Source organism: Strigops habroptila, chromosome 14 (assembly GCF_004027225.2).
Source record: "Strigops habroptila isolate Jane chromosome 14, bStrHab1.2.pri, whole genome shotgun sequence".
In the NCBI taxonomy this organism is placed as follows: Eukaryota; Metazoa; Chordata; class Aves; order Psittaciformes; family Psittacidae; genus Strigops; species Strigops habroptila.
In genome coordinates, this window is record NC_044290.2 from 874,222 (window position 1) to 1,158,824 (window position 284,603).

Sequence of the window (284,603 nt, forward strand, 5' to 3'; positions counted from 1 at the left end):
GGGTGCGGAGATGAGCGGAGATGAGCAGAGATGACCCAAGGGTTTCCAGCTCCGTGTCAGGAGCCTGGTTCCCCACCTCATCGCCTCCCTTTTTGAACCAAGCAAAGTGGTATTGGAATGGCAGGCGCTGCTTGGAAGCACTTCCATTTGTGTAGGTAGTCCATAAACCGTCCCGCTTCCTAAGCAGAGGGGAAATGGGAGGCATCCTTACTGCTGTCCCCAGCCCTTCCTGGGATCCCCCACCACAGCAGTGCCCATGCCATGCTTGATGCTCCTTCCTGCCACTTCGCCCTGCTCCTCCCCCTGCTCTCAGTCTTGTTCAGAAGGATCTGTCACAAATTCCTTCCACTGAAATGACTCTCCTGAGCCACTTGCATTTGGTCTGGTGGAGAAATGAAACCCACAGTGATGGGAACCCTTGATGCTCTCAGCTACCTGCTCACGTGCGGGACTGGAGCAAGCAGGTTGTGCCCATTCCCCGGAGGCTGGATGCACCATTGCATCTTGTCCTGTTGCTGGGCACCACTGAAGAGTCTGGCACCATCCTCCTGGCACCCATCTTTGAGATACTGATCTGCATTGATGGGATCCCCTCTCAGTCTGCTCTTCCCCTGACTACCAGGCCCAGCTCCCGCAACCTCTGCTCATGAGAGAGATACTCCAGACCCCTGAGCATCCCTGTGGCCTCTGCTGGACCCTCTCCAGCAGCTCCTTGTGTGTTTGTACCGAGGAGCCCAGAGCTGGACACAGTGCTCCAGATGTGGCCTCACCAAGGTCAGTAGAGGGGGAGAATCACCTCCTTCGACTGCTGCCTCACTCCTCCCGGCGCACCCCAGGATACCTCCTGGCCACACGGGCACACTGCCGGCTCGTAGGCAACTTCTTATCCACCACCACCCCGTTAAATAGGCAGTAAATGGACTCTTAGGCCATGGGATCACTGTAGGTCTGATCCGGAACGCCAGGCGGTGGCAGCGATGGAGGGCGCAGGCCAGCACCCCCGAGGGTTACACTGCAACCCCAGCACCGACCACAAAGTCCAGTGCGAGCCCCTCAGGGATGCTGGGAAGGGCTGTTCCTGCCTGCCCACCTCATCCAGCAACCCTGCTGCACACGGGCGAGGGCTCCCGAACCTGGGGATAGGGTGTAAGGAAGGGGAACGTGCAGTGGGTGCTGCGGGAGCTGTGGGTGCAGTGGGAGCTGTGGGTGCAGTGGAAGCTGGGGGAGCTGTGGGTGCTGTGGAAGCTGTGGGTGCAGTGGGAGCTGGAGGAGCTGTGGGTGCAGTGGGAGCTGTGGGTGCTGTGGCACCTGTGGGTGCAGTGGGAGCTGTGGGTGCAGTGGGAGCTGTGGGTGCTGTGGCAGCTGTGGGTGCAGTGGGAGCTGTGGGTGCTGGGGGAGCTGTGGAAGCTGGGGGTGCTGTAGGAGCTGTGGGTGCAGTGGGAGCTGTGGGAGCTGTGGGTGCTGTGGGAGCTGGGGGTGCAGTGGGAGCTGTGGGTGCAGTGGGAGCTGTGGAAGCTGGGGGTGCTGTGGGAGCTGGGGGTGCAGTGGGAGCTGGGGGAGCTGGGGGTGCTGTGGGAGCTGTGGGTGCAGTGGGTGCTGTGGGAGCTGTGGGTGCAGTGGGAGCTGTGGGAGCTGGGAGTGCTGTGGGAGTTGTGGGAGCTGTGGGTGCAGTGGGAGCTGTGGAAGCTGGGGGTGCTGTGGGAGCTGGGGGAGCAGTGGGAGCAGTGGGTGCTGTGGGAGCTGTGGGTGCTGCGGGCGGCTCCGGCAGGAGCAGGCGGTGCTGGGGCGCGGGGTCCCGCTGAGGCTGGCCTTGCGGGCTGGCCGTTACTGACCAGCCGAGCAGTGGCCGCCGGGAGCAGCTCCCGCGGCGGAGCTCCGCGGGGTGCGGAGCCGGGTCCCCGCGCTCCGCCGTCACCCGCCCGGCACCGCCTCCTCAGCCGAGCGTGAGCGACCCGCGCTGCGGCCCGGCAGCGGGGCCCGGGGCCGCGCAGTGCCCGCCTCCCACGGCCGCGTTTCCCCGTTACCGCTCTCGCTGGTGGAGACCCGAAATCCCCCTTTATTGCCCCAAAACACCCGGGGGGGGGGGGGGCTGGGGTGGGGTGGGTGAGGGTACGCGCGCGCCCGCCGCCCGCTGCACCACCGCGCGCGCCGCCCGCTGCAGAGCCGGGGCCGCGCCGCGCCCCCCGCCAGGCGTGCTGCAGCGCGGGGCGGGGCCCGCCGTGACCGGCGTGGCGGCCTGCCAATGAGAAGAGCGCGCTGGGCCGCCGGGAGGGCGGATCCCACCAATGAGCGCCGAGGGGGCGGGGCGAGGTGGGGGGGCGGGGTTTGGAGGTAGCGTGTGCAGGTTGCTATGGCCGTGGCTGGAGAGCGGCCGCGCCTCGGGCCAATGGGCGCGCGCTCGGCGCTGGACGGACGTGGCTGCCGTCCAATGGGAGCGCGGCGGGGGGGGGGGGCGGGGGCGGTGCCGGCGGCGGCGGCGCGCGGGGGGCGGAGGGCTCGGTGTGGCGCTAAAGGCGCGCGGCGGGCGGGCGGCGGGAGCTCGGGGCACGGCGGCGGCGGCCGGGCGCGACCCAGGTGAGGCGGCGGGAGCCGGGCCCGGGCTGCCCGCGGCGGGCGGAGCGGAGCGGGGGGAGCCGCGGGAGGGGGGCGCTCACCAGGGGCGCGCGGCCGGGCCCGCCCGCGGTGGGGGTGGGGCGGGGGCGGTGGGCCCGGCACACAAAGACTCCCTTGTGCGGGCCGCGCCGCCCGCCCGCGCCGCCGCATCCTCCCGCCGCTCGCGGCCGCCGCGGGGCGGTGCGGGGCGGTGCGGGGCGCTGCGGTGGCCATTTTCTGCCTTTCCCGCAGCCTCCCGCGCGGGCGGGGCGGGGCCGGGCGGGGGGCGCGCGCGGCTGGGGGATGGGGCCGGGGGGCGGGGGGGGGGTCGGACACGCCGCTCCCGGTGCCCCCCTCCGGGGGCCGAGCCGCTCCGGTCGCCTCCTTTGTCCTGCGGGGGCAGCGCGGAGGCGGCCCCGGCTCCTGCGGCTCCCGGCGCTGCCCCGTCCTTGCGAGCGGCCCGCGGGGATCCGCTCCCATCCCCGCCCCGCGCCCCTTTGTGTGCAGGAGCCGAACATCCGTAGGTTTCCCCCCTGCTCCCGCCGTGTCCCGGGAGCGCAGGATTCCTGCATGAGAAATGTGCTCGTTTGGGTGTCTGATTTGAATGCCATTGTTGGCAGCGCAGCCCTGCGTTGGGGTGAGCTGCAGCTCGCGTCCCCGGTGCAGAGAGTCTTTTGTCATGGGCTCCGTGCGGTTAAAAGCCGAAGTGGAGGAATGACCCTGGAGCTGTGTGTGACCCCCCGGTGCCCGGTGTGTGCCCGGGAGCGGCCTGGAGCCGGTCCGTGCGTTCATGCCGGTCCTCGCCTCTGGTTCTGCTGGGGCGCAAGAATGATTAATTTGGTCGTGTGAGCCGTATTTGACCTCCAGGTCTCGCTGCATCTCGCTGTGCAAGGCTGGGGCCGAGCTCTATGATAACCGTGTGCCTAGGCAGGGAGCTTCCCGAGGCTTGGCAGCAATGGTGTGTCAGGTCTTTGTTGGAATTTCGGCTGTGGTGTAGCACAGCGGAGGCAAACAGCTCTCTGAACTGGGGTGGGAGGCTCGGCTGTTCGCTTTGGGGGCTTCTCAAGCCAAATGTTCCAGTGTTCCTTGACTAATATGTTCATTTTCCTGGCTGAGGAGCCCAGCTATCACCTCAGGTGTCCCCTCAGCGATTCCCTCTTTGCTCAGTGAATTGTTCTCTCCGGGGCTCCTCTAAAATACTTTAACTGTTGAGTCATCACCTCTTGGTTTGAATGAAGGAAACGGTCTGGTGCTCCTCCAGCTTCCGAAGGCCTCAGTGACTTCATGCTTACCTTACATTAAAGTTGGTCACTGTATCCAGTGTCCCCGCGCAGATGGAGACACAACTATTGTGTGTAATTACACATTCTCCTGAGCATGGGTGTGTTGTGGAGCTGCCATCAGGGCACATACCATACCGTGAAAGGTGACGAGCCTGGTTTGCGAAACCCTCCTCGCTTTTGAAGCTCACCTGCAGGAGGAGGCTGCCATTAGCCAGTGTAACGTGCTTCAGAAGAAAATATCTAGTGTGTAAAACCCAAGATATTTAATAACCTGAGTACTGGGTGTCAGGCTTGACCTTGCTGCTCCTCAGGCGGTTACGGATGAAACTGCTCGCTCCAGGAATCCTGGATGTGACAGGAGCACTAACTAAAGGTGCAGTGGTGTGTCTTAGATAGAGGCGAGTAGGTACAATGGGTGTGCAGGAGCAATTGTCAGCAGATTTTCTTTCTCCTTCAAATTGCCTGTGAAGCTGTTAGATAAAATCTAACATCTGTCCTTGCCGTGTCTTGAGCCTCATGGTACACTGGAGATCGGGAGACGTTCTTTGGGAATGTGGTGATGTTGGTGCTCATGACCGAGAACAGGAGCAGGCTGTAGGAATGCAAAGTGAAGTTTTTCAGGAAGACTATGAGCAAGGCTTTGCTACCTTGGTGGCTTGTGGGAAACCCCAAGTGGCTCACGTTTGTGTCTGTAGTTGAAAATCCACATTTTGAAACATGTTCTTGCTGCCTTCTGGTTCCTGTAGCTATCCACTCAACACCTTTAATGTTTTTATATGTATATTTGGTTTTTTAAGTGTTCAGTTGAAGTTGAGCTTATGAGCAAGCTTTTGTTAGATTTGCTCTTCTTCCTTTAGCACAGAAGACAGATGTGTGTTTTTCCTGCTTGTAGCTCTCACATTCGTTGCAGTGTCTCTCCCTGGTTGGTGCACGATTAGAACCAGTTTATACTGAGTTTACTGTACTGGGTCTGGGGTTATCCTTGGCAGGTCATTTTATCTTTTGTGTGGCAGTTGTTTTATTCGGAGGGCTGCTCTGTGAACAGGGGTTCTCAGTTGTGTAGCAACTTCTTCTGACTATGGGAGAAATAAATGATGCTTGGTGATAGACCATTTAATTGGTATGCCATAGCTTCAATCATGTCCTTGATAACAATATGGTATGTAACAGACCCTTTGCTTTTTCCCTCTCCAATTTACAGGGTAACTGGCAGTGTACACCTTCCCTTCCGACCATGGCACAGAGGTCTGGACAGGAAGATCCGGAGAGATACCTCTTTGTGGACAGGGCTGTAATCTACAACCCTGCCACCCAGGCTGACTGGACTGCTAAAAAGTTGGTGTGGATCCCTTCCGAGCGCCATGGGTTTGAGGCAGCCAGCATCAAGGAGGAGAAAGGGGATGAAGTCTTGGTTGAACTGGCAGAGAATGGCAAGAAAGCACTAGTCAATAAAGATGATATTCAGAAGATGAATCCTCCCAAGTTCTCTAAAGTGGAAGACATGGCAGAATTAACCTGTCTAAATGAAGCCTCTGTATTGCATAATTTAAAGGATCGGTATTACTCTGGGCTCATCTATGTAAGTACTAATTATTAGATTCATTACGGGTGTTAATTCAGCTGAACTGGAATGATTCCCATTCCTTTACCTACTTGGACTAGAGGAAGTGGGTCTTGTCTCTCCTTTTGGTAGCCTAAACACTCATGTCCCTGGTGTCTAGATCAGTCCAGGGTCTTTTTCCGTGCTGTGTACAGGTCAAGAACTCTGTTGTCATAAAACAAATAATAAAAAAATTCCTCTGTGGAAATAATTCTGCAAGCATCTTTCAAAAATAGAATGTGAAATGGCAACTCTGGGTGCTGAGCTCATGGCGCTTGTTAGAGCGCTTGCCTCAGACATGTTCAACTGATACAGTGAATAGTATCAAATGGCTTGTTCGAGCTGAGGAGAGATTACAAAACCCGACTTTGCTGAATGACTGTTGTTTAATTGCTTGTATGAATAAGCATATGTCTTGTTTTAACTTGCTGCGTATTAAAAATGATAATAAGAGGCTCTGCTGTTATTTAACAGCTGAAGTTGGAGAGTGCTAGGAATGCAAAATGTCTTTTTGGAATCTAATATCAACCTAGCGGGCCAGGAAAGAATGTGTTCAAGCGCTTAAAATAAACCAATAAGATAAAGCTTGCTTTTTTTCCTGTGGTTTTGAAGTACTAATTGTAACATCTGCTTTATCACCATCTTTCTATAGAGTCAGGGATGGCAACACCGTTGATGCTGCCTTTGACTCTGTCCCTTCCTTGGACAGTGTTAAATGAGTGTCTGTGCTGAATAGTCCAGAGCTGCTCCTTGGCTCTTGGCAAAGCAGTTGCATAGTGACTCGTTGAGTCAGAGCATCAGTGAGAGCTACAAGCAGCCTTTCTATCTTAAAAGAAACTGCAACATCTGCTTAAATGCTTGGCTCATTTTAATAAACGCTTGTTCCAAAGCTTAAACTCATTTGATTTAGTCCCGCTAGTTAGTTGGCTCTTTTCCCCTCTGTCTGTTCCTCGGGTACCGTCTTTGCTTGGCTCTTGGTAGTATTTGGACTTCTTAACAATTATGTGCAGCTTCAAAATATTCTTGGTATTTGTGACTTTTTTGGTCAGTTTGCTTTGTGGGTTTGGGGTTTTTGCCCTTCCAAGGCCTTATCCCAAGACCCTTAAAGCAGAGCTCAGTGAAGAAACACTTCTGGAACGCTTCCTGCCAGCTTATAAGTAAACTAATGGGGTTATTAGTAAGGACTGGATTGAAAACTAAAAGTAAACAAGTTGATAGGTCAAAAGTGTTGAGTATATGTATCAATCATAATGCTAGTTGTTATGAAATTCATTACAACTATGATAACTGTATTTCATGATGAAGGTTAAAAGCTGAAGGCTGTAAATGTCAAAGCAAGCTCGAGTCTAAGGACTCTGTGCAGTAAATATTGCCACAAGTGCTTCTGGAGGAGGGTGCTGAGAACTGTCCCCCTTCTACATACCCAGGGTTTGCAGCACTGTGTCACTCTGGGTGACTGAGAAATGAAACCCCATGTGCAAGCATGGGTTATCCTATACGTGGTGTTCAGGTGACACCTTATTTCTTCCTGCTCTCACTTCCCAAAAGGCACTTTCTGCTTTTGTTCTATAACTGTTGAGGCAGACTCTAGAACTTGGTGCCTTGGTGTCACCATACAGCTGTCACAGAGGAGGATACTGCCCCAGTGTATTACTGGTGACCTCCCCTGCCCCTGGGCTGGGAAAAGTTGGTTGGGATCAAGAAGCTAATGGATTTGTTGGCCTTAACTGGGGGTCTGAGTTACAGGAACATTGCTGGAGGATGCTGCTGTTGCCAAGAATAATGTTTCTGTGCAGCTGTAATAATGGCTTCTTGTTTGCAATTAAAAGCTGATTTTTTGAAGAAGGGGCAGGAAGCAGTTACAAGTGCTGTTAGGTTAGAGGCGGATGCTGGCAAAGATCAAGAGGCCACAGGGAGAAGCTTCATCAAGAGCTTGAGCTGGTGGGGTTTTAGTGCAGCTCTGGTCGGGATCTTTGGGGGTCCCTGAACTTGAATGTGGCACAGCCTGCACATCCCAAAGCAGTGCTGCTGCCTGTGCATCCTGCTGATGTTCACTTGGCTAAGGAAAAGACCCAGAGTTCACTGAGCTGGTGAAGTGAACAAGAGTTGGTTTAAAGGTATTATCAGAGAAGGGCACCGGAGCTGGTGCAGGGCCTGGAGCACAAGTGTGATGAGGAACGGCTGAGGGACCTGGGGGGGTTTAGTCTGGAGAAGAGAAGGCTCAGGGGGGACCTTCTCGCTCTCTGCAACTGCCTGACAGGAGGATGGAGCCAGGAGGGGGCTGGTCTCTGCTGCCAAGGAACAAGGGATGGGACAAGAGGAAACGGCCTCAAGCTGCGCCAGGCGAGGTTTAGATGGAGCTGAGGATCAATTCCTTCCCCAAAGGGTGCTCAGGCATTGGAACAGGCTGCCCAGGGCAGGGCTGGAGTCACCGTCCCTGCAAGTGTTCACACCCCGTGTAGCCGAGGCCTCAGTGCCATGGGTTAGTGGTGGGCTTGGCAGTGCTGGGGAACAGTTGGACTTGATGATCTTAAAGGTCTTTTCCAACCCAGTTGATTCTATGATTCTATGGCTGGGTTTCCAGATAGTACTCCCAAAATAACCCATCTGGAATCTTGTAGTTTGATGTTGGTCTCAAGTAGTTAAGATGGAGATGGCGAATCTGACTGGTTTCCTTTAATTCACAGTAGGCAGCACACAGCACTGCCTTTCTAGGAAGTAAAGAGGAAAGGCTGGTAACTGAAGTAGATACATGTTTCCTTTCAATTCCTAGAAAGGAAACAAGTTGAGGGATTTGGCCAGTGGGTCTTGTCATCTGTCTATAATCTACCTCTCCAAGATGACACTGCTGGGGGAACAGGGAGGGCTGACTAAAGCTGGCCAGTGCCATTGGCATGACCTGGGCAATGATGCTCATTTCATCCAGAGTTTCGTGTAACATCTAAGTAGGGATGGCGGGGAGTTTCTGGAACTTCCAGCATTTCCAGTGTCTGCCAAGTGGCATGATCCTGGCCTCTGAGTTGCGTTGTTGCTGTGCTGTGGTGATGAATGCAAATGGAGAATGGGGAAGAGCAGTGGCTTGTCCATGCTGGGACCTGTCTTTATTTCTGGTCTCTTCATGACAGCACAGGAGGTCAGGACTTGGGCAAGAACTGCTGGGAGGAATGGCTGGAGTGTAAACTATAGTGATCCTGGTTTTGCTTTGGAGATGAAATAACTTCCTTTCTTGTTCCACTTTAACCTATTTCATCTCTTGCCACAAGCTTTATTTTGAAGGTAACTGAAGAATGTGTTAAAAAGGAATTCTTTCTTAGAGAAGCTGTGATATCATTGCAAGTTCTTTTGAAGTATAGGTACGTGTATAGATATTGATCCCTGAGAATGGGAAATCTGTCACAGATCATAGGCTAGTTAGGGTTGGAAAGGACCTTAAGATCATCTTGCACTCACGCTTTTCTCCTTAACCTGTCGATTACTAAACATGATACTGCAGAACGTGAGTTCCTGAGATGGTCTCTGCTCATGTTTGTGGCTTGGTTTTTGTGAGAGCAAGTGTTGGTTCTGTGAAGGTGCAGCCGTCTACAGCAGGTTTTTCTCATTGCTTTTCTCATCACTTCTACCTTTGGTAGGAGTTTTCACTCTTTCCTGTGTTTCATGCCTGAAGTTTTCCAAATGCTTTTATAGGGATACCAGCATTTCTCATGGCAGGGATGTATCATTTGAGTCACTAATACTCTAAATTGATGTCTCACATCTTGCTTTAGTGGCAGCTCCTCATGGATTTGTTACTTTAAATGCTTGTGAACTGTCAATTCTTCAGCTTCATCTAGAACTTCATTCTTCTGCCTGCTCTGCTTTGGAGTGGTTAACATTAATACAGCATGAACAGTACTTCAGTATATTTAGTAATATCCTTTGTAGCTGTAGATCAGAAACTGGAGGTACCCAGTTTCTGGGTACCCATTGCAAACTCCTGGGTACCCATTGCAAGCGTACCCAGGAGTAATGCCCAAAGGCTCAGGAGGTCCTTTGAAGATATGGAATAAACATGAGTTTGCTCAGACTGGTTTTGTGGTGGTTCTGTTATATCCTTCTGCTATGGTGAACTGGGTTCCAGCTCTCTCTCTGGGGTCATTGCTTTAAGAAAGGAGCGTGGTTGTTAGAGGTTTTGGGTCACCACCAAGGTCTGCAGCCGGAGTGAGGAAACAGCTTGATTGTTAAAAGCCCTGCATATAAAATGCCATTGTGAAAGCTTCTGGCTATCAGCCCTAGATGTTGGTTTCTGCTTAAATCATGTCAGCAAGATATGATTTCATGGGGAGGAAGTAAGTAATCTTTGAGTCAGAAAATGAATGGGGGACATCCACTGGAAAGAGTGGATGTTAAGGGTCCATCAGCCTTGAATGCCACAGAGTTCTCAAAACCACTGTTGCCTTAATGCTTTGTGACAAGCCGTGATAGGCAAGGTTACTGCTCCAGTAATTCTCCCTCTCGCCACTTCATGAGGTTTGGGGTTTCTCATCTACCAGCTTTCAAATCTTTCATGGGCCAATATAGCATTTGAATGTAGGAGAGCCCTGACTGATTTTTAAGCCACTGTGCTGCGAGCTGTAGAGGTTTTGTTCACGGTGTAGAGGTTTGGGGGCTCAGTTTGCTGTTGGGGAGTGCGAAGGCCAGCTGAAGGGGTGCCTTTGGCTGGCTGAGCTCTAGCTGTCTCCTGCAGTTGGAGCCCTGGGAAAAGGAAGCCACTTGAAGTGGGCCTGCGGTGTTGGTGGGCAGGGGTGGGAGTGAGAGGAGGTGATAAACGAGGAGGAGGATTTAGTCTGAAAATAAAGTGCTAGGAGGGCAGATGCTGCTCTTGACAATCTGGAGGGGAGAAGTACTGAAGTGCTGTGATGGAGAGCTGCAAAAAGGTCTGGAAGCTGCAAAGGAGTTTCTGGTGTAGGAAGAAGCATTTTCTCCATCTTGATCTCTCTGCGCTTCAATATCAACCATGTATTAGTGTCTGTTCAGAAAGCTTATATGTAGGCACGTCAGTTATGTTCAAAATCAGGCTTCTACTCCAAGTTTACTGCCCAATTTGACTCCTATAGCTGATGGGAAGGAAAGAACTGTCAGTATTTTGAAGTATTTAAGTTGGGTTTTACCATTTAGTTTTCTCTGCACTTGGAAGAGAGCATGGCCAGTTAGAATGTGGTTTGAGCCCTCTTCTTCCACCTCAGAGCAAGGTGATTCTTGCTTTTTGAGATCTTCTTGTAAATGTTGACATGTGCTGTACCACTGCAGAGCAAAAAGCCAAGTGGTCAGGAGGGTTCCTGAGCACTCCAAATAGCGTTTCAGTGCTTTGTGAGGCAGCATCTGGATAGAAATTTCTTGGTATTTTCAATTTTGAAGTCTAGTAAAAGCATTTCAGTTAATCAAAATGCAACTAGTTGCATAGATCAGGAATGTAAATGTCTCATTTCTACTTAAATGGAAAGCAACTTGCTATCGCAGACACTGGCTGGAATTGTGTGAATAAGCTAATGACTGTTAATACTTTGAAGTCAGGGTTAGGTGACAATTTTCCCAGCAATTTAAAGCTCTGCTTTTGTGTCAGTAATTCTTTTGATGGCAAGAAAGACCCTCCCTTTTCCCTTGGAAAGCATGTTTTAAATGTTGATATGTTCCTATATACTCTCTACAAACATGGCCTTATGCTCACCTTGTTAACAGCAGTATTTTGTTAATCCGAGCTGGGTTTCTGTCTCGGGGCACTAGTGAACACTAACAGTGTGGGTCCTGCAGAGCTTTGACTCACCTGAGTGCTCTCCCAGAGAAGTGGAACACCTGAGTTACAGATGGCTGTGCTTGAGTGGTCTGACTGGTGAGTGCAGAGTAGAATCTGAAAACCTCCTGGGTAAATGGCATGTTCCTGCTCGATGGATCTATAAACGTTTGAGTCGTCTTTCAGCTTGCACAGGTAATCAGGTATCGTGGGCCCAAAGTCTGTCTTGTGCAGTCAGCAGTTCCCGTTGCTGTGCTCAGTGCAGTAGGATGGGATGGAGGAATTGCTCCCTCAGACATTGGGTGTAATTAAGCCACAGTAAAACCAAAGGTATTAAAAATCCAATGGGCTTTATAAAAATCCATGGAAAAAATGTTGCTGTTGCCACATCTGTTCTCATCCCAGCTCTCCTGGAGGAAGTCCATTGCCCACAGTTGATTGCATGTCACTTACTGATACCTCCATAAATCACTGCAGTTATACTTAACTGCTTCCTGACCTCATTCAGTCAAAAGGATTAAAATTAATAGAATTTCTCACCCACTTGGCTTCTATTAACCCCTGTCAGGATCCAGATGGCCTCTTGCCTTGGTGTGGCTGTACACGGGATGATCCCGGGTGCTCTGTGGCTACTGAGCTAGAAGGTGTCAGGTGGGGACGTGTGCTGTAAGAGGGGTGTGTGTAGGTGAAGTCAAGCTGGAGATGACCAGTTCTGCTCTTCCTTGAGGAAGGACAAAAAGGTGGTGAAACTCTTGAGGAAAGGGTTAGATTTAACTTCCAAGTCCTCCAAACCCCAGTGGGCTCTGCAGTATCTTCTCTCCCCGCTCCTCTGCTTGCTTTTTAGCACAGACCTTTTCAGAGTAAGGCTGAGCTCTCCTGGAGCCTTGCTGCTCATGGTTTCACTCCACATATCTGCCTACTGGGTTTTCTTTCTACCAGTCAGGTACAAAACATATTTACTATTGTGCAATTAAAAATCTTTCAGCAGGTATCTGTTGATAATTACAAGTATTACTCCTGTAATTCATCTGCAGCACTGTGCCACTTGCATTTTTTGGTGTACTTTCCCTTTTATTGGGGCAGAAGGGGGAAAGAATGAGAGAGATGCTGTAGCTCCCAGTTCCAGAGCCTGCTGTGGGTGGAAGCTCTTACAAAACTGTGCTTGAGGAGCTGTCGAGGAGCTGTTTCTTCTGTTAAGCTGCTGCCTCCTGTGAGGCCAGAGCATAACCTGGAACAATCTGTGTTATTATCTAAGCTCCTGTAGTCTAATTGCTTTAATTTTCGCTCTGGTCCTGTTGGGAATGTTTCCCATTACTGAGTATCAAAGACTGGCATTGAAAGAACATGTAAGAATCAGAGTTTGTTACTTAATTTTATCTTTTCCTTAATACAAACCAGTCTCTGGATCTGGTACTTGCTATGGCAGAAGAGCTGGGTTTCACGTTGTAAGGGCTGCTTTGACACAAGTGTTTTTAAATGAGCTCTCATTTTTGGAAGGCTCATAAATGTGAGCAGTCCAGAGACTTGTGTGGGGTTTTACTTTGTCAGAAATGTCCAAGGGCTTTCAGGGAAGTGAATCGATGCCCTCCTTGCCCTCAGGTAGGGTATAAAAAAGTGCATGTTCTTGTCAAATACTCTGTTTCTATAAAATATGGTCACTTGGCAGCCCCAAAAGGTGCAATAATTGGGGTTATGGGCCCCCGCTTGAGTGCCCAGCGGCGTGCCCTGTGCTGCAGACACCCCGACACTGCCTGTGTCCCAGGCCGGGGTGGCCGCTGTAAGACGCGTGGAGCAGGCGAGCGCTGACGTGCAGCTATACAGGAGCCTTGTGGAAGGATATTAATACTCTTCTGGCTCTGGTGCAGCCTCAGATCATGTTTTACCTCTCAGCATTGGCTGCAGCAGTGCTGCTGTCTGGGGCTGTGACGCTGAGCCTGGCTGTCAGGGTTGGAGCAGCCCGAGCAGGAGGTTATAAATGTGAAAATACATCACTGGTGAACCTTGCTCAGTGCTAGCTGCAGAGAACATCCACAGGCAAGTGTTCTAACGTTTGGGCTGTGCTGTTTGTTTAATAGCATGGGTATGAGTTTTGCTCCTTCCCTTTCTCATTCTCCTCATGCACAGATTTTACTCCTCAGTGGCCCTGAGCAATGGTCAGCGGCTCTTGATCCCGGGCTCTGGCAGAGCTGAGGTTCCCAGTACGCTGCAGGGGGTTCCTTGCCCTTGTTGGCAGGGTGGGTCATAGCTGGTGTGGGGTACAGCTGCCCTGCAGAGCAGAGAATATGTCCTATCACAGCCACAGCATCACTGTCCTCTCCTCAGACTGAAGAGCTGCCTGCCCTTCGTTAAGGCTTGAGTTTATGATTGGATAACTGCCTCCTTTAGGGGGAAAAGGTACATGAGAAAACCAGGTCAAGCTGGTCTTGGAGTGTGAAAGATGGGTCCATAAGCTCAGGAAGTGACACCAGACAGGGAAAGGCTGTGATGGTGCAAGTTACCCGTCTGGAGAATGTGCTTTACCCCAGTAGTATATGGGATACTGCTTAAAACACACATTGCTTTCTAGGCTAGGAACTGCTGGGTTGTGTTTCAGGTGATAATAGGAGATGTCTTGATGCTTACTTCAGCTTAATTGTTGATGTGGTAATAGAGGAAATCTGTCACTTTGTATTTCAAGGACTGGAGAGGACTGTTGAGCCTGAGTGCTACAGATACCCCAAATTTACCTGCATCTTGCTCATGTGCTCTGAAGTGATGATTTAAAGAGGCCTTTTGATGCTGCAGTGGGAGGAACCGACCCAACAGTCACAACAGCATGTTCCTTGATGCAAGAACTGTGAAGTTGAGCTGTTAATCTAAGGAATCATTACAAGGCATTTGATACTACCACCATAGGTGTACGTACAGTGGAGGGTTTAAGGGAAGACAGGCCATGAATGCCTTTCTTGCTCTAGAGCCCATGGCCCGAATTTAGAACCTAAATTCCTATGTGCTTCCACCTGGAAGTAATGCACTCCCCATGTGCCAATAGCTCACTTAGATGTATCTCTATCGCTTACATGTATCTCAAGTTGCTTATAGCTGGGAATATAATGTTTTCGAACGCCAGCCTGAACTCTGCAGTCTGGTATAGCTTACCAAAATCCAAATTACTAAATGATGTATTACTGGATAAAGGCTTGTAAGCATCTGGAAACATTAAAACTCCACAATTAGTGTCCTGAAGGAGAGTTTGTATAACAAATCTCTGCCAGTGCACTCTCTGGAGCTTTGCCTAGCTAGTGTGCGTTCCAACGTGCCTTGGTGCTGGTTGAGGTTGTCTGTGTCCTGTTCCACAGTATAGCAGACATGGGTGTTCCAAGCAACTGGCTTGTTTGCAGCTGAAGGTGAATAAGCATCTTGACTTGCCTTTAAGTTCTTAATATAAGTATCTACCTCTGTCAGCTGAAAGATTAATGAAGTCTGGTTCTTCATGCAGACTGGCTGGTTACTGTGGCTCTTCAGGGCTTGATCCTTCAGCAGAGTCCAGGTACTGCAGAATCAGAGGCATGGGGCGTCGCTGGCAGTGTTCAAGGCCAGGCTGGACATAGGGGCTTGGAGCAACCTGCTCTAGTGGAAGGTGTCCCTGCCCGTGGCAGGGGTTGGAGCTGGATGAGCTTTAAGGGAGGAGGGAAGGATGCTCTTCAAGGAGCTGGTTTTATCCTAGCACTTACACTTTATTTTATTAGTGGGTTTTTTTTACTTACCAGATCAGTTTATTCATGTCTGGGGAAGGACAGGGATTCTGAGGACAAACCCAACAACCTCCTTTTGTGACCATAAAAAGACCAAAGCAACTGATAAAAGCTTTAGATGAGTTTGCAGAGAACCAGAGGTGTTGCCCTTCGAGAGAGGGTGGCTGTCCTGCAGCCGGTACATGCGCGGTACCGCGCGGCTCGGCCGTCAGTCACTGCCACGGTAAGATGTGGACCAGCACCCACGGAGGTGACTGGCAAGTCTCTAAAGCTGGTGGCTGAACTCGGAAGTGCTGCTGGGTGGGAGTGCAGAGCCATCCTGGAGGTGTCTGCAGAACCAAATGGTTGTGCCGTTACTGTGCGCTGGGACCGATCTCTGTGAACCCTTTTGCTCGTGACCAGGTCTCGGCTGCAGGCAGCAATACACAAGCCCTTTCATTTATCTGGGGGGGATGGTTCATTAGATGGGGCTGGTCTGGAGAAACACAGCAGAGGGGCTGGTCAGTGATTTCTGAGCTGGGATCACACAGTAGGCTTAGTGAACGTGTGCCTTCTGGTTATCCTTAATTTGCAGACTAGAATGGAAATCAGGCTTGTGGTAATTCTCGATGCCTTCATGTCACGGGCAGTAATTATAGATGAGTGTGGGTGACCTCGACGAGCACAGTGGGAAGATGCTGGCTGGGAATGGGGATCCAGTATTTAGCAGTTAATAGGCTCCCTGGTCGGTTGTACCACACCACTAAAGTAACTGTCCTGCCTTCCCTCCCCCTTACGGTATCACTGGAGACCATGGGTGAGTGTGGTTGGTAAGAGCTTCAATTCCCTGACCAATTCTTCCTGAAGTTCATAATCAGTGCTATCGGTGAGTTACTCTGAGGGTGCTGAGGTGGGCAAGAGGACAGTGGTATGGACGTGGCTGGAGGAGAGGCAGAGGAGGAAGTGCCACTGCCAGCAGAGCCCTGCTTACCTTGAGTTAATGACTGAGTTGTTCTTTGTGCTTGGGTCAGTTGCCCTGATAACATCAGCTTCCTTTCTCTTGAGAAATAAATACCTTATTGCCGGGGCTGCTTGGCTGGGTGAGGCACTGCAGCTCTTATCACCCAGCAGATCGGACCAAAGCAGAGTGATTATTTTCCTGTAAGGATGTAAGATGTCCTCATGTCAGGAGATCTGGCATAAACCCAAGTTCCTTTTATTTACTGATGGTGCTTCTGGCTCAGTTTGGGTACGTCCTTCTATCTGTCCTTCCAAAACCCCTTGTAGGTGTGGAAACAACAGGGCACCTTTTCATAGAATGGTTTGGGTTGGAAGGGACCTTAAAGCTCCTCCAGCTCCAACCCCCTGCCATGGACAGGGACACCTTCCACTAGAGCAGGTTGCTCCAAGCCCCTGTGTCCAACCTGGCCTTGAACACTGCCAGGGATGGGGCAGCCACAGCTTCTCTGGGCACCCTGTGCCAGCGCCTCAGCACCCTCACAGGGAAGAGCTTCTGCCTCAGAGCTCATCTCACTCTCCCCTCTGGCAGGTTAAAGCCATTCCCCTTGGCCTGTCCCTCCAGGCCCTTGTCCAAAGCCCCTCTCCAGGTTTCTTGTGGCCCCTTTAGGTATTGGAAGATAATTTAATAAGAGTCAATAGGATGAGGAATGTAAAATGTGTTCTTGAGTTTCTAGATGTTAGGGTATTCCTGGGCCCTTCAGTTGAGGATCAGCTCTAGAAGCAGACCATGGAACATGTGCAGTGGGGAATGACCTCTCCATGAAATGACTGCTTTGGGGTTAAGAGGCTGATGAGCCTAAGAGTCACACAGATAGGAGAAAATAGTAGGATAGCAGAAACAGTGGTGGTTGGAAATAGGCTTTTTCCTTGTCTAGATTATTTACTGGAGTAATGGAGGTTGTTGGTTCCTTCAAAAATGAAAAAATAACTTTGCACGCTTTACTGGAGGAGTTGAGCATCAAAAGATGTCCCTAAATCCTGTAAGTTGGCAAACAAGGGAGATTTAAATGCCTGTGGGAAAGAGATCAGATGCTTCACTTTGTATTTACTCGCATTTATTGTCTTTAAATGACTTTTTATGTAGGTAATTAAAGTGTTTTAAGAGAACTAGAAAGCAGTAATTTGAATGTAGCCTGTACTTTGAGTCACTCCACAACAAGGGCTCAATTTCATGTTAGGAGAAATGTTATAGAACCTGGGAAAAAGTTTTCTGCTCTTTCTGGCTTTATTTCAGGACTGTTTTCTGAGAGATCTCTTTGTGTGTGTTTTATTTCAGACCTATTCCGGGCTGTTCTGTGTAGTGATAAATCCTTACAAGAACCTCCCGATCTATTCAGAGAACATCATCGAGATGTACAGAGGGAAGAAGCGCCATGAAATGCCACCCCACATTTATGCAATATCGGAGTCTGCGTATAGATGCATGCTGCAAGGTAAGAGCTGCTTAAATGGTACTGGATAGTTAGATGCCAACTGTCTGGGATGTATCTAAAACTCAGGAGCTTCATTATCCAGCTACAGAGAGATCTTGAACACAACCAGAATCTTTCCTAGTTCTTAAAGGATGGGGAAGCTCCCTGATCTAGAACCTGGAACTGTCGGAATAGAAATAACTTGGAGATTGACCCCTGTTGGCATGTTTGTGTGACTTACTGAGGCACAGAAGCAAAGTAACACTGGTAGGAAATGCACTGTGCCAGGGGGTGGCACGTAAAGGTGCAGTGAAAATACTTCCTCCTTAAGAAAAGGAAATAAAATCCATGTCAAAAGATGTTAGTGCACTGGCTGTGAATGGTGTTAAGAATGAAAACGTGTGGTTGGAAAGGGAAAGCTAAAGTATGTGCATGACTTGTCTCTCTAATTCGATCAAAATGTTGGTGTTTTGGCAGCTGACAAATAATCTGAAGTGACGATGACACAATTGGGGGTTTGGGTTCAAGAGGAGGTCAGGGAAATGCTGAACCTCAGAGGTTTGTTTGTTTAGCTTTTTCCTCCACGCTGGCATAGGTCATGTCTGTGGTGGAACACAGGGTGAGCTTATGGTGGGCACGTGCTTCGAGTTTTGGCTTCAAGGCTGTGCTGGCAAATCTGCAAACTCTGAGTCTGGCATCACATAAATGTGGTGACATAAACCACATGCTGCTGAGTTTGTACAACAGCTCTTCTGGCACGGTGGGTTGGGAACCCTGTTCCTGCTGTCCCGTGTTGGTTCCTATCTCAGTGCCTCTTGGACTTAAGGGGGACCTCCAGCATGTTCTATCCGGAAAAGCATGGGTAGGGAAGTGTTTTCTGCCATAGACTTGGTGCAGATGTTCTGGAAGTAAGTTAAAAGCTGTTTGACCTCCTTCGCTAAGCAAACTCCTTCTGCTACCAGGTTAACCAACCATTTAAATGTAAATCTCTTTAAAAAGACATTTCCTGGCTTTAAATAAATTGCTGCAAGCCCTTGTTTCTCCAGTTGTGCCTTTGTCTTTAGGGCTGCTTAATTATAAACTCGAGGTTGCTGAGTGCTCTTTCACCCCAGAAAAACCCATCACCATCACCTCTGAGCAGGGTGAGGCAGGGGCAAGCAATGGAAGGGCAGCAAATCTGGCCCACCAAGAGTCAGGCTTCTCAGTGGGTATTTAGGGCTCTGTTTTTATGTGATTTTAGGAAACTAAAACTAGGTCCTCCTGGCCAGAACAGCAGCTTCTAACAGCTGGGATGAGAGGATCCCTAATAACAAGTGTACATGGAAAAATGGAGCAAACCTTAAGATTATTTCAAGGAGTCTATTCTTGGCAGTCTCAAGTGGTTTGTGGATAAGGGCTTCCCACTCCAAAGGCACAATAGCTTTGGAAGTTGTGACCAGTGTCCTCTGATGCAGTCAGTCAATGTCAGGAGCTCTCGTGCTGCAGGTGCTCGGTGTGTGTTCACACACCAGCCTGGTGCTGAGTTCCATTTCTGGAGATCCCGCTCCATGTACAAATGTTGCTATTTTAGGAAGATGAAACGAAGAACATTTTCACATGATGGTGTATGTTTGGTTACAGTTGTTTTCTTGTCACACTCCTATATGGAGGTTTGTATTTTGTATCAGATCTCTGTGTCTTTTTGTGCTGAGTTCTTCTAATTTGGAAGAGTGAAGCCATCGATTGGAATAGGAATAGATGATAGCAATGCAACAGGATCCATTCATTGGGGAGTAACTTCTTCAAGGTTAACTAAACCTGTGTTTCTGGTGCCCTTCACCTGTACAGAGCTACTCTCTCTCTATTGTAGCAAGCAACTGCAGTCAGCCAGTGCCCTTTCCCCTGATGTTCTGCCTTCAACCGCAACTGGTGAGGAGGAGTAAAAACTCTAGAAGAGGCATTATCAGCTCTGTGCTTGGCAACTGCTTTACTAAGCAAACTTCTTGCCTCATTGGGCTGGAGCAGAGGAAGAGACCTCTAGAGGAAGGGGAAAACAGTGCTGCTTCTGAACTTGTAATGGACTAGTGATATTCTTCGCAGACATTGCTTCCTTTAGGAGGAAGGTGGTGTGCAGACGTCTTCTGGAGATACACTTGCATGAAGTGTAAGACTCCCTGCTATTTGTATTGGTGATTTTATACAGTCATCCAGGCTTTACAGAGTCCTGTGAAACAGCGATGGGTGGTGATGGGGATGACTGAGTGTTTGTCTGAGGCGGGTGAGTGGAGAGCTCTGGCACTGGCTGCTCAGTGCTGGTCCCTCTGCTTACAGAGCCTCTAGATGGGGCCTGCTGTAGGGACAGGGACACTTTAGGGAGCAGAAATGAAGTCTTTGTATAAATAAAACCTGCAATTACAATTGGGTTTTGTAGTCATTTAAGCAACAAATAATACTTGTCTTAACAGTAGGAGATTATTAGAGTATTCAGCTTATTTTCTGGTTATCAGTAGTAATACAAGGTCAACTGAGTGTGCCTAGAATTTGGTACAGAGAGTTAGGATCTCCCTGCCTGCTGAGGATTTAATATAATGCAGAAAATGTCCTTAATCTTACAACTGTGCCCTGTGCTTTGCTGGACTCAATCTTTGACTAATGAAACAGAAAATGTTTACCGGAAACTTTTGGCTAGTAGGTCTCTAATCAAGAACCAGCTGGATGAGGATCATAGATTGGCTGGAAGGGACCTGAAAGCTCATCCAGCTCCAACCCCTGCCACGGGCAGGGACACCTTCCACTAGAGCAGGTTGCTCCAAGCCCCTGTGTCCAACCTGGCCTTGAACACTGCCAGGGATGGGGCAGCCACAGCTTCTCTGGGCACCCTGTGCCAGCGCCTCAGCACCCTCACAGGGAAGAGCTTCTGCCTCAGAGCTCATCTCAATCTCCCCTCTGGCAGGTTAAAGCCATTCCCCTTGGCCTGTCCCTCCAGGCCCTTGTCCAAAGCCCCTCTCCAGGTTTCCTGGAGCCCCTTTAGGCACTGGAGCTGCTCTAAGGTGTCCCCTTCAGGAGCCTTCTCTTCTCCAGGCTGCCCCAGCCCAGCTCTCCCAGCCTGGCTCCAGAGCAGAGCTGCTCCAGCCCTCGCAGCAGCTCCGGGGCCTCCTCTGGCCTCGCTCCAACAGCTCCACGTCCCTCTTGTGTTGAGGGCTCCAGAGATTAATCACAGTGTTTCAGATTAAGGCGTCAGAGGTCTCTGCTGACATTTATTTGCAGCATAATCCTTGACCGAGATGGTTTTGCTGGTGAGTTGCTAACACAATGTTATAAAACTGTTCTTCTCCAGTTCATGTCCATCTTTGCTCATGTAGTTGCTTTGGGAGCTGAGCCGGTAGGGAGAGTGGGGTAGGGAAGGAGAGGTTTTCCAGTATTATTGCAAGTCATGCTATTGCTATTACAGCGTGTTCATAGGTTTCTTTTGATAGGAATGACTCTGTATTCCCAGTATTTGACATCTAACGTTTAATTATTAGGATTCATACTTGAAATTGAAACCATAGGAATGCAATTCCTTTGGATAACGTGACTGTACCCTTATAGAAATATCTTGGCCACTAATTCAGGTCAGTGAAGTGGCTGTTTCCTGGGCCTGTGCAGTGGCACCTTGTTCAGTGTGAATGCATATACTTGCCTTGTAGCTAATCACAAACTAGTGATTTTCTAGGTGCTTGCTAGGCATGTTCACAGGATTTAACAGGACCTGAGCTGTGACTGAGCACCCTGATGTCTTAAAACACAGATTTCCTGTGCTGGTAATGGGGCACAGTGAGTAAATTTACGCAGTATATTAATGTTTTCACACCTTTACTTCAGAGCATGGATGGTCAGAGTCAAGCTTCTGCTAATCTGAAGTTTTGTGTGTTTAGTATTTGTGCTTACGCAACAAAATACAGATAGCTGTTTTAGGTTGAAAGCTAAAGGTGTTCTGGTCTACAACTACTAGTTGTTTTTGCTGTTTAAAACAGGAATAACTACATGGAAGCAGTTATTCCTTGTCTTAGATGTTGCAGGAAATGTTCCATGCTGCAGTGGCGATACAAGCAGAGCACCACACTTCACAGCGCACTGCTGGGGAAAGGTTGGGGGGAAGCAGTGCTGACTGCAGGCATCCAACTGCTGCTTTATTCCCGGCCCCTTGAGGAATTTCCTGCTTAGGAGCATGTCTGTCTTCACCAGCCAGCTCTGGTCCTGCTTCAGTGGGGAGGGGAATGGGCTGGAAATCTGTTTCGGTGCTTGTTAAACGTGGAGGGCAAAGGGGTGACGGGGAAGAGCTGTAGCACAGACTGTGTTCAAGAACCCCACTTGTCATTTTGGGGAGGGGATGGTGTCCCCCGGGAGCTGTGCTGGGTGCTGTGAGCAGGGGAGGTGCAGAGCTGCTGGGGAGGGCTGGGTGCCGCCTCCAGGAGCGGTTTGTGGAGGTTTGGCTGTGGCGCAGCAGGGATCGGAGGCAAGCTTTGTGAGGAAAAGCAAACCTGGGTTGCTTGAAAGGTGTTGCCTTTCCTGCAGGACTTGTTGTAAAGCTCGAGTGTGAACCCAGCCGGAGCGAACAGCAGCAAGGCTCTGGGTATGCTCTGGCTGTGGCAGTTGGGATTTCTTGTCAGGAAGAGACTCATTACCCGGTGCCTTGACCTCAGCAGATGATAAGGTGCAGTTCAGCTCCCCACACTGCATTTCCCCTGCTCGCCCTCAAAGCAGTGTGGTAGCAGGGGGACTCTTACCGCAGGTGGGTTAGTGGATTTCTCCTGTGCTTTCTCTTCGTTATCTCCTCACGGTGAAGCAGGGCGTACACGTAACCCAGGGGCTTTTAGGCGTAGTGGAGTTGTTCAGCCTTAGACAGAAGCCACATGCAGAGCTGGGGAGGGTTGGAGCTGCACAGAGGAGCCCTAGGCTGAGCTTTCCACTGCTGCTGGGCACTTGACATGGCCGTAACGAACTGGTCTCCTAATCCCTGTGACAACGGTGACCTTAATTCTGTTTGGTAATACAATTTGCAAGACTTGCTGGTGTTCTTCTGTGCTGCTAAAAGTTAGAGGCAGTAGGAAGAAAACAGTATGACATGGGCTAGGATTTTCTGTAAGGAAACAGATCCTGCAGGTCTGATGGCTCACCCAGCACTGCTTTACCAGCAATGGGAGAGGTGATTTGAACGCAGCACTGACGTGAATTTTTCCTTAGTGCATTTCCCATAGTTGGCTTTCTCTTCTCCCTCCTCTTCCCTATTCTGCCACTGCACTCCTAGAGGAAGCATGGTATTGTTTTATTACACCTCTTTATTCATTGCCTCTTAAAAGTGCTTTGGAAGAAATATTAAGGAAAACTTGTTGGCTTTTTGTTGCCTAAGACCAGCTTGTAGTAATATTCCTCTTGTATAATTATGCTGAGTCTCTCCTTTTTATCCTGTTTCCCTGAAGACACCTTGATGAGCACTGAATTAGCACTGGTATTTTAAGGACTGCCTTTAATCCTGTTGCAGAGGAGGTTTATCGGAAACAGCGTAATAGGTGAAGTGAACACTTGGTGTTGGAGGAGCCAGTATTTCCTGCAGATGGAATCCTTCTCTCTTAAAAACATTGCATTGATCGATATTTTTAGTTCATCTTGGCTTAAGCCCTCCCTTTGGGGATGTGGTGTCCTCCTGAAGATATGGAAGAAAAGCATCGAAACTAAAATGTGACAACTCCTTTCTTTAAAAGTCTATTAAAGCTTCAAATGGAAGAGGAAAAAATTGCTCTGAGACTTGAAAAGCCTGGGAGTGATGAGCAGTGTCCTCTGTTAGGTGCGGAGTACATGGAGCCTCTTGAATGTGCAATTCACAGTCTTGATATTTTCATTACATCTTGACTTACCAGAAGATTCCACAGAGCTTTTTAACCAGTTGCAAAGGGCAGGGTGGCAATCTGAGCAGAACCAGCTGCTTGGTACACCTGATGGGAAGGATTTATAGACGTTTTTATTGTCACACTGCGATGTCTCTGCGTCCACTTTGTCCACTCAGACTGGTGCGGAATGTAAATCCTTGGGCGACAGTAACATTAACATCAGGATGGTTTGTATACCAATAGGAATGGGATATACAGTGGTCTTATTGGCTGAGTGAAGGGAAAGAGATTCTTGAAGCAAGAAATGAAGTAGAAAAGCCCTGAAATCCATCCTACTGAAGCAGTTTTCTGCCTCATTATTTTTGAATTTGAAGTACAGTAAGTGCTTCTGTCAGCTGAACCTTCCATGCAGTACTTCAGCTCCTTCCCCTTGCTCTTCTGTTCTGTCTCTTGGTATCAAGTCTGTGCTTCAGTGACTGTGAAGGTATTCTCATGATTTCAATCATCATCCCTTACTAGCCCATCTCTGACTGACATTGGGGCGATTACTTATTGGACATGCCTGAACTTGGTTTCTAGAACTCAAGTGGACTCTATCATGTCTTTTTCTTAACTCTTTTGTTACTGTTGGGGGAGTTCTGGTACTTCATGGTGCTTGCGACAACAGTTCCTCACCCTCGTCTTTCTCTGTGTCAGAATGTGTTTGGAACACTGCTCCTCATTGGTGTCCAACCTCAAGGTTACAGCTGAATTAGGCATGATGATATTTACAGTGAAAACTTTTCCTAAGGCTCAGTTTCTTTGAAGTGTCACTTGAAGTGGTTGACTTCAACATTTTTGCCTAACTTTAAGAAGTAACTTTCTTGTATTTAAAAATGAGGCAGTAGTGACAGTTACATCAACAGTTCTTGGTTTCTTTGGTACCTTTCCTCCCCACTTCTGAAGGGCTGTAGCAGATCAGCCAGTTTCATGGGATTTTCTGTTGATATTCTGACCAACCGATGATGATTTTCATTTTAAAAGGTGCTCTGCTGGCCTCGGAGTTGAGCTGGGGCTGTGCTAGCCTACAGCCAGGAATTCAAGACTAAGTGTATCCAACTTCTGAAATCATTCATGAGATGAATCACTTTGTGCTTGTTGCTCAGCCAGCACTTGCTTCTACTCTGAAGCTTCAGTTTAATTTAAAGTCCATTTATTTCGGGGTAGTTGTGAAATGGATAATTCCCTTCTGTTTGGCTTTAGCCTTCAGATGACATACATCAAGACATTATTGCTTGTGCAACACAAACTGGAACATGTTCTGGTCTTGCCAGCACCTTGCCCTGCACCAGCCCTGCCAGGGGCTGCGGGGTTTGCACAGTGCCTGGTTTCTGTCATCGTGTCTGTGAATGAGTTCAGTTACGCTATGGCTGCTCCTGCAATTGCAGTACCTCCTTTTTCCTCCCCCTTCCTCTTTACTACTTTGTTATACTCTCGCACGGAAGCAACATGGAGCAATTTCTATCACTTAGCAAGTGGAGCAGAAGCGATGAGGGGCTGGTGGTGTTCTGCTCTTTGTCTTCAATAATCCAAGGCTCACACAGAATCATAGAATAGTTTGTGTTCAAAGCTCATCAAGTCCAACACCCCTGCAATGAGCAGGGACATCTTCAACTAGATCAGGTTGCCCAGAACCACATCCGGCCTGGCCTGGAATGTCTTCGGGGATGATGCATCCACCACCTGGTTGCCAGTTTATGTCTCAGTGTATTTCTAGCTTCCTGTCACTTGTCCATACTTAATTCTTTCAGGTGTTTGGCTGCTTACGTCCTCCTGACAGACTTGGTGCACCTTCCTCAGTGGTTCAGAGTGGTGAGGTGTGAGAATCATAGATTGGTTGGAAAGGACCTTAAAGCTCATCCAGCCCCAACCCCCTGCCCCGGGCAGGGACACCTTCCACTAGAGCAGGTTGCTCCAAGCCCCTGTGTCCAACCTGGCCTGGAACACTGCCAGGGATGCGGCAGCCACAGCTTCTCTGGGCACCCTGTGCCAGTATTTCTCTTTAAGAACTATTCAGAATCAAACCAAAAGGAAATCTGTTTAAAATATAAGGAGGAAGCATTAACTTGGGGCCTTTGAAAAAAGTATTTCAATGTTTGACCTACCTCAGTTCACTGGAGATACCCATTCTCCCCAAATCTGAATTGTAGACAAATGTTTATCCTGATCATTGCCAGTGCATGGACTTGGCTGTGCTCTACCTGTCCATGCTCACCAGGTAGCCCCAACACTTGGGCATGTAAAGTGGTGGAAACTCATGAACTTTTCTCTCCTGAAAGGTCTCATGAGACTAACAGCAGCTGTTATGTGTTCTTGGGCATGTGTTTTAGAACTTCCAGTGGTGTTCAGTGATTGGAAGAAGTAATAAAGTCCACTGCCGAAGAGCAGAGGTGTGAGAAGTCAATACAGCAAATCTGGGACTTGAAATCTTTTCAGATAAACATATCATCAAAGGGCTTTTATGGGTCTTAGAAAATAGCCATCAGGAAATTGCTTACTTGAACAACCTCTTGCTGGGTGCTGGGTTAATGTCACTGCTCTGGCTGACCCAGCTCGGGTAAGGGGTTGTGCTGGATAGTCCGTGTGCTGTCCTGTGTGTGGAACAAGCCAAACCACTGCCCAGGATGTGTTGAACTCAGAGCCTGTCTACATACCGTTAGGATCTTTGCTGTTCTTCCAAACTTGAGGAGTTTGGGGATAATGAAACAGCTTAGGAAGGAAGAGCCCACTAGAGCACAGTTTGCAGCTGGTTTTGTTCAGTGGTTTGTGCTTGGTTGTTTGGCAAGAAAAGCGCAGGTTAAATGAGTGAGCTTACATGGCACATCTTCCAGTTAAAGGACCTCCTGGAGTTGTGGTTTCAGTTGACAATATGATCTTTGTTGAGGCAAAGCTGTCCTCATGGCAAACAGAACAACTTGCGTGGGGTTGGAGAATTGAAACTGCCCCTATGGCAGTGTAAATAAACCTGTTCCAGGCTGTGCTTTGCCAGCTGCTGCTAATCCGAGGTTCCTTCCAAGCAGCATTCAAATAGAAACTGAAAAGTAAGTGTAGGGACAGCCTGTGTAAGGGTTTGTTTTCCTCATTTCTACTAGGAAAACTCTTTGGGAACCATGAATTGAGAAGGCTGAGAATCACAGAATCAACCAGGTTGGAAAAGACCTTTAAGCTCACCCGGTCCAACCATTCCCAGCAGTGCCAAGGCCACCACTAACCCATGGCACTGAGGCCTCAGCTACACGGTGTGTGAACACTTGCAGGGACGGTGACTCCAGCCCTGCTCTGGGCAGCCTGTTCCAATGCCTGGCTGCTGAGGAACAAGAAGCGTAAGGAAGTCCCTGCAGCTCTGGCTGGAGCAGGTTCAGAAGTTGCTGCCTAATGGCTTGTCCCCCCCCCTTCAGCAAAGCTGCACTGAGCCTGTGTGTGAGACCCAGGCACATCAGTTGTAGCTGCCCCATGGGCTGGAGGGGCAGGAGCGCTCCTGGCCAGAGGGCTTTCCACAGCACGGTGCTCTCTGGGCTCTCTCCAAGCTGAAGGCTGACTTGTGTCCTCTGCTTATCTCCTCAACCACGGCACTCGCTAAATAAATTTGTGTTACACAATAGATGAGGGGTGTTTGCAAGTCCTGTTAGAAATCCATACCTGTTTGAATGGGTTTGCTGGGGAAGGAATGCATTACCTGTTAACTTCTGCTCCCAACTGTAGCAACTCTGGGTTAATTCTGAAGTTGGACTTTCTAAAGCTTCTCTGAATGACAGCTAATAAAGGTGGTGGAAGGCAGCCAGTGAAAACATAAACCATGTTTGAGCTTCTGCAAACCTCATGAGGACTTTTGACGAGGGCAGGTAGTGACAGGGGGAATGGAACCTGCCAGAGGGGAGATTGAGATGAGCTCTGAGGCAGAAGCTCTTCCCTGTGAGGGTGCTGAGGCGCTGGCACAGACTTTTCCCAGAGAAGCTGTGGCTGCCCCATCCCTGGCAGTGTTCAAGGCCAGGTTGGACACAGGGGCTTGGAGCAACCTGCTCTAGTGGAAGGTGTCCCTGCCCATGGCAGGGGGTTGGAGCTGGATGAGCTTTAAGGTCCTTCCAGCATGAACCAGGCTGGGATTCTATGACTGAAAAAAATCAAATTCCAGCTCTGTGGAGTGCAGTGAGAGGCTGCCCCCCGTTCCAGCCAGTGGGCAGGACGCAGTCCTGTTTGTTTCTCGTTCATGCTGGCTCAGCCTGGCTTGCACCTCTAGAACAAATGTCGCAATGGGTTTCTGTAGGAATGTGGGTGATTTCAAGCCAGCGTTGCTCATGCCCCACTTGTGGCTGTGCAGCACCCGCAGGTCAGGGCCTGCCGGGCCTGGCGGGGGTGCTGTGCAGGGCATGGAGCTGCTGCAGCCCCGCAGGGAATACCTGCACTGGGCAAAGCATGGCTGGGGCTTGCCTGACCCCTGCTATGCTTCCCCTGGTAATCATTAATGTCCTTCAGAGCCGGTCAGCAAGTACAGCTGAACTCTGGCTCTTGTCACTTATGTGCCATCTGTCAGAGTGAGGGGTAGAACTGCTTTTCAAAAAAACCAACCAAACCACTCACAGCTTTGGTTATTTTAACTTCACAAGTAGCAGGAACACCTATAGAGTGTCTGCATCGATGCCTCTCCCTCACACACGTGCTTTCTCAGCCGTTCATTAAAGGGCTGTGATAGGATGAGGGGTGATGGGTTTAAACTAAAAGAGGGAGATTCAGGCTGGATGTGAAGAAGAAATTCTTTCCAATGAGGGTGGTAAAACCCTGGCACAGGTTGCCCAGAGAGGTGGTGGATGCCTCATCCCTGGAAACATGCCAGGCCAGGCTGGATGTGGCAACCTGATCTGAAAATGTCCCTGCTCATTGCAGGGGGTTGGACTAAATGAGCTTTGAAGGTCCCTTCCACCTAAACCATTCTATGAGTTTAAAAAGACCTGGAGGTGTCTTGGAGTAATGAGACAAAGTAGATAAGAGAGGCAGGAGGGAAATCCTGCCCTGTCCGCAGTGGTCTGTGGCAGTTCAACCTGACAGGCTTTCTCAGGCTGGTTTCAAGGTAGAGGAAATGGAGCAGACGCCGTCTGTGTCTTGTATCATGCTTTATGGGGAATTCCAGATAAAGAGAGAGCTGGGAATTGGTAGTTGATTTAGACCAGCACTGCTGTGGGTGCCATTGGGCTGGAGGGAGAGTCCTGATGTAATTCTTCCTGGCCTGTTGTCTGAGTAGCACTGGGGATTGCACTGTGTTGTGGGAACAGTGTCTGAGCCCTGATGCAGCAAAACTGATAGATAGATGATGTTGTTCTAAATCTGGAAACCACTGGATCCCCCTGAGTGCAGCTCAACTTGATCTCGCTTCGAGTCTGAATTAGTGTTACACATGGTAGGACAAACAGTGAGATTTTCTGCAAGGTTATTGCTTGGCAGTTTCAAGGCAAGAAGGCTTGGCTGTAAGAACTGGCCAAAGATGAATAAGCTGATGATAAAGCATGAAGAAAAAGATAAATGCAGCATCAAGGTACATTGAGAGATGGTTTTCCCCTAAAGTGTCCTTGAGCATTTCTGACCTCCTGAGGCTCATTCCTGCATTTAAAAACATAGTGCAATGATCCTTCTCATCTTTCTTGAAGATACCTGTGATGTCTCCATCCTTCTAGTCACCTGAAACCTCCCAAACAGATGAACCTGACAATGATATTGTGCAGCTCCTTTAGCACTGGTGAATGTAGTGCATAGAATCCCAGCCTAGTTTGGGTTGGAAAGGACCTTAAGATCATCCAGCTCCAACCCTCTGCCACAGGCAGGGACACCTTCCACTAGAGCAGGTTGCTCCAAGCCCCTGTGTCCAACCTGGCCTTGAACACTGCCAGGGATGGGGCAGCCACAGCTTCTCTGGGCACCCTGTGCCAGCGCCTCAGCACCCTCACAGGGTGAGCTCTTCTGCCTCAGAGCTCATCTCAATCTCCCCTCTGGCAGGTTAAAGCCATTCCCCTTGGCCTGTCCCTACAGGCCCTTGTCCAAAGCCCCTCTCCAGGTTTCCTGGAGCCCCTTTAGGCACTGGAGCTGCTCTAAGGTCTCCCCTTCAGGAGCCTTCTCTTCTCCAGGCTGCCCCAGCCCAGCTCTCTCAGCCTGGCTCCAGAGCAGGTGAAGCATCAGATTCTTTGGGCATGTGCAGGTTCAGCTTCCTTAAACAGTCAGTCCTGGTTTGATTAACTGCGGGTATTGTAACTTGTAATGTCAATTTGCAGTGTTAGCAAGTGACATGCTTTCTGAAAGTTCACTGGAATGTTTAGTGGGTTCCTGTTGGCAAAATACTGGCTGTGCTTCTTTCAGCTGCCCTTGTCTGTTGGTGAAGTTGCAGAATGTGCATTGAGGAGGGAATGACTAAGCTGTACACAGCAGAGATTGTTGCACAACTGAAGGTAGAGGTGAAGTGTAGGATAAACAGTGCTATTGCAGCAATCCCCTGGTTTGTGTGTGTCAGGGTACGCTTGTTCTTCAGTGAGGTGGGCGCTCAGCAAACAAACTTGTGCCTGTCACTCTTGCCCTTACGCTGGTTAGAGGTGTTTGTTGCACGTCACTTCATAGTGTTAAGTGTTTGGTGATAGTTTATGGGGTAACTAGGCAACATTTTAAAGACAAACACAAAATCTAAAGGCATGCTTCATCTCTGTAACCAGATCTCTTCCCATGCTTATCAGTCCAGTAGGATTGAGCTTGGGGTTGAGGAATGGCAGATTGTCAGACAACCTGCGAGCTCTGTAATGCCGTGTAGCGTTCATGACCCAGCGCTGTGAGTGCTCTCACAGCAGCAGAACCTGTGCTGATGGGCAGGTCTCTTTGCTCCAGGCAGTGACCTGTTTTCACTAAACTTGTCAGGAATTCAGTTTTCAATGTCCTTGGGTAGATGGATATTTGAGCTTGTTCAGCTGCAGCAGAGGGCAAATCCACAACAGATCTTCCAAGCCTGGCATCCACAACAAACAAGGCTGTTGAGCAGGGAACCAAACTGTTCTTGGTTTATGCTCCATGGCACCTGGGTGTTTAATACTGTCTAAAAATACACAAGAACCCTCCAATCCCACTGCACCGCTGCCTCTTTTTAGAAAGACAGTTCCTCCCATTTGAGAAATAACAAGGAAGTTGCTTCTTCCACCCCAACAAAAGCAGCAACTTTGGCTCTGCTGCAGAATGGGGATGGTGTTTTACTGCTGCTGAATAGGTGCTTCATGCTCTGGAGAGAGAACAGAAAAGCTGTGTCAAATACAATGATCCACAAGAGCCTTGTGCTTGGCTTTCGGACAGGACAGCCCTTGATGTACCTGCAAACAAGAACCATTTTCCTCTCCATCACTACATGAGGCTGGATGTGCCGCAGCCCATGCCTTGCTCTTCAGCTGGAGTTAGGGAAGCAGGGCCAGACTTGCACACACCCATTTTCACTGCTTTTCCAGAATGAACCTTTTTATCTCAGCACACTTACTTCATGTTCATACCTAAATAAAGGCTGGGTGCAAAAGGGAAGATGCTTAAGGGGTGGTGGGGTTGTGGGAGAGGCAGGGGTTGTGGGAGAGGCAGTGTTTGTGCAGTGGTTACTACGTTTGACTAGAATTGTAGGTGCTGTTGAGGCAATGGGAGATGGATTAAACCTGACAGCAGGTAACCCAGCTGTGGTGTTGTTTTCATAGATTTGTGTGTTTGTGTCAAGCTCAAAAAATGGCTTTCCAGTTGGGATAGCTCCAGCTGGCTTCTTCCATTCATTCCGAGTCAAACTGTGAGGGAGAAAGGCAGATCTGGGCATTTGCTGTGCTTAAAATACCAGTGTAGTAAAAGGGCAAGTGGAGCAGAGTAGTTGCGGAGGGTGGGCATCCCTTTACTCGTAAGCTCTGTTCTGTGCTTGCAGTGCCACTGCCTTTGAGTTTCGGTCGGAAACTTGAAGACAGATTCTTCCTCTTCTGTTTGATTATCCTGTATCAATCCGTGAATGACTCCAGTGTGACCGCAGCAGAACTAAGTCAGGCTTTGGAGAAGTGCTGCCTTGTTACATACAGTAACCCTTTTGTAGGCAGACTCTATAGCTTTGAGCTAGGACTTTACAGAACATCCTGCCTGAACCAATTACCCAACAGTGTAGTGAATGTACATCTGGAACCTGCCCTGGAGTTAACAAGGGGTTTGTTAGGTCTAGTCTGTTAGGAGGGGAAAGAGGCTTCTGTAGTTTGGGAAGGGAAGGGATGTGGGGTAGTGTTTTGTATTCTGACAGTCAAAACTTCATGCATTTTTTTATATATACATAGGAAGGGAAACATCAGGGTCTGTTGGTCCTGGATTTTCAAAGCAGAAGCCATGGCAGCTCTCCTGCAGCCAGGCATCAGGGTGGTTTGAGGAGCTGCCTGTGGCTGTCCCCAGAGCACATCCCTCAGAGCAGAGCAGGTTTAAAAGAGCGTAGAGAAAACCGGCTCTCAAAGCTGCCATCTTTCTTGTCCTTCTTTCATTCCGGTCACTCTCCTTGGCCTCTCTTCAAAGCCTTTGGCCTGTTCAGTGCTGTACATGGGAGTTTCCCTGATGTGGCTGCTGCTGCTGCGTTAGCGAGATGTCTTTGGCTCTGCAGCAGGAGGTGTTCAGCACTGCAGCGGGTATGGCCTTGGGCTGCAAGACTCTGCTGTTGGGTGGAAGCAGGAGGAGGAGAGCAGGAGTGAAAGAAATGCTTCGATGTTTGATACCTGACCATAACCAGGGGAGATTTAGGTTAGGTATAAGGAAAGAAATCTTCCCTGTGAGGGTGCTGAGGCGCTGGCACAGGGTGCCCAGAGAAGCTGTGGCTGCCCCATCCCAGGCTTGGAGCAACCTGCTCTAGTGGAAGGTGTCCCTGCCCATGGCAGGGGTTGAAACTGGATGAGCTTTAAGGTCCTTTCCAACCCAACTATGATTCTATGATATGGGCACAGGTTTGTTTCACAGGTATGAATCAGGTGGGGAAGCTGTCTGTTAATCCTGCTTGGGCTGAACTCTCTATCCTAGAAGGGATACTGATCCTCACATCACCCATTGCTCCCTTTCCATGGTCAGTCAGAGTGTTGTGATCAAGCAGAAGGGTGGCAGAGTCCAACATGTAGTCCTGAGCTTCACACCTGAGCAACATAAAGCTTGGTTTTATTTATTATAACATAATCCCTTACAAATTACCAATTGGAATGGAAAACCTGTTTGAAGTTCTGAGCTTCAGGAGGTGGTTGTGTGTGTTTGGAGCCAGCGGCCAACAGCTGAAGTGTGAAAGCAAGATCTGCCTGATGCACACTTCTGAACAAGGAGTTGACCTCATTGAAAGCCCTGGCTGAAACAGGGAGTGGAGATCGCCTTTGCCTGCGCCCTTTGACTTTCTGCAGGTGTCTTTGAATGTTTTATTACAGAGATTTTAATACAGAGTGGATGATGTTGAAATACTCTGTAAGACCCTGTCATTACGGAGCACCTCCGGCAGGGTACAGCTGACCTTCAGGCATTCCTTGCAAAGGTCACGAGCGTGGCAGTGGGTGGCACAGAAGTGCTGAGCCTGCCTCTGCGCAGTGTTTCCCTGGGTGTCCTTTGGCAAGTCTTTAATGACTAAGCTGAGTTGTGGAAGCACTTCAGGCTTGCAGCTTCATTTAAAACAGAAAATAGAAACCTGTAAAGCCCTTGTTTGGGGATGTCAGTGCTGCTGCCAAGTGTCTGCTCACTGCTGTTGTGTACTCGAAACTCTGTTCTTACTTAATGCTTAAAGATTTTAAATGCTTTGGTTAATCTGGGAAAGGGTTCATACAGGATAGAAAACGTTGGGGCAGCTTTATCTGGAAATCCCAGACTAGTTTGTGTTGGAAGGGACCTTAAAGCTCATCCAGTTCCAGCCCCCTGTCACGGGCAGGGACACCTTCCACTAGAGCAGGTTGCTCCAAGCCCCTGTGTCCAACCTGGCCTTGAACACTGCCAGGGATGGGGCAGCCACAGCTTCTCTGGGCACCCTGTGCCAGCGCCTCAGCACCCTCACAGGGAATAGTATAAAAAAGTTTATTGTGGATGATTATTAAATTCAACCCAAATTTTGGCTTTATCATATGAAATGGTGGAACTTTTAGGAATGTCTCAGCTGTTGTTTGGAGGGGGTGTGTGTGTATGTGTGAACTGGGACTTCTAGGGGATATTATTAATATTGTTTGAGAGAATCCTTACAATTGTTAAGCTAAATTTTAAGGAAAGCATTTTGCAAATTCCAGGAGGGTGCAAACATCACTTATAACCATGTTTGTTCTTGTTTTTCAGACCGTGAGGACCAATCCATTCTCTGCACGTAAGTGAACTCTTTTCCTTTGGGCATTTCTGGAAATCCGAGTTGTGGAAGGGGTCTTGGATACAGCTCTGGGAGTCCACCCTTGGTCTTTAACCTTGACTGGCAGTGCCTGTCAAAGATGTGGCATGAAGTGATATTTAATGTGGGGATATGTTATTTTAATGCAGGCATTCACCTTATTGAAAGTTTTATAGGCATGTTCCTTAAGAAACGTAGTTGAAAAATGTCAGATCCGAATCGGAAACAAAAAGATCTAAGAAGGGAACATCTGTCTGAAATGCTGGTCTGTAGCTACTCATTGTGTAGCACCCTGGGGGGGCGTGAGTCAGAGGGTGGTCTGGAAACCCCACTGAGCAGCAGCTTAGCGTTGGATCTGCTTCACATGGAGAGCTCTGAAGCAGCTGACGCCAAGGTTTTGCTGTGAGCACCTCCATTTGTCCCACCCAGGACCAAACTTCTGGCTTCAGCTTAACTTCCCTGGGATCTGGATGTGCAGTGGTGGGTACTCGGAGCAGGAATGTGCTTCCAGCTGTATGACACTGCTGAGCTGATCTATCTTTGGGCTGCTGTTAAAAGGGGGTCCAGTTTCCTCTCCTGCCCAGGCTGTGTCTCTGCAGCCTCTCGTGCTGCACTGGGGGTTGGCAGCCAACATAAGCTCGTTCAGGGCATGAAGCTGGCAGAGACCCGACCCTGGCACAGAATGATGCTCTGCAGCAGTTCCGCTCTCTGGGTCTGCCCGCTGTGGCTCAGAGGGGTAAGCACTCGCCTGGAGCAGGAGGTATGGCCACGCAGGAGGGCAGCTGCCCCTGTTGGCAGAAGTCTGGGATGGTTCATCTGTGCTGTGAAACCACACTTGGGTCTGTTCTGAAGCTGCTTGGTGCAGTGATGGGTACAACTTGACATCTAACAGGGAGAGAAGGAAGGTTGGCACCTCCCTGCCTCCGCCTGGGTTGTGTGGCTGAGGAGCACGCTGTGTGCCAGGCAGTGCGTGCTGGCTGCACTAGGGACATCGCTGGTGAGGATGCCTGCTTCCCAAAATAGCTCCATGGGCAGGTTCGCTGCTGAAAGAGACCCGGGGTCAGTTTCCTTCTTGACTTGAAGGGATTCAAATCTTCATCTCCTGCTTCCTACAAAATTGCCTTAACTCCCAGACCCTACCCAAGGCTGAAGGTGGATCCTTTCAAGCCATGCATTTTGAACTATGGATACTGTGAATGCAAGATTCATGGGGCCTGAGGACACAGAAGCAAATACAGTTCTGCAGCCAAGATAAAAGTTAATCCAGTTAACACAGGCTTGTCTCCGTCTGTGGTTCCTGCTCTTGGTAGGACTGCTGTTTTCATGTGATGACTACTTCATGTGCAATGTACAAAACAGCCCTCAAAGCAGGGATGGGATCCCAGGGTGAAAAGAAATGCTTTGTTCTTGTGTGGTTGTGGATATTCTGACAGTGTGTGCTTGCCCCGGGGGAATTTTTCTGAAGTAGCTTCATGTTTGTTGCCTATGCATGAACCTTGCCCTCCTTTACATGGTCAGCAGAGACCACAGAGGTTGGAATGGCAGCGCTGCAGGATTTAGGGAACGTCTGATCTGTTCATTTGCAAATGGGAAAGCCTTTAAGTTCTTCTGCCTTCAGTTTTATTGCTACCTCACCTGTCAGGTCACCGGCAGCTTTTGATCCTTCTGTACTGAATAGACAACTGAACCCTATTTTATATCTGGTACCACACTCTTCAGCACAAAGTATCTGCACGTGGGCATAGGTTCCACACCTCGGCTGGGCAGCTGAGAAGCTGCTCGCTGGGCAGCCATTTGCAGAGAGAAGCCTGCTTCCACACAGCAAGGGGTGGGGAATGGACATGTGTCCTTAGAGCCAGGCCTCAGAACGGGGCCACATCCAGTACTGAGGTCTGGAGCTCCCAGAGGTGGCCCTGAGGACATCTCTTCTGCTGGACATGTGAAATGTCTGGTGGCAAATCTCCGCTCCCTGTAAGATTTCAGCAGCAGTGGATGATACAGCTCTGAAGGGTTTCAACACTGTCCTGGAATCATGAAACTGAGTATTGAAACTATTAGTACCGTGACCCTGGGCAAGTTTTGTTACCTTGGAATTCAGTGTCTTTGTTGTACCAGTGGTAAAAGCTACACGTAACAGAAGAGTGGCAGAACCTTTATAAAGCCGAGTGTAAGCAGCAGATTCCTGGCTCTGTTGGCTGCCTTGCTGCTTTGGCTGGAGTTTCCTACTGAAGTACTTACACAGAGGCAGGAATTAAAGCAAGGTTAAAAGGCTCAATGTCACTGGACACTGTTTGCAAGGAAATACAAGTTTCCTCAGTAATGTGGACATATCCGTGGCCTCAGAATTATCAAGGGTGAGACATCGGATCTCCAGCCTGGATGTACAGGACCAAAGAAGATCCAGCCTTAGCTTTTGAGAATATGAAGACACACGATGTGAAGGATGCTGGCATCCCTGGTGTTTCTGTCATCATGAAGCTGAACACTGAAGATCCACCATAGCCCAGGAGACCTTGCTAATGCTGCCTAATGATCAGCACCATTTACATCCTGACTATAAAAAGGATAATAAAAAGGGCTTAACCAGACTGCTGCTCAGGTTAATAAACACTTTCCTCTTAAAAGAGGTTTGTCTTAAGCTGTGTTACAGCTGAGTCCAGTTCAGAGAGAAGAGCCATCAAACCCGCTTGTATTCCCCTGCGTGTATCTTGTGAGCAAGCAGACTCTGAAGGTGGCTGTGGGGCTGCCCCTGACGTGGCTTCCTCCAGGGAAGAGCTGTATCCTTGTGTCAGGTTTGTGTTACACACTCAGTACTTGACACCTGGGTGGGATGTTAAATCCTCTTCATGAATGGGACAAGGCTGTGGCAAACTCCCTTGTGTAGCAGACTAAAGGGAGGACTCATGTTTTGATCAGGAGCGGGCTGGTGTCCAGGACTTCTCTTGCATTGCTGATTCTGTGGTGAGGAGGTAAACTCTGTGTGTGTCCCTTCCTCGCCACTGGAATTACAGGTCTTAGACTAAGAAGGTGGAAGGAGTGTGTTTTAACCACACCAGAGGTGGTTTCAGAACCTCCTTTGGCAGTTCATAAAAGGCTTGAGACATCTCACCCCAAACTTCTCTCGCGACCTGGATCACCTGATTGATCCTCATCTTCAGTAGAGCTAAAAGTCCTCAGAGTACTTCTTCTGTTCTCCATAGGGTGGCTCAAGCTAGCTAGTGAGAAAGCAAACATCCCCTGACGTGTGCACTTTGGGGGGGCTGTTGTGGGGTGCCTGGCATTCTATCTCTGACTGCCTTGACCGTAGTTGTCTCCAGGATGTCCATAGAGACAAGTCTCTCTCACTGCTTGATGAAGGCCCATCTGGGTAGCATCTTCACCTATCTCCCTACCTCTGGTTGATAAAGTTTCCTGGATTTTTGCCTCCCATGGCCTTTAGAGTGGGGGGGCCAGCTCAGCTCTCAAGTAATAGTATGTGAACAACACCTTACCAGGTCTGTGGACTCATCCCCTAGTTCCTCTTGACAGCCAGGAGTGCTGCTCTCAAGGGCATTCTTGGATTGGTGCTGGGTCATGCCTTCGGGTTTGGTTTTGGCTCTTCCTCTTCAGGGTCCATCTCTTCACTGTTTCCAGGTGCCTTCCTTTGGTTCTACCTTAGTGAATGTCTGATCCATTCATACTTACCTTGGGAAACCTTTAAACACTCTTGGTTTTACCTCATTTGCAAGATGAACTGAAGCTTTTGGTCCTTCTGGACTCAAGAGTCAACTGAATCCTGATTTTTATCTGGTACACATGGTGGTTTTGTACCCTAGGCATGAAAGTGTGTGACTTAGATCTAGGGTTGAGGCTGTTTCATTGTCTTCCCCTGTCCAGATCTTTAGGGAATACCACCCTTTCCCTGACAGTTCCCTTCCTGCAGCCACTATTCTAGGAAACAGGGAGCTGTGTTGAGGCACAGCATGAAGCTTCAGGGTGGTTCATGTATTCTCTACCAGCACACCCTGCGTGCAGCGGGCTAGCCCTGACACATGGCTCTCCAAGCATGCCTCTTGTCAGATGTCAGTTCTGAGGGTAGTGGGATTACTTGGAGGTTTCCTGTGTCAGCTTCATCAGCTGCTGATGTTCCATAAGGAGTTCTGCATAAACTGGTGATCTGAAAGTTCGGAATATGTTCTCAAAGTCAAATTTAACAGCAGGAGAGGAAAAATCCCCTCGCTGCTGCGTTCCCTGGGTGCTTGTCTCAGCAGAACATCTTGTCCTTCACTGAACATGGAAGCTGGTCCTTCAGGAGGGTATTACTCACATTGCCAGCTGATGGGGCTGTCATTCAGTTCTCCAATCCAGACCTGGTGACTGACACAGATGAATTCCTGCTCTTGCTATAGAAATAAGAGTTGTCTCTGAACACAAAATGCTGTGCTGCCGCCTTCTTCTTTTGCCACCTTCTGTTCTCTTCCCCTTCCACCCTCGATCCTTTAGGGAACCAAATATAGACAACTGCATTGCCACGGAGACTGCTGACAGGGCTTTATTCTGAGCTAGTGGCAGATAATATGCACTGACTTCCTTCCTTCTGCTCTTCTTTGTTTCACTGTGCCCCCCACCTTTCACCCAACCCCACCCGGGCTTGTAAATGGTTAGTACCTGAGCCCCAGGGACAGGGTTTGATGAAATTCCTTATGGACAGGCTGCTCTTGGAGTGAACCAGGAGTCATTTTTCCATGCTCATTCTGCTCTGCTGAGCCCCCACCTGGAGCACTGCATCCGGATCTGGAGTCCTCAGTACAGGAAAGACACGGACCTGTTGGAGAGGGTCCAGAGAAGGGCCACAAGAATGGTCAAAGGGATGGAGCACCTCTCCTGTGAGGAAGGGCTGAGGGAGCTGGGCTTGTTCAGCCTGGGGAAGGCTCCGGGGAGACCTTATTGTGGCTTTTCAGTTCTTAAAAGGGACGTATAAGAAAGATGGGGAGAGACTTTTTAGCAGGGCCTCTGCAATAGGATACGGGGTGATGGGTTTAAACTAAAAAGAGGGAGATTCAGGCTGGACATGAGGAAGAAATTTTGTACGAGGAGGGTGGTAAAACCCTGGCACAGGTTGCCCAGAGAGGTAGTGGATGTGCCATCCCTGGAGACATTCCGGGCCAGGCTGGATGTGGTTCTGGGCAACCTGCTCTAGTGGAAGGTGTCCCTGCTCATTGCAGGGGGTTGGACTAGATGAGCTTTGAAGGTCCCTTCCAACCCAAACCGTTCTATGATTCTATGTCCAGAAGGACTCGTATCTGCTCCATGGATCAATCCTGCTTTGCTCAGGCAGTAGTGATGCAGTTTCTTACGTGCCCTTGGCCTTCCAGCTGAGGAACCCTCAGTTGCAGGCACAAACAGCTGCAGTTCCAAACGCATGGGGCAGTTGATCAGACAGGGGTTATTGCTGGTTAACAGTGAGATGGGGGGAGCTGAGCACACTGATGCTGGTAATTTCTGTTTCTCTTGGCATTTGGCTGGTTGGCTCTTGGGCTGCCAACCACTGACAGAGTGTCAGTCAGGCTGCTGGAGCTCCCATGGCTTTGTGGGTTAGTTCATCAAGCTTCCCAATAAAAAGCAAGCCCCAAACCCAGCACCCCTCTGGGAAGCTGGGCTTAAACCTCATCACCCCCCTTGCCTGGAGTGCAAGTGAGAACTTATTTAGGATCTTTCCTCTGTAAATTATTAGTTTGCTGAAAAGAAAGGCAAATATGTCATTCCAGCAGCTTCCTGTTTCTGCTAGGCTGGGATCAGCCTCTATTAACGCAGGATCCAGAGAACTCAGTCCCAAAAGAGTGGTGCTGGCTTTGCCACGTGCACCCACCTCATGGGACACTTGACTCCTTTAAGATAAGGAGTTGCAATGGATGGGTTTGCAGGCTTTTTCCTTGGGGAAGATGCCGCTGCTGAGCATTTCCTATGGTTTGTTGCTTCTCTTTGATTACTGCTGTTTGTCAGCATCAGCCTGGGCTGTTCTCCAGTAGGATGGTTCCTACTGTTGAGGGCTGTTGACCAAGAGTGAGACATTTCTGTTGTGGAATCTGAGAAACATTCTGAGAACATTGGGGCTGTTCAGCCTGGAGCAGAGAAGCTGCGTGGAGACCTCAGAGCAGCTTCCAGTGTCTGAAGGGGGCTACAAGGATGCTGGAGAGGCACCTTCATCAGGGACTGGAGTGATAGGACAAGGGGCGATGGGTTCAAGCTGAAACAGGGGAAGTTCAGGCTAGATCTAAGTCAGAAGCTCTTCCCTGTGAGGGTGCTGAGGCGCTGGCACAGGGTGCCCAGAGAAGCTGTGGCTGCCCCATCCCTGGCAGTGTTCAAGGCCAGGTTGGACACAGGGGCTTGGAGCAACCTGCTCTAGTGGAAGGTGTCCCTGCCCGTGGCAGGGGGTTGGAGCTGGATGAGCTTTAAGCTCCCTTCAACCCAAACCATTTCCATGATTCAAATGCTCCCTGGCTTTGTTGTTTAGCTGCAAGGCAGCTGCTGGGAAGTCAAATATGAAAATGTGCTGCCTGGCACTTTTTTTAGCTGTTACATTCTAGATTGGAGAATCTTACCACAAGCTTCTGGTATTCTCAAAACTGAGACTGGGTTTGATAAACAGTCATTTGGCAGCCGCTTGCAGCCCCACATGGATATCTAATCTGGACTGGCTGCAGTAGGAGTGGTGGGGTGTGGAGGGAATAGAGGCTGCTTAGTAAAGGACAACAGCAGCAAATACCAAGCATTTTTGTATACAACCTCTGGCTGGAGTCCAGCTTGTAACATTCCCTGGACAACTGGTGCTGAGACGATGGGAAGCATCCAGAGAGAAATGAAGGAGCTATAAAGCAGCCGTGTGAATAGTAAAGCCAATTAGTGACTCTCTAGTTCAGACTCTGTTACACATCTTTGTTTCAGCACATTAGGCAGGTGATTAAGGCAGCCTGTAATGACAGGTCTTGACTGTAAATATCTGTTAACTTGTAACTGGAAGATCTGCTCAGTTGTGTCTGAGAATAAGTGTCTCTTCTGTTTTTTGCAACTGCTGTTGTGAGAAGAACAAAAGACCCTTGTTGGGGCTCTTACTTCCACGGTTACGTGCTCAGTTGGTGCTGAGGAGGACTCACCCGGGCACTGAGGTGATGACACCACTTCGCTTCTCTGCAAAACAGCCTTCTGCTTCCGGATGAACTTCTCATCCCAGAGCTTGTTGCTGAGCAGGAATGATAGAAACAGGCTGAAACTCTAGATATTAGGAAAGATACCTTCCCTGTGAGGGTGCTGAGGCGCTGGCACAGGGTGCCCAGAGAAGCTGTGGCTGCCCCATCCCTGGCAGTGTTCAAGGCCAGGTTGGACACAGGGGCTTGGAGCAACCTGCTCTAGTGGAAGGTGTCCCTGCCCATGGCAGGGGGTTGGAACTGGAGGAGCTTTAAGGTCCTTTCCAACACAAACCAGCCTGGGATTCTGTGAAACTCCTGGAGCAGAGGACAGGTTCAAGTGGTCCAGGCACCCACCAGATTTTCCACCCATCCAGCATGGAAAATCCTGGCTTGTTTGGTTAGCTTTCCAGTAATTGAAATCACAGAGATGGTCCGCAGTGGGCTAGATGGCACTAACAGCACCTGACCATCCTAAATACCGCTTCTCTTCACAAATGTTGTTAGTTTACAGTAGACTTTGTGCGCAGGTAGCAAGATGAAGAGAAGTCTTTGAATTTCAAAGCTTCCTTTGTACGTGTGGGTTTGTGTCCGTCTGTCCTGTGTGACTCTTGACTCTAAGCATTGTCCGTCCTGCATAACCCCAATCTGCTGGTGGGATTAATGGCCAGCTGGGTGGTGGTAGAAGGGTGCCAGTCCTTGCAGTGGCACTTCAGGAAGTGCCTTTAAACTAGTCTGACTTCCCTCAAATCCTTGCCAGTTCAGGAAGAGGTTGTGGTGTTGCCTTGTCCTGCCATGCTGTGTGCTCTACCTGTCACAAGATGTGTAGATGCTTCAAACCTGCCTGACAATCAGGAAAGCAACTGTTTCACCACTGTTTTCCTGTAGAACAGCATCTTTTCTTAGAATAGGTCTTTCCCAGGCAGCATTTGACCTGTTCCTGGAATAACAGCTATCACTGTGAGTGGGCTGAATGGGACAAGAGTGCTGCTCTCCTGGCAGTCGGTGGACCGGCTTCAATTCCTGCCCGTTGCACGTTTGCTTCCTGACCCATGAGTCCTCTCCTGCTGTGTTTGCTGTGCCTGTTCTCTAGAAGGCAATCTCTTCAGAGAGGGAATACCTTTTACTTCTGTGCAAGAGCTGGGCAAGTTGCTCAGGAAAAAACTTGCAGCTGATTGAGAAGATGGTCACTGATTTTTGTGAACCAAATCACAGCCGAGATGTTTCCCCCAAGCAAACTCCTGTATCAGAGGTGATGCTGCAGCTTCACAGGCAACAGATTGAAACCCTTGGCAAAACTCAAAAGTGCTCATGCTAGCTAAGCTTTTCCAGTCTTAAATGTGCCTGAAGGTTCAGAGCAGAAGCTTTGCTCCAGGGAAAAGCACTTCAACTCTGGATGCTGGGTAAATTTTGTCCTTTGTCTCTGTAACACAGTTTGGAAGGGAGAAATCCTTCAGTTAATTGATGGAATAACCTCATGCCTCCAACTTGAGACTGTTGCAGAAGGTGGTTTGCTTACGTGGATGTGCTCTTTGGCATAGCCCAGGTCTGCAGTTGATGGAGCCTTTCACTTCAGTCTCATGAAGTTTTATCTCTGCTCGTAGTGGAACTGAGGCTGAGGCAGAGGAGGTGAAATGATGACCCTGCTGAAGCCATTAGCCAAGCTGCTGTTGACTGAAGTTGGGCAAGGATCTCAGCCAAGGGGTTTAGTTGTTTAATTCATGGTAACATACTGAGCTGTATTAAAACAAGGTTTTGAAAAAGTTACTCTTTACCTTCGCGATGCCGTCTCACTCCATCAATCCTGCACGGGTGTTACTCGGAGTTTACCTTTTTTGGGCAGGTTGGTGAAGGTAGAAGGTTTTAATTTATTTTTCTAATCTGTGTGTTTGCACTCCTGGGAAAGAGCTGAAGTCCACAGATACCGTTATTCTTATAAACGAAAAGGACTTTATCCTAAATCTTCTTAATTCTTTCGCAGTCTATGGCAGCCGAGCTATCTACCACCGCATCCTGCAGGAAATACTTGGCATACTTGTAAGCTCCAGGGAGAGGAGAACTAGGATGATAACATCCATTAGTGCTGCTTTCGAATGAGGACTTGCATAAAGGCTCTATCTAAAAAAAGCCCCAACCCACTATTATATTTAAAGGCTTTTTAGCAAGAGGAATGTGTTGGGAGCTTTCGACCTTCCTGTCTGTGTGGAGCTTTACTGGGGCGTCCGCCAGAAGAGCTGTGGTTCAGAGACTGCTAAAACTGGGTGTGCTGCCCTGTTAGAAAGCCAACATCTGGACTGTGTTTGTTGTGTACTTTCTCTTCACTGCATGTGTCCGAGCAGATTTTCCTTCCTTAAAATTTAATCAACTTCCTGTAATTTGACAGAGATCATGTCTCTAGTTTGAAGGGCACGGCTAACGTGTTCCCCAGCGCTGCTGACAATAAGAACAAATTGTGGTGTTTTAAAATGTAAATCTATATTCTGCTGTACTCCTTTTCTTACTTCTCATACCTGCTGGAATAGTTTTAGCATTAAACATATTTTAATACACATCTAGAAACAGGCAAGACTGCTTTTGCTGTTGCTTGTAGTCATGAGTTATGTTAATATAAACACTGTAGTAAAAGGGAGACTAGAAATAAAGGCTTGAGAAGCAGGAATTGGCATCAGGTCTTGTTTTCTGCTGATCAATCTTCACATTTGTCTGGTATGTGGTGACTGGGCTGGGGAGAGATGGGATTTTTCATTGAGGGTTGTAGCGGTCCCAAAGTACACCCAGTTTCGGTGTTGCATATTGATGGTATCTTGGCAGAAGCATCCCCAGGTACCCATTAGCTACTTCTCCCGGTAATCTTCTCTGGAACCAGCTCTTCAGGTAATACCCTCCAAGTTCCTCCGTGCAATGAGCGGAGCTGGTGTAATGAACGTGTTTCAAGGGAAGGGCTCACTCCATCTCCAGAAAGTCCTGAGTAACTGAGTGCAGCAATTTCTGCTCTGTCGTATTCTCTGTCATTTTCCCCTTGATGTTTGGCTCGTGAGGAAAAATGGAACAAAAACGGTTTTATACAGGTTGATGCAGCTGCTTCTGAGAGGCAGATGCCATCGGTACAGCTGGGTGGCTTGGTTAACCCTCTGAGCTGTGATAAATACCCCAGAGCCTCTCTGCAGAATCACCTTGTCCAGTGTTCTCCGTTCAGAGTTTTCTCGTGCAGAACCTTGGGGCTGATCAGCTCCATCAGTCAAACAGACAAGCTGCTGCACCCTGAGCTTGTGCCCAGCTCTTGTGGGCTGCTCTTCATGATGGGATGGTGAAGCTGCTGTGAGCGAGCATCTGTCCCTCCTTGCTTATGGCTGGGGAAGGGCACACAGTGCTGTCTCTTAGCAAGAGGTCACCTCTGCTAGTGCTGTTATCCTGTGGGGTTCTTATGATTTAAAAGGATTGGAAGGTGAAAAGAAATAAGATTGGTTTAGAGTCCAGTCTGGGGTGATATCCTTTCTGTATAGGTAAAGGTGAAAATTTAAGTGCTGTATTGTCTCATTTTTCATTGCCACGGAGCTGCTGCGAGGGCTGATGCAGCTCTGCACTGGAGCCAGGCTGAGAGAGCTGGGCCGGGTCAGCCTGGAGAAGAGAAGGCTCCTGAAGGGGAGACCTTAGAGCAGCTCCAGTGCCTAAAGGGGCTCCAGGAAACCTGGAGAGGGGCTTTGGACAAGGGCCTGTAGGGACAGGCCAAGGGGAATGGCTTTAACCTGCCAGAGGGGAGATTGAGATGAGCTCTGAGGCAGAAGCTCTTCCCTGTGAGGGTGCTGAGGTGCTGCCACAGACTTTTCCCAGAGAAGCTGTGGCTGCCCCATCCCTGGCAGTGTTCAAGGCCAGGTTGGACACAGGGGCTTGGAGCAACCTGCTCTAGTGGAAGGTGTCCCTGCCCGTGGCAGGGGGTTGGGACTGGATGAGCTTTAAGGTCCCTTCAACCCAAACCGCTCTGGGATTCTGTGATTTTTGCGGACAGTAAGTGTAAGGTGAGGATAGGGATGCTTCTGAGCTGCCTTTCTGATCGAGAAGCACAGGTCTGAAGGCAGTAAATATAGAGGTATATGCAGACTGGCTGAACACACGGGTGTGCAGCATGGTGGAGGAAGGTATTAATGAAAACTACAGAAGAATGTGCTCAGATCCCTGCTGGGCAATGGACATTTCTATTGTAAGCATCTTAGCTGAGAAATACACAAGTGCACAAAATGTGCACTTGTTATTCTTATGAAGTAGTTGGCTCCCAAACTGCTGTTTGTGCGCAGCTCTTGAGGGACAGAAGCACTGTCTCTCTTCCCATGCAAATCCCCATGGTCAAATCCTTCGTAGTGTTGCCAGTGGCAGTCGCTGTCTCACCGGAGATGGGATCTTCCTCCAGTAGTTTGCTGTCATTGATCATGGCAAAGCCAGACCTGGTAATCCCTTTGGTGTGTGGAGTTGTTGAAAGATCAGACCCAGGTTTAAAAGCTGTAGTAACCTTCTTTGTGGCTGCAGCAATGTGAACTTCCTCATGTTTCCTGCCTGGACTCCCCCATATGTAAAGCTCACAATAAATTCTGTCTAAACATGCTCTGTCTCTGTGTTACAAATGCAGTGCGTGTTTGCTGTCTCTATTGATCGGTGTGCTGTACCGCTCTGCACTAATACGTTCAGTTCTTAATGAATTCATGTAGCCCTGTGGCTGTAAATCTCTTTGTAAAGTACGTAAGAGCCTGCAATGAGCAGCAGAAAGAACCTGTTGAAAATGTGTTTTCCTGGGCTTTGGAACTGGCTGCTACAGGCTCTGGGTGTCCCCATCCCCTTGGTAATTCTCATAACCAGCTCCTGGTATGTGAAATGTATTAAAACGATCATATATATCAAAATGTGTCTGTATAGATGTCATGAATTAAAAATCAATATATGTATGTTCACTCTGAAAAGTTCAGTCTCTGGCAGGGGCTGAGCCTGTTTCTTGTTCCTTAAGGTAACAAAGGAATTCAAGGATATAATCCAAAGCTTTTAGTCAAGTTAATGTTACATATTGGATCAACATCTCAATGCTAAGGAGATCGTTAGGGTGAAGGAAGTCATTTAAACGAATACCTTGTAGTCCATGCCGCATGGGTGCTTTTGGGTTCAGGTGGGTAGCAAAGGTCTGTTGCGTGGTGAAAGCCATAAGTGGAATGAAATGAGGTTGCTGCAAACAAAGGATTGATCCATTGTTGGAAATGAATGTTGAGGAAACTGTCTGACATGTTTTGCAGAGGTGAATCTGGTGCCGGGAAGACTGAAAACACTAAGAAGGTTATTCAGTACCTTGCTCATGTTGCTTCCTCCCATAAAGGAAGAAAGGACCATAATATTCCTGTAAGTTGGGATATTTTCTCACTTGTTTATCACTCTTTTTAAAGCTCTCATCTTTACATTAAACCCACAACTCTTTGTTAAAAATAAGCTGTAATATAATCCACGTACCTTTGTCTCAACCATTATTTTCTCTTTAGTAGTAGCTAAAACGAGCAGTTACATTCAAGCTTCCAGTCAATGCTGGCTGTTTAACTTCTGTTGGGGAATGAAAGGCTTTATGCAAGCATTACACCTCGGAGCAGGATCAAAGCTTTCTGCTGCAGTAACCCCAGCTCTCAAAACATAGAATCACCTTGGGTAACTGTTAGTAGCTTTAGTTCCCACTAGATGCACTTTTCAGCGCTATGTTTGTGAACAAGCTTTCTGTTCTTCCACAGATCAACCTGTGGATGGAAAAATCCTCAAGCTCAAAAGCTGCTCTAGACTTGCTATGTCTAGAGGTCAGCAGCTAATATGGAGCTCAGATTTTGTAACATTAAACCCAAGAGTGTACACTTGTATGTCAGAGAATCTTGGGGGTTTTGGTAATGGGTCACTCTGATTTATCTAAACCTTCCTTCACATTTCCAGCCAGATTTCAACATTTGCACTGAATTTTTAGCAATTCTTTGCTTTAAAAGATATGGCTGGCTTTGAATATCTGTTGCTATGAGCACTTGGGTCTCTTTGTGGCGAAGTATTAATTCAACCTCAATTACACCGTCCCTGGAAGTGTTCACAAACCATATAGATGAGGCCCTTAATGACATAGTTTAGTGGTGGCCTTGGTAGTGCTGGGGAACGGTTGGACTGGGTGATCTTAAAGGTCTTTTCCAACCCAGCTGATTCAAGGCCAGGTTGGACACAGGGGCTTGAAGCAACCTGCTCTAGTGGAAAGTGTCCCTGCCCGTGGCAGGGGGTTGGAACTGGATGAGCTTTAAGGTCCCTTCAACCCCAAACCACTCTGGGATTCGATGATTCTGAGTTTTCTCTGTTGTTTATTGTGTGGCTGCATCACTGGTATGAAGTGAAGGCACAGGCAAGAAAGGGAAAAGCTGGGCTGGAAAATGTCAGTGAAGGGAAGGATGAGTTGCCCTTTTTAATGCAGTGTTGGCTAATTCCATTTAAATCCCTGGTTGAACTGCGGCTGCATTCCCTACCCACCGGTGTGGTTGAATGGGATGGGGGTGTTCATCTCAAAAGAGTTTTGAAGATGTTTGTTGTAATCAGCTGCTTTATGAACTGTCGATGACTGTTGTGATAAGGACTGGAAAAGGTTTTATTCATTGTAAAACATAGTTTGGGCACAGTAAAGAGAGCAGGGTCCTATCCCGAATAAAGGTCCAGTACTTTGATCCTGCACTTCATCCCATGCAGTACCTTAGTGAGCCCTGGATTAAACATATGTTTACCAAAAATGCAGAAGGTTTGTGTAACCAGAACAGTTTTGAAAGCACAAATGACCCTCCCTTGTTCTGTAACAATCCTTTTTTACTCATGTATTGCAAACAAAGCATGTCTGACCCACACATCTCCCGCTCAGGAGTCAGGAAGTGTCAGAACTGGGGCTGTAGGCCCAGTCAGGTTTGTCCCTATTGGCATATTCAACAGAAGACAGCAGAGGGCTGGTGGGATCCACAGGGCCCATCTGTGTGAGCTTTGTGAACAGAGAAGATGCTAAATAGGCTTCTTTAATCGACTGCTAGTGATGGATTTACCTTCATCCATCCTGTTACAACAACCAGCCACGTGTCTTGCTGAGGCTGTTCTGAACGCTGCATGGAGTGTTTTTAGGAAGCAGTTTGTACACTGATGGATGAATACTCATCTCCCCAAGACTGTTCTGAAGTCTGGGGTTACCTTTGCTTTAGCCTGCCAGAGTGCTGTAAAAACAGAGTGCTGTAAAAGCATTACAAGCAAATGTGACCCCTCCAACCCTGTTGGCACCTCAGGCTGTGGGCAGTGTGGCGCTGATGTTCTGCCCTGCCGTGGGTGCTCACCCAGCGTGTTCTCCAGCAGTGCTGGTGGTGAAACATTCAGCTTATGTGAGGAGCATCACATAGGAGCTCTGGCCATCCCTTGGACAGCCCCATCACGTTTGGCATTCAGCTGCTTGTCCATGAGACTTTTCTTTCGCAACGGCCTCTTTCCTAATAGTCCTTTTCCTCAGAGCAGCTTCCAGGATCTGAAGAGGGCTACAAGGATGCCAGAGAGGGAACTTCTTCAGGGCCAGTAGTGATAAGACCAAGGGGTGATGGGTTCAAACTGAAACAGGGGAAGTTCAGGTTAGATCTAAGGCAGAAGCTCTTCCCTGTGAGGGTGCTGAGGCGCTGTCACAGGGTGCCCAGAGAAGCTGTGGCTGCCCCATCCCTGGCAGTGTTCAAGGCCAGGTTGGACACAGGGGCTTGGAGCAACCTGCTCTAGTGGAAGGTGTCCCTGCCCGTGGCAGGGGGTTGGAACTGGATGAGCTTTAAGGTCCCTTCCAACCCAAACCATTCTATAGTTCTATGACACTTCACCTGCAGAGGAGCCCTGCATGTCATCTGCAGTTGGAGTCCTGTGGGGAACAGAGCCAGTAACACGTGGTAAGCACAGAGGGTAGAATCACAGCACTGAGCAACCTTAAACACCAGCATTTCCTAGTTTTGGAGTGTTTGAATCTGCAGCCTCACAGCCTCATTTCCTGTTTAATCCCAAGGAATGTTAAAGGTGGTGTAACGGGCACTGTGCTAGGAGGTGTGGGCAGGTGGTGGTGGTGAACATGTAGAAGAGAAGCTTCAGTAGTTGTGGGACTTGGCAGAGCTGGGTGAGACTGGGGTAATTCCTGAAAGCGGGAGTAGAGGCTTTCCAGGCTGAGTCAGGGGGAAGGGAGAAGGCCTTGGTGCTGAGTTATAAACACACGCTCTTCTGAAGATGGGAGGTGGGTGACCGTGAGCCTGAGCTCTTGCCTGCATCGTGCTTGGTTGAGAGTCAGAACTGGCACAGGTACAATCCCAGCAGGCAGGTAGCAAGGGTGAGAAGACAGAAGATACCTGTTGTAACTGAAAGCTTTAGCTTCACATCCAGCAAACTGAGCTCTAAGGAATGTGGGGGATCGGGTGGTAGTGCTAAGGACTTTCCCAGTAAATCTGTGTGTTTTGCCTGCACCAAACATACTGTGTCTTACTCAGTTGTTAACTATGCCACGTGTGACACGGGCAGCAATGGGGCTTGAGCTTGGGCACCTTGGACTAAAGCTGACCCACGCTGGTATCTGCTGCTCTGGGCAGGTATCCCCCGTCCCAGGGCCACAGAGGAGCTTCTCACCTCTACTCTCAATGATTCTTCTGTAGGCTCAGGAGGTGAGGAGAAAAGGGTATTTAGAATAAAATGAGAGGAGGAGAACAAGGACAGGTAATTGGTGAGGCTGATGTGTCTAGAGAGGGTTTTGGGCAGGTTGGACAAGGAGAGTAGGGAGGACAAGGAGACTTGTCAGCTGCTTCCCTTTGGCTTGTCACTCCCTTACGTGCTGAGTGAGATAGGAATGAGGGAAAAGAATGAGGTGGTGTTGTTAATGCATGTGTTAGAGTTGCTTTAATATGGTTAAGGAGTGAGCCTTAATTCTGATTCTTGGGTTCTGCTTTATTTTCCACACTTGTGGTTTTGGGTGGGAGGGAAGTCAGTGCAACATGCAAAAATAGTTAAAAAGTCACAACAGCATCCCTGGCTTTCCAGAAGGGGAAGTGCTGGTTGTCACTCACTGCCTGGGCACTGCCAGGGACTCACATGTCCTACAGGCTGTGTGAGGCTGGGGATGCTCTTGGCCATGCCTGGACCCTGTTCATGGTCAAATACATGACATCAGCAGATGGTTTCAATCATGGCAGTATAGAAATAGGTGAGTTTTATACACAACTGCATCCACCCACCACTGCTGCCTGTACATCCAGTCATCCTGGTACAGTGCATCTCTGGTTCAGATGAATGGAATTGGATTTCTGTTCCTTTCCCCTCTACCCAAAGCCTTCCTGCCCAAACCCTCTTATTGTCACTCCATAGTGACTGGTACTTTCAGGTTAGTGGTTGCCTTCAGTGACTGCATTAGCTTTTGTACCTGAAATGCTGAATTGTTTCATTTGTTTGAGTCATTTCAAAAGAAACAACTGGTTTTGAAGTAGGATCTGGGGTAGGTTCGCGCAGGCTGAAGCTCCCCTTAGTGAGGATTTCCCAGGTGGGCTTTAGCTGCCCTCATTTAGCCACAGGGAAGGGAAATGGGTCTGACTGTGCTCAGTTCTGTTTCTAGCAAGGACAGAAAGGGACGCCCCAAGGGAGCAGTCCTTGTGCCCGTCCTGCTCCAGTGGTGGCTCTGTACTGAAACATCTCATCTGTGTTTAGAGGCCTGAGTTGGTTTCTGACCAGGTATGATGCAGCTCTGCAAACTTCACATCCATCAGCTGAATGAGCCAAGCCTTTGCCAGCTGCTGCACAGGCAAAATCTGTTGTTCTGCACTAAACCAGTGCTGGTTCTTTAAAACAAGGCATGGCTGGAGGAAGCGTGCATCTGGCTGGGTATGGCAGCTGCACAGGCTGTGTGGTTCAGCACAGGGTTTTCTGCCAGGCTCTCTGGTGGGAAGCTCAGGATCATTCAACTTGCAGAGTGAGCCAAGGAAATAATAATGGAATCAAATATTCCTGCAGAAACTGTGTAGACCTGAATTTGGAGGGGGTTTGTTTTCCTTTAGTACATTCACGTTCCCATTTCCCTTCTGCCTGGCAGAATTTGAAGCTTTTCTTAAGATTACACTGCTTCTCCTGTGGACAGTCATTGCCGAAAGCTTTGGTCTCACTTGTAGGTTTGCATCCTAAAACACCTGAAGTGCAGTGCACAATCCAACCCCACACTCCTCAGGAATTGCTTTCCCCTGGTCCTTTCCCAACCTTTTTGATCATTGAGGAATAATGGTCATCTCGTCCATACGAAACTGCCTTGTAGGGACTGAGGGTGTAGAGGAGGTTACTTGGGAGGGGGGGTTAATTTGCTGTTGTGGTTTGGCAGACCTGTAGAAAGCCATGCACAACGAATGGAGCTGCTGCCCTTTTCCTGCTGCTCCAGGTCCTCTGGACTCTTGTGTTGTGTCTGGAATTGCTCCTTTGCACAAACACAGGTTTTAGCATTTTGTGCGTGTGAAAGATTTCATTTTCTAAAATGAATGTGAAGTGAGTCTCTAGTTAAAGACTGCCATTGCTAATTCAGGATGTAACCTGCAGCTGGAATGCTTCCTTGCTAACATGTGCGTTTGTTTGTTTGCAACGAACAGCCCGAATCACCCAAACCCGTGAAACACCAGGCAAGTGGCTTTCTTTCTGCTTTTACAGTTATGGAGGTGAACAGAGATCTGTGCTTCTATTTCCTGTCAATCTGTACTTGTAACACGTGGAGGGGCACAGCCAGGAGAGAGCTTTGCAGATCCTCAAGTGGCTTCCAGAGAGTCGGCAGGCCCCAGGTCCCTCAGCACAGCAAAGCTCGTCTCAATGCTTCCAAGTGGTGTCACTGTCCTGAAGCAAGGGCTTGACCCCCCGTCCCTGATAAACCATGTGTGTGCCTGGTTAATGTGCTCCTGAGGGGATGCAGCACACTTTGATGTCAAACAAAGCACTAAATAAGAGAAGGGTTAATAGAAGCTACAAAATTCTTTTGATTAACATGCTGTTTTGTCTGAATATTTTGATAGCTTCTCAGATAAAATGATAAAGACTTTGACATCAAGGCTGAGAGAGCTGGGCTGGGTCAGCCTGGAGAAGAGAAGGCTCCTGAAGGGGACACCTTAGAGCAGCTCCAGTGCCTAAAGGGGCTCCAGGAAACCTGGAGAGGGGCTTTGGACAAGGGCCTGTAGGGACAGGACAAGGGGAATGGCTTTAACCTGCCAGAGGGGAGATCGAGATGAGCTCTGAGGCAGAAGCTCTTCCCTGTGAGGGTGCTGAGGCGCTGGCACAGACTTTTCCCAGAGAAGCTGTGGCTGCCCCATCCCTGGCAGTGTTCAAGGCCAGGTTGGACACAGGGACTTGGAGCAACCTGCTCTAGTGGAAGGTGTCCCTGCCCATGGCAGAGGGTTGGAACTGGATGAGCCTTAAGGTCCCTTCCAACCCAAACCATTCCATGATGATGAAGTATAAAATGCTTGGCGTAACCAATCATCTGAAATGAAACATTTCCCTCACTCTCTAGGGTAAGTTATGTGAGCAATGTGGTATCTGTTCAGTGCTGCCACCTGAATTAACGTTTCCTCAGTCGAGCTTCAGCTGCTCTTACTGCTCAGGTCGGATGGAGCTGCCCTGCAGATCACGCTGCCCGTTTCCTCCTCCCCGTGTCCCTGTCTCCTGTGGGCAGGAGCAGTTGGTCTGTCCTGGACCATCCCGTCGTGCAGGGCAGGAGCTGCAGAGGGGCATGGGGAGGAGGTTGAGTGGAAGTTGAGGGTAAAGCTTTGAAAGAAACAATTGCTGCCACATGTTCTGCAGGCTAAATGCTCCGCTCCCTGTCCTGAGATGGTAAGTGATGCCTTTGTCATGGGCATGAGCTGGTAAATAAAGAAGCAGCTGTGCAGCAGCTCCATATGGTACAAAGCAAGGCTTGCTAACTCAAGAAGCCACCATGGGTTAGTTCAGGTGGTTGTATTCTTTCCCTTCCATTTCTCTGGAAGCTGACTGTAGAGCAACCTAAGCTGTAGCAGAAAGGAAAATAATAAAGGAAACTTCAAATTGGGTCTCGGATGTTGGAAGGAAAAGCCATCACATGGACAGCTGTGGTGCCTCTGCTGGTGTGTGGTAACTTGCTGGACCTCTGTAACCCAGCCCTGCGTCTCACTTTCAGAAGCTACAGACAATTCAACCTCCTTCCTTGCAAACCTCAGTCAATTCTAAGGGTTTTTTACTACATTATTTCTCTGTTCCAAAAGCAGAGGGAGCAGGGTTTAGTTGAAGCCTCCTGCTCAGAGTTCCCATGTCCGGGTAGAAGCAAGCTGTTTGTTGGCACTTTCAGTGTATCAGTGGAAATGTGCTAATCCAGAAGTGTCGATACTGCATAAACCATGACCATTAACATTTCTGTTTCAATGTCATTTTGGACTACAGCGTGGATCCCTGTTGTATGTGAGTAGCATGTGGCTTTCCTGGCCCCACGACAGCTCCAGCCATAGGATGCTGGTTGTTCTGAAACTGAGACAAGAGCCTGTCGTTACCTTAATGTTGCCCTGCATGAAATGTTGCATGACTTGACTTTATCCACATTACTGTGACACTGCTTTTTCCAAGTTCTGGTTAGCTGCCTGTGCAGGAGATACACCTACAGGCAAACCACCCTCTTCCCAAGCGCTGAACGCTTCTAAAAACCAGGGTTGGTTTTGGGCTGTGAAGCAGTGCATCTAACAATGAAAACTACTCAATCAGAAGCTGTTGAACATGGGGGGAGAGGTTTGGTGTTTCTTAGTGATGGCTGTGACAAGCCTAGTTGTGAGCGCAGGCCACAGCGGGTGGCTGGGCTGTGAGTGCTTGGGTTGTTCTCATGGTTTTCACCCACATCTGAGGACACACAAGAGGGACGTGGAGCTGTTGGAGCAAGTCCAGAGGAGGCCCCGGAGCTGCTGCGAGGGCTGGAGCAGCTCTGCTCTGGAGCCAGGCTGAGAGAGCTGGGCCGGGTCAGCCTGGAGAAGAGAAGGCTCCTGAAGGGGAGGCCTTAGAGCAGCTCCAGTGCCTAAAGGGGCTCCAGGAAACCTGGAGAGGGGCTTTGGACAAGGGCCTGGAGGGACAGGCCAAGGGGAATGGCTTTAACCTGCCAAAGGGGAGATTGAGATGAGCTCTGAGGCAGCAGCTCTTCCCTGTGAGGGTGCTGAGGCGCTGGCACAGACTTTTCCCAGAGAAGCTGTGGCTGCCCCATCCCTGGCAGTGTTCAAGGCCAGGTTGGACACAGGGGCTTGGAGCAACCTGCTCTAGTGGAAGGTGTCCCTGCCCATGGCAGGGGTTGGGTGTAGATGATCTCTAAGGTCCCTTCCAACCCAAACCATTCAGTGATGACCCAACTGAATGTTTTCATCAGATCCTCAGAGATGATCATAAAAATGACCTGTAAGAACTTTTTGTATTCAGCTGGAGGATTTGAGTGAAATCATTTCACACGACCTTGCCCACGTTCCTCTGCACAAATCCCAGGGGAGGCTGGGGCACATGGAAGCACATTCAAGCCCAGGTACAGCCTGTGGTGCCATGATTCCCATTGGCACAGCGACGGTCCATGGAGGGGAGCCTAGTTTGAAGGCAGGGTGCTTGCTTTTCCAGGATAGCCAGGACCTGACATGTAAGCTGTGGTGAATACAGGCCATGGGGTTGATTTTGAGCTGTGCACTGTGCCATGAGCAGCTTCTTGGCTTTACACTTGGTGTCCTTGCAGGAGCCGACTGCATGGCTGGGAGAGGAGAATGATGGAATGGTGCAAGTGAATGTTTCCCTGATCTGATGCCTTTACATGGGAAACTTTTAGACTATAAGTATTGTGCATATAGTGCTTTGAACAGAGCTATTTTTTCTCCAATTGGGGTTTTTTTTTTGTCAATTTAAAAGCACTCCTGAGAACTGTATTGTTGGCAAACCCAATGTACAGTGTGTAGGCTCTGGGGCCCGAGTGGTGGTTGCTGTGCTCTGGGCTAAGGTTCACACGTTTGCTTCTTCTTCAGTTACTTTAGAATCCAGAGAATATGTAGTTCCAAAGGGAATATATTTGGAAGTCAACAAGTTTTGAGCCAGTAACTTGAGGTCACATTAAAGAAGAAGCAGCCAGGAGTTTCCAAGGGGACTTGAAATATATTTCAATGTCTAAATAAAATCCTCTCTTAGGTGTTAAGCAGTGAAGTTTAAAAGTTCCTGTTAGAATTGTCCTTGTGGAATCCTTAAGAGACTTCAGTTTCCTGTGCTCTGATGCTCAGCCTGGGACCTCTATTCATCTATGCTATAAATAATTGGAAAAAGCAGGTTTATGCACAGAATCACCAGTTTTTGAGACGACATTCCAGACAGCTTCGCTTTCTTTTTAGTTGTTTTAAACCCGTCCTTCAGAGCAGGAAGACAATATTGTGTTTTCCTATGTTCATCCATGCCTCCCGGGCTCATGGAAGCAGCACAGACTTTTTGTGTTACTAGATCTCCTCATGCACAGCAATCCTAAAAGCCGCTGGGCAATTTCCGTAGGAGAAGTGCTGCGATTCCTACATCCAGTGGCTTGAATGTCAAAACACATTTAAAGAACTGCATTAAACCCCTTGAATGGAGCAATCTGAATGTGATCTTTGTACCTGGTGTTGCTCAATCCCCATTCTGGCATGTTCTGGGGTGCATTTGAGGTGTTGCAATGATCCCATGTGTGGCTGACTGGAAGTGAGGATATCACTGATTTGAAAGTAGGTTTGAAACTGGGTATTCCAAAGTAGCCATGCTGTAAAAATCTCTCAATGGGAAGTTTAGGAATAACCTTACACTTAAACCAGTTAAATTAGTTTTTCCCCTAAAGCACTCAAAGTCTGTGCCTAATTTCATTAGCCCTAAATGTGAGTTTTCTTTTCCATGTTCAATGATTTCCAACATCCATCAAGTCCTGTTCAGTCACTGCTCTGTGTGTGCGTGTGTGATTTAAAACCAAAACCCCCACCAAACCCCCACAAAACAACAAAAAATACCCCCAAACCCACGTTCTTTACTGGATGAAGGAGACTAGCAGCAGATTTAGAAGTGAGGGGAGAAATGAAAGGCCCTTGTGAAGGCGGTGTCCCTGGGTCATGGCTCTCAGGAGGAAGAGGACATGGGAATGTCATGCGTGCGCTGTGCTGATGTCTCTCTGTTTTCTCTTTCTGTGGCTTTCAGGGGGAGCTGGAGCGTCAGCTTCTTCAGGCGAATCCCATTCTGGAATCCTTCGGGAATGCCAAGACAGTGAAAAATGACAACTCCTCCCGCTTTGTGAGTTACTCGTTCTCTCTTTAGAGTCTGGAAATCTGGGTTACTGTTTTTGGAGAAAATCTTTGCTCAGGATTCATCCAATATCAGAAGCTGTCTTTGTTCTCTCATCATGAGATGAATCCAGGTTCTCTCACATCCCTCTCAGCATTGTGCAGGGGCCACAGAAGGCTCACCCTCACCGGCTCTTGGCAAAACTTGCTTTAATTTTATGCAGTTTCTAATTTTAACCATCCTTGAGCTGACAGTGGTGTTCATGCTACAACAAATACACTGTGCCACAGAGCTGACCTGTGGCTTGCATGCACAAACTGCTGCTCAACTGTCAAGAATGAATAAGGAATATGGCACTGATGTGGAGTTTAGCTAAATATGGAGCCTTCTTGTCAATAGCTGCCACTTCATCAATCGATTGGCTTAGAGAGAACATCCTCCACTTTTGGAAAAGCACAGAAGTTGACTGTAAAACCCTCTCTCAAGTCCCATGTCCTTCTGTCCAGCTGATTTACTGGAGCGAAGTCTAAAAGGCAGCATGGCCTTTTCTCCATCCAGAGTGTTGGGCACCTGTAGCTGGGTGATGTCTTTGCTGGGTCAATGCCTTCTCCTCACGTACTGTTCTGGTGGCCGATAACCACTTCTGATGGGTTCCATTGTTTTAAAGGCAGTGATGGAACTGGGGTGATGATATTTACCCCTTCTGAAAACTTCCTTCCCTTTGAAGGGGGGCAGAAAGCCACACCGCCTTTTCAACTTCCCTCCAGTACATCCCGGTTCAGGGGAAAGCTGGGTTTAGCACAACTTTGTAACTGTAGAGGAGGTAGGAAATAGTTTTTCTTGTGAGAACAAAAGTGAAATGTACAGAACAAATGAAACATTTCTCGGCTGCCTGGATGTTTCAGCAGTTGCTGGGATTTGTAATGTATGAACTCAGCTCCGGTGATAAGGACTCTGGAAAACTGTATGACTAAATCCCTCCGCCTTTCCAGTCGAGAAGGGAGAGCAGAGCACTGAAGAAATTCAACGTTAATCATTTTACGGCCACATTATTTACAATATTGCTCGATGTTTATATGTGTTGGATGTAGGATTTGTAATAACAACAGGTTTCACTGCACAATGATTCTTCTTTGTTACACGGCTTGAATCCACCAAAGGCTGTGCTAATTTAATGAGGATACTTTATTCCTAAGAGATGGTAGCATCTGGTTTGTGTTACCCTGGCGTCCACATCGCCATCGTGAACACAATCATTTGATGTTCCAGCTCCGGCTTTCTAAAGGAGCAGGTTTAATGCACTCCAGATGGTGGCATCTCTGCAGGAAAAATAATCTTTAGTAACAACCGCTTTAAAACCTGACTTAAAAAGTAGATCTGTCCTCCCCCCAGGGGAGAAAGTCTGTTGCGCGCAGCCCGTACAGGCCTGACAGCTTCACCGTGCCTGCGGAGGAGGCCGGGCTGTGCCCCGTGCGCTGATAGCACCAGACGGGGCTGAAATATGGCCAGCGTCAAAGCAGGGTTTGTTCCTTTTTCCCTCTACCAAAAGCAGTGTTCTCATGGTTCAGGAAAGAAACTCTCTTAGTGAATAGGAGGCAGGGCCTTGCTGGGTTCATAGTGCAGAACTAACTGCTTCCTTCTGATGTGGTTTTTCCAAAGCCATGTACTTAGTGCTGCAGTGATAATCTAAATCGAATTCAGTTGTTAAATGACCACCACTACAGTCTCTAACTGATAAATTAAAGATTTCAGAGCCAGAATTGCTTGTGGAGCTAGAAGGGTGTATTAGTATTCTTCTTTTAAGAAGATGAAGTAGATAAGTGTCTTCTCCAGTACAGACTTTAGTGCTGATGAACCTCTGAATCAGGGAGCATGTGGGTTCCCCCTTCTGGTGCATCAGCTCATCCAAGGACTGCATTTCCTCTCTGTTATTTCTGTCCAAGGAACTGGTAACTTGCCAGCAGACATCAGATAACTTGTGAGGGTGAAACAGAGTGAAGTGACTCTGAGTTACATCAGAAAAAGCCCCTGACTAGACCTTACATAGTGCTTCATGTCTGTTCCTCCATGTAATGTGGCAAATGGAAGCCATGTCGCTCTGAGAAGGCTGTGTGGTACCTGGTGGGGGAGGAAGCTGTCAGCCACCATGCTTGACGTGCTGGTGCTGACACACGCGTTGCATGTCAAGTCTGTTGGCTGAATTTCAGTAAAGTGTCACTTCACTCTTTGCAGCAGTTAAAAATAGAGTTTTCTGGAACTTTTACTGAGCAAAAAGTATAAATGCTTCAGTGTCAGGCTGAGCTTGGAGCGTTCTGTTTCTGCATACTCAGAAACTCAAGTTCAAGCGCTGGTCCCTGACAGGGTGTGCTTGAAAACAAGCCTTATTCCTCAGCATTCTCACTTCAGTGCCCTGACTTTCCACCCGAGCTGCAGGTTAAGCAGTAGGGAGGAACCAATGAAGGTAATGTAAAGTATTCCACCACATTTCTTGAATCTCGTAGAAGTCACTTTGAGTTGAAGATGCACAGCCACAGTCACAGAGCAGCTGCTTCAAACTCAACAGGGGTTGGAACTTTCTCTGGGTTCAGTGGTGTGGTTGGGGAGAAACTTGGTCACTGGTACACGCAAATCTTTCAGATGTGAATGGGCTTTACCAGGGCAGCCGGAAGGTTCTGGTGTTCTGGAGGCAAGATGAACTAGTTCAAATGATCACAGCAACTTGCTCAAGTGTCAGTCTGTAGCACGGCAGCACACAGAACCACAGACTGGTTTGGGTTGGAAGGGTCCTGCACGGGCAGGGACACCTTCCACTGGACCAGGTTGCTCCAAGCCCCTGTGTCCAACCGGGCCTTGAACACTGCCAGGGACGGGGCAGCCACAGCTTCTCTGGGCACCCTGTGCCAGCGCCTCAGCACCCTCACAGGGAACAACTTCTGCCTTAGATCCAGCCAGGTTGGACACAGGGGCTTGGAGCAACCTGGTCCAGTGGAAGGTGTCTCTGCCCGTGGCAGGGGGTTGGAGCTGGATGAGCTTAAAGGTCCCTTCCAACCCAAACCGGTCTGGGATTCTATGAATATATCTACTTGCAACCAGTTTCTTTCCAAGAGCTCTATGTGTGGGCAGTGTGCTCTGTGCTTGGTCCTCTATGTAGCAGAGGAGGTGTATGTGGAAGGAACAAGTATGCTGCCTCATAGCCTGTTCTTTACCAACTGCTAGAGCAGAGATGCCATGCAGGTGGGGCCATCCTGGTTGTGGAAAAGGAAGTGGAAGGGTGATGGGCTGGGCTGGGCAGCACATGTGATTTGGGATTGCTGCAGATAAAATGCCTTTAGCCACCAGTGAGTTTGCTATAGAAATATGTGCACTGAAACATCTCAGCCTTGCTTCCAACCTCAGAGAGCTTCACTCTGAGAACAGCTTTTTCCAAGTCTGATAACAGACACCTCTGGAACACTAGTTCCTTAATCTTTAGGAAGTGTTTGTGTGCAGCGTAACATATTCCATTGAAATGATGGCTGAGCACATTGAAGGGAAGAGATCGATTTGAAGTTGTGTGAAACGCTGGTTGTACGGGTGCCGCAGGGGGATGTTTGTGTGGAGGCAGTGATGGTGTCTTGAAACATCAGTCATCACAAAAAAATCTCTTTTCTTTCCAGGGCAAGTTCATTAGGATTAACTTCGATGTTACTGGTTATATCGTTGGGGCCAACATTGAGACGTGTATCCTGCTTCATGCCACACCACTGGGCAGTGCAAGTTTCCCCATTGTTTTGCTTTAACCCTGGAAGCTGTTGGAATGCAGTGAAGGGTGACCACATTCCTACATTCCTTTGTCTCTTCCTTTATTTCAAAATAGCTGATCAAATATCCCAAAGTCAGCGTGCTTCCTCATGCGTGGACATTGGATACTCCAAAATGTAGCGCTCTGAGACCTGCTGGGTTTTCAGACCAGCCTTAAACCTAGGGAATGTTAAATAGGGAAACCATTCCAATTGTGCTTGCTCTACCAACAGTTCTAGAAGAGAAGCTCCTTCCTAAAGCTGCTGAGCCACTGCCTTGTGCCAGGAGCTGGGGTTTGCTCCTGTCAGTGCTGCAGGAGCAGCTCTGCATTTGGAAGGAACTGATGCTTCTTATAAAGTGAGAGAGCTGGAAGTGCTGGGATGCTTTCTGGTTTCTTAGGTCTTCTAGAGATCAGCGTAGGCTCAATGACACAAGACCTACCAACAATTAATACTGAAGCCTAATTCAGTTTTAGCTTTAAGGTTCGATTTTATTTATTATGGAATGGTTTGTGTTGGAAGGGACCTTAAAGCTCCTCCAGCTCCAACCCCCTGCCACGGGCAGGGACACCTTCCACTAGAGCAGGTTGCTCCAAGCCCCTGTGTCCAACCTGGCCTTGAACACTGCCAGGGATGGGGCAGCCACAGCTTCTCTGGGCACCCTGTGCCAGTGTCCCACCACCCTCACAGTGATTGAAAAGCTCCCCCCTCACTTAACCTTCAGCTGATCCGTACAGACACTTGTCTCTGGGTGTAGCAGGGAAATGTAGTCACCATCCAAGCAATGAGTCTGCTGAAATGAAAAGTGAGCTTCTACCAGTCTGAATTAGAAACCTCTTATTTAAGTTATTTAAAGTTCATATTGGACATGGTCCTGTCATTGCTATTAAAGTTCTACTTGGCCTTAAAGTAATTTTATAGCCTGCTTTGAACTTTTGTTTTGCATTGGCTGTTTTTACCCCAAAACTGTAGAAGATCCTTGACTAGTTATAATCAGACTTGTTGGAAAAGTCTCGCGCTGTTCGTCAGGCTAAGGATGAGCGGACGTTTCATATCTTCTATCAACTACTCGCTGGAGCAGGAGAACACTTGAAGTGTAAGTTGAGGATCTCGTTTTGTAAACCTGTTGCTTCTGTGTTCCGGGCTTGTCTGCTCAGTGGTACACAGTGGTGTTGGAGCTCCTCTTTGGTCTTCAAACGGAGTGTTAACTGAAGGCTGCGGAGCCGGGTGGCTCTGGTTTGGGATGGCTGCTGGGCTTTATCCAGTTTGCTGTCAAGCAACGGCTGCCTTGAGAGCAAACAGCTCCTGCCTGACCCCATCCAGATCAGGGCGTCCCTGCCCCGGAGTCACTGGATTGAAACCTTTTTGTCCCTCCTTCGTAACTGGGAGTTCCTGTTAGCTTGTGATATAGCAGTGCAGGCTTAGAGAATTGATTCACTCTTTCTCACCTGTATTAGACAAATGGGTGTTTACACCTTTGTTGTGGTAACCATTGATACCCAGCACCATGTCGATACCTTCCAGTAGAGACACTTGGTTTAGGGTATTCCAAATAGGGGTTTGAGATGACGCTAGATCTGAGTCAGGTAAGGTTCTGTTTACAGGCTTAATGCATTAAAGAGCTGATATAAGTTGCTACAGATAGAGATTCTGGAAGCTGGCTTCAGCTTCTCTGGTGCACTCGTATTGTAGAGTTTCCAAAGCTGGTGTAACACCTTGTAGCCTTATTTGAGGAACTGGTTTTGTAAAGCATTGTTCCTGCATTTAGTGACACCCCAGTCCGGGTGGCTGTGAAGAGCTTCACTGTCTTCAGCTTATTTTCCCATCTCCTCCCCTTCCCTACACAGCTGACCTGCTGCTTGAAGGATTCAACAACTACAGATTTTTATCTAACGGCTACATCCCCATTCCTGGGCAGCAAGACAAAGATAACTTTCAGGAGACTATGGAAGCGATGCATATCATGGGATTCTCGCACGATGAGATCTTGTGTAAGTTACTGAGGCGTTTGGGTGTTCAGAGCTGCTTTTCTCTCGCGCACACCCCCACACTTGCTAATTTCACATTGTTTTAGTGTCCTGACAGCCTGCAGCAAAAGGTTGCTTAACGTGAGTAGAATTGAATTAAAGCTCTTTGCCCCAAAAGTACAGTCCAAACTTTATTTCCTTTCTGAACTCATGAAATTAATTTGGAAGAATTAATTTGAATTTGGAAGGAAAGCGATGCAAGTAATGGAAGGAAAGTGTAAGCTGAGCCCTCTCCAGTTAACTATTGCACGTGTCCTTCGTTAACACAGCAATGCTGAAAGTGGTGTCTTCGGTGCTGCAATTTGGAAACATTTCCTTTAAGAAGGAGAGGAATACGGATCAAGCTTCTATGCCAGAGAACACGGGTAAGTTGATCACGTTTGTGTGGCTTCACGCGCTGTGGTTTCCTTCCCACCGCTCTGGTGCATGTCCTCAACAAGTACAGAGCAATCTTGTGAGCTCCTGTGGGAGCATCCTGTGCCAAAGAGGCAGAAGCCAACAGGCAGGTGGTAAAACTCTCCTCTTCCATCCTCGTCACTCAGACAAATTTAAGTATCCATCAACAGAATTGATGCTGTTTGCATTGCTTCTCCACTTGGAACAGTATTCCAGTTGGAGTCTTGTTTATTGCTGTCTACAAAGACAAGCACTAGGAAAAAGTGCACGCTTAAATCCCTCTGTTTTCTTTGGTTCTTGACAGCAGTTTTCTTGCCAATGGTAAGAGCCCTGGAGCCAAACACAACTTCATAGTGAAATGGCTGAACATAGGAATGCTGTGTTTAGAAAGCTCTTATTTCTGAAGTGGCATGTGGCAGGGGTGGGCAGTGGGACTAGGCTGGAATTTATCAGTTGGTACCTGCCATGCGATCAGGATTTCTTCTCACAAAAAGATTGCTGCTGGAGCAAATCTCAGGTTTTTAATGTAGCGCTTCAGTGCCAGCCTTATGAATGCTCTCATGGGCGTTAGCTTTGAGAATTGACCTCAGTGGAGAGAGCAGTAAGAACCATCACCCACAGGACCTGCTGCACATGCCCAGCTCCAGTTCATGCCTGTCTCTCATTTTGGGATTATCCCAAATGGCTGTGCCATGCAGGGTGCTTACAGTGGCCAAAATCTTGGGGGGTGGTTTGCTGCCCAAGGTGCTCCAGCAAGCAGGAATGGACTCAAGGCCGATAGCCATTGACTCGGTATTTGGCAGAGGGTTGGCACTTCGAGTTTTGCAGTGAGGAAAAAAGGTTGGGTGAGAGATCAGGTTTTTTGGCTTTTAGCACCAGCTTAGACAGCTCAACTGTCTAAGTCCTTGTAGTTTGGTGGTTTGTTTTTCTTTTGGTTGGTTGGTTGTTTTAAGATCCTGACAGCATTTGCTACCTGCCACCGAAGGTTGTAAGTTGTGTCTGATGTGCTGGTGCGGACTGTCATACTCAAAGCACAGAAATGCTCCTGCATGTAGCTAAAGGGAAATGAGTGCTCAGTTTGTGTCGCTACCCTCATTTCCCTTGATTCAGTTGTGCGTTGATTCATGAACCCTCCCAATGAATAGATAGCCTTAGAATCTCAACGTCAACAGCAAGTAGTAGTGTTGTTATACGAGGAAAACAAAGCAAAGGCAACTGAGGAAGCTGTTACATATTGGCATTAAAATCTCTTTTCCAATGCTGATTTGTAAAAGTAGCTTTTTTCACTTTGACAGTAAACTCAGGAGCTGTCAGATGACAGAGATCAGGGTTTAAGTTCCTGCAGGATAGTGTGGAGGGCTTCTAGGAGTTTGGAATCCTGAACACCTCACCTGCTGGGAAGTGGATGAAGGGAAAGGGATTGATGCAGCAAGAATGTGTACTGCTGGGGTGGGCAGCACATCATTTCAGATAAGGAATGTGACACCAGGATTGCTCACGCTGTGTAAGTGGTGTGCTGCCAGGGAAGGCCATGGGGTGCTCCAGCCTCAGGGCAACAAGCATTGCCCCGGCCCTACTGCCAACAGCAAGTCAGGTTTCAAGCTGACACTTGCCAGTAGCTGTTTTTATGGCTGTTGCTCGCTGCTGTGGAGGATTTTAAGTGTTTCCATTGATTCTTTGCTCTCCAGTCGCACAGAAGCTCTGCCATCTGCTGGGAATGAATGTCATGGAGTTCACCCGGGCCATCCTGACCCCGCGCATCAAAGTGGGCAGAGACTACGTCCAGAAAGCCCAGACCAAAGAACAAGTAAGTTTGGGTGCCTTAAAGGTGAAGTGAAACTGCACCTCATCCTGATTAGCTCTTAATAGTAATCATAGGATACTGGTTTGGGTTGGGAGTGACCTTAAAGCTCATCCAGTTCCAACCCCTCCCATGGGCACGGACACTTTCCACTAGACCATGTTGCTCCAAGCCCCTTCCCAGCCCCCAGTTTGGATTAAGTGTGTACTGCCACTGACCTTGTTTAAGCTTTACTGCCTTTATTAAATGTTCTTATATGGTAAAAATTGGTAGTAGAATAGAAGGAACCTTTCCCTTTCCTTGACCTTCTGCTGGTTTCATCCTTTACTGTCAGCATTGTCTGTATCAAACATACAGAGAGCTTTTGGGTTTGTATGGAACAATTTAAAAACAAATTTTTCGTAACATTAATCGAACTCCCTTCGGTTTTACTCCTTGTTTTCATTTCTCAGTGGTATTAACTCCATTAAACTTCTTGTGTTCCTTTGTTTTTTGGGATAACATCCGTGTTCGAGTTCTTTTGATCATTTCTCCAGGGTAAATAATGTTCCTGTTTGGATTTCCAGGCAGACTTTGCAGTGGAAGCTTTGGCAAAGGCCACCTACGAGCGCCTCTTCCGCTGGCTTGTTCACCGCATTAACAAAGCTTTGGACAGGACCAAACGACAGGGAGCGTCTTTTATTGGAATTCTGGATATTGCTGGATTTGAAATCTTCGAGGTACTTCAGCGCTGCTGATCAGACCTCTTTCTTTGCCCTGTTAATGTGCATTCAGGACTAACTGCAGAGCCCCCGAATGCATCGTGTGCCAAGGCTGCAGCAGGGTTTGGTGTTGTAGCATCCAAATGCTTTGACAACTCTAAATCAGGGTGCTGAAAAGTCGTACTTGAGTCTAAATTGTTCTTTTATATGTATGTTCTTTCCTACTGTTAGTTTAATTATATGTAACGGGACATAAGATTTGCATCATGCCTTTCCCAATTTTCTTTACGTTACATTTGAATGTTGCAGAGTTTGGGGGTATTTCCTTGTAAGGCCAAGTTTTTGACTTCCAGCTACGTGATAAATCCTGGCACTGCATTATTCTTGCTCACTAATGTTATTCTTGCAGCTGAACTCCTTTGAGCAACTCTGCATTAACTACACCAATGAGAAGCTTCAGCAGTTATTTAACCACACGATGTTTATCCTGGAGCAAGAGGAATACCAACGAGAGGGTATAGAGTGGAATTTCATTGACTTTGGACTGGATCTGCAGCCTTGCATTGACTTAATCGAAAGACCTGTAAGTTTGTGCATTAAGAATGCTCTGAGGAGAAGGGGTAGATTTCAGAGTTTGTCTTTTACTGCCTGCAAAGTGTAGGGCTGTGCAGGCATTTCTTGTGGAGCTGTCACAAAAAGGGAATGAACCTGAATGCCAAGTCTAGAAATCTGTGTGTTAGTGGAAGGATTTATCCTCATGGGGTTTTGCCCTGATGTTGCGGTAGAACATGGAGCTAAAGACACTATTTATATACTTTTTTGCCATGGTACTAATGAAGTCTCTAATCCATTGGGCTATAGGAGCTTTAGATGGGGGCCGAGTTAGAAGCTTTTCAAGGCTTACAGGAAACTTTTTCAATTGAGAGCAATAGGAACATTCCTGAAGCTTCCCTTAGGGTAGAGTTTTCCCCATAAATCTACCTTGCGAATAGGAAACCAGTATCATAAAGGTGGTTTTAATCACTGTGCTTTTTAACATATTCTGTTTGCTCAAAATGTGGAAGCTGAAGAGGACTTCAAAGAGCAGGAGGACTGGTTGGGGGAGAACAAAAATCATCACTGCCAAAAGTTATCATTCCTCACACCTTGAAACTGCGCTTAGAATTATTTGATGCCCTTTGAAATTAAACTTAGGGCATTGCAGTTCCTGCTCTCTGCGTTCCTGTGTGTGTATTCTCAAGTACACGTAAGCTGCCAGTGACGCTGTGCAGTGATGCTGTGCATCCTGAGGAGCAGCAAAGCCCACAGAATACGTCCTTGTTTCTCTCTAGAGTAGGAAAAGGGAAATGTTGTTTCAGTTACCAAAGGTTTGCATGTTGTGTGTGGAACTTCAGAAGATTCTGCCTCTTTAGAAGGTAAAAGCTCTGCCAGAAAGCCTTAGGGGTAGGTGTAGATGCTTTCAGTAAGCATCAGGTGTTCAGGAGAACATCTGAAAATGCACCAAGTTAATAGATTTTTGTTCTATTTTTTTTAAAGGCAAATGTCAACACTTCAGAACTGTTCTGTACATGTGAAGCCGTGTAGTAGCACATAGAAACATCCCTTTAAATGTGTAAACTTTACATTCACTAAGAGCTTTTAAAGCATAAACCACTTTATAAACCCTTTATTTATCTTTACTTTCCTGTGTACATCTGTCTGCCTTCTGAGGAAAGCGATCCTGTCAAACAGCTCTAAAACAGACATTGCTTGTTCCCTGCTGCATTTTAAGAGCAAACAAAGCTTCAAATGGAGAGCTTACATCATGTGGAAAGGGAGGGAGTATATGAAAGGCAAGGCCCTGGGCAGCTCTATATTGGGTCTCCATATCCATTGGAATGAGTTTGTTTGAAGCAGTCACAATGTCCTGCACTGAGCTGGGGTCCCGCAAAGCTTGTTTTAATTTAAATCAAATTTGAATCAGTTCAGGCAACTTCTTGTTGTGGTATTCAATGGTGTGTTCTAAATACTGACATATGAAAGTATGTATAGAGGTGATATTAACAGAGAGAAAATCCAACTGAATTTCAGGCCAATCCTCCTGGTGTGTTAGCGTTACTGGATGAGGAATGCTGGTTCCCTAAAGCTACTGACAAGACATTTGTGGAAAAACTGGTCCAAGAGCAAGGAACCCACTCCAAGTTCCAAAAGCCAAGACAGCTGAAGGACAAAGCAGACTTCTGCATTATTCACTATGCAGGGAAGGTAAGGACTAAAAGTGAAATACTTGGTTTGGAGAAAGCACTAAGCACTAGAGCTACCTGGTGTAGGAATACGTGCAGGAGGGTGGCCTTGTTTGATTTTCTTGAACATATTCAGAAGAGCTCTGATGGAACTTTTGTTACCAAATAAAACTGAAAACTCAAATTTCATATTAAATTAAGCAAATATTTCAGTTTCCTTTAATTTTGTCCTTGGGTCATTGAGGTGAGGAGTTTTTTCAGGACTTTACAGAAATTAATCACTTCTGACTATCTTTGCGCCCAAGTTGATGGCATTGCTTGATGCAGGGCTGTGTCAGTACCATCTGCACTCTATATCCTCAATTCCCGTAAGACTTCCTGTAAATCCCCTCTCATAGGTAAGCTGATGCCTTTTCATTTTTACTGTTACTTCAATCTCTAGTTTCCTGCTGAGGGGGACAGAGCTCAGATGCATTGTGAACAGGCCTATGAAATAACAGCAGTTCTTGTGTTCAGTGGATCTTTCATGATCGCCAGGTCTGTTCTGTAGGGCTGTGCTGTGTAATTCTTTTCCTAAAGAGTTAAACCTTAACCGTAGCACCAGTTTTCGCCCTGATCTGTAGGAGAAACAGGTTGTGTGAATGAGTAAGAGCTATCCTTTAATTTTCACTCAAAGACTAATGGCTTCTTGTTACCTATTGGATGGTTTCAGTGGTGCCGACTAGAAACCTATGCAAAAGTTGAAATAAAGAAATGATCCAGCTCTGGAGCCCCCAACACAAGAGGGGCATGGAGCTGTTGGGGCCAGGCCGGAGGAGGCCCCGGAGCTGCTGCGAGGGCTGGAGCAGCTCTGCTCTGGAGCCAGGCTGAGAGAGCTGGGCTGGGGCAGCCTGGAGAAGAGAAGGCTCCTGAAGGGGAGACCTTAGAGCAGCTCCAGTGCCTAAAGGGGCTCCAGGAAATCTGGAGAGGGGCTTTGGACAAGGGCCTGTAGGGACAGGCCAAGGCGAATGGCTTTAACCTGCCAGAGGGGAGCTTGAGATGAGCTCTGAGGCAGAAGCTCTTCCCTGTGAGGGTGCTGAGGCGCTGGCACAGACTTTTCCCGGAGAAGCTGTGGCTGCCCCATCCCTGGCAGTGTTCAAGGCCAGGTTGGACACAGGGGCTTGGAGCAACCTGCTCTAGTGGAAGGTGTCCCTGCCCGTGGCAGGGGTTGGAACTGGATGAGCTTTGAGGTCCCTTCCAACACAAACCAGTCTGTGGATTCTATGATGCATTTTGTTGTATCAATATTTAAAACAGGCACTTAGCAATAATGAAATCATCCCTGTTACTGCAGTTAGTACTCAGTTACCTGTAGGTAATCAAAATGAAGTAAAGCAGCTTGGTGCCTGGCTGCTAGGAGTGACTGTTCTGAGGAAGGGTTGACTCCTGCCACCCGAGTGTGGGTGTTTCTGGAATACCAGCACCCCGTGTCTTCCTCTGACAGAGGCATTGATCATTTCTGAAGGAATGTGTATTCCTTCAAAACTGGAATCGTTTGTAAAACAGCTTTTCCTGCAAGAAGAACTAAGATAATGATCTGATTTGGTTTTGGATGTTGGAAGCGTTTAAATGTGGCTTTCCTTGCAAAGCCCTTATTAAAAACCAGAAAACTCTGGGTTTAGTTGAAGCAAAACCATGCTTGTCTATACAGAGGTTTTGTTGGACTTGGGGATTTTAGGACTCTCTTTTGGGTGGGGATGAAACCCACGTTGATATCATTGAGTTCTCAACTGCTGAGCTATGGTTTAATTGCAAACCACAGAATTGGTTCTTTCAAGATAAGAGCTTTGTTTTCTTTATAGAACAAAGTGTTGAAGTACAACTGCTACAGTGAAATTAAACAGATTCGTGCTGTAGCACATCCTTCATTTACTCTCTAGTCACTTAAAGTAATTAGGCTCTATACTAGAGTTCTTTTTACATCTTCACACTGAGCAGGGAAGCCTTGTTTTGGCAATGGCACTAGAATGTAACCAGCTCCTGGTAAGCAAGAAGCCAGATTGCTGAAATTTTAAGAAACCACAAGGATGATCAGGGGCTGGAGCACCTCCTGTATGAAGACAGGCTGAGAACATTGGGGCTGTTCAGCCTGGAGAAGAGAAGCTGCGTGGAGACCTCAGAGCAGCTTCCAGTGTCTGAAGGGGGCTACAAGGATGTTGGAGAGGGACCTTCATCAGGGACTGTAGTGATAGGACAAGGGGTGATGGGTTCAAACTGAAACAGGTGAGATTTAGCATTCACATAAGGAATAAATTCTTCCCTGTGAGGGCGCTGAGGCGCTGGCACAGGGTGCCCAGAGAAGCTGTGGCTGCCCCATCCCTGGCAGTGTTCAAGGCCAGGTTGGACACAGGGGCTTGGAGCAACCTGCTCTAGTGGAAGGTGTCCCTGCCCGTGGCAGGGGATTGGGACTGGATGATATTAAGGTCCCTTCCAACCCAAACTGGTCTGGGATTCTATGATTCTAAAATGCTCATTTGCTCTTTGAAAAGAATAATAACTTTACATGGTTCTTTGAACTGTTCTAAGGAGGCACAACTAACTTAGAGGAAGTGAGCATCAAGAAGAGACTAAGAGGAAATCATCAGCATAGTATTCTGAAAGCTTTCTTTTTGATGCTGTTGAATTGGAGCCTGTAGCTGGTGTGGTGCCCCTGCTCACCTGCCTCTTGGTTGCTCCACAGGTAGACTACAAGGCAGATGAGTGGCTGATGAAGAACATGGACCCCCTGAATGACAACGTGGCTACACTTTTGCACCAGTCTTCTGACAAGTTTGTTGCAGAGCTTTGGAAGGATGGTAAGAGATCATGCTCTGAGCACGCACATTATCAGCAACTTTTACCTTGCTGGATGAGTTTGTTGTGTTGGGGTTTTTTTGCCTTCTCACCCTCCACCTCTACACTGTAAATACCTACAGCATTTTCTCTATTGTCCAGCTCCAAAAGTACAACAAGGAAGCTGGATTGCACCTACAGTCCCTTGCACATGTACCATTTCTGAGTAGCTGCTTTTCATGGTCATTATTTGAACTGATATTCACTTATTACTTGTTACCCTGTGTCAAGAATGCAGAATCTTGTCCACAACTCATAGCTGGACTTGCTGCAATGGTGTCCTGAGTGTAGGCAGCTGTAGTGCTTCTTGCTGCTACTCAAATGTTGCCTTCTGTCAGCAGTTGTTTCATGTGCAGTGGTGGGTGATATCCTGGGAATCTGCATCTCCTACATTAAAACTCATTAAAAGCTATACTAGTGCTTAGGTATTGTGCAGTAAAACCCAATGCCATGTGTTTCTATCTAAACTGGGCGCTGATGGTTAGCCGGTTTTCCTGCACATCAGCTTAAAAGTACCAAAATACTCCAAGAAGGAGAAATAGCCAAATATTTAGCAGGGACTTTTCTAGTTTTAACATCACAGGTTATTAAGTAGAGTATATTTCCTTGTCACAGCATATAAATCCTGGAGTTTCTTATCTGAGGAGGGAAATGAAGGTTGTGATATAGATGATGCTGTGGGTTAATACTGAGTTTCCCTCTTACTTGGTTCAGCTATAGAGAGCAGCTTTAAGGAATATATAAAGAACTTTCTGGTTGTGGATCTGCTCCATTCCTTTTGAGTACACACACAGAAGCAAAAGTGTTTTGGTCCAAATATTCAAAACCTGCTTCCACAGACAATTGTAATGTGCATGGGATATGTTGTGGCTTTTGTAGCACAGTTAAGTCTGTTTGCAATTGATAAACCTGTTGTGTATACTAACTGAAGTGTCTTGTGTATCTGCTCTTCTGTCTTTCTGTTTTTGCTGTTTCTCTGCCTTAGAGATTCAGAATATTCAGAGAGCCTGTTTCTATGACAGTATTACTGGTCTTCATGAGCCACCAGGTGAATGGATATAAAAACAGTAGGCCGACCAAAGGCAGGGCTGTCGTACCTACAGGAAACCCATTTTTGCTCGTAGGCTTGCATGAACTTCTCATTTCATGCTGAACTTAGGTATACCTCCACCAGGCAGGTGGTCTTCAAGTGCATACCTATTGCTGCTGCATACATATAGCATCTGTATTTTATGCATTGCATTGAAGCATTGCAGATAAAAAGGTTTGTTGCTTCCAAGTTCCATGTTGAGATGTAGAATTGCATCTTAAGTGACAATTCTGGTAGCTCCAAGCATTTGAGAGAATGTGTAAGCTTTGTGACACTATCAAGCTTCTTTCTGCAGTCCAACATTGACAAAACGCTGGAACATTGTAGAATGTGGATGGATTTTGGGGGGAGGAGAGCTGAAGGATGTATTGAAGTATCAGAATGAGTGCTGCAGTTGTAGTGGGAGTAGTAAGTGAAATAAGCTTCTTCCAGACTTGTTGGAATTGTTATTTTATTGAAGAAAAAATTCCTGATTTGAATATTTCCCTTTGTAGAAGCTGCACATGTTTTCTGAGGCATCAAGGAATCAACAAATCCAACCTCTTCCTCATCCTTCTTGTATTCCTCTCCCCAGGTTTAGAGATGTGTGTATGTGAAGGTTGTGCCTTCAGACTTTCCATCTTTACTTGCGTTTATCTTGACTACTCAGCTTACATCACATACTTGAGGAAGCTAGTGGGGTTTCCTGAAGGAAGCAGTAGAGGCTTTGGCCAACGGAGGGTTGTCCAGTCACGCTGTTTGATGACTACTGTGCTTCACTTATGGGGAAAACTTGCATTGAACTTTAATAATCCTCTTTGAAATATAAGTAACCATCTTAGAGTTGGAGGCCAGAGGGGAGCAAAACTGAGTATGTGCAATTATCAAATACATTTGCAAACTCTTAAAAAGCAGGTGCCCAAACACAAGCTGGGTGGTGTCCAGGCACTGGTGGTGTTCTGTTATTCTCTGTAAGACTGATGCCCAGGAATCTCTGTCCCATTTCTGGTTTAGAATGGAGTCTGCTTCAAAGGAAATAGTTGGGATATGATCTTATGAGCAACTTAGCACTTACTTATTCTCCTAACTTCAATAAGATGCTCAGATTCTTGTGTTCAAAACCGTGTGGAGGATCTGGGCTTTGCTCTATGCTACCTGCAAGACTTACAAGTGATGATTCAAACTCAGTGCCCTCTATTTTTCTGCTTTTGACTATTCTCTTTTTTAATTGACCTTTGAAAACCAGTGGAGCACAAGTATGAAATAAAATATTGTCACTTCTTTGTCATATACAAAACTAATTCTGGTAGCAAAGCATTATTCCCTCGGCTTTGGTTTGAATGAATGTGAAGATCACAGAGATGGAGTTGTAGCATACATACAGCTGCTGGTTTCTGGCTGGCCAGCTTGGATTTCCTGCAGAACCAATACATGTTGTATATTTGCTCAATACTAAGAAGTACCAACTATAACTATTAAGATGTCCAAACACCTGTGAGTTTTCTTTCTTATTGAGCTGTTTAAGTAATGGTTGACATGCACGTGGAATCACGTTCATGGGTTTGGCCTGTAGGAGTTAGCGAAGGCAGTCAGATTTCTTTGGGCTTCTGAAGAAGAAACCAGAGAGATCCTTACCCAAAATGTTCCAAAAAGAATCAAAAGAAAAACCTTTCTTCAGCAGCTTTCAAGTGCTTTGCTGTGCAGTTCTCCTGGTTTGAATCTTGTCTTCTGGCTAGAGAGGTCTTTGCAGTTGTATATGAAACTTGGAGGAATTGTTCAACAGAGCAGATTAGCAGAAGTCTGGCAGATGTTTTTTTCCCCTCTTGTCACTGGAATAACACTATTTCCAACTCTTCCTTATAGTTTTATGCTTTCAAACCAATTTTGAATATTCATTGAAACTCAGATTTAATCTAATTCCTGTGAGTGACTCTTCATTTTAATGTGCACAGATGTCTAATTCCAAATGTCCCACCCAGAAATACTTTGCATTGTAAGAATGCAAAGAATCGCCAGTTTCCAGGCAGCTTACAATCCCTTCAAAGCTCCCTTAAGATAAAGAATTTGAATAGTTTAGGCTTTACTGGTCATGTAGAACTGCAAGTAAAGAGCTGGATATTTTACTCTGTACCTACTAAAGCTACACTACTCTGCTGTGTAAGTTTGTGGCTTTGGTTCCCCTGCTTCCGCGCAGCGTTCCCGGTGCGTGCTGACTGCTTTGCCTTCTGACGGCACCTTCCACCGTGTGTTCTGCAAAGCTTCTGCTGCTGCACTATTGCTCCTCTTTCGGCCCCTCTTTATACCTGACAAATACTAAAGTCCACTTAATTCTCTTCTCCTTCCCAGTGGATCGTATTGTGGGTCTGGATCAGGTCACTGGGATCACAGAGACCGCTTTTGGCTCTGCGTACAAGACCAAGAAGGGCATGTTCCGTACTGTTGGGCAACTGTACAAAGAATCTCTCACCAAGCTGATGGCAACGCTCCGAAACACTAATCCCAATTTTGTTCGCTGCATCATTCCAAATCATGAGAAGAGGGTATGTACTACAGACCCCTCCTCTAATTCTTTATTCCAGGCTTTACATCCAGTTTAAGTTATGCATGCTGTCCGTGTCATCCCTTGCAATCAGAAGCCAGGCTTCATAAGGTTTTCACACTGATCAGATATCGGCTCAGTATTCCCTGCATATCCCTGAATTTAAACAACCGACATGTAGAGGGAAGCCTGAAGAACTTCAGCTGCAGGTTTTCATTTGTACAAATTAAAAGACTAAAAGTCATGGTTGTTTTGTTGCTTCAGGCTGGAAAATTGGATCCACATCTGGTTCTAGATCAGCTTCGTTGCAACGGTGTTTTGGAAGGAATAAGGATTTGCCGACAAGGATTTCCAAACAGGATAGTGTTCCAGGAATTCAGACAGAGGTAACAGCAGGAACAGTCTGTTGATTTTTTATGAGATAAAGTTCCTTGTTAAATAATTGAAGACAACCCCTGCCCCCTTCCCCAATCCAACTGGAATAAAATCCTGGTACAGATTGCCCAGAGTGGTGGGTGCTCCATCCCTGGGGATATTTGAGGCCAGGCTGGATGTGGTTCTGGGCAACCTGATCTAGTTGAAGATGTCCCTGCTCATTGCAGGGGGATTGGACTGAGTGAGCTTTGAAGGTCCCTTCCAACCCAAACCATTCTCTGATTCTATGACCATGTGTGTCTTGAGGCAGTTAAATACTACAAGTTTATTCTAAAGACAGTAGGGAAAGGAGACAATCTCACATGGATTGCTGGAAAAACTGGAGAAATTCCTCAGCTGTGGCTGTGGTGACTGTAGCTTTATGGGTTTATAATCATGTAGCTTATTGTTGAATGTAAAGGTGTTTTTTTCATTTGACTTAAAGGTATGAGATCCTTACTCCCAATGCAATTCCGAAGGGGTTTATGGATGGTAAACAGGCCTGTGAGCGTATGGTAAGTGTTTATACCTAAATAGTTAAAATGTTGAAAGCCTGAAAGAAAAATGGTCCTTTTCTTGATGTAAAATCACTGTGCTTGCCTCTCCTTTTAGATCAGAGCCTTAGAGCTGGACCCCAACTTATACAGAATTGGACAGAGCAAGATTTTTTTCCGAGCTGGTGTCTTGGCACACTTAGAAGAAGAACGAGATCTGAAGATCACAGACATTATCATCTTCTTCCAGGCAGTCTGTAGAGGATACCTGGCTAGGAAGTACGTGTGCTTTTACAATCTGATCTTCTTGTGGTCTTCTGAAGTCTCTCTTGATAGGGAGCTATGCATTAAAGCTTTCATTTCAGGAGAGATTTTTCCCCCCAGTGCGTTGCCTGTCGTTGTATCCAGGGTGTTAGATGAATTTTTCCCCAGTAAGAATTTGCACCTTCCTTCCTTAATAGTATCTTCTCCTTTCCTTAATCCTGCCTTTGACACGTGCAGCTGTTTACAGTATAGCTTCTCATTGTAGAAAAGTCTCTCCCCCTGCTCCACTGGAGATTCTTAGAGGCACTCTGGAAAGCTGCTGCTTTGAAATTAAAGGACAGTTCAGTGTCTCATCCAGCCTGATTTTACCTTTTTAAGAAAAAAGTCTCTGAAGAGTTAAGAACAAATAGCATTGGTACTCATTGCTTTGAACTAGTGAATCCAGCTCTTGCCCTACCTCTTCATATAAGGAATGAGTACTCATAAATCAGTGTAGTCACTGAGACTTAAAAATACGCCTATTTATGGTCTGCAAGTGTTCTAGGGTTGGGTAACCTGAAAATTAATACCACAGGCAGATGATAAGCTGTATTTAACACAAAATGTTTTGCTCTTTCTGTCCGCAGGGCCTTTGCAAAGAAACAGCAGCAACTGAGTGCACTGAAAATCCTGCAGAGGAATTGCGCTGCGTACTTAAAGCTCAGGCACTGGCAGTGGTGGAGAGTCTTCACGAAGGTTTGTTACGTTCTAGGTCTTTCTTGGACTCTTGTAAATAGGTGAATGCAGGTTCTCACTTGTTCTTTCCAAATCTTTACAGGTGAAGCCTCTTCTTCAAGTCACTCGTCAAGAAGAAGAACTTCAAGCCAAGGACGAGGAGCTAATGAAGGTGAAAGAGAAACAGACAAAAGTGGAGGCAGAACTTGAGGAGATGGAAAGGAAACACCAACAGGTTTGTGTCCAAGATCAGCTTTTGATGTCTAGGATGTGAATTGCACTATATCCCATGTGAGGGAGGCATGTTGGGGAGACACTTGTGAGCACAACCACTGAGAATCAGGCAAGCTAGCTCCTTTGACACTCAGCTAAAATCTGGAAAAGGAAGATACAGCAGGAGCCATTCCTCCAGGAATGCAGAAACATCATGTTAGCAGAACTAGATCTAGATGGCATATCAGGGAGAAGTTGTTCCCTGTGAGGGTGCTGAGGTGCTGGCACAGGGTGCCCAGAGAAGCTGTGGCTGCCCCATCCCTGGCAGTGTTCAAGGCCAGGTTGGACACAGGGGCTTGGAGCAACCTGCTCTAGTGGAAGGTGTCCCTGCCCATGGCAAGGGTTGGAACTGGATGAGCTTTAAGGTCCTTTCCAACCCAAACCAGATTATTGGAGAAAACTGAAAATGGATTTATGGTGATAAGTAACATTGATATCAATATAAAGAAGAGATAAATGTCACAGATATAGACATGTGTTTGTCACTATGGTAAGTTTGAGACCTGATAGAACTGGAATGGATATCTAAAGGGAGAGCATCAGTTCCTGTTGATCTGGCTGGAAGGCATGGCCTGTCAGGAGTGTCTGGGGACACTGGGTTTGTCTTAGTTTGGAGAAGAGGAGGCTGAGGGGCAACCTCATTGTTCTCTACAGCTTCCTGAGGAGGGCAAGAGGAGAGGGAAGTGTTTATCTCTTCTCCTTGGGATGCCAAGACAGAACATGTAGGAATGGTTCAAAGATGCACTGGGGAAAGTTCACACCATTAGGAAACATTTCTTTATCCAAGAGGTCAGGCAAACACTGGTACAGGCTTCCTAGAGAGGTGGTCGATGCCCTGAGCCTGTGTTGGAGGCATGTGAGCAATGACTTTAATAACATGCTTTAACTTTTGGTCAGCCTCAAAGTGGTTATGCAGTTGGACTAGATGATTGTTGCAGGTTCCTTCCAACTGGAACTATTGTGTTCTGCTGTCAAGTTTACACAGCAATTAGGAATATGGTCTAGTTCTGTTCCAATGACTCCAAGTGCCAGTGCCAGCCCAGCTTCCCGTGGCACTGCTCTGCCACCATGGAGGCATGAGTGTGAGGAACAGGCCAGGAAACAGGCACTTCCCTCATCTTTTTGTTGCTGGCAGAACACGGCAGGTGGAGTTGGAGCAGTGAGATTTGTTCCTTACGTGGGGGACAAGTGAGTGAATGCTGCTATAGCGCTACTGCGAAAGCTGGTGTCTTCTAAAGCCCTCTGCTAGAAGCCTTTCAGTTTGGATGTTGACCAGGGAGTCAAGAATTGCAGCAGAACTTGGCCTTTAAGTAACTTCATAGTTGTCATGTATTTTACGAGAGACTTTGAAATGTTGTTTTTTAATGCTTTACTACCTTTTGTGTCTATTTGCAGCTTCTAGAAGAGAAGAACATTCTTGCAGAGCAGCTACAGGCTGAGACCGAGCTCTTTGCAGAAGCTGAGGAGATGAGGGCTCGCCTGGCTGCCAAAAAACAAGAGCTGGAAGAAATTCTCCATGATTTGGAGTCCAGGGTTGAGGAGGAAGAGGAAAGAAACCAAATATTGCAGAATGAGAAAAAGAAAATGCAGGGCCATATCCAGGTATGTGGCTCGGTGGTGTGTGCAGATAGAGCACTAAAGGTAGCAAGCACTTAGAGTGGGGAGGAACTGGGAATGACTCCCTGGGGCTTCCCTGTAGAAACAAGGACTGATGGGATGATGTCACTTATGAGACAAATGTTCCTTTTTGACTGAAATCCAGTGAATATCCTGAAGAATATTCCTTCTTTGACTTTTACGAAACTAAGACAGTTTCGTCTCCGCCGAGTTACTTGGTTTTGAGTTGAGATTTTGGAGTTTTTTTGAGTGAAAATCAGTTGATTTAGGTGCTTCCTTTTGAATTACGGGGACCTTGGCAAGGAATATCGGAACTTCTCTGTCTTTCAAAATATTCAAGGTACTTGAAGGGGAAATAAACCTCACATCACAGCTCTTGATCCCTTTTAATAAGTGTCCATTAATCTGTGGCTGAGAATCTTACTTAAAACCACAAATGAATAGAAGCACAATACTTATTGCCTTTCTAGTCATATCTAGGTACCTGTGCCAATATCTGAGCCATTTCAGCTGTAACATTGAGATCTAGTTTCATACTGAAATCATGAGATCTGTTTCTTGTGGTGTCTCTTTGTAGACAGTTGCACTTTTACACCAGATGCCCTATTCAGACGCAGGATGCTATACGAAGTCTGTGACATAAAACCTGAACTGATTTGGTTGTCATTAAGTGGAATGTTCAGAACTAGGAAGGTGAAAGACTGGTGAAGTGACTGTATGTTTCCTAGACAGCATATTTCAACTTTGGCTGGAATACAGAGCATAAGAAATTCCATGTGTATCACATGGCCCTTAATTTCATTACCATTTCAATGCTACCATAAAGGAATCTAACAAAGCAATTGCGTTTTCAGTGCTGGTTTGGGCAGGTGGCTTTTGAAAATAATACATCTTTGCACCAAGTTGGAAACAAAAATTAATACAAGTGAAAAACTAACCCAGATGCAATTTCCTTCCTTCCCAGGACCTGGAGGAGCAGCTCGATGAGGAGGAGGGAGCTCGGCAGAAGTTGCAGCTTGAGAAAGTAACAGCTGAAGCGAAGATCAAGAAGATGGAGGAAGAGATCCTGCTGCTGGAGGACCAAAATTCCAAGTTTGTGAAGGTGAGAGCAGTCTGCACGCTGGGGATCCTGCACATAAGGGATAGGAGTGCCAAGTGACAGCTCTCAAAACATTGGAGGCTGCTGTTCCACTATCTATCAAGTTTGCGGGGTTTGAAGAGGTTGAAGCTGAGACACTGAAGAGATTCCTTTGAACTGACCTTCAAAAGGGAGGTGTTTGTCCTCCATTCTTTCCAGTTTCATGAGTCTTAAAATATAAGAGCTGGAAACAATGTGTGTCATAGCTACACTTGTTCTCTGCAGAGGATTTCCAAAGCTGTAGAGGAGATGCTGTCCTAACCCAGGCCCCTGTGTGTTGAATTCCGAGTCTCCCTTTCTGGGAAAACAAATGTTCATGTTTCTGTGCTATTCCAGTTGATCCTTAATATTGACAGGCCAGTCATTTGAAATAAAACCTGTACTGTATGTGCTGTGTGGGACCTCTGTGTGGATTTTTGTATATTAAGGTATTTGTGCTGCTTTTAGAGACTCTGCAAACTGTTTCAGAGTTACCATTCTCCCCTTTCTCCTAACTAGGAAAAGAAGCTGATGGAGGATCGCATTGCTGAATGTACTTCTCAGCTGGCTGAAGAAGAAGAAAAGGCCAAAAACTTGGCCAAACTCAAGAACAAACAGGAAATGATGATCACTGATTTGGAAGGTTTGTTCTTATATTTGCCTATTAACAGCTTGGACACCATGCTAGAGAGGAGTGGAGCACTTAGTACAATGTATGCAGCATCTGATCCAGTCTGCTCGGTGTAACTTTATACGTAGATATCTTAATAGCTGTTATTTTTATCTAAAGCTTGAAAGAAATTTGTGTCACTTGCAAGCCTTGTTGTGTCTGGCTGCTCAGTCTTTCCCATGTTTAACTTGTTAGGTTTTTATTTCTGAGCATCCATTTCATTTATAGAGGCACTCAGAAGTTCATGTAGGTGCAGGCATCCCTTGTACCATGGTAAAACATCTCTCTCTTGGGAGGGATACCCACTTGGTGTCCCCAACATAAGAACATGGAACTGTTGGAGCAAGTCCAGAGGAGGCCATGAGGATGATCAGGTGCTGGAGCACCTCCTGTATGAAGGCAGGCTGAGAAAATAGCCTGGAACAGAGAAGCTGTGGCTGCCCCATCCCTGGCAGTGTTCAAGGCCAGGTTGGACACAGGGGCTTGGAGCAACCTGCTCTAGTGGAAGGTGTCCCTGCCCGTGGCAGGGGGTTGGAACTGGATGAGCTTTAAGGTCCTTTCCAACCCAAACCATTCCATGATCCCAAGTTGCTACATTTTCCTATGATAACACATGAGAACAACATATTTCTGGAAGAATGTTCCTAGGCCCTCATTAGGCTTCCAAGATTCTTTGAAAAATCAAATCTGAATTGATTTGCTTTTTGTTTAAATGCTTTGTTTATCTAAAATGACTTCGTTTCTCTGGCAGTTATTTCCAGCCCTATATGTAACCTTTCTTGATTTGATGCTTTCTTCAATTACTTATGGCTGTAAATAGCTATTGTGCAACATTAAACTGCCAAGTCAGAGTTGCAAAATATAAGGCAAAGTTGCTCTCTGTGCCCTAATTTGGAAATGGTGTTTTCTTTACTCTATTATGGCCTGTCCTGCTACATACTTTAAAACTGATGTGCTTATGGAAGAATACCAAACTTTAATCTTATCTGTGTAGGAAGGTATCGAACTAACAGGGGGAAAGTAGGTGATTGATGTACCTTTTCTTTATAAATCGTATTCAGAGACCTTAAAATGGGCATAAGTAAGCTTTACTCACTGGAAAATAATGCTTGAGTAGGTGGATGCTTAAAGCAGGGCTAGTGTTTCTCTGAAGATACTTGACAGATGTGTTTGGTTATGGTACCATTCCAAGCCTGATGACCTTAGAAATGGAAATTAAAGCTTAAATATAAAGCATGCAATTTCTTGGCTAGTAAAGCACAGTAAAATGATATTTACTCTTGGGCATGATTCAAAGAAGCCATTAAGGTCTCTCTGCAAGGGTCTTGGCACTGCTAGGCACTGACACTTGAAGAAAAGAATCTAATTCAATTTATTGCGAACTTTCTCAATTACAAAATTAGGTCTTACGACAGTGGCCTGTCACTCCCCAGGGATGTAATGGAAAAACAGAGGGAAAGTGCTGGGTTTTCTTTCTGAATGAGGAACTGTTCAGAGAAAACCAGTGTTACTTTAGATTGTCTGGAAAATCCCAAATAGTCCTGGGCGGCTCGAAGAGACAGTTCTTGAACATGGCTCCCTTTCCTTGTTGAAGATGATGTCCTGATCCAGTAGCAGGCTCAAGAAGGGTAAATCTCTGCACTGAGGACCCACAAAGTATTGAACAAGTCTAATAATGTAGCTTTATGCTAATGCACATAGAATTGTGCTAATGCTATGCTAAGCAAAACCTCCCTGTGCCTTAACTACGTTCCATACCTGGTCATTAGCTGACTGTAAACTCTGCAGCCAGGAACTGTCTCAAATCAACAACAGGCAGAGCAACCAGATGTGTCTTCTTGCTGTGGCCCTGATAACAGGATGGTTTTCACAAAGAAGTACCTAAGGGCAGGAGTATCTCAGCTACACAAGTACATCACTGCAGGCTGTCAGGGTTGTAAAGTCTTGCTTAAGTGTTGATGGGATGTGAGTTAGTGACACAGATACTTGCAAAAAGGGTTTATCCAAGTTTTCTTTCAGCTGCACTGTTTTCAAATAGACCTGTTGGAGTCCAGCCTTGCCCTTCCAGAACTGTGCAAGCCATCACTTTTTCCAGTCTGTAGCTGATCTTCATTTTTGAATAATGGTGTCTGTGATTCTCTGGCCTAACAGCTCAAATTGTCTGTTAGATCCCGCTCCTTAATTTCTATCAGGGTGAGATTATGTTTTATTCCCTTATTTCAAGCTTTTTTCTCCAGTCACTGACTTTCTATCTAAACCATACAGTTCTACTTTCCTATTTCATGTTTCCCAGCCAGCCTTCCAGCTGCAGCCTGCAGAAGGAATTGCCACAGTAGAAATTAAACCTCCCACCCTTCCTGCCAGCCCATGGCCATGCCCCCCAAACCTTCCGAGGATGGCAAGATTAAAAATGACATCTAACCATCATTCTTTGTTTCCTTAGAGCGCTTAAAAAAGGAGGAGAAGACCCGTCAGGAGTTAGAAAAAGCTAAAAGAAAACTTGATGGTGAAACAACAGACCTACAGGACCAAATAGCTGAGCTGCAAGCCCAGATTGAAGAGCTGAAGATTCAGCTGGCCAAGAAGGAGGAAGAGCTGCAGGCTGCTCTTGCTAGGTCAGAGTGCGACGGTGCTTAGGACTGCAGAAGTGTGGTAGAAACCTGCCTTCCCAGGCAGAGTTCCAGTTAATACATCCAGAACTGGGGGTATTAAAGCAGAAGCCAGTTCATGTTTGTACTAGAGCATTTCTAGACACCTGTGCTGTGTGTAGACATCGCAGAAAAACCCTAACTCAGTGTTTTATTGCATCCTTGGGCTGCAAAGCTGCCAAAAAGAGAAGTTTCACCAGGGTATGGTAGTGTTTGGGTTCTGGAAGCTGGTCTTGGTCTCCCAGAGTTCAGCTTTAGGAGGGAAAAACATGGAATTCTCAGTGAGCCTTCTTAATCGAGTGTGTTCAGTGACTGGGTGGGACAGACACTATCAAGATAATGCCTGCCAAGTCTGTCAGCATCAAGATGATCAAGGTTAGATGAGGCTTTGAGCAACCTGTCCTACCAGAAGGTGTCCTTGCTTGTGACAGGGGGTTGGAACTGGATGAGCTTTAAGGTCCCTTCCAACCCTGACCCCTCTGTGATGCTCTGGAGATCGGTGTGGTAGTCTTGTGGTCCTATGTTGGGATACAAGCTGAACACCTTTTGTATTTTTTGTGTAATGATCTCTAATTTTGTGGGAAGAGAAACTTTCACAGAAGGTGCCTTTTTGGGACGGTGTGTCGAGATCTGTAAAATTGGAATGTGTGTCTGGAAACTGGAAAGCTTGATTGTTCTGATAGTGCATCTGTATTACCTGGAGCACTGTGCTTGTTGGGATCTTGGCAATAACAGAAGTGGTTCTCTACTTAGGAAGTTTTAGAAGGTCTGTTTTATTCTAATGGAAAAGTTGAGGTATCATTTATGCACATAATTTACATAACGCCAGACTGTTGTGAGAATAGATTTGAAGCTCTCAGATACTGACTGTTGTGCCTCTGTTTAACAGAGGTGATGAAGAAGCAGTTCAGAAAAACAATGCACTGAAGGTGATAAGAGAGCTGCAGGCGCAGATCGCAGAGCTGCAGGAGGATCTGGAGTCGGAGAAGGCGTCACGCAACAAGGCAGAAAAGCAGAAAAGAGATTTAAGTGAAGAGCTGGAGGCTTTAAAAACTGAACTGGAAGATACGTTGGATACCACTGCAGCCCAGCAGGAGCTGAGGTAGGATCGTGTCTGTGTAAAAAGGCACCATTAACATTCACCTTTCATTCACAAAACACTAAAATGCTGATTTTGATAACCTGTGATGCTTCCTCTAGGACAAAGCGTGAGCAGGAGGTGGCTGAACTCAAGAAAGCAATTGAAGAGGAAACCAAAAACCATGAAGCACAGATCCAGGAAATCAGGCAGAGGCATGCTACTGCCCTGGAAGAGCTCTCTGAGCAACTTGAGCAGGCCAAAAGGGTGAGAAGAAAATGAAGTGTAGAAATACGCTTTTCTGCCTCGGGACTTCTTAGAAATACCATAAGTGTTGTGGTCCCTTCTGCTGAGATCTGCAGAGCTACGTTGTCCTCTCTACATGCATAACAATTGCAACTGAATCAAATACATCACACTGGTTTGAATGTATTGCAGCTATTTGGTAGACTTGGCATCTGTCTGAAGTGTTCATTAGAGTTGGAAATGGCACATGAGGAGATAAATCATGTAGCTCTTGTCTGGGAATTATCCAGCAGTCCACGTGCTTATTTGGTGAAAAGCAGTTCTCTGCACAGTTCATATGCTGTAGTAATGGTTTTATATAGGGGATACCTCACAAGCTTCCTTAGTATTTTAAACTAAGGGAGAAACAGTAATTAAAGCTGGTGGAAATCATAGTTTATTCACTTGAAGATCTGCATGTCTTCTGCTCCTTATTCATTAAGTATTTTCAGTAAGAGCATAAAAAGCTGGAAGGATAGCCTGCAATCTGAAGCATCAGTTCTGGTGATGTGGTAAGAGTGGTGCTTAATCATCCCTTGTGCCATTTATTACTTCTTTTCAAAAAAGGGTTTTGACAAATGTCAGTGCAATGGGGAAAAGTGCTTTGTTTGCACTTCCAGGCTGCCCTGCCTGCTAAAATCAGGGCAGCTGGAGTTGATATCTTGCCTTTTATTTGTGTGAGATGAGCCATGCTGATCTGTTAATGGGCACATTCCTTCCTACTTACAGCACTACTCAAACCAGTCATTTTACAGCACTGACATCCCAGTTCTTGTGGAATTCATAGAAGTGTCTTTTGCTCCTCACCATTACCTGTGATATCAGAGTGGAATAACTTGCATTAACTTAGTCTTTGGCTAACACACAGTGTTCCATGGCAGCATTTTAACACTCCCTGCTTACAACTTGCTGAGCACTTGTTTTAGCTTTAAACTTGACCTGGTTTGTTAGACTGAATAGTTTTTAGCAGAAAACTATTGATACATAACAGAGTTGAATTTCTTTTCTTTTGCTTTTCCCAGTTCAAAGCAAATCTTGAAAAAAACAAGCAAGGCCTAGAGTCTGACAACAAGGAGCTGGCCTGTGAAGTGAAGGTGCTGCAGCAGGTCAAGGCAGAGTCTGAGCACAAGAGGAAGAAGCTTGATGCTCAGGTCCAAGAGCTGACTGCTAAGGTCACCGAAGGCGAAAGATTGAGGGTGGAGCTGGCGGAGAAGGCTAACAAGCTGCAGGTAAGATGGGATGGAATCAGAGAATCCCAGCCTGGTTTGGGTTGGAAAGGACCTTAAAACTCCTCCAGTTCCAACACCCTGCCAGGGCCGGGACACCTTCCACTAGAGCAGGTTGCTCCAAGCCCCTGTGTCCAACCTGGCCTTGAACACTGCCAGGGATGGGGCAGCCACAGCTTCTCTGGGCACCCTGTGCCAGCGCCTCAGCACCCTCACAGGGAAGAGCTTCTTCCTTGTATGTAACCTGAATGTCCCGTTTCCCTTTGAACCCATTTTAAACTGCAGCAGTGCGTGCTTTAGGTAAATCAAGCTGAAGTACTTCAAAAAGGGAATGGCCCAGTTCTCTTTGGAGGAAGGTTTTGGGTAGTCTCACTGTATGTAAAAGTAGCATAGCCTAAAACAGTAGGAGTTGCCTCCTGGCTGTAACGTTTTCTCTTGCTTTGATGCTTTAAACCCAGCTGCTACCCTGATAATCCCTGAATCAATGCTCCCATAAAATATATGGTCTTATAATTAAAGATAGCATTTAGGTATGAGTGCAGATATTGGAATGATGTGCTCTGCCACACAGCATGCTTGACTGTTGTTATGTTATACCACTGGGGTTCAAGACTGACATCCAGCCTGAAGTTTCCAGCCCAACTAAAGTATTTTTAGCTTGTTGTGCCTCTCTGTTGGGATCTGTTGTTGTTTTCCCATACCTGGAATTCGCTGAGGTTTTGTGTTCTGCAGTTCCAGCTCCCAGTGGGACTGGGCTGTGTCCTGAGTCAGCTGCATGCTGCTAACGTTCAGGCTGCTTGCTTTGCAGAATGAGTTGGATAATGTCTCAAGCCTCCTGGAGGAAGCCGAGAAGAAAGGCATTAAGTTTGCCAAGGATGCGGCTAGTCTGGAATCTCAGCTTCAGGATACGCAGGTGCGTGTGCAGTGAAGCTTCAACTTTGCACTGAAGCTTTGTTCCTCTTTGAAATGTGAACTGCACAACAGAAAACATGTATTTTCATTCATGGTTTGGAAAGTCCCTTGGGTAGAAGCTGTATTTCCTATTGAAGTCTAGTGAAATGTGATGTATGATGATTGCTCAGCTACCTGTGGAGCCCATTTTTCATTATCTAAGATCCGCTATTTGATAGACTGTAGCCTTTCAGTTTCACTTTTATATCCTAGTTTCTGTGGGACAGAAGAATTAAGTCAAAAACCCCTTTCCAGTTGGAATATTAATGTAAATAAGATCCTTGGGGTATATGAATGGCATAAGGGACAATACCCTGTCTTTTACTGACAGCTGAAGTTCTTACAGCTTAAGTTCAGACTGCCAGGTTTTGGGTTTGAGTTAAATAATGCAGCTTTATGCATGTGTTCATCACTTAAATATACTGGGTTTTTTCCCTGTATAAAAATGCTAATGGTGACTACCTGAGTAATGTTAATAACAGTTGGAGAGGTCTGTGAGGAACAGGATGGAGGAGAGGCGGTGGTGGTTACACCTTTCATGAGTTTCCCTTATGACGGAAGTTTCCACTGTCAGATTACAGCTATCTTTAAACTGACCTTTAGATTTAAGCAATGCAACAACAGTTGGAAGCAGGCTGTCGCTGTAGGATTTGCTGCTATATGTTCATAGATTCACAGACTGGTTTGTGTTGGAAGGGAACTTAAAGTTCATCGAGTCCCATCCCCCTGCCACGGGCAGGGACACCTTCCACTAGAGCAGGTTGCTCCAAGCCCCTGTGTCCAACCTGGCCTTGAACACTGCCAGGGATGGGGCAGCCACAGCTTCTCTGGGAAAAGTCTGTGCCAGCACCTCAGCACCCTCACAGGGAAGAGCTTCTGCCTCAGAGCTCATCTCAATCTCCCCTCTGGCAGGTTAAAGCCATTCCCCTTGGCCTGTCCCTACAGGCCCTTGTCCAAAGCCCCTCTCCCAGGACATCCCAGTTCTTCCTAGGTGGTTTCAAATTCTTTCTCTTGTCTGAAAGAAGAGAAAGAAATTTTGAAGGTGACTTCTGTGCTTGTTGCTTTAAAGATAGAAAAGTATCATCCACTGACAGTGGTGTGGATTCCCTGATCAGAAATATGCTTTGTAAAGGCTTAAGTGTGCCCAAATCAAATGATCAGTGCGAACCCAAATTCCAGATGTCTTTCTAAGCATGTCCTTGTACAAAAATGCTGTGAGAGCAAGAATCACACCTGAAGCTCCATGGAGAGTTATGGGGGGTGGTCGCCCAAGGCTGCAGTTCACACGCTGTGAACCAGACTGACCTGGGAACGTGCATCTTTGTGTAACAGGAGCTGCTTCAGGAAGAAACCCGCCAGAAACTCAACCTGAGCAGTAGGATTAGGCAGCTAGAAGAGGAGAAGAACAACCTGCAGGAGCAGCAGGAAGAGGAGGAGGAAGCCAGAAAGAACTTGGAGAAGCAGATGCTCGCCTTGCAGTCACAGGTAAGCTGTTGTAAAAGGCAGGACTTCCCTAAGGCCCACACGTTTCTGGTGAGATGAATCAGGTCCCAAACCGCATGGAAAAATGTCATGTCATTTGCACACGTGTTAGACCAGATTTCAGACTAAAATGTCCTGTGGTCTTTCTCCATTGCACTAATGACCACTGCAGCTGAGTGCAGTGGGCAGGACTGTCCCCTGCTTAGCATCCTGCTTGCTCACAGGTTTTGTGTTACTGTAGCAGTAACATCTGCTTCTGGTTTTGCATTTTGGGCTTGATGCTTTTCTTCCCTTCTCATTATGCACTAAAGAACTTTATTTTCCTTTATTAAATTTCAGTTGGCTGATGCTAAGAAAAAGGTAGATGATGATTTGGGAACCATTGAAGGCTTGGAGGAAAATAAGAAGAAACTATTGAAGGACATGGAGTCCTTGAGCCAGCGCCTAGAGGAGAAGGCAATGGCTTATGACAAACTGGAAAAGACAAAGAATCGCCTGCAGCAGGAGCTGGATGACTTGATGGTGGATCTGGATCATCAGCGCCAGATTGTTTCTAACTTGGAGAAAAAGCAGAAGAAGTTTGATCAGGTAGTTGAGTTTCCTCATCTTGCTGCTTTCTGGGATTTTTAAATGGCATCTTCTTTACACTGTTACTGCATAAATGAGCCTTGTGTAAAGAAAGGTCTGGTGGTGTGGTCAGTGATAGAACTTCTTCGAGCAGCTTGGCTTTCTGAAGAGTCACTTGTCACAACTTCAGTGAGCTAAATGCCAGCTTTGAGTCTTGTTAGAGCAAGTAATTGATATGCTAAAAGAAAATTATATTGGAACAAAAACGTAGAGTATAAATAGACTATGAAAGGATGTGAAGACATGAAGATCAAAATGGTTTAGTCTTGATTAGTAGCTTGTTTTCCTCATCTCATCCCAGAGTAGCCGTGGCTGTTTTCTTACTAGCACTTTGATGAGAGACAGCTTCTGAAGGCCAGTTAAACTTAAAGCATTAACCACTTCATTGGCTGAAACACCTCAGGCAGGAAGTACCTGATTATACAATGTATGAGATGGATTTATTGTTTCTTATGTTCAGATGCTGGCAGAAGAAAAGAACATTTCTGCCAGATATGCAGAGGAAAGAGATCGTGCTGAAGCAGAAGCAAGGGAGAAGGAAACCAAAGCACTGTCTCTGGCTCGGGCTTTGGAAGAAGCCCTGGAAGCTAAGGAAGAATTTGAAAGACAGAACAAACAGTTGCGCACAGATATGGAAGATTTAATGAGCTCTAAAGATGATGTGGGCAAAAATGTAAGTGCGTTTCCTCACCCAGTTTTGTTATATACTACATAGGGAGTAACACAGGAAACCTCCCTGCCTGGAGGAGCAAACGTGACACTCAAATTGAACTTGTTGAAGCTGATTTATAACCCCAAATTCTGGAGGCATTAATGGGCAGAGTGAGGGGCTGGTCTTCATTAACATCAGGCCTCTTCAAAAGATGTAGAGAGGCGGTGAGCCCACGGGGCTCAGAATGGCTGGTGGCACCTGTGCTTGAGAGCTTGGCTCACTGCTGCTTTCTCTGTGTGACGCTGCACAGCTCAGCACTCCAGCCACAGACTGGTTTGGGTTGAAGGGACCTTAAAGCTCACCCAGTTCCAACCCCCTGCCACGGGCAGGGACACCTTCCACTAGAGCAGGTTGCTCCAAGCCCCTGTGCCCAACCTGGCCTTGAACACTGCCAGGGATGGGGCAGCCACAGCTTCTCTGGGCACCCTGTGCCAGCGCCTCAGCACCCTCACAGGGAAGAGCTTCTGCCTAAGAGCTCATCTCAATCTCCCCTCTGGCAGGTTAAAGCCATTTCCCTTGGCCTGTCCCTACAGGCCCTTTCTTGTTGCCCCTTTCAGGTATTGGAAGTTGCTCTAAGGTCTCCCCTTAAGGAGCCTTCTCTTCTCCATGCTGAACAAGAAATCTGCACAGTCATGTGCACAGATGTTTAGGTTCTCTGATAGAGACTTAGAGATGCTGCTCTGCCTGTTCTGATTCATTGCCCAATTCAGAGCATCACAAAAATGTAGTGTACTAAGGTCCTACGATGTCTTATTTTGCTGTTAATAATTGCTGATGTTGAGAGACCTGAAGGAGAGGGTCTGATTCATGCTTGTGGCTTAGGTCCATGAACTGGAGAAGTCAAAAAGAACTTTAGAGCAACAGGTTGAAGAGATGAGGACTCAACTTGAGGAACTGGAAGATGAACTGCAGGCCACAGAAGATGCTAAGCTTCGTTTGGAGGTGAACATGCAAGCTATGAAAGCCCAGTTTGAGAGAGATCTGCAAGCCAGAGATGAACAGAATGAAGAGAAAAAGAGGATGCTGGTCAAACAGGTATGACTGTTTTACTGTCCTTCACATTGGGAAGGGTGTGAGGATCTTTTGTCGAAGCTCTGTGGCTTCAGTGATAACTTGCTACCAGAAAAATAAGCCTTAAAGATCCTGATCTATAGAAATCCCAATTCTTCACAAACCCCAGAACAGGTCTTGTTGAGGAGGGGCCACTATCAGTGTTGGTGTTTGACACTGATGAGCCTCCAAAAGCACTCAGCATGCAAGCAGGGGTGTGGTTACTGCTGTGTGGCTGTATTTGAAGGACAGGGGTGGGTTACGTGGGCTTTCAAGCTCATCCTATTTGATCTGCAGGAACAAATCCACGGATGCCAGGATGGGCTGAAAGGCTGTAATAAAGTGAACAGTTTCCTAAATGCAAATTGTGGCAATGATTCCAGATTTGCCAGACTTGAGAATTCCAGTAACGCAAAGCAGATGAGGAGAGACTCAAGAAATATTAAAGTATTTCATGCTTGTAAGAGAAGCTGGTGCTAAATTAACATTAAGCTTTGAGGAGAAAACACCCAATATCTCTCTAAGGGAATGACTTCTTTTTTCTCTTGAGAAAATGAGGTGATTCTACTTCTTCTGTTCTCTTGGTGGTTCAGTCAGAATTAGCCCTCGAGTGATACCTGAATATGGATAGATGTGCTGGGCAAGATGCTGACCACTATGGAGCTGAACAGCTGAAATGGAAATGCTTCAGATGATGAGTTACTGCCTTTGGTTTCTTTTTTGTCAGTCCAGAGATCTCTGCTTCCAATTTATGGTTTCATTTTTGCCGTCTGCAGTGTCCTACCATGCAGCTTGCATTCTGCTGGCCTTTCCAATGGAGTAATGTCAGTTCTGCTCTGCCAGGGCCCTTTGGAGTCACCAGCCACTTTGTTAGGGGTCTGTGTTTGCTCCATTGAGCCTGTTCCATGCCTCTGTGTCGCAGGTACGAGAGCTGGAGGCCGAGCTGGAAGATGAGCGCAAGCAGAGGGCTCTGGCTGTGGCAGCCAAGAAGAAGATGGAGATGGATCTGAAAGACCTGGAAGGGCAGATAGAGGCTGCAAACAAGGCTCGGGATGAGGCAATCAAACAGCTACGTAAGCTCCAGGTAGGCACAGCTGATCCACAGAGCTGCTTTCTCTCCTGGTGGCTGGCTGTCAGGGCTGTTGCTTTTCATCACATACATTTTGTAGCTTGAAGGCAAAAGGGGTCTCAGACTCGACTGTGCTGACGTATGTCAGCCTGAACTTAGCACCTGCTCAAAACTCCTCTCATCCTACTCGTGGTAAGGGGTTAGGGTTGTCCCCAGCAGTCACCTTCATTTCAACACTTTGCCCAAGGTCCTGCTGAGTGCTGCTCTCTAGGCTGCATTGTTTAAATTGAAATTGCCTTTCTGCCCTGTCCTTGAGTCTTTGGCAATCCTGCTTCAAAGCCTCCCTCAGCCTGGGGCAGGGCTGGAGCTGAGCCCTCGCTGCAGAGGGAGCCTAGGTTAAAGCCAGACCTGCTGGTACCCAGAGGGGAAGTGTGAGTGTGTGCTTCAGGGGGTGCACAGTGACTGCCACAGGTGGGTGGCTGCTGCACTGAGAACACTTGTAATAAGTTTGGGTGGTTTTAGCTCATTTAAGTGATTTTTTTTATGTCAATCCAACAGCTTTACCTCGCCATCGGTTTCATGACAAATGTAGTTGAGCAGCTCTGTATTAGAGTTCTTTTCCTACAAGAAATACACCAGATAAATGAGGCGAAGTCTTATAATGTGATATCTCTGACAAGGAATTGGGTGATGGGAAGATGAGAAAATGAAGCTTTACTATTAAATAATAACTGAAAACGCATTGAAATGGAATGAAGCCACTTTGGGAGGACGGTCTTACCTCTTAATCGTACATTCACAGATGGTTTGGGTTGGAAGGGACCTTAAAGCTCATCCAGCTCCAATCCCTGCCACGGGCAGGGACACCTTCCACTAGAGCAGGTTGCTCCAAGCCCCTGTGTCCAACCTGGCCTTGAACACTGCCAGGGATGGGGCAGCCACAGCTTCTCTGGGCGCCCTCACAGGGGAGAAACCAAAAGGCCAAAACACTTCAGAGCTGCCAACAGATCTTGTGCTTGTCCTAATGCAATGTGGCTTTTTCCTTCCTGCCTTCCCAACTGCAGGCTCAAATGAAAGACTATCAGCGGGAGCTGGAAGAAGCCCGTGCATCCAGGGATGAGATCTTTGCACAATCCAAAGAGAGTGAAAAGAAGCTCAAAGGTCTTGAAGCAGAAATACTTCAGCTCCAAGAGGTGAGATTGAAATCCAAGAAATAGGTTTTTCTTGCTCGAGTGAGGTGAAGATCAGAGTAAAACCGGTAAAAAGCTGTCTGGTGAGTTGAACAGGGGAAGAGGAGCAGAACTGGGTGACCCCCTGCCCCAGGTCATTAGTGAACTTCTTACAGCTTTGTAGGCATCATTCTGGTAGTCTGGGCCCCATTCCTCTGCCTGGGGAGCTGGAAAGCTTGACCAGTGCTTGAGAGGTTTGAGACCTCACTAAAACTTGCAAGGTGTTCAGGAGTGTCTGCAGGGAGCACAGCACTGTGCCAGCACCAAACCTGAGTCGTGGAGATGTGAAAGCACTGAACGGCATCTCCAGTACCTCAGTGGAACACTTCAGTCTGTGGAGGTTTGTCACTGCCCTCTGGCATCTTCACCCCTTTCTCTTAGGGGCAGGGCTGCCTTAAATGTGCTCCATTGTTGGCAATTCATGTACGAGCTGTACATCTTGGCACATACCACCCATCTCCTGTCACCTCCTTGGCCTGCCACAGGGTCAAACATCAGCAGAATTGCCTGCTGTGAGAGCCAGCCTCTCTTGTCCTGGGGTAGCTGCAGCCCAAAGCTGGAAGCAGACACTCAGGTTTCACCACACTGACTGTTGGAGGCTTTATGGATAACCTGGACCCTGGAGCTTCTCCACCTCATTCTTTTGTGGACTTCAACCTTGCACTTGCAGTGCATTTAACTGTCCTCCTTAGCAAACACTTGGCTGTTTCTGCTATTTGATATGGTTTATAGTGTGAGATTCAGTGCTATTGATTCTATGGTGCTAAAGCTTTGATTTTCTACCCTCTGCTTTCATTCATGCCACGTGCTCTGTGATGAAGAACCTAAACAGTTTATTTCAGTTAGTGCCCACTTTACACTGAAAGTGTCTGTTCACATGTGACAGTGGTTTTCTCCTGCAGGTTAGGGCTTGAACGTTACTGATCTTCACAGATACTCGTCCTTAACTTTGTGCAAGGAACACTTCAGAGAGCAGAAGTAAACCCAATGTAGTCGTGGCAGTTACAGGGGGAAACATCAAAATGATGTGTCCTGCTTCTACAGCTGCTGCTTCTGCTTATCCATTAAAGGACCCCAGGGATATTACACTTCACAGCATCTCCCGGAAGCTAAATTGAGAAGTTTTGAGATTCCTAATGCTGTAATGAATCTTTTCCTGATCCTCCACAGGAATTTGCTGCCTCTGAAAGGGCCCGTCGCCATGCTGAGCAAGAAAGGGACGAGCTGGCTGATGAGATTGCAAACAGTGCTTCAGGAAAGTGAGTCAGCAAATGTATTAACCGTGCCTCCGAGGAACTTGGTGCACTCGAGGCACCAGCAGGTGCTTGCAGGTTCTGCATTGACCTGTCTTCATCATAACAATCCCTTGTTATGAAGAGCGTTGCTGACACAGGAGCTGCTCATGGCAGTTTGCAGTGCCTAAAGCAGCAGAAGCAAACTGGCCGGTGGCTTTGTATCAGATCCGAACATGTCTTGACCCAGATACTTCCTTTCTAGGTCAGTGCTGCTGGACGAGAAGCGCCGGCTGGAGGCTCGTATTGCCCAGTTGGAGGAAGAGCTCGAGGAAGAGCAGAGCAACATGGAGCTCCTCAACGAGCGCTTCCGAAAGACCACGCTGCAGGTGAAGCCCTCGGTGGCGGAGCTGTGGGAGCCGGGGGTGTCTGTGAACAGCACCGGCTGATGTTGTGTTGTTCTCCTGTGCAAGGTGGACACGCTCAATTCGGAGCTGGCCGGGGAGCGGAGCGCGGCCCAGAAGAGCGAGAACGCGCGGCAGCAGCTGGAGAGGCAGAACAAGGAGCTGAAAGCCAAGCTGCAGGAGCTGGAGGGCTCCGTCAAGTCCAAGTTCAAGGCAACAATTTCTACCCTAGAAGCCAAGATTGTGCAGCTCGAGGAGCAGCTCGAGCAGGAAGCCAAGTAAGGGGAAAATCTGTTTGCCTGAGTTCTGACAGTCGAGTGTCTGAAACCTCCGTGGCTGGATTCGTGTAGGGCTGAGGTGGGAGCCTGGAGCACAGGCACAGGGTTGGTTACCTGGAAACCTGCTGCTCAGGGCACACGCTGTAACAGGAGAGCTGGAAAGTGACTGGGGTTGCACAGGTCAGAATCAGTTTGCTCTGTAACTGGTACTGCTGGGTGACCCCCCTGAGCGGCCACTGGTGGTCGCAGGGGCCATGCGGTGCTGCAGAAGTTTCTCAAGACAAGATGAAACATCCTCTTGAGCCATCTGCTCTCTCTGGGTGAAGGAAGCCAGTGGGACAGCTCAGGGGTGACAGTTGAGATGAATCCTGTGCTCTGCAGTGAGCTCTTCCTCTCTGTCCTTGCCACCTTGAGCCTCCAAATACTGTTTTTCTTAGCTAGTTCCTCCCAGAATGTGAAGGGCTGTCACGTCATCTCCATGCTTTTTGTGCCTTTGGCTCTGTGGGAGCACCTTGTTGCTGTGAGCAGTAACTTTAAAGCTGCTCTGTTCAATCTCATTGTGAAGAAGCACTTTTGTATCCGTCTCTTCAGCCTGCAGACCACGCTCACACTGCTCCAGTGCTGAGTTCATGCTGCATCCCAGCTAAGTCAGTTCTGGTGGTGGTGGCAGGCGTGTTAAGGGGCCTCAAGCACCAGTTACATGAGGAGGCGAGAGCCCTGCAGGAAGGACAGTGCTGGTGCTCCTGGCTCTCAAGCACTGGGATGAATTCTGGCTTTTGACTATTGCAGGGAGAGAGCAGCTGCAAACAAACTGGTCCGTCGTACAGAGAAGAAACTGAAAGAAGTCTTCATGCAGGTGGAGGATGAGCGTCGACACGCAGACCAGTACAAGGAGCAGGTGGGTGGGAGGACTGGGCTTCTGAGGCCTGTTTCTCAGAAAAGGCAAATAAAAATAAACCCATCCTGGGAGCAGAAAGGGCTCAGTAAGAAGCGTTTTATGAAAGGTTCTAAGGAAACCTACTTTGATGATCACAGAATCCCAGACCGGTTTGGGTTGAAGGGACCCTAAAGCTCATCCAGCTCCAACCCCCTGCCACGGGCAGGGACACCTTCCACTAGAGCAGGTTGCTCCAAGCCCCTGTGTCCAACCTGGCCTTGAGCACTGCCAGGGATGGGGCAGCCACAGCTTCTCTGGGCACCCTGTGCCAGCGCCTCAGCACCCTCACAGGGAAGAACTTCTGCCTCAGAGCTCATCTCAATCTCCCCTCTGGCAGGTTAAAGCCATTCCCCTTGGCCTGTCCCTACTGGAGCAGTAGTTCCCAGCAGCCCAGACCTCCCCACGTGGGCCCTGTGTGACGGGCTGTTTGGCTCCTGTCTCCCAGATCCTGAAGCTCTGCAGTGTGCCCAGGAGCCTGTGGTAGGGCCCATTGCAGCCAGCGTGGCTGGGAGGGCACGTGCTGGTTCACTCCCAGTCATGGGCCGCAGATTCCGGTCTGATCCCGAGTCCGTGGGTTTGTGTTTCAGATGGAGAAGGCAAATGCCAGAATGAAGCAGCTCAAGCGCCAGCTGGAGGAGGCTGAGGAAGAGGCCACACGTGCAAACGCTTCCCGGCGTAAACTTCAGCGTGAGCTGGACGATGCCACAGAGGCCAACGAGGGCCTGAGCCGGGAGGTCAGCACCCTGAAGAACAGGCTACGGTAGGTGCTTTGTCCAGGCCCTCGGGTGCCCACAGACTCCGTGTCCTTGGGGAGCATCTGGTTGTTGAACAGCAACAGCAGAGCTCAGGATGGCAACAGGGAAACTGGAGCCTGCTGGGAGCTGCTGACCAAGCCCGGTGATGGGAACAAGGGAGCTGCCGGACCACAGGCATATTCCTGACGGCTCCTGTGCTGGAGCTCTTCAGGGCTCACAATGGCAGGTTCCCTGGGGTTGGCAGTTCAATCCAGCCCTAGATAAACACGACAGAGGAGATGGCTCAGCTGTGCTTTGCCAGAGGTTGGTTCCCATTCCTATTGTCCTGAGCCACACTGGTGGGAGCATTTCAGCATCTTTGGGATCGAGGTCTGTATCGGGTACAGATGGGAGGCGGCAGCGGGGAGGCTGCTGCTGAACAAAACCCACCTCCGGAGGCAGAGCACTGCACAACGAGCAGCTGGTGGTCACTGAGAGCACCTGCTCTGTGCCGTGCTTGGGCCGGGCTTGGTGCTCGCATGCAGAAAACACTTGAAGCTACTCAGTCCTTGCACAATTGAGGTGATGGTAGAACCAAAGCAGGAGGGTTGGGAGTGTGTTGGAGCACAGTGCGAGCCCTTGGGCAGAGGGAGGTTTCAGGGGCTGGCGCAGGGCCCGTCGGCGCTCACCGGGTGCTGCCTGTTTGCAGGAGGGGGGGGCCCATCACCTTCTCCTCGAGCCGATCCGGGCGGCGGCAGCTCCACATCGAAGGGGCCTCTCTGGAGCTCTCGGATGACGACGCGGAGAGCAAAGGCAGCGACGTGAACGAGGCGCAGGCGGCCCCGGCCGAGTAGAGCCCGTCCCTGGGCATGCAGAGACCTTCCCGCAGCGGGCACAGGAGCGCGAGGACTCTCCTGAGCACTAGGGCTGCCACACGGCCCTCAACCTGCCTTACGGAACGCCGGCATGCTACTACAAGGTTACGTATCGTAGGTCAACTATGTCTTAAGGCTCTCCAGCCTCACCATACTGTACCCTGCTTCAGATATAGGTACAACTGCTTTTTTATATATAGCAAACGAAACGGGATCGTCTCTGTTCAGTGCATCTATTTTCCGGATACTCATTGTAAAGCCATTTTATAAAGCATCATGTGAAGGATGAAACTCTTTTTTGTTTTTTAATCAACACAGAAACTTCATTCCCGGCGGGTGGGTGGTTGGGACAGACGCGGTGTCACGACGATGCATGCTTTGTACAGACAACATCCCTCCCCTCCTCCTGTGCTCGGGCAGCCCTTGGGCACGCTGAGCCTGTTGGATCGTTGAAGACCAAACCTCACCCGTATCTTTCTTTTTCTCCTAATTGTTGTGATCAGTCGCACACAATCAGCGTGAACTGTGAAAAGGCCTCGGGAAGCGTTAGGGGAAGCGTAGGGATGAACGAGTAGTGTCCAGTTGTACCCTGCAGTGTCATTGGGAAGTGTTCTCGGCACTCCCCCGTTCGCGCTCGCGCAGCACAGGCCGGGGGGGCAGCGCGCACAGCCCCGCGCTCGGCACGGCCCTGGCCGCGGGGCAGCTCACACAGTGCGAACACCAGGAACGCCCGGGGCCGGCGCGGGCACAGCTAATTTATTAACTTATGGCCCCGAGAGCGGGCCCGGGCCCGAGCGGCTGCTGCGGGGCCGCGGGTGCTGCCACCTGCAGGTAACATGCCAGTGGATGTGAATCCTCTTTTGTTGTTGTTGTTTTATTTCTTGTTTTGAGCAGTATTACAGCGGTAGTTTAGCGTTCTTTTGTTTAAATAGCTGGAAACTGACATTACAGAAAGTGCCTTAGACACTACAGTACTAAGACAATGTTACATATATAATTTGCCTCTATAACAATGATTTAATGTATTAATTTTGACTGTGCTTCATATCATGTACCTCTCTAGTCCAAGTGGTATTATGGATATTAGTGACAATGAATCAGTGTTAACTAGGAACCTTCCTCTGCCACATGCTCAAACGACGTGGATTTCCTTTTTGGTTAAAAGCTTTAACATCCGTCGCAAAGGTTTTGTTGTGTGTGTTTGGATATTTTTAATCAAACTGGCTGTTGACCACCAGGCATCTGACTGCAAATATCTTGTTTTCTTGTATACCCATATTTCTAGACAATGATTTTTGTAAGACAATAAATTTATTCATTATAGATGCGGCCGCCTGCTCTGTTTACTTACCGGAAGAGCTCTCTCCTGAGGCTGGCATAGACCTTAATAAATGAGAATATGACTGGAAGCTGCTTTTCCCTTCTTCCTCTTTTGTTTTCCTCTTGTTTTGACCTCCATACAGGATAGCGGAGCCGGGAGGGGGTGTGTGGCTGGGGCACACAAGCGCTGACCCCTGCTGCGGGCCCAGGGCACGGGCACAGCCCCGGCTCCTGCCTCGGGCAGGGTCGAGTCTCGTTCCCCAGCACTTGAAGGCCGCACTGGAGTCCCGGGGGGGGCAGGCTCGGGGCAGGAGGGAGCCGGGGGGGCTGAGGCTGCGGCCTGGCCCCCGGGGCTGCAGGAGGGGAGGGGGCAGAGGAGATGGGGATGGGGAGGGCAGGGCAGGGAAGGGGGCGGCCGCAGGGGCTGGGAGCTGCGGGCGGGGCGCTGCTCTCCAGGCCCGAGCAGCGGTTTGGCGCTGTTGGAGCTCGCTGGGCCCATCCCCGCAGCGGGCCCAGGCTCTGGGCAGGAATAGCTTAGTCCTGCCGGGAGGTTCCATAGGGCAGGAGGAGGGTGACTGCAGTGGGGGGGTCCCTGCTCCCCCCAAGTGCTGTTGCTGCACCCACCGGCGGGGACCAGGCCCAGGTCTGTGTGGGGCCACCCCCCGCTGCTGTTTGCTGCTCTGAGGGGGCAAAATCACCTCGGGGGGGGTGCAGCACTGCCCCAAATCAACCCCGATCTCCACCCCCCCCCCGGCTCAGCCGGGCCGGCGGGTGTCCGGAGCAGAGGCTGCACCCAGGGGAGCTGTGCTGAGCCCCGCTGCGCCCCAGGGGGACCCCAGCCCCACTGACCCTGCGGAGGGCTCTGCCCCCAGCACCAGCCCCGGGCGCTGGTTCTGCACAACCCACCGAGTCCACATTAAAAGAACTTTATTTCTGGAAGCTGACGCTCATTGGTTCGTGTGTTAAACCACATCATGATCCGTGTCACCCCGGTGGGCCGGTACATTGTCCTATGGAAACATGCCGTATAGATCTTGAATAAATAAAGCTACAAAGCCCAAGTTATGTACAAAGAAGACCTTAGGCAAAGGTATTATGTTTACAAACCTATGTACAATAAAACAAATGTAAACAGTCATTCGCAGCAGGGGACGCAGGAAGGAGCACACAAACCCTAACATGGGGTGGGGGGGTCCCCATCTCCCTCCGGGTTTCTCCATGCTCGTAACTAAACCAAATGATGGCTCTGATCGGGACTGCAGAGTTCTGCACCCCCTGCTCCAAGCCCGGCTGGGGTTGCTTGGTCATTTAAAATCCACCCCCTCTGAGGCACATCGACAGAAATCGCACAAACACATTGCTTGAAAGACCCACACGGAGCAGTTGCCCAACACTGGCACAGGAGCCCACGGGTGACGCTGTAACAATCCAGTCGCATGTTACACAGATGGGGCTGTGAGGGGCACAGGGCAGGGAAGGGGCGTGTGGCCATGGGGAGCAGTGGCTTCCTAAGGCTGTCCTGGGGTCCCTGTGGTGGAGGTGTGGGGAAGGCTGTGACCAGGGCAGGAGACAGTGGGGCGAGGACGATGTGCTGCAGGTCCATGGGCACCGTGCATGTACTGCAGCAGCTGAACGCGGCCCTGCACATGTCAGGGGCTGACAGAGCCAGCCCTGCTCACACTAAGGCATCTGCCGTTGGGAATGAGGGGCTGGGACACGGCCACCCACCAGCGCTGCCCCCTGCACCTCCATCCCTCCTGGCCCAGCAGGGCCCGGGGTGATGTGCACAGTGCCCCGCCAGGGCTGGGGGAACACGCTCGTCCTCCCCTGCCCCCCAGCACCCGGAGCTGTGCCTGCACGTGAGTGAGTGACCTGCAGCCACCAGCGCCTCCACCACGAGGGCTGCGCCTCAGTGGGGGGCAGCAGCCGCACGGCCCCAGCGGCAGGACGCTGGCGCGGGCAGGGAGCGGAGCAGCCAACACTTGTGTGGTGCCAAACCTACGGCAGAGAAGAGAGAACACGAGGGCCAAGGGCTGCCGGGCCGAGGGCTGGTGAGCAGAGTCCCGCATCCCCTGCAGCGGAGCACTGCAGGGCATGGGGCCGAGCCAGAGCACGTCTGCTACAGCAACAGGGGAACAGAAACTGTATTAACATGACATGGGCCGGGTCGTGTTCCAGCGGGGCGGCAGCGGGGAGCGAGCTGGAGCAGTTCTTCTCTTGGTGGGCTGAGAAAAGCATCCGCAAGTCCGAACACGACCTCCCGCGGGCTCATACGCTCAGGGGCAGCATTCCAGGCGCTGAGGAGGGGCGAGAGGCTCCCAGGCCAGGAGGACCTTGATCAAAGCCATTCACTGCCCTGAGAAACAAGAAGAGACAGGCCCTTGAGTGAGGAGCAGCCGCAGGAGGGGGCAGCACTTGCCTCTCCCCAGCACCAGCAGACAGACAGACAGACAGACAGACAGACCCTTCTGCCCCTCCTCACTGCACCTCTCCCCCTGCCTGTGCTGGGTGCAGGACGGTGACCTCTGGCTGTGAGGATGGGTGCTCACCCCACTGCCTGCAGCACTCACATACTGCCTGAGCAGACCAGTAGAACCCAGTAACGTGATGGGCACAACCCGGCCGTGGTGCCTCTGCACTACACTCTCCCTGCCTGGGTGCAGCGGGGGCTCGGGGTGCCTCCACACCCCCAGGATCCATGGGTCCCCTCAGCTCCAGGCTGCTGGGAGAGGTGAAGGTGTGAAGAACCCGGCTTCCTGGTGTGCTGGGGGGCAGCACGTGGCTCTGACAGCTTCTCCATCTCTCCTCTGTTACAGCTTTGACAGAGCTCCTGTAATAGGCTCAACACACGGTGCCTGTGGACTCACCCTCTGCTGACCACCACCACTGCAGCCCTCACAGCCAGCAGCAATTACATCCCTGTACCAGGACAGCACATTCACCCCCCACTGCTGACCCAGATGAGCACCTGCCCTCATGGGGGAGTTTGTAATACTAAAGGTGGGGGGAGAACCCCATCCCCTGCAAGGCAGGGCAGGTCTCCCCCTCGATATCTGCCTGCTCCCAGGCAGCACCTCTGCAGCACTGCACCAGCTCTGCCTGAACCACCAGCACCCCACAAGAAGCCGCTTGGATCCCTCCTGGCAGAGCTATGCTGGTGAGAACCCCAGCCTGGTTTGGGTTGTAGGGACCTTAAAGCTCATCCAGCTGCAACCCCCTGCCATGGACAGGGACACCTTCCACTAGAGCAGGTTGCTCCAAGCCCCTGTGTCCAACCTGGCCTTGAACACTGCCAGGGATGGGGCAGCCACAGCTTCTCTGGGCACCCTGTGCCAGCGCCTCAGCACCCTCACAGGGAAGAGTTTCTGCCTCAGAGCTCATCCCAATCTCCCCTCTGGCAGGTTAAAGCCATCCCCCTTGGCCTGTCCCTACAGGCCCTTGTCAAAAGCAAGCTTCAGGACATCTTTGCTGCTCAGAGCAGCTGCAGTGACTGAAAGCAAGAAGGAACAGAAGGGCGAGTGCTCCATGATGAGGAAAAAGGCAAATGGGAGCTGCTGACTCTGGGGTCCCAGTGCTCGAGGAGCACATCCTGCTCGCTGCCAGCGCTGCCGCAGGGACCGTGTGCCAGCAGCTCCTGTGCCAGCAGCTCTGGGCAGCATCCCCAGGACACAGCAGTGCTGTTCTAGACTCCCTTTCACATGCACACCATTGCCCTGCAGCTCACACCACTGCCCGCAGCTCACACCATTGCCCTGCACCTCCTGCATGTGGGGTGCAAAAACCCTGGCAGCAAACCCCGGAGGCTGCCGCCGCTGCACTGGGCAGTGACAGAATCCTTCGAGGTAACATCTCAACGCTTCTTAGCAAGGGCCATTCCCGTGGTAACACAGCTCAGGGGCTGCCCCCGCTCCCTCTCTGGCTCCTCTACATCCACACTAGCACAGCCTGAAGCACATCCCAGCACCAGCGGCAGAGCAGGGAGAAACCACCTTTCCTGCCTCCTCCTCGTTCAGCTGGAAGCTCCAACTCCCATCCGAGTGTTGCTTCAATACATTTCCAAGTGCTTCTTTGCTGCACACAGTAAAAAGCTGCTGGAAGAGGCTTATAGACAGATGTATTTTGCTATCTATCTGCAGTGGGATGAGGGGGCATGAAGCCAACCTGGTCACAAGGTGACTCTGCAAATTAGTTACCAGCTAGAAAGCACCTCTGCCAAGTCGGACAGGGAAGAGAAGAAACACCACCAAAAAACCCAGCACCAAACAGGATTAAAGCGTGGCAGCTGCTCCCTTTTGGAAGGGTTGGAGGGAAGGGACAGTCAACAGCAGCAGCCTGGAAGTGCTTGTGTTTGGTGAGTCCCATTCAAGCCCAACACATGGCTGGCTCCCAGCACATCTCTGCCCGTGTCTGCTTTCCCGTTAGGCACAACCAGGGCACCGAGCACTGGCAAGCCGACGGCCAACAGGACGCTGGAGGGAAAACAGGACCAAAGGGCAAACTAACTTTCAAAACTAAGGACATTAAGAGCAGTGATACTTCATCCTGTAGCTCTGCTGTGACCAGTTCAATCAGAAACATGCACGGACTTGAAGAAATAATTAGCTCAAGAAAGCAAACAGCACTCGATCTGACGGTTGCAACAGGTCACAGCACCAGAGCAGTTTATATGAATTAAGGAGAGAGATTATAGCCTCAGGCTTTGATCATGGACTATTAGTTTGTAATGCTCAGAGAGCTGCCTCATGCAGTTAGGGAACCACCGGCTCTGCCCCTCCAAGCCCCAGGTTAAAACACATGCAGCTTATCATTGCAAATGAATTCATTTACCCATGACCAAGGTGGGGAATGTGACCTTTTCACGCCTAGTGGAGAAAAATTGGAACAGTTTATGCACACCATAAAGACATTTGTGGGCATCCCTGGGTGCAAGAGCTGGAGCAAAGCAAAAGTGTTAAAGTAAACCTCACCAGACCTCTCCTCCTGCACCTCTGCATGGCCAGGCGAGGGGACAACCAGCACTCCCACCACATTCTGCCACTGCAAGCGCAGCCAGATGAAAGCTGGGAGTACTGCAGAGCACATTTCAGGACAGGGATTTACTCACCTGTATCCCAGTTACCCAGTTCCCTCTTTACCAGGGAAACTTTTTTATAAGGTGGAGCAAGGAACAGAAGGAAGACCCTGATGTCCCAGCCTGATGTGTGATGAGCAGGGTGGTGGGTAGCAGTGTTCACAGTGTAAATACACCTGCATGGCAGCACCGCTCACGTTCAAACTTGAGCTTGGCTCATTAAAACGAAGCCCAACAGATTCACAAAAATAACTTCAGAATAAACATCAGCTACAAGGACTTGGACATTCAGGAGTGCAGGAAGGGGAGCAGCGAACAAGGAGCTGATGCCCCAAGGAACAGGCACCACGTGGCTCACACGCTGCCTCAGCTCTGCTGGTTAAGTGCCTCTGCAGAGCCCAGCAAGGTCAGAGGCATTTTGTTCCCTGGCTGGCTCCAAGGTTATAAGCAATTAAGCATAATCACAACAGCAAAAATAAAGTATATCTGTCTGAGAACATGCTCAGGTGCTGCCCTGCCATGCCCTGGCATCTGCACAGAAACAGCATGTTCCTGACGGAACAAGTCTGCAGGAGACCTACACCAGACACTGGTGAGATTTTAGAAAGCAGCCAAGTCCTGACTCTTCCAATTCAACAGCCACGCTCCAGGGCAAGCCCGGAGCCCTCCAGGCCTCCCCTGCCCTCGGTGCCTGCTCAGCTCCACTGGGCAAGCTGATGGGAGATGGAGACTCAAACATTTTAACCAACCAAATGGCAGAGGAAGGAAAGGCCACAGGGATGCTCAGGGGTCCGGAGCATCTCTCTTATGAGGAAAGGTTGTGGGAGCTGGGCCTGGTTAGTCCAGAGAAGAGCAGACTGAGAGGGGATCCCATCAATGCAGATCGGTATTGCAAAGGAGGGTGCCAGGGGGATGGTGCCAGACTCTTCAGTGGTGCTCAATGACAGGACAAGGCGCAATGGCCATAAACTAAAACACAAGTTTCACCTCAACATGAGGAAGAACTTCTTTGCACTGAGGGTGGCAGAGCCCTGGCACAGGCTGCCCAGAGGGGTTGTGGAGTCTCCCTCTCTGCAGACATTCCAAACCCACCTGGACACGTTCCTGTGTGCCCTGCTCTGGGTGGCCCTGCCTTGGCAGGGGTTGGACTGGATGATCTCCAGAGGGCCCTTCCAACGCTAACTGGGATTCCGTAAATGGAACTGTAGCGATGTGGCTGTGTTACCACTGTCCCAGTACCACCTCCCAGCATCTGGCTGTTCTTTAGGCAGTCACTGCAGACCGCATTGGATCCATGATCACATGGGGCTGTTTCAGGCTCCAGCAACAATTGGGGCTGAGAAGAAGAGTACAGAGGCTGGAGAGAAAGGAGAGGGGAGCAGAAAGGGCATGGGCATGCCTTGACTCAGCCCCTTGTGCCCAGCCACCGCCAGGCACCCTGCATGTGATGGCTGCAGGGACACGTGCCAGCATGGCTGGGAGCTCGGCTGCTGCTGCAGCGTGCGGGCACGACGGGCTGACCTCCTCCAGGTAACAGCTCGCCTCAGCTTACACGTGCAGACAAAATCACACAGGTTTGACACAGCACAGCCTCTGCCACCCTCCCAGCACACAGACCTCAACAGGGGCAGCAAGGCAGAGAAGGAGCTGATGTCAGGGGAGCAGTGTGGGCCATGGACCCTGCTGTGAACAGCATGTGGGGGTGCAGAGGAGAAGGACAGGACAGCAGGGCCACGCAGGGATCTTTAACACCTTGCAGATAAGCACATCAGTCATTTCCACTCCCTTTTTTAGCCCACTAACATCCTCCAAGTCTGATGTAGAAGTTATCTTGCAAGAAGCTGGGTTTCTAAGACTTTTCCAGCTACAACCTGCTCCTAACTCCAGGCAGCCAGCCCAGACAACAAGTGTGATGACAATCTGGATAATTAAAAGTAACCCCCACCACACACAGCAATCAGCTTATTCGTCACACCACAACTCAATATAGCCATGCTGCCTCTTAAGAACAGCTATAATCTCTCCCTAGCAACTCCCCTGACAGCTTGCACCTGAAACACAGCCTGTGCACTGCAAGCGTGAGCACTGCTGTGGTGATGCACAGCCCCAGCCAGCCCTGCAGTACACAGACAACTTAAGGTCTGATTTGCACATGACACTGTTAAATCTCCAGACTCTTCCTTTACCAAAGCAACGGTGACTCTAAAAACTCTGAATGCCGGTTTCTTAGATGCAACTTGCCCTGCTACCCACGTAGCAACGCAATTCAGCTCAAACCAGGATGACTGTAGGAAGCTCAGCTTGTCTGCTCTGTATATGGCACTCCTCAGGTTGGTAACAGCTCATTTAATTCTCTAAAAGAAGTTCTCGATTGAGGATATGCTGAATATTAGCAGTAATTTGCGCTGGCCTGAGGTTTAGCGTGGAAGACGACTATGCAGGAAGCACAGAGGGTGTTTTGCTCAGTGACACCAGCACATCTCACAGTGTCACCGTGCTAACACCGGAGGAGTGCTGTGCCGTTGACCCTGCTCCTCAGGGCTCCTCACACAACCTCAGGGCCCTGCAGGAAAATCCTCCTGCTGAACCATCTCCCAATATCCCAGAGGAAGCTCTGACCACGAGCGAGCCACAGGAGACACATGGGGCAGTTCTTCCTGTGAAGGCAGTTTGTGGCTCCAAGGCTGCTGCACAGCACCGTCAGCACGGAGGCAGCTTCCCCCTCCATCAGCCAGAATTACGCCATTGATGACGTTTTCTTTTCCCCTAATAGAAGGGGAAGTAGAGCAAACAGGGCACCACCCTCCTGTGAGGATTTGCTGCCTGCACTTAGCTGTTCCCACTGAGGGAATCTCCGGCTCTGTGGTTAATGTGCTTCCCCATGCACCAGTAGCTATGGCAACCCCACCACTACTAACTTGAGAACCTGTCCAAGAGCACGTTTATTACCTGAGATGCAACCACCAAGAGACCAGGCAGCAGAGCGACAGAACAGGCCCTGACATCCCACCAGCTAAGAGACAGCCACGTGTGCTTTTCTTTTTGTTTCACAGAAATCTGTCATTGTCCCTGTCCCCTTGAGAATTTGGCTCCACAAATTATCTGTCCTATAGGATGAAAGCTGTGCTGGGCTAAAGACAAGCCAAGAAAAACTTCTGCTCCAAGTAGCATCCTGAAATGCACTCCCCTTTCAGATAAAAATAAATCCTTCCTTACCCTTTGTCAAAGAAGGAAGTGTGCCCGGGGTGAGGGTACTTTGTGCCGTTGCTGTTCATCACGCTGCTGTTAACGTTCCCCGACACGTAGGATTTCCGGGATGCCTGGTCCTTTGCAAAGTTCCTGCAAGCAGCTAATTTGGATTCTAAGGCCTGTGAAAGAGGAAAAACAAAACTATGTCAAAAAAGCAATACTAATTTAATAATAATTTGATAAGAGGAAGCATTTTGCTGCTCAAGTTCAGGCTTTGTCACGACCCCAAGGTCACCAGGAGCAGGACCCCAGTTTTCACCTTTGGCAAAAACTGAACTAAATGGGAACAAAGCTGTCATGTTCTCTGTCACCCAACCCCAGAGGAAACCTGCTGCAGATGCTGACTGCCAGGCATGACTCAGTTCCACCAGGGCTCAGACTTTAGAACTCTCAATTACCTAATTGAGAGTTCTCCCAGCAGAAGTTACCAACCCTCCTTGCCTCGGCAGCTGCAGCAAGGCTGACGCAAGCTAACCAGAACCCTGAAGTCTGGGGAAGGATTGTGTATTTGGAAGTTGAGTTTTCTCCCCAGGACAATGCCTTTTAGCATTTCTTTCTTAATCTCTACCCTACAAAACAAAGCCAGTTTCTTAAGCCCCACTGATATGCTTCAGAACAAGAGGTGCTACAGCAACAACATCAGAAAGAGCAATCAACTGCATTAGCTAAGCTCATCTCTGGGGTCTGTACCTCATCTCTACTACTTCCAGGCAAGCCTGCTGAGATCTTTTTCCCCTATACAAGGTGACAGTCTCTGCCTCACCCACTGACTCCTGGCAGGAGGGAGACCAAAACCCTGATTCTCTCCTTTACTTCAGAACATCACCTGCCCTTTCTGCCATCTATAACAGAGGCATAATGTGACTATCCTTCTGGCCTAGCAGAACGCCCTTCCAACTCTCTGCTACATCCACCCTGTGCATGGGTACATTCAGACACTTGCAAATGCACACGCTGGAGACAAAAACTCATCTCCCCAAACACAGGGTTTGGTCTGGCTCCATGTAGAAAACTGTTCCATCAATAAGGCACTGACATGCTGCCACAAGTAAGTGAACGCTATAGGGTCTTCTTCTAGAAACCCAGGTAAGCTCAGTGAGCACACAGGCAGATGTGTAGGTAACTACCTCATATAGGTACCTACCTCTTGGTTGCAAAGCACCTATCAGCTGGAAGGAGCCAGTGTGATCTGTGCCAAGTGACTCCCTGTCTCAACTGCAGGCAAGAAAGCCTAAGGGAAACTTCTGGCAGAGCAAGCGAGTCTAAGGTTTGGGATGAGGCATCCTATGAGTAGCCAAGCCCAAAGAAACCCTGAGCAGCCTGTAATTGTTGCTAAACACATGTGTGAGCTGGAATTCTGCACGGGTGTCTATGGGCAGGCTGGGGAAAGCAGGATGCTTATTTGGCATTTCCTGTCCTTGCAGAGTAATCACATGGGATTGTGATTAAAGCTCCCTAAATCCCCTGCAGACTCTTACTCACAATGATCCCATTTTAACCATGTCACTCTGTAACCCTGAGTGCCCTTTCAAACCAACCCCGAGCAAACTGGCTCCAAATGCGAGCAAAGAGGTCGCTTTTCATCTCAAACTTTGCTAAAACAACTGTCTCCACTGCAGCTACTGCCTCACCAGTGGTACCCACAGGAGAAGAGGACAGCCAGCACTGAGGCTACCCACGCTTCCACTCACAGCTGCCCACTGAGGCACATCAAGGAGCTTCTCCTAACTCCAAACTCAGCTGGAAACCTGGCATCCTAAACAACACACTGACAGAGTTTTAAACCACTTCTTCCCTGCTTACAGTGGTAATCCCTTTAAAGGCTCACACGTTTCACTGCCTCCTCCACTACAGATGGGAACATTTGGCTTTCTCCTAATTTCTTTTCTCACTTTCTTATCAAAGGTCTCTCTCTTTTCCCCACTTTCGGCACCTGCTGCAGATGCCCCGAGGCTCATGAGGGGACACTGGCAGCGTGATCTCAGCTCCTCACTCGTGTGCAGCATGCAGCCAGGCTCTGAGGCCCAGCTCCGCACCTTGGTCTCGCTACAGAGGAAGCTGCAGGCCCTGTTTAAAGGCAGAACAAGCAGCTGGTGGTGTCTAACCCCATATACCAAAGTGCTTGAGAAACTTCTTACTCCAAATATGAATTTCATCATCCAAAATCGGCATCAGAACCTTAGCCACATGCTTTACAAATCAAAATAATAATTAAAAAAATACATTATCACTTTCTAAACACTGCAGGTACTCAGCATGGGCACAGGCCTTGTTGTCACTGCACACCAGGAGGAAAGCTCAGTGCCAGCACTGCAGAGTGAGGAACACTTCAGGTCACAGCACTCACCCCCACTTTCCGTAGCAGATCCCCCACAATGTTGAGTGCAGATATTCGAGCTGAAGGAGTAAGGGGGCTGGTACCAAATCCATTTGGTATAGCTGCAAAAACAGACACACTTTATTACGTGCTCCACTCCTCCACAGTTCATTTATTGTTTTCAATTTAAATAAATCAACTTCTACATGAAAAGATGAATCTAAAATCCTACTGCAGAGTTTTCACACAGTCCCCCCACAATAACACACAGACTACATGATCACTGGCCAGGGAAAATGAAAAAGCCCAATTCCTGTCCACTGCCCTCTTTGCATAGACCTACATGTGGAGATCATGCACTGTCCATCTGCAAGGCTGTTGCCTGCAGTTCACCTAATCCAGCCAGAGCCTCCTCTGGAATCTACTCCTTCTAATTTGAAAAATATGTAATAATCCCTGTGATTTTCCAGAGCCTTCCAGATGGGAAAAGGGACTGCACTAACATCCTGCTGCCCCCCAGAGAAAACAGGACCCCTGAGAAGTATGTGTGATAACAGACTCTAGAGCATCAGAATTACTGACCATTGTTTATCCACCACTGCTACTCCACAGCTGAGCAGCAGTATCAGTTATTACACTTTCCTGCAATCCCGAATGTCTTCAGTGCTCCACTGCAGGTGTCTACTGCAGAGTGCAAACGCCTATCCCCGCCCCAAGCAGTAGCTAAGCTTCAGTGTCTTTCTTTTCCATGCTATTTACTCATTATACTCCTTAAACACACTTATGCTGCCCCAGGATTTAAACACACCTTATGCAACATGTGTGGGATCTACACACACCTACACTTACCTCAAGCCCACTGACAAGCACCTGGACTGAAACTGTTACCAACCGGAGCATGCTGCCAACCAACCAGACACAGTTTCTATGAGTGATACCTTTTGGGGAAGGAAAACTGTTTTCTGATCCTTTTCCAACAGGCGTGGCTGGCAGGGAGAGGGATGCCTGCACAGCCGAATCCATCTTCTCACAGTCCAGCGTCGGGGAACTGGGTGCTGACTTCCTGGTGACCTCTTGCTGCCTTTCCCGTACTGCCAGCTCCTGCCTCAGGTCTGAGGGTTGAGAGAAGAACACACACCCCAAACACCGATTAGCAACTGGTTTCTCTAACAGTCTGTTCAGGGAGGGAAGAGGAGGAGACGCTTTGCAACAACCCTCTATTAACTGCCTGGGGCTGGAGGACCCCACCTCAGAGCGATCACTGCCCATCACCATCACTTCCCGTATTAGCTGGGAGGAGAGGGGCAGCAAACAGAGCCCTCCCCAGGCCCAGCAGCCCACTTCCCCTCAGCATTCTTCCCCATCTGTAGTGTGAGTCCCATGGGAAGTGTGTCACAAGTATCTGCTGAACTATGCTCAGCTCCCGCTCAGACAGAGGTTGGAAAAAGGGAGGAATGACCTAATCTTGTGTGTCCAATTGCCCACATCCTTCCAGCCAATAATCCACAGGACTCCACACTAGCCAAAGACAGTCAAAGGTTGTATCCAGTTTCTTGATGACTCAAGAAGAAAAGAGCAGATGGGAAAAGCTGGGTATTCCAAATGACAGGGAAAGAGCCTGGAGATCAGGAAACCTGCGTTTCATTCTCACCTCCTCTCCAGCCTGCTGCTTACCCCTGCCTTGTCCCCTCCCGTTTCCACATGTATTTGCTACAAAGAGCATCCAGCACAGCTCAGCAAAAAATCCCTAAAATCCTTAGAAGGAACTAGATGCAAATAAACAATATATTACAAATGGGTTGATCCTTTTTGGACAGAGCAACTTAATCATTCATAGAATCATAGACTGGTTTGGGTTGGAAGGGAGCTTAAAGCTCTCCAGCTCCAACCCCCTGCCATGGGCAGGACACCTTCCACTAGAGCAGGTTGCTCCAAGCCCCTGTGTCCAACCTGGCCTTGAACACTGCCAGGGATGGGGCAGCCACAGCTTCTTCTGGGCACCCTGTGCCAGTGTCTCACCTTTCACAAACCTCTTGTTCCTTGCCCGGTCTGGTACAACAAGCAAGAGCAAAATCAGTTGTACATTACAGCTTTTAAGTTACGATAAATATTTAGAACTGATTTTAAGTAAAACAGCACAGCTGAAATGAAAATCAATCTGGGCTCCTCTAAGAGGTTTTGGGGCTGTTGAATCAGAAATGTTATGTTTGAGTCTGACACTGCAGCAGTTCTTTTAGTGGCTCCTGCTTGCTGCCAGGGGAACATGCAGCTTTGCTACCCTAACTAATGCTAAACATTTCCAGATGACTCATGCAAGAAACAACATGTCCTTTTTGTCTAATTATCCAGTGTTGTACAAAACAGTCCCCTAGGTTTTGCTGGGTTTTCCAGTATTATTGCCCTAACCCCAAATTACAACACATATATTTCCTCAGAAAATACTTAATCTCCCTTTTCATACTTATTACAAAACCCCTGTGCTTCTAGCAGAGGCTTTCCATTTGTGGGGCACAAACTTGGTTCAGAGAGCTTCACAAAGGAGAACAACCGGTGAAGTGTTTGTTGTTGTCTTACACTCAGGTCTAGGCCTTAACTGAGGAATTATCTTACAAAGTTTCCCTTGGGAAAGCAAGTTGGAAGCCACTGGTCTCTGCATGACAGTAACGGCAGGCACTGGCTGCTGAGCAGATCACCACCACTAGGAGAGAAATCAGTTTCCATCAACCATTACAAAACGCTTCCCCAGCATCCTCCATGTGAAATCCACTGGGGAATTCCCACCTCCTGATCGTATCCCTGAACACTATCTCAAACAGGTCTAACCACAGTCTTTACTGGAATCTCTTAAATAAACCAGGCAATTTCCAAGAGGATTAGAAGGAATACGGGAGACAGGATTAAAAACTTAATTTACTTAACCACTTATCACGTATTTCCCTGACATTTCTTGTGCTTTCCCTTCCTACACAAGCCATAAAACCACAGCAAGTGGGAACTTCTGAAGCACACTTCCTCAATTCTATTACATCTGTGGAATGAAGTATTTTTCTACTCACCTGTGCTAAAAATCCTGAATGAATGTGATATTAATTTTGCCCTATACGAGGAAATTTTTCCTCTTAGCTACACTGGACATACAAAGAATAGAGAACATACTGTTAGTAATACCTAACACCTTAAGTATCCAGTTCAAGCCTCATTACGTGAGGCTTTCTATAAAGATGAGCTTTGGTTGCTGCACGTCTCTTAGAAAGCCAACAACATACCAGGACACAGAACTCATCAAGCCATACCTCTCGCTTCATCCTTTAATCTCTGTACAGAAACCAGCAATGACTCCTTGTCATCCAGTTCACTTTCTAGAAAGGCATTTCTCTCAATAGCTTGGTTCAGCCTTTGTTCAAAGTCTTCCAATGAAACTATTGTTGCCCTAGAAACAAATCCAGAATATTGGGTTCTTCAGCTCAACCGGCATAAAAGCGTATTCAAAAACATAATAGAAGAAAAATGTTAGCAGGGCCTACATTCAAGTTAATCATTTCAAAGCGATGGAAATGCTTCTTGGAGAGGAGTCATAAACTCCAAAGAAGCAGGGGAATAAGATGAAAAGAACATGATAGCATCTGGCTCTCAGTGATGTACCAAAGAGCTGGGAAAGAGCCAGGCCAGCACGCCCATCTCCGTGCCTCCGAAGCCCCACATTTAATCAGTGCAGTGGCTCCGGTGGTGCCTGTGCCTCTCCAAGCTCCGGACAGTGAACGCAGAAGGCAGGCACTGAGGTATTGCCTATGACCCAATTTGTTCAAAAGTTAGTCAGGAGGTTAGGAGCCTTGTAGAAACATGGCCCCAGCTCTCAGATCTTTCTGCCAGATAGCCAGAGGCTCATTCCTGCTCCCACTGAATCAGTGGCAGAATTCCCATTCAGCAGAACGGAAGCATGACCTACTCCCAAACTGGGCGTTTCTAACAGCAGCCTCTTCATTTTATGCATTTATAAAGGACACATTTGTTCCCTACAGTCATTAACCTGTTGTGCAGGGAAGAGAAGACTCCTTTGGCCGCTTTATTTGAAAGGGACTATGTAAAGCATCAGCTTCTTATTTCAAAGGGGCTTTGAGCTACAAGGACCACAAAAACAAGAGTCACCTAGCTGGTACTATCAAAAGCAGTGCAGTGGCCTGGCTTGCTCTGAGCCTGCTTGTTTCTCCCAGGAAGACGAAGAGCTTTTGCGCCCCTGCCCTCCTTGCTGTAACAAAGCTACCAGCTGATGAGGTGATCCCAAGGGTAAACTGCACAGTTCAAAGAATCAAGTCTTGGGACTTGTTTGGGGTTTTTTGAATGTTTGTTCTTTTCCCTTTTGAGGAATAGTAAAATGATCAATCTGAGAAGCAAAGAGAAGACTAGTGAAAACTTTAAGGAAGGAAGAAAGAGGTTTGCAGCCTTCACCTCTTGGCACGTTCCAAGTCGTCGTTGGCCTGCTCCAGCTCCCTCACATACTTATGCAGCTGATCCTTAATGGCCCGTGTCTGGCTCAGGTCATGCTCTAAACACGACACTTGCTTGTAACTTTGTGTATACTGGTGCTCCAGTTTCTCCTGAAAGAAAGAAGTCGTGAGCTAAGCATTAGTCACATACACTCTCCAAGTCAGCAGCAGTGAAATGGGACAAAGAAAGGAATATCCTCCCTGCAGTGTCCTGATTTGGGATTGCTGGCAATGCGGAGCAGTAACTGGAGAGGCAGAGGGAACAGATTCTGAGCAGGCGAGCTGGACACAGTGCAAAGTGACAAACACTGCATTGTGCACAGGCATCTCACCACGACAGAGGTGCAGCCCTGCATCTGCTCCCAGCAGCCTGCACTGACAGCTGCTCTGAAGCCTTAAACATGTAGGAAGCCAGAGAGAAATCCAACTGCGCAGCCTCCCCTCCCTTGACAATAGCCACACTGTCACCAGAAACTGATTGACATCACCATTAGCAAAACTGAGAGCCACTGACATGTGTTACAAAACCTGCAGGTCCACAAGCTCATCTGTGAAAGGCTGCAAGAATTCACTCCCAAACACACGCTCACCAGCTCTGAGGGTACAGAGAGGGAAAAACTACTGACCTTATCAAACACATCCTGACCTTTGGCTATAGCTGGGACTGGATACCCGAACAAGTAATCCCGTCAACTTCACTTCCACTGGGTAAGTTGCCAAGCTTTGCCTTCACTAAAATAACCCAAGACTACAAAACATGATGCTTCTCCAGGATTCCAAAATAGGCAAGAGCTTGCTAACGAAGAGGCATCAATTACAAGTTACCTTCTGCACATGCAGATCCTTATGCAATTCCTGTCTCCACAGCTATGACTGTTCAGAATGAATGAGGAGATTCTCTCTGAAAGATGTGCACAAATCACTCATCTTCAGCTTTTCTTCAAGGTCTCATCAAAGCAAGGAGACCTTCTGGGTAAAAAAGCTAGTTTGCAAAGAATGACAATGCAGTGCTCTGCAAAACCTGCCTGTGTTGCCCCCCCCTGTTGCTGTGCTGATGCTGCTTGTGTAACTAATACAACTACTGCTTGGCAAAGCCTTGAGAATTCAAACAAACTCCATGACAAGAGTTTCATGATGTGAACAAGACAAAATCCACCAGATATTTCCCTGGGAAGCGGCTGGCCTTATTTGGAGCACCTGCCATACTGCGGAGTGGATCTTGAACAGACAACTCCTTTACTTCAGTTGCATATTCAGTGACCAAGAACAGACCAGACAATCTAAATAGAGATCCAAGATATATCTGTAAGAAGCAGCAATGCTATTACAGGAAAGACCTACCTTTAATGTTTCCACTTCATACTTCAGTCTTTGGTTATCTGCTTGCAAATCTCTGTTTCGCTGCTCAGCCTGCACTAGCTGCGCCTCCAACTCAGCTTCTAATTCCCTGCTTCCCTCCTGAAATTCAGCCAGCTCTTCACGAGCTTCCTGGAAGCTGTAAGAAGATTTCATCAGTTGAAAAGCATCTCGCAAGTTAAAAAAACATCCAAAGCTCTCCTAAAATAATAAACTGAAAGAAACAGGAGTTTTAAAGTAGTTAAGTGTCATCCATAGACCTCCAAGGGGAAAAAGAAAGATGGGGAAATGAAGAAATTACATCAAGCTTAGCAATAAAAGGAAATTAATTCTCTTACATCAAACCAAACAGCTATATTAAATGCATGTGTGAATATGAACTTGTCTCAAGGCTATTTACAGGATTCATGGGAGTCTGAAAACCACTTTGTACTCCATTAGCTTCCACTGCTAAAGCCTTGAGAGAGTCAATGAATTCAGCAAACATTTAACTTGATTTTGGTCAAGAACTGTAAGAGAGAACATCAGTTGCTGGTGCTCTGCACTACCTGGAAATTGAAGGTTCTTGCAAAGTGTGAAAGTTTGACTCTGGGGTTGCTGAGCCCGTCAGCAGGAAGCCAGCACCCACCTACCTTACACCACTGCAGTTATGAATGGCTAGAAGGAGCCACTCCACATACCTTGCTTATTAATTTCACATCTTTACCATACATAATAGCTCAGCTCTTAGCAAACAGCCGAGAAAATGAACAAGGCTTTAGGAATCAGCATTTCCACTGGTGTCTGAGGCAGAATGTTCTGACACCCAAGACCAGCTTGGGGTTCTCCACACAGACACATGCCCAACACCTTCCCCCCAAAACCAAGCAAAATAACAACTTACACCCTGGGCTTGAGAGAGGCCCAGCTGGCTTCACTTCCATCACACGAGTAACACTGAACGCAAGGCAAGCTTTCCAAAGAAAATGAACTGGGAGCCTCCAATGCCCCCCACTGCAAAATCAGTCCCCAAACAACCCCCACCACAGCAGCAGCACAGCATTACACAAGACAGAAACCTCCCTGGTTGTTTTCCATAGCCAAAAAGCCTTGTGCCCCCTAACAGATACAGAGCCCTGGTACAGGCGGGACTATGAGGTACAACACACTTCAATAAATTGCAGCAGACACCAAATCAGCCACTTCTCATACCAGTAATTCCACTACGAGAAGCTCGAGGGAACAGTAATCATACACAGTCAGCCCCAAGGCACCTTCCATGATAAAACATCAAGATACTATTTAAGGCAGCACTTTAATTATACAAAGATGCCCATGATGGCAAAAGAGTTCTGCTCTTGCTCAGACATGCTCAAAACATAGCCTGGAGTTCACGGGATGGAAACACTGTGCCAGAAACCCCTGGCTCCCACCAGGCTGGAAATGTAGATTCTTTCCAAAATATCTAATACCCATTTTGGTGCGGGCCTTGCAGAGAAACAGATTAAACAATGCTCTGGGCACTAAGAACCAAACCCAGCCTGTGAATATCCAACAGTACCTTTGTTTGTACTTCAAGGAAAGCTCTTTCCAATACGCAGTTTCCTCCTTTGGACTCGAGAAAGTTGGGATTTCTTCACTGTCCATGATCAATATGACCTGCAGGATACAAATGTATAATACACTCAGGATAAAGAGACAGGCTGATTGTCCCCCCCAACCTGCTCCTACACACTGGGCTTCACCACCACAGCCTTCCTGCCCATGGCACCCAGCCCTGGCAGTGCCAGTGGGGTGGCAGCCATCCCCCAGAGGCAGCACTCTGAACAGAGACCTGCCCCAACAGGCACTGTGATCCCAGCCAGCTCCGGGGACCGCGCCTGCAGCACCCTCCAACCAGAGCACAGGTCTGGCTGAAGCAGCAGTTCATGCCACAGGCCCACCCAGGACAACAGCAGGTAAGGATATTAAAGTGTACAGTTATCACAGCTTCCACTTTCATTCCTAAAAGGTTCTTAAAGGGATTTTGCCTCCTGGTGCCAGCCCAGCAATGCACACTACAGCTCCTGTCAGAGCTGCAGAGGCAGGTAAGGGAGGAGAACAAACACTCCGAGGTCACCCAATAACACACTGTGCTGCAGAGATTCAAATTCAATTTACTTGTCCCATGTACAGGCCCTGCTAATTCCTGCTGCTGTAGAAAACAGGCAGGTAACAGAAGTTATCCACATAATTTTGCTCCCTCTGTCCTCTCAGACACAACAAAGATCAGTCTCTCATAAAATTACATGGTCACGTCACAGAATCATAGAACCAATTGGGTTGGAAAAGACCTTCAAGATCATGAAGTCCAACCACTCCCCCAGCACTGCCAAGGCCACCACTAACCCATGGCACTGAGGCCTCGGCTACACGGTGTGTGAACACTTGCAGGGACGGTGACTCCAGCCCTGCCCTGGGCAGCCTGTTCCAATGCCTGAGCACCCTTTGGGGAAGGAATTGTTCCTCAGCTCCATCTAAACCTCGCCTGGGGCAGCTTGAGGCCGTTTCCTCTTGTCCCATCCCTTGTTCCTTGGGAGCAGAGACCAGCCCCCTCCTGGCTCCATCCTCCTGTCAGGCAGTTGCAGAGAGCGAGAAGGTCCCCCCTGAGCCTTCTCTTCTCCAGACTAAACCCCCCCAGGTCCCTCAGCCGTTCCTCATCACACTTGTGCTCCAGGCCCTGCACCAGCTCCGGTGCCCTTCTCTGGCCCCGCTCCAGCACCTCAATGTCTCTCTTGCAGTGAGGGGCCCATACAACAGTGCTTCCAGCCTGGAGGTGCCTGGAGGACCAGCCTCCCGCGCTGAGGCAGGGGGACCCCGCTCTCTGGATGAGCACCTCCTTTCTTCAGCTGCCTGAGCCACTGGATGCCACTGCAGCCCTGCCCGGCTGTGAGCCAGTGTGAGCAACACAACCCGTCACGTACCTTTATCCTGCTGCTCAGTAACAGAGCAAGACACAGTCCAGGGGCACACAAGACACCTGAGGCCCTGCCACACACCAGCTCTCAGAAGCTGATGAAGATGATGAAGTGAGGGTCACAGTCTGGGCATGAACAGCAGGACCAAGACAAGTGTTGAGATGGACACAGCTCCCAGCCAGAGCCAGGAGATGCACCACACTGTGTACCACTTCTGAGCTCTCCCCAGGCAATCCCACATCTCTTTTACAAGCAGCTGCTTCTTCTCTCCCCAAAGCCAAGGCTCAAATTCTCTTATTAACACCCAGAAAAGAATAAGCTGAAACCAACCATTTCTCTGTTTAAAGCAGAGGCTCTAAACAACACTTGCATCAAGCTCATCAATAACAGCTGACCTACAAGTCCTGACTTTCACACTCTGACAGGCATCAATAGCCAACGCTGTTCCTTCAGGCCTGAAATTGTCACACTAATATGTCCTGCATCTCACTGACCCACATTTAGCCACCTAAAAGTGGGACAAAACAATCCCATGCTTTCATCAGAGGGCACACACGCTCATTTCAGAGCCTGGCACTCAGCTCACCAATAAAGCAGAGCAGAAGTGGCACATTTGTTTTTCAGCCGAGCCTCCAGCTGCCATAGTCCAAGGACACCAGATCAAATTTGTCCAGAGGGTGCTGAGCACCTCAAAAGCACCCCTCCTCTTGCAGTGTGTTTATTTAACGCTACAGCTTTACTGTAGAATCACAGAATGGTTTGGGTGGAAGGGACCTTCAAAGCTCCTCTAGTCCAACCCCCTGCAATGAGCAAGGACATTTTCAGATCAGGTCGCCACATCCAGCCTGGCCTGGAATGTCTCCAGGGATGGGGCATCCACCACCTCTCTGGGCAACCTGTGCCAGTGTTCTACCACCACCTCACGTCCAGCCTGAATCTCCTTCTTTTGGTTTAAACCCATCACCCCTCGTCCTATTGCACCAGACCCTGCAAAAAGTCTCTCCCCATCTTTCTTACAGGCCCCTTTTAAGAACTGAAAGGCCACAATAAGGTCTCCCCGGAGCCAGGCTTTCCTCACAGGAGAAGTGCAGAAGCAAGTTTGTCATGAACGGGTCTCAGTGCTGCCCGAGAACACCAGTGGTGTTCCCTGCTCTGCACTGCCCTGTACGGAGAGAACAGCCCATAGCCACGGAGTCAGTCCTGCTGCACCTCCTTGGATAAACACATCTTTGGGTGCCCTTGCTTCAGGAGTCACACCTATCACCAAGGCAGCTGAATCCTAGCACAGGGCAGATCCCACGTCCTGCACCAAAGCCTTCTGCAGTGGAGGCAGAGCCCATGAATCACCTCCCAGACTATCCTGGGTTCTATCCTGGGTTCGCAGGCGGGTGCATTCAGGCGAGCAGAGACCTGCTGCAGCTCTGAACCACCATTCGGATGGCCAGGAAGAGGTGAAGAGCTCAGCTACTGCTGCATGCTGCCCACAGCATCACTCCTGCACTGACCTCTCTGAAAGCCCTGCACCAAACCCCTGCTGACCTTGCCCTCCAAGGCGTCCAGCTCTCACCCAGCACGTTCCAAGAGGCTTAGATCACCAAGAAGCACATTCTACCCACAATAAATGACACACACAAGGGAGTCAGCTCCCACCGCTTCAGAGGAGCTGATCTCAAAAGGTAAACAGCCAGGAAGCCACCCGTCAGCACAATTCAGGATGTGCTTAAAAAAACATCTGTACAAGGAAGCATCTTACATCATTTCCTAGAAGCAGCAGAGCTAAGGGACGGCTGGGGCCAGGGCTCCTTCCTGCCCGCTCACACCCTTGCCAATGCACCCCCGCGGCCTCCCTGCACCCAGGGCAGCGTGTGAGCCATGGGAAGGGCTGCCTGGCACTCACAGACTCACCAACTGCCCACACAGGACATTTATGTTTTGTTCCCCCCATGCCCTCGTCAAGGACCCTCTCCTTTTAGACAGTGAAGGGAGGAGATTCAGCCCTGGGGTACTTCAGGCCCCTCAGAGCAGCTCCTTTTCCCAATCCCTGCAGCGGGAGCAGGCTGGCCTTTCCCAAGCCTCCCATCCCCTGCCCACCTTGGTGAAGAAGGTGATGGTTCAGGACCACCCAGGCCCCGTGTCCACTATCATGCCCAACGCCAGCAGCACGGATGTTTGACCTGCTCACTGCCCTGCAGAAGCGCCGCCATCAGATGCTGACACCAGGGTGCAATGCTACCCTCCAACATCCATATCCCGCTCTGGTACATAGTCACATCACTTGTCTTCCCTCATACGTGTGAGAGACCAGAGAAAGAGTTAAGAGCACAAATACACTCTGCAAACAAGGTGGTTCATGGCCAGAACACTAGCCTGAGAGGTGGGAGATGCAGACAGCCCCCAAACGTGCCATGAGCACACACACGGCCCGAGGGGATCCCTTCCCCTTTGCCAACCTCTGCCCGTTCTCACTATTTAAGGCATAGAAACACAGGACCTAGTGCACATGCCTGGCAGAACATGACTCCTGGGCAGGATCAGAACATAACCAGGCAGTTTAAACCTCTCACGTGTGGGAGAGTGGATGCCCACAGAATACCAGAGCTCAACAAAAACTGCTTTGCTTCAGCCCATTGCCCCGGCTCTGGGCATTATGTGGGGAGCTGAGAACCAGCATGGCGAGCCCTTCCTATTCACGGGCTTCTTTGCATACGTGGCACTTGCAGAATCCAGCCTTTGACAAACAACACTGAGGCTTTCAGGATACAGACAAGACAATGCAGCAGCGTCTTCCAGGGAAAATGAGAGCAGGCTTATGCTGCTGCCCACTTGAATTCATTACAAGACAGCTCAGCATTCAAGCAGCGCCCTGGGAAAACTCAGCTACACGGGCACAACTCCAGGATCCAAAGCAGCTCTCAAACAAGAACTATGCTCAGAACACGGTGGCTCCTTTCAAGCCCCCCCCGTACCCAGTCAGTGGGACAGAGTAATTCTCCACTGTTAAAATGGAACAGCTTTGCCACACTGCCATCACTCTGAAAGAATGCAGCGAGTAGGCTAAGAACTTCTCTAAGTCCACTGGGGTTTTGCAGGACAAATGTGGTTTCCCACCTCCAAAAGCATCCTCACAAGTGAGATGCTCAGTATCCCCTGGGTATTACAAGAGCCAAAGGCTGAATCCAATATGTAGTAGAATTAACTACCAGGCAGACAGTAGCTTTCAAGTAGCTAAAGGCATCCTGCATTCAAGGCCAAACTGAAATCTTTATGGAACCACCTTTCAGCTAAGTCATGAAAACACAAACACAGGACCTCAAAAAAGCTTCCCAGGCTCTCCATGGGGCTGGAGGCGGCTGCTGCTGGATCAAGTGTCAGAGCAAAACACTAAGCTTGAAACGTAACACCATGTTTTGACTTCTGCCCACCCCTTCCCACAGTCAGGAATCCGCTCCTCCCCACTCACAGCCTTGCTGTAACTCACTGACGTAAGGGTGAGCTGCGGAAGCACGTCCCAAATGATTGTGGAGGCAGCTGCACTTCACCTAGGATGTACCTGCAGCATCTGAAGTGGCTGGACAAACCATTCTTCCCCAGCTTAGTCATCCCACAACCTCCCATTTAAATCTACCTTATAAATATTTGCTATATAAAATGAGTATTATTTAATGGTCACAAACGGGTCATTTTTCTCCACACAGGCCACCTCTTCCTCACAATCCTGCTCACCCGGCGTTTACAGACACCAAACAGGAAGAATTAAGCAGAGGCAAGGCAAGGCCATTCCAACACAACAAACTACCCTGCTAAGACTCCCCCATCTCTGCTTTGCTGTCCCACCACTGAGGGCAATGCAAATGTCCACTGACCTTTGGAATTAACCAAATAACAACCTAAAAGAGGAGTTGATAAAGAAATGCTGCCAAGCTCCCATCTGGCCTTCAGCTCTGGAGATAACCACCCGGTCTGGCTATCGGAGTCCCCCCAGCTGCCAAGTGCCATGTTTGCAGGGCATGACTCTCAGCACACACAGCGTGTAGGTTAAGAACTTCTCCAAGTCCAGGGAGTTTTGTACAGGAGAAGTGTGGTTTCCCACCTCCAAAAGCATCCTCCCAAGTGAGATGTGACTCTGCTGTTGAGGGCTGGCATTGTCCTGAGCTGCCATGCAGAGCAGGAAGGACTGTCAGCAAACAGGTCTTCTTCCTCTTCCCTTTATATGCTAATTCATAGATAGAAATGCAGAGGAAACCTTGTTTCCACCATTCTTCACCTTCTCAAGCTCTGAGAACCAACAGGTAACCCCCCAAGTCCCACAAGCTCTGTATTTTTTCCCCAAACCCCATCAGGATTCAGAGCAAAGGGACCTGAGCACTCCAGTCAAACATCAAATTTGCCTTGTCTTTCATTTCTAATAATATGGAAAACAAACAAACAAAAGCCATGGATTAGGTTTCACTGATCAATTTGTGCTTGTTTCTGTCATCCTGAAATAGAAGCTGGAAGCATTTTCCTCTGGCTTTGGAAGGCTGCCTGCATCCATCGCTGCTTCAGAAAGCGAACCTCTGTCTGTTCCTGCAGGATTGGTTTGGAACTGAATGTTCTCAGGAGAACCACAACAAATGCCTCCTCACCTCTTACAGCAGCAGCACAGGAGCTTTCAGGGGAAACAAGAAACTCGGAGCACAGCATCAGCACAACGCTCCTGCTCTGCTATAATAATACATCCTGCATTAGCAATCTGGACAGCACAGGAGGCAGAACATAGCCAAATCCTACCTGCAGGAACTTTGTCCAGGTGCAGGCTAACAGCCTTGAAGATAACCAAACACCACACAGCAAAGCCTTGTGACCTCCACAGCCTCTTGTGGAACTGGCTTTATTAATCGAATAAAGCAGGTATGGTTTACACACACAGCCAGTGCTCACGTGCCTGGTGAATATGTGATATCCAGTGGGGCAATAAACCCCTGGGAGATAGCCAGCACGGGGGTGCAAGCCTGGAAACCTGAAGAAAAGTACTGATGCAAGAAGTCCCTTTTCAGAAATCAAGCTACAGCCACCAAAGGCACTAGAATTTAGTATTAAAAGGAGTTATCCCTGTCACAAACATGGGAAGTTTAAAACATCCGACCTCTGTTTGTTCCCAAGTACCACCATTGAAGCGCCTTAAAAAGGAAAATCTGGAGAGGCTGGAGCTCCCAATGCAGGTTCAGCGTCTGCAGGGATGAAGGAAAAGCTGCTGGAGATGTCCATGTCCCAGAACAACCTGGGCCTGACCACGAGAACGATTTGCTCCCAGCCCCATAGCCAGGAAGCCCAGAGAGATGAATCCACGCGAGCAGAAGGGTGCGGAGCAAACTGAGAAGGAAATGAAGGCTCTGAGAAGGACACGCTTCTCCCTGCCTCAGCCTCTGCTCCCCAGAAACCATCTCTCAGGAAGGTCGTTGAGACCTGATGAGCACCAGCAGCACTGATCCTGACTCTGCACCAGAGGCTGACCACAGGCAGAAGCTGCCAGACCCTGCACCCCCACCTCCAGGGCTTTGCCACCCAACTGGCTGCTTCTCCAACTCACAGTTGCCTGGTTTCTCTTTAAGCCTTGAAAACTACACAGCATCCTGCCCAGAAGCAATGAATTCATCCAAGAGCTTATGACACACGCAGCAAAGAGCTTGTGACAAATGACAGCACACGGGTCCCTTGCACCTCCCTATTAGCTCAAGCAATTAACAGCAACCCGATGACGACATTCCCTAAGAAGGCGGTGGCCAGAGGGCTCAGATGCTTCTGGACACCGCAGAAGGACAAGTGACCAAGAAACTTAAAGGGAAAAGCACATAGCACAGGTTTCTTCCAAGAGGAGTGAATTCTGTTGCTTTTACATCTCTGAAGTTCTACCAGTGCCAGGGAGAAGAAAATGGTTTTGAAGAACCCTATCCCAAAGGCAGTCCCGGGCCAGGCAGTGGCAGCGAGGGCCTCGCCTGCTCCTGTAAGCACTTAACAAGATGAGAGCTAAAAATAACCCCCCCAACTCACCACTGATCAGGAGAGGGAAGCAGCACAGCCTGGTGCTAGCTGTGCTGACAGGAGAAGCCTCCAGGGGCACAATCCTGTCAAGACATACATGTCCTGATGGGTACATGTCACTTTGCTCCCAGACGAGTGCAGTACGGAGGTGAAAAGACAGTTTGCTTGAACACACCTCCTGATTTATCTTGGGTATGTTTGGAAGGTCACGAATGTCAAGAAAGACTGTAAAAAGGCCATTTCCTTTCTGTAGTTGATTTTCCCTGCTTCTCAAAACCAAATGTGATAGACTGAGGGAATAAATTATGCTTTAATACTGTACTTTTTGGTACTCCCAGACATGTCTCTAAAGACAAGACTCCTCATGGCACCAAGCTCACAAACATCATCAGCCTTATGTTTTCTCTGTTCTTTCTTTTTTCTCTTCTCCACCAAAGGAAGGATTATCTCACATGTCTGCAACCTCTAAAGAGTCAGGGAAAAGAAAATAAAACAAGGGGGCTTTACCCTGAAGAGGGGGGAAGGAAATCAAATCAAATCACTCTGCCTCTGAACACATCCCTTCACCTCTACCTCCCAATGACATGCAGGATCAAAACTCCGCATGTGTGAATGTGTGGGCTCTGCCTCCACACACACACCACAAATCCACAGCCCAGGTAGGTCTGGGTCTGCAGGCAAGACAGAGGATGTCTTCCAGAGCAGATCTAGCCCCAGTAATGAAACCCCACACTGCCACCTCACCTAACCGGCACCATCAGCCTGTGCAGTCACACTGCTGACACACCAGATTTCAATATAAATCAATAGAAAAGCCTTTCAGTCACTCTTCTGCCGTGGGACAGCTCCTTCCTCTTACAGTTCTAACAAATACTTCTAACAAAGCACTGACCTTGACAAGGCCCCCTGCCCTCGTCTGTGTCCAGGGACTGGTTTGGGGTGGGGAGAAAAGAAAAAGGCATTTCTTAAGCACCCAAGGAACTCTTCTACCATGGTTGCACAGATATAACCACCTCTCAGGGCAATAAATGCCATGGGCATCCAAAAGTGCCCTTCTCCTCTCCGCACTTGTCACCAGGTCAGGATGGTTTCAGAGGACACAGAAGCCCTGAGTCACCAAACAGTCCCAGCCCAATTTGGTGTCGAGCGATGAGGCTGCGTGCGGGTGAGGACAGCTCTCCTCTGCCCTTGGAAGGGGAGAGATGTGTTAACAGGAAGCTGCTTGACTGAAGTCTATCTCCAGTAACGCACCCCCTCCTGTGTCAGATGTGTTCATCCTCCTCGGCACATCTGCTGCGATTCAGGTCCGACTCACCAAGCAACTGTTCAAGTTTCGTCATGTTTATACCAAATACAAAAGGACTCTCTAAGCTGAGAGGGAGGTGATAACAACCTCAGAGAAACCCCCCCAGTTACTGGAAGACCTGATCTACCGCGTATTTTATGAGAACGGAGGCAAACCCTATGTCCAGCTTCCCATCAGCGACTTGGGATGGAAAAATAACCCCCTTCTGGGACAAAGCCACCTACGGAGGAGGCGCAGGGGCTGTGGAGGGAGCAGCGCGCTCCTGACCGCAGCCAGGCAAGTCACCGAACCTCCTCAGCCGCACACGGGCGAGCCCCTTTGCACCCGGGACTCGCTCCGAGGAAGGCGTGAAGCCACCAGCAGCTCGCCGCCCCCGCGGCCGCGCTGCCCGCCCTGCCCCTGAGCGCACGGCCACCGCAGCGGCGCGGAGGGCAAGGAACGCGAGCGTCCCCTCGGCGCAGGGCACCCGAGGTGGCACGGCCCGGGGCAGGGGGGCCGGCAGGGGCCACCTCACCCGCCTGCAGGCCGCAGCAGCTGCCCAGGCGCTTTCGGCTTGTGACAGCCCCGCTCTGCCCCGTCCCCAGCGCCGGGCTGCCGGAGCCGCCCTCGCCCGCCGCCCCGGGCCGGGCCCGCCGCAGCCCTGGGAACCCAGGAAAGAGAACGAGCTTTCCCTTCCCCCGCCGGCCGCAGCCGGGGCGGCCCGGGCCCCGAACCCGCGCCCCGCCGCAGGAAGGCAGCCCCACGCCGGGCTGGGCTCGCTCCCGCTCGGGTACCTTTGGAGGGTGTCCCCAGGCCGCTGCCGGCAGAACCGGCCCCGCGGAGCCGCCGCCGCTCGTAGCAGGGCGGTGGCCGGGCGGGCAGGACGGAGCCGCGCCGGCCACTGACAGACACTCGCTTCCGCCAATGGGAGGCGGCGGCGCTGCGCCGCCAGCCAATGAGGCGCGGGAAAGGGCGGGACCTGCCCCGTTGTCAGTTGGCAGCCAATCGGCGGAGGGGTGCGGGGCCCGCAGCCCCCGGCACGGCTACGAGCGCCTCGTCCCCGCCACACCGCGGCCCCCGACCCGGCCGCGGCCCCCACCCGGCCCCCGACCCGGACCCCGGACCCCGGACCCCGACCCCGCCGCTCCTCACCCGGGCGCATCCCCTGTCAGAGCCGCAGCATCGCCCGCCGGCCCTGGCTCTGCCTCATCCGGGTGCTCCGGGGGCGCGGCCGCGTCCGTGACGCACCGGCGGGGGGCGGGGACACCTCTGTCACGCGCAGGGCGGGGCGGGGGGCGGGGCCTGGTCCGTGACCCCCGGCCCGGGAGCGCCGGAGTGACCTCGGCGTGACCCCGGCCCGTTGCAGGCATGATCCCGGCATGATCCCGGCGTGATCCCGGCCCGTGCCCGGGCCCTGCTCCACGTGTCGGCCCGGAGGGCAGCTCCTGCGGGCCCTTTGACCGCTCCCAGGCGCCCTCCGGCCCCACAACAGGCCGAGGGCCGCCTCTGCCCCCGAGCCCCTCCCTGTCCATGGAACCATGGAATCACCTGGGTTGGGAAAGACCTTTAAGCTCATCAAGTCCAACTGTTCCTCAGCACTGCCAAGGCCACCACTAACCCATGGCACTGAGGCCTCGGCTTCACCGGGTGTGAACACTTGCAGGGCCGGTGACTCCAGCACTGCCGTGGGCAGCCTGTTCCAATGCCTGAGCACCCTCTGGGGAAGGAATTGTTCCTCAGCTCCATCTAAACCTGCCCTGGTGCAGCTTGAGGCCGTTTCCTCTTGTCCCATCCCTTGTTCCTTGGGAGCAGAGACCAGCCCCCTCCCGGCTCCATCCTCCTGTCAGGCAGTTCAGAGAGCGAGAAGGTCCCCCCTGAGCCTTCTCTTCTCCAGACTAAACCCCCCAGGTCCCTCAGCCGTTCCTCATCACACTTGTGCTCCAGGCCCTGCACCAGCTCTGGTGCCCTTCTCTGGCCCCGCTCCAGCACCTCAATGTCTCTCTTGCAGTGAGGGGCCCAGAACTGACACAGGATTCAAGGTGCAGCCTCACCAGTGCCCAGTGCAGGGGGACAGTCACTGGCCTGGCCCTGCTGCCACAATGGTGCTGAGCCAGGCCAGGATGCTGGGGGCTTCTTGGCTGCCTGGGCACAAGCAGCCCCTGTCCAGCAGCCATCAATCAGCACCCCCAGGTCCTTTCCCACCAGGCTCTTTCCAGCCACTCTTCCCTAAGTCCATCCCTTTGTGTTCCCTGTTGTCCCCACAGCCCCATGTCACTGCCCGCGTGCCCCCGCGGGCTGGGGACAGCAGGTTGCCTCCTCAGACAGGTCCTGCCAATGGCCAACCTCTGGCTTCCTCGCACTGACCTAATACTTGAGCTTCGTTTGCATGCTTAATTTCTGCCCTCTGTAATTAGCGGCCTGTCATTAGTGGCAGGCAGTGCCGTCGGGATGCCTCATGCTCCCCTCATGGTGGCCTGATGCTGCTGCCAGTGGTGGTGGTGGCTGGAACCACAGCCATGCCAGCTACCCTCGTCCCGACAGCCTGTGTCCTTCATGTGCATGGTGCCACCATAGCTGCTGCTGTCCCCACATCTGTCCCCTCCTCTGCCACATCCACCCGTATGTGGGGTTATCCAAGGCTGATGCTCCAGCGCTTTTCCACCTTTCCCTGCAGCGGATGCGATGGGTGGTTACTGACAGCCTGAGGATGCAGAGCAGGCCCCGCTCCCGCCCCAGCCGGCACCACTGGTGTCCCCCGCCGCCCGCGCAGGACTTTCCGGGTCACGCAGTGTGCCCTGGGGATTGCACAAGGCCACAGGAGCTGCCGGGCAGCGTCAGCGCCGAGCCCGGGACGTGCGGCAGAGCACAGCTCCCAGGCGCAGCATCGCCTCCATTACAGGCTGCGAGAGGCGGGGAAGCCACAGCGTCCTGTGAGAAGTCATCCCGGTGATGAGCTGCCCTCGGAGCTGTCCCGTCCCTCCTGGAAATGGAGCCTTGTTCCCAGGGTGCATCTGTGCACCCGCAGCTGTATCCCCTGTGCCCAGCCACATCTGGCTGATGCTGGTGATGCTCACACAGCCCTGGTCCATCCCATCCACCTCCCACCTTCCCACTTCAACTGACCCTCCGTTTGGCACTCCAAAACCCCATCTGGGGGTGGTCAGGGAGATGGAGGTGGCTGTGCAGAAGCAGGAGGCCTGGCTGGGAGAACATCTCCATTCCCAGTACCCAGCCCTGTGCTGCTCCGAGCCAGGAGCAGCCAGATTGGCAGTGCTGAGGCCTCTCTGCACGTGTGTCCTGTGGGATGCAGGGGTCAGGGCTGCTCCAAGCTGCGCATCAACCCCTGGGCTGCTCGGTGTACCTCACCATGGTGCATAACCACCCCTGCTGGATGTGTGTGGATCAATCTCACTGCACCCATCACACAGATCACGCCTTGTGAGGCCACTGGAAACATGTTGGGGGGTGTGTGGGGGGTTCTCCTTTATAAAAGTGCCAAGGGTGTATCTGTGCAACCCTGAAGGAATGTCTCAAGGGGCACCCATGCAGTGGCACACCCCTCTCCGGTGTGATCCTCTAAACCCCAACTCGAGCTCCTCAGTCCCTCTTTCCCACGCTGAGTGCTAAGGTTAATGAAATCCCCTTTGCTTCTCTGTGTGCCCAGTGGCACCACTGTCCAAGCCAGCTGCCAGCACAGCACCTCCAGGACCAGGGCTGGATGCCACCAGCTCCATCAAAGCTGCCTTTACCAGCCACCTGTGTCCCAGCCCAGCAGGACTCTCCCTCCGGTGACAAAGGTGCAGCACTGCCGGGGCTGGATTTCCCAAGGGCTCTGCCTGGTTAACACTGAGTTTTAAGTCAATGTTTGCTTTGAGGTCACTCCCAGCTGCAGCCCATTGTCAGCTGGAGCTGTTCCCATGCGTTCACCGGGCTCGGTGCTTCCAGCCGCACAAAGGAGCAGTCACTTAGCATTAGTGGTGGCACAATGCGGCCGTGTCTGCCACCAGCACACACAGGTCCGTGTTTCACCAGCAAAAGCCCCTCTGCTGAAAGGCCAGGAGAGACAAGGCAGCTGTGATGGTTGGGAGTGAAGGGAGGGCACTCACAGGGCAGCATGGGCAGGATCCGGGGCTGTCCCACACCTGGACCTTGGGGCTGCTGGAGGTGTGGTGAGCAGGGGACATAGGGGCAGGATGGGCTATAGATTTGCAAGGGCTGTGCCATGGCGCAGGGAGATCCGTGGAGCAGCCAGCCGCAAAGGGTGGGATATGGGGTGGGTGTGCATCCCGTGGTGATTGGTTATGGGATGGTAATTATTGGTCCAGACATGAGGCCCCGCAATGTGTACATACTCCTGAGCATCACCTCAGAGAGAGGCTGGTGAAGGTTCAAGGGGAAGAAATAGCTTCCAGGAGTCAGTTTTAGAGAAGAGCAGGAATGCCCCATCCCTGGAAGTGCTGAAAGCCAGGTTGGACGGGGCTTGGAGCAACCTGCTCTAGTGGAAGGTGTCCCTGCCTGTGGCAGGGGGTTGGAACTGGATGTGCTTCAGTGGTTTGGGTTGGAAGGGACCTTAAAGCTCATCCAGTTCCAACCCCTGCCACAGGCAGGGACACCTTCCACTAGAGCAGGTTGCTCCAAGCCCCTGTGTCCAACCTGGCCTTGAACACTGCCAGGGATGGGGCAGCCACAGCTTCTCCGGGCACCCTGTGCCAGCGCCTCAGCACCCTCACAGGGAAGAACTTCTGCCTCAGAGCTCATCTCAGTCTCCCCTCTGGCAGGTTAAAGCCATTCCCCTTGGCCTGTCCCTACAGGCCCTTGTCCAAAGCCCCTCTCCAGGTTTCCTGGAGCCCCTTTAGGCACTGGAGCTGCTCTAAGGTCTCCCCTTCAGGAGCCTTCTCTTCTCCAGTCTGCCCCAGCCCAGCTCTCTCAGCCTGGCTCCAGAGCAGAGCTGCTCCAGCCCTCGCAGCAGCTCCGTGGCCTCCTCTGGGCTCGCTCCAGCAGCTCCACGTCCCTCTTGTGCTGTTGCCCCAGAGCTGGATCAGGACTGCAGGGGGAGGTCTTCCCAGAGTGGAACTCGTGAACCTCAGAACTCCGTGCACCTCAGGAGCATGCCAGGGCTTGAACTGGCCAAGCCTGGCTGCCCCTGGGCTCAGGAAGGGTGACCTCAGGTCCAGCAGTTTTCAGGTCACATGAAAGCTTCAGAAGGAGCTTCATGAGGGCAGTGCCTGCCACATCCTACTGCCTGCTGGAGGACGAGGGGCTCCCATCCTCCATGTGTCAGCCCGGGGCGAGACCTCGATGTGGGGACCACACAGCCTGGCCAGAGGGACGGCTGGGTCCAGGGCCAGGGGAAGAGCTGACACTTAACAGGACATTTCTCCAAGCACGAAGGCAGCAAAGCATCTTGTACTTAACAACAGGGTCACTTCATTTCTCCTCCCTTCATCGTGCACCCACAGTCCCCGCTCTGAGCTGGCTGTATCCATCCATCCCCAGATGGGTTTTGGTAAATGTTGCTATTTTTATTGACTAATCTGAGTGCTGCCTTTGGTGTCTGGGCAATATCTGTCAAATCATTCCCTTCAGCAGACTTTGCCAGCGATTCCTAAAAATACTTGTTGCAGCTCTGTTTGCCTGTCAAAAGCAGAGCCCTGAAATGAGGATTTTCTTGATCATTACCTGGCTGCTCACAAGGTGCAGGGGTGACCCCTTGGGCACCTCAGTTCTGCTTGTGCCCGTTTTCTTGGGGATCCTTAATGATGGATGTGGAGGGCCCAGGACATGTGGGAAATGGCTGTGGCAGTGGCCACAGCCCCAGTGCTGGCTCTGGAGCGTGTCTCTGTGCTGGACCCATCATCTCCCCAGGTTGCAGAAGGGGACACTGAGGCACCACATGCCCCGTCCCCATGGTACACTCTGGCTTGTGGCACTGTCAGGACCCTTGTGTGTTTTCCAGCCGATCCTAGCTGGAAGGGAGGGCTGGGCTTGTCCTTCCCTTATTTTGACTACAGGGAGCACAGACCCCTCAGCATGGTGGGATGGGGAGCACAACCCTTGTCCCTCCTGCCATCGTGGCTGGGCAGATGCTCATCCTTCTCGCAATAACCCATCTGGGTTTCTGATTTGCGACCCACTGAGTGATCCCAGGTGGTGGAGCAGCTCTACCTGCAAATCCTCCACTCACACACCACACTGGCTGCGTAGTCATAAGGCCCTGGAAAAATCAGTCAATGAGCCCAATTTGGTTGTTTAGTGCTCCTTTTGTTGAGCCATTTCTTCCCACGCTGCCCCAGGACATGTGCTGTTGCAGGGCTAGAAGCTGACCTGCTCTTGTTCCTCTTAAAGACAGCAAACCCTCTGCAGTCTCAGCCCTCCAGGAGTCAGGCTTGGAGTTAAAACCCAAACCACAACACAACCTGGCAGCCAAAACCACAGGGGACATCCCATTTTGGTACAAGGCCCCAGACCCCCAACCCCAGCAGTCTTTTCTCCTGACATTGCAGGGTTTCTGTGCCATGACCCCCAGTATAAGGCTCAAGGAAGCTACCTGGTAAAAACGCAGCCAGAGGGGATGGTGTGGAAGAGTCCGGCCATATCCTCTGCTGCAGGGGACACTGGTGGTGAAACATTCCCAGGGTGGCATGGCTGTGGCATGGCTCGTGGCATGGCAGAGACAGGTCACAGGAACTGTGCTGGGTTTGCATAGAATCCCAGACTGGTTTGGGTTGGAAGAGACCTTAAAGCTCATCCAGCTCCAACCCCTGCCACGGGCAGGGACACCTTCCACTAGAGCAGGTTGCTCCAAGCCCCTGTGTCCAACCTGGCCTTGACCACTGCCAGGGATGGGGCAGCCACAGCTGCTGGTTTGTGTGCTTCCCAAAGCGGGTGGTGTGGGCACTGGGGCGGGGGGCCAAGCAAGGGGACAATCTGCCATTGTTTGGCCATGTTTGAAGGCAGGGTTTGGCAGTGGGTTCCTCCCGGGGTGCAATACGCTGCTCCCAGCCTGTTCGTGTCCCCAGGAGGGGGCTGCAGGACCCCAGAGCGAGCCCGGGTGAGCTCAGCCCCGGCAGTGCAGGGCTCAGGGCAGGGCAGCTGCCACCCCGGCTGCGCTGCTCAATAGGAGCCTTCTTCTCCCTTGAGCATCTGCCCACTCCCCTCAAAGCCGGATTGTTTCTCCATTACACACACAGTGCCATGGATTAGCGCTGCAGCAACTCCCTCCTGCAGCTAACAGCATCCTGGAGGGGCCAGGGTGGGATGGGAGGTGGGACCAGGGCCAGGGAGATGGGGAGGCACATGGGAGGCAACCCCAAGCCAGGGGACCAGAGGGTAGGTCCTTGCCACCACATCCAGGAGGGTTTGTGCGGTGCTGGCGTTGGTCATCGCCTGAGGTGATTGCTTTTGGGCTGCCCCCAGGTTCACTGGGTGAGCTGACCCCCTGCTTCATGAAGGGCATGTTTGGGGGGGAAATAAGTGTTGAAGGAGACCATGGACACTGCAGTTGCCCTCCCAGGCATGAGAAAACCCCATGCATCATGGGGCTGGGTGGCTCTGCACGGGCTGGGGGGGGACAAATCCCCCATAGCTGGTGTCAGAATAAAGCTCCAAGGGCTCACGCCAGGCTCAGGGTCACTCCTGGAGGGGTTTGTTGCCAGCAGCAGGGAGCCAGGGACAGGTCGGAGCCGTGATAACCAGGCACCGTGCAGGTCCCTTCACAAAGCCTGCACCATCTGGCAGGAAAAGAGAGCTTGCAGAAGGAGCTGGGGACACGGGGACATACCCAGCTGGTGTTTGAGCAGCATTCATCTCATCAAACTTCTGATCAGAAGGAGGACGAGCAGATCCCATCCATCCCAGCTGATGGGGACCACCAGCTCCAACCCTGGCACCCTGGAGAGGCAGGATCAGGGCTCTTTTTCGGTGCACCCTGGACTTTCTCCTTGAGGGTGGCCAAAGCGCATCCGAGAGCACCACCTCCTGGGCGCGGCAAAGAGCGCCGCGGAGGAAGCTGAAGGTTTGTTACGCGTTTTGGGGTGTCTTGGCTACACTGGCATCCGGATGGTGCGTCTGCATCCCGCCAGGCGCCTGACGGGCAGGACGGAGGCACCACGGAGCAAAAGACACTGATTTCCCCACCCTGAATTCAAGCAAAGCAAGTTTGGGAAAAGATGGATGAACTCAGGGGCACACAAGACCCTTTAGGAAGCACCAGTGTCCCTGAGCTCGTCCGTATTTTCCACCAGTGTGAGTTTACTTTGACAGCGCAGGACTGGGTGTAAGTCAGACACAACTTGGACCCTCCACCAGCACCATGCAGCACTGGGAAAGTCATTTTGCTTCACTAAGCTTCTTGCCCAGCTGGGAATACATCCCAGGCTGGGGTCAAATATGGATGTACTCTTTTTCTGCCTTCCCTTCACCTCATTCCCAGCAATGCCAACAACTCTGTGTCTGAGCTGGGGTTGGGAAGAGGTGGGAAAAGAATGGAAAAGAGCTGGAGGAGAGGCAGGAGGGGCAGTATCCCCACCAACAGGACCTGCCCTGCAGCGGCACCATGGACACACCACTGGGCAGGGAAAGCGACCATCGCAGCATCATCTCATGGACACGGCACTGAGGGAGAATACAGACATGGGCACAGGGAACCCTCCTGCAGTGTTTGGCCATCACTCCCTTACACACCTCCCAGGCCAGAGGCTTCCCCCTGCCCAGCCTTTCCAGCAGCCCCCAGCCACGCGGGTGGGTTGTGACACACAGCAAAGGTCCCTGTGTGCATCCTGGCACCAGGAATAAATCCGGGATTCTCTCACCAGGATCCCGGCCCCAGCTGAGCAAAGGGATGTGGGAGATGTCACTGAAAATGTCCCTGTTTCATTGGTTAAGATCTAGGGAAGTGCAGCATGGAGCCAGGCTGAGAGAGCTGGGCTGGGGCAGCCTGGAGAAGAGAAGGCTCCTGAAGGGGACACCTTAGAGCAGCTCCAGTGCCTAAAGGGGCTCCAGGAAACCTGGAGAGGGGCTTTGGGCAAGGGCCTGCAGGGACAGGCCAAGGGGAATGGCTTTAACCTGCCAGAGGGGAGATTGAGATGAGCTCTGAGGCAGAAGTTCTTCCCTGTGAGGGTGCTGAGGCGCTGGCACAGGGTGCCCAGAGAAGCTGTGGCTGCCCCATCCCTGGCAGTGTTCAAGGCCAGGTTGGACACAGGGGCTTGGAGCAACCTGCTCTAGTGGAAGGTGTCCCTGCCCGTGGCAGGGGGTTGGAACTGGATGAGCTTTAAAGTCCCTCCCAAACCATTCTGTGGTTCTATGATATTGAGACCTACAGTGCTTATTTGGCCGGCTCATGTATAGATCAATCTTCTGGCTTTAAATGTGCTTTGAAAGTAAGCACTTTGACAGAACTATATATAATATGATTTTCCCTCCTTCACAGCCAGTCGCTGAGAGTGGAGAGTTTGGGTGATGCCAAGACAAGGGCTGTCTCTGCAGCATCCTCTTGTCCTTGCAAAAGGCTGCAAAGCTCTGCCCAAATACCAACATGGTCACAGGGAAGGGACCCTGCAGCGAGGGCTGTGTCCTCTTCTGGGTCACAAATGTCCTTTGTCCACTGGAAGCCACTGACCCCAGAGCAGAAAAGGTCTCAGCTGTGGTCCTTGGGGAGAAGCTGAGCCTGGTGCCACCTTCTTGCTTGGATAAAAGGATCCTGGAGCCCTTGACTCTGCCTTGGGCTTGACTAGGCTGAAACAGTGGCTGTGAGCTGCACTTCTTAAAGACCAAGAAAAAGATACAGGCAGTATTAGGGCAAAGCAAGTCCTAAGTTTAGGGATTTGCTTTGCCCCTGAGCTTGATTTGTTGTCCTTCAGGCTCCTGCAGACTCAGTCCTGTCACTCAGGAAAGATGCTGCTGCATGTGAAAGTGGAGCAAAGGCCCCAAGAAAAGCAATGTCTGGGAAAGAGTGAAACTGCTGACAAAGCCAGGTCTGTGATGTGCCAAAATCCCTTTAATTTTGGCGTGGTCAAAGCAGCAAAGGGAGACAGACTCGTTTTTCCAGTGCCTATGTATAGACCCATGAGCTCACAGTTTCCTACAGTGGAGAGCATTCAAAGTATGGGAAACAGGAATTTCCACCCCGCCTCGGTGCCAGCAGGGACTGAACTGAAGCTGGGAGATCCTCGGCTGCCCCAGATCTGCTCTTGCTGGCCCAGATCCCTTGTTCAGCACTGGAGATCTCAGTGGGTGCAAACAGCCGTGGCACCTCCAGCAGGGGCCAAGGATGGGGATGCTGACCCCAGGGGTGACTGTGCAACCTCAGCCCTGGCACAAGCCATTTGGAGAGGTTTCAGCCTCCATTTCTGACCATCCCAAGAAAACTGGGATAACAAGTTGAGTGATTTAGTCCCTGATCCTCTGCAGAGGTGTGGAAGGTGCTGATGTGCTCCGGGGCTCCTTTCAGCAAGGGACAGGCTTGCTGGCTCCACAGATCCTCCCTGGGGCACAAGCCTCCCACCCCGGCTGCTCTCTGTGAGGGCAGATGCTGTCTGCAGCTGCCCCAGTGCATGGGGTGTCCCAGTGCATTGGGTGTCCCAGTGGCGCTGCACCCGCCTTGTTCTCCCAGAAACCAGCCCCGTGTTGTAACCAACCGCTGCACCCATGAGCGACTGATACTGCTGCCCACGCTGCAGCCCTGCGCCCTGGCCAGCACCCAGCCACGTGGAAACACCTCTCCTGCCCGTGTGGGGACCCAGGACCCACCTCAGGGGGTTAAGGATGCATCTCCTCTTCTGCCTGATACATAGACCCTGCAGAGACCTGGGTATCTTCTTGAAGCTGGAGGAGCTCAGGGCTGGGAATGGTTCTGCAGAGCACCTCTCTGCCCCAAGGCAAGACCTCCCTGAATGTCCAGGCTTTTCCTGAAGGCTTTCCATGATGGAGATGAGGCATTCAGGCCCCTTAATGGTGCAAACCCAGGTCCTGCGGGTGCACAGAGCCAGGAAAACCATGCAGGCAGGAGCCTTGGGGCCACCATGCTTGCCCCGGGGACCTCTGTATATGACAAAGCAGCACCGAGAACCCCATGGAGCCACTTGGCCAGACTAAGTGTGGGCTGCCAGCCCTGCGGCCACTGGCCAGGCTGAGGGGTGGCTGGAAAGAGTCGAAATTGAAGCAGGAGCGATCCACCCTGTAAGGCTCTACAGGGAAGGTGCTTCTCAGCTTCTTGCCTGGGGGTCGGGTGAGGGATGGGCAGCACCCTGGGGCATGGGTAAGGCCACAGGGAGCCTTCTCTGTGTGCATTTCCAGCCTGCACATGGCCAAACAGTGGCTCAGGAGCCAAGGAGCCACCCGTAGCAGCTGAGATGGCCAAGCATGGGGCTACTGCCTGCCCTGAGCCCTGAGCCCCGAGCCCCTGCTGCTGCCTGGACCACGGCTCCCATTGATGCCGGAACCCCCCAGGGTGGGCACAAGGCAGTGGCGGTCCCACCCCTGCCTGAGTGCACTCGTTGGGCCATGAACCCCCACACTGCGGCTCTGGTGAATGACAATGCAGGATGGGGAGTGCAGGGCTGGGGGATGAGCACTGGGGATGAGGAGGGGAGGGGGTGTGGGGATGTGGCCACGGTGCGGGATGGGGAGTCATGGTGAGTGGAGGCAAGAAGTGCTTGTCAGGAGCCCCTGTGCAGGGCGCTGCAGCTCACGTGCTTTGTGGTCCCGGCATCCCCTTTAGCGCCTGCTTCACTGGGGTTCGACCGAGGGATGAGCCCAGCTACAGCTTCCCATGAGGGAAAGCAGCCTCCTGTCCCTGCCCTCCGACGCCTGATGCTGGCTCCTCACCCACTCCCTGGCCAACCAGGCCAGCATCAGGCCTTTAAAACCCGAACAAGTTCCTCCGCATTCACTCCCCGGGAGCTGTCCCTGTCCCTGCTCCAGCCTTTGCGCAACGCGCCCGCATGGAACGTGCAGCCAACACCTCTGCGCTGTGAGTCCCTGTCCTCTGCCCAGCGGGTGCCCGGGGCTGGGCACGGCCAGCCCTGCTGCTGGGGACAGTGCATGGAGGAGCCCCTGCCCCGGTGCCCTGCAGCAGGTAAGGGGGCTTTGGGGCACAGAGGAGTAGGTGCCTGGGGTTAGGGTCTCCTTCTGCAGGGCTTTTGGGAGCATCAAGTCCCTGTTCCCTCCTAAACCAGAGCAGGAACCTGGATCTTCCTTCTCCTGCGTGGGGAGGGGGTGGCTCATTGTCTTTCCCGTGGCCATCCTGGTGCAAGGGGGTGGCTTCTGTGCAAGGAGAGGGCAGCCAAGGAAGGGATGGCAAACCCTCCAGAACTGGGTTTGAGGATGTCCATGGGCATGTGGAACAAAAGGGGTGCAGTTTTGGTTTGGGTTCGAAAATGCTACAAGGTCTGGAAAAACCTGCAGGTTTAATGAAGCTCCAGTGCCTGAACCGGCATAAGAGCAGGGAGCTGAGCTGAGAAACCCTCCTCCCCTCTCCCTTCTCCCTGTCCCTTTTCCCCTTGCTCCTCTCCCTTCTCCCCTCTGCTTCCCCTGGAGCCGCCGCGTGAACGCTCCTCTCCCTGGGGCGCGCCCGGGGCAGCCGCAGCGCAGGACGCAGAACCGGGGCTCGCAGCGTCCCCCCCGCGCCGCGGGGCAGGGCGGGGGCCGGGTGAGCTGCCGCGGCTCTGCCCCGCCCGCTCTGACTAACCGGGACGCGGGCCCGTGCCCCGGCAGGAGCCAGGGGACGGTGGTGGCCCGGCCACGAGCCTGCGACACCCTCCCGCAGCCCGGCGCGGTGCCTGCTGCCTGCCCCCCCATCCCCGGGGGGATGCTCCCTCCTGTCCCACTGACCTGGCCTCCCCCTGCTCCTTTCTGCATCCGCCGGGATGGGAGCATCTCCCTTTCCTTGGCAGGTTTCCCTGTGGGATGGGAGTTCCCACCCTCTGCACAGGGTCACTCGTGGCACAAGCTGACCCTGGTTTGTCTGTACCAGGCACAGGTAGACACAGCTCCTTCCAGGGGCTTATGCCTTTCTCCGTGTGATTTTGCAGCAAGGGATTATTGCCCCCAGTGGCTCCGGAGCTTCCCATCATCTCTCTCTTGCCCCAAGGGTCACACTGAGAGGCTTAATTGACCTGAGAATGCCCTGCCTTGCTGAGACCATGCCTGGTAGCCATCCACTGCAACTGTTAGGGGCCAGAGGGCAAAGGCAAGAGAACAAGGAGGAGAGATGAAGACATGGACCATAGAATCATAGAATAGTTTGGGTTGGAAAGGAACTTAAGCTCCTCCAGTTCCAACCCCCTGCCACGGGCAGGGACACCTTCCACTAGAGCAGGTTGCTCCAAGCCCCTGTGTCCAACCTGGCCTTGAACACTGCCAGGGATGGGGCAGCCACAGCTTCTCTGGGCACCCTGTGCCAGCGCCTCAGCACCCTCACAGGGAAGAGCTTCTTCCTTAGATCTAACCTGAACTTCCCCTGTTTCAGTTTGAACCCCTTGTCCTATTGCTACAGTCCCTGATGAAGAGTCCCTCCCTAGCATCCTTGTAGCCCCCTTCGGATACTGATCATGATGGTCATTGCAACACAGACCCTTATTAACCCATCGTGCCTCTTCCTCGCAGCCAGGGAGTGCCTCAGGCAGGCGCAGGGATGTCTGAGACCTCGTCCAGCAAGGAGGGTCCCCCGGCCGAGTGCCCCGTGTGCTACGAGAAGTTCCAGGCGCCGGAGGCCACGCACCGCAGGCTGAGCTGCGGGCACACCTTCTGCCACGACTGCCTGGTGAAGTGCCTGCTCTGCGCCAAGCTCGACGGCCAGCTACAGAGCAGCATCATCTGCCCCGTCTGCCGCTACGTCACCTTCCTCAGCAAGAAGAAGGCTCTGTGGCCACCCAAAGCAGGCACCAACGCCCGGACACTGGAGATGCCTCTGTCACCTTCCTCCTTGTCCCATCTGACCAAAACGGAGGCCAGCAACACCTTGGTGGTGCCCAGTCATTTTGTAATGCCAGTGCAGAGCTTTGACCAGTGCGGCAGCACAGGGAACAGCGCTGTGGGTGCGCAGGGGGTCCCGGGAGAGCTGGCGCGGGAAGCCCACATCTTTGTCATCAGCGACCATGGGATGCCGCTGGTGGACGCGGACTGCGGCTCCCTGGGGAGGAGAAGCAGGGTGGAAACACGGAGCTCGGTGTCATCCAGCTCGGCCCTGGGGGTGAAATGCTGCCAGTCACCCATCGCCCTCGCTGTCCTCCTCATCCTGACCGTGGCCATGCTGGCGGCTGTGCTCCCTTGGCTGCTGCTGGTCAAGAGGGACTCATAGCAGGGATGGGATCAAACTGTATACTAGAGGGGCGTCACTGATGCTGGGACAGAGCTGGGGCTGGAACCTGTCTCAAAAGATCCCTGGAGAAAGCCCAGAAGCAGCTTTAGGTGAAGCTCTCTCCTCTGGCCAGGGACTGAATGGACTTTCAGACCTTTCTGCAGATCTTTGGGCACTCACAGTGTCACTGCTGGTGTTTTATGCCTCTTCTAGTAAAAATATGGCAGGTCAAACCCTGCCAGTGGGTTCCTCCAGTGTCAGAGAGGGTGGTTGCTCCTCCCGCACCCTGAGACAGTGCGTGCAGGGAGCGAGGGGTCCGTGCTGGTCCCTCCCTCCATCCCAGCTGCCGGGGGGCTGTGACCCTGGCACCCAAGCACCCAGAGCCCAGGGACAGCCTCTGTGCAGCAGCAGAGCAGGGCTGCCACGCTGTGGGGCTTTTGGAGGTGCCCAGGCTCCCCAGGCTCTCGGGATCATCGGGGTACATGATGCAGCCACCCTGGAGCAGAAACTCATGGATGTGAAGCTCTATCAGAGCCTCTAGCTACCAGGCAACAAGGACTGTGAAACCAGAGGATGGAGAGAGTGATCCTGACCCCTGTGTGCTCACCATCCCCTCCGCCAGCCAGTGCTCACCTCCATGGTGATGGGAAAGGACACCAGCTCATCCCACAGGCAGTCCCAGCCTTGCCCTCCCTCACATCCCTCCCTGAGCTCCCTGGGATCCTGGCCACCCTCCCAGTGTCATGGGCATCCCTTCTGCCCTGGGGATCCAGGGACAGGCAGCAAGGTGTGGGGCAGGGAGCTAAACCAAAGGTCTGGACTCTATAAGGGGCAGATTTGGGATCCCATCCTGCTCTCCTCCCTGTGCCTTGGCAGAGGGATGTTTCCTTGTCTCCATATCCAGCTCCTGAGGATTAACATTGGGTTAACACCCCAACACAGTGTCTGCACCCTCATCTCCACCTTTGTCCTCCTGACCCAGTTGCTGGTCCTGTGGGTGCTGCTCTCGGTCCTGTCATTCAGGAATGTGCCTTGAGGGCCACGGTGCTCTCATGGGCACCCCAAACTGACCAGGAGCAGGAGCAGGATGTCCCTCACCATTGCCCATGGGTGGCACAGCGTTCCCATGCTCCCAAAGACAGGTTCCTGCTGCACGGCTGAGCATCAGGTAGGACATGCCCGGCCAGCAGTGCCACCGAGACAGCCTGGGGTCAGCCAGAACATTGCAGGGGGACAAATGAGAACCGCTTGGGGCTGGGAAGGGTGATCAGGCTGGTGCAGGGGGGCTGATGGAATCCCACCCCTTCCTCTGGGTCACAGCCAGGGCACGGTGCCTGGGCTGCCACTGCCTGCTGTCAGTGCACTCCCACCCCGTGCCTCAGTTTCCCCACTCACACCCGGGGTGCAATGACACTGACCCCTGCACTGGGAAAAGTGCTTGAGACACCGCCCTGGAATGGGAATCCTGTTTCTTGGGAAGTGGTTATCTGATAACGACACGTCCATGCCTTGAATTTAATAATAAACCTGATTATTAGGGTGTCTGGGGAATTAATGCGGGGTTCCAGGGAGCCAGAGGGCTGCTGGAGGTGGGAGTGGGGCTCCCGGCGGTAGGGCTGGAGGAACCCACTTTTGGCTGCTGTTGCTGGAGCCCTGGAGATACTTGGGCAAAGCACGGGTGATGGGGAAGAGCTCCAGCGGCAGCACTGGGCTGAGAGGGGATTTTGTGCTGTGCTGGGGGTCAAGCGCAGGACCAGGGCAGAGGGGACCGGGGCTGGGGGTGTTGTCAGGGCTGCCGGTGCCATGGACACGGAGGGCTGGGGTGGCGCCCGGGGGCATCACCCCCTCCGGAGGCGAGGAGGGCGCTTGCCACAGGGTGGCACTGCGCGGCCAGGGATGCTGGCAGGGCTGCGGTACCTGGCGAGCCCGGTGCTGAGCACCCACTGCCTCTGCTGGGGCTGACATGGTCCAGTGCCCGTTCACACCAGCACCCGCTGCATCAGCCCACGTCCGTCTGCTGCTCAGGGCCAGCTCGTCACCCACCATCCCCACGTCCTCAGCTCATTACCCACCATCCCCATGTCCTCTCCAAATCCTCCTCACCCCCAAGCAGCAGGACCCATGTTTGGTGTTCCCAGAATTGTGGGTGTCTGGCTTTTTAGGTCTGAGTCTGCCTGCATCTGGGAAAGACTCTCCCAGCCCCTTCCTGTGCAGATGGAAGAGCTGCCATCATCCTATTTCCTTGTTATTAGAACTGATGGCTGGAGCCAGACCTCTCTGAGCCCTTTTCTGCTGATGGTCCCTGGGGGATATGTTTGGATCTCCAGCTATCCAGAGCCCCTAGATGCTGTGCAGCTTATCCTCCCACAGGGCACGTGTCCATTAGAGGATATTGGGCTCATTTCCAGCTCAGTACTGAGTAACTCAGTGCTTTGGTTTATCGTGGTGACCTAATGTCCTAAGGGTAACTCATGCCTGCAGCTCTCTTGAGCTGCACATACACCAGGGTCATGCTTCCAGTTCTATCCAGTTGGTGTGGGACGTCCACATGGACAGGAGAGAATCCCAGGAAAACTGTCCCAGCGCTGCAAATGGACAGAGCTGAGAGGCTGGCAGGCATTCCTAATGCAGCATTTAGCAGGTTCTACCGCACCATATCCAGCCATTAACCCTGAGTTGTCACTGCTTCTACCCATCACTATGGCATCAGTTGACTGCAGGTGGAGATGTCCTGCAGGCAATCAGCACATCATGCTAACAGGTCTGCAGCCAGGGGACTCTCCATCAGGGACTGTAGCGATAGGACAAGGGGTGATGGGTTCAAACTGGAAGTATCTAACCCGGGGAAGTTCAGGTCAGATCTAAGGCAGAAGCTCTTCCCTGTGAGGGTGCTGAGGCGCTGGCACAGGGTGCCCAGAGAAGCTGTGGCTGCCCCATCCCTGGCAGTGTTCAAGGCCAGGTTGGACACAGGGGCTTGGAGCAACCTGCTCTAGTGGAAGGTGTCCCTGCCCATGGCGGGGAGTTGGAATTGGGTGAACTTTAATGTCCCTTCCTACTTAAACCACTTTGGGATTCTGTGATTCTCTTGCCTGTTGGTACCCCACCACTGCTGGTACCCCTTCTCCCTGTGCAAGCTGACCTCCGATGGCCTCTCACCCCTCCGTCAGCCTGCAGCATGGGCAGCACTCCCGGAAGATCCCAGCAGATTTCCTGGCTGGAGAGCACACGCTGCCCTTCCCACACTAACAGCTCAAGATCTTTGCATGATGGCATCAGGGCTGTGAACCCTGAGTAATGGCTTCATAATGCATCATTAGCAAGAGAGGGTGGCATTCTTATGGCATGGAGATGGGAGAAGTGGGAATTGCGCGGGGCCCAGGAGTGCTTACTGGCCAGACACGTCAGCGGGCTCCATTAGGAACCAGCCTCTGAAAGCCCCAGCTCCATCAGCTGAGATCTCACCATGAATAATTGAGAAGGAGGCTCCTCCAAGCTCCCTCCCCTGTGCCCAGCCAGGGCTCCTGGAGAGCCACGGTCCATCGGAGGCTGGCCCTGTTAGTCCAGTGTGGCCAGTGTGGGACATGGACAAGAGGCGACAGCGCCCTAGCTGGCTGTCCCTTAAGCCTGTGTCTCTCCAGCCAAGATCCTTTGAGCTCCATCTCCAGTGCATGGCAGCCACCTTTTTACACCGTCCACCCATGCCAGCATATGGGGCATGGACATGGGCTGGACTCTTCTTCTTGGGCTTTGCACAAGAGTGGGGTTTCCCGAGCCTACAATGGGAGGTGCAGCAGTGCACGAGGGGCTCAGCTGGTGTCCTGCTGTGAGATCAATGCCCATGGCAGGGGGACATCCCCGGGCAGGTCCTCAGCTGAGGGATCGTGGGGACAGGAGCCAGCCCCTTGGCGAGGGTCTGGTTTACAGCAGAGCTGTGCCATGGAGCAGCGTGTGCCTGGCGCTGTGCACTGCCTGGCAGCAGCACCCTGGGACACATCCTGCTCAGCTGGCTCGGGAGGTTTTACACTTCCCTGTGTCATTCTTACAGATCTTTTTGTCAAAACCTCATCAACTTACTGTGAAAACAGCCCAACCCTGGAACACCATCAAAAGTCTGCTCTTTCCCACCAACAACTGCTGGCACAGACACGGAGATGTGTGTTCTAAGAAGAGCTTCTTTTCAACAGGTTTTGTTTTAAATGATGTCCCATTTTGCAATAGCAAATTGAGCTGGGAAAAGCATTTTCCTTGTCTCAAGTGTGACTTCTCTGCTATTGATGGCCAGAGCTCCCATGGTCGCTTGCAGCAGACTTGTGGCTGGTGCTCCCAGCGCTGAGCGCAGGCAGGGCTCAGTGATGCTGAGGTGGGACGTGCCCAGGGGTGCTGCAGGGCCAGTACCAGGCATCCAACTCACTGTGCATGGACAGATCCTGGCACACATGTGCAGGAGCCATTGCATGTCCTTTCCACAGCAGAGCTGAAGACAAGCAGGGCTGCTTGGCTGATGGCCCCCACCATCAGGGCTGCCTGAGCGTGGGGAAGTCAGGGGTTTAGTAAGAAACTGTGTGCTGAGAACCATCTGTGCATGATAGGAAAGCCTAAGGTTACTTAACTGTAAAGCGTGGAACCTCCTAGAGAACCCATCCTGCCCCATCAGATGCCTCAGGGGTCGGAGCTGCCAGACACTGGTACAATAAAGATTGCAGGTGGCTGCTGTGGGATCAGGGATCTCCAGGGAGCCATGTGGGAGCACAACCCTGAGGGGGGCTCATGACTGCATCTGCTGGAGTGAGCTCAGCCCTGGCTCCTGTCCTCACGGAAGCATTTGGACCTGAGGTGTTCACTCGCTGGGAACCGGTACTGAGAGCAGCCACGGAGCACCGCTGAGCACCGGTAACCACTTGGCTCAGTGGCCGCCCAGGGGAAGCAGGCAGAGCCACCAGCCGCCCCTGCTGCTGGTTCCTTGAGGCCAGGCTCCGGAGCAGCACCCCAGGGATGCGGGTGCTGCGCAAGGTCCATGTGTCACCGGGAGCTGCTCTTCAGCATCACATCCAGCCGCTGCAGCAGAGCCCCTGGGCGAGTGCTTTCGGCTGCTGGTGACACCCGCACGTCCTCTCATCCCTCTTGCTGGTGGCTGCAGGGCTCACGGTTACCGTCAGACGAGCAGCAATCAGCCGCTGGCGTCCACTCCTGCCCTGGAGCGCAGCCAGGGCTGGGGCCGGCGTTAGCACAGCCCGGTGCGCTAGTGCAGGCTGGGCACGGCTTGGGGTGGAAGGGACCTGCCCATCCCGCCCCTTCCCCGGCTGCAGGGATGTGTGTCTGCCGCTGCGGGCAGGCTGGAGGCGGGTCCCTTCCCTTCCTCATGCTAAACAAGCAGAATCACGCTTTTCCTCCCACAGGTATCGCTGCAAACAGCTCCGTGGCATCAACAGAAGCTGCTGGGTGTGGTGTTGGGTGAGGCAGGGCAGGGACAAGGTTCAACCTCTGCCTGAGAGAGGAGGTTTGGGCTCAGCTTGAGCACGCACCATCTTTGGCTTCCAGTGAGGGCACGGAGGTAGGTGGAGATGAGGGGAAATGCACACACTTGTCTTCCCTCTGGCCCCACATCTGGGAGGTCCACGTGGTCCCAGCTGAAGCCATAAGCCTGATCTGGAAGCTCTTCAACAGATCAGTCTTTGTCAGAAACCCTGCATGGGGCATGGTGGGGTCTCTCCCACCCCAAGAGTCTTTGAGGTCTATGGAGTTCCAGTTGCTTGGAGGAAGGCTGTGAGATGATATGGATGAGGTCTCCATCCATGCTGTGGATAGGAGGGACAGCAGGCAGGTGAGTTGCTAGGAGTGAGGAGGAACAGGAGGTGCAACACCTCCTGGAACACCTTCCTGGTCTGATTACCGCTAGTCCAGGATGCTCTGCACCTTTCCCTGTGTCTGAGCCTCTTCCAAGCTGTTCTTTGTGCTGAGGACATCTTACACCAACAGGACATGGAATTGGGCCTGACATTCACGACACTGGAGGACTTGTGGGGTTGGGTGAGAGCTCTGCTGTGTCTGGTGTGCTGCAGACATTCCTGCATTTACATGGTTTTCAAAAGCATTACATCTAACATACAGCCTAACTGATTTCTCTCAGTGCAGCTCATACCCATCGTGTCATGTCTTAGCTGGACATCTCCAGAGTTTGTCTCCATCTTTTCTCTACCCTATTAGTAAGTCCTGCTGCATCCCTGAGGCTGGGGGAGTTTCAGTTCCCCCAGAGCACCAGGGAATTGAGGAGAGGCACAAAAGGTCTGAACTGCTCTTAGGGGCTGTTTGTTGTTCCCAGGGCTCTGCAGCTCTCACCCAGCAGTGGCTCTGTTTCCGCCCAGCCAAAATATGCCCATGACCAAGCTCCCCAGCAAAGCCAGACCTTGGTTTGTCTCAGCACAGGCAGAAGACACACAGGGAGACGCTGGTGCCACTGCCTCTGACCGCAGCAGTGGCGCTCAGGGTGCCTATGGAAACACCCGTCACATTGCAGAGCAGTGACATGGTCCTTCGCCCTGGGACCTGTCAAACAGGCCCCTCCTGACACCCAGTGACCACGGGAACAAGTAGTTTCCTGGAAGTGTTCACGCTCCGTGTAGCCGAGGCCCTCAGTGCCATGGGTTAGTGGTGGCCTTGGCAGTGCTGGCAGTGGTTGGACTGAATGAGCTTAAAGGTCTTTTCCAACCTAGATGATTCTATGAAGTAAGAGAGCTCCTGCTGCAGCAGACCCCAGATCTGTCTCTCCAGGTTCCCTACATGGGATTGCATTCCACTCCGGGCTGATTCCTCTGGCTGGTGCAGGCTTGGTCTTGTCCCCACTGCTCCATTGGGCATTGCTTTGCTGGAAGAGCAGGAAGATGAGGCAGGCAACAGGATCCTCTGACCGTGCCGGGTCTGAAGGCGCCGCATGCCCCGAGTGTGACTGATCCCAGCGGTAGCACTGGGTGGAGGCAGAACAAACAAGTAGCAAAGCAGTGCCCGGCTCTGAGCAAGGGAATGGTCCGAGGGTGCAGTCAGCACTGGCCCAGTGTGCAGCGCCGGGGGGAGCTGCTCATCCTGCTGCATCCCACCGCATTGACCAGCTCTGGGCACCTCCGTGTCTGAGCAGCTGCAGTGGTGAGGGCTGGGGAGAGCTAAATCCCAGCTGTGGGAGTGCAGCTCACCGGTGGTGCTGGAACCAGCTGGGAACGGGGCTACGTGGCCATGGCAGCACTGCAGGACCGGGCATCTCGCTCCCTCTGCACCAGGGAGGGTGGATGCAGATGTGCAGGAAGAGACAAGGGTTGCTGCAGAAGGGTTGTGCAGAATGTACAACCCCTGCTTGTTATCCCCCAAGAACCAGGGTACAAGGTGCTGTGCAGGGCCAAACGTGCAGGAGGAGTTTGTGCTCTTTGGCCTGAGTCCCCTGTCATGTCAAGGAGTGCTGGTCCCTTTTCAAATGCTGCCTCTTGCCTCTGAGCAAGGCTGGCTCTGCCCATGGCTCTGTGGGCAGTGGGGGCAGCTCAGAATTCCCCCAGGCTCTTTATGTGATAAAATTCCTGGCTGCAGGCTGTCTCCTTCCTTGGTCAGCCATGGATGGATACCTGGCTTTGTGCTGGCAGGATGCCCTGGAGACGGTTGGGCACAGTTCCCATCCCTACCACATTTCCCAGCTCTCACTCTCCCTTGTGTAAGAGCTGCACTTCCACAGAGGTGCTGCAACCAGGGGTTCCCACCACCTACTATCAGTAGACAAACAGCTTTGAAAAGGAACATGGCAACTTTAATAAAGGTGACACTGAAATGGTTGAACAGAACATAATGCTGCAAAATACCCTCGCACGGGCTCTGCTCTGCTCCGCATCCCCAGGAGACAGCCTCCTACTCTGAGCGATGTGCTTGATGGCATCCCTTAGTGTTATGGCTCTCTGACTGATATTCTGGGAAACTAGGAGGTGGTCCCTGTTCTACCCGGGGTAGGATTAGGGCCCAAATGTGCTGGGGTTTCAAATGTAAGACACTTCAGTACTTGGAGGCTCTGGGTCCTGCACAGCACATCTGTGGAGTTGAGCCTCCCTCCTGGGAAGACAGGATGGTTAGGCGGCTACAGGGGACACCAGTTGCTTCCTCATGGCAGGGGCTGAGATGCCACCAGTCTCATGCCCTAGGAACTAGGGGCAGAGAAGAGCTGCTACTTTTCCCCCGAAGCAGGAGTTCCCACACTGAACAACTTGCCCACAAACCCCACTGCCATGGGTGCAAGGTGCTAAAATCAAGGACAGCAAAAGACACCAAAGTCCTGATATCACCCATAAAGTGTACATGGTCTGTGCTGTTGTGTAGGCAGCAGTGAAGGTGGACTGAGCCCTCCCTCTGGATACTCTGCATGTTCTCTCTGGGATCTCTTTACATTGTCATGAAATGGCTGGTGGAGCTGGACTGAACAGAAGCATTGTGCACATGTTGGGCCCAAAACACACCTCCATCACTGCAGGGAAGTTTGTGGAGGTCTTTCTGATACGGTGGCGAGATGTCTCCTACATCAGGTCACTGCATCTCCATATTGAGCCCATTTAGCAGAGTGTGTCTTGTCTAACAAAGAGAGGAGTCCCTGAGTGCCAGCAGTGTCCTGTCATCCCATCTGCAGAGGGAAGGACCGAGGGAAGCACCAAACTTTGTCTCAGAGGCAGATTCTTTAGGATGGGAAATACAAAGAAATAAATTCTGGCAAAGTTTTAAGCAACTAAAGAGAAGTGTCTGTAATGGAAAGTGCTGAATAACCTATTTGATAGGTATTGTATGTGTTTCCATCCTACACAAATGTCTTCATGGTCAGCTGAGCGCTGCATCAGGAGCACAGAAGGATGGAGATATGTGTCTCAGTCTCCTCTCCCCTGAGATTTGTATTTTGAGTCAGCCAGGAAGTTTGCATCTGTGTTGAGCCACCACCAGTTTGACAGCAGAAGCACTAAATCCTCTCCTGCACTCTGCAACTGTCCATGGCTCCAGTAGTTCTTGAACCAAGGTCTGAGCATTTCATTAAGTGCCACTTAGAAAGTGCCTTAGCTTGAGGTTGGGTAAAATATACCTAAACCCTCTCTTCAGCCAGCAGCTGGATTTTGACTAGGAAATCCTCTGTGCTGTCTGGTTGTGTTGTCTCCCTCTCCCATCGAGTGCATCAATGTGCAGACAAGGTCCCTGGACCCAGGAGTCAGCTGTACCTCGAGCAGTTTCTCCAGCTCTGAGCCCCCTTGAAGCAGTTCTTCACATCCATTTGGTGGGGTTTGCAGAACTGGTCCCACCAGCTGGATCCTGCCCATCTGCACCAGCCAGCAGTGAGGACAGCCTGCAGCGGCTTTGCTCTACCAGGTTGCTTGTGTTGGGCCCTCTGAGACAAGGGCAGTGGGTAGGAGTGAGTGTGATGTGCTCGGAGAGGATGCCAAAAGCGTATCCACTGTTCAGGGGGTGCCTCAAGTGCTTGTGCACAGAGTGGTAACAACGTGCCCAGCAGATCAGCACGGCACAGCCCTCTGCATCTTCAGTGGTGGGTTTGCAAGAGTAGCACAACAGAGTCCTTGTTTGGTGCTACTCCTCTTCATCTTCTTGCTCCTTACATTCACACTCTGGTCCTTTTTCTGTTTCCCTATAAATAGTGAAAAGAGATGTGAATGCTCTAACAGACCCTGATGCTATCTAAGAAATTCAAGATCTTTCCAATAGAGACATCTAAAAGCAAAGCTCTGGGACTCAGGGGACCACCAACCACCATCTGTGCAGCCGTGTCAGCTCCTGAGTTGGACATCGTGGGCTGCCCAGTGATATTCAGGATCATCCCAGGTCACAGTATGAGTAAGGCTGCTAATACTTGGTTACAAAAAGAGGATTTTTTTCCACCTAGACACATGTGCAAACACTGCATGCACTGCCATGGCATTTCTGGGTTAAAGATCTGGGCAGGAAGAGCTGGAGGGTGCTGCCTTGGCAGTTTAGGTCAGTGGCGTGACTTGGGGAGCATGGAGTGGTCAGGGAGCGGAGGAAGGCTGCGGTTCCCAGTGGCTTGCACGCATGGGCACTGTGCCACAGCCCCTGGGCTATGCCATGCCCATGGCTGTAGAACACCCCCAGCAGCCTGGAGCAAACAGAACAAATACAAAACCACAAAAACCCAGCAGGGAAAGATAAGCTCTTGGTCAATAATGTGCTGGGCTTGGGCCAGCTCTCCCAGTGCTGTGCACGACTGAGCCTCTGAGGGACAGGGACTCAAGATGCTTCACTTGTGCTTATCCTGTCACTGGTGAGGCTGGATCTGGCAGGGATGGGCTCTGCTCCAGCCAGTGTGGTTTGGGGACAGCAGGAGAAGGGAGGACCTATGTTGCTGGGATGGAAAGGGACATTGGAGACCATCAGAGCTGGTGCTCTGGAGGTGCTGGGGTGGGCAGGCTCATAGGTGCTCACCATGGGAGAAGGTGGGACAGGGAGGCAAGAGAAATCCCATTGTCCCTTCCCATAGGCACAACAGTCCAAACCAGAGGTTTTCCCTCTGGTAGCTGGGCCTGGCTGATCACTTCTGCCTGTGCATGGGGAAACTTGAAGCCACCATGTCTTGCCTGTGCCTATGTCCCTCCATGCCAGCTGCCTGCAGGAGGCGAAGGACGCTGAAGGCACCTTGCACACACACACAGGTACAGAGACGTGTTTGGGTTTAACCTGTTCACCACCTCCCCATGTGCATCCTACTGGGGAACGCTGCTTGCCCTGCCTGGAGCCACGTGAGCTGGGCAGCCATCAGAGATCACAGATGAACCAGAGAGGGGAAAATGTGCCAGCAGGAATGCCCCAAGGGGAATGCAGGATCCCCACATGTGCAGGACCCTGGCCATGCAGTGCTTGGGCTGAGCCAGTGTGTGGTGGGGTGCATTGGAGGAGCTGGGTACGGCCTCATCAGTGCATGCCAGGAGGTCTGGGCAAGTGGTGGCAGGGACCTGGCACCCACTTCCCGCTGGGTTCCCAGGGTGATGCCACTGGCTCCCTGGGTGTTGTCCCTGAGCGGCGCACCCAGGGTGCTGGTGGGGACAGACATTGAATGGTGACAAAGCCCTGAGCCAGGCTTTATAGACTGGATTGAGCAGGCATTAGCAATTAAAAATCCCAGAGCAAATACAGGAGGGTGTGGTTACTGCTGCCCTTCCTTGTGCATCGCTGCAGTGTCCAACTAATGCTTGTTACAGGCTCTTATCTGGAGGCACATTAAGAAAATTCTTGAAGGCAGTAGTCCCAAGGGCACACGGGTGGAGAAGCAGGATTAGACCTGGTGGTGGAGGGTAAAGCTGAACTTACCAGGTCTGGGCATCCTGGTAAGTGCAGGGCTGTAAACCACCGTCACTCACACTGCAGCTGCCACGCTCCAGGGAGAGTCAAGAAAACTTCCTATCTGTCTCTACGGTCACTGCAACAAGACAAGGAGAAAAGTCAGACGATAAAAAAAATAACAAGAAAAAACAGTAAATAATAATAGTAACGACAACAATAATCATAATATCTGCTTTTCGCTGGTTGTGGCAAGCTTTATAAAGAAACTGCAAGGAGATCTCTCTGGAGCACTTGTGGTGGGGATCATGTCACTTGGCAATCTTCCTGCTTACACACCAGGAGGTATATGCCTGGGGGCACTGGCCTGGCTGAGATACCAACACTGAGGAGAGGTGAGTCTGGTCGCAGAGCTGATACTCACCTGTGTCAGCGGGGAAATCTCTTTGTTTCATGTACTGTTATAAAACCATTATCTCTTTGGTGCCAGGGTCTTGGTACATGGTTTCATGGTTGGCCCCTGGCATTCTCCTACTGCCATCATCCTTCTGTCAGGTACATATAGCTCCAAGCACTGTGGAGCTGCTCATTAATTGCCTCAGGCTAATTGGCTCCACCAGCTTTGCCACATGCTGATGGAGAAGAACATCCCCTTGGGATGCTGGGAAGGAGGCAGGATGCTATCCGTGCAGTGGTGCTCTCCTGACACATGCACACATCCACCCCTTTAAGCTTTGCAGTGGTGGTGCTGCTTATAATTGAGGCCAAACCTGAGCCCTTTGCAGCAGCCCTTGGCTGACCTGGATGTTTCCATGTCACCACCAGCCCCACCATGCAATGCAGGGGCTGATGCTCAATGTGTGGGTCTCTCCTGCTCTAGAACCAGGCTTTGGAACCCAGGCAAGGTCCTCGCTGCCTGATATTTCTGTCTGTTGAGCGATTGCAAAACAAACCATGCATGTTCTAGGCCAGCCTGTGATTAAGAAAGCATAGTCTCCAAGCCAGTGTTCAAAGATGGCACTTTGTACCTCATTTCCATGCATTCAGTATTTGCCATGGGGCTGTATACGGGGCATCATGCCAGTGCCCTTGTGACGCAGCCTCTGCTTGGTTTTCACTGTTCCCCATTACTTTGCTGGAAATACATTCCCTGCTGGCAAAACCTTACTAACCTGGGCAGCCCAGTAGGGCACACTGGTTTGATGGGCTTATGACAATAAGCAACCAGGTTTGCTCACTCACACAGTGGTTTTACACCTCATTTACGCAGAGGTTTTGGTCTTAAGCAACAGCCTGGACCTGGTTTATTCTGATCGACTTTCTCTATTTTTCTCTATTTGTCCAGGTTGTATCACTGGGAGACAGCTCATGCTCCCTGTCCCTCTGCCACCAAAAGATGTCATGAGAGAGCAGCAGCTCTCCAGGACCCTCAACTCACAGCATTGTTGGATGGGAAGTACTACGGAAATAAGCCCCAGGTGATGACCACCTCAATTTTCACCAAAACCCCCCTCCTCACATTCATCCACACAGCCTCATCTCATCACAGCCAAGTTCCTGTCCATCATTAACCTATTCCAGAGCATTTTAAAATCTAATGTTACTTCTGAAGAGTGGCTATCACCAGCAGGAAGGTCTCAAGACCTGTGCGTTTCCCAACACCAGCAAAGCATCCCTGTGCAGGCTGAGCTGTAGGTACCTTTCCCCTGAGGGTCCATCTGGCTGGTCGATGCTGCAGTGACCAGCAGGGCCTTCCCTTTGGTCTTTTTTGATGCTCTTCACCAACTGGATGATGCTTCAGAGCTTCCCAGCATGTGATGTTGCTCCTCCAAGTGCAAGTTTCCATTTCGGCTTTGCTGGATCCATGGATTAGTTGAAACCAAGCTCCCTAAAGGGGACCTCAATGTTGAATGTGTACCAGAAGGACCAGAAGACAAGGCTGAAGGCGAGCAGCAGAGCTCCCACGTAAACGAAGAAGTCCCAGAAGCTTAACGGAGCAAAAATTCCCAGGAAGAGGGCGATGAGCCCGACCACATCGCACAGCACAGCCAGGAGCAGTACCACAGCGCAGCGGCCCATGAGCTTGGAGACGGTCATGGTGGAGCCGGAGGGGCCGGCAGCATCCCGCAGTCTCTCCCTGCCTGCCTCTGCCCTGCTCTGCTGCAGGAGGAAGTACAAATGTCACGACACACCTTGCAGAACAATCGGGAGGGAGCACACGATACTGCTTTAACCGTTTCGTGGCCCTGACATCACCCTGTCCTGGAGCAGATCCCAGGGGTGCTGGGGAAGGGACCTGCCACTGGGATACCCCCAGAGGGGCTGTGCTTTAGGCAGTCTGCCTAAAGCTGCAAGTCTGGTCCTGACCCAGCCCGCAGACGGGCTGTGCTCCTTTGGCTTGAGAACTGGAGCATCTTGTGTCAGTTCTGGGCAGCATCAGCCATGCCAGGATCCCAGCAAAGCCTGCAGGACACTGGTTCTGACATCCTGGTGCCAGCCTGGAAACATCCTGCTGCTCCCTCTCTTTATAGGTAAACTGAGGCACGGGAGTTTGTCCACAGTGTCAAAAATGCATCACCCTTGCAACACCTCCAAAAGCAGGTCTTGCCAGGAAGCCATAAATTAGAGAATCTGTGTCACTGCCCATCCCAAAAATGAGAACCAAGCAAGGCAGTGATGAATCACCAAATAAGGCAGAATTTCCCAGAGCTCCTGGCTTGTATCTGAGCAGCCAGTATCGCTTCGTGGGATCCTGGATGTCACTTCCTCCTCTCTGAGTGACCCTGGGCACATCTTTCCTCTCCTGCCTCTCTGGTCTGTGTGTGCTTGGCAAACAGGGGAAGTCTGAGAGAGGTGGAGCATCCTTTGGCTCTGAGAAAGCCACCCGAAGACATGAACACTGTGGAGTAGCAGCTGCCCGCCCCATCTTTTGGCCATGCAGAGGGTGCCAAAGCTTGAGACAGGACCATTGGTCATGAGGTCGGCATCACGGACTGGAGCAGTGCCCAGCTGCAGGTACCTACTGGAGTTGGCCTTAGCTCCAGGGGATGCCAGAGACCGCACTAGGAGTGTCCCCCCAATCCCCTTGTCAAACCCAAGGCACCCAAGGCCCATCTGCCACCTGAGCAGCCCTGCCACCGCTCTGCCGTGAGTGAGGTGGAGGGAATGGGGGACATTGCCTACCTTGCCTGAGGGCTTCCGATGCTGCTCAGGGAATCCCAGCTGCTAAAAGGCGCCGTGGTCGTGCTTGCCACCCACAGTGTGCATCTCACCAAGCACATGGCAGAGGATGCCCAGCACGGCGCCCGTGGTCCTCTCTCCTGCTCTTATCCAACCTGCTGCTTGCAAACACTCAGCACACAGGGGCTGTGAAACCATCTATGCCAGTGCACGCTGTTCTCTCCCAATGGCAAGTACCTGCCTGTTCCAGGAGATATTTTTTCTCCCTTGTCTGAACAATGAAGGCTTTTAAATACCCAAATAAAAACCTAATCTCTTCTTTGTGCATTATCACCCTCTCGGGCCTGGGGGTGAATCTGCTCTTTGCCAACCCAGCATCAGCCTTGGATTACTTACCAGAGGGCTGGAGGGAATTGCTGGGGCACAGCTTCTTTCAGGATCTGATCACCTGGTTTGCAGGAAACACGTTGTGAAATCTGCTTTCGTGGGTGCTCAGCCCAAAAACCCACAACTTGCTCTCAACCCCAGCCTTCAGTGAGTTCCCAGTGGTCCCCTCAGCTCAGGGGGTCACCCAGAGCTCAGCAGCCACAGCTTCCCTGGACCCTGAACTCCGAGTTCAGGCTGATCTTGCCTGTACATGGGTGCTCCTCCCTTAACTAGCAGTGACACAAGGCTCCGAGTGGTGCCCAGCACCTGGGTTGCTGTTGGGCAGCCTGTTGGTGAATGCCTTTTTCCATAGTCTTCTCTCGATGGACCGCAGCGATAGTGGAGCTCGACAGAGGGTGGAAGAAGAGCTTTGCAGCTCTTTGCTCCTCAGTTCAGCCACTGTTTTATGAACGCACCCAAGGTTTAACGTTGACAATGATGGAGCTGCTCTGGCCAGTTTTATGAGGAGCCCAAGCACTGCCACCCTCTGAAAAGAAGGATCTTTTCTGCGTCCCCTCTTGCTCCCACAGCTGTGTCCAGTTCCTCTCTTCTTTGGTTTTATTTAGTCTTTATCTTCTGTTCACTGAATTTCAGGGAGTTCTTCCAGGTAATTTACTGTGGTGGGAGAGCCCCACGAGATGCCTCAAGACTTTTCTGTCCTTTCCGGACTGATCTCTGAGCCTGACAGGCATTATCCACATGGGGCAGAGTGAACATTACCCCAGGAATCCCCCTCAGACCAGTGGTACCCTCCAGAAGCAAACAGTTTGAAGGAAAATGGGTCTGATGCAAGGACCTCAGGTCAAACCAGCCTGTCCAGCCCCACACTGCGAAGGGCTTGTGGCACCTTGATCTCACCAGACCAGATCAAGAAGCCTTGAAGAAGAATGGAAAAGAGAGCAAGAAAGCTCATGGAGGTTATTGCAAGACAAAGACAGGGCATTGCTGATCCCATTCCGGAGGGTAGGATAGCTGTGGCAACTCCTGTCCCTCTAGAGGAGATGCTGTGTGGTGGGATGACCTCTCCCATACCTCTGGTGTCCCTCCAGGAGAGCTCTGGGGCCGGGGCAGTATTTATCACTGCAGACAAGGCTTCCTTCAGGCTTCCTTCCACTGCAGCCTTGGGCTTTTGTGAGCCAGATGTTGCAAGGTGAGGACCCTGTCTTGCCCTTCAGAGGGTGTCAGCAGCCTCTTTTGGATTTGCTCTATAGGAGGCAGGGTTTCATTTGGATGCATTTTGGCAATGCTGAGCCCTGCCAAGCTGTGCACGACAGCAGCGATTTGCCCATGATAGCACAGAAGGAAACGTGACGCACTATATACAGTCGCTCCCTGAACCCAAAGGTTTCCAGATGTTCATTCAGCTCCAATGAATGGTTTAGAAAACTGCAAACAGCTGCATTTTTCTCCTTAAAGATACTTAAAGAAGAGCAGAAAATTCTGAGTGCTGCTTCTGCCTTCTCCTAGCCCATTTCTGCCGTAGCTGGAAAGATGATGTTAGCGGAAAACACTTGCTCCTGGAGCTGGCCCAGAACAGGTTTGCAGAAGTATGTGTCGAGAGTAAACCAGTTCTTGACTGGAAACAATGAATGTTGCTTCCCTGAGTTATGTATTGGTCGGGAGCAGCAAGAATCTGAGCAGGCGAATGGCAGTGGTCTGACACAAGCTCTGGCTGGTGGGAGTCAGAAAGTTCATCCTCCAGCGGAGGCCGGTGAACTCCCTGCAGCACGGGCTGAGGTTGTATGAAACACCTGCCTGAGGAAGAGGAGGGAATGGATGGAAAGCACAGTGTTGCTTGGCCAGGGACAGTTCATGCCGTGATGATCTCCAGGCACAGCTTCTCAGCTCGATGCTGGCTGTGCCTGCAGTGGTGACTGGTTCAAGCTGCCATGACTGCAGGACCTCAGATGAGCTCAGCTTTGGCAGGGGTGGGCAGACTCCCTCCTGCGGCACAAGGGGACTGGTTTCCCCAGGCACCAGCAGCTCCGTGCAGGGTCAGAGCACTTTGGGATTGGGTCTCAGCTGCGGGACCATGATGGTTGCAGGAGCGAAGCTGCTCTCCGAGTGCTCTCCTCCCAAGTCTCATGTAGGAAAACCTTCCCTGACCAAATGACAGCTCAGAGAAATTGATATTGAACTCTCAGGGCATCTCCATGGGGAGGAATAGTAAAACCAGCACTGCCCACCCCACCAAAGCCACTGATTGATAGACATGGAATGATTGTACCTCTTCATACACCTGGGAAAGGAGCCCAGCCATCCTGGCTGGACAGGAATAGCGCTGAATTAGGAGAGGCTCCTTTCCCCACTGCACCTTCCTTGCTAAGCCCTGGCTGGTGATGCTGATCCCTGGAAAGCATCGCACTGAGGACAACGCTTCAAAGCATCCTGACATGTGGAGGTTTAGCACATGCTCCCCTCTACTGAAAGAAACTCCCACACTTTGCAGGACCCTTCACATCCCTGACCAAGGATAGCTCAGAGCACTCAGACCATGGCGCAGGGGGGTTTCAGCACCCCCGGCCCAACTTTGTGCTATGAACATCACCAAGCTCTGGCTGGCACATGGGTTCTTCTGTGGGTACACAGCAGCTGAAAGCTTTTCTGCAAGATCTTCTTATGCTCCCCAGAAAGTCCAGAAGCTGGAGATCATAGAATCATAGGCTCATGGAATGGTTTGTGTTGGAAGGGACCTTAAAGCTCATCCAGTTCCAGCCCACTGCCGTGGGACGCCTTCCACTAGAGCAGGTTGCAGTTCCCTGCTGGAACCGCAGGGTTTGAGAGAGTGGAGTACGGAGCACAGGGTCTGGTCTGCACTCTACTTACCCCCATGCCTGGACCAGCCCTTAGGGTCCCACTCTGGGCTGTTGTGCCCAAGGATTGTGCCATGTTTTGCACAGTGCTTGGGGTAGGGATAAACCAGCAAATCTCCTTCCCGTTCCGCTTGCCTTCCAGCCCTGAATGCAGCCTGAACCTGCGCCTTTGAACTCCAGCATAGGGAAGGGGTGGCTGGACACTGCAGGGCAGTGTAAGCAGCAGTGCCAGCATGTTCCTGAGCTGCACCAGCCCCAGCTCCACACGTCCGTCTGTCGCTCACTGGTGCTGGAGCTGCTGCCAAGGCTGATTGCATCAGGGGGTGGAGGAGCAGATAAGCTGTCCCCGGGGCACTGCTGCTGTGAGCGCTCATCAGCCCTACGGCTGCTCATGGTGCGAGTGCGGGTCTGAGCCAGCTCTCGCTTGTTAGATCCGTTGTGATGGGTTTAGAGCAGAGCCTGCAGCACCGGCCATGCTGCTCCTGCTCCCGCGGCTCTCGCAGGTGGGACTGAACCGGGACAGGATTCTCCCCCTCTGCTCAGCAGGATGGCCAGAGGCATTCCTGCCCTGGAGACACCCCGGTCACATCAGCACCGCTCCTGAGTGAGAAATAACCAGATTTGTCACCCCTAACGTGGTTTGGGCAGAAGCCCTGCTCCAGCATTCCATCTCCTCCCTTAGCAAGCTTCAGGGGCAAAGCTGGGGCATGTTTGCTCACATCTGCCTCTTGCAGCTTCCCTGTGTCTCAGCAGTGTCATGGTGTAAATCCAAGCTAGTTCGATAGTTCCCATAAGCCTAACAATTAGTGCAAAAATGGGAAGGGTTGGGGTGTTTTGCAGGGTTTCAAACTCCCTGTGAGCACCGAGAGTCCTCTGGAAGTTATTACTCTTGTTACTGCTCATTAAGGACAGGGAAGAACTGCTGCTGGCTCTGGTGGTGAGGCACCCGTGTGCTGGGTTGGACCCAGAGTGTGAGCAGCAGGTCAGGGAGGGGACCCTGCCCCTCTGCTGTGCTCTGGGGAGACCCCCCCTGCAGTCCTGATCCAGCTCTGGGGCAACAGCACAAGAGGGATGTGGAGCTGTTGGAGTGAGCCCAGAGGAGGCCCCGGAGCTGCTGCGAGGGCTGGAGCAGCTCTGCTCTGGAGCCAGGCTGAGAGAGCTGGGCTGGGGCAGCCTGGAGAAGAGAAGGCTCCTGAAGGGGAGACCTTAGAGCAGCTCCAGTGCCTAAAGGGGCTCCAGGAAACCTGGAGAGAGGCTTTGGACAAGGGCCTGTAGGGACAGGACAGGGGGAATGGCTTTAACCTGCCAGAGGGGAGATTGAGATGAGCTCTGAGGCAGCAGCTCTTCCCTGTGAGGGTGCTGAGGTGCTGGCACAGGGTGCCCAGAGAAGCTGTGGCTGCCCCATCCCTGGCAGTGTTCAAGGCCAGGTTGGACACAGGGGCTTGGAGCAACCTGCTCTAGTGGAAGGTGTCCCTGCCCGTGGCGGGGGGTTGGAACTGGATGAGCTTTCAGGTCCCTTCCAACACAAACCAGTCTGTGGGTGACTGCAGTTCATCCCAGCGGGATGTTGTTTGCTCTTTATGGTTATGGAAACACCAGCAGCATTTGAGGGTGCACACTGAACTGGCGGCCTGGCTCATATCCAGATGTGGGCATGAAGATGTTATCGCAGGGGGAGTTCAGGATATCAGCCCCCATGGCCCCACGAGCCCTTGGCCATGTTTCCAGGAAGGAGTGGTGGAATACATATTGTAGAATCATAGGCTCATAGAATATGTTCACTTACAGACACCGGTGGTCACCTGCCTCCTTCCACAGTTGGATCACTTGTGCACCCAGGAGGGGGGTCAGTGTTAGTGCAATCCCCATCTGCAGAGATCTGCAGGTTGCACCCAGGATGGATCCAGTTAATGAGATAAACCGCAATTGAACATCGTCGGAGAGAGGTGTGCAACAGGGGTGTGCAGTGCCTTTGGGCAGGTTTAACTGCTGTTAAAGCCCAGGAATGGAGAGAGGGCTGCAGACACCCTGCAGCAGGGTGTCATTGCAGCAGAGCCTGCTCGGAGGATTTGCTGGGGGCTGACCTTTGAGATGCAGGAGGAACGTTTCCTCTTTGAACTGCTCTGCAGAGATAATGAATTTTGCAATGGATTTCCTGTTCTTTTTATAGAACAGGGGAGCTGGCAGATCACTTCTGAGCTTGCTTTAGTCAGGGCTGGGTTGTAATCGTGTTTGCTGCATAACCTGATATTTTCTTAAAACATGGTTTTCTTTGGCTTGATCGAAAGCATCACACCGGGATTCAAACAGGCTTCAAAGGAGTAGAGAGGAGTATTTGGGAGCAGTGAAACAGTGCTTTGAGGGTGCACGGGAATGACTTGAAGACATGAACTATGTCCTGTGATAAGATCAAAGGTCCCTCTAGCCCAGTGCTGACTCCAGCAGTGGCAGGAGGAGACAGCACATGTGCCCAGCCTTTTCTGCCATCTCCTCCCAATGGACTTCTCCAGCATCCACCATTGTTATGTTATAGAAGTTAAAGGGCACATCCTTCTGTTGCTTCTGCTGCCTCTTGTTTGATGTGTCATCCATAAACCCCCCTTGAACCCATGCTCCAGCTCACCCTTTCTCACTTCAAGAGAACTATTTCATTCCCCAGTGCCGGGAGCTCTTTGCGTTGCATGCGTGAATGCAAAGTCCACCCAGTGCCCCAGCAGTAATCAGGCACTTATAACCCGTGCAACAAAGTGGAGAGTGCCCACTCTGTTGCTGGGCTTCTGTCTGCATGTGAATCTCGAAGCTGTTATTCTAGCTTTCCCTTCAAGTGATGTTTCTTTCACTGTCCCCCTGCAGATCTGGGCAGCAAATGGGAGGACCCATCTGATCAATTCCCTCTCATCTTTCTTTTTTGCTGATTCCTGGGCCGTCACCTTCACCTCACCTATGCAGGCTCCATCCTCTCGCCAGGCACTGTCCTGTGCCCCCCCCATGCTTCTCACACCTCAACAAGGCATCCACTGATCACATCCACCTACCTGAGACCCTCACCCAGGGCACATGGCCAGAGCCTGCACTACCCTGCAGAGCCAGCCCCACTCTGCCTCCTCCTGATGTCCTGAGTGAGCCCCCTGCATGGTGACCCCTGGACACCACAACCATCCTGTGCCCCAAACACCCCATGGGGAGGTGCAGCCTCCCCTTACTACCAGCATGCACAAAACAACAGACATCAGACCAGAGCAGCAACATCAAAGTCCCTTGGGAAATTTTTGCTTTAATTAAACCTAATATTCTTGTTATAACTGGCCAGTCTGGAATCCCATTAAATTCTTGGTCTCAGTGGCTTCTTATCATATGAACATTGCACTGACTGTCTCCTTATCCTTGGTTGTGAGACACGGAAAGCAGGACCCCTGCTTCCTCTCTCCAGGCCATTTGGTACTCCTAGTCCTATCACATCCTTTACAACACCCATTTGTGACCAGATCTTCAGGCTGCAGCCAGCCAGGACCTGGTGATGCTCCTCATGTTGCTCCATGATTTCCTGCTCCCTAGTCCTGACGTTGGTCTGCTTTTCTGCCTTCAGCTGCCGCCTGAGCAGGAGTTTTGGGTGAGTGTCCTCTGCCTGTTAAAGCTAAATCAATAGAGTCCTGCCTAGTGCCAAGTCAGGATTGCAAAACTAAGGAGAGCGTTGCATGGCGCGATGGATGGCTGAGGAGCAAACGGGGGTTTACTGTGTCCAGTGCCAGATCACATGCCTTGTACACCCCATTCATGGCACTGGCTGGACGGGGACACACACATGTCTGCACCACCCAGGAAACAAAGGTCAGGGCCAGGCTGAGCCTGGGCAAAGGGATGTGTGTTGCTGAAATACTCATAATCCAGCTGTGTCAGGTTCTCGGCTGGGAGCTGCCTCCTCGAGGTCTCCAGCACTGGTGGAGGGGATCTCCCAGTGCAGGGCACTGGCCAGCCTTGGTCACATACTGGTGGGAGCCTGGTAGCACTGTCAAAGTGAGCCCAAGGTCCCTGGTTAATCGTGTTAGTCAGACTGTGGTAGCACAAATGCTTCCACTTGAAGGCTTTGGGCCATGGACACCTTGGACCATATTTGCAGGCAGAAATAAGGGAGTTTAGCCAGGGATGGCCAGGAGAAGGTTAAATATTGTCCCACAGGGAATCAGCTCTTGGTCCCGAGCACAATTCCTGCAGCTACACCTTCATGATCCTTGACTACAGTGAGCATGTCTCCCTTTTAACTGACTTCCTGGGTGTCTGTTGGCCTGGAGCAGCAGGATCTGTTACCCTCTGCTTTTGCAGTGTCTCCTGATGCTGTGCAGAGCTTCCAGTGTGTCTGGCATATTAGAGAGCTTGAAGGGATTGTGGCTCCAGGATGCTGCAGAGACTGGAAGTACAAATGATTTGTAAAAGTGGGCAATGCAGGAGGAGGTGGGCACGTTGGCTGTACAGTGGCCATTAAACAGTGCTCTGGAGCAACCTCTGCCTTGGCTCTGAGCTGCTGTTAGCTGGGAAGTGGACATTAACCAGGAGAAAAAAGAAAAGAAGGGAGATTCAGGTTAGACATAAGGCAGAAGCTCTTCCCTGTGAGGGTGCTGAGGCGCTGGCACAGGGTGCCCAGAGAAGCTGTGGCTGCCCCATCCCTGGCAGTGTTCAAGGCCAGGTTGGACGCAGGGGCTTGGAGCAACCTGCTCTAGTGGAAGGTGTCCCTGCCCATGGCAGGGGGTTGGAGCTGGATGAGCTTTAAGGTCCCTTCCAACACAAACCACTCCATGATTCTAAGAGAAAGGCTATTTTCTGCATGCCCCATTCCTTGTGCTTTTCTCCAGGGTTCCTTGGGAGCTGTTGATAAATGTGGGATCCAAACAAATGTGTTGATAAATGTGGGTTAGAGAAGGTTGAGGGCTTGCACGGGCTTCCTCTCAGCAGCAGCTGATGGAGGTTATCATCAAACACATTGCAAATTCTCTCAGCACACCCCTGCCAGCCCCTCTGCCTCCCGCTTGGAAGAGCCATGGGGCTGCCTCAGCTTCCCTGTGTATGTGCAGCTTACAGAGAGGACCTGGTGGGGTCTCTGTTCTGTGTTTCTCTTCTGCTTCTGATCAGCACCAACTACCTCCTCACCCCGCAGAGGGTGTCAGGGCCCTTGGGCCCATGGTTGCTGTGCTGGGGAGCCTGGCTGGATTGACCAAGGGCTGCAGTGGGATCCAGGCTGGATCAGCACTGCCAGAAAACCTGACCCTCATCAGTGCCTGAACCCAGAGCCAGGACCTGGATGTTATGGGCATGTTTATACCAACCCAGATCTGCTGTCCAGGCTGACACCAGTTCTTCAGACTGAGAACTTGTGTTTCATATTTGTCTTTTAAAGTAAATCAGGCCTGCTGAAAATATAAAATTAAAGCAAAAGCCATGTGGAAAGGAGCCGCGCTTTCCCTGGTGAATTGCCTCAGGGCATATGTTTATTAAAGGAAGAAATAGAGTGGTGGAGATAAGGAACCTGTCTTTCTGCCTGCGGTCCAATTCTGGTTGCATGAATAGACTGATGATTCTGGTTTATGGGTGGCTCTGCAGACAGCATCAGTGCAAACAGACAGATGCTGCAGAACAGCTTTGTTGCTGCAGGCCTTTGTGAAACACCCTCTGCCAGCGGGAGCAAAGAATGTTGCTCGTGATGCTGCTCCTCACCTTGACCCTTTGGAGCAATAAATAAAGCTTGTGAATGCTCCATGCTGAGCAAGGGGTGAGCTCCAGTTTGCAGCCATGTCTCAGTCAGCAGCTGTAACACATCAATGACAGGACATTGTCCATGGGCATCACGTCTGGTCCTCCTGAGCTTTGGTGATGTGTGCTGCCTGTTCTGGTGGTCTTCTCCGATACAAAGTGGTCTGGAACTACATTGTCCTGCTTCTCCTCTCTGCTGACCCTGGATGAACCATCTCTGGCCTCCCAGTTCCCACAACTGGGCTGCAGTTTGCAGCCAGCAACGTTCACACCAGGCTTTATCACACTCTGTAGTCGGTTGGTTCCCCTCTGCTGATGCATCTTGCAGAAGCTACTGGGTGAAGGCAGATTACGAAGGAGCTTTTCTTTTCCCAATATGTGATGTTAGGTTGCTCATTGGACAGGAGGGTGATGCAGAGAGCTTGGAACCTGCCGTGAGGGGCTCAGCTGCAAAATCCTGATCTCTTTTTCTCTGGGATTACTTGGATGAAATACAAACTGGAAACTGAAACAGTGCGTTTCACCTGTAGGGAAGAGACTCACTTGGATGAAATCCTCTAGGAGAGTACAGGGACGTGTTTCTCATTACAGCTGACTAACAGAGGTGTGTAGAGGGAAGGGGAGCCTTCCTGGGCTGCCCTCAGCAGTTAAAGAAGAAGGACCTGAGGGTCTGCAGACACTTTGACTTTTGTCTGTGCTTCTGCTTCTTCCGGATAATGGGGATCCAGACAAGGCCACAGACAAGGAGCATCAGTCCCAGGGACAGGAAAGCCGGGCCACACATTTTGTAGATTTTTTTGTTTTTGCTTTGGATGCAAGTCAGGCTGGTGATGACCATCCCAAAGAGGAAGATGGCTGCTCCAACAGACATGACAATGATCGGCTTGTGGTATATGTCCCACTTGCTTCTGGATGTGCTGGTCCAGACGGACTCGCTCCGAGAGCTGATGCAGAGGGTGCTGGCTGTGTTACTGGTCAGCAGCTCCTTGGACTGAGGAGACTTCTGGCTCCCATCAGGGCTTTTGGGGGGAATTTCCATGGTGACAGGATCTGGAGAGGAGGCCTGAGGTGGACAAAAGAGAAAAAGCAGAGCAGGGCTAATGGTGGAGGATGGATTGGGTGCTTTCCATTTGGTCATTAATCAGTGTCAAGTCAAATGAAGGTGAAGAAGGCTTTGTGGGTCACTGCAGGGAGAGAAGAGCATCACACCTATGCGAGCAGTGAAATGTAGAAATAGGCAACAGGGTTCTGCAGGTAGACTGGGATGAGGATGCCCGTGGTGTCCCACTGCCTGCCCATGAACAGTAGGAGCCCCGCAGTCCTTGCCCCTGTCCTTAGACCTTCCAGCTCACCAGCTTTCAGCTCCCACAGGGATTCAGTGGTGGGATCCCAGAGATGTCCATTAGAACCCACTACCCTGAGCCTCCCAGGGCTCTTGGCTGCTTTCAGGGCAGTAGCAGGGTGCTGCTATCAGGGCTAGTGATGCTGCCTGTATCCCTGGACCCGCTTTCCTTCTCAGATCCCAATTACACCTCGGCACCTTGGTGCATGGTCATGTCTCCCTCTTGCAAGCGAGGAAACTGAGGCATAGATGTGCTGTGTGGGAGAACAGAAAGCACACTCCTATGAACTGAGCACTTCCTTCGGGCTCTGGGCTTTGATGTTGCTCACTGCCACATCCAGCCTCAGTGTGTCAGCCTTGCAGTAGCTGCTACACAGGAGCTTCTCATTTCCTATTTGACTGCGCAGGTGGGAGATGGGGAATGCTCATCACACAGGGAATGTTTCTCCAGCTGGGAGCTGGGCAGGATGCTGAGGGAGGGCTCTTGAGCTCGGTAGCAGACACACACTGACAGGCTCTGCCCAGCAATGGCGAGGTCAGCAGGGTGGCTTTTCAGCACATTATTCTTTCACCAGCTCAAGGGGCAAATATATTTTCCCAGAAACAAAGTGCTTTTAGCACGGAGAAAACATTATGGTAAGTGCGAAGGGCTGAGCATTATGTTAACCACTATTTCCTCAGGACTCTGCCGAGGAGACAAAGGGCAGGAGGCTGGACCTGGGAGTGCTCCTGCTGCTGGGAAGCCCAGCAGAGGTGAACCAATGGAGGTACCAGGGCTGGGGCTGGGTCTGATTCACACCCAGGAATCAGATTGTTTCTGCAAAGCAAACTCCTGCCTGAGCTGCTGGGTTTTCTCCCAGGGGCTCAGTGGTGTCAGGAGGGCTGGGACTGACGTGTCCTCCGATGGCCCCTCAGCTGTCCCCACATGGGGATGCTCTGCACCAAGCAAGCTTTGAGCCTAGGTGGGCTTTGATCTGAAGCACTTGATCTAAAACTGCTTCAGCCATAGGCACTGTCTGAAGGAAACCTGCTTGTATTTGGGCCATACTGGGCTCAGTGCCCATCTGGGGATGCTGACAGCTGGGTACCAGCCAGCACCTCCCTTATTTTTCAACCTGTGTCCCCTGCCAAGGGTTGTGGTTTATTCTGAGAAGAAACAGATGTAGTTTTTCAGTTGAGCCATCCCAGCACAGACACTGGTGCAGAAATGCAGATCTGGTGGTATCCATGTGTTTTGTGGTGTTTCGGGTTTGCCAGACTTGGACCAACAAGGAAAAATCAAAAGCCAAGAGCAATGGACACAATTTGCATCCTTCCTATCTTCAGCTTTCACCCCTCTCTGTTGAACCAGGAAAGATGGAGCAGAAGAGGTGACACATTTCTGCCAACCTGATGTATCTTTTGCAGCACTTGATCAGAGGTGATCTAGCACTTGACAAGGCAGGTGAGTTTTGTCACAGTTACAAGCTCTGGTTCCCGTTTTCTCTTCTCTTTTGAGCTGGGAATCCTATCTCTGCAAGCTGGACTGGTGGTGGTGAAGCATGCTGACCCCTTGGCTTTGGAGAAGCAGGAGCTGCCATGAGATGTTAATTTGATGGCTACAGCTATGTCGGACATGCAGGGGATTGGGCACAACTTCCTCTGCTCACCTCATTGCTACTGTAAGCTGTGGCTCCAGGCAGCCACAGGCTCCTCAGACAGAAACCAAATAGTGACAGTGATGTTGAGTTTCTGAGGAGACACCGAGGCTGGATCTGCCTCCACCAGAACATTTGCTCTGCTTCCACCTATGCACCTATGCAACCTGCACAGGGGTCAGCCCAGTCCTCCAAGAAACCCATCAGTTCTACAGAGATGTGCCCAGATCCTGGATAACTTCTTGCTTATCTGGTGTGTGCAGCCTGTCCTCCATCTGACTTGCTCATAGCAGTGCTGGGTTGTGATTCCCCTGCTCTAGCTCAGATCTTTCATGGAATCACAGAATCCCAGAGTGGTTTGAGTTGAAGGGACCTTAAAGCTCATCCAGTTCCAACCCCTTCCATGGGCAGGGACACCTTCCACTAGAGCAGGTTGCTCCAAGCCCCTGTGTCCAACCTGGCCTTGAACACTGCCAGGGATGGGGCAGCCACAGCTTCTCTGGGCACCCTGTGCCAGCACCTCAGCACCCTCACAGGGAAGAGCTTCTGCCTCAGAGCTCATCTCAGTCTCCCCTCTGGCAGGTTAAAGCCATTCCCCTTGGCCTGTCCCTACAGGCCCTTGTCCAAAGCCCCTCTCCAGGTTTCCTGGAGCCCCTTTAGGCACTGGAGCTGCTCTAAGGTCGCCCCTTCAGGAGCCTTCTCTTCTCCAGGCTGACCCAGCCCAGCTCTCCCAGCCTGGCTCCAGAGCAGAGGTTCTCTTTTGCAAGGTTCTTCCTGAAATTTCATCCCAGGTAGTCACTGGTGTTTCTTGGCTTTGTTCTTGTAACATCCATTGTGGAAAGATTTATGATCAAGCCACTGTATAATTTTAATTTGGCTTTGTGGTTGGAAATCTGCTTTCTTCTCTGGAAAAACGCCCAGATCTCATCTCTCAGCAGGCTAATGCAGCCTGTCCTGCCCCAACTCACAGGCACCCTACTCCCTGCCCTGCCCATGTGCTGCTGCCCTGCCTCCACACTCAGGGGTACTCTGAGCTCTGCAGAGCATTAACGCCTGGCTCTTGCAGAAGCCATCATCTTCTGTTCAGGTTTGCATTTGCACTGGAGTGGATGCTTCCTCCCCCTTTTGTTTCCTGACAAAACCACCCCTCTCACCACAATTCCCAGACACTGACCATTTCTGTAGCACTTCCCGGCAGAGCACGGTTCTGGTCACACGCTTTCTCACTGTTAGCTAGAGAAGGATTCCATTCCCTGCAAGTGGCCAGGACTCTGTGTGTAAGCACTGCTTGTATCGGCAGCTCTGGGGAGAGCTAATGCAATTTCAGTTCCTGCTCTGCCCATGCTCCATCCCTAATTCATCACATACGTGCTCGGATTTGAAGATGCAGCGGTTGTCCTGAGCAGCCTGGCAGGATAATGCTATCAGGTTTCTCCCAGGTTTTTAGACCATTATAGTTGTAAGGAGCGTGTCAGCAAATGACTGTTCACTGGCTTGAAAATGCCTCCAGAGCACATCTTGGGTTTCAGGTGTGATGGTGCGCTGCTGCTGCCTGTGAAATCCTGGGCAGCTGTTGGCAGTGGAGCCAACACTGGGGGTTTTCTTCTCCCCCACCTCTCCCTAAGGAAGAGCCTTATGCGGTTCTGTTTCTCCTCCCTTTGCTCTTCCAGAGCTTTGTGTGGTGATGTTTGGTTTCTGAGCTCAGAGACCCACTGGCACACGCTTGCTGATGGGGACCCCAGTGCCAAGGCAGCACAGCACACAATCAGATACCTCCTAGACCTTGGGGACATTACATGGTGGTGCTGAGGAGAGAGCTTTGGACTGAGCAGAGCACCCAAGGGCTCTGCCCTGGGTCCCTCAGCCCATCCCAGCCCAAGTTTTGGGATGCTGCAGTTGTGGCCAGAGCTGTGCTGAAAGTGGGGCAACAGCCTGATCTGAAGACCCTGCTCCAGATAACGTGTCCTCCTGGCCATGCAAGAGCTGGATTTACTGTCCAAATCCAGTCCTCAGCCTGCCCGTCTCATTTTTATTTGAGTGGCAGCCCTGATTCTGTGAGCCCTGACTCTATGTACTATGGACTATGGGGGACTGCGTTCATCTCTGGGGCAACAGCACAAGAGGGACGTGGAGCTGCTGGAGTGAGTCCCGAGGTGGCCACGGAGCTGCTGCGAGGGCTGGAGCAGCTCTGCTCTGGAGCCAGGCTGAGAGAGCTGGGCTGGGGCAGCCTGGAGAAGAGAAGGCTCCTGAAGGGGAGACCTTAGAGCAGCTCCAGTGCCTAAAGGCGCTCCAGGAAACATGGAGAGGGGCTTTGGACAAGGGCCTGTAGGGACAGGCCAAGGGGGGTGGCTTTAACCTGCCAGAGGGGAGATTGAGATGAGCTCTGAGGCTGAAGTTCTTCCCTGTGAGGGTGCTGAGGCGCTGGCACAGGGTGCCCAGAGAAGCTGTGGCTGCCCCATCCCTGGCAGTGTTCAAGGCCAGGTTGGACACAGGGGCTTGGAGCAACCTGCTCTAGTGGAAGGTGTCCCTGCCCGTGGCAGGGGTTGGAACTGGATGAGCTTTAAGGTCCTTTCCAACACAAACTGATCTATGGTTCTATTAAGCTGAGCGTGCTGGGGCTGTAGGGCTGTTCTGCCCTGCCTGCAGCCGCACACGGTGGTGATGATGGGGACAGGACCCTGCTCCCTGTGAGCTGTGAGGGCAGGGACGGGGCGCTGGGAGCTCACTCACCATTCCGTGCCTCGGTCGTCCCGGCTGTCCCTGGTGTGTAGCTGCAGGACGTGGGGTGGGCAGTTGCACTGAACATCCCCTGAGCTCCTCACGGAGGAGCCCAGCCACCGGCTCCTGCAGGCACCACAGGGGCGGCTCAGAGCATCCAGCTTCCTGCTGCTGTGTCAGCCCCCGGGCTTGGATCCTGAGTGGGCTCTGCTCTCGAGGAGACAGGAAGAGTTGTGCCGGTGCCAGGCATCAGTGCTAACACCCCATCCTCCCTCCTTCCATCCCCACGTCCCTGCTCATCGCAGAGCAAGGGGCGGGCTGGCAGTGGCTGTGTGGGCTGTCCCGGCACACTGGCTCCTCTGCTCGGAGACCAGGGTTGGAGAAACAACGTGTCAGGGGATTTCACATCACCTACACACCGCACCAAATCATGGGTGTAAACTGAGGTGGAGCCAGTGTCCATTTGCTGGTGTGGCAGAGATGGGTTGGGCCCAGCTGCCTGCATCCCTTGGGAGCAGCTTTCCAGCATCGCCCGGAGTTTAGGCAGCCCCAGCAACATGCGCAGGGTCTTGCTGAGCAAAGTGCCTTTCGGGGCACAGCAAGACGATGACCCCTGCTGTGCTGTATCCCCTCTCCCTTCCCACCGCCCTAGAGCCAAACCCATGGAAACCCATCCTACTTACGCTGAGTGGTGAGGGATGGCTGCCCACCCCACCAGCAGTGGGACAGGCCGCAGCAGAAAGTCCCACTCTCCTAAACCAGGCTCACCCCAAGCCTCACATCCCGCTGGTTGTTGTCTAATGTGCTCTGTTGAGTCTAATAAACAGTGGAGCACATCCCAGCTCTGATGATCTCACCAGACTATCAGTATATTGTTTAACTCTTTGTTTCCCTGCCTCGGGCCCCTGCAAAGCTGTCTTCAAGGCAGCTTGCCTGGGAGGGTTCGATAGGAGGCTGCAGTTTGGGAGGCAGTCCAGCAGCGTGCCAGGGTGCATTGGTGCTTGCAGCAGGGGTCTAGGACTGGGGCTGTTGCTGATCCACACTTGGATCGTCAGCAAGTTCCTGAATCACATCTGGACTGCAAATCCTGTACTCTCCAAACAAGGGTCGTAGTGTCTGCAAGATGCTCTGAGGCTCCTTGGTGAGACATTACAGGAATGCAAGATATGAGCAATCAGCTATTAATTAACATCCTGACTCCATTACAAGGAAGGGAATGGGAGAGGGAGGTGGTTCTGGCATCCTGCCTCCTTTCATGGACCCACAGCCAAACTTTAATACCCTCTGACATCAGTGTGAATCCACTTGCTGCAGGGAAGGGATCCAGCCTGACACAGACATTAGTGGTGTCCAGGGCCAGGTTCCAGCATCAGTGGGGCTGCCTCCATCCCCAAGGGATCTTTGTTGGGTTGATGCAGTAAGTAATGGTAAGTAAGCTGCACCATGGACATGACTAAGGAGAGGAACAGGATGGGCAAGCAGCTGTGGAGCTCTCATGGGGATGGACATGACCCACAGGGGTAGTGGGCTGGGTGCAGAGCACCCCGTAGGGCTCAAAGGGGAGGAGGAGGGCCAGAGGGACTGTGGGTCAGGATGGGGGGAAAGCAGCTTCTACAGATGTGGGAAGCTGAGACAGGAAGACCAGAGGCTGTCCACATGAGGTCTTCAGCTCAACTCCGTGTAAACCTCTGGCCAGTGGTAGGTGGACATGGGACAGGTTGTGGAACTCTTCAGCCAGGGCAGCAGGCTGACAGGCTGGGGCAGGGGCAGAGAGGGGAAGAGGTGGGATGAGTTTAGCATCCTCACCTGTGGTCTGCCCTCACCTCTTGATGGGATCTGAATGAGCACAACAACCAAGCCCTGGGTAACAGGGTGAGCTCCATTCCCATTGATCTGGGAACCAGAAGCCAAAGGAGCCACGTACTTTGGGGAGTGTTCAGGGAGTATTTATTTGAACAGATGAAAAGATTCTTTAGAATTGGGAGAGTTGTGCGGGTTTGGGCTCCCTCGTGGAGGTCCAAGGGGTAAATTCTTTGGCCTAAAGGAGCAGTTGGGGTAAAAAAAGTAAAAACAGAGGTGGAAAGGCTTCATTTCAGCACCTGCAGCAGGATGCATTTCACACCCCGGTGCTGCACCATCTGCTGGCTGAACTGAGCTTTCTCTGCCGTGCTGGTGAGTATCCAACCCTATGCTTCACCAGCTACCCCATCCCATGGTCATGTTCATTTCATCCCAACCCAAACTTGCCCCATGCTCCTTGCAGTGCCCCTGGCACCTCCTTCCTGCCCTGAGGACCAAGCTGTGGAGGCAGAGAGCAGGCAGGGGCCAGGTCATGGGCAGGAGTGCCTTTTGGACATGGAATGGTTCGGGTTGAAGGGACCTTAAAGCTCATCCAGCTCCAACCTCCTGTCACGGGCAGGGACACCTTCCGCTAGAGCAGGTTGCTCCAAGCCCCGTCTCACCGCGCTCCTCCCGCCCCGGCACCGCTGCTCCGCGGGCACTTGCTGCCACCTCCTGGGGACGGGGCTGTGGATGCGCTGCGTCCTCCGGGGACAACGGGCAGCACCCCGAGCCCGCGGGGGACAGAGCATCACCCATAGAGTGTCACTGACCCCCGCAGGGGCAGAGCGAGCTCCAGGCACCGCAGCAGCACAGGAGGTGGAAACCTCCGGCTTGCAGAGATGCCTGGACACGGTACCGGGGTGATGCGGCTCCCTTGTGTGTCATGGAGGGATGTGTCACCTGCAGCACAGCCCTCTCTGGGGAACCATGTTGCCCTGCATTGCTCCCCATGGCCTCGTCGCTGCTCCCTGCAGGCACAAAAGGTGAAAAAGGATCTCGTTCACTTGCCAGACCCTTTGGACAGTGAGATCTGGTTGAGACACAGTCACAGCAAATGATAAGAATTACATGTAACTGTTGGAGCAAGTCCAGAGGAGGCCACGAGGATGATCAGGGGCTGGAGCATCTCCCGTATGGAGACAGGCTGAGAACATTGGGGCTGTTCAGCCTGGAGAAGAGAAGCTGCGTGGAGACCTCAGAGCAGCTTCCAGTGTCTGAAGGGGGCTACAAGGATGCTGAAGAGGGACTCTGCATCAGGGACTGTAGCGATAGGACAAGGGGTGATGGGTTCAAGCTGAAACAAGGGAAGTTCAGGCTAGATCTAAGGCAGAAGTTCTTCCCTGTGAGGGTGCTGAGGCGCTGGCACAGGGTGCCCAGAGAAGCTGTGGCTGCCCCATCCCTGGCAGTGTTCAAGGCCAGGTTGGACACAGGGGCTTGGAGCAACCTGCTCTAGTGGAAGGTGTCCCTGCCCGTGGCAGGGGGGTGGAGCTGGATGAGCTTTAAGGTCCTTTCCAACACAAACCCGTCTGTGGTTCTATTAAACTGAGTGTGCTGGGGCTGGAGGGCTGGGGGGTGGGGGAGGGTGGGGAAGCACCTTGCTTTTGGCTTTGGCTGCAGAAGTGTCACAGAGCTCCCCTGGGCAGTTACCTGGAACCGCAGTCCCCAGGGCGCTGCAAGGATACAGGAGAACCAGCTGCAGGCATCCAATGGAGGCAGTGAAAGCAAACTGTGAATAAAGCTGATCCCTTCACCTTCTACAGGAACAGAGTGTGGTGTGAGTGACAGGAAACCAGAACTGAGCCCCCAGGCTCGGGAGTATGTGTGAGCATGAGACACCATTGCCTCATACAGTAGTTATCTGCTTTAAGCAATACTCCTGGCTCCACGGGCCCCAGCAAGCCCACCCTGGGCTCTGTAAAACCGACAAAGAGACAGGCAGGAGGGGCTTGTGGTCAGGGCAGGGCATGTATCTGTTCAGATTTCAGCTCTGCCTCAAATAACATGAGGAAGTTCCTTAATCTGGGTTAAATACATAAACCCAACGGGTTTCCTCCCTTTTGCTCCATGGAAGAGGGCAGGGACCTGCTTAGGAGGTGGCTGGGCAGGGAGGGAAGGACAGCTGCTCCTGGCTGTCTGCTGTGCATCATATGTGGAGTGGGAGATGAGATACCCCCCACCACCCCCTTCCCATAGCTCTGTCCTCAATGGGAGCATATTTATGCTCTACGAAAGCACCTGCCCTGCCACAGCCCTTTCTGGTGGGAGAGGAGACCACCTTCCCAGGGATAAGGAGCTGTCACAGGGTATGGCCAGGAGAAGGAAGAAGTCCCACGCTGGATGGAGCTGTGTGCAGCAGCACAGTGCTGCTGAGGACGAACACGGAGCGGGTCTGTGCAGCGCTGCTGGTTCTTGCGGCAGTAGATGGTGCTGTTGTCCAGCCAGGACGGTGCTGGCACTTGTGGCTGCGCAGAGGCAGCTGAAATCCAAATCGGCATCTTCCGGAGTGCTCGGTCTGTCCCAGGCTTCTGGCAGGGCAACCCGCACCCCACAAAGACTTTTCCAGACCTTCTTCCCCTCTCAAACCCTACGATGCACCCGCCAGACATTGCTTTCACAGGGTTTGGCAGGATTCAGGGCTCTGCTGTGTGGTCCTGTGCTGGACCAGCATCCCCATCCCAAGTGTCCCAGGCTCTGAGAGCATCCCTCTCCCAGTTGTTTGTCTCACGGCAAATAGAGCTTGCATGGTCCAAAGAGCCACCAGGGAGCCCTGAGCAGGCGTGGTGGCAGCCAGTGCCCCAGTCACACATCACCTTCCTCCCCTGGGATGCCACTGAAAGCTCACCTCCATGTGCAGCAGCTCTGAGGCATGTGGTCAGCATGGCTGCGGCATTGCTTTTCCTGAGCAATGTCATGGCTGGTCCTCTATTCCTGGCTGGAGCAGCTCTGCATTGGCACCTATAGCACACCCAGGCTAAAAAGGTCTGTGGCTTCCGCACCTCTGAGTGGGAGACCTGGTGCTGCAGTGCTGATGAGGCTGGGTGCCAGAGCAAGCCCCTAGGCAGGTCTTTGCTCATGGCACAGCTTGACCCAGAGGTGAATGGAGGGTTTTGACATGTTTTTTCCTTGGCTGTAGCAATGAGCAATGAGGGGACCGGATTCATCCTCCAGCATTGCCCACTGTCACAGGGGCTTTCCTAGGTCTTCAGGGCAAAGTCATCTCCAGCTGACCATGCAAGAGCCATGCAGAAGGATGGGGAGACCTGTGTCAAACCAGGCTGTGCATGGTGTGGAGGAATCCAGCCAGAAAACTTGGCAGGGGGATGAGGCAGAAGAAAAGTGTGGCAGGAGCAGCCCAGAGGTGATGCAGGAAGGTTTTGGAGGACCATGGGAGGAGTCCGCCAACAGTGTCAGGTTGTGCCTGTCTTCATGACACCAAATGCAGTAGAGGGGCTGCGAGGAGACGGAAGGCAAAGGCATCATTAACCAGCGAGTGGTGGAAGGAGACACCTGCCAGGAAGTGGATGTGAGCCCCAACCTTCTTCTCCTAGGACAATTGATGGCAGTTCAAGGCCGTGCCCTTGGTGTAATGGAGCAGACTGTGTTTGTGGGTGAGCCAATGCCGGACGGTGTGTTTTCCAGGTTCAGCATCTCAGATGTGCACTGTGGACCCTCACCAGCCCATGGGGAAGTGTTCTTTGTGTTTGAATTACTACAGGGGGATAGATAACAACACCGTAATTAGGTTTGCACCTTTGGAATCTTGTATTTCTTTTGCAGCTTGAATATTTATGCAATCACAGAGCTCAGTGTGTCCCAGTTCTCCGCATTAGTTATTTATTGTTGTTCAACAATGTCTGCAGTTGTTAAATCACAATGGTTTTGATAAAAAAATAAGTATAAAAGACCCACCTCAAGCCCAGAAATGAGTTTTCCTCCTCTCCCCAAGCTTCGAGCCCTTACCTTGGATCCTTTCTAGTGAGAAGCCCTGGGGATTTGTTAGCTCCAAATTCATGATGTGTTGTACAAACCCACATCATTTGTTTCTCTAAAGGAAAACAAGCCTTGAACAAAACGGGAAGTGGGGATTTCTTGCTGAAAAGCTTTGAACCGAGGTTACTGCAGTGATAGATTTCAGGCCTGGACAGACGGAGTGTCCCTGTTGGTACAGGGTTGGGGTCCTTGGTGCGTCACTGGGAAAGCTCTGTGCCAGAGGGAAGTCAAGTCCCATCTCCTACAGAGGCACCAGTAACCTCAGTGTGATCACAAATTCCAGCAACACCAATTCCTGTCGTGGAGTTGGATATCAGGTGTTGGGCTGCGGAGGAGTGAAGATGATTGCCTTGATCCGCCTCTACAGGGCAATAGCATAAGTACAGTAGGATGACAGACTGATGAGAGCTGAGACAGTCTCACCTGGGAGGACAGTAGGTTTCCCTGACTCCTCCTTGCTGCTCTGTGATGCAGCTCCCCCGAGAAGAGGAGAGGCAACAGGCTGCAGGACTCCCTTGCAGGCTCCGGTGGTTGCTCGGAGCAGGGAGGCTGTATACAAGAAGAAGCAAAGCTGGAGGAGGATCAGCCATGTCGAGACTAAGACATATATAGTCAGGGATGAGGAAAGAGCTTGCTTCCTCAAATTCCAGATGATGTAGCTCCAACCAGAGCTGAATAGGGCTACTCCACATCCTACACCGCATCTGACTCCATGCCCATGAAGTAGGACACAGCTGCCTTTTTGCAATAAGGAATCTTCAGCCCCAGTGCTGTGATGCTTCTGCAGCTTTCCAAGCAGACTTATCCTGCAGGATTCCCTGGTCCCTATCCTGTCCCCCATCGCAGGAGGCTTACATGGTCTCACTTGTTGGCCACAACCTCTCTTACCCTGCTCATCCATGACTATTATTTGTGCAGGGCACGGAGCAAGCAGCCAGTGAAAATTGAGAGCATTAGTGTCTGGGATGATTTGTATTTGGAAAAACTTTGTACATGGATTAGGGATTAAAAGAAATTTATAAGACTATTGCCCACTTCAATTAGATGAGGGCATTAGAACATATTTACCCATTGCTTGCCCTTAGCTAAGTGGGCTGCAGAAGGACGTGGCTTCTTTAAAGTGTCTCATGTATTTATCTTTTTAATCACTTCTTTAAGCATACCTGATTTATTGCTTTATCGATTGACCAGAGCTTTGAATAATCAATATGGCTTTAGGAATTCACTGAGAATGACAGAGTTGCAATTAAGTGGAGTATGTGGAGATCGTGTTAACCCATCTCCTTCATTAATGAGGTCACTTTTTCAAGTGGTTCCCAGGAGCCTCTGGGAAGAAGGTGGCAATTCATTGTAATCCCTGGAGATGTTTTTTCTCCTTCCTCCTGCAAACTTGTCTAAGGCTCCCTGCCCTGTGCTGGTGACCTTCCTGTGTCCTCTTACACCTTCTTTGTGTAAGGCAGAACAGGACCATAGTTGAAATGAGCTGCAGTTGTCAGGGACTCTTCCTTTGTGCCAGCCAAATCCCTGGCCCTGGGTACACACCACATGGGGCAGCACCGATGGAGTCAGCCCTTTGTGCTCATCCTGGGGAGATGCCTTCTTAGGCCACAGAGAGGCAGTGGCTGCTGGCACGTCTGCAAAGGTGTACGTGAGCTGTGATCTAAAAAGGGCTCAAACCTTTCGGGTTATGCAAGTTTATCCACATGCTTGTTTGAAAATAGGATGTGCCTGGCCAGCTGGGTGGCTCTGGATCCCATAGACCAAGCAGAGATTGTGTGGGGCAGAAAAGAGGCTGTTTTTCCTGGCTGGGTGTGATGATGGGTCGTGCTGCACTTGTCAGAGCTTGACACCCGGCTCGGGATTGGGTCAGACACAAGCTCTGGGGGAACATTTCTCACAAACTGTTCAGAGCAACACGTTACAGCTGCTCACAGATCCTAGGCAGATGGAAACTAAGGCAAAAGCACATGTGATGGCTCCTTGGGCCAGTTGAGCATTTAGGGAAGAGTGATTCATGCTTGTATTTGCAAATAAACACATGTTATGTCTTCGTTTGCACTTTGCAATATGTGCATTGCTCAGGTAGGAAGAAACTGCTGACAGCTCACAGAAAGATTTCCAGAGAACGAGCATTTTACTGACGTTCAGTGCTTGCTTGTCCAAATATCCGTATCAAAGCATCAGTATCCATCTTTCTCTTATACAAAACTTTGGTCCCCTCCTTCTAATAAGAAGGACCAAAAAGGTACTATTTTAGGCTTTCTCAGTGAGTTGCTCAAGATTAAAGAGATTAGTTGGGAATAGTCTAAGACGTTGAGAAGTCTCTGTATGAAATATTGAACAGTGCTTAAGAAAGTCAACTGCACTGAGGTATTTGTGCTGCAGAAATGGGACTGGGCTAAGAATGACAATCAAAAGGAGACAGAAAGAGGAAGTGACTGATGACTCGTGAGGAGAAAATGGTTTCAGTTGGGCCAAGCTGAGCTGGGTGAAGTGTCTGGGTCAAGCTGGGCAATTGTCTTCACTTGCTTTGTGATGGGGCGGTGCTGTGAATGGAGTCATGCATTTCACTGGTAAGACAGAAGCAACAATATACTTTATTGATATAAAGTAGTAAATTAAGACAGTTCAATGGTAGGTATAACAGTGGTTTAACAAGATTCGATGTCAAGGTACACTTGATTATTTACTGCAGAGAGGACAAGGTCATCCGAACTCAGGGAGACCCTCCTGTTGAGTCGTGAGGTTCAGAAAGGACCCCCTTGCTTTCTAAACCCCTTCTCAGAGAGGAGTTCAGGTGTGGCTGGATCCACTCCTCGTCATAGACTTGGTCAGCAGTTTATGTCTAAAGGATTATATACGCGCAATGAATCCTTTATATCACTAAGCTAAGATTCCGAAGTTTATCATGCTATGAATCACTTATGGAGGATCTGTTGCGGGAAGGAATCTCAGCCTCGAGGAGTAACCCCGAGCAGCGTCCCTACTCAAGGGGAGATCCTTGTGTGCAGCCCTCTGCTATGCAGGAGAGCTCAGCGGGCCCTGGGCTGTCCACAGGTATAAAGTCAGATGACTGACTTACAGTCACGTTTGCATAGCAGCAGGATGCCTGGGTCACTGTTCCACACAGCCCTGGGCTCACAACCCCCACTGGTGGTTATGGCTTAAGCATGGGGGGGTGTGGAAGCACATCACCGTGGGCCATTCTGAAGTGGTGGTGGCTGTAAGCAAGGGCTCAAGAAGTGCCGCTAGACACGTGATGACATGAATCTTTAGATTTGATGTAATGATTTCACCCTGCTAGCATTGCTGGGCCAAGAGCATTGTGCCATACGAGTTCCAGAGCACTGAGCTGATGGAGACCCACACTTCATCTATTCTCCTGGATAGGATGGTTTTGCACAGTCTGTGGTCTGTACTCAGAGACCTACTTTATGCCAAGGTCTTGTACTGGAAAAAACCCATCCCCATGAGTGCTGCACCCTTCTTAAACTTGATGTCTGATATGGCTTCAGCAAAAGTGGGATCTCTTGAGTCCTGGCCCAGCTGCCACCCAAGCATCCCGCAGTCCCTGCACAAGGTTTGAGGTGCCTTTCTGGAGAAGCCAGACCCACCATGCATTGCACAATGTTGGTGGCCTTGCTTCCTGCCTGGTGCAGAAGACCCTCCCCAGGTCCTGCTTCGAATGTTCCTGAAAGCAGATGGAACCATGTGCCAGCTCATGGGACACAGCTTGTAGGACACAGTTACATCAGAGTGGTGATAACTGGCTTTCCTCTGATACATTATTCCCTTCCCCAGACAGTGGGAACTGATGTAATCATCACAGTTTCTACTGTTTTGGCAGACTGACATAATTAAACCGAGAGCTGCTCTGTGCTGACACACTTTTAAATGGGAAGAGCTGATGAGAATCTGAGCAACAATAACAAAGAATATTCATGTAAGTATTTTATTTATCAAAATCCTTCCTGAGTGACTTCCAAGTCCCTGGTATTCATTGATGGCCATCAGAGCATTAACTAGAGGCAATGGAAATGTTTGCATATATATTGTGCAGGCACACACTTCCTCCATTTGAGTGACGATGTGTGGTAAATAGCATGTATTAAATCCATAATGGTTGTGGGGAATCAATCCATCTCCTTTGGGAAATTAGCTGTGTCAAGGAAGGCAGCTCTGAGGGAAAGGCAAGCGCAGGCACGGCTGGGGAAGGACAAGGGCTCCAGCCCTAAGGATCTATCTGTCGCCAGGAGAGGTGTAGCCTGGCCCAAAGCAGGACCCATTGCTGATGGAGACTCTTGGCTGGGACGGTGATTCCCAAAGGGGAGCGCAGTGAACATCCTCTGCCGGGAAGTGCTGCTGGGAGTCAGGATAACTCAGGGTAGGAGGGAGCACTGGTGGCTGCTTGGCAATTTTCTGGCTCCCGCTTTTTGGTGCTGGCCCTGTCTTTACCTTTTCCTGTGTTTTCAGAACATCACTTCAAGGCTTATCTTTTCCACGTATTTACTGTTTTATCATCTTGGATTTCCACTTCTCCCTGTTTATTTCCTCTTTTTCTAGCATGTGTCAATGAGAACCATGTGGAAACCAAAAGCATGTCAGTAGGACAAATTAATTCTCTCTGTCCTCTGTGCTAAGACTTTATGACAAGTGGCTAATCATCTTTGATTCCTCTGGTACTCCTGCTAATAACATTAGCCACGATCAACTCACTTAGCTCATCTGTGAATTTAATATCTAATTCAACAGCACATGAGAAGAGAACAGGCAGATATGGTCAGGGAGCAGTAACCCCTTTTTCACGTGCTTGCAATTTTCTAAAGCTTTTCACAATGACCTTCTGAAATTAATTTATCAGTTGTGGGAATCTGTTAGTCCTCGGTCATCAGGTTTTTGCCTCAGGGTCCCTGCTGATGAGTAATAGCAATTCCTGCTTTCCAGCAAAGGGCAGGGCAAAGCAACCTTTCTTGCTGCCCTAGGAATGTCTAGCTGGGTTCATGCAACCTCTTCCCCCTTGTTTGTCATGTGTGGAGCAGGATGAGACCTGTTATCTGCCCATCTCTACCCAGGTACCTAACCTCCCATGGACTGCAAAACCTCTGATTCCTCTTCGTGTTGGTCCACAACCAACACCTTCCCTGAGCAGGCTGAGTCCTGGTGCTGTGCCCACCTTCGCTTTGCCAGAGAAGGAACATGGTGGGGCTGAGATTTGCAGTCTGCACCAGGCGTCCCGTGACGAGGATGATACGAAGCCTATTTCAACTCTGAATGGATCCATTGTATCTGCTCTACAGAAGCAGCTATAAATACACATCCCTGCTCGCCCGCTTGCTCGAATGCTGTTTCCCTTGTTTGCATTTTTAATTGTTGTGGCAGCTGTGGCATTTCTAAATTCCATGGTGAGATCTGTGCGACAGGGACGTGCGGGGAGGATGTCTGGCTCCAGTCCCTTCACACCAGGGAGACAGCTCTCAGCGTGCTCAGGTCGTGGCCATTGCCCTTGGGCTTCAAGAGGAGGATGATTTGGAACTACAGAAAGGACGGGATCATTCAGCAAATGCAACTGTCCCTGTCCAAACAGACCTCAGCTATGGCATCTTTTGTTTTCCACTTGGGTATAAAGACCAGCCTGATACATCTTCCCTGCTTGCTTCAGATCCAGAGGTCTTTTCATGCTGCTCTTCATAGAATCACAGAATCCCAGCCTGGTTTGTGTTGGAAAGGACCTTAAATCTCACCCAGCTCCAACCCCCTGCCACGGGCAGGGACTCCTTCCACTAGAGCAGGTTGCTCCAAGCCTCTGTGTCCAACCTGGCCTTGAAAAAGTCCTTCAAATGACTTTGCTTTGCCAGGTAACTGTGACACTGTGACACAGCACAGTAACTGTGACAGGTTGTTTCTATGATGCTGAGGTCATGAAGCACACCTCAGATTCCTGATCTCCCAGCCCCACCTCATAGCTTGTGAGTGGGGTTTGCACGGGTGTCTACTCTTCCAAGGGGACACGTTACCTCTTCCAGGGAGGACCATAGGCCAGGCAGCCTAGCTCAGACGTCTCCAGTGGGCAGGAACTACCAAGCCAAGGGTCTGTACATGGGGCAATGGGCTGCAAGTGCAAAGGGATAGTGGGGCCAAGTTAACGCTCCTTTCCCTGGAAATGTTCACACACTGCGTAGATGAGCCCCTCAGTGCCATGGGTTAGTGGTGGCCTTGGCAGTGCTGTGGAACAGTTGGACTGGATGAGCTTAAAGGTCTTTTCCAGCCGAGTTGGTTCTATGATTCTATGATCCTACGCCTCCAGCCTAGAAGAGGAGCAGTGTCCAATATGCTGTTCCTACCTCTGCTGGATGGTTTAGCAAAGTTTTCTGTTTTCCCAAATCTGCCAAGCGACTGCTCAAGGCAGAGGGGTCATTGTGGGGGGAGAGTCCTGCAGCAAAGCCTCATGTCTCCATAGGGGTTCTGAGGCACAGCGAGCTGTGCTCCCTGACCATGCGTGCGGAGACAGAGCTCTTCCAGTTAAACAGAACCAAATCATTCTAGCCCAGCTGCCATTTGGGGGCAGTTAATGAATCATACTTCAGCCTAAATGAATGTTCTGCTCCCACATGGTAAACAGGAGCACACATTAACCTTGCAGTGATGAGTCCTGGGCAAACCACAGCAAAATTGATTTTTCTTGAGCCAAGCTTCCCTTGCAGTAAGGAAAGTTACGGTACATAGAGCTTGCTATTGGCAAAGCGGGAGCCAACATTAGGCTCTTCTATTTGTGATATCTCACGGGCATCACAAAGCAAAGTCTGAAGCAGGTTGGAGGAGCCTGGCAGAGTTGTTGTCAATACGGATGGACCACTGGGGGAGCACAGCAGCTTTATTGGATAAAGACCAATTTTAGTGATGTTACTGGCTCTCTAAGAAAACAATCTTCTGTCCTTACCATGATTTGAGGATTTATGAGTCAGGTCACGTTCTTACCCCAGCCTCTTTATCTCCATCTAGTTACCCATCCCCGTGTAATGAGAAGTGGTAAGAAGGTATTGTTAAAATTGGTCAATGACTTAAGTTCCAGCATCATTAACAACTTCCCACCAATTTCTCTACATCAGTGTTCATCACAGAAGAGGTAAAATGTAGCATGAAGCAAGGCACTGACCTACACTGGAAATGTGTACTCTGAAAACATGGTCCATGAGCTCTCACTGGTGGGGGCACTGAAAGGGAGTCAGAATCTGTTTTACTCTGTAACCAAGTTTAACAGTCAAAGTTCAGAGCTGATGGTAGGGCAGAGTTTTCAACCAAAGTCCTGCAAACATGTGGGAATGGTGATAGAAGTATGATTAATACCGATTCTTTATGAAATGAAAGAAAAATGAAAGAAAAGTGTTTTCTGAAATTCAAAATAAGGCAAGGTGCACTGTTATCATGGAAGAAGCAATAGGTTGGATAAATTTTGATTGTGATCAATTCCATTGAGCTGACTGGCTGTCCTGGGTTCAGCTATAGCAGTCATTTTTCTCCTGCTTAGTAGCTGGTGCAGTGCTGTGTTTTTTAACTTTCAGCCTGGGAACAACGCTGATAACACCGATGTTTTTAGTTGTTGCTAAGTAATGTTTATTCCAACCAAGGACTTTCTCAGTCTCATGCTTTGCCAGGGAGGAGGGGAAGCCGGGAGGAAGCAGAGACAGGACACCTGACCCAAACTAGCCAAAGGGGTATTCCATACCACAGCACGTCATGCCCAGTATATAAACCGGGGGGAGTTACCCGGAAGGCCCAGATCACTGCTCGGGTCGGGCTGGGTATCGGTCGGCGGGTGGTGAGCAATTGTATCCTCTCCCCTTGTTATTTCACTAATCGTTATTATCATTGGTGGTAGCAGTAGTGGTTTTGTATTATACCTTAGTTGCGGGACTGCTCTTATCTCAACCCGTGGGAGTTGCATTCTTCCCATTCTCCTCCCCATCCCTCCGGGAGCGGGGGGGAGGTAGAAGGGGGGGGGGGAGTGAGCGAGCGGCTGTGTGGTTCTGAGTTACCGGCTGGGCTCAAACCACGACACTGGCCAAGCTAGTATGTTTGGGAGAAAACTGTACCTAGGTTTCAGACATTTGAGAAGCATTCAGACTTTTGAGAAGCATCTCCCAAGGAAATTTGTTCTTCAAATCCTTTATTTGCATACAAGAAAATCATAGCAGTGTGTGCAGTCTGCACTAATATACCTGGTGGTAATGGTCACTGCAAGGACATGGAGACCTGGAGTCAAGTATGTTTTAGCTGCCCAGCTGCACATCCTGTGTCCTGAGCAGACATTACCCACTAACAACCTGGTTCCTTATACCTACTGGATTGATGCTAAGTCAGTGTGGAGGTTTCATGCCTCCTGACTACAGGATGGATCTAGTTGTAATGTCTATACCTCAGTTATTTCTAAGATGGAGGTCTGCTACCCTAGATTGATCCATGCTGTTTGCACAGTGAGCGCTGCTATTTGAACACGGTGGGATGGAAACAGTGGCAAAACTGCTGGGTTATGATTAAGTTTGTCTCTTAAACTTGAGCAGCAGGTGGGGAAGCAAAAGGAACAGCTTGTTTTAGAGAGATAGGGCATTGCTTGTCTTGGGAGTTCCATCTCCCAAGGGAGAGGAGGGAAAACAAAACATCACTTCTCCTCTTGGGAGAAGAAAAAAATTCAGGCCTGTAAGGACACCTGCAAAGCAGGAGTATCAGCAGTGTTATCCTTTAGACAAGACACAGCATTGATAAAATGAGACATCTCAGTCTGGCCCAGGTGGGAACTACCTGAGTGGACCTACACCAGCCCAAGTCTAAACACGGGGATGTTTGTAGCATTGGAGGTCCATAATCTTCAGGTACCTCTCTGGAGGTCTGTGTCCCCCTGTTACAGCCATTCCACTGCTTTTTAGTTTTCAGCTTTCTCTGCTAATCACATAGGAGCACGTTGCTCATGGCTGGATGCAGAGAGAGCAGGGCAGAGCTGGGGAGCCCGGTCACAAAGGCCTGTGAGCCCAGCAGGACATATCAAGAAACAACTCTGAGTGGCTGGAAGGAAGGGGTGATGCTTTTAATAAAGTGCACATCATCAGTTTTGGATGAAACAGAAAGGCCCCCATGGGATTTAACTGTAGGCAAACCACAAAAGAATGGCCATTAATTTTCTTCCAGCTCGTAACATACAATTTTCCACTAAAATGAAAGCTTTAATAATACTACCCATAAACTTAATGTGTTCTGTAGCAGTCCAGGAAATTACAATTATCTTGTACTTGCAACAGAATGGGTAATCCCATCCATGAGAAAAATGTCATCTCGTGAAAAGGTTCCCAGCCAAAAGCCATCATTACTGTATCGTGTAATTTGTTAGGTTGTAGTTAATACAGGGCCACGATCACTTTGGTAAGGGTTAGGGCTTTGAGAGGGGTATTTTAGTGCTCTCCTAATGGAGCCTTGCCTGTGCATTAACCCTTTTTGTACAGGTCGTGGCTCTTGCTGTGGCAGTGGCCAGGCTCCTCCTGGAGGGGGGATACCTCCGGGATGAAAGTCCTGCATCCCCCTTGTGAGCCGCAGAGGTGGCTGCTGTTCGTGGCATCGATACGATACTGAGCTTGTTGTTAGGACAGGTATTCTGACAGCACCAATGTGAAACCTGTTTAACCGAAGACCATTTTCCTCACCTTCTGCCTGGCTTTCCTGGGAAGACTGCAACCCGGCAAGCTGTCCTGCTCCTCCATGTCACTAGGTGGAGATCTTTAGTTGTCCGCTAGCATCGGGCTCAGCCTGTGCAATCCAGATTTGCTGAGAAACTCAGCTGGTGCATTTTCAGATGCTCTTTCAGATCTTTAATTTTCCTCTGGGATATACAGCTCTCTGTGCCGAGAACATATGGGCTGACAGGAAATAGGTCTTTTTGTGGTTCCACTTTTAGAACATTCCATGTCTGATTTTTATCATTTATTGACTGATGAGAATGAAAACACTTGAAAGAAGATTTGCCCTAACAAACTAATGAAAAGTATATGAGAGCATAAACAACGAGTGTGAACAGCTCTCTACTACCAACATGGTGCAGTGGAGAGGTCCCCATCTCAGCATCCCTGCCAGAACACCCTTCCCATAGAGGTGCTCCAAACACACCCTGACCTAAGCAGGACTAAAACTCAGCCCAGACCCTCTGAAGCTGAGCTGTTGCAGAGTTTTAGTGTGCCATCTTGAGCAGAAATTTTGTTATAAAAGATACAGCTTTCTCTGAGCAGCCCTCAGCAAGCAAAGTAGTTCAGGCACTCATGTTTCTTTACAGAGAGATGGGGAGCGAAGATTGGCAGGGCCAGCAGGATTAAGCATCACACTGTTCCAAATTTCTAGCTAGCGATAGCAAACAAAAACGAGATCCCATGGGTAGGAGGTCAGTGTTTCTCCACAGTAATTCTCTCCACTGCAGCCAGTAACTAATTAGGAGACAAGCTGAACCCTGAGAGTTGTCAGAAGATGAATATTAAATTGGCAAAACTTGGATGCACGCAAAAGGTGCCTTAAATTTGATGATAGTGTTTCTGGTAAAACAGAAGAGTAAGACATAAAAAGGTCAGAAGGATGGGGCAGGCACATGGGGTGCATTTCTGGACTCTTGGTTAGGGCTTCCCAAGGAAATTGGGATGAAACAATGAAGACTCATTGAGAAGAAATGTTGTTTAAATGTTTGCCACGAGGGAGCATGGAGAAGTTTCGAGATCTTCACTTCAAAGCAGAAATGTTCAGCTGGAAATTGGTAGTTTGTCAGAAATATTCTAAGTTCGGGGCAAAGCTGTTCAGCTGATTGCTGGAAGCTCTTCAAGGTGCTCTTTCAGAGAAACACTAGAGATTGTCTTGCAGAGGGATGTTTGTCAGCTAATGCCTCAGCAAAATGCTTCAGAGTGGATCTTTATGACCTGCTTTCTCTTAGCAACTTGCATTGTGGGTTTCTGTTTCATCTGCTCACACCTACCTGAAGTCCCCGCACAGGGTTGGCTGTGGGATTTTTATTTGTGAAGGCTAAAGTATCAGTAGGTAGAAAAGCAAAAGCATTGCTGTGAGCTGGGGACAGCGGGGAGGGTGGCAGGTTGTGCTGGGGTGAGATGGTTGCTCTTTAATTGGCCTGGCAGCTGAAGGAGAGGGGTTGGGATGCAGAAATGCTGCAAGACAGGAATGCAGAGAAAACGGGATGAAGGAAGAAAGAAAATGAGATGAAGGGACTGGAAGAGAGTGGCAGGGAGCTGGGTCTGAGCACAGCTCTGATCTGTGATAAAGCTGCCTGTTGGATCTCAGGATGGCAAACCTTGCTTTGAATACTTCTCAGCATGGGAGAAAGTGTATACTTTGCAAAGAATATAGTATTTGCCTGTGAATGTTTTCATCTTTGTAGGAAATCACTGCAAGCTACAAAACAGTTTTTAGTTGGGTTTTTTTTTCTTCTTCCTTTGCCTTTGCAATTGCCTTTTTGCCTTTTCCTTCTAATTTCTTTTCTGCTATTCCTTCCTTGCTTGCTTCCTTCTTCCCTTGCACATTCTCTCCTGGAATCAGCTGTGATGGTTGTATTGAAATACTCAGACAAGGCAAAGGCATCAATGCTCTTTGCAATCCTTTCTGTCAGAAAGACCGATGGACATGTGCAAATGAGGGAAGTCTGAGAAATTACTTTGACTCTGTGCCACAGATGTCCTAATGAACTGAGCTGCAAAGACTTTGGCCTCTGGAAATAGAGGGTAGACTATGGATGGGAGGGTGTTGGACTTGGATATTTAATTTAAAGCAATGAGAGGAAAATAGGGAGAAGTAATATCTCATTATGAGAACAAAACCAATCAGAGTTCTCCATTTGCTTGTGCTGGGTTTGATTCATGCAGCTAAACGTGAGGAAGAGGTTAGACTGCCCAGAAATTACACTTCCATCTACAGTTATGTGTCTGGACTCTCATATGCCCTCTAGGGAGAGACTCGGCTCCTTCTGAAGGGTCATTCCTCCGTACAAAACCTTTGTATGGCCAGATTTGCTCCCTCTACGTGCCCATCTTTCTCCAGTGACTGCAGGGGGAGCCTTGACACAAAGATTAGGCTCGTCATCTGCCTTTCAGGCTGGGCAAAAGAAATTACCTATTCTGTTGGAGATATGTGAATCAAGCCCCAAATGGGGGACTTCTAAGTCTAAGAATATACTCATCAGCCAACTGTCTGGTACTTGGCTACTCATAGCAGAGCTTCTACCAAGACAAAGCAGGTGAAATATGTTAGTTTGCTCTGAAAACAAATTACTAGCTGTCTCAGAACACCCTCAATTAAGTTCAGCATAAGTTGTCAAGCCTTGGGGGTGGGGGGCAGAAGAGCAACAGGTCATCTGGTGTTCAGCTTCAGACAGCCCTCAGTCAGGGAGCTGGAGTAGGAGGAACATCTGATGGGAGACACAGAGAGAGAAACAGACCCATTTCCTTGGTTACTCATTTATGAGCAGCATCTGTCACCTCGTATCTGTTTCTCGTGCTACTCTGTGAAGATGACATTTCTATGTTCCTCTTGCCTTGGCTTCCTGCTTCTGGTAGGAAACTGTGGAGATGTATCCTAATAGACGAGACTCTGGACCAAAGCTCCAAGAAGGAAAAAACCCAGCTTGTGTTTAAGAACTCAGCTGGTTGCCACCAACAGAGAGTAGTTTATTCATTGTGGGTTGAACAGAAGGATGTGTGAAAAGCTGCAGAATGACTCTCAGTCAGTTTGGTTTCAGAATAAAGCTGTACTTTAATGAAGAAACAAATTCTGTTCTGGAGAACAGAGAGGGAGAAAATAATTTCTTTTAAAAAGCCTTCATGTGGAGAATCTTTTGTGCTCTTCAGACCACTTCTTTCTTGTGGAGAAAAACAATTAGAAATAAGGCATCAGCTTTAGTATGCTTTTAAGTGCTGGATTAGTTACCCAATGGAAGCGGTGCAGTCCTTACTTTCTCCTCTTCAAACCTGACTGTGTACTTCTTTGGTATTGCCAATTTAGTCAAAACAAAGTTGGTCAACTCAGTCCTGAATAACTGGGAAAGTTCTGCTGCTTAGGGCACATAGAAGGCCAGAGAAGAAGAACTAAAGTTTCTTGCTGATCTTTGGATACCTGCTTGGCTATTGCAGCTTTGGGCTTCCTGAAGAAAGGCATTGACATATTATGCAAGTCTAGTAGAGGAACCAAGATGATTAGAGGGCAGGAGCATATGGAGAAAGGTTGCAAGAGCGGTGCTTGTTTAGTCTTGGGAAGAGAAGGCTAAAGGGGGAGATATATGTTGTTCCTGTCTTCAACTCCAGTGGGAAGACGCAGGGAAGACAGCCCCTGACTCTCCTGGGAGGTGCATGGAGTTTGGCTACAAGGCAACAAAACATAGTTACAGTGCAGGAAGCACTGATTAGACATTACAAAGAGTATTTTAAGTCTGAGGGCACTCAAACACTGGAATAGGAACTTGGTATGGCTGTGGGGCCTTCATTCCAAAGATATTCAAAGCTTGATTGTACAAGGCTGTGAGCAGCCTGCTCTAATGGAGAAATCTGCTCAATCTACATAATCTTCTGGTTTGATGATTCTCATCTTGCAAGCACTCAGCAGAAAGCAAACATGAGAAGGAACATGAGAAGAGGTTTATGTCTGGATGCAAGAACAGGATATTTATCTGTCAACCTGGTGTATCTTGTCCGTCAGAAGCTCCACAAATATGCCATTCAAAGTAGATACATTTAGTGAAACTTGCAGAGAAGAAGAAGGACCTGACACACCAAGGTGAGCCTTTGAATGACTTATTGGCACGGATTGGCAGATGCAGAACAGGGTGAGCAGCGCCTCTTCAAGGCAATATATTTCAACTGAAAATGTTTCCGAGGAAAACCAGCTCTTAATCATGAGAGACTCAATCAGAAGCTGTACTTTTCTGGAAAGAAAACTCCTTCAGAAATCCCTCCTGTCTGAATCTCATCTCCTGGAGATGCAGCAAATCCCAGCGTCCAACATTTTCTGTGTTCTCAGCTGACCTCAGTACGGGCTGCAGGGAGGTTAAAGAGGCTTTTGTGCTGCTCCCCACAGCAGGACAGGATGTCTGCTGGAAGGATGTAAAGCCCCCCATGTCCAGCTGCCCAGTATCCCACAGGAATACCGCTTAAGGAGCTGAACTGAATGCTAATCTGTCTCTTACGGAGTCTTTGCCTTTCTTTTATCCTCAAACCCGGCAGGCTGCATTCATACAGTGGGCCAAGCCCTGAAGTCCTACTTCAGCAGCTCTAGAAAAGGTCTGCAGGAATTCCTGTGCTCTGTCCTTCACATTTAAATCCCCACTCTCCTATCTCCCTAATCCACTCAGGGCAGGGCTCTGGGCTGAGATGTCTCCATTGTGCTGCATGCAGGCAGCTCGGAGCACTGTCTGTCTGCACACAGGATGGTGCTGTGTACAAAAGGGCATTTTCATTATGTGCTGGGCTGCGAGGCAGCAGCAGCACACACTGTGGGAACTCAGCAGGATGGATGTTCAGACCCAGAGTGTGATGCACAAGTGTGATGTGCAGGGGTGCAGCAGGGAGGCAGCTCCTCTGCTTGCATGGAGACACTGGAGACCACTTAGAATCAGTGTTCGTCAACTTGCTCAGTAAAAGCAATGTTCCTGCGACTCATGTGCAGCCACAAAATGTCCTGTGCAGTTAATCCAAGATTGTTCTTTAATCATGTCTGAGAACTGAAAACTCCAGTCATGGAGCTGGCCCATTTGCACTGGAGACTTCTCCAGGCTGCTTCCATGGCTCTCCCAAGGAGTATGTCTCTGAGGCTGACTAGGAAATGCCCCTCCAGTGCGTTGTAATGAGCACACCTTCCCAGAGTTGCAGCAGAGCAGCCCCTCACCTCCCTGCTGCCAGCAACTGGGATCTAAAGGTTTGCCCAGCCCAGAAGTAGCCCAGATCATAGAATAGGAAAAGAAACCTGAGCTCCTGGAGGCAGAACTCACAGACCTGGGTTTTTGCCTTCCCAGGGCGTGTGGATTTCACCCCTCTGAGCTCACTGGCCTGAGGTCTCAGCCCACTTTCTGCCCGTGAGGTGGCTGCTTTAACAATTATTCTGGCACAGATGCGCAGTGCCACCATCGTCATGTTTCTTAGCTGTCCTCTGTTGTGCTCATCTGGTGCTGGAGCTGGGAGCATGTGCAGAATGGGATGTTCCCACCTCCAGCATATTAGTGAGCATCAGCACAGTGCTGGATGTCAGCCAGACCAGTTCCTTCTGAGTCAGCATGGGAACCTTTGTATGGACCTGCACTGTACAGTGAAGAAATTACCTCAACCTTTTGCATCTTGCAGATGTTAGGACAAGCACCTCTCACCTCTCTGGCACCATTTGAGGGATATCAGAGTACAAGGGGCCCAGAGGTTTGGGATGAAGGGATGTTATTCTCTTCCCTGTGTTGCCTCTCACTCTTGGGAGCCACGTGTCAATTTGCCTCTGTTGTTGCATTTGAGGAGAGTCATCTCTCAGCAGCACTGGGACAACAGCAGACTGGTGGCTGAAATGCACTTTCCTTTCTTTGTATGTCACTATGAGGTGATGCAGGTGGTCCTGCTGCTCTTTATCCCAGAAAGATCCTATCTGAGTGACAGTGTTGGCTTTCCCCAGGGACAAAGAGTGTAGGGCAGTGTGATTGTCATTTGGAAGATGGAAATTCAGCCCTGGGACGGGGCACTGGTTGTTGAAACCCACCACCACCACCATCTGTCTTGACTGGAAACCACTGCTACAAGGTTCAGTGAGCAACCTGACCTGCCGCAACCCTGCAGAGACCATGCAAACACCACCAAGGAGGTGCCAATGAGCTGGGTCCACTTCTCCAAATTGGCCACCCCTGCCAAAAATCCGTCACTGAGGAATAACCTGATGTCTTCAGACACTGAGGTTCCTGCCAGGGTTAATTTTCTACTTGGCAGACAAGGCCAATGACAAAAGGTTTTGCCAAGTTGAGCAATTCCTAGGTTGGTTGATCTACTATTCAAGTCAGCACCATTGTCACAGGTGGTGGAGAAAGCAATTACACTGCAAACACAACAAGATAGACTAGGGACTGAGATCCTAGCAACCAGACCAGGAACGGACAGAGCTGGCTTGCATTGCCATGATGACTATCTTGCTTCTTAACCCTGCAGCACAACAAAACAGCCCAAGCCGGTGCAGGCTCCCTTGTGTGCTGGGGATTCAGCGGCAACCATGGCCTGTCGGAGTTGTAAGTATGCACAGAACTGGGTCTAGAAGGACTGGGGCTTTCTCCATGCGCAATCCTTCTGCTTCCTAGTGCTTTATAGACTACTGCTGCTATCAAAGAGAGCCCAGTGTTGCTGGAGGTCTCTACAAGCAGATAGCTCCACTGAGGTTCTTCCCAACTGGAGAGGAGTCTGTGAGTGCTGGATATTGTGTAGGAGTGGAGAGATCACACTTCAGTCTGCAGCACTGCGATGCAGTCTGCAGGCAGGGCTCTTTCGCAAAAGCCCCGTGTGGTTCTTGAAATCTATTATATGCACATGAACTCTGCCATATACCCAAGCACATCTTTGGGATAGATGCCAGTGGATCCTGCAGTGGATGACAACTTTGTTCTCAACAGGGAGCCCTGAAGGGACTAGATCACGACAGAAGGGAAGAGACTTTCTTTCCTGACTGAAAGATCAAGGTAGGACTCCATAATTCATCCTTGCTGGGAACCAGCTACCTGGAAATCTTCAGGACATGAAGCAATACCCAACCAAGTAACCATTATCCCTCCTGATCAAGGTCCCACTTGCAAAGCTTGCTATAAATCTGGTCCAGGACTGATCCTGTGAGCCATCTGCAGCATGGGTGGAGGAGCCCTTGTCCAATCCAATGTGTCACCTTGGTCCTTCACCTTCTCCCATCCTCTTTCCCTGCCTTTCAGTAGCCTGCTCAGGCTCCCTGTGGTCTTGAGACCCCAATGCTGAGGCCCCTTTTCCCTTCTTCTTGCTATCTAGTTAGATACTAGATTCTGGCCAAGGAAACAGGGCAGCTTCCTTGTCTAACCTCAGAGCCTAAGGCATCTATACAGAATAAGTTCTCTAGGGCACCAAAAACCTCCAGGAAAAAGGATGTGAATATCAAGAGAGGCTGAGACAGCTATATAGCATTTGACCTGGTCTTCTATCTGTTCTCTCCCTTTCTACTATCAATATGTTTCTGCCCATTGCTTCTTCTTCCTTCCCCTTCACTCATGAGAAAACCAGGCTCTTAAATAATTTCATATTAGGGGCAGCATGACTAATGTTAGCCCTGGGTGAACAACAAGGTAACATGAGCTGACAGCATGTCTTGCGTCTATGAAGGCCAGCTGCCTACTGGGCTATGATATCAGGAGTGTAGTGAGCAGGTTGAGGGAGGTGATTATTCCCTTGTAATTAGCTCTTTTGAGGTTGTACCTGAAGTGCTGTATCTAGTTTAGGGGCTGGAGCACATGATGGATGAGTTGAGACACAGGGAAAAGCTGAGAGTGCTGAAATTGTTTGGTGTCAAAAGAGAAGGCTGAGAGAGATGTTACTACTGCTGCCAACTGCCTAAGGGAGGCTGTAGAAAAGGTGGAGCCTCTGAATCTTGGTGGAGATGTGTTATAAAAGGACAAGAGGCAACAGACACAACAAAAGGGAGTCTCGGTGAATATGAGGGAAACAAACATTTCAACATGAGTGACACCCATCCCTGGAGCAAGGGCACAGAGGAAGGTGTGATCTTCATCCTTGGATCGTGAAGCTTGACCTCATGAGGCCCTGAGCAACCTCCTCTGTGTTTGATGCTACCCCTTCTCTGAGAAGCGGTGGGACTGGCGACTTCTGGCAGCCCATCCTGACGTGAGTTATTCTATGAGTTTGTGATTTTCAGGCTGTCTGGGGAGAAGAATGATGCTGGCGACCTGACCCTGAGTTCACTCAGCCGCTAACCAGAGAGGAATTGCTTTCATGGTGTACTATCCCAGCTTTACACTTAATCTGCATTTTTGCTGCAGGAGATGGGAGAATAACTGATTCATTCATAGAGGAGATTCAATTAGGCAGCAGACCCAGCTTTGTGAATATTTAAAGGTGTGGAGATGTGCTGTGAAGGGCACTGGTTGCCCAGCGCAGAAAAACCCTTGTAAGACTCTAATACAGCTTGATGAGGCAAGGAGCAACACAGCACTGAGGAGTTAGACCTGTTTTCCTCCAGAAAAGGGAGCAGAGCTTGTGATCACTCTGAAATGGTGATAACACAGGGTCCCAGCCTGGTCACTAGCTGAGCTGGGCCATGGCTTTAAGCTGAAAGAGGGGAGATTTAGGTTAGACATAAGGCAGAAGCTCTTCCCTGTGAGGGTGCTGAGGCGCTGGCACAGACTTTTCCCAGAGAAGCTGTGGCTGCCCCATCCCTGGCAGTGTTCAAGGCCAGGTTGGACACAGGGGCTTGGAGCAACCTGCTCTAGTGGAAGGTGTCCCTGCCTGTGGCAGGGGTTGGAGCTGGGTGAGCTTTAAGGTCCCTTCAACACAAACCAGTCTGTGGTTCTATGATTCTATGTGCTTAGCGTGACCATGGATGTTAGAGCAGGGCTTCCAGAAGGAAAATCTCCCTGCAGCAGGTTTACCTGCAGAGGCGCTTGACTGCATGTTGCCTGTTGAGAACAATGCTCACACAGTTCCTGGCTGCTGCTCTCCAGTCAGGCCTGGATTCTGTATATTTTCATGCTATAGCAGACGTAAAACCCTGCAGTGTGTAGGATAAGGGAACAGAAGGGAGTCCAGATTTGGGGAGGGTGGTATTTGAGCTCCTCAGCTAGTCCACATCAGCAAAGCCATAGAAAACACCTCATCTAACAGATGGACTTTAGCCCCTGATCTCTATGAAGCAGGGCTGTGCAGAGGCGGGCAGTGCATGGAATGGCTTGACCTCTATAGGGGAGGCAGGGTGAGATGCAGCCAGCATGAAGGTTCTCCTGCCTCTGCAGACCTGTCAGCCCCATTGGAGCAAAGTGCCTGATGCACACCAGGGAGCAGCCCCCAGGCAGGGCAGAGCCTCATGGTATCTGTGTCTCACCATCTCTTACACCTCTTCTTTGGAAATTTCCACTTAGGGTTTCCCTGAGCTTCTCTGTCTGTCCTGCAAGATCAGGAGAGCAGAAACTCCCCAGCGAAGGAAGAAGTGGCAGCTCTCCAAGGACAATGCAGCAAGATCCCCAGCATGCTCCTGCCAGCTCCAGCTCCTCTGTCCTACCCATACCGTAACACAGTGACCCAGTGAAAAACTATCCCTGCTAAGCAGAGACTCTCACTGCTGGGACACATCCAGAGCTTGGTGAGCTGTTCTGCCAGAGCCAACGGGAGGCTTCTTGTTTAGACAGGAAGGATTTGAGAGCACAAAGTCCCTGCTTTAGTATTTCCTATCAGTGGCACACCCAGAAGCATCATCCTCACATGTCTGTGACCAGCCCAGGATTGTGGCTTCCTCAAGTGACAATCACCATGGTGGCACCACCATGTGCAGCAGGTTGCTCGGTGTGTTCCTGTGTGGACGCCAACCCTCAGCACTAACCAGGCATAATTTAAATCTTGTTCAGTAACTTTTAGAAAACATTATTGAAGCTGCTGGGGTGACTTCACTTGTGGGTGAGCATGGTTTAAAGGTCAGAAAGTTCTGCTGCATGGCAGAAAGCAGCTAGCAAAGCATTGCCATGTGTTCCTGTTCGGGCATCTGGGGTGCAGGTACAAGAAAGCAGTCCTGCCGTACCCAAATGATCCCTCCTGTGTCTCTGCCTTTCCCCTGTCCTCTGTTGACAGCAGTTTTCAGCCCTGCCACACTTTTGATTCCAGAGGAGGCATTTGCACCAATTCCTTGGACTAATACTTGCTGCTTGAGTTTTTTTCTTTTCATTTTATTGCTGTTGTTCATGCTTCTCCCAAGGAAACAACTTGCAAAGCAGTATTTGTGCTCATAGCTATGTCCGCGCTGATCCATATCTGTACACGTTGGTAATACAAGCAGGTATCAGTGTCAGGGGAGACCAGTGATGCAGTATGCTGTCCCTGAGAGACCTCTGCAAGGAGTGTCTAGGACATAAGCACAGGACCAGCATGTGGTCCTACCTTCCCAGAGCAGTTTCCCAGCCTCCTGAGCCAGAGCTCAGGGTTTATTCCAGTCTGAACTTCCAGGACAGCTGCATTTCTTGCACAAATGAGATTTGTTCTCCTATCATGCTAAAAGAGCAGTGATGTCTACTTGAATCCTCATCCCAGCAGTCTGTGTGAGAGATAGAATTTGATATGACAAAGTTCAAATTAACTGTCATGTTCCTTGCCAGAAATGACACAGTGCATGAAGTCCTGCCTATGTTGTTCCTCCAGACCCACCTGTAGAGCTGTCTGTCAAAGTCTAGCTTTTGGGAAGAATCCTTTGGGATGAAAGGTGCTGAATAAGATCATTATTGTGTATCTGCTTCTGATATCACAGTCAGGAGCTCCAGTGCTTTGCAGACTTTTGCTGTATTGGCCTTTGAAGAATCATCTCCATGGTAAGTACTTCTACAATTAAAACCTAGGATGCACACACAAACACTGCCCTTAGCTGGAGAAGGGAACGTCAAGGAAATGGACCTTGAAGAAATGGAAGTAAATGCAGCAGTTTCTCCTGGTGTGCAGCTGCTGAAGCAAAGACAGAGAAATATGAAGGACAGGCTACTGTAACGTATGATCTCTGTCAACAAAAGAAATGTCATGTCAGCCTTGGATGAACACACTCAAATCAACAATGGACATCGGATTGACTCAGCTGGTGTCAGCATGTCCCATTAAGAGATGGATGATTTCAGAGGGAGAATTTCTCAATCCATTTATATGAAGGATTTGGTTCTAAATTCAAAAGGAGGTTCACAGCAGAATTGCTTTAAAATTTATAACCCAGCATGTCTATCTCTCTGGTTTCCCCAGTGAAGCAGGAGGCAGGAAGGTGAAATGTTCCCAGAGTGTGTCTGGACCTCACACAATTGCTCAGACCCTCCACACTCAGCAGCTCTCCTACTGCTGGAACCCATAATTCTTGTCTCTTCCTGTCCCTGGTGCTTATTCTGGTTGAGCCAATATAATCCAGGGCTAGATCATCATTTCTGTTACAGGCTTGGACACCAGAGAACTATGCCAGGGTCATAGGCTTTGAGAGCTGAAGATATCTTTTGTTTAGGATGGCTTTTCTGTCCTGAAAGCTAAAGGAGAAAATCCTTTGCATTGGCAGGCTGGGGAATAAGGATGGGAAACTGCCACCTACCTCTGATGTGATGGGTTTTCACATGTGCTCTTTTTTCTTTTCCAAGCTCCCAGGCCACCAGACTTCGTTTTCCACTTGTCCACTGGTATAAATCAGCATTGATATGTTAAAGGCAACTGGCTGAGTTCACATGACATTTCGACACCTAAACTAAGGCACCAGTGGTATTCCTCCATCCTCATTTAAGCCCCTTGAGAGTTGATCTTGGAGTAATCCCAGAGATGCTTGAGTCCCTGCTGCAGTGTGTTTGTGGTGGGAAAAGCCCTGGACACATGCAGAGCTGCTTGAAGCCTCATTCCTGCCTTACCCCACTGCTCCTTAAAACATCTTTCACTTGAACAGGATAGTCACCAAGTGTGATCACATGAGTGATGGCAGCCATGAAGGTTTTCATCTGAAGTGAAACCTTGGTTCCTGTCCTTGTTTGGGTCTAATCTTGAGGTGGCCTTGGGTAGTAGCATTCTCCACCCATCCCTTTCCAGAGGATAATTAGTGGTTACTGGGCCTCCATGTGTGAGCTGAGTGCAGTTGAGAGAGATGGGGAGGAGAGGCGAGGCACACCTGGGCTTTTGACCTTGCCCAATGAATACACTAAGTGCTTGTGAACGGAACTTCTCCAAAAGGCCAGCCCATCCTCTTGTCTGACTGAGCTGCTTTGCTAGGAGGCAATCCTGGACCATTCATTTCCAGTCCCCTATTTACCAGCTGTGATCTCAGCACAGCCTGGCATGGCGTCAGCAGACCCTTGTCCTCTGGCCACATCCAGTTTTCCTGACTTGACTTGTTTTGTGAGCAATCACATGGTATATACTGAGCTGGACTTTCGTGGCCTTGGGAAACCTACAGTGCAGGTGTTTTTGCAGCAAATGCTGGGCACTGCCCCATGCCGTTACTGCTGGTTTTGGTTTATGTGTTAACCTAAACCCTGGTGGTTCTGACCTCAGTGGAACAGTCTCTGTCAGGCCTCTCCACCAGGATGAGCTCCAAGGATGGCTTTAAATAGGACTCTCAGAATCAGTAATCCTTTGTGAATTTGTCAGACTTTCAGGTTCTTAAAATCTGCTTAGGGTCTCAGTTAAACCAGCTTTAAGTCAGACCCAAAAGATGTGAACATAGCTCACACATCTGGCTTGCTATTCCCCCGTTAAAAGCTGAGAAATATCTCTCTGTTGTCAGTACTGTCAGAGCTGTTCATTTTCTTCTGAGCGAAGACTATTGTAAAGAAAATACAGAGCAGTGAAGTTATTATCAGTGGCATCCTAATAAGGATAGAAGGAAATAGTAAATGGGTATCTTCATGGTCTGATTTGGGTTTGGTTATCCAGTATTTGTGTTCCAGATGTGGATGATGGAGCAGAGAGGATACAGTACATCTGCAGGTGAAATCAGGTGAGCAGGGCTGCAGGATGTGGGGCCAGGATTTGAAAGGTTCTCAACAAAATGGGAAGACTAACCAAGAATGGGCTGCTTTCAGATCCGTAGAACAAGATCTGAGGTGTCAGAGCCAGCACGAGCACAAGTCAGGAAGGTCACATTGCTGAGGCAAGAGCACAGAGGGGCTCCATCCTGTCCTTCAACCTGCACCAGAGCAGTGTGGACCATTTCTGTGAGTGAGAGATGTACCCAGCATCCTCAAGTCATGCCTGGCCTCCAACCATGGACATTGTTTTGACCATCACTTGGTTGTTAGTCAGGCACATTCACTTCAGGTCTCTGCTGATCTGGCATTACCCTGAAGCCACACAACACTGTCACTTCTCCCTGGGCAGTGGTGACACCTTCATCACGAAGAGTGGCAGGTCAGCCACAGGCAGAGGTGATCACCCGTGTGACATGGGACCTGGCTGTGTGCAGGAGAGCAGCTTCCTCACCAGTGAGTCTCCAGGAATTCATGGCTGTGGCAGAAACAAGAAGCCACACAGGTCTTTTGTGGTACCTCTTACAGCTCCTTCTTACCTGTGGTGTTCACAGCTGGCTGCAAACCAGGAGCTTTATGTTTCATTTGCAGGAAATGAAGTCCTGCTTCTTAAATCATCCTGTTTTAAATGCTTGTATGGAAAACATTTACTTGTCTTTCCCTCTGCTCCTTAGGCTCCCCTTGATCTGTCACTGGTATCTCATGTCAAGATCATAGGAAGAGTGAAGTTGTTCTTTTTACAACCCCATAAGCCAAGCTGCACTCTGAGCCAGGACTAGGTGCTTGTGTGACTAGATCTGCCCCAGGAAATAACTTGCATCCTCAGCCAGATCTTTGCACAATCTGGCATTTCTTAGCCTCGTTTTGCTGCTCAGAATGAAGGCAGCCCCTCCAGGAGCTGGCAGATCTGAAAACGATTGTGTGCATGGTTCTTCATCCCACTCTGCCTCACTGTAGAGTGTGTGAGGCTTTACAGGCAATCTAAGGGCAAGTGACAGCATACAACACAGCAGTTGTTACCCCCTCTTAGGAAGGCATCTGGAAGGCACAGCTGGATCTTTAGCTTCTTTCCCACTGCCTGGGACACTGGCTGTGTTGTTGCTTCATCTGCACAATAACAGGATGTTAATGATGACTCGGTTCTCCCCATAGCTCACTGCCTGTTGCTGCTATTCTTTGATGTGTGCACAGGTAATACACAGGCATCCCGTCTTGCCCTGTGCTGGTGGCAGATGCTGTAGAGGTCTCAGCTTCAAGGCTCTCACTCAGTGGCTGGGCATGGGGCTTGCCCAGGTTTGGGAGCAGCTGTCTGTGACCACAGAGACCTGTCACCCAGAGCATTGGCCACCCCCGAAAAGCTCATGTATTGCCTTATAAGCTGTTTTGTGGATATAAGCCCCACGGGAAATGTGTGTGTGGAGGCTGTGCTGACCTAGACATGCAGGGGAATGGGGTCCCTGAGCTCACGTTATCGCCATGTATCTGCTGCTCCCCAGTGCATTGCCTTTGTTTGGTGATTCCTCTCCTGCACCAGCCATGTTCTTGGGGTGTGTTCCCACGTGGCAGTAAGAAACTAGATCTGACCCCCTCCAGATCAGAGATTGGGGCTTTATTACTGTACAGTTGCTACTTGTGTTGGTGGAGAAACGTCCAGGGAGTGCCGGGAGACCCCTGAGCAGAAGATGTACTGTGGAGACCGACCCCTCTCTCATGTTGACCTTTCTTCCCCAAGGGGGAGTGCAGAAAAGGAGCACAGACAGCAGCTACACAAGTGAGAAACAAACAAAAAAATAAAGCTGTAGGAATGCTGATGGCAATTATTGTATGTTAGAAGTTATGAACTGAAGATGACTGTCAGGCTGAAGCACCTGGGAAAATCTGTGGCTGCCACAACAAAGGGATAATAAAGCATAAATTTTGACATACATAAGGAAATAAATCTGTTCTGAATTTGGGAAAGAGCGGGGTGAATAGTACATGAGGACGATGAAGTGTTTTCTGGTTCTTTGACAGGTAAAGATGACGTTAAACAGTGTTTGTCATCAGTGAAAATGTTTATATCAATCAGTAAGCATAGAAAACCTGTGCTAAAGAGTCCTGAAGGAGCTGGTTCCCTTGGCCAAGAACACAGAGTGCCAATAGGCCTGGAAATGCTGGGGAGATCATTAAAGGTCAGAAGGCGTCTAATGGTCTGCCAGGTTGCAGATGGGCAAATGCCTGCAGGTTGGAGAGGTTGACCCCAATCATAGAAACACTACGAAAACTGAGATCAAATTCTGTCAAGAAATAGTGGGAATATATTTAATGCTAGTCAACAACCCTAGAGAAGGCTGTTCTCATCTTACTAACCTGATCCCATTTTTTTTAATGATACACAGGATAGATTGAGAATGATTTCTACAGAGGCATGGTAAGGATATTTCACAACACTGAGACAGAAAACCAGCTCCCTCCAGAAGTAGTAAAGCCCAGGCTGAGGGAGTAATGGATCCAGCACCTTCTGATAAAGGATGTTGAGGGAAGAGTCATGGGATTCCAAAGAAGACTGGATTTACTGGGTATTCCAAGGACTTTATTCCAAATTATATAGTGGGTAAATAGCTGTAAGAGTTAAAAGACTGGATGAGGAAACAGGTCTCTGGTTCCCTTCTCAGCTTGGCCACAGGTTTTATTGAAACACTGGACAAATAATGTCAATTTGCTGTTCTTTAGTTTTGCTGGCGGTATGCTAGAGATATGTCTGAATAGGAAAGGGAAAGATTAACATCCATGTATTCCTGACCTGGGGCAGAATATGCTCCACAGCCTGGAAACTGAAAGTAGGGTCACCCATATTCCTTCCTGCTGAATGGAAATGCTCCCCAGCCCAGCCTGCAAGCAGCAGTGATGTACAGTCCCACTTCTACATGAAGTAGAGCTGCTGGGGATTAGTGGCATATACAGTAGGTCTACCAGGAATTGCTTGATTGTCCTGGAAATGAGGATGCAGGCCTTGTCTTGAGGGTCAGCAGACAGTGGTGATAGCCCAAGGCTGTTTCGACAGGGTTCATTCCATCTGTGGTCATCTTCCTTAGCTGTTGGTCCGCAGAGGGACTCTCTGTGTGACAGCTTGAATTTAAGCATCGTGTATCCCATGCAATGTATTTTCCCCATTCCTTGTGCTGAAGACACTAAAGATGGCACTTGTAGGCACTTGCCCTGCTTTAGCATCTGGGGTAGGACTGATCTCCTTTAGGTAGGAGCATGCAGTAACTTTATGCAGGTACCTTTTCTCCTTCCACTTTGACACTTCACTTGTCACTGTCTCAGGGCTGCAAAAACTTCAGCTCAAGAAACCTTTTAACACAGAATATTTTCTCCTCTGGTTTTTCTTAGCCCTCACAAGAGCACACCACACCTCTGTGTTTGCCACCAGCCTTTGTATAACCTGCCAGGCTTATTCCAAGTATACGATATTTTAGTAGGTTATAAGTCTTAGTTTCAAGGTGCTGTCCCATAATCTAGTAATGCCAAACTACACTCTACAAGCCACATTGCCCTGAGCTTGGTGCAGGAGGCTTCACAATAGATTTCTGCAGAACACATGCTGATATGGCAGCCCAGTGCTGTCTGCTACCTGTCATTGCTACCTGTAGCATCAGCTGTCCCACAGGTTCCCCATGTATGCGATCAGTGATGTACTGAGCAATCTTATTCCCTAAAAATTCCAATTCTTACTACTGACAACAGCAAGAGCACTCTGATTTTTCTTCACATAACCAACCTGGGCTAACCACAAAGCTGATTCTTTCAGAGCCTATTTACCTGTATAACATCACAGTTTGGAGTTAGTTCTACCTTTTTTTTCTACCTGGTTTGTATCAGTATCAAAAATTGTTCTGTGTTTCCTTCGTAGTACTTGTCTCTTCCCAGGAATTCAATTTCTCCTTTGGCATGATAATATTTTTCCTTAATTCTGCTTTCTCTTCATCTCCCTGGTTTTTTTCTTGCTTTGTGACATTATGTCCTTAGCAGCACAATTTCTGTCTGAGAGACCCAGGGCAGGACTCATCCAACAGATTTAGATGTCTTCAATGCAAATATTTACTTCTGAGCTAGTCCAGATTCCCTTTATAGTTGACAGAAGCTCTAGGTACTTTAATGTACATTTGTCTCATCCTGAGGTAGGCGTCTATGTTGGAGCAGATGAATCATGCTCCAGAAGTGTCTGTTTTTTCCTCTGGTTGTCAAGGCAGTTGAGGGTGATTGGCTCAGATGTTGTTTTCTACAAAGAGGTAACATGAATCCCACTCTCTGTTCAGGTAACATTCTCAGCCCTGAAATGAGTATTCTGCTTCCCCAAACAATTACCAAATTATCCTCACAAGGTTTTATTTTACCTGTAAGTCAGCTCATAGGATCCCACAATAGAAATGATTTTCTCATTGTCTGATCTGAATTTTATATCTCTTCAGTCTGAGTACACTTTCTCATTCATGGCTTTTGCACTTTAAGATGCAGTGGGAAGTCCTACAGCAGTGGTCAGTGCTGAAATGGAAAAGATTTAATGCCCGTTCAACATGATGGCCTGATTACTGGGTACGGTCAGAGCTTGAAAGGTTTCTGCATATAATTTTTTCCTTCCTTGATCCTTTGTGGTTTCTTTCTGCTTTGGTATTTTCATTCATAGAATCATAGACTGGTTTGTGTCGGAAGGGACCTTAAAGCTCACCCAGTTCCAAACCCTTGCCATGGGCAGGGACATCTTCCACTAGAGCAGGTTGCTCCAAGCCCCGTCCAACTTGAGAGGCTTTTGTAAGTTCCTTCAGGGTTTTGTCAAACAGCTGTGGGTTTTTGCAGATATTATGTGGGGTTTTGCAGCAGTTATGCCAAAAGCTGCCACTGTCTCTGTTGTTCTTAAAAAAAATACCCAAACCCAATATCTTCAGTTTCTCGCAGACTTCTTGAATTGTCTGTTGCTGTCCTGTCCTTGGAATATGCTCTTTTGATTTTCCTCTGCACAGTCCTTGCATTTTGAACCTGCAGCTTCATCGTCTTTCCTTCCCATAGTCCTTAAGATGATTTAACACTGTCTTGCAACCAGGAAACTGTTGCAGTTTTGCCGAATTTAAGTGAGGATCCAGTTTTCTAGAGTTGGATCCACATTGTAATTGTCTCAAGTTCAGAACTCCACAAATGTGGGACTCATGCTAGAGTCTTGCAATCCTTCCAATTACTTATATGACACTTACCTTTCATACTGCTCTCCTTCAACTAACATAATTGTGTTCTGTTCATTTTTCAACTATCAGTCTTCATTTTCCCATCAATCTTCATGAAAAGGCAAACTCTTACTTGAATTTCTTCCAATTATCTGCCACATTACTGGAGAGCATCAGCTGCACTTGTACCCTCAGCTTCTCCACTGTGCTCTTCTCTTATCGTCCTTCCCTCTGATGTGTTTCTTCTATGTGCATTTTTCCTAGTTTTACCTCCTTCCCATGCCATGCTGGGGTCTGAGGTAAGGGTTAAAAGATGAGTCAAACAAGAGAAAGAGGAATGGGTGAGGGAAGGAGAAATTTCTCAAGAGCTCAATTTGCTCAGATGAAGCAGTGTGTCTCAGCATACGAGTGAGCCAATTGCTTCTACACTGCAGGGATAAAGAGAATCATTTGCAATGAAAAGGACTGGAGGGCATTGTCTTCAAGAAAAAGAATTGGTTTCTTCCTCTTCAAAGTCAGTAACTTTTAGGGTATGTTAAGAAACACCATCATGCAGCCTTGCACTTCACACTGCTATCAAGATTGAAATAGTTTCTTTGTATGTATTTATTTCAGTAATTATACAGCTTAACAAACATTTACTAGGATTTTTAGTTTGTCAATTTAATTCACATTAAATTATGCATCTCTAATTGATGATTTGTGTCAAGCTTACTTGAATACAAATTAAAATACAATCAAAATACATTAAACTAGTATTGTTAAATAGACATTACATTGACCGGATACAGGAAAAAAATCTATCCAAACTTAAAATGGATTTATCAAACGATTTCACAAAGATGTGTAACCAGGCAGTTCCTGGTTACCATGTTCTTCAAAACTTAAGGAATTAGCAGAAGTCGTCCTTGGGCATCTACACTCCTCTGCAGAGAAACTTGCTTTCTTGAGAAACATTGCTGGCTTTGCCTGCTCTACGAAAACTTCCTTCACCTGCACTAAGAGAGCTCTCAGTGACTCTGCAAGGACTTATTGTGGATTTTATAAATATTTCAAATTTATTAAAGTATAATATGATTAGACCATATTAGATTTTTATTTTAATGGCTTAACTTTTCTCTTTTTTTAATGTTTCATACATGCAACATACAAAGAGTGGTGTTCATCCAAATATAGTACTTAAAAAGACAAGGGTCAAAGCCCAAGTTCAGGAGTCCCCTGTGGTCACTGCAAGGAGGCAGACTCCTCTTGGAATGGTGTGTCCTATACTTTGGCAGCTGTGGGAGGTAGGTAAGATGGGTTATAAATGAACAGCAGTTGTTAGCCTGCAGATTGGGGGATACTTGATCAAACAAGAATCTGGCCAGCATCATCTCACCTATACCCAGGGCACAGCAACCTGATACAAAACATCTGCTGAAGTGGAACAGACTCTGCTACACATGACAGACCCCGCAAGAGTTATGTTTTAGAAAGTACCCTAGCTTGCAAGGCATGGGAGGAAACGAAGAACTTGGTTTAGAATTACTGAGCTCTGTAAGCAGAGTTTCCTTTGCACAAAAATCCTACTACTTTCATCTAAACCTTCTCATGAAGGGCTGCAGATTGTGTCCTAAGAGGATTTATTTCTCAGGAACACCTTGCACTGTCCATTTTTCATGTTCTTTGGGAATTCAAAGGAAAAAAATGTTTTGAAGGAGATACCAAGTAATTCTATGGGATAATTTGGGTGCTTAATTAGATGATAATGTTTTTTCCTCAGTGTGGCAACCTACGTTCTTTATCAAATGAGAAGTCTCTTCAGAGAGATAAATTCGGGAGTATTTTGTAATAAAGATGAATATTTGTATAATAGCATCGGTGTATCTGTGTCCTGTGAGAGACGTACTTAATAAACAAGTGTAGCAAGGTCACTTAATGCTGCAATTGCTTACTAAAATAAGGAGTCATCTATGTGTAAACATGAGTTATATTAATCGGGGAATTACTTAGTTATCTGACAGAGCTTAAGCAATTTTCTTACCAAACTTAGACAGACCAGAGGAACCTCTGCAAATGCCTCCTTTAACGACCATTCACAATTCAGATGTTCTTTAATAATTAATTATGCTCAGAAAGATTATTTTGAGAGCTGGTGGGCTTTGCACAATAACACAAGGGCCTAATTGAATGTAGAATGTCAATTGTCTGTTAAGCCCTGATGGAAGTGAAGGCAGATCTCAGGAACAGCAGGAACATGGAAAAAGCCTCATTTTAAAGATATTCCAAGAATTTATTGCAGAAAAGTCTTAAGAGATATCCCCAGAAATTGTGCTGGAGCAATGAGAACAGTGGCAGGAGGCATTTCTATCATAGAATCCCAGCCTGGTTTGTGTTGAAGGCACCTTAAAGCTCATCCAGTTCCAACCCCCTGCCACGGGCAGGGACACCTTCCACTAGAGCAGGTTGCTCCAAGCCCCTGTGTCCAACCTGGCCTTGAACACTGCCAGGGATGGGGCAGCCACAGCTTCTCTGGGCAACATGTGCCAGTGGAGGTGTGCCCTTGGTGACCTTACGAACGAGGAGTATAAACCTCTCTGAAGACTTAAGTCCAACAACCTTATGGTGATCACTTAATGAAGTCACCAAAAATACAGCCTAGGCTCAAAGGTCCTGGAGAGTGTGTACAGTGGCTCCACATCTTCCTTCACCATGCTGTGAAGCTCCTGGATGTTGGAAAGGCAGTGAACAGCATGGATTCCAAGGTAATGTTTCCAAGTAATGCACAGGAAAGGGTCCCTCGAGGAGCAGGCTTGGCTGGGAGCTGCTGGCCATGGATGTTGCAGCTCTTGTCTTCCATCTGGAGATGAATCCACTGTGAGTCCCTGTAGTGGTCCCAGCTGAGGCTGGGTGAAGAGCATAATGGTGTAGGCCTGTTCCCTAATGAGGAGGCAGTTTGCAGTGTCTGATAAGAACTACTTTACAACAGAACATAATCTACTGTAACACTTTATTATGCCTAATGCAATGGGAGAGTAAACAGGGCTGATGAGAATTAGACTCAATTGCATTCTCTTCTCCACAGTGATATCAGTTTGTCAGTAATTACTTGTTTGTTGTCTTCATTGTGAATCCGAGCACTTCCAAGGTTGTTAATGCTCCGAGAGAGAAAATGAAATTACATATTCAATTTATTGTGTGCAGAAACAAATTACCAAGAAGAAAAGAGGGGATTTATTTGCATTCCTGCCATGGAGTTGGTGACATCCTCTCTGAAGGAGCTGCCTCCCCTCTGGGTCCCCAAGGACCCGCCAGCCACCTGCCAGCCCCATGGGCTCCTGCCTGGCCAGGGGCACCAGCCTGGAGCTCTGATGGAGTCCAGCCTGCTGGAGCTGTCCAGGACCAGGATCTGCATCCCTTGCGCCTTTTCTGCAGGGAGGACAGGCTGTTTGGGTGTCCCTGCAAGCACAGTGCTGGTTTCTGGCACAGCACAATGAAACCAAACTGTACTGAAGTCATTGATATCCAAAGAGACACAGCTGGGACTTTGACCCTGATGTGCTTTGTGATGTCCGGAGCAGCCCATACCCGCTCTCTCTACAATGGTACATGACTTCAGAAGCACTATTTGTTTTCCTATGGGAGTAAACGTGGGGATACAGGGATAAGGGAGAGTGTTTCTGCAATAAAGTATCTGAATTAGTTTAAGCTCTTTATTGCAGGAAATAGTTACCTTTATCCAGTTAATTTCTACAATGCTGAATTTTATCTTTCTGTAAATCTGACTTAAATATTAACGATGCTTTGCATTTTTAGTGCCTTTCAACTGATGATCTCAACTATACCTCTGGAATAAAGAGTGGTTGGGAGGTGAAGATTTCTTTTAATATTGCATAGATGCCAAAATGTAGCAAACCATTAGATAGACCTGCTTCCACTCAAAAGCACGGAGGCTGCATTTCACTCTCTTGGTGCCAAGGTCCAGCCTCAGCGAGCCTGTGTTATGGTCTGATGAGCAATGCAGAACAGGACATCTCAGCTGAGGAATGCTTTAATAGCACCTCTTATAATTAAATATGAATGTTACTCAAGCATCTGTTCTAGAGGGAAGGTCATTTGTTTGGTGGCCAAAAGCAGAGAGTTGGTCAGTAATAGGACTCGGGATGGCTTTGAACCTTTTTGGCAGGAAAAGTCAGTGGTTAGAGCAGTAAAAGACAATCAGGGAGAGGGACGTACATTCCTCTGGGAGGGAGAAAAGGTGTTAATCTGTCATACAGCTGCAGGAAGGAGTTGGACACCAGCACAGCATGGGGCAAAGGAACGGAGAGTATGTTCCTTAGGGGCAGCGCCAAGGAATGAACTCCTACCACTTACCATCTACAGATGGGATGGGAGGAAGGTGACATGGTGCATTATTAAGAAACGAGATGTCCTTTCCATGCTGTCAGAAAGGTCGTTCCTCTGGCCAAGGCCCATCAGAGCTGGAGGGATGTGTGTATATGTAGGGACAATGCTAAGACTTGGAGACTTTGCCTCTCGCCAGATGCTGCAGCTGAGGTTGGACTGGGACTTGGCTACAGCAAAGTGGTGCCAACAACTAGCTGTGCCAGCCACGCTGCTCCCAGCAGAGAGACAAGCTTAGCCTGGCCCCTACACTGATGGCAGATGTGTGCCCAATCACTGCTAAATCACACCCTCAGTCCCTTTTGCAATGGTCTATAGCTCCTGGACCTGTACATGCCCTTGGGACCTCTGGATGGGTGTAGTTGCCCTTTGTACCTTCTCAGGATGTGATGACCTGTGGCAGCTGATGATCCACTGTGAGAGACTGAACTGAAATCAGACTCCACTGTCCATTGTCTCAAAGATTGGTGTAAGGAGCTGAGGTCCATTGTCTGAAGATGGGTGTGAGGAGCTAAGACTCCATCTTGCCTCAGGGACTGGTGTGAGGAGCTGAGGTCCATTGTCTCAAAGATTACTGTCCATTATCTCAAGGACTGCTGCTGACAGACACGTGCTGTTGAAGAGCTGGCTGCAAGACCAGCAAAACTGGATGCTGATCAACCAGGAATGTAACATCAAGAACAGAGGTACCTCCCCCTAATGCATTATAAAAGGGGACGAAGGTAGCTGCCGGTGTGGTCACCCACCACTGAAGACTATGGACCCTTGGGTCGCCGCTGGATCCACAGTGGTGAGTCTCTCTCTGCACTGAATTCTTGCTTCATTTCTATCCTGTTTTCTGCTCTGTCCTATTGTTATCTTTGTTATAATACTCATCTCTTTTTATAATAATCATCTTTTTTATAATAATCATCTTTTTACAATAACCGAACTGAGCCATTGCAGTACTTGACCTCACTTGTGTCTGAATCTCACTGGGGATCATGAACAAAATATTCTGACACTGGTTTTTACCCAGTCAGACCTTGACATCCATCCACTAGCAGGGAGCCACTGAAGGCCTGAGCCTCGTCAGGTGCTTGCTTTGCTTCAGGAACAGCAAGCAGCACAGCCTTGAGTTTCAAGTGGCTGTTAAAGCAAAGCAGCTGCAACATGTTGAGTTTGCTCCAGGCCCAGGGAAAATGACAAAAAGGGAACGTTTGCCAGGAAAGAATGCAGAACTAAGTGGGGAAAATACATTTTAATGAAATGCAAATATGTTTCCCAGCATCCAGGAGAGAATTAAAAGCATAAATAAATACATGAAAATTGGGAGCAAGCATTTGGCACTAGACTTGAAACTCTGTTTAAAGGGACAGTCCCAGCTCATGCTGCCTGAGCAGTCCCCTGCCTGTTCTCCTGCCACCACACTCCACAGGACATCAGAGAAAAGGAGAAAAGCTGCTACTGACTTTACAGTTATAAAGTTATATCTATAACACAGCCTGTTATATCTATTGCCAGCACCACATTTCTGAGGACTCTTTCTATCCCGGTTGAGCTTAAATGACTCTAATCTTTGACTTTAAAATCTGGCTCAAGTAAATCTTGCAGACTCAAGCAAAGCAGAGGAAAACCCAACGCAAGTTCTCCCTCCCTGAGTTCGCATAGATCCTTCAGCACTGTTTGCTGCAGGTTTGACATGAGCCCTGCTCTTGGTTTCTGTGGTGTGCCATCAGCAGGGCTTTGTGTGGTTCCCCACCTCCATGCCATTCCCAGAAGAGTTTGGCAGGCACTGCTGATGAACCCATTTGTCCCCTTCTCCTCTTTATGCATATTTAGCCTCTTTCTCTCCCTGGACAGAAGACTGGCTCGTGCTCTGGCTGTGCCTCTGAGCAAGCCATAGCTCAGCCCCATGCAGCGAGGGAGGCAGGATGCTCCTGTCATCACCAATTCCTCCTCCTCTGCCCAACAGCCTGGCTGCCTGTGGCAGGGGCTGGCAGAGGAGAAACCCCCTCCTGCAGCCTGGCAGGGCCATGTTGCAAGCCTGAAGTGCTTATTTCTCTACGTAGATCCTGTGCAAATGTTTTGCCTCTTCTGCCCTGATTCAGCACTACAGCAAACCCCATGAGGCACCTATTTGGAACTTTAGGCCCAAATAACTTTGCAAGTGTTATTTTCCTGAGTATTCTCATTTAAGACTACCCTGTGAGCATAAAAATCTCTCATAATGATTTCCCCATCAGCTGTTCCTTTTCAAGACCTTTTTCTCCTTCCTAGAAATGCATGGCACACTACGGAAATTATGTAAAGCTCCTGCTCTCTGTGCCTATGAATAGTGGTTTCTATTCTGTGTTGGTTTATATTTGGGTTTTATAATCACACTCATATTTTAAGTCTAACCAAGGCACAATTTCTCTAACAAGGGCAGCAAACAAAGGGAAGGAGTTTAAGCTGAGCAAACGAGTGCGGTAGTGTATCCTTCACTTTCTTAATGCTTTCCTCCTTCAAATTATTCCCTGTGTGTTCCATTTAGACAACGTATAGAAATGATTTGTAGGAGTTATTCACCCTCCAAATACAATAACACAGCAGGGCTGTGCTGCTCGGAGCTCTGCTCCCTCTCGCTTCAGAGCAGCTCTGTGCTTTTGTGTGGAACTCTTGCCCATTTGTTCTTTATTAAAAAGAAAATTAGCATGAAACCCAGCTCTCCGCTTAATAGTCCCCAAAGCTGCTGTGGTTCTGCTTTCCGAAATGGGAGAGGCGCATGGAGTAAATGTAAATGTTGAGCGTGACCAGGGAGGAAACAAGCCCACCCTGTGCTGGGTGTCTGAGGTGTTAGTGTGGAGCAAGTCACGGCGCTCTGAGCTAACGGGAGCTGGAAGGAAGCGAGGGCTGGGGATAGAAAACAGAATCCTCCACTTTCTGTTTAGGTTGCTGGGATTTTCTGTGTGGCAGTGAGCATTCTGTGCACCTCAGAAGGGTTTTGCTAGGTCTGCCATAGAAATGCCCATTCTCCGGCAAATCAGCCTGCATACGGGTGAAGTCCATCTGTAGCTATCTATGAGTCCAGGATAAAGGTTGATTGCACTGTGTGTCACCAGGAAAGGAAGACTTCAAGCAGTCTTTCTGCAAAGGCAAAAACTGCCCAGGGAGAACAGGGCATTGGTCTTTGAGCTAAAGCTACTCAGCTGCACCAAGGATGCCAGATTACCTTGGGTTATTTGATATGGAAAATGGCTTGTGATGCTCCAGAAAGCCAGTGGGCTGCTTTGCCTTGCATGTCTGTGAGAGCTCCAAATCTCAGGTTCACCGCTGACGGAATAGAAATGCTCTTTAATTTTTGAATCCTAAATAAATGTCTTCTACCCAAAGCTTCTAGGACAGAGAGAAGGTGTTCCCTTCAAACAGTTCAGACATTTCTGCTGGGCATGTCAATTCTATAAGGAACTGGTTTGTGAAAGAACAACAATTTAATGAAAAACTACTTCCATCAAGTATTTTTCTTTCTATTTTTGCCATAAGGAAGTTCAAAATCTGAAAAAGAACTTTGTGTTTTCTTGGCCATAGTTTAAAGCCAAATGTGATTTTGTTGTTCTTTTTCTGATGGTTTTGGTCAGGAAGTGCAAGCTATCTTCTTCAATAAAAGTGAATTTTTCAGATGGGCCTTGGGAGGACTCACTCATTTTAATGGTACTTTTACAAGGATACATCTCTCAGGACCTAATTCTGCATATTAATGCTGACAGAAGACAAAGCACTTTGGAGCATTTAACCTGCCTCTGCTGCTTTACGCTTGCATTTCCTGATCCAGTACAGTCAGATAAATCTGTTTATAAGTCAGTGCCCAGACAGGTTGTCTGTCTCCCTTTTGCTTTGACACAAAGTTGACAGTGGAGCTTTGAAAATCCATTTTGGAAGGTCTGAGGAAGCTATTCCTCATTTCTGTTCCCTGGTGTAAGGGCAACCCTTGCCCTGAGATGAGATCTTGGAGGTCAAGTGTTGTCCTGAACTCATCTGCCTCTGCCGTCTCCTGGGCTCAGGATGTTGACCTTGCCTCTGCCAAGTGTTAAGATCTGAAAATGCCACTGAATGTAAAGGGTGCACCAGCTGTATTTGGAGCAGGAATGTGGGGGTTCATAGAGGCCAGGCAAGGACCAAGGTGATTCACTAAGGAGGATTAACTAAGAGAAGGAGCTGCTCCTCCTCATGCGTGGCTCATACACAGCTCAGCTTCTCCTTCTTCACTGGAGACTTGTCCTACTGGCAGGTTTGGACATGCAGAAAAGACCAGATGCTCTGTGAAGACGCTGTGGTGAGGATGAGAGATGGGTAGACAGGGACCCGTCATCTCATCTCCCTGCTGCCAGCATGCACGAGGCTGAGATTCCCCCCCTGCTGGTCCTGCAGTTGTCCCTTGGCCCTGAGATCCAGCTGCGGGGGGGGGGGGGTCCTGTATGTGAAGGGATAATGGAGCAGAGGGTGTCTGTATCTTGCGAGCCAGAGAGCACGTTTTGTCAGGAGGCGTGTTGTAACTCAGCAGAGAAAACGAACCGCGGTAGCCTTAATGGTTGTGTTAATTACATGAGTGTCACTGTTCCCTGTCACAGGCACCTCATCAGGGGAGAACGCTGAACACATGTTTTTAGATGTCTCATTATGGGGTCTGCAGAGAGCCAGGTGCACTGTAATGAACAGATGTATTAGATGGGGAGATGGAGCACTCCTGTAATCCCCAGGTCTTCCCAGGACAGGGGTTATCTAGAATCTGGGCAGCCCCAAGCTGTGTCAAGGCAACTTCTCTATGCCAGACCCTCCTCTGAGGTGCAGCTCAGCTACTGAAGATGTGGCAGGAGTATGGAGAGATACAGGTGGAGATGGTGATGGCAAGCAGCAGGTTGCTTCATTTGCCTTTGGGGCTGCAGCTCTTCTAGTCGATTCTTTCTGTCTGAACACACATGGCACATCAGAGCCAAAATCTCCACTGCAGAGGCTCAACCTGGCTGCTGCCTCTGACATGTCAGGCAAGAAGGTCCCGTTTGGGACCATGGAAATGTTGAGCATTGAGGATGTGTCAGGCAAAGAAAGTTGTATGTGTGGGGGGGAAGGCTCTGTCCCAGGAAATACAGGGACATGAATATTCATTGCTAACCTTACTCTTCTGGCTCTGAGCACTGCAGCCTTGGCTGAGACTCCTGAACCCCCTTCAGGAAAAGGCTTCTGCTTGACTTTCAGCCACTTCCCACTTGTCCGGTATGTCCCACAAAGCGTCTGAGGGCAGCCCATCCAGCATCGGGGAGATGCAGATCTTTCTAAGATCCTACCTGCCCCAGTATTTGTTGCAGGTCTCAGGGGTGACCTGTGACTCTGCTTCAGCCCTGGCTGCTAACAGAGGCTCAGGATGGGCAAACTTTCTGTAGCCTGTTTCTCAGTATTTATTTGCTAACTCTAAGCTACCTGGGCAGAAAATGTTCCCTGTGTTCCTTCACAACAGGCAGGGGAGCTCCTGGTGACAGCTGCTAGCTGGGACTGAAGAAAGTGATCACCAAACACATTTCTGCTCATTATTGCTGTGCTTTCTGTACTGCAGCAGATGGATCTTCATAGACTTGAATGAAAGTTTGAGGGTGAAGCTGCGTTCATTGTTCAAAAGCTCTTGCAGTAACCCTAGTGTTTTAATGAGATTTACAGGAAAATGACTGAGATATATAATGGCAAAATACAGACGCCTTTAGCCAGACAGTAGGAATGGATTTCCTGCTCTTGAAAGGTCATGCACGGCAAGTGGGAAGCGGTTCCAAATAGCTCTGAGTTAGGTTGAGTAGCTAGATAGAGAGGGTAAATCACATCTGAATAGGGAACTCTAGGATAAGCCCAAAATTTTCCCCAGAAAATCACATTTACCAGGCTTATTCTCAGGATAGAAACCCCCAGGATAATTGACTGTTTGCTGAGGTTCACATTCTCCTGAGAGTTTTATCATGTCACCAGCTTTATCTTTTGCAGGAGCACAGGATGAACTGATGCACTGCCCTTTGCAGGTGAGCAGATGCAGCCTGGCCACAGGAGAGGACCCAAATCTTGCCTCCCTGTTGGTCAAGGGAAACCAAAAGAACCAAGACATAGAACCACAGAATCATAGAATCATAGAATTATACAATAGTTTGGGTTGGAAGAGGCCTTCACAGCTCATCTAGTCCAACCCCCTGCAATGATCAGGGACATCTTCAACTAGATGAGGTTGTTCAGAGACCCATCCAACCTGACCCTGAATGTTTTCAGGGTTGGGGTATCCACCATCTCTCTGGGCAACCTGGTCCAGTGTTTCACCACCCTCAAAATTCTTCCTTATGTCTAGTCTATATCCACCCCCTTTTAGACATGAACCTCGCATTCTGCAGGAACACTGACTAGTGAAGACACTGCACGGTCCTCTGCTCCAGGTGTTATGGTTTTAAAGGCCACCACGCTGCACTCCCAGGCTGTCAGAGCACAGACCCTCCCTCCTTCTGCAAGTGATGGGCTTGGCCGTTCCCTGGAGGATGGTGCTTTTCCAGCCACTGTCACATCAACCAGCCCAGCTCTATGGCCTCCTGCTATGTTTTCAGTCCACTCATGGGCTGCCCTGGTTTTGCTTCCATTCAGGATCCTCTGGCAGCCCTGTTATTTTGTGCTCTTTATGGGCTGGAACTGCTCAGCGTTGAGACAGGGGCTGATAAATTCTGTATCTCCTGTGGCTGTTGGAGGAATGGGATTTTGGAACCACTTTTTTGTTTTTCCCTTTTTTTTTTCCCCTATAAGTGTCACATCTTGTACAGTTTTAGCTTTCCCTTCCACAGCCTTATTCCCTCTCTGGAAACACCTACTGAGGCAAAAAAGAGGAGGAATGAGGATGATTTGCAAGTCACACACAGCTCTGAGAACAGAGAACATGGCAGAGTAGGTGCCTCTGTAATAAACTGTTCCTGGAGTTAGGAAATCCCCACCCTGAAGGATATCCCAGAGGTTTGGAGACATGGGCCTCACAGGCACTTTCCACTAGCAGGTATTTCCCAGGGCAAGGCTGTTTTAGCAGTCATAAATGTGCTCTGGACACTTCCACATGAGTGGCCTGTCAACTGCTCATCTCATGGGCATGTTGGTCTCAGCTCCACCTGGATTCATTCCAAGCAGAGCCCAGCAGTGACACGAACATCTTCATATTCATGTCTACCTTGTTGAGAGGCTGAGCCAGAAATGTCCTGCCTGGCTCCCTGAAGCATTGGCTGATTTGCTTCTGCTGATCGGTACTGTCAAGTTCCCCACTGAAGCCTTCACCCAGAACAGTGATGCAGCCAGATGCTTAAGTGGGAAACAAAGTAGGGCAAAGCATGGCAGAGGCCTGTTATCTGCCCTTTTAGGCGCTTTTTCATCTCTACTCTCTGTCCTGGACCTGAAGAGATCAGGTCATATCCTCTATCTATCCCATTTACTTTCTCTTATGTGATATTGCTTGTGCCTTGTTCCATTTGTACCTCTTCTTGCCTGCCCTATTTCTCGTGAGGCAGGGTGGTAAACCCTTGCAGAACATGAAAAACAATCATATGAAACCACCTCATTAGACACATAAGGTTCATTCTGGCCTGAGATGCAGATCCAGCCCAAGCATGCTGTACCCCAGTGGTGACACTGGGAAGAGATGCTTGGTGGGGGAGCACTTTGCAGTCAACAAGCTTGGGATCTTCTCACAGGTTTAACTGATCTTTTTAAGCTAGCTGTTGTTTTTGTGCCTTTCTGTAATCCCAGCGAAGTTTCTCCCCTGGAGGGATGGAGATTTCTGGGAGCAGGCAATTTTTATTTCTTCTGCTGCAGAGAGAAATGGAGCTATTTATTGAGCTCAGCAGCTTTCTGCATCTGTAGGGAACCTCCCTGTTTTCCACCCAGCCTTCAAATTCTGTTTTCATTCCTCTCTGGAATATAAATCTCCTTAGCACTTCCACACTGATGGTGTCAAGTCAAGTGTCAGCACAGTGGTTGCCCCCATGATATAGTTGACTCTTTAGGATCTGTTTTCCTTCTCATTAATTGTATGCATATTTTATTTGCTCATTTATCTCCAGCTCAGCAAGAAAGCAAAGACTTTGAACAGGATGCTGACTAAATACTACTGGATCTTGTATCTTTGCGTGCTTTGTTTTGATCCCATTGCATGGAAGGATCAAAAGGGAACAAGTTTAAATCGTGGCAGATGACAGCAACAATGCTGAGAGTGCTGGGAATGTTACCTCAGAGGCACAACCTCACTCGGGAAGCTGTAAACATCCCTTTCAACTCCTAAAATAACAAAGGTGCCTGACACCTCCTTGTCCTCTTTGATCTTTGTCAGCAGTTTCACTCCATGTGTGACGATGCTGGGGGGGATGTGACTTGTCAGTAGAGTGAAATTGGAGCATCGTGGGAGAAGTCAAAGAGCCAGTGTCCAGTTCTGTGCTCCCTTTCTCCTGACCACAGTGGGTAAGGACATCCCCACACAACAGGGGCTTCCCAAACAAACCTTAGACCATCAGTCCCAAAGATCCAGGCTCAACACAGATGATAACGCATCCCAGGCACAGAACTAGAGCAATAAAGGCTATTGCTGTGTCCTAAGTCACCTATTGTCAGGGTCACCTGTGAGGCAAAAAGGACAGTGGAAAATGCTCATTCCCCTTTTGTAGGAGAAAGATGAAAAATGCAAACAAGACCCACAGCTTCTGCCAAGCTGCTCAAAAGGGTGGCCTAGGGCTGAAATGGAGCTGAGCTATTCCCACACCGAAGTGGGAGCGGGAGCAGCCTAGGCTGTGATAACACTGGCAAAAGGAGTAGGACACCTCTGTCCCAGGGCACAGGAGTAGAAAACATGAGTCCATGTGGAAGGCAATGCTCAGAGCAGATCCACGTTGCTCCCTGAAGCACACTGGGCAGTGAACTGATTTCCACAAGCCCATAAACTACTGCTGGGTAAAACCAGGACAGATGCAGCAGCAGTGGGAAGTGGAGGCTGTGGTGATGATGGTTATTAACAACTGCCTGTTTATCTACAGGTAAAAAAATCCTTCCTGCCGTGCCCTGACAATAAAACGCAGTGCTCGGCTAAAGGCAAACCCCCTGGGGGTAATCAAGCCTGAGCACCCAGGCAAGGCCTGGCTTTGCTCATCCTTCCTTGCAAATCTCAGCAGTAGTCTGGGAGGGAGCTGGGACTTCATCACTGCAGGCTCATCTGGACACTGACCACATGGGGAACAATTCTCATCCCCACCAAGCAGGATTCGGCCCTATGTGTCTCCAGAGGAGACATCTGTGAGCTCATTAGCAAAGCCCTGAGCTCTAGCTAATAAGTGCTGCTTGCTGCTCCAGCATGGGAAATCAGGCTGCCTTTCCAGGAAGATACCTTTAAGAAATCAAGCTGTGACCTTTGGGACACTCAGACACCAGCTTCCACTCCCCGCACACAGCAGAGATGGGTGTCTGTTAATTGCTTCCCCCATGGGTCCTCACACCGAGGGTTATCATTTTTCCCTCCACTTACAGTAGTTAGAGAGGAGCTCAGCTGCGAACTCCTGGGTTCTGCTTTGCATCCTGCCTGGAGCACCAGCAGCAAAACATCTTCACTTGCTCTCTTGGATGTTTCTGACAAACAACTGTGCTACACCTGCAGTAGTGTCTGATCAGGTGGGAGATCATAGAATCGTAGAGTCTCAGACTGGTTTGTGTTGGAAGGGACCTTAAAGCTCATCCAGCTCCAACCCCCTGCCACGGGCAGGGACACCTTCCACTAGAGCAGGTTGCTCCAAGCCCCTGTGTCCAACCTGGCCTTGAACACTGCCAGGGATGGGGCAGCCACAGCTTCTCTGGGCACCCTGTGCCAGCACCTCAGCACCCTCACAGGGAAGAACTTCTGCCCAGTGGCTAATCTAAATGTACCCTCTTCCAGCCAGGGCATGCACTGTCTCACAGGAGTCCTCATTCTGGAACAAATCCTCCCTGGGATCCAGGGCATGACTCTTCGAATGTGGCTGAAGAGCTCAACTGGTACTTGAGAGTCTGGTGCTACCAAACATCTGTGATTAACAGGAATGTTTCACTACTCTGGCCAATGTCTGTTTAACCTTCTGGCTGGTCTGATAGCAAACAGTAACCCTTTAAACCTTGCCCTCTGCCAGCTTTGTCTTTTGGACCGTGATGCATCATGGCTTCTGGGTGAGAGATGGTGTCACTTCCCATTACTTCAGCCACCCGCCAGTAAATTACATCAGGCATGCTATGCATGGCTGCCTTTCTCTAGTCATCCTCCAATTTAGCAATGAAAGCCCTCCTCCATCTGCAGAGGGCCTGGCGTTACTCCTCACCCTGGTGCTAGTTTGAGTTTATCACTGGTCCTCGTGACTCAGTTTCCTCATGGCAGATTAAACCCACTTCCTCTGCTAGCAAAATAACTACCCCAGGACAGTGCTACCCATGGGCGAAGGGTTGTCATTCTGCCACAGGGATTAAGAGAACTGGTCAGTTCAGGTTGTTTCTCTTTCACTATATTCAGATTATTAAAATTTCCTGGGTTTTTTAGAGAAGCTTTTTTCTGTATTTTTATTTGAAGTACCCAGAAAATGCTGTTTTTTTTCCTCCTTTCTGCACCTTTTCTTTCCATTATTTTTCTGCAAAACTTTGCCGGCACTGGAAAACTGGCAGATTTCTGAAGTTTCAAAACTCTTTTGTCACTCTGCCTCCACGTAACAGTGAGTATTAGGAAAAGGAAAAAGGGGGAAAAATAGGGAAATACTTCCCACTAGTGAGGAAATGACATAACAAATATAGCTTCAAAACAATGCAGAATTTAAGGTAAATCTAACAAATCATGCTCATGTTTCAGCAGTTTGGCATTAGCCAGCCTCGAGAAGAACGTTCTCCTGCAGATTGCAGCCCTCTGCAGCTCGCACAAGCTCCTTTGCATCTGGGTTCATTTGTGTTCTTCAAAGAAGAAAAAATATTTACTAGAGGAAGCTTTTTGTCTGCACGTCTTGGTTTGCAAATGATGTCTGCATGTGACTGTCTGCAGGTGCAAACAGCATCCCCAGAACAGCCCTGGCAGAAACAGCTCCCACTGCACTGAACAGCTCTTGGATTTTTCTTATTCTTGTTGTTTGTTCTCTTTCTTCTTTCATTATGTCTTTCTGGAACTTTTCCTTTTGAGGCTGAAAGCTCTATTTTAGGGGGAGTCATTCAGGAGATAGGAACGACATTGCTGCAAAGCGTTACAGGACATGCACTGGAGGGTGTTTTAAGCCTTCAAGGTGACAGCTCTGGGGAGAAAACCTGCTGTTTGTCCCCACGACATCAGAGCTTTTCCTGCCGGGAGGCTCAGCCTTGGCCAGGCGATGCTGTCCTTTTGTACAGGGACCACTGTGTGTGTTGCAGGCTGCAGTGATTTGCACGTGACACATCTGGACCAGAGAAGCCAGAATTGTGTGTGAGGAGACATCGTTCCCATCATGAGCATTTTGCCTATAGAGCTTGCAGGAATCACCAGCTCCCTTTGGCCATGGTTCAGAGAAACAGGGGAGCCCACTGTAACGCTGTGCTGTGCTAGCCAGGCTTCCTAAAGTGAGTGAAGATCATAGTGTCATGGAATTGTTTGTGTCAGAAGGGACCTTAAAGCTCATCCAGTTCTAACCCCCTGCCACGGGCAGGGACACCTTCCACTAGAGCAGGTTGCTCCAAGCCCCTGTGTCCAACCTGGCCTTGAACACTGCCAGGGATGGGGCAGCCACAGCTTCTCTGGGCACCCTGTGCCAGCGCCTCAGCACCCTCACAGGGAAGAGCTTCTGCCTCAGAGCTCATCTCAATCTCTCCTCTGGCAGGTTAAAGCCATTCCCCTTGGCCTGTCCCTACAGGCCCTTGTCCAAAGCCCCTCTCCAGGTTTCCTGGAGCCCCTTTAGGCGCTGGAGCTGCTCTAAGGTCTCCCCTTCAGGAGCCTTCTCTTCTCCAGGCTGCCCCAGCCCAGCTCTCTCAGCCTGGCTCCAGAGCAGAGGTGCATTGGGGAAGCGGAAAGAGCATCACATCACAGCATTGCTCCAGAACTTGCTGCACCTCCTCAGTGAGACACAGATATGAGGTCCCCTTCCCTCAGGTGCCACAGGAACCACGTGTACACCCGCCGGTGTACCCCACGGTGCCCATGATGGTTAGTGTGCAGCGTCACACACAAGGGAAAACTTGTCATCACATTAGTGACATCTCCTAACACTGACTTTTTAATGCTTCTCTTTACCCTCCCATTTTCAACACTGCTTTTCTTCAGTCCTCATGAAAACCGCCATCGTAAGTTTAAGAGCATCTCAGTCAGCCTCTGAGTGACCTTGGGGCAGGCAGGAATCTTCCGGATGCATTCCCTACAAAAGCTGATGGGTTTAAATCTAGTTCATACCATACCTGGAACAGTCTTGTGGTGGAAATCTTGAACTCTAAAGCAGATAAAAATAGACCTCTGTGGCTTACAAAATGCATTGAAGATACCATCTCCAGCAGTTTTCCCTCTTTTTCTCCAGAAAAATGCGAAGTGAGCAAGCAGCCTTCCTGGTAGGACATGAATAAACCAAGTTGCTGTCAGACTATGGAGGGGAGTGAATGATGGACTGAAGCATCCCCCCGACTTTCATGCAGTGCCACAAGCTGTCTCCTGGCCAGGATGTGTCCATGGCGGGTAATCTCAGCAATGGCACTCAGAATGGCTCTTGGAGCGCTGCTCCAGCCATCTTCACTGCGTCCTTGAGCTTTGTGCTGCTGAGACTGAGGCCTTCCCTATGCTTTCATACACACCTCCTGCACTTCACAGTCACCTCTGCACCTCCTTCTCCACCCAAACAAGTGCTGAATGCTCAAAGCACCTATGAAACCCCATGGGTCTCGCTGAACCTTGTCTGCTGCTCCTTGCAGTGGGAGATCTCTTTCTGGTCCCTTCAGTGGTGCCTCACCCGCTTCCAGGTTTTCCCTGCTCAGCATCTGGCTTGCATTGCCAGCTTTCTAGGAGCTGCTGTCTTCAACAGCAACCACACCAGCTGCTTCTCCATTCTCCTCCTGATTCACCAGGAGTTCTGCCTGGCACCGTCTGTCGCTCTGCAGATATCCACTGCTGCAGCTAACGCTGTGCACAGTTATCTAAAGTTCCATGAATGCCCCTCACAGTGTATTTACAGACGCTAAAAGAAGTCCTGTTTCTGGGTTTTGGCAGAACCTCTGTTTGCATTAAGCAACCAAAGTACGATGGCACCATGTGGCAGGCGAGCATCTCATAAATGGCAGGGTAGCTGTGTGCGCCTCATGACTCGTTCCAAGCCTATTTACAACCTCATCTTCCAAATGGGTATGAGAAAAGATTACCTTATGACACCCTTCCCAGGAGTGGTCTCCATCATGCTAATGCTTTTCTAGTTGCTCCTCTTCCAGCATACACCAGCAAACTGAAATATCCTGGTTATAGGCGCTTTCCCTTCAAGTCCTTCTTTGTTCACAGACTTGTTTTCCTCTTTTACTGATGCCCAGCAGGGTTTTTATTGCCACCTGTGCTCTGAGGCTCTGCCCCTGCTCAGCAGAGGAGAGTGGTGTGGGGCAGGGCAGTGGGGAGGCAGACAGAGGCTCCAGGATGACTGGGGACTGCACGATGTAGGGATGGAGCTGCAGCATGCAAGGATGGGAGGAGGGATGCTCTTTGACTGCATGGCTGTCTTTGTTCTTGCTTCTCAGGATATTTCAGGAAACAAAGAGCTGGGAGACCCACAGAGCACTGTTCTGCCAGGGCAGCCCTCAAGACAGAGCCTGTCACCCTTGGTTCATGATCACAGTTCAGCAGCACATCTCCTGGTACATGCCACTGCTTTCTGGCAACTCTCTCATCACTAGATCTCCTCTAGCAACATTTAATTAACCTCCCAAACCTACCTGTATTATACAGCTTCACCTCGATTCACACAGTTTATCATATATGCTCTCTTAAGTGGCCAGTGGCAGCAAGAGGATGATCCATTGCAGAGAGCTCAACCCCTGCAGTGCTGGAGCGGTGGGTCACCCAGGAGGGCACACACCAGGGATGGGCTCCTGAGAGGAACAAGCAAGATGAGGTCCTCATGGCTTGTGAAACACCAAAGCCCCCTGAGCACAAGCAAACACACTCAATGTGGGTGTTCACTCTCTGAAATACCCACAGCACTGATATCAGTGCCTTTACAGGGACAGGAGAGCTCTGGAGGTTCACCCATCACCACTGTTCCCCAGAGGGGTGACTGAATGCATGGCTTATCCTGCTCCCTGCTCCCTTGGTGCCATCCTAAACAGCTTTTCCCCTTTTCTGAGCAAGAGCAGCCTCATTCATGGCTCAGGGGACTTGAAGAGCAGTCAGTGCTGTGACCTCAGGTCTCCAGAAGACAGCCCATCCTTTGCCCTGCTCCACAGGGCATTTGCTATGGAGATCCCATGAATGTGTGTAGCTACTGCCGTTCATGCCTCCCTGCCTGCCAAGTGGGTGCGACGGGTCCTAACAGGCTCTGAGATCCTTTCTCCTGCCTCCTCCAGCTCCTCTGGCGTTCAGGGCTGGATGATTTACCCTTTCATGCTTTGCTCAAGACTGCAGCCACCACTACCCAATAAAACAGTAACGCAGCACTCCAGCCCTGAGCCTGCTGTCACACCTCAGCTTGCTGCTTCGTTGGAGCTTTAGTTGATTTAAAACATCCCTCTGCTCACCCAGCCCCCTTGTGACCAGGCTGCAGGAAAAAAGGAGAGCTGCAGCGAGAGGAACCTCTCTAGCAGCTTGCGCTCCTTTTGCAATGGGTTCTCTCCTATTTTATTTTAAATTAAAACAATGCTTAACCTTGACAAATTGTGATTTAGGCAGATAAGAAAAGAGACTCGGGAATAAATCGTTTGTTCCGATGTGAAATTGAATAAATCCAAGTTGAACCAGCGTTACTTACAGAATAACAGTAAATGATGTGTGTGGCTTGTTGTTAAACAAGAGCAGAGCTCTGGAAATGAGGTTAAAAAGGAAGCTGTCAAGGGTGCATTTTGCAGCTGTTTCCCAGGCAAAAAAAAGAAAGCTGTTAAAGAGGAATTAGGAGGGAGCTTTTATCAGTTATTGACTGCAAATAAGCTTTAGCAAGGCTAAACTAAGTGATATCAAGAAACTGATGGAGCAAGGGACAGGATCAGGTTAAAAAATAAAGACAAGTCTGAAGGGTCATTGAAACTAAAGAAATTCCAGCTTCTTGGAATATTTGCAATTCATGGGACCTCTCTCCATCCTTTCTAGGGCTTCAGGTCCCCATGAGGACCACATTTTCTGAACCACTTAGCGCTAGGGAGCCACCAACACAGAGTGACGGGGACAAGAACCTGTGGGAGCTGAGCAGGTCCGGCAGTACAGAGAGACCCTTGGGAAGGGTAATGGGGACTGCTGGCACCATGTGCCTTTGAACACAGCCCCTGACACGCAGTGGGGATGCTGAACCCTGCCCTCATGCTGCTCCCTCTGTGCTGCGTGGGTAGGGAGAAGAAAGCATCCCTGCTCTCTCCAGCAGCCTGCGTGCTGGCTCTGAGCAGTGTCTGCTCAATAAATCAGCTCTGAAGTTTCTAGGCCATATAGCATTCAGGATGTGAGTAGACTTAAACATCTTCTAGGAGTTTTCCAGTAGTATTTTACAGGTTTTCTTCCACCTCAGGCACAGCTTAATGTCAGCCCTCATGGGGTGTTGTAGTTGCAGCAAAGTTGGGGTCACAGGGTTACTACTGCCAGATAGCAGCTATCACACATCGGGGAGCAGTTCCCTACAGGTAGTGCCAGCAAGGTGCTTCAGACCACATTAGCAGGAGATCAGACCAGAGAGCCATGGGGGTACCTCCTCATGATAGAGATGATGGATACAGTCAGAACTCCCACTGTGGGAGCCTGCTGCATCGCTGCTCAGGAGCACGGGCAAGGAGAGGTCTGCTTTGGAGTGACACACCTGGGGAATCTGCCCCTCACCTGGTGAGTGCCAGGAGAGGGGTATTGGAGACAGCACCACCAGCCACCATTGGAACAGCATGGTCCATTGCAGTCTCAGTGCAGTTTGTGCACATGAAGTTTAAACTTGGAGCAGTGAAGGAAGTGGATACTGGAGGTCCTGACTCTCAGTGCTGGAATCCTGTAACTCAGCTTTAATTCCTGGAAAAATAATTAAGGAGAGTAGTACCTGGAAAATATGTGGAGGTGAGTAATAGTCAGCCTTCACTGTCAAAAACAAATCATATCAAACCCATCTACTTCCCTTCCGTAAGAGGGTAACTGATCTTCTGGGCAATGAAAAGGCAATCAATCTTCTCTGTTCCGACACAGTGGCACTTTTAACTCTCTTGTTCATTGAATTTCCATAAACAAGGTAAAGAAATATGTGTGAGATGAATCTACCACATGGAGATACAGAACTGGGCAGTATTAAAGAGCAGCTACCAATAGCTGTTTTTCAGTCTGAGGCAGCTTATCCTAAGGCCTTTGCTGGACCTTGGGCTATCCAGCATCTCCATCCATGAGTTGTAGTATAGAGCAGAAGATGCTTATGTTCCTTTTGCATTTCCAAAGGGCCTCAGATGGAAACTGAATGACTGAAAAGGACTTTAAATGTCCTTGAGACTGAGGAAAGAGCCAAAACAAAGCTCTAGTCCAGAGCTGAGCAAGGACAATGTAAAACTCTCATTTTAGGTGAGATCCAACTGGGGATGAAAGAGGAGATCACACATGGGAGTAACACATGAGTGTTCCACCAACACAGAGGGTGCCCACGTCCTGCCTGTGTGCAAGCAGGACTCAGGATACCAGGACCTTCCACCAGGAAAAGGTCCAGCAGGGACATCATGCCCAGTCCAGAGTGCTGGAGTGGCAACTGGAGTAACCCAGAAGAGTCCAGAGGTGAACACTGGGGACAAACAGTAACATAAAAACCTAGAGTGATTCAGGGTTTTCAACCTTGGGAATAAGAAGGCAATTCCATACTCAGACTTGGAAAATGCCACTGTAAAAAAGGGCCTTGTGCCATGTCCTTGGTGGCCAAGGACACATGGTATGATGGTCGTCTAATGGTATGATCATAATAACACCTGATAAATTACATGGGGAAGATCTGAATCCATCACTAAAGTCTTCAAGAAGAAACTAGACAAGAGCTAGAGCTGATTTTCTCTTGGGAAGGGGATGGTACAGGTGCCTGAGGACTATGGAATTCTTTGCAATCTTGTAGGTCTGTTCCCTCATATAAAATGCCAATGTAATGGAGATGACCCAGTATCTGTCCCAGAGTGACCATTGCTCATCTACTGAGTCAACGAGCCATGTTTAACTTTTTATAGGTCCCCTCGATTGCATCAAGTCCCTCAGCTGTATTCACCGAAAACCAAATGTATACTTCCAAATCAGGGCAAGCTCAGCTCACAGTCCGTGTTAAGCTATTAAGAGAGGAAGTGACCCTACACCTCAGCATCTGCTGTTGCTGGCAGCTTCCCTCCTGGTTGGGTAGTAGGAGGAAAACACAGGAAAAGTCGTTGGCAGTGGTGCCTTTTGCCAGGCACGCTGGCACCACACGCCCTGAGCCCCCACTCACTACTGTGGTATCCCCTCTACAGCAGCAAAAGGGGACAAATCCTGGAGTGCCCCAGGAGCTCTTGTTGGGGCAGGACGGCCCAGGTTGTCCCAGGGCCCCCAGGTTACCCCTGCCACCTGGTGGGGTCCCTTTGAAGGGCTGAATCCCCATGATCTGCTGGGGAAATCTGACCAAGCACTCTCGCCTCTGAGCTGCAGCTTTCAGAGGAGGCAATGATAAGGCTCGTGGTATTTTCTACTCTTTCAGTGAGAATCCAGGCTGGACTCCTGCTATGCAGAGTCATCTCTAAGCTATTTGCAGTTACTTTGCTGTGCTGGGCACTGACCCGTAAAACTAACAGCATTTATTTGCTGTGCAGACAAAGCTTGGTCACACAGTGCTTCAAATGTGACTGAAAACACTGCTTTCCTGCCCAGCTCCACTTGTGCCTTACGTGCCATTCACACTGTGAATGCTCACTGAGGTGTTGCCAATGGGTTTATTCAAAATCTGTGTAAGTCTTGCTTTCCTGTCCTGCCTAATCCTTCAACGGCTGAGTGTTTCTTTCATGCCAGCTTTACTGTTTCAAGTGGCATCCCAGGTAATTCTGCCCTTTTACTCCTTGGTTATATGTGTAATTACTTTGCCTTCTCACAATATTGCTTTTAGGTTAAAACTGCACTGCAGGCAATGGTGTAAGCATGAAAATTGTTAAAGGGGCCATAGATGTGCTGTCCAGGTTGGCTTCTCTGAAATATAGCTATCCGCAGGGGAAGATAACCACTTTCTTACCACATTCCCTCCCGTGAACAAGCCTTGAGCTGAATGTTCCCTGAAAATTGTTCTTCCTTGGTGTGTCAAGGGCGGTGTTTCTTAGGATCACAGAACAGTTTGGATTGGAAGGAACCTTAAAGACCATGTAGCTCCAAGCCCCGGCCATGGGCAGGGACACCTTCTACTAGATCAGGTTGCTCCAAGCCCCATCCAACCTGGCCTGGAAACTCCAGTTTGATTGACTCCAAGTCTTGCAACAGCAGCTGGACTATGGGATCAGCAAGCCACAGCTCAGCAACACATAGCTCACATCCCAGACTCCAGATGGACCTCCGCCTCCTTGGAAGCAAGTCGGTGACAGTCCCCACTCCTCTGCAGCCCGCTCAGCTGCAGGTAGCATTCAGCCAGCTAAATGTAGGCGTCTAATGCCATTTGAGATGCCGCAGGATATCCTGCCTGTCTTCCAGCTGTCTTTCCAGAAGGACAGTCTCCTGAACACGCTGTGTCATATCTGCCAGCCTTAGGCAGATGTCTTGCTTGCTCCAGGATCCCTGAAATGGGACTAGACCCCTGTGTTAGTTAAGCACCTTAATGACTCAGTCACAACACAGGAGAATCACTCCCAACTTGAGAGAAGCAGATGTCTTGCTTTAAATCACCTGCTGATCGTGACTGTTTATCATCTCTGTATTTGGCCCTTTTACACTGCACAGTCGTACCACAGAGCTCAGGGGTGCTAATTACTCTTTTTTTCTCATTGAACATACTGCGAGCAGCTTGAAGGCAGCTGAGTGCTATGAAGTGGAAGCTGAAATCAGCTGAAATCAGCACGCTTCCTTTTCTGTGGCTACCATGACCTTGGAGATCTCATTTAACCTCTCTGTGCTTGGGGTCCTGACAAGGAGGATGGAGGTAAAGAAATGCAAAAATTCCCTACTTCATGTGCTTGAACTGTTACAAAGTTCTTGGAGAAAAGGGTTAGCTGTTGGAAACCTGCAAACCCACCTGGCAAATGGAGGAGTTCACCCTACCTCTGCTCCTCTGAGTAAGGGTTTAATTTCTTAGTTGACCTCATTGGCAATAATGGCCAGAAGTGCCTCTGCTGCAGCATGAGTATCTCCTTCCCTTTAACGAGAGGAAGTGCATGAGCACATTTGTGGTCCATTACCAGCATCAGTAGCTGATATACCTGATGCTGACCAGAGACTTGCAGAAACTTTTCTTCCCTCTAAGAAAGAAGATATGAGTGTAGTCCAAAGCTGTATGGAAATGACAGCTAGAAACTCTATGAACTCTCATTTGGGAGCTAATTTACTTTCTGCTGATGTTGCAGCAAAACCCACCTCCCACTGGCAGAGGCATCATTTCTGTCAGGCTGTGAGTGACCTCTCATGTCTGAGAAACATAAATATTAGATAAAGCACTCCTTGGAGCCCGCATTTCTTGAGACACACAGCACTCTCTACACGAACAAAGTGTGTGTGTGCACAGCTCACAGCAAGACATGACATTCTGCATTGCAGGGTGGCTCAGGGCAGCAGCTGAGGCTCAGGCTTGGTGGTGCAGAGAAAGTGGGAAATTCAAACAGAAAAACTGGAGAATAGAGCAAATATAATTTTTGAAAGGTTCCAAGGGTGAATAAATGACTTCATGGATATTTGCAGCGCACAGAAAGGAGGGGGATTATCTGTGAGACGTGCAGTGACAAGATTATTTGTATTTCACTGTCTTCTAGGAAATACTATCATTTTACTAGTTAGCTTTTCCTAAAAGGAGAAATCACACATTTACTATTTGAAGAGTTCTGCAGTTTTCCCTGCTCACAAAAGGATGAGTTGTTGCTGTCACATCCACCTAAGCTGCCACTGTTGTTGCTAGAAGATTTTATTTATGTGCCTCACCTTCAGTAGGGGAGTAAAGCCCAAAGCTAGGTCATGTCTGGGTAGACACCCCTTCATATATTATCTTAGACATAGACACACGTAGCCCTGAAACACCTAGAAAGATGGTGAGTTTTTATCCTGTGAGTGCATGGCAGCCCACAGCAGCCTGGCATGAGTGGGCTCAGGTGCCCCACATCTGGTGCAGAGCACCCCACAACCAGCTGTACTGTGTGAGCACAGCTGCATCACTCAAGCAGCTTGGTTGGGCACGACCCTGCTGAACACAGCCCCACATTCAACCCTGACTGGGAGGCTCACGTTACTGAAACAGAAGCTTGCAATGATAACTTTCTACTTCAGTGATTGTAAGTACCTAGGGATTTATCCTTGTCTGGTAAGTAACATCCCTCTAAACTGACCTTGACAGCTCACACAGAGTCAGTGTAATAGAGTGTCATAAACAGGGCAGTGTGCTGTGTGTAGTGGAAACTGAGAGCTTCGTTAAACGTGATGCAGTCATTTAATTAAAGCAAGTCAGACATGCGATCTGGAGCTCAATCCTACTCCCCATCCTGACACCTCAGATAGATAACCATGAGGAGGGAGACTGAACCCTTCAATAGGAGGTTCTAACCAATGTCTCCTGGCTTCAGTTTGTACCATCACACCGCACTATTGTATCTGTGAGCTTGATGCTGATATGCATGGCCTTTGCCTGCAGCTTCCTCCTCTTCCTCTGGTCTTTCTTCATGGGGAACACAGCACACCCATTTGTATTTGAGATGAGTTTAATCCCTTGTTAGTCATTTGCAATGCTAATCTTGAAGGAATGTATGTACTAATAATGGACAGTTAATGGGCTCTCTGAACTTGCTTAGGTCCCTTTCAAGGATGAAATCTGCAATAATAACAAAAGCTGAAGCAGTTCACAAGGTTGGGGCAGTAGCAGTTTATCAAATGACACTTTCCTCCTTGAGAAACTGGGAATAGTGTGGACAAATGAATCTTTAAAAACGTCCTGGCTCTTACTGCTCAGCATCTTCGAACTTGGTTTTAAGGCAGATCTGTGCCCTGCTTTGACTTTATTACTCTTCCTTACTGTTGTCTTGCCTGGAGAATTTGTTTCTTGGCCTGTCAAGAAAAAATGTAGATGAAGCAGTATTGAGTTTGCTTCATTGTTTGCACAGCTCAGCGCTCAACTTTCTGACACTTGTTTCCCCTGGATTCTTTTCTCTTGTATTTCATAACCCAACCCAACTTCCTGAGGTAGGAAGGTTAGCATCTGCCCAAGGTCTCTAATTTCTATATCTTAAGAATGAATCAAGACACAAAATCCTTATCAGCCCTCCAGTGTCCTGACCCTGGTAATCGGTTTGTCCTCTACCATTTAGAGAACAAAGTAAACGGACAAGATGAATGACTACATTTGGAAGAGCATGTTCACAACATTCTTCTCACCATCTCCCACTCAAACATGGTTCAAGGGACCCCAGGGGACCCTTTCCAAAGAATCCTTCTCTCCAATGTTTGGTGCGTTATCCAAAAAAGTACGAAACTGAAAATCTGTGTCCTGACAGCAGTGACAGATATTGTCTGCTCCTTCAGAATCTACAACAAAAATCAGCATTTAAGAGCTACCTCCCCTCGATGTATCACAGAAAATCATGAAGTTGCAGATAGAAAACCAAACACAAATAGACAAAGGGTGTGTTTGCTGGCAAATGAAATCAAGGCAGAAAGAACCCACTGTGGGAGCTGCAATAACATCTATTGCAGGATGAGCTTCACGACATGGGGACTGCAAACAATGTGCTGTGCCTCAGTGGTGGGGTGGCTCTAAACAGGGTCCTCTGGGGTTGCTGAGCCCAGGCTGGGTCCATCTCTGGGGATTCCCCGTGTCAGGCTGCCTGAGCTACCCCTGGGGCAATGAACAAGTTGTCCCTTCCATTAGCTAAACGCAGTGTGACGCTCACTCTCAGACTGTTGCTGCTTGGAGAAGCGCAGAGAGGGACCCTGTCCCTGAGCATCATATTGACCCACAGAACCCAACCTGATATTTGGTAGCCATGGCAGCACCCAGGCTGGAGGGTTCTGGGACATTTAGCAGTGAGATTGTTCTTGTTCTGGCAGAGCTGCTTGTTCAGGGCTCGAAGTGACTCACTCTTTGAACTGATGAGTTATGTCCTAAGAGGGGAAATTAAAGCCTCTTTGAACCAGTATGGATAAAAGGGCTGGGAAAGCACAGAGTTCAGCCTGTCCCATGACTCTGTTGGCTGCGCAGGCTGAAGGCAGTGGAGTCCTCACCAGTCCTGAGCTGTGGCCAGGAGTGCCTTTCATTTCCACAGTGGAGAGTGATGCTGGGAATACTGATGGAAGGAAATAAGAACTTTCGTGGGATGGCTCTCATGGAGGGAACCATTTCAGACAGATCCTGAGCAAAATCTAGAAGGACAGCATGAGGAAAGCCAGGAGAAGGCGGCCAGAAGGAGAAACTGGTCCTTACAGAAACTCAGCACCACGAACTGACCCTCACCCTGCTTGGAAGTCAAGTATAAAATCCCCCTGGCACATCACAGCGGGACAAGGGGAGAGAAGCTGAGGCCAACTGGCACCAGATATGGCAGACTTAGACATTTCAGTTAGGAGATTCTGGATTTCCAGGGGAGTCAGCGTGCCCCAAGTAGGTTTTGTGGCTGACGCTGACTTGGGAATCACAGCTAGTTAGGGTGAGTTGAAAGAGCAGCCACTATTCGTTTGCCTGTCACAATAGCTTATGGATTTACTGTGCCAATAAGTTACCAAGTAGTATGGGAGAGACATGGAAAAATGTCCCTCTGAAAAAAGGAACAAAAAAGGAAAAGGCAGGAGAGCACCTGTTTCCCAGTTGTGAACTTCAACTGCTCTTTGCTGTCACATGTCTGCTTAAGAACTTATTAATTCCATTAAATACCAAATAAAGACAGTATCTGCCAAAGGATATGAGCTGCTAATAAACTGTAATAACTAATTACAGTCATCCATTTATTTTCCCTTCACTTTGAATTAAGAGCCTTGACTATTTAATTGTGTAAAGCACCGATAGACAGAGCCCAGGTCTGATGCCAGGAGCAGGGTGTCCCGGGGTGCTGGGATGCCTCCAGTGCTAACTGCCTGCAGAGGTTTCACCAAATTAACTGCAAAGCCCTTGAAATTTCCTGTGTCTCAGCTCTGAGGGCCATGGAAAATAGGGTTTGGAAGTGTGAAGGAGGCTGGGGAACAGCTTTGAGATGAATGTGCGGGAGGATTGTTTGGTTTTAATGAAGGCCCTCCTGGCATCAACAGATGGACCTGAGGTGCTTCTGGTTTGTCAGGATGATTCAAAGCCCATAAAGGAGTCCTGGGTGTCTTTCCCTCCTTCACTGCTGAAGCTATGCTGGAGGAACTTTAGGCTTATGGTCTGGGGAAGAGGACAGCCCCATCAAACGCTTCCCACCAGCCCTTCTGAAGTGGTTGTTTAACCACAGACCTCTGCGATTTCCCACCGAATGTGGGAAGAGAAGATCTACCCCTGCTGCCATGGCCTTCAATGCACCAACAGACAGTAATTGTCCTGACCGTCCTCATGTGGGACCTCCTCCTCACATGCCCATTGACCCAGGAGAGCTGTTGAACCTCAGCCTGGGCTATGCTGTGGGTAGTTTTGTACCTGGTCTTGTTCTTATGTTGTCCCATATTGCTGATGGGGCCTCCTCCACCGACCCTGGAGGAGTTCTTGTAACTCTGAACTTACGTGATGACAGTTCATCACGCAGGGAGAAGTTCAGTGTGGAGTGGAAGCTCCTTTCCCTGTGCTCATGGCCCTGGGGCTGCAGCTGTGGCTCGTAAGAGGGAATGAAATGCTGCCAGTCAGGACTTAGACCAAGTCAGGCTCAGGACGGACCACAGCCTAAGCTGTGAAGCAAACAGTAAGACCAGGTACCAGAAAAGCCAGAATGATCCTGGCCTTTGCCCACTGCTGAATGCAATGTCCTGATCATCCCGACTCTCCAGCATCCTGCATTAATGCAGTGTCCGGCAGCTCCAATAGTCCCTGCAGACTTACGACAGCAGGGATAAGTCATATGCTGTAATCGTGAGGATGAAGATCTCCTGAGCCCTTGGGATGGAGAGCTAGCTGGGCAGCTTCCTTGTTATAATAGTTACCCAGGAGTGAGGGGCATGGGTGCTGATGGCTCTGGTAGAGAGGGAGCACACAAGAGCTCCATGTCTGATGTTCCTGTGGTGAAGGACACGCTCCCATACTTATGGTAAGGCTTGGCATGGTGTAGAAAAGCTGCAGACCTGGCTGGTTACAGTCTCCTCTGCTGAGGTCCTGCAGGTGAGCCGTTCCTCAATGAAGACCAGGCTGATAGACATAGGCTGGAGGCAATGAGTGGAGATGAGAGGACATGGGAGCACCACCAAGGAGGCAAAGAGTATAAGACAGGTTGGGCTGAAGCTGCAGAGAGCAGCAGTCTGGATGTGAAGTTCCAGGAAGGGTTTCCAGAGCTGGGGTCATACCTACTGAGGACCAGCACATTCCTTCTGCTTTCTGGTTACCTCAAAATCACCCTGAACTCATTGCAAAAACTTAGGGGAGAAATAAAGTGCAATTAGAAAATCCAAATATAGATAACCCAGTTACACAATGTTAGCAGATCCTTGAGAAGTCTCTTCCTCCATCAGGCTGCATTCAAGCTGCCAGAACATTTGACCAGTATCACTCTGGGGGATCGGGCTTTCATGCAAGAACTCTTCATCCTAAAATTTCCTCCACAAAAAAGATAGAGGCTTGGGAACATGTATCATCTTCATACAGGCACACCCTTAAAGTTCCTATTTGAGTTAAAGGCCCCCTCCTGTCCTCCTGAAGGACTTCTGTTAACAATTTAGCCTGAAACACTCTCTGAGGAGCCCAGAGATACTGAACACGGAATGTGGAGCCATCCTTGGATTGGGGAGCAGGGGGCATCTCCCATGTCATCGATGCCTGTGATGCAGGTATCTCTGAGCACATCATTGCTTACAGCTCCCTTTGGAGTCACACAAGAGACATGAGCATTTCTAGGGTGTGACTCATTTGACCTAAGGCAGCCGATGGCTTTGTACCTCAAGATCTACAGGGTGGCTAATTGAATTCCAGCCTTGCCGTTCACAGAGGGCTGCATACTTTGGCAAGTGCACTACTCACATCACACCAGTGACATGATGATAACTAGTCTTTCGAGGGTGATGGCAGGTTTGGCATGTATCACCTCTAATCTGGGCTTTGAGGGATGCCATGACAACATTTCCGTTCCAGAACAGTCGTGCTTTTCTTCCCACTGTAACTTATGTCACAAAGCATTAGCTTGCTGCGAGTCCTAAATTGTACGTTCTGTCTAAATGGAGAAAATAGGAAAGAAAGAGCATAAGCTCTGGCAAGATAAATGTAAAATCATAATGAGGCAAGAAATATTTCGAGGAACAACTTGCTATACAGTATAAAACATACTAACAAATCCTTTCAAAACACAGCAGCAGCAGGAACACTGCCAGAGAGTCTACAAGGCCAGTAAATGAGTGAGGCATGAAAGGAACAGCTCAAAGAAGATAAGGTTAGGGCAGAAAAGCTAAATGAATTCTTCATGTTGATGTTTGCTGTGGAGGAGCTTAGGGAAATTCTAGAAGTGGAACTTTCTGGGATATAAATTGGAGGAACTGTCTCAAATTAAAGAAACGAATGGTCTCAAATCCCCAGTGGGCTTTGGAAGTGGCTGGCCCATGGATAAATATGATTAAAAGTAAAGGCATTGGCATAGCATTTATCAGGGGAAGTGACAGAGCTATTTAGTGCTCTTTAAAGGAGGAAAGGGGCATGTATAGGAAAGTGACTTGATCGATGCAGTCTCCGTGGATTATCCATAAACTTTTAACAACATCAAGTAGAAGTAGGTGTAGAACTAGGAAAATACAGGGAACAACAAGAAGGATGTTCAAAAGTATACTACGATCTCCATAGACAAAAAAAAAAACTGAAGGGAACCCTTCCATCAGGAAAAGCAATGATGTCCTGGGAGATACAGTCCTCAAGACTCCAAGTGGCACGAAACAGATGAATTGGGTTTCTTATAACCCAAACCCAAGAAGGAATAATTGATAACACACATCAGCAAGTTAGGGGGAAAAAAAAAGGTATATTTTCCATTCAACTTACAATTAAACTGTGGAACTCTTTACTACAAGATATTGTGAACACTGAAACGGTACATGAATTATGAAGCAATTAAAAACCTGTGAAGACCTGTTAAATAGTAATTTGTTGCAGAAATCATCCACTAGTGTAAAACAGCATCAGGCAGGCAGTAATGGTTGTGATATTCACCATAGATGTGCTCAGCAAATTCTTCATGTGGATGTTACTCCACGGAGTAATGGAGACTTGGACAGTTTTACATTCCACATGTTGGTCCCTATCAGTGGCAGCTTTCCTCATTTTGTGAATTAGGTAAGAGATATAGCCAATGCCCTGAATGTCTTCTGTATTTTGATTTCAGAGCAAATATTGCTGACCCAGTCTGAACAACTGAGCAAAGTTTTATGTGATGAGATCTCTGCGTAAGGATTTGCGTTACCCTGCGATATTGACTTTCTTTGGCACCATGATGAGGAAACTTAAAGTGTTTCCTTGTGCTTCCCATGGCAGATCAGGACCAGAAAACTCCAGTGATGTTTGGGCTTCATGGATAAAAGTGAAGCTTTGCAGAAGAAGTTGGGTAATTGGAGATGGGCCCAGGTTATTTGCCAAGGAAAATTGGGACTTTTGATTCAGATCTGGGTTCTTCTGAGGAGCTAAAATCATTATTCTTGTCATGTGCATCACTTTTAGTATGACTGAAATACCTCCAGTTCAAGCCTCTTTTTTCATCAGCTTTACAGCCTAATCCACTGACAGGTGTCTTTGAAAATAAACAGCAGAATGATGAAAGCTAAAATTTGGCATGACTAGAGTCTTCTGGTGGGTAGATGCTGTGATAGGAGTGCTAATGTTCACTTTTACTCCACAAGTGAAGGGCAGCGCTACTCTGCAATGGCTGCAGAACAATTCTGTGCTTCATTACTTCTCAGGAGACAGAAATGATTTTGTGGGGGTTTTTGTTAGCTGTCATTGCTTTTCTACAATCAGCTTTGCTTTCCGCTGCCATCAGCTTTCAAGAACCTCCACTGTAAGTTTTTTTCTGAAGCTCTCTCTTACTAGTTTAATCTATGACCCCTACCTCTTGTAATATATATTGACATAGAAGTCAATTCTTGTCCATCTCCTCAAGGTAGCAGCCATTTTCACTGACCAATGACCAAGTCTGTCTGTAATTCTCCCTAATCAACCCTTGTTTGTTACCTTAAACAAACCAGAATCTCGTAAGGGACCAGTATCATCAGCAAAGTTCACATCACTGTGTTTGTGGAAACTGGGAAGTAGGAGGGATCAAACCCAGATTTCATACAGCTTATGGGGAAATTAGAACTTGGCACCTAGAGACAGGGCTACCTGGGAAAAAGTGGAATTATTTATCACCCATGTCCTATTGCTAGGAAAGCCCTACGAAGTCAAAAGCAGGCAGAATAATTTGCAGATTCAGTGATATGAGCAGCAAATATGATCCTGTGCTGGACTTGAACCTTTTGGTAGAGACAGCAAGGCCCCTTTTCCCTTCCCATCCCCCCTGCCTCTGTCTGACAGCCTTTGTTTGGCAGCATTTGACATTTCACATTCATTTGACATTATTTCACATTCAAAAACTTACTTTGCTATATTTCAAGTGTGTAAAAGTGGAATGTTTCATTAAACTCCATCTCTGGTACAAAGAGTTTGAAGCAAACCGTCAGTGGGATGTTGCAGGAATCAGTTACTCTTCTTTGTCAAGGAGGACGGAGCAGGGAGCGGTAGGTTTGGTCTGCGACAGTGACAATTCACAATCAAGATTATGAAAGTCCCTCCACCCGCCTTCTGCCACAGAAAAACGTTGTCAGTGGAGGTTTTAGTCAGATGGAAGCTCAGAAACCAAACAGATTGAAAAGCGGGAGGTTTTCCCAGGGGAGATCTCCGAGTGAGACAAATGCTCTGCATGGAAGTTTCCGGGCAACAGCTGGAAACCAAACCAGCATTTTCCTTCTGGAATAGGGTGGGTTTTAGCTCTGTTTCCAAATGGAAAAGTTCAGTGTTTGCATTGCTTCCTCCATGTTTCCCTCAGCGAGAGGCACAGAAACAACAGACGAGCAGGGAAAGCAACAATGAGAAGAAATTACAACTTTTTCACTCATAAAAAGAAATGTTCCCAATAACTCTTCAGTCCTTTTCACTTGTTTTTTTTTTTTTTGTGTTACTTTCTCTCTGCAAGACGTACTTGCTTCACATTGTGACAGTCACAGAAAGTAAAGGCAAATGCTCTCATTTTCTGGTAGAAAAAAGCAGCATTGAAGATTTGGGGACAAAGAGAAAATCCAGGAAATCTTTTGTTTGGCTCCTCCCCATCCACTTGCACTTTCAAATCCAAACACATAGAATGGGAATTTTAATTAGTCACAGTTTCTGGAGAAATTGGTTTTAACATATTCCCCAAACCTGAACAACAACAACAACAACAACAGTAAACCCCCATAAGTTCACACAAATCAGTTCTAGTCTGTACAAAGAGTTGGGTCTGTAAAACCAGAGGAGAGCCCAGCAGAGGATGCCTCAGGAAAAAACAAGCATTAAACCCCAATTCTACTGCTCAATTGCTGCTGCTGTCCAACCCTAGGAAGTGCCGGCATTCCACCTCGCAACTCCTGATGCCAGGGAGTGGGTCTAGGTCGGATCAGGTGGGTTTGTTGGCGCAGTTAACCAGAGTCATCTTGTGACATCTACTGAGCTTGGAGCCCAACAGAGGCTGTAAAGTAATATGGTTAACCAATCAAAGTGCTGTCAGGTGATTTGTCCCAGTCCCATTTGCTCATCCTGCCACCTCCAATGTCTTGCAGACCTGTTTTGACACCTCCCCTCTGCACCCTTCACATCTCCTACTTCAGTTGGTCTCTCCAAGGCTTGATGCGTGCCTCAATTTCCCCCACCGAGCTGCCCCATCTGCCCCTGTCTCACACACAACACACCAGCTCCCCCAGGTTGTCCCCTGTCCTCCCCTGGCACTCTCCCCTACACTGTTAACCCAGCTCTTTGAATGCCTGCCCTCTCTCCCACCCCTCACCTCCTCCCCATACAATGTGCATTTGCGGTTTTTTTCTCTCTCTGACGTGTGTGTGGGCTCTCTGGCTTTGCATAGTCTTGGTTGGTGACGGCACAAACCAAGGCATGTGTGCCTGCCCTACTGTCACGCCTTGTGGGACGCATGTTGACCACAGCATGATGTCTTGAGCCAACAGCTACGTTCTGGGACATTTACTCTTTTAAGTGAAGGGTTTGACGTCTGGCTCAGAGGGAGTTCTGATGTGTTCTATTTGGATTAAACAGTCAGCTCTAATAGCTGCAGAAAAATTACTAAGTCCAAGCTTGACAGTATCACCCCAGGACTGTAATTATGATGTTCAGAAACAAAGCAGTGATCAGCACAAACTGCTGTGATACTGAGCTTTACTTTCCCCTATTCAGGGATGCTGCTGCTGTAGCTCAGCTAGTGCTAACTGGGCCACACTGGGGAGAATCCACCCTGTGCCAAAGCCTACAGGAGCAAGGGACCTCACAATTCCAAATCAGGGATTTTCAGTCTATGCCAGAGAAGAGCAAGAGTTCTCCCACCACAGGTTTTGGTTTGGGGCCTAAATACGGTCCTCCCTGGAGCATTTCTTGATGCATTGGTTGGAGAACGCAGTATCCATGGCCAGTGCTGGGAGAATTTGGGGCAGCTTCTCAGAAAGGTACCTCCACCCTGCCGGTGATGGTACATAGTGTTCTATCAGAGACAAGCAGCCTGGTTATACTTTGTGCCCTTGACACAAGTACATACAGCTTATTTTTCATTTAAAGAAAAGAACTGCAACAGCACCTCCTTGCTCAGTCCTCTTTGCACTATGGGCCACTTGCTGCCTATGAAAACAGAAAGTCAGGAACCTGGAAGTCATTCATTTGGCTCAGTTTTGAACATCCCTTTGGGACTGCAATTAACTGCTTCTCTCTCTGTGCTGATGCAGCACCCATTCTGACTGCTCTTCTGCCTAATGAAGACAAGTAGCATCGCGTGGCCTCACGGGTATTTGCTGGGCACCATCAGAGGAGGATGATCAAGCACTAGCAGAGGTGGTTTGTACCGGAATGGGAAAACAGAATGAGCAGATAAACAAAGCAAATTCTGCTTGTTTTGAGGGGAGCACATTTCCTTCAAGCTCTTACACAGCCTTCCAGGGCCAGGAGCCAAGGGCCAGAAGTTATATGCTTTAAAAGGCTTATTTCCAAGCAGAGTTGTATGCCGCAGTGGTTTCAGTAGTGAAGACTGGTCGCACTGTGAGGAATCCCCTCTGGTCCCATGTTCCTTCGTCCTTACAGTGCATGATGCTCTGTGCATCGTTAATGAGCCTTCATTTAACTAAGTGATACATGCTGCTTAATGTGCGAATGTCATTACTCCCCCCTCCTCTATGGTCACTGGAAGATTGAGTTTTTATGTAAAACTGCTTGTCCTACAGCCAATGCAAATGGCACAAGGTCTCCCAGCATTCATGTTTCCATCTCAGGTCCCTGGGTTTCTTCAGGAGATGGAAACAAATATCCCAAATGCCATATAATAGACTGTATTTCAACAGCTCTGCTCCTCAGGCAGGCTTCCCAGCTGCTCCATTTCCCTCTCCCTCTTTAATTCATTCCCAGACAACATGGTTTTGGCCCTGATAGCATCTTTCTCAGGAACTAGCTCGGACCTCTGGATTGTGCTGCCAGACCAAACAAAGATGATCTTTGCCTTCAAACAACAGGAAGAAACTTTCATCTTTATTTCCATATAGCTCCTTGGTTAATTGCATCACACTTCCACAGATGGAGCTGACAGCTCTCCCAAATGGTGGAAAACAAAATAAAACCAGTAATAAAAATAATTGGCCTAATCTTGTTCCTGCCAGCAGTGCTGGCGAAGAGATCATTTTGTCGTCGTTCCTTGTGATAGATGCTCTGATCCTGTGGTGATTGCTGACTCCAGGATCTGTGTTGGGAAATGTAATTCAGCTGACACTGTCACAGGCAGCACTGGTCCTTACCTCCCTCTTGCTGCTGTGTGTGTTCCTGCTTCCAGTCCCAAGTTCATTATCTTCAGGGAGATGGGATGGTTTGCCAGGTCCTGACCCCGTGGGACAGTTCCATGACCTCCTGAGTGGTGTTTTCAGGTCTGTGCTATTTTATGTCATCTTGACTTCTCACGGAAAACATGGAGTTACATGTAATGAATGAACCCTTCAGAAATAAGGAGTTATTTTAATTCCCGAATGATGAGAATGCAAGAGCAAAGCTTCTGAGCTGAGGGGTGAGCAGCAGCCCTGGGAGAGCCCCTTTGTCATTCCCATACCATGAGCCAGTGGTGACTCCTGCTGTAGCTCATGTGCTCAGCCATCAGCTGTGGTCTCAGCACCACCCTCCTTGATGCCAACACAGCAGAAATGAAAGGAATAATCATCTTCCACACATCCATCATGGCTTATTCATGAAGTCCATGGCCTGGAAATTAGGAAGGGATGAACAGGGTGCCCAGAGAAGCTGTGGCTGCCCCATCCCTGGCAGTGTTCAAGGCCAGGTTGGACACAGGGGCTTGGAGCAACCTGCTCTAGTGGAAGGTGTCCCTGCCCGTGGCAGGGGGTTGGAACTGGATCACCCTTAAGGTCTCTTCCAACACAAACCAGTCTGGGGTTCTGTGATTCTATGAACTCTTTGTTCCAGCAACCCCAACCCTGCTCCTGGATGCCTCTGCATTCTCAACTGTCCACCATGGGGAGCACTTTCTCTTCACCATCCACGACCCTGAATGAAATTCTGCTCATTTAGAAGTTTTCACATCTATATTACAACACTGTCACTACTGTTATCTATCAGAGTGTGGCACGTACAACTCAGTCCTTGGCTGAGGACCTCACCTGGAATCAACACAAGAACTTGTTAAAGGCTGCAGCATGGGTGAGGTTGTGTCCTCCCAGCCCCACACAACTGTGTGCTATGGTCACCACTGGTCAAAGCCACTGCCCAAGGGCACCATGCTGCTTTATCTTGTGAAGAATTAATGAAACATGCACACTGCTTTGGAAAAACAGAGCTATTGAGGGGTGGAAAAGATTTATCTGTAGCTGGTCACCCTGGTCCTTGGGCTGAGCGTGGGGAGAGGGGTTTCCCCTCCTGGGGTCTTCATGAGAGGTAAAGAAGGGAGTCAGCTCTGGTGAACCCCAGGCAGGCCCAAGTCTGAGCTTTGGGTCAGATTCACCCATCTGAGCAAGAGATGAAGTTAGAGTGAGCCTGGGCCAACGCAGTCCCCAGCAATGGAGACACACACCACCAGTCATCGCAAAGGGCAGGGGACTCAGCCCCTGGAGCCCCTCATCCCTCATGCTAAAGGCACAGGGAGCTGAGGAGGCTGGGGTCTGCTGGGAGATGTTCTAATTCTTAGTCAGCAGGAGTAGTGAGGTGAACACAGGACGAGTTCCAAGGCAATGAACTTGCTCAATGGTATTTCAAAGAATCTGATCATACCGTGATATCAAGCTAAATCGCTTTAGCACTGGAACAACCCTGCCTCACAAGCTATGCTTATTATAATGAGTCAGAGTAATGCACTTGTGCTGAGATGTGTTTACCTCATGGCAGCAGGTCCTAAACTTCTGGAGAACCGAGTGATTCATAGCTTTGAATCCACCTGAGGATAATGGTCTTTAGCGTAACAGAGCCGTCCTTGAAAGTTAATCTGTTCTTTAATTGTCATCCTTGACAAAAGTGTTAAAAGAGAAATACAGCCACCTTTTAAGCTGAAAATGTTATGGGTCTTTTTATATCAGTGAAGATGAATAAGGCAAGAAGGCTTCTGCATTTAGAAGCAAAAATCCTAAGCCATGAAGATTGGTAAATATCTCGCACCCTGCACAGCGTGCAGAGGAATTGGGTCACCAGCCAGCTCTCTTTCCATCTGAAGATCTGCAGCCGAGATCCAGCGCTGATCCAGGCAGATCCTCAGCACCATCAGGCTCCTCAAGGACAACTTTTGCCCTGGGGCTCTATGCTTTAGCCATCTTTAGCTTGCTTTAGCAAGCTGCCCTCATCGAGGAGAAGGGCAGAAGAGCAATCAGGAGCTCACAGGTGAGACATGTTTTGGCATGAGGCATGTTTTGGTGACATGCCGGGGAAAATGTCATAGCCCACACTCTCCTGGTGAAAGGAGCAGGGCTGGAAGCACCAGCCAGGGCTTGGGGCAGTGGCTGAGCCTGCATTGAACAGCTTGGAAAGAGCACCAGTGGGCCAGGGGGACCACAGAACCCCCCTTCCTCTCCATTAAACCAAGCTTGTGATATGCCAGACCAACACCTTGTGCCCACAGCCTACTCAGGGCTATAGCACTGCTCAGATTTGTACAATCCCTTCAGCTTCATCCCTACATTCCCACTGGGGAGTGCCTGGGCAACCCATGGATGAAAGTGGTGTCAAAAGCTCTTGTGACACAGTGGAGGGTTAGCCCTCAGGCCTGGACCTGATCATGGGTCTGTGGGGAGCTGTGTCCAAAGAGAAGACCCAAACTACTTCAAGCTGCTGTTAGCATGCCCAACAGAGCGTGCTCACCCGGTGACAGCAGTGGCTAGGGCTCCTGGGCTGGTGTCCCTGGAAAGGCCAGTGGCCCTGTCTGGTGGGAGCAAACAGGCACATACCCATGCTCTGGTTTATCCCTATGGGAGGCAGCTTCAGCCCAGAAGATGAGAAATGGCATAAGCCAGGGGCTGAACCCAGTTTCTTTTCCCTCAAAGAGGGATTTGATTTTGGGGGAATCCTCAAGGGGATTTGATTTTGGGGGAAAACAGCCGAGTAACTCAATTGTACGCTGTTGCCTGCTCTATAACATTTTTACAGCCCACCAGCTAGATATCTTCAGGTCGCCAGCAACTGACCCTGACTTCCCTCCTATCATCACCTCAACAAAGAATGAATTTTGAGGAAACCAGTCCGGGCCGGGCCAGATGTGCAAAATGTGCTCTATACTGCAGCCGGGGAGAATGGTCCTACCTGGAACCTCTGGCAGAAAGCTCCAGGGGAGACTCGAGGTCAGCCCCTCGGCTTTTGGAGTCGGGGATATAAAGGATCTGAGGCCAGCTATACTCCCACTGAAAAAGAGATACTGGCAGCCTATGAAGGGGTTCGAGCTGCCTCAGAAGTGATCGGAACTGAAGCGCAGCTCCTCCTGGCACCGAGGTTGCCCGTGCTGGGCTGGATGTTCAAAGGCAGGGTCTCCTCTACACATCATGCAACTGATGCTACATGGAATAAGTGGGCTGCACTAATTACACAATGAGCTCGAATAGGAAATCCCAGTCGCCCAGGAATTCTAGAAGTCATCATGGACTGGCCAGAGGGCGAAGATTTTGGGATGTCACCAGAAGATGAGGTGATGCGTGCTGAAGAGGCCCCGCCATATAATGAACTGTCAGTGAAAAGCAGTATGCCTTGTTTACTGATGGGTCCTGCCATATTGTGGGAAAGCATCAGAGATGGAAGGCAGCTGTGTGGAGTCCCCTGCGACAAGTTGCAGAAACTGCTGAAGGAGAGGGTGAATCGAGTCATTGCCATGGGTTTGGTGCTGTTCTCAGGTGGGTACACAGCTGCAGGGGCATGGTAAACTCCAGGTACTGACATCTCACATGTCCTTGGAGCTGATAGCTGCTGATCTTTACCATCTTTGCCTCCTTTCTTGCTATTCCATTTGCAACAAACAATGGAACAAACAACAAACGAACTCCTATCGTCTCCTCTGTATCTTCAGGCAGGCAGCAGTGTGCATTTGATCCAGGAAAGCAAACTGCACACAGGGGGGCAGAGGCACATGGTGGCACACCAGGCTTGGGAGACCTGTATCTTCCCCATCTCCACACAAGGTAGACCTTCATGATCCCACAACCCTTCCTGTGTGATTTCAGTCCTACAGCACTGGGGAGCTCAGCTTCAGTCCCAGACTGACCTGCAACACTGCAGGAATAGGGGAGGGCTTGGATACAGGGGAGCTTAAGGACATGTTGGTCCAATAGATCAGGACTCAAACACTAAACAAGGAAGTAGTGAGTGCTAATTAAACTAGGAACTATGCAAATGCTTGTTTTGCAAGGTCTGGCTTCCTCCCATCTAGTTGAGCAGCTTAGGAATTGGCTGAAAGAATAAAATCCCACCCTCTCAAGTGTATGGTGGATATAATTTTGGACTAAGCAAGTGATACTCACAGCAAATATAGCTTCAGTGCATCACTTAGGGCGCAGAGGAAAAAGAACAACAGTTGTTGTGCCTGTGCAATAGGGACAGTCTGAAACATGATGTTTCTCTTATTTCTCAGGTGTTTGGGTCACTCTCTGCTCTATTACCTCTGCAGGACTTCTCAGGACACGCAACTGTGAAGAGAGAATTTCAACTACCCAAGTATAGAAAATCAACATTGCCTAAGACAAATGAACTGGCAACGATGGGGTGGAGTCAAGAGAAGAAGGCAGGTTCCCACATCTGGTACTTGAATCTCTAGGCTTCATCTCTCTGAAGGATGAAGAGCAGAGCTGCAGAGCTCTGGTGGTCCAGGAAATGAAGGTCAAGTTCATCCTGTGGTTTGTATTCAGACATTTTCATTTGTTCCTTTTAACTTCTGACTTCACGGAAGGCTCAGGTTGGGGGTGGCTGCTGCCTGCGCCTTGGAGGTGAAGTGGGAATGTGAATTACACATGGCAAGCTGGAATTTCCCTGCTCCCTGCTGCTGGAGGCACGTGGCAGCAGCTGCCGGGAACATCTTTTGCCACAGACAGAGCCAGTGGGAGGAACTGTAATTTCCCTGTAGGCTCAGCTCTGCAGAAAACCCTCCCTCCTCTTCCCCCCACCCCACCTCTCTCTGAAAGACACCGTGGGCTGTGAAAATGATGAGGACAATAAAATGTGTTGCTCAATTATCCTGTATAGGAGTTGATATAATTCCAGCCCACAAGCACAGAGTGCACAGCCTCCCGTGTCCCATAGATTAACGCAGTGTGCAATACACTTGCTGCAGAGAAGATTAGGGAATCAAGGGAGATGGAGGGGCCAGCTTTTATTTAATCTAATGGTTGTTCTATCCGATTTCCTGCAGGCTCTTTTGATTTTCAGTAAGTGGCAATAGAGATCAGCTGGGTTTTAAAGGCTTGTTGACAAAACTGCTGATAAATAAAGATGAGCTTCTACAAGCAAGTATTCTCTGTGAAACAAAGGAGATGGTACCTTGGGATCATTTGGCCAGGGGCACAGCAGCGGAGAGAGTATGACAGGGAACAATTAACATGCAGAGCCTGGAATCTAATATTTCCAACCATAATAAGCAACAGAAAGAATGTGAAGAGCTGGAGAAAATCAGTTTAAAATGCAAAACCAGAAAGGATGCGAGCACTTCACTCCAGGGTAAGTGTGCTCAGTTTCTCCTAGGGGTGCAGAGCTGTTTGGTGGCTTCTTATTCCTCCCTGTGTCACCAGTGCCAATGGCACTGGCACCCTCGTGATGACCAGAGTAGCATAAGGAGAGGCTTCCAGGAGCTCTTGGGATAGGATTTCGTTTGAGAGGACTATAGCTAAGGCATTACACCCCATAGGGCTGTGCACCCAAACTAAGTCCTACAAGCAGTATGAAGGGCTGGTTTAGATGTCTAAATGTAGATTACTAAAGCCCACCGGTAAGTTGTCAACCCAGAGATAGAGCTGCTGGTGCCCAACGGGGGGCAATTCTGAATTGCAATGTGGTAAACCTCTTGCTGATTCGCACCTAAGCCAGGAGCTGAGGGGATGAGCCAGTGGGATGACAGACTAAGCATTCATCTGCTCCAGGAGGGTCCATGGCTGAGCTTTTGCCTCACCCTGAAGTGCCTGTGTCCAGAAGGCACTTCTCCCAGAACTGCCCGCTGATGCTTCATTCTCCCACAGGGGTGGTAGGTCCTGAAGGTGCTGGCAGGGCCATTTTGATGGGAAGGGGCAGGTGACTTGGAAAGCTCTTGGGCCAGGCAGGAAGGATCTGGCTGCTCGTGGTTGATCTGATAGCCATGTGATGTCTGTCATACAAGGACTTGTACCTGTAACTCACCAGCTGTGCCCTTCCGTGTCACACACATGTAGGCCACTTCTCAACCCCACTTTTCCTGCTGTGCCAACCTCTTGCACAGCATTCACTGCTGATGTGATCATCCTCTGTGCCTCCAGAAGATACCTCTTGCTGGGCTCCCATCTGTTAATGAGACTGACATTTCTCTGTCGTTTTCTTTTGTCCTGTGACTCTCCATCACCAGCTGCCTACTCCGACTCTACCTACTGACTCTACCCCTACCGGCTGCATCTCTAGGAGACTCCTCATTAAACCACAGTTGCTGTTCCCATGCTGGCAGGGCTCTGACAACAAATCCCTGCCTGTCCCACAGCTCTTGCTCTCCATCATTATCTCCATGAACACTGAAGACTTGTAAGACAGTTAGAGACAATCGCTAGATCTGCCAGAGTTAGTCAAAGTGGGTTTGTGATGACTGAAGCTTGCAGGATTTACTTACCATTTTCAAGAGACTCCATAAGTGAGTGTCCTTGACAGAGGGCTCTTCTCTCTAGAGTCATCCTGATTTCCTTGTGTCCCTCCTAGCCCACTGTGCTGAATGCAGTGCCTAGTCCTGAGCCTAGCCCAGAACTTGATGTGGACTACAATCAGGATCTTCCCTTGTTCCAGGCAGTAACTTCCTGCCCCATCTATCATGCTGAGTGCTGGAGAAGATGTAATTATCCACCGGCTTTTCTCTGGGTTTGTAGGACTGCATCCAGTGAGTGAACCCTGGTCAGTGTGGCAAGGTCACTGCCCTCTCAAAGGGCATGAACTGAAATGGAACAACCTGAGAGGTGATTTGGAAGCAGCCTGATGCAGAGAGAGACAAAGATTCCTCTTGCCCCCTCATTAAGCATTTGCTCATGATAATGTTTGTTAGCTACTTTCTGTATTAAAGTCTCATCTTCATAATAAACTCCAACTCAGAGATCATCTTGATGACTATCTGCAAGAACCGAAGTGTTCTCCAAGAGAGGAAAATTACTGAATCTCCTTCTTTTGTCACTACATTGGAAATTCTGGATCCAGTGATCCCAGTAGGCCCCGATTTATCCTTCAAGCTGCCTTTCCTCTTGAGTTAGTGGTGCCAGAGCCAGCCCTAAGTGTCCCTCCATTATCCTCCCACTCATGTGGAGGGACACAGCAGCACTCCACTGAGCATCTGCTCCTGCAGCACCAGTTTGTGGTGGTGTCGCACTGGCTGTCACCCATAAGATGCTTTCAAAGAAGCCATGTGACAGGACATAGAAAAGTCCTGGGATAATGACAACTGCAGGATTTTTTCCCAAGAGTTAGAGTTGGGGCATTGGATGACTGCAGGCAGCACCTGGGGATGGGCTGTGTGCTGATGGGGAGCATGGAGCTTGCTTTGGTCCTGGCTGCAGTTCACGCTTCCAGAAGAGACAAGAGACCTCAGCCTCAAAGCACTTAAGATAATGGCTCACTTTCTCCTTAGTTGCCTGGGGGCTAGATGACCTCCATGCCCCCTCCCAGCCTAATTTTTTTCTGATTCATTCTAAATCATGTTCATCTCATGAACTTCAACAACAGAAAATGCAGGATCCTGCATCTGGGAAGGAATAACCTCGTGCACTGACACTCACTGGGGCTGAGTGGCTGGAAGGCAGCTTGGCAGAAACAGTCCTGAGGAACTGGTGAATGGCAAGTTGAACATGAGCCACAAATGTGTCGTTGATCCTTTCTGCTCTCCAGTTCAGGGAGCAGAAACAACAGGCAAGGCCAACCCCAGCTCTTCTAAGACAACTTGACTGAGCAGGTTAATTACCAGGCTAATCAGACTGTTGTTCTTCACTTCTTAGGGGAACAGGAAGAAAACCCCACCTTCACTAAGCCCTGAGTGTGTCAGCAGGAGAGAACATAACTGGGATCATGGATCCATTTCCAAAGTGATCCTGTCACAGGTCTGGGACGGCTTGGGATGTGCAGGTGCTGAATTGGGTAGCATTAACTGATGGCTACACAGTTTGCCAAGGAGGTCCAGATCCCCATGTGATATAAATCAGCATCTTCCTTTGATCAGGGTGGGACAGGAATGAGTAGCTCCATTATTCCCTTGCCTTAAACCAGTCTCCATGAGTACACCTCCTGGGCAGGTCCAGAGAATTCTACAGTTAAGGCCCTATGACAGGGTATGCAAACAAAGGATCATCTAGAGATAGATGGAAGATAAATGTGCAAAGCATGAGAAAAAAGAGGCTACAGAGTGCATCCTGGGGGAGGCAAAGCTAAGTAATGGTGAGAACATGCAAGAGAGACTGCTAATAACCCCAGCTCATCAAACACCACCTCTGTGCCACAGAATTTCTTTTCCCAAAGGAATTTAGCCTTTCCACTGAACACTGCTTCTCTATCCACTGCAAGACACAAGTGAATGGCAACCAGGTATTCCCATCAATGGGACTCAGTCACTTTGTCATAGGCAGAGTGCTGAGGTGGGAATCCACAAGTGATGGGTCAGCCATGGATTCGGTTGGTTTGCCATCGGATGGTGTACTTTGTTATTACTGAGGCTGCTTTTAAACTTCCTTTAAGGGCCATGGGAACAATCTTTTGATTTATGAAATAATATCTTTTCTTTTTCTAAAGTAAATACTTAGCGTCTGTGAAGGTTGGCTCTAATTCATATCTTGCTGCAGGGTAAGTTCTGTAATAATGTCACTGTGTTTGTGATAACGGACAATAGCTTTGTTATAAACTATGGGAATTCGCGTACCAACCAGTGTTGTAGCAGAGAATGCCAAAGGAGAGGGATGAGGGAAATGGCTCCTGTTTATTACTGCTGGAACATTAGCAGCAGCTAGGTTAGGTCACCTAAAGACTTCTGTGCTAGACGCTTTCTAACAGCTCGTAACTTTTCAAAGCTTTGCAATTTTCTGCTTGTCATCATTTTCTCTTTATGTGTGATCCTGCCTGATTCAACCCCGTTTTCTGCTCAGAGAGAATATCTTATGAAAAAACATAACTTCTGCTACCATCCTGATGAAATGTGGTTGATTGGCCTCCCCTGCTCAGCAGAGCACTGCTGTACCACATTGATGGAAGGGGTCATTTACCCACTCCTATAGGAGCCCCTTCCATTTTCAACCCTTTCTCTGCTGGGTCAAGACAACAGAACTGGTCATTTCTCCACTACTGCTACGTGAGAGGTGCACTTTCAAAGCACACACTTGCTGGAGCAGGCACGCTGTTGTGGAAGGATGTAGGAGCTGTGGGAAAACAGCATGATTGTGTCTTCTGCGTGGACTAGGAGCTGCCCTGTGAAGGACTTCATTCAGAGCAAGGAAGGCAGCTATAGGCAGGAGAACAAATGTCCACGTTTACTCCTAGATCAAAAAGATGTTCAGGATTACTTTTGTGGAGTCTATCACTGCACTCTCTTGCTGCAGGAGGTGAACAAGCCTTGCGTGAGGCCTAAAGAGAAAGCCCTTGAAGAGCAAGGAGGAGAAAAGGATGTTGAAGTGCGCTGTCACCTGGAAATAGAATGCCAGGATAAACTTGCTCAGTGATCTTAGTTTCACCTGTAAAGAGCCCTTAACTTCTTCTGAACTTTGTTTGTCTGGTAAGACTGAACTAGCTGCTGGTTTGACTGATTTGTTCATATATCCCAGTGCCTCCATGTCCCACAGAGCAGTTCAGCTCAGCAATGAAGTTCTGACAGGCTTGAGGAGCAGTAAGGGCTAATAGACAGGAGTGACACCCTGGTCCCTGTGGGAATAATTGCCTGGGAGTCCCACAGTGCTTAGGTTCAGTCATGGAGACCCACATGCTGTGGCAAGCTCAGACAAGTCTCTGCTGCTCTTCAGACACTCCTTCTTTTTATTTTTCTTTGAAAATTCCTACTTTTTTTCACCTCATTTGAAGTCTTTTTCCTTTTTGAGATTATCACAGGAAAAGAAAGAAACAAATGGCTTAAGCAGAGTTTGATCTAAGGGCGCGGGAAGCCAGTGAGCTGCTTAACAAAGACAATTTACTTCTGGCTTTGCCTGTATTGCAATAGTGCCCAGCTCTTTAGCAGTGTCTTTCACCAGGTGACCTGAAAGTACTTCACAGGCATTATGGAGGCACTGTCATGCCTGTTTCCGAGGCCAGAAGAATCCACTGTAAGCTTAGTTGTAAATGCATTGTTCTTCTGACTTTCTGATAACAGCTCAAACCTTCATCTTATTGTTCACATCTAGGCTCAGCGCAGAAGAGAGTGCTTTTTCTGTATGAGTAAGTGTTGGATTGGATAGACTAGTTTTTGAGTTATGGGTATCTGAGAAAGCGTTCTGCTTTTCAGTTTCTTGGAAGGCTGCTGTAAAGCTTTTATGTTGTTGTTGCTCATATATCAGGAAAATGCCTTGAAGCAGAGACTTCCAACTTGTAGTCACTTATCTTCAGGAAGAGCTCACAGATGAGATTATTTTTCCATGTTGAAATAAACAGACTTTTTGCTAGTTTAGAGGATTTATGTCAAAATCAAGCTGTGCAGTATGAACATCTGGGCAAACTGTTCATTGTGACTGAGATAATGAACATATGCTGTCCCTCTCTCCTCATTAGTATTGTAGGAAAACTCATGACTTGTTTAGATTTGCTTGGAGTTGAAGACGCCACCGGCTCTTTCAGAAAATAGAAAAGTCACTCATGGCACGGTGCTGGTGAGTCCTGCTCATTGCAGCACTTCTCAGGACAGAGTTTATGGTTTTGTTCATTACAACAGGCATCCATCTCTGCAGGAGATGTAACATCAGTATCGAACTCTTTACCAGACACCAGAGACCATCACTGATGTTCGTGTAGCACGACTGGTTCTGTGAAATATCGTCAGCAGAGACAGAGCTGTGCAGCCTGCGGAGCCTCTGTGCTTCCTCTGAAGTGTGTTTGTGATTTGGAGCAGCATAAGAAGATGGTATCAAAAGAAATTCAAAGAAGAAAAGACCTTTTGAAAACGTCCCACTGGTTGGGGTGGGAAGGCAAGGGAAGGTGAGCATGGAAGGAGAAAACACAGGCATTCAGGATCCCAGTCCACTCCTTTCAGCAGCATTTCATTGTTGGGTTCAGAGACCCCTGTGTGCAAGCTGGAAATGATGTGAAAGAAAAGGACCCCACACGGCACCATGCCCTTTTCTGATCTTAAGCCTGCCCCAGCCAACAAGACTGGACTTTTTAGCCCCTGCTTTTGAACTAAGACGTCCAGTGTGCAAATCCTCCCCTGCCAATGGCTGTACACTGAGAAATGCCAGTAGGAGCAAGGGTATTTGCCAGCACTGCTGATGATTGGATTAAAAGGAGCTGCAGGAGGCACTGGTTCTGGAATTGCTTATTTTGTCAAATCATTTTGCAATGGCTGTACCATGCATGTAGCTATTAATAGTCTAATGACATCTCCACCTTCTGCTTCTCCCTCTTTGCAATCGCACAGGGTTGAATGCCAAAGTCTTAACTTTCCCAAGAGGTGGTTGCTGGTTTGCACACGACTTTGGCAGGATTCATGTTACACAATCACAATACTCTCCCTCCTAAGGGTGACAGGATGTGGTTTTGCATGCCAGGGTGCAAAGAGATCCTCCACAGACTCCTGCACTCTCTGTCTGGGCACTGTCTATGACACTAAACCAACCCCAGGTAGCCCCTCTTTTGCCCCTCTGCTCATCCTATTTTGGACCAGAAAAGCAATGGCAGGAAGCACAGGGTGACAGAGGACAGGCAGAAGCACACAGGATGCACTCAGCCTGTGCCCATACTGTGGGCTGTTCTGAACAGGCACCTTGCAGCGGGAGCTGGAACCGTGTGCAGCAGAGATTCATGTTTATCCATGCCCCAGTGTAAGAAAGAGGTCTTTTTCCATGCTTATGGTGCTAGCAGCCTGGTACAGTGCTCCTGTAAGCCTCCTCAATGGTCATTCAGCCCTCCATCGTGAGATGGCTCTGAAGGAATCTGTAGAGCAGACTGTGAGAGGGTCCTTTATACAGTTTGCTGCAGGACTAAGACCTTCCTCACAGCGCCTGCCATGGGCTGTTGCTGAGATCCAAGCCAGAGAAGTGCAGATATAACCAGAGTGCACACAGTCGTGTAGCAGAGACATTGAGGTAGGCTCAGGGATGCTGTGATGGTTGTAATCAGAGCAGGTAATCCCCATTCCCCATAACCACTGCCTGCACATGTGCTGCAGTGAAAGTCCCCTGTTATTCCAGACTTTTGGAAACAGCCTGGCCTTCCCTCAGCAAGACAGTACTGTCTCCTGGTGATGAATTGTGTCTGGGGACATGAAAACACATACAAAACACTTCTGCATGCAAACACTTTTCTGCAGCAGCTTCTTCTATTGTGTTGTACATGTGTTTGGGGAGGGAGGAGGCAGCCACAAAGAAAACTCAGTGCTACATGGTTTACCTTGTGCTGGGAAGGTTTCTTTCCTATCTCTGTCAGGTCCAAGTTGGATGCGGTTTATAGGGGTCAGCCAGGGGAATCTGAGTCTAATTACACATAGAATCATGGAATGGTTTGGGTTGGAAAGGACCTTAAGATCATCCAGTTCCACCTCCCCTGCCATATGCTGGGACACCTTCCACTAGACCAGGTTGCTCTAGGTCCTGTCTGACCTGATGTGCTTTTGTGAGTGTTGGAGAAGTGAAGGGATAGGGACATCTTATTCTGTGAAAATGGTAATAAGAGTCCAATGGTACACTGCTGTGTCCTGCCTGGCACAGACAGCTAAAGGACTATCATGCTGTCAAGGCAGGCCTTGTACTGGGCCTTGCACTGGCAAGGATGGGATGGCTGGACCTTGTGTCTGTGCCTGGTGCAGCGCCCAGCTTTATCCTGGTTGCATGCATGGGACTACTCAGAGCAGGGTAGGACTGTGTGCACCCCCCCTCTCATCTCTGCACATTTATTGCTATGGAAACTGAAGGAAATCCTGACTTGGAATGAAGGAGAACAAAGGCTTACATGGGCAGAGGCTTCGCTCCACAGGATCCCAATTAAATATGTTGTGGACAGTGGAAACTGGATGGCCTTTAATGCAGTGCCCACTGTTTGCAATACCAAGGTGAGAGGGCTGGCAAAGCACTGTCTGGTGTTACTCAGACAGACTCTAAGAGAACCTGAACAATGGCAGGGGAGTAGGAGGTCCCTCCCAGCACATAAAGGCTTTCAGCAAGCAATTCATCCTTTCTTTAGGTGTTCATGCAGGGGAGGAGGGTCACTGCATCTTTGGTCATCTGGAAAGAATAACTCCATTGATTTAGCTGATTGTTTAACTTGGTCTCATGAGCCCAGATCAGCTTGGTGTTGAAACAGCCTGAGGCTGGAACTGCATTTAGTTTTTCTGCAAGAGGCTGGGTACACTGGGAAACCCAACCAGGATGTTTCAGGAGGAGCTTGGAAGGAAGCAGTGGGTTTCTTCTACATAGAAAGTATGTGAGATACTATTGCAAACAGCACATTAATGCTCAATTTCTTGTACCAGTGCAGCAAAGCTGATGTGGACCCTTATTTGCTAGGCAAAGCCTGGAGAATGTTATTTCTTGCTCACTGTCTATCATGTGCTTTCATCTTTTGCCCTGGGTTCCTCACCCATGGAGCTTTTATCCTGCAAAATAGAGCAGCCCTGGAATTTGGATCTCAGCAGTGAAAGGTGACTTCCTCTGAGTGATAAAAGAAGACAGATCCCCTCCACAAGTGCGATTCATCCGTGATTTGGCATCTTCTGCCTGGAAAGAGAAAGACATGGAAAATGCAATATCCTTTGTCATCAAGGTGGAGAATATTCCCCTCAGGATTTCTAATGTGCTGCATGCTGGATCTTCTTTCTGACTTTATTTTTTAAAGGCCATTAGCAAATCCTGTTTTGTTTTCTACCTATTTAATACATTCCAAGGAATTTGTGAAAAGTGATTGTGAACAAGAATCTCCTGGTAGGGTGGGCTGGTGGAGAGCTCCTCAGCCATCACACACTGCATCATGTTCAGCACCACTGCTGGAAGGTGCCCCCAGCTTGGAAAAGAGGGCAACTGCAATCTTTGCATTTACACCAGAGTAGTGGCTTCTTGGACCTTCTTTGAGGTTAGCCTGGAGATCAGGGTCCTTGCCCATGCTGGAAGATCAGGTGTGGCATAGATAGACCAAGTCCTGAAGCAGCCACAGGAGGACAGTGAGGACACTGCAATGTAAAACTGGTGATTTCTTTGCACCACAGACCGCAGGTGAATGTACCCAACCCTGCTTCCCTCGCAGAGACACCGGAGAAGTGAACCCAACAAACCACATCCAAGACACGGTGACTCCAGACCCTCATAAGGATACATACCCTCATGCTGGCTCGCACAGCCAGCCCTTCCCTGCCCCTATCCCCATCGCACATCTTTGGATCAGTTTGTGCTTTACCCCTGGGGCTGGTCCCCAGAGACTCAACACATTTCAAGCTTCAGCGCTTGCAAATGTCTCTGTGCCGCCTTTTGATGTCGTCCCTTCAGACATCAACACGGCTGTGGCCAGAGGGCTGAGGCTGACCTGGATCCATCCAGAGCAGAAACTGCTGAGCAAGCCCCAGCTGGGAACAGCAGGAAATCTTTCGAGTCCCCCTTTGCCTCCGATTCCAGCCTGCCCCATGCCGCAGGCACTCACAGCGTGGGGCTTTCCTGCTGCCATCAGTCTTTCCTTTCTTCTTTCTCCCTTGGAAGTAGCAGCTCTTCCCACTGCCTTGCTCTGTTTGGGGCCCCTCTGGATCAGCACAAGTCAGAATTGTTCTGCTGAGGCCCCCTGAGGTAATGCCACACTCACGGACCAGTTGAGGAGAGGGAAAGCCCAGTTTCCTGATGGATGTGAAATACCTTTCTTCTGCACATACCTGCGTGCAGCCTATGCATGCTTCTGTTCCTCAGGACACAGTCTGAGTCCATCAGATGGACTGCAGACACTTTAGTTGCATCTTCAAAGAGCTACCCTATAACCTCCCTGGCAGGGATGTTGCTGCTGCCTCCTGATCATTTGGCTACATGTCCCTGTGCTCTGCACAGCCACGGAGGCACAGGATGGTTGAGGTTGGACATGAGGACTGTGATGGCCTTATATAAACCCAGTCAGATTTAAATATCCTCAAAGATCAGTGTAGTGCACAGCATAATTCGGAAGAAACAATCTCAAGGGAAAACATGACAGGAAAAGTCAGCAATTGCACCCCAATGAAATTCTGTAACACTGAGGGTTAATGTTACACTTAAATGAAATTCAAACTTGTTAAAGAGGCTCATCCCAAAGAGCCAAAGGACTTCAACTCTGCATTCAGTGGTCGTGATGGGGAAAAACACGCTCTAGATATACACAAAAATAATGCTAATCTAATTACAGAATACAGCTAAAGTGATTGACTCAGAAATGATGCTCACTGCAAGGTGTTTCTGTGGAGTAGGTGATGCTTTTCTTAATCGTATTTGGCCTTCTTTTATCAGCAATGTTAAAGCTGACTACTTTTTACATCAACCTGCTTGGCTTTAAATGCAGCTGGGATTGGCTAGAAATGGCTAAAAAGGTAATTACCTGGAGGCTGGGAGACAGAGATGTCCCTTTGCACAAAACAAACATTTCCCAAGTTACACATTAAACTGCCATGAAAAAAATCTCCACTGGGAGCCCCTTCCTGCTGCTGCCTTGTGCTGGAACTTGGCCTGGCCATGGGCCCAGGCTGCAGAGGGGGCAGTCTCCCAGGACGGCCAAAGTCCTCCAGGAGACAGCAGACACTGTTGATCTGGGTGTCCTCTTTGGGCTGGGCAGGAGCAGGGAGCCTGCAGGTGTGGATGAGGCTCAGCACCTCTCAGCTGCACTGAGAAGTATCTTTGTGCAGCTTATGGTGCTCTGGTCTCATATGAAATCTTCTCTGAGGTTTCCAGTTTTAGGACAGGTCTGGTTCCACCTCCATTGAATACTTTTCCTCCTGTGCATGTTATGTCTCTCCCATCCTCTGCTTCATCATGGTGGTCCAGCACGTCCACCTTTGCATCCTCAGTCCCCTGGTCTTGGAAGAGGTCATGCGACAGTACAGGGTGGTTTATCTTCCTTCTTCAAATGCAGAGTCAATGCTCCTGCTAATCCTGGAGAGTCAGGTGATCAGACCATGGCTCCCACTCTTCTGTCCGTCGTCTCGGCAGATGAGTAGCAGCAGTGATACAGCAGCTGTGATGCCAGCCAGAGGCAACACCCCTGGGCAGCCGTCTGTGCAGGAGCAGCAATTACAGCCTTTACACTGATTACAGCCTTTGTTGGGCATCCTGCCAGTAAGGACCATGGCATGGGTTCAGGCCCTGAACTTCTCAGTCTCATCAACCACAGCATGTAATGCCTGAGAGCAGAGCTATAGTGCAGCCAGCTTTGGCCTCGGCAGCATGCAACAGCAGCCAGAGGGACAGACCTTTCCCAGACATACTTGCAACTCACCAACATTATCTCCTAAGGGCTGGCACAGAAGACAGCCTGTGCTGGGACCCCCAGCCAGGTTCCCAGCTGGTTCCATGGGATTCCCATGGGAGCTGGATGACAGACATCTATATGTCTGCAGCATGAATGACCAACAGGACTCCAGTCCCTGCATTGGAAAATCGCATTGGAAAATCACATTTTTCCAAGCTGGATCTTTAGACACTGTTAATGCCCTGGCCCTGTTAATAAGTACAGAGTGTTCAGTGTCCCATGGCTGTGCAGAGAGCAGCAGCTCTCTGCTTTGAATGTCCTAAACACCATTAATCATAGAATCACAGAATCCCAGACTGGTTCGGGTTGGAAAGGACCATAAAGCTCACCCAGTTCCAACCCCCCACCACAGGCAGGGACACCTTCCACCAGAGCAGGTTGCTCCAAGCCCCGTCCAACCTGGCCTTGAACACTGCCAGGGATCTTAATGTTTATTTGAGTTCTTAATGTTTAGTTGAGTTCTGACTTCTGCAGATCCCAGAGCTGGGAGGGGTTTATGGGGTGGCAGCAACGATGGATGGCCCTGTGACCCAAGGGGCCATCTACACTGTGCTTTAGCAGCACCCTTTGCACTGAGACAAAGCTGACTGAGGTCATTTAGGACACACTGCCTTAACCCCTGTTTCATTAAGCACCCCCCTCTGGAGTTATTACCATGGCTAAGAGGTTTTCCAAGCAGTTCAACCATGACCCTGGGCCAGGAGCTGGGAGCTGGAGGGAGCCTGCTGATCCAGGCTGTGGTAGCATTCATTTATTAAGTCAAGGAAGGCAGCAAACAGTAATTGTAACCAGACAAAAGAAGTTGCCACTGTTGCCTCAAGGAGGGTTTTTGCTGGGGCTCTGGGGAGAGGATGGAGAGGGCTGGGGCATGAGGTAGATAGTCCTCTTGAGAAAGAACACAGTCAGAAACGTGACCTTGCTACAGAAAAGTCATACAACTGTTTTAAAATAATGAAGCTGTATTTTTCTCCTCTCTTCACCATTCTGGATGCACATAGAGCTGAGTCTCAAACCGTCCCTGCTGCTGTGAGAGCCAGAAACGTCTGGTTTGTCCCCCCCAGGGACTGCTGCAATGCTCAGGCAGCTCTTCCCCAGCAGCTGCCGGCTTTGAGGATCGTCCTAAAAACTACAAGGCTCATGATAAAAGCTTTGCTTCAGATCGTATCATGTACCAGCGAGAGCTCTGGTTCCCGGCCACTGTCACGGTGACAGTCACAAGGGGTTATCAGTAGAAAGTGCCAGTGTTCACTTCCTTGGAGAGGGACATTGTAGTAATGAGAAAATAAGAGATTTCAGCTGCCTTGCCCAGCTGAGCTCGCAGCCTGTATTACCTCAGGCACAGAGAAGAATGTCTTTAATATCATCAGTAGAATATGAGTCAATGGGCTTTTTTCTATCCTTTTTTATCCTTTTTATGTTTTTGGGAAAAAAAAAAACCCAGAAATTCTGCTTTGTATTTTATCATAGGGAAAGAAATGGGTTGAAAGGTAATTGGATCCTGTTGCTTCCTAAACAGCTAAATATTTACGTATAGGCTGGGCTATCAATCATGGCCCCATATGGCAGGAAAGCTTGCCATAGCACTCTGGGGAGAACTGCTGTGCGCAACTGTGTTTGTCTCACAAATGTCTCCCTGACAGCTCCACTTTCATCACAATCAGCTGTGACACCATAATTACAGATTCGGGGAGGTTTTCAGCCTCCCTGTGATTGATTGTTTGATACACACAATTTAGAAGATAGATGTTCTTATTTAAATCAACTACTTAGTGAGGGAACTGGCTACATGGGGAACAAAGTGGAAGCAGTGTGTGACTATGCCAATGTCCAGGGCAAACCCCAAGCTTGCATTTTCAGCCCTCTCTCCTCCCTCCCAACCACACATAAGGGTGGTTGCTGCATGTTCAGCCTCTTGCCTCCTGCCTCTTGCTTGCTGGTGGCCCAAGGGTCCACCACACTGCTTCAGCTGAGTATCTGACCCTGCTGCTCGTGGGCTTTTGCAGTTTTTGGCTACCCAGAAGCACTCATCTTAAGCGGCCAAGCAAAAACTTCCTATTTGCTGTGGTTATTACTGGCCACTGATTTACTGCTTTTAACCTACGGTGCACTGAACTCTGCTAACTCCAGCACAAGTTGCCCTTGCCCCAGTGGTAGTAAATCCCAGGGAGGGACAGGGAAGATGCAGAATCTTTCCATTTTCTTCATGTTTACCAGTTGTCAGTTTTATGGAGCAATAGCACTCAGGTCCAGTTCTCTTGTGCCAGGGCTGATCATTCTTTATGGTCTCTTTTGTAGGTCCTAGTAACTCATCCTCGCTTCTTCTGCCTTTTTCCATGCTGGTGTGTACTTAAAGCATTCATTTGCTAAGGGTATGGGAATCTATGGGAAGGCAGGACGGGCTGGGAAGGCGAGAGGGATTGTCCTTTTTGTGAGAGAGAAGCCATTGTGAGAGAGCCCTCCCATGGATGGATGATATTGCAGCTGAGAGCTACTGGGTCAGGGTGGGCAGGCAGACCAACACGGATGCTTGTGCACGCACAGTCCATGCCTGCTGATGTTGCATATCTGGGCTGGCCAGCCTGCTGGTGTTTGGCTGAATGGAGATGTTGAGTTTGAAATGTTCAGTGATTCTGATTTGCTAATCAGAATAAAGATGCAGAAAGATGCCAAACTGATGTGGGTGCCAGAAAGCGCTGCTGCTGAGATCTTCATTCTACTTTGCTCAGCTGCTTGCAAGGCCTGCAAGTTGTCCTAAGCTGGCTATCACTTGCAAAAGGATCTGCTTGAACAAAGCCCAAAGATGATGTTATTTATTTATTTATTTTTAATCTGGTGTGTATCCTTCTGGCTCTGCAGCTTCTCTCTAATGAAGCGGAAATCCTTGACCTGAAGTAATGTCACATTTCCTACTGAGTGCCACATGATACTCCTTGTTCTTCTCTAGAGGATTCTCATCACTGGGACAAACCATTAACCCCCTTCTTGTGCTCTCACCCACTCTTCAGGATCTTTTCTGGAGTCTCACCCTTTCAGACCCATGAATTTTCTGCTGCTCCCTCCGCAGTAGTCCCCCAAGGGAGGATGGATGGAGAAGAGTCCCTCCAGCCCAGCCAGTAATGGACCAAACAAGGCAAATTGTGATAAGTACGAGTTGTGGATGAGCCCTGACCACGACTTTGTGCACAAACACAGAATTCTGCTCAGCCCATACAACAGCCTGATCCTTGTTCCAGCTCCAAGGATGGGCTGGGATTCTCCTGAGGTCCTGTGTCCCAAACTCTTTTAGCCATTTTCTGTCCCAGGGTCCCCTGGTCCAACACGATCTCCTGCACCAAGTGGCTCCTCACAGCTCGTCCCCTGAGTACAGATCATCTGTGTTTATTCCTCCCCCAATCCATCTGTGCAGCCCTGGCAATGCCAACAGGACCATGCAAGGAGCCAAGGTGACCACTTAGCTGAGATCCCAGCTTTGCAGTGCCTGTAGCTCAGTGACAGGACCACCTGGGGATGGTGACATCTTTAGTCCTGCAAGTCTAGGGAATAAATTGTGATTGAATATAAGATGTCAATTGTTATATCCACAAATTCACAAAGTTGTTTTCTTGGGCATCAAGAAAGACAACACAGCAGAGGTCATGCCTCTGTTTTCAGTCCTGGGACTTTTCCAGGCACAGCTTACCCCCAGGTCTATCCTTCATCTCAGGTTTGTGCCACCACTGGTCTGAGGCTGTGTTTAGCTCTTTCTTTCTGCTCTCTGTCTCTTTCTGTGTGGTCTCACCTGTGCCAAGACCACACTTTATGGAAATACCCCATAAATCCCTTCTTCTTCACTCACCGGAAGTTCTGACAGGCTCTGAAGCTGTTTTGGGGGTTGTAAGTGGTCCCATGCTTGCACGGGGAACATCTTCCCACAGACCTCAAATGAATGGCAGAGCTCCAACAAGCTGTATCTCGCTAAATTTTAACCCAGTCCATGATGCTTGAATTAATATCAGTGTGGGCAGGGAAATGCTGACATGAAGTAAAGGCTCCCTCCTTCAACGTGTTCTTTTCAAGACAATTTTAGCATCTCCCATCAGCAAATCCCTTCCTTAACTGTTTTAATTTTGTTGATGACGTGCAAAGACTTGTGAAATTTTCTTTGCAGGACATTTAATATGAAATAAAATTAGTAGCTAGTATTTATATTCTAAATGGGCTATTCAGGGAGCCTCTCCCAAAAGGAGAAAGCAAAGAGAGAGGCTTTTAACCTTCTTTGTGTGTTAACGCGTGCCTGAGAGCTGGATGGTAGATTTTAATTAAGCTGGATGGGCAGAAACCATTGGCAGAAGCTAATGAAAATTTGGGTTGTACAGAAATCCTTTCTTCTGCATTGGGATGGAGAGGTGCAGGCAGCAGGTTTGGCTACAGATACAAGTCCTCTTCTCCCTAAAATCGCTGATGTGCTGTAGTTGGAGTTGTATAGGAGATGCACTTCAGCCTGCACTTTGCATGAGCCATTTACCCAGTGAAGCAACTCCCTCTGGGTCAGGCCAAGGAGGGGTTTGCTGTGCTGCTGGTCATTCAGACACTGCACATCATGGCACCAGTTTTGAAGAACATGGGCACAACTTTCACATTGCTTCAGTATCACACGCTCCATATCCTCCAGTCCTTCGTTTCTGTGTTGCTAATTCCTGTATGTTCAGTGAAGCTACTTGGGATTTATAGATTCATAGATTCATGGAACAGTTTGGGTTGGAAAGGACCGTAAGATCATCTGGTTTACACCATCTCAAACGAGAGGAAAATAATGAAAGTCCAAAGTCACTTAACAATTGCTTCATAGCTCTTACAGAGTCGCCTTTATAATGAGATGTGGAAGTAGCCCCTGCTTGTGAACAGACATGGAAGCCGAGTTTTTAAAGTTGTCTGGAGGTCTCTAAAGCGAGTCAGGGATTAGCAGGATTTTCACAGTTCTTCACTCTCTGTAAATGCCAGACATGCTCAGAAATAGCTTCTCAGGGCCAGAAGACTTTCATTTTGCAATTGCAGCAGTCGATTTGGAAACTCGAATATACATTATCTGTAAAAAGATTACTATGTGTATGCATGTGGATGTGTGCGTTAAACATTATTTTTACCTTTATGCATTAATCTAATGTAAGAAGAAATACTGGCCATTTCTACTAAGGGACAGAATTTGTACAGCAAACAGACCTTCCAAGGCTGAAATTTGCAGTAGGCTTTGGGCTGAATTTATCTTCTGGCTGGTAGAATTTAGCTTGTTTTTCTGCAAGAATTCTGGGTGAGAGAACAACAAAAATGATGTGTTGGGTTTGGTTTTTTTTCTAGAAACCTCAAGGCAAATATGATTTAGTGTTGGTGATATTTGCTCTTGACAGAGCTACTTCTGTGGTAGCCTTTCCCTCGACCCCTTTGGATGACATAGCCAAAAATACTTACAAATGCAATTTATGATGTGTTCCTTGCTACTTGCTTGGATGTATCTCAGAGATGGATTTGGAGGAAAAATATCTCATCTGAAGCCCCTCAGGTTTCTGGCCCATTCGCATCCTGAGCAGATGAGGGACTTGCTCTTGTGCTTTGTTCGATACAGGCACTATTGAAGGAAACCAGAGTATCTCCCAAGAGGGATGTCTTTACAGCAGTGAAACCTCTTCCAACACCAAAGTAAAGACCAAGTTAAGTGCCATGGGTGACTATTGTTACCAGTGGAAAATGCCATGAATGGGAGGGCACCAGCCCAGAGCCAGGCTGCACTTCAGTTCCTGGCTTTGCCTTCTGGCTCCTGTGTGTCCCTGGACTCTCTCTGCCTTAGGTTTCTACCTCTAAAAAGGAGATGGTGTTAACCCCTGACTGCAGCAGTGTGTAGAGAACAAATCTATTGATGATTATAAAGTGTTCAGGTAACTATAGCAACAATGTGCCAGAGGTACCTTGGGTAGATATTCTGCCTGTTTGCATCTTTCAAGAGGAGAACTCAAAGGGCGTGACCGTGCCCTGAAACGTCTCCATGCGCTCAATGCTGTCTCATCAGAAGCCACCAGCCTCTGCTTCCCCTGAATTACTGTAAGAAGGTTGCATATGTTGGGATTGAATCAGTGGAGGAGATTTTTTAAAAGCACCTTGCTTTATTGCTCGCTGGACAGATTATGCCCAACATCACGGCTTTAGCTTGGAAACAGTCCAGTATGTTTTAAGGCAATAAAAAAAGAAAGCTGAGATGTAAAATTTATTGCCATGAGATAATGAACTGCAGGGACAAGTGTTCAGTGTAACACTTTGTCTGCAACATGCAGCAGTTCTGTTCTCTGTTAGTGATTGTCCTACCCACCTCCTTGCAGTTTGTTTATGTGATACAGAAGCTCTGAGCCTCCCTGCTAATACACCAGCATTTTCATTTAATCAAAACAATTTAATCCACTATAAAAAAAAGCCAAGACAAGCAGGGGAGAAATTGATCCATGAGAGAACAGTAATGTCATGAAAAGGAAAAGCTTATCCAAACTGAGGGGAAATATGGGTGCTTGCTTTTTATTGCATCGCTGGATGAAAGTCATTGCAGAGATGGGCTGGGACAGGCTGCACCAGAGGAGACCCGTTCTCTGTACGCACCCGTGGAAGGTGCCTGCAGCACCAGACAGAGGCGTGGGAGCTGTGGAGGAGTGAGAAGCGTCTGGGGCAGGCCCTGGGAAGGCAGGAACTTGACGCGAATGAGCTGGGCACCGGCTGTACCATGGGTTCTGTGGTATGGAGACACCCTGTGTTTGTGCTGCCTGCCTGGTTACCACCCAGCCAAGGGGGTTTCGTTCCCTCCTCTCCCTTTTTCTGGTGAGAGCAATGAGGAGGCCTCATCATGTCTCAGCATTTGTATTTGAATTAGAGACGTGGTGAGGTCTAAGTTGTTGCTGGGTGGGAGAAAGACCTGACACATTTACTGCCAAATTCAGCATCCCTGGGTAAACACACACCTACCACTCCCTTGCAAAAACCACAGGGCAACAAGGGATCAGCCTGTCTGCACCTCTGCTTCTGCTCCCAAGAGCAACAGGAGGTATTCCCAAGAGGCCGTACACTTACTTTAAATAGGAAGCTTGATTTTCTATTTCCATTTCCCCCAGTTGCCTTTGGTCAGAGCTGTATTTGCATTGTGTTTACTGGTTTTGTGCCCAGTTCCTTGGAACTGCAAGCAGAACAGTTAGAAAACATTCACATGAAGCTTGTCCTTCCCATTCCTTTGCCTGATCCCAGTGCTGCCCAGTCAGTCTCATTCCCAGTGGATTCCCTCTAGCATGGCAAAGGCTCTGCAAGCCAAATGTGCTTCCCCTCTCGCCAAGGGCATTTGTCCAGTAGCATCACATAGGGAAGCTCTGCTGGCACCTGGCCAGGGGTGCAGTAAAGCTGATGAGCGAATGACCTCAGCTGCTGACTTGCCTTTCTCATGGAGGGCAGGACCTGCATCAGAGCATCTTCCTTCTCACTGCAGATGTAGGGAGCTGAGCTGAGGTTTTCCAAAGTGATTTAAGAGCCTATATTGTACCTTCAAAACCCACTGAGGTCTTATAACCAGTGTGACTTGACCATCTTTCCCTCTGTAAGCACACTCCAAAAAGCAATTTTCAAAGTCCCCGAAATGTTTAAGAAATATGGTTCAGCTTAGCTTCAGATGACAGAACTGAATGTTTCCACTCACTTAATAGAGAACCAGATTCTAGGTGATACATTCACTCAAACTAGTATCAAGCCATAAACTGCCCTGGACCCAACTCTAGATTAGTATCAGTCCAGGGATACTCCTAAACTATTGTGTTTGACTTGAAATGAAATGCAGGTTAGAGTAATTGATGCAGAGCTGCTGGAAACCATGTCTCTGAGGGCCACTTCCAGCTTTCTGCAGAAAAAAAAGCATTGGTGATATTTAATTGCTTTTGTCTTGCCAAGCTGTTTTAGATGAAGTGTTCAGTTCCTATGTTGTCCAGAGCCACAAAGGGCTAGAGATGTTGTCAAAGAAACCTACCAAATCATGCTATTGGCTTCTGCATTGGAGTTTGAAGCTGCCCCAAAAGGTATTGCAATAAAAAGTCACTGCAGGCCAGCTGGGTTGTCTGTGGGAGCTTTGGTTCCCTGACCTCAGAGCAAGTGACCCTCCAGCTTTCGCAACCGGGGTCCCCTTCATTCCTCAGTTGTGCCAGGAGTAACTATTCTCCTGCAAACCCCCAACTTCTGTTCCTCTCACTAACGGCTCACCCCTTGGTAGCCTCACCTGAAACCAGACTGAAATCACTAGACTGGACAAGGCAAGATCCCAAATCAATGTCCTTAGAGAGCGTATGCTGCCCATATGTGTATTTGGAGGCAGGTGTGGATGTACCTTCCCAGCACTTCTGTTTGACCCCTCATTTTTACCACTAACTGTTAAGCGTGCAGTGCAAGAGCAGTCCAAGGAGCCAAGCCTCCACTCCCAGGTAAATGATCTCACCACTCCACTGCAGTGTCATGTACACCTTCTGTTGCTTGTCCCTGCCTGCAGATTCATGTGCCAGACTGCCCGTGGGTAAGGAGGTGACCACAACACTTAGGACTGGTAAGAGCTTCTCCCTGGGGGAAGGAGGTAGGAGGAACCTATTAAAATAGGACCTTTCTGAGGAAATGGTGCCTCCGTGGTGGGATACAGGTTGTTCATTGGCCCCAGGACAGAGGGGACAGGATCAGGATTGACCTGCCTCCTGCCAGCTGGGGGCTAGAAGCCAATGAATGAGACCATTCAGCTCATCTACTTGATGAATGTGAGCTGAATGGCTGCACATCGGGCAGCTCAGGTCTTGCTGGAGGAGGCAGGCTTGCGCGCACCTCTGCAGCGAGAGGCAGCGTCGCCCTGACACACTGAGGTCTTCGCTGTCTGCATTGCTGGGCTCCATCTGAGCACAGGATACCTCTCAAAGGGAAACAGCTCCTGCAGCACCAGTTGTACCATCCCTCTATTTAATTGTTCTCAAAGTTTGGCACTAGCCTAGGAAAAGCCTGGAGATAAAGTCTGGTGACAAAACAGCCCTTCAGAAACCAGCACATTTTGCCTGTTTCCAAGGGAGCGGGTTTGCTGTTTGATCTGGGGGCTCCGAGGGGAAGGGAAGGACCTCTCACATCTTGTTAAATGGTTTGTTCACACACATATAATTAAGATATCCAATATCTACAACTCGGCATGTCTTTAATTAGAGACATTTCAGCACCAGAAGCACTGGCAGAAACAGATAATGGTGCTGCCTTTGTGCACTGCCCGGAGACAAGACCGACCATAGGAAAAGACAATAAATTAACTGTGCGCTCTGCCTCGCCATGTGCTGCTCTGTCCACAACAAGGCTGATGGAAAGGAGATGAAGTGCAACCCTGCCATCCAGAGATACTTGCCAGGAGAGCAGATGTGGCCACACACACACAGGCATCCTTCTAACAGCTGATGGTGGAACAGGCAGCAGACCCCAGCTGAGGACCTTCAGAGGCCTACCCCACCTCTAAGAAACTCAGCATAGGGTAGTAACAAGACAAGCCTTACCCCAAGCCACCCTACTCTGCCGACCCGGTGTCCAAACCTGGACCAAGCACTGGAGGAGGGGAAATTCTCCATCTTTCCACCCTGTGGTGTTTCATCCCCTCGGGACCTCAGGTTTAGAGCTACCTGTGAGCCTGGTTGTGAAACATAGGGGCTTAGATGCCCATGGGAGGGGGATGAGACCCAAAATACCGCCCCAGCTCTTACTTCTTGAGTGATCTCAGCCGATTAATTTCTTCTGTAGTTCAGGATGATTTCCTGGTTTTGCCCCGTCACCAGCTGCTGGTAGGAGCTCTGAGACTGGACAGAGTTGTTCAGGCCTAAAGCAGACCTAGAAAATGGCAGTGCTCAGTGATGACTTAGGTGCAGATGACACAAGTGAAAAGTGGGACTTCTCATGCCGTGGGGCTGTGCAATCAAAACCTGTATGGATTCATCCAACACGATCCCAAAGTCATGTGTCTTCACGGCTTCCCAGAGGCAAACCTCACTGAAATTCTAGGATCCGCATTTTCTTGTACCCAGACAGTAGTGAGCATTGATGAGGTTAATCACGCTACGCTTTGTGAGCTGATCTGAGTGACCTGCCAGAAAGAGCATCATGGCAATAGAAGAATAAATCTAAGATTGAGAAAAGTCCTGGAACACAGAGAGAAGAAACAGTTTTAAAGATAGCTCCCAGGGTGAGGTGGGGTATACTGGGATCTAGAAATCCAAAGAGACCAGGTGATAGCATAACAGAGTTGGTGATACTTCTTTATTTGGTCCCAGTGACCTCTCTAAAGGATCCTCTATTCAGATACAATCCTCCATAAGGAAAGCAACATCAGAAAGGGAAACCAGAAAGGTTTCAGATGAGAGTCACAGCAAGGACTGAGACCTGGAAATCCCTGCTTAAGGAGAGATGGGAGGACATAGTTTCTTGATTACAGAAGTTCACTGGTCTCAGTCTAACAATGAATACAGGAGATTTCCAATAGCTGAGGGCAGAAATGTTAGGAGCCAAAGGTCAAGTGAGAAAAGTGGCAATCCAAGGACACTCAGCCTAGAAACTATGTGAGTGTCCTTGGATTCAACCTTTTCAACCCCATGCCTAAGGATATGGGGCTTTCCCCAAAATCTTCTCATTTCTCCACCATTTTTCAATGTCTTCCTGATAACTCTTCAATCCCTCCAACACAAGCTGTAACTGATGAAGAAATCTCTGGACTAAATTCCCCAGCCTGTGCTATCAAACAAAGCCAGGATCAAAATACACTACAGTGGTCCTTCCTGAAGCACATCATGACTATTCTTGCCCCTCCACCTCATTTCAGTACTGTTGTTCTGGTGTGGCAGGACTGTGATCCCTGAGGATTACAAAGGTGATTCATGAAATAAGGATGGGGCACTGACGTTGTCTGTGGGCTATACACAGTTTGATTTAAGTACAGCTGTGTGAATTTCTCATCCTCCTGGGTTGATATGGGGAAAGATACTAAACCAAGCAATAAAGGAAGCTGCCAGTTGAGAACTCTTGGGTTTTTTTCATTATCTTATCTGTGAGTGAGGATTGTTCTATGCCAGCACAGCCACCCTCCCCCTCACATTGGGAAAATGGCATTTTGCCTTCAGTGGTTGGAGCTATTTAGCTGTTTGTAAAAGCAGGGGAGAAAATTGTTTTCTCTAGTGGGCTATATCTGGCTACCAGCTCATCTTCCCATTGTCTGTGTGTGCTCAGGTGCTCTGGCTGCTGCGTCCGGAGGAACCCCGAGAGTGCCGGAGGTCAGGACAAACTGAGAGGGCAAGAGGCATAGCCAGGAGGGAGTCAGCAACACCAGAAGGTGCTGGGAGGCTGCTGGGAGAAGCAGGAGGCAGCACAAAGAGAGTAAAACCAGTGATCTGGGCTATGCAGATTTTAGTGCAAACCAGGAAGACATTACAGAGACTTGAACTGAGAGCCCCATTCCACTCTTGCACAGGCTGAGGTGACCTACCAATTGCAGGTAGTTGCTTTTATTCCGTTGAGCAGAGCTTGCCTAAGTCAGTTTTTAATTCTGATTTATGTCCAGGTAAGGCATATTTCAAAGCTTAAGGAGCAATTTGTTATTTTTGTGTGTTGTTCACCTAAATGTGTTGACAGATCCATCTCCAGTCTGTCATCTGATTGGAGTGCTGCTCCACTGTCTCAAGAATGACACTCATCTCACCTGCCTACAGATCAGCTCTGTTGAGACCTTCATCTGTTGTGGTCATCTGGATACCCTTGTAGTCAGCAGAGAAAACAGCACTTCAGCTTTACCACCTAATGAGCTCCTTCAGAAGCCTGCCAAAGGATGGGACAAACTGCTTCCCAAGAGCACTTCTTTCTCTCTAAGGACTACTGGAGGGGCTCAAAGAGACAGATTTAAGCAGGAACCCATGGTTTAAACTCCATCCAGAACAAAAGGAGGTGACAGATATACCAGGACAAAGGAATAGCACAAAAATATCATTGGTTCTGGTGACAAAGACACCACCTTTTAGTTGTAGCCACTAATTGAGGAAAAAAAGTCAATCTATGGAGAAGTTAAAGATAAAGAAATAAGAAAGTTTACTGAGGTTTCACTCAACAAGAAGTTGGAGAAGTTTGGGGTGGTTTGAATTTGGACTTGTTACAAAGAACAAAGTGGTTTGACAAAAGATGTTCAATTTCCCAAAAGACCATACTTTAATGCATTTAAAAGCATAAACCAATAAACATATTTAATACTAAACACCCATACAGTTAATTTTGTACTTGGAGATGGTGTTTGGTATTTAGGGATAGGGAAAGAAAAGCCACATTTCTTATAGATAAGTACGAAGTTCATTCACTTGGGTATCGCCAAGCTCACAGGGAACATGATGAACACCCTTTCAGGTGGAAAATTCAGCTCTGCCTTAGGAGTGGAGTCAGCATGGGCCACGTTTCTGGTTTTAAGAGAGGCAAGTGGTCAAATGCTTCCCAGTACCTCGGTCCAGACAGGGTTTACACCTTCACAGGATGGTATTCTTGGCAATGAGTTGGGTCATGTGCAGGAGAGAGAACACTGCCTTCCTTCCCTGTTTATTCCTGAACTGTCTGCTCCTGAAGATCCCACTAGGGCTGGGTGAAGAACAGGGTATCAGGCTGATGAATCCACTTAAGTGGGCAAAGAGCTGGGAGGGAAAACATCTTTTTATAATGAAAATATTGGTTTCATTTTGTCATTTTAATCGAAAGATCAGTATGGGGAGAACGCCTGAGTCAATACTTCTAAATGAAACATGCTTTTTCAAGATGACATGCACAACAACTTCTCTTTTGCTGAGAAAAAAAAAAAACCCAAAACATTTCTTTTTGCCTGTTTTGCCAAAATAAAGCGTATTTTCATGGAATATTTTCTTACCTGGTGTTGTCTTGTTAACCCGCGGCTAAAAAAATATTCTGACAACGAATTTGCCATCTGCTCCACTATTTCTTTAATGTTATCTGATGCTATGGGCCCCATTCTGCTTTCCTCTAAACCTCATGTCACTCCCTTCCAAAACAAAACTTCCACAGAAGGTTTGAGGGGCTACAGATTTCTTGATGGAGATTTTAATAATCACTGTCATCTGAACGCTGTCTTCCTCTATCTGCTCACCTCGTGGAAGTGGGATCTGGGTACTGCTGACCCACAGATGGTACCCAAGTGTTTCTCAGAGGTCTGGCTCCCCGTGGCCAGCATGGCTCCATGAGCTGAACAGTCTTCAGTGGACTTCCAACATTTGGAACCCAAAACTTCCCTCTGTGAACTAATCCCATACGTGTCAGTGGGAGCATGGCTCTGCTGTGATGCCTCATCCACCTCCAAACGTGTTTGGTGGCTGCCTACAGCACCTCAAAACTCCAGAGCTGGCAAAGGTTGTCAGATTGATTTAACTATGCCCTGGTTTCAGGTGTAGCCTCAAGTGTTCATCCTGCAGTCTAATAACACTCCAAATGGTGCTGCTAAGCAAGGCAGAGAGGCTCATTTCTGCCTGGACATCAGAGTTGTGCCAGGTCAACAGCACCATGTAGCATTGCTGCAGGGGCTGACTACAGCCTATTCTTGCTGGAAAGCTTTTTTCCCAGGATTTGTGCCCAAATGCCTCAGTACATACAGTTATCTGTGAACTGATAAACTCTCTCCGGCTGTGGAGCTGAAGGAAAAGACAGCCAAGTAAACTCATCTGTCTGGGTCTGACCTCACGGGAGTTTTTGGGTAGCTCTCCCAGGAATCCCCATGGATAATTTATGTGTATCTTCCTTTTCCTTCCTTTGATGGACAAGGGTTTATTTTTCTACTTTTCAGCCTAAACGGGGAGAAATAGAAGAAGTCTGAAGCAACAGTTTGTAGTTGCCAGATCATTAGAAAACCAGTCAGAGAGGGGATGAAGCTCTGGGTGATGTTTTCCACTGACATCAGAGAAGGAGGGCATGGCCTGCCCTATTCAAGCAGTTCAAAGACTTCTTCATATGGAGGAAGAAGGACTAAATATAAGGAATGGGAGGGAAAAAAAGCTTTAAAATCCTGGCTGTGTGTGCGCTCAGATGCCTCCTGACAATAACATGTTATTGCTCACCATTATTGCAAGACAGAATTAAAAGTGCTTTAGTACTTCAACTGTGCATTTCTGGAGCCCGGCAGGCCGGCATTTCTTCTACATATGGCAGGAAACTGTGGATTTCTGGGTTTATAATAAGGGTTTGGAGGGCAATGAAAAGATCCCTAAGTTGCAGTTTACCTGCTGTTCCTGCTGTGAGCTATCATAAGCCTAACCCCATCTAAGTACAGCTTTCATTTCTGAGCACATCAGTTTGTGTTAGGCTCTGGACTTGGCACTGAAATTGCTATAAGCTGGTATTTTAATGGGACTTCTTGGTTGTTTTTAGAAGACTACAGGACAGTGAGCACAAAAGAGACTGTAAGGAGAAAGAGAGCTTTAAAAAGCAGTCCTGATAACAGAGGCTGTCCTGTGTTATCCTGTGGGGTGCAGGAGAGCTTCAGGTCACCAAAACAAAGCTCTTCCTGTGCAGAGACCATGCACAGAGCCTGGGCCAGGATGTCCCAAGGCTCTAGGTTGTGCTGCTGCATGGGGAGAGGAATGGACAGCCAGAAGGAAGGTGAACATCTTCAGTCTTTGCCCCGCATTGGGAAGGATAGGATGTGGGGTCTGTGTCCCCACACTGCCTGGGCATGGGGGATATGCGGACATGGTTCAGCTGGTGGCACATGGTTTTGCAGAGCCAGGACTTCTCTTTTTCTGCCCAGGCTCCTCTCCCTGAGTCCCAGCCCATCAACTTGCCCTAAGCCAGCATGGGAAGTGCCCTTAAACTCTTCTCCAGGCAAAAGAACTGGGCTGTTTGTGGGACAATACCCAGGTATGTAGATCCACCTCACCCAGGGATGGGCATTGAAGACAAGGATCCTTTATAGGGACTTGTTTGACCTGTGCCCCTCTTCAGGGAGCAGAGAGGGCCCAGGGCAACCAGCCCCCAATCTTGGATGCCAAGAGGCAGCAGAGATAAAGCTTGACTCTGCTGCCACAGTCATTTGTTCCTTGCTACTGTTTGTTTCTTTGGGAATTGCCTCACTTATTCTAAATAATTTAAAATTTTGTACACAAAACCTCATCAAGAACCCAAATTATCTCCTTTTTCAACATGGGAAGAGATGCAGAATCAGCCTGAAATCATCGTGAATAAAGACATATTCAGTGACAGACCAAAAAGCGGAGCGAGTACAGCTGCGAGCTGCTCTAGGTTTATCTCAGCTACTGAAAAGCAGACAAAAGGTACTGGTATATATCACATTGATTTATTTTTTTAAACTAACAACTTGGTTGCAGCAGATTTGGGGGAAAAAAAATGAATATTCTGCTTCAGCTGCTGAACCAAATAATTCCAGAGAAAAACGGCACATGTCACGCTGCACCGGAATTGGTGCTGTTTCTTTGTAAGCAGGATGAGCATCCCCTTTACAACCACTATTTTTAGTCAAATAAAACTTAACCATTTACATGAAATGAAGTGTTTGAGTCCTTTTCAGAATGTGCTCCTCCTGCTCGATCTTTTTCTTTCAGTGGGGGCCAAATTTCAGAGGATTTCTTGTCACTTCAAACTGTGTTTTTGCCCTTGAGCATTTCAGCTTCCTGGTGCTTCCACTGCTTGTTAAAATAACAACAGAAAGTCTAAACAGGTTTTTAAGGTGACCTTGGTCACTGTGACCCCCGTCCCCAGGTGCTGTCACCTCTATGCTCGGACGGGCACAGCCTTTCCCAGCTTGGCTTTCATTTGAAATGAAGAACTTCATGCTGTGCAGTGACATTCTCCCTCAGATAAAGGTCCCATCCTGACTCAGTGAGAAGCAGTCACCGTGGGGGGATCTGGGTCAGGGTAACCTGGCAGGGAGCACCATGGCGTGCAAATGAATCAAGGAGGGAGGTGGTGACAAATCGAGTTCTCTGACTTGCCAGTTGTCTCAATTATGTGTCCCTTCCCCATGATGCAGCCCATAATCACAGCAATTATATATGACAATCATTAATAATTGCATTTCACTTCAATCAATTTTTTGCTCAAATACAGCTTTTGTGCCAGGTTTCAGTTAATTTTTCCTATATTTGTGTCTCAGGCATTTGCAATACACTGGTGTGAGCATCCATCAGGACAGATGACAGGATGACACCTACATTTCTTGGGGAGCCAGTTTTTAATTAATTGTTATTCATAAACTAATTATTGGATTTACAAATGAGTTCTTGGGAAATTCATTAGCCCCTGAAAGCTCCATGTCAGCCATTTGCAGCAGGATCCGGGTCTGCTTTTCTTCTTAAGACTGTAAATCCATATCTTGAAATGCAAGTGTTGTTTGGAACCCTGGCCAAGGTCACCCACCATCCTCCCTCTGCATTTGTCCTGCCTCAGACCAGGTTTAAAAGCAGGACCCTTACAGAACTGAGTGAAGAGGGGATGGATATCTACAAGTGAAAGCTCAGGAGCAAGTCCAGGAGTAAGCTGCCATGTGACAGTCTAAAGGAGCCAAGAACAATGTAGGTTGGTTTTAGCTTTGACTTCTTTTCACGACAGGTACCTTACATAGCAACAGCCCCTGGCTGGCACAGGGCAGCCAAGAGCATGGGCTGGGTCCTTTCTTTTTGGGCAGCAGATAAACAGATCTGTGTATCCTTATGGATACGAACACAGCATCCTGCATACAGCTGCTGCCTCACATCCCTGTGACACCCTGCTCACCAGCGCCTCGGGAGTGATGTGCCAGAGAGCCTCAGAGAGAGAGAAGGAAAACTGAGTTTCCACATCCCCCCCAGAGCAGGCATCCTGGGATTAGCGTTTATTGGCTGCTATTTCTCTCCATAGCTGAAAGGATCTTATTTAAATGGCCCTGATGATGAATGCTCTTCTGCAGAGAGCTGCAGAAAGGATGCTCTCCAAGAGCAGCTGCTGGTGCCTGCTGTTCTGAGGCTGTGAGAGCACTGCCAAGCACCCCAGCTCCGCTTGCAAAGCCTGGTCTATCCGTATCGATTCTGCCACCACTGATCCCTGGGCTGCGTCTGTTTTCTGTAGGAGGAATATGCTGTGGCAGCAGTCACCCTGCTTTGTACAAAGAGTAGTGCAGGGACAGTCTTAACTGTTCATTTGCCCTGCAAAAGTCTCTCTTCCTGTACCCTAGACCAAGTGAACCTGCTCCGGATGTTGTATCAGGACATGCTGCCCTTTGCCGTGTCTCTCAGCCTGGCTGTGCTGGAAGGCTGCATGGAAGCCTCTGTCTTCATTCCGGGTTGTTGCAAAGAGGTGGTGGCTGGGGGAGGAACAGAGGAGATGTCTGTACGTGTCCTGGGACAAGGGCAGAGCAGAGGAACGAGGCTGTGCTAAGCAGCTTGGCTTTTTCTCTTCCTCACAGGAATGCTACTGACCACCTGCAGCAGCTCCTATCACTGGCTTGTCCCCGGAGGAGGAAAGGTGGTCAAGGGCAACCCACTGGATAGTGTTTTTTCTGGGTTAGTCCAACACTCTGCAAACCCCAGAGTTTCCATTATCAGGTCCAGTAAGGACGAAGATGGGCCATGCTGCCCTTTGGGTGAGCAGAAGAGGGACAGGCTGTGATGGGGAGGGAGTGCTGATAGCAGCAGGAGTGCTGGGTTAACAAGACATGTGCGTAGCAGAAGCACACTGAATAAAATGCTACTCTAAATAAATAACAAGCCTGTTTTCTGCCATAGGCAGTGCTGGCTCTGGAGAATGTGATGCCTAAATATTGTGGCTGTAATACGGGGATTCAGGGAAGACTTTGGTTAGGGAGGAGTTGGTCAAAATGAAGCAAAGTTTGGCTCTGAGGGAAGAGGGTAAAACACACTTTTCCTTGGAGAGCTAGTATTGATGTTCAGATTACTAACAAGGATCGGTGTGCAGGAACTGTGGTCACACACTTCGATCTGCTGTTGGCACATGAGCATTGCTTCACTCAATAAAGCTTGCAGCTCCCATTCTGAGCGCTGTGTTACGGCAAACACAAGTGAAGCCCAGAGCAGTGCTTCTGCTGTAGCACATTATCTGTATTGGAGGCAGTTCCCTTGGGATGTTCATAAAGGAGTGCAAATGTGGGATTTCAGCTGGATCTCCAGTAGAGTACAAGAGGAAATGTGGGAATATCAAATGGTCAGGGGGAAGAAGAGCCATCCCTGTGGCCAGTGTTGCTTTCAAGGCACAGACTGTGTTGTTCATTTATCAGCATGTGCTTGTGCAGTGGCCAGGAGCTGTGCAAGGGCCAGGACTCAGCTATGAGCGTGCTCCCCGCAGCCTACGGTTCTGCTCATCCCATCTTTTCTAACTTAAACCCTGTTGCTATACTGTTGTCTGAGGATAACAAAAGCACAGAAGGGATCTGGGAGGAGAGGGACAGAGCCCACTCCTCCCTCTAAAGACAATTCTGTCTTATCATAGAATCCCAGAATCCCAGAGTGGTTTGGGTTGGAAAGGACATTAAGATCATCCAGTTCCAACCCCCTGCAATGGGCAGGGCACCTCACACTAAACCTTGTGCAAATGCCTCTGGAGGAGCCTTGCCTTAGGTGATAAACAGAGCCTCGTGGCGCGGGGAAACTGCTTCAGTGCATCTTGCAGTGAAATTGGCCCTTTGCAGCTCATCTGCTGTGTGCTGTTTCATTCAGCAGCCTGTCCTCAGCCAGGGGTATTAATTGTTTTCAAATATGAAAGATGTTTGTGTTGTTCTTGCTGGAGGTGATAGTCGATTTTATTAAGCACTGTCAATTCCTGTCTGTGTGCTAATGCAGAGGCGCCTCTGACTTGTGGTTTTTAACCAAGAGGGTTCGAAGGTGCCACTGCCTGAATCCCTGCAAAAGGAAGGCTGTTTGAAACGCAGTGATCTCATGACCACATCACATTTCAGCCTGGGACTACATTTGGGAATTCAAATATACCAGGATGGATAGAAAGATGGAAAGAAAGCTTTTGAAAGCCCGTCCAGACAAAACTGAAGCTGTTGCTGTCAAAGGTTCCATTACAAGGAAAGTGTCAGTTCAAGCTGAAATCGAAAGTTGCTATCAGAGCTCCTAAAATGAATGAAAAATGCCCTTGTTTATCCTACTGGAGTTTGCAGAAGCAGCAAAAATCCATATGCGCTGCAACCCTCTGTTATTTGTCAGCTATCACAAAGCCAAGCACTTAAGGGATGGGAAGGCAGAGCTAGCATTTCTAATCACGTTCCTCCGAGCAGGGGAATGTTGACTTTGGTGCATCTGTGAATGAAGTGGGAGTCCAGCCATTCTGCCTGCTTCTGGCCAGGGAACAGACTGCTCTGTCCATGGACCCATCCCGGCAGCCCACACATTTCCTTGGAAACCCAGGAGGAAAGTGGGATGTCAGCAGGGAACAGCCTCTCTGCAAGAAATCTGCACCCCTGCCCAGCACAGGGAGGTGTCAGAAACCAAACACAAGTTCTCCACTCTGCTGACCACAGAAGCTGGAGCTGTGACCCCTGCTGCAATAGGTGCCACCTTCCAGGGTGGGGGAGGTAGGAGCTGTATGCAGAGGATGGTGTTGGTCTGATGCAATGGCAGCACCCCAGCACACAAATCAGATCATTTTGGAAACACTCCAATGTCAGGTGTCTTTCCTGTGTGCAGTTCCAGATCCCTTGTCTCAGATGTGTTGCATTGGAAAGGAGCAGTCAAATATGAGTGAAGAACAGAGGCCAGGCTTGGGATGGTGGAAGAAGACAGGACAACAGATCTGCTGATAACACTTCCTTGGGTGCCAGGAGACAGGAATAGGGCATGAAAAATGGAGCAATGCCTAGATCACAGGGGCACTGCCATCCTGCTTCCCCTAACTCAGGCTTATGCTGAGAAGCTGTTGGTGGGAAGCCGGACATGTTTCTAGAGAGAAGGGGCTCAGGCGCATTTCAATCCATAATCCATTTACCACTGCAAGAAGATCATCCCACCTCATTCTCCAGGTTTGGACAACCCTTTCAGAAGCACACACATCCCCAGTTGGTGTCTGCGCAGACAGCACAGCAACCCACCCGTCACTGTAAGAAAAACTGGGGTGAGTGTCCCCTGTGTCTGGCTTGGTCAGAAAAACCATAAACCACTTGGTCCTTTAGAGGGTGAGACAAAGAATCTGCCTCCCTGGAGGTTCTGGGGTTTCGCACACTCTAAAGCAATTGCACTTCCAGCCCTGAGCAATCCCTGCAGTGTCACCACGGCTTGTTAGCAGAGGCAGCGGACATAGGGAAATGCCTGTTCTGCTTCCCGTGCCTCAGTCCCTCGCACTTGCATCTCAGCTTCACTCCCTAAGGCCTGTGATTCACTGCTGGATGCAGTCAGGCAGCCACCAGCAGGGCTCCTGCCAGTACCTACCTCTGCCTCCATCTCTGCACAGACACCGGCTTTAGTTGTGCTCCTGAGACAAGCTGTGTTTGCTCTGCTCTGCCTCCAGCCAGTGCACAGTGACTGCAGCCTGCCTTGTCTGCAGCATCATCAGGCAAACACAGCAGCCCCCAAGCCCTGGTCTGCACAGGTCACTCCTGGGATGATATTATTGGGAAGTTTGCTAGACTTATGGGCTTTCCTAAGGTCTGCATTGGATTCGGGATATGAGTCGTTTGACTTTCCCTGTCTGAATTCCCACCTTCTCCTTTCAGGCCAGAACTTTGCTTTACATGATCCTTAAAAAACAGCCTTGTGGTGTTTGTAAAGTGGCTGAGTTGTACCCACTGTGCCCGTGGCCCTCCTGCCAGTGGGATACTGCTGGAGCATTGTCTCCCAGAGAAGATGCAACACCACAGATGTCTTTGTAGCTTGCTGTGTGTTGAGATGAGGAGCCTTCAAGTGACCCAGCCAGTCCCTGTCCTCCCCCAGCCTGGCTTCTAGACAGGCAAAAGCAGGAATATGAGCTCCTTTTGATCAGGGGGGACTGAGGCCCAGAGATCTCACAAGTCTATATTACAAAGCAAAGAATTTGTCCCAGGGATCCTGAGTCCTCAGAAACCTACTGAGAAGTCTTTTAAAAATACCCAGCACAGCAAAAAGCACAGATTGTGCAGGTAACTAAAGCATTTTAAAGCAATGTAAAGGCACAGAGACCTCATCTGACTTTACCTTCTAAAAGAGAGGGCTCTAGGCCAACAGGTTTACACCAGGACACCTTTGGGCACAGGTAGACACAGGCACTACCAGGGTAAGATTCATCCCACCTTATGTACCTTTGTTAAGACAGGATAAGCCATCCCTGCACGTGGTACACCTCTTTCCTTAGACTGTAGGCAGATGCTATACAATGAATTTGGGCTACTTCTTATTCCTGAAGCAGCAAAACCAAATCCACCAAGCACCAGATTTACAAATTCTGTCACTGCAAGTGTTCAGGCTAGTAAAGGGCAAGGGCCCAAAACGGGTTGAATGAATAGCAGTATCAGTGAGTATCAGCATCAGTGACTATCAGCCCCAAGCTTCCTGCTGCACCATCTCTGCTGCTGCCTACTGTCAAGAGTGCCTTGGTAGCTGCATCATCTGTGTGTGGAAAGAGCAAAGCTGGCTCAAACACATCAAGGATTTAGCAGACCCATGTCCATAGGTCTTTAACAATGGTCCATACACACACACAGACACACATGCTTAGCTAGAGGGGTCCTACGAGAAGTCTGGAGAGGGGCTTTGGACAGGGGCCTGTAGGGACATCTCTGGGCACTCTGATCCATTTCCAGGTATCAGGAATACGGCAATAATCCCATGCATTCCTGTTGCCTCTGGGATTAAACTTAAACTGAAAGATCACCCCACACTGAAACTTGTACAGCCCTGTTGGTTCTTTAGCTCTATAACTGTGATTAGATTGAGACACTGGGATCATATTGATTTTGGCTGTTAGCAGAGTTGTCATTAAGTTAAAAGAGGCTTGAGTGATGAAGGGGAGCAGAGGTGACTGCTGCCTCCCAGCACAGTTCAAGTGACTGAATTTTGGAGAAGGGCATCAGCTCCTGCCTATGAAAGGGAGGGATGAATTACACCAGCATGGTTTCACAGACACATACCAGGGCTTAATGCATTGAACATCATTTGTTCCTTACTGATGTGGGGAATGTTTTGCTTCAAAAATGGGGATCATTGCCTGACTCTCTGTCCTCTCCACCACATCACTGCCTGTCAGCAGGCGCTCAGCAGCCAGGGGTAAACCCTGAGGGGCAGGGAGGGCGACGGGGCAATTAGAATGATTGTGCTGATGAGGGTGAGGGTGTAATGACGGAGAAGCTCTTCCCTGTGAGGGTGCTGAGGCGCTGGCACAGGGTGCCCAGAGAAGCTATGGCTGCCCCATCCCTGGCAGTGTTCAAGGCCAGGCTGGACACAGGGGCTTGGAGCAACCTGCTCTAGTGGAAGGTGTCCCTGCTCGTGGCAGGGGTTGGAACTGTGTCAGCTTTAAGTTCCCTTCCAACACAAACCAGTCTGGGATTCTATGAGGTGCAAATCTGATCTCCTTGCCTGTTCTAGTCATGCCAAGTACAGAGCCACGGTACTGCAGTGGAGTGTTACAGTGTGCCAGACCCCTTGGCAGGTGGCAAGAGGCAGCACATAAGCAGGTTCGAGCCCTGGCATCTTTTATATCCCTTCAAAAAGAGAGGGCTTAACTCAAAGCACAGGCAAACCAATCTGTTCTCTTCACTCTGTCCATGAAGACCTTCCAGAGAAACATTTTTGACCAGTCACCAAGACAAGAGCTACCTCTGATAGCTCTGGAGATGTAAATGCCTTCTCTTTTTCCTCACAAGAATCAAAAAGACAAACATCAACAGCAGGAAAAGAAAGAAAAAAACCCCTCAAAACCCTCAAAGAAAACCCCACCTCATTGTAATTAACCTTGGTGCTTTTTATTCTTTCCTATAATCATAGTTTACAGCCAGATTCCAGAGCAAAATGGTGTGTCTGGACTGAAATTATTTGCCTTTAACTTGGGCTGTTTCATCTCACTCTCTTTTTCTTTCTCTTTTTTTTTCCCCCAGCTGAAACTCTTTACTGATCCACTGAAAGTTCTGAAACTGCATTTTTTTAAGCACATCAACTACATGTCAGGGAAAAAAAAACCCAACCCAAACCCACAAAACCAACACAAAGCCCACCCAGCTGCCTATCTCACATTCTGGTCTTCACCCCCTACCTGAGCTTGTCCGGTCTGTGCTTTATTCATACAAGGAAAGATGAGAATACCATCACACAGGGTTTCTGTGGCCAAGTCCTTAAATCATCTGAAGGGCAAATTGCACCCTAAAGACCATGCAGCTTGCTTCTCATGGGGACTCTTTTTAACCCATTTTAGGCATTGACCGGTGTATCTGAAGAGCATGGGCTCCTGGTGATCCACGCTGTGATCCTGATCCCTCTGAGCCTGCTGCTGACCTATCCTGATGCTGGGTTGAAACTCACCTTCAGGGTGAGATGCAAGGGATGCTCACCCCCTGCGGATCCTCCTGGAGGCTGTTCCCCTTGTGAGGGATGCTGCTGCCGACTCACCCCCCTCACGTTCATTGAGCAAAGGAGGGTGTGCAGACTGGCCCCCCGCTGCAGCGGGCAGCCAGTGCAGGAGCATGGAGCAGAGAGAAGGGTGTCATTGCACTTCTGTTGGCAAAGCCCCCCCAAACAAGGAGTAAAGCCCTTCTTACCTTTAGAAGGGAAAACCAGCCCATAAATGGGAGTGCAGGGAAGGACCATCTCACTGAGCAGTGTCCCTTTAACCTGAGTCTGTGAAGCACCATTAGACGCAGCACTGGAAGCTGCAATTGATTCTCACACTTCCCTCACACACCTGATGCTAAACCTGCCTGCAAAAACTAATTCTGTCTCAATGAAGGGCTTTGAGGAGTTTTGTGATGGATGTCTCAACACTCCAGCCCATCAGTGGCCACTGCAGCTCTTGCAATAGAGAAATAAGCAGAAAGGAAGCCAGGAGGGAAGCAATCTTACACTCTCTGCTGGTGTCTTTAACTTCTTCAGAAGTGCTGTGGAACAGCATCAATCTTCCGTGCTGCAGAAGCCCACATGGAGGAAAGAACAACAGCTGCTAAAATGGATATTCTTTTACATACCTGATCTAAATATCAGCAGTGCTCAGGGAACAAGCCCTTGGCTCTGCCTGGCTGTAGTGTCCTATGAAACCAGGCAAACCTTGCTCTGGCGGAGCAGCAGGGGCTGGAGAGCAGGGCCTGGCAAGGTGCAGATGTGGTGTGAAGACATCTTTTACTGGTTTAAGCAGCTCCACTGTGAAAGGCGTTGAAGACACATAGACCTGAGATCTTGCAATGGCAGTTTGTCTAAACACCTGCCTCAGTGTTGCCACAGCGTTTAGGGAGGTTCATACAGAGACTTAAAGAGTCAGGACACATTGCAGATGAAAGTGAGCAGAATTAGAAAAGACGGATGAAAATACTTATGTAAATGAAGCTTTCAGCCCTGTCAAGAAACTCCCCACGACACTCATTTATTACTTTATTAAGACAGCAGATGGCAAACTGCTAATGAATGTGAAAGACATAAAGGGGTTTTATAAACAAACAGAGAGATGCTAGAGGAAGCTGGAAGGGGGAACAGCTGGGTTTGGCAGCAACACCATGCAGAATCCCAGGTAAACCTGCTGTGGCTGCAAGAACTCCAGCCAGGAAGACCCCTGAAGAGGTTTGGTGTTGGTGGTGTCCGATAAAAGGTGGCCAGGGCTGTGTTATCAGTGCCCAGACTCTGGGTGTGAAGGAGAGCAGGGGTAGGGAAGAGGTGAGACCATGCCCAGTTCTGCTATGGAGGCTGATGCAAACCAGACCGCAGAGGAAGAAGGGGAATTGAACCAACCCATTTTCCCAAACCTCACAAAGTATTTTAAAGGTTGTGAACCACAAAAAGAGCTTCACTGCAGCTGAAATCCAGGCCTCAGGCAACTCCACGCTATGCTCTAGCCTATCTAGACAGAGGCTGAGCAGTGAAGCAGGCACGGGTGGCATGAGAGGTGCCCCCAAGGCCACCATGACAGTTCAGATGCAACCCCCTAAAGTTACAGGCATATTAACCACTTCTATAAAAGAAAAACTCTAAAACCCTCTGAGGATCCTCAAGTCCCAGCCTCCAATCCAGGTCTCCCTTGTTTGACCAGTTGGTCTGTAGTTTTAACAGCAACTTTCATGCCCAGTTTATGCAGAGGGGTATGATGGACACCAAGCAGACCAAATGGCACTAACTCTGCATGGAAATCTGCCATAAATCCCCTTGCTGGGGAAGATGGTCTGTAAAATCCTCGGAAAAATGAGTCCTCTCCTTTTCAACTGCTGCTTAAATCTGAAGCACAGACAGGTCATTGTAGCCAAATGAAACTTCCCTATTGAGAGGGTGACCCCAGGGGAGGCTGGGTGGCTTTATAGCTAATGCAATTTGGGCTCCATAATGAGTATAGCAGGTCTCAAAATACTGATCTGAAAGGAAGAAGCATTTCACACATTTCAAAACGTGCCCTTTCCCTGTGACAGTGCATCTCTAAGGCACCTGTGACAGCCCAGGAACACAGAGGAGAGTTTGTATGATTTTTCTCTAGCTCTTCTAAGACACTGCGTGGTGTCATGAGGCAGATCAAGACAGAACACCTTTTGTTGTATGCCAGCAGCGCTGCATTACATGAGATGCAAATAAGAGGAAGATCAGTATTCCCAACATTATGAGCCAAAAGCCACAATTACAGAAGCTGCAAGACTAAATGAAGATGGAGATTATGTTGGCAACAACTGAATCCTTGGCTTAAGAGAAAAAACACTGCAGGGAGTTGGTAACTGTAAACTGCCCCTGAACCTCTGTAGGAGTAGTCCCAAACTGGAAAGCAGAGACCTGTGGCACGTCAGCAACCATGTCCTGTGGGAATGCCACAAAATGCAGATTTGCTGGAGAAGTGTGAGTCAGCGTGGTGAGAAACTTCTTAAAGGCGACCGAGGAAGTCACCACCACCAGGTATTGTTAAATCTAAGCCTGTTAAAGGGCAGAGGCCTTAGGGAATAAAAGGGATTGAAATGAATCTTTCCTTCTAAGCTCTTTGGTGTGGTGGTGTTTATCACTGCAGTTTTTGCCTCTTTCTCTGCAGTGCCTGATCACAGCCATGGCAGAGAAAAGCTGTCTTTAGATAGGAGAGATACCATGGTGGCTGTAACTACTCCAGTATAGATGTCTGTGACACATGTCAACAGTGGAGTTCATTGCCATGGCTTTCTTTCCAGTTCTTGGAGACATACAAGAACATTCAATGCAGGAGAAGAGCTTGCTCTTGCAGGAGATGGAAAAGGAGCCTGGGGCAGCTCGTGCTCATGATGCCCAGGAAGGAACCTTAGCCAGGAGGGACCATGTACTGCAGCTCAGAAGGTGGGGTAGCAAAACCGGGAAGAATTGCAGGGGGCAGGCTCAAGAACCTGCACATGCTTTCTGGTCCCCCATGCAGGTTAGAAAACAAAAAGCAATTCCACAACCAGTCCTCGAGTAACTGAGGAATACAGGGAGGCAAACAGGTTGAGAAGGATGCCTTTCATGCGCTATAATAAGCTGGTCTGACGTCTCGTTGCTTGAGTTGACACTTATTACTGGAAATCTCAGCTTGTTTTTTTACCACCAATGAGTCTTCTCTCATAATTTCCTCAGATTTCTCCCTGTCAGGTCACTCGCTTCAGTATTGCTTTGAAATAAAGACAGCCTTGTAAATAAACGAGAGCCAAGACACTTCCCAGTGAGATAAGACAAGCCCCATCAGAAGAAATGGGGATTTGGTGCAGAGTCAACAAGAAGCACGTCCTTTGTTGCGATTGCCAACTAAGTGTAATTAACTTCCTGATGAGGCACAGGATCTTCAGAACTGATTGGAGTTATAGACTAATAATTATTCATGAGAAATTAAAAGACACTTCTTATAGGGAACTGAATGCATGAAACAGGTATTTTTAAAGCTCACTGAAGCAAACACATCCATGATCCAAACACATCATGACCATGATGAATGGTCAGATTGATTGCTCTGGGCAGGGCACTGGTGGGCAGCAGAGGAAACTCAGGAAAATAACCAAATGCAGGGAAATAACTGAAGCTGAATTTACTCTTCAGCACCAGTAGTTTCCTTTCTGATCCAGAACCAGTAAGTCTGGACTGCTACTAAAAGGGGCTACTACTGCTCTGGCACTGGGAGAGGATTTTTGGCTTTCTATCAGGATTGTCACATTTCCTGGTTGTAGAGGAGGATTTCAGCATCATTGGGAATTCCCACCATTTGGCCTTAATTACAACATTCCAAATGAAAGGCTAATCATCAGCAGCGTGCCAAAGTCCCCAGGCCTCCTGCAGCTCTGAACAGATCCAGGCACATCTGAACTGCCTGTACTTGTTCCTTGCAGAAAGGTCTGCCTGGTTATTCTTTAGCTCTTGCCAAAGGCAGCCTTTTGGGCAGGAGTCTAACGAGTGCAGTGGTTCCCCGGCAGCACCGGGGCACACTCTGTGTGCTGCTCTGCACCTCTGTCAGCTTGACAAGCCCTCTGGCAGCTCCAGGTGTTCAAGTAGAGTGTCAGATGTAAGAAGAAAACATTAATTTGGCAGGTACTGACCTAACAATGCAGTCAGGGCATTCCTAGGGCTCGTGCCACTCACTGGGGGAAACGAGCCAGCAGAGGAGAAGAAATCGCTTGTATGCAGCAGACCAGAACTTGGTCTTTTAAAGATGAGCTGGTGGGATTAGATACCCACCTCCCCAGCTGTGTCCCCTACATCTCTCAGGCACGTCACAGCCTGGCAGTGAGAGAGGAGGTGAGTTTGACTCTTCCAGTCCTGGATCAGCTCCCTGGGAATGCTGCTAAGCGGAGGGATTAAACAGGCTCATCATCATGTCAAGCAGAAAGTGTGTCAGTCTAAATCAATACAACCCACTTTTGGACATACGGGCACCCGTGCTAGATGGTTTGTGCTAGATGGCTCCATTCAAACTTGAACATGCTATCATTCACTGCACAAGGAAACAAGAGGTGTGATGAAGGAATTGTGTAAACCAGCTGTAAAGATCTTCTGCTCCAACTTTTTAATTTCAGGGATGTCTGTTTAATGCTCCATACTCTGCATTCCAGCAAAGACAAAACAGCTGAGGAAGAAAAGAGAACTAAAAGCAACTGCCAGCACTTTTCTTCCTGTTTGTTCTTTCCTTCCTATAACATCAGCCCTCAGATTCAACAGGACCTGGGGGTCTTCCATGAGGAGCCATGAGCAATCAAGGACCCTATTGCTGCAAGACGCACCCTGGAAGGGTCAACCATATCCCCAGAGACACTTGCTCATGGGATGTAAAATGCCAGGAGAGCCTGATGAATCAACTGTTTCGTACATCCTTCCTTGTCCTCTCCATGACAGACTTTCACTATAACGGGCTGGAGTTGCCACAACATGCATCCCCAGAGCATGAGCAGCAGGACATGGAGGGGATCCTGCCCCTCTGCTGCGCTCTGGGGAGACCCCCCCTGCAGTCCTGATCCAGCTCTGGGGCAACAGCACAAGAGGGACGTGGAGCTGCTGGAGCGAGCCCAGAGGAGGCCCCGGAGCTGCTGCGAGGGCTGGAGCAGCTCTGCTCTGGAGCCAGGCTGAGAGAGCTGGGCTGGGTCAGCCTGGAGAAGAGAAGGCTCCTGAAGGGGACACCTTAGAGCAGCTCCAGTGCCTAAAGGGGCTCCAGGAAACCTGGAGAGGGGCTTTGGACAAGGGCCTGTAGGGACAGGACAAGGGGAATGGCTTTAACCTGCCAGAGGGGAGACTGAGATGAGCTCTGAGGCAGAAGCTCTTCCCTGTGAGGGTGCTGAGGCGCTGGCACAGACTTTTCCCAGAGAAGCTGTGGCTGCCCCATCCCTGGCAGTGTTCAAGGCCAGGTTGGACACAGGGGCTTGGAGCAACCTGCTCTAGTGGAAGGTGTCCCTGCCCATGGCAGGGGGTTGGAGCTGGAGGAGCTTTAAGGTCCTTCCAACACAAACCACTCTGGGATTCTATGATCCTTGCTCCTCCCATGACCTCCTTCTCCATTTTGACCTGCAATGTTTATTGTCTCTAAGATGACCAGAGATAACTGTACTGGTAGCAGAGCACAGTCCCTGTCCTTCCATGGCATCTCCTTTTAACAGTTATACCTAAAGCTGTGTTAAGTCCTGTCAGAAATCCCTTCTGCTTACTTCAGGCCAGCTCTTCACCATGACACCTCCTGTCCTACCAGCAATAACACTGGTCCTGGCATCACTCACATCAGCCTGCAGTGCTTCATGCTCTATTCCTCACTCCTTCCCTCTGAGTGCAGGTGAAGATGTTGATTTCCTGCCCCAAAACCCATTGCCCACCTGAAGTTTAGGTGAGCATGCCCAGAAAGGGCATTTTCCACCTGGGAAATAACCACATAGTATTATCATTCTCCATTTGGAAGGAGGAAGGCAAATGGAGATATGGTGACACTGAATATATAAACTAAATGTGGTTAATTTTGCCAGATTGCTCGATAACAAAGTGTTACTATAACCCAAACAAACAGGAAATTCAATTCCAGTCCCATCATATTCTGCAAAGATGTATTAAACTGGCATTTTTATAGACTGAAAGATATCTCTGTTCCCAGAAAAGTCAGTCTGTATAAACTAGAATGACATTCTGGAAATGTGGAATTTATGAAAAGCAGAATGAAAAGCATAAGGAAACCAGCGGCCATGTTTTTCTTTCTCAAACCTCAGCACCAGACAGCGATTGCAGTGAGCTCAGTTATGAGCAAGTTACACATGACTGCTATGCTGCTTGGCAGTGGCAAGGTAAAACCTACTTGGAACAATTTATTTATGACCTAGTTTATTTATGGGCCCAGATAGGAGTGCCAGCCGGTTCCTCGTTTGGAGGACACAAGATCAAAGGCTCTAAGGCAGAAGCATACACACTCCTGACAGCCTTCCTCATCCAGCTCTCAAAACAAGCATTCGTTGTCTCCTTGCGCAGGCCTCACAGACTGAGCGAAGGGGACTCAGTAATGGCAGGAGATGGCTTTAAGGCCAGCGTATCTCAGAAATCTTCCTGGGGCAGACAGATGGGACACTGGAGGTTAGAGGAGCCCCACATTTCTCTGATGGAGCACTGAGGCACTTCAGAGGCACCTCAATTCCATTCTTATTCTTTCCCTGCCTCTGTGTGAGCTTCTGCTGGGCTGACCCACTTGGTTATGCATGAAGAGACTGCAAAGTTAATGAAAGATGCCTTTTTGAGGGATGTTTATCCTCTATGACCCTTGTACTCCATGGCTGCTCTTCTTGTCCCCAACCAGTCTTTGAGCCAGATAGTTCCTCTGAGAACTTGGTCTCCATTTTCTTGGCATCTTTCAGCTTCTGAGTGCAGATATCTCATACCTTGCTGGGAATCAGAGAGATACCAGCCTTCCTCCAACTGCCCGTGTATTTTGCAGCTGAATGTTACAAACACCGTCAGTTCATCAACCACTCCATCTGTGGGCAGGGTGCTTGTCCACGTCCTCCCCTTTCCTTTTCGCTCCCCACCTCACATATTATCCCTCATCATTTCCTCAGCTTCTTCTAGATGGGTGATTTGGATTCCTTGTCAAACATTTCAGAAAGGAAGACAGATTCGTATCTATAATTCATCTTCTCTCCTTCTCATGCCTGCCCCAACCTGTCTTTGTTCTTTGAGAGATACTTCCAAGGACCTCTGCGCTCCCCTTGACCCCTCCCTATGCTCTATTTTCCCATTTGCAGATCTTACTTCTTCCTTTCCATGTCTGGTTCATGGATTATGCTCTGAAAAAAGCTCACACAAATCTAAATGAGGCAAAACCCCAAGGGCATGTGATGATATGGCTTCAGGAAGGGCACATGTCCATTCTTTTCTGTCTCAAAGCCACCTACCTGGTCTAGTGCAAGC

The 284,603-nt window shown here is 49.3% G+C and overlaps 4 protein-coding genes across 11 annotated transcripts; 2 read left to right on the plus strand and 2 right to left on the minus strand.

Moving 5' to 3' along the window:
* Positions 1-2,454: 2,454 nt before the first annotated feature.
* On the plus strand, positions 2,455-97,304 carry MYH10 (myosin heavy chain 10). 2 transcript variants are annotated; one of them, XM_030505750.1, is made up of 42 exons: positions 2,473-2,574; positions 5,077-5,454; positions 17,252-17,408; positions 33,581-33,608; positions 46,063-46,165; positions 51,442-51,471; positions 56,027-56,119; positions 59,767-59,830; positions 60,887-60,985; positions 61,737-61,880; positions 62,186-62,281; positions 64,001-64,119; positions 64,680-64,832; positions 65,224-65,397; positions 66,885-67,058; positions 69,756-69,870; positions 73,323-73,516; positions 73,780-73,901; positions 74,375-74,444; positions 74,542-74,702; positions 75,314-75,422; positions 75,505-75,636; positions 77,070-77,276; positions 78,256-78,393; positions 78,928-79,051; positions 81,522-81,693; positions 82,616-82,828; positions 82,927-83,071; positions 84,112-84,318; positions 85,124-85,228; positions 86,599-86,751; positions 87,088-87,336; positions 87,836-88,048; positions 88,910-89,122; positions 90,060-90,221; positions 91,271-91,399; positions 92,606-92,694; positions 92,933-93,056; positions 93,141-93,349; positions 94,139-94,247; positions 94,874-95,046; positions 95,730-97,304. In XM_030505750.1, exons 2-42 carry the CDS (start codon positions 5,110-5,112, stop codon positions 95,872-95,874), a joined length of 5,961 nt encoding a protein of 1,986 aa, XP_030361610.1. In that variant the 5' UTR covers positions 2,473-2,574; positions 5,077-5,109; the 3' UTR covers positions 95,875-97,304. The 2 variants fall into 2 exon arrangements, with proteins under 2 accessions (XP_030361611.1, XP_030361610.1); XM_030505751.1 differs by lacking the exon at positions 51,442-51,471 and having other exon boundaries at positions 2,455-2,574.
* Positions 97,305-98,125: 821 nt separating this feature from the next.
* On the minus strand, positions 98,126-125,173 carry NDEL1 (nudE neurodevelopment protein 1 like 1). Of its 7 annotated transcripts, XM_030505757.1 has the most exons (10): positions 125,087-125,173; positions 115,233-115,330; positions 113,678-113,831; positions 112,299-112,447; positions 111,146-111,282; positions 108,791-108,964; positions 107,883-107,974; positions 105,503-105,654; positions 102,043-102,077; positions 99,342-99,571 (listed from the first exon to the last, which is right to left on the minus strand). In XM_030505757.1, exons 2-10 carry the CDS (start codon positions 115,316-115,318, stop codon positions 99,564-99,566), a joined length of 987 nt encoding a protein of 328 aa, XP_030361617.1. In that variant the 5' UTR covers positions 115,319-115,330; positions 125,087-125,173; the 3' UTR covers positions 99,342-99,563. The 7 variants fall into 7 exon arrangements, with proteins under 7 accessions (XP_030361615.1, XP_030361616.1, XP_030361617.1 ...); XM_030505755.1 differs by lacking the exon at positions 102,043-102,077 and having other exon boundaries at positions 98,126-99,571; XM_030505756.1 differs by lacking the exons at positions 102,043-102,077; positions 125,087-125,173 and adding an exon at positions 124,729-124,832 and having other exon boundaries at positions 98,126-99,571.
* Positions 125,174-137,564: 12,391 nt separating this feature from the next.
* RNF222 (ring finger protein 222) lies at positions 137,565-138,230 on the plus strand. The gene has a single exon (XM_030506438.1). It carries the CDS (start codon positions 137,565-137,567, stop codon positions 138,228-138,230), a length of 666 nt encoding a protein of 221 aa, XP_030362298.1.
* A 23,660-nt stretch (positions 138,231-161,890) lies between these two features.
* On the minus strand, positions 161,891-162,752 carry PIRT (phosphoinositide interacting regulator of transient receptor potential channels). Its single transcript, XM_030506505.1, has one exon. The coding sequence runs from the start codon at positions 162,735-162,737 to the stop codon at positions 162,339-162,341; it is 399 nt and encodes a 132-aa protein (XP_030362365.1). The 5' UTR covers positions 162,738-162,752; the 3' UTR covers positions 161,891-162,338.
* Between the last annotated feature and the right edge of the window lie 121,851 nt (positions 162,753-284,603).

Coding starts and splice junctions, on each gene's coding strand:
- MYH10 (XM_030505750.1), top strand. CDS start 5,110: ATGGCACAGAGGTCTGGACAGGAAGATCCGGAGAGATACCTCTTTGTG. Junction 5,455..17,251: donor ATTACTCTGGGCTCATCTAT/GTAAGTACTAAT, acceptor GTTTTATTTCAG/ACCTATTCCGGGCTGTTCTG. Junction 61,881..62,185: donor CTCGCACGATGAGATCTTGT/GTAAGTTACTGA, acceptor TCGTTAACACAG/CAATGCTGAAAGTGGTGTCT.
- NDEL1 (XM_030505752.1), bottom strand. CDS start 115,318: ATGGACAGTGAAGAAATCCCAACTTTCTCGAGTCCAAAGGAGGAAACT. Junction 108,965..111,145: donor ATTAAAGGATGAAGCGAGAG/GTATGGCTTGAT, acceptor CTCAACCCTCAG/ACCTGAGGCAGGAGCTGGCA. Junction 107,975..108,790: donor CAGTTTTCCTTCCCCAAAAG/GTATCACTCATA, acceptor CTGTTTTTGCAG/CTATACCAAATGGATTTGGT.
- RNF222 (XM_030506438.1), top strand. CDS start 137,565: ATGTCTGAGACCTCGTCCAGCAAGGAGGGTCCCCCGGCCGAGTGCCCC.
- PIRT (XM_030506505.1), bottom strand. CDS start 162,737: ATGGAAATTCCCCCCAAAAGCCCTGATGGGAGCCAGAAGTCTCCTCAG.